General features: G+C 35.5%; 2 protein-coding genes across 6 annotated transcripts; both read left to right on the top strand.

Moving 5' to 3' along the window:
* The first annotated feature begins 31,250 nt into the window (after nt 1-31,250).
* On the top strand, nt 31,251-139,730 carry LOC128985087 (alpha-1,6-mannosyl-glycoprotein 2-beta-N-acetylglucosaminyltransferase). Of its 2 annotated transcripts, XM_054404475.1 has the most exons (11): nt 31,251-31,419; nt 72,760-72,845; nt 95,585-95,613; nt 97,109-97,311; nt 97,414-97,608; nt 97,918-98,159; nt 101,644-101,789; nt 126,375-126,535; nt 127,489-127,596; nt 135,644-135,858; nt 136,439-139,730. In XM_054404475.1, the coding sequence occupies exons 3-11, from the start codon at nt 95,607-95,609 to the stop codon at nt 136,659-136,661; spliced, it is 1,500 nt and encodes a 499-aa protein (XP_054260450.1). In that variant the 5' UTR covers nt 31,251-31,419; nt 72,760-72,845; nt 95,585-95,606; the 3' UTR covers nt 136,662-139,730. The 2 variants fall into 2 exon arrangements, with proteins under 2 accessions (XP_054260450.1, XP_054260444.1); XM_054404469.1 differs by lacking the exons at nt 135,644-135,858; nt 136,439-139,730 and adding an exon at nt 135,263-135,566.
* A 6,817-nt stretch (nt 139,731-146,547) lies between these two features.
* Nucleotides 146,548-246,477, top strand: LOC128985063 (alpha-1,6-mannosyl-glycoprotein 2-beta-N-acetylglucosaminyltransferase-like). Of its 4 annotated transcripts, XM_054404438.1 has the most exons (7): nt 196,212-196,726; nt 199,119-199,265; nt 206,843-207,084; nt 210,163-210,308; nt 231,239-231,399; nt 233,021-233,223; nt 245,998-246,477. In XM_054404438.1, exons 1-7 carry the CDS (start codon nt 196,517-196,519, stop codon nt 246,215-246,217), a joined length of 1,329 nt encoding a protein of 442 aa, XP_054260413.1. In that variant the 5' UTR covers nt 196,212-196,516; the 3' UTR covers nt 246,218-246,477. The 4 variants fall into 4 exon arrangements, with proteins under 4 accessions (XP_054260428.1, XP_054260434.1, XP_054260413.1 ...); XM_054404453.1 differs by lacking the exons at nt 196,212-196,726; nt 199,119-199,265 and adding an exon at nt 146,548-146,583; XM_054404459.1 differs by lacking the exons at nt 196,212-196,726; nt 199,119-199,265 and adding an exon at nt 188,121-188,142.
* Nucleotides 246,478-251,167: the final 4,690 nt, after the last annotated feature.

The following is a 251,167-nucleotide window of genomic DNA, read 5'->3' as shown; positions in this document are numbered from 1 at the left end:
AAACCTACATTTATTCTAACGAGTTCGCGAACCAGCATAATCGGACCATGGGATCAGGGGTTAATGGGGTAGGCCTAAAAATGTGTTTTTCCCAATTTTTGACCCTAAAACCTTTAAATTTCTACATTTCTCTCTAGACCATTTTGAAGAGCTTAAAAAAACAAATAATTTAGTATATTGAAGTGTTTTTGAATGTTCATTGACTACGGAGAAAATTAAAAAAATTGTAAATTTAAAATTCCCATGTTATTCTTATGGAGAATAAATAAACTGTTTTAGTTTGCTTGTTTATGGATATATTTTATATTTTAATCAAATTTGGCAATTTGGTTTATTTCATACTAAGCTATCAATATTTCAATTAAAAAAAACACACCTCAACATCTTCCCCATAGCAGCAAACCTAACTACTCACTAAAATTAATGTTATTTAAATAGGAAATAAATCTGAAAATTTATAGGGAATATTTGAGAAGAAATCAAGCCGGGTAAATGGAAATTCGCTTAGTATGCAGGTTTGCTGCGACGGGGGTATTTACCTTCCCCGTAGCAGCAAACCTAAGCACTCGTTAAATCTAATCTATAAGTATAAAAGAGGATGTTTGTATATATATATATATATACAGGGTGTTTTTTTTTAAAACTTGCATCTTTATTTATGTAAAAACCGCAATAGATAGAAATATGCAGTTTGCGGGAATCATCTATTGACGTAGGGGGCCCAATTTTTTTGAATTCAACGTTACATTCACATTCCCCCCCTTCCCCCAACTTAATTTTTTTAAATAGCAAGGTAGCCCTTGTGACATATCAAATAAAAGAGCACGAAAAAAGAAAATGTTTGATGAAAAAAATTTGAAAATCGGTTCATAAATTTGCGAGATATGTCCCTCCCCCCTCCCCGGAACTTTATTTTTTTTTAATCGCAAGGTACCCCTTGTGACATATCAAATGAAAGAGCATGAAAAAAGAAAATTTTTGGTGAAATTTATTTTTCATTTGATATGTCACAAGGGGGGGGGGTGCCTTGCTATTTAAAAAAAAGTAATGGGTAGTGGAAAAGGGGGGAATTATCTCACAAATTCATGAGCCGATTTTCAATTTTTTTTCACCAAACATTTTCTTTTTTCATGCTCTTTTATTTGATATGTCACAAGGGGTACCTTGCTATTAAAAAAAAATTAAGTTCCGGGTGGGGACGGGGGAATATCTCACAAGTTTATGAACCGATTTTCAATTTTTGTTCATCAAACATTTTCTTTTTTCATGCTCTTTCATTTGATATGTCACAAGGGGTACCTTGCTATTAAAAAAAAATAAGTTGGTGGCAGGGGGGGAAAGGGGGGGAATGTGAATGTAACATTGAATTCAAAAAAATTGTGCCCCCTCCGTCAATAGATGATTCCCGCAAACTGAATATTTCTATCTATTGCGGTTTTTACATAAATAAAGATGCAAGTTTAAAAAAAAAAATTCCCTGTATATATTAGTATGGCAGTGATAAACTCAGACACCGCTGAACCGATTGCCACGAAACTTGGTACATACGTGTAGAATTTCATGGAATAGGTTTATACACCATCGATTTTGTGATCCGTCCAATCGGCTCCGCCCCAGTGGCTCTGGAGTTTCCCATGTTAACCTTATGAGAAATGGAATTAATGAATCTTAACAGCTGTTTCTATTAAACAAGTTGGTTCTGTTCTATGATGTTCAATAGCATTAAAGTTACAAGGATTACCAACAGGGTGCAGCACTAATATTTCTTTTACATTTATGACAACAGCTAATTTGCAACCAAAAGGTGAGTGAGCATAGCGAACGAACTTCAACCTGGAGGCGAGTTAGCGTAGTGAACGAGCTAACCTGAAGGCAAGTGAGCGTAGCGAACGAGCTAACCTGAAGGCAAGTGAGCGCAGCGAACGAGCTAACCTGAAGGCAAGTGAGCGCAGCGAACGAGCTCCAACCTAAAGGTGAGTGAGCGTAGCGAACGAGCTCCAACCTAAAGGTGAGTGAGCGTAGCGAACGAACTTCAACCTGGAGGCGAATTAGCGTAGTGAACGAGCTAACCTAAAGGCAAGTGAACGTAGCGAACGAGCTAACCTGAAGGCAAGTGAGCGCAGCGAACGAGCTCCAACCTAAAGGTGAGTGAGCGTAGCGAACGAGCTCCAAGTTAAAGGTGAGTGAGCGTAGCGAACGAACTTCAACCAGGACGTGATTGAGCCATGCGAATGAGATCATCTTGAAAATTAAGAAGTTAAACGGGGCAAAGCCCGCGTGTTACAGCTAGTGTTATTTAAATCTATACAGGTTGTATATAAAGTCCCGCACGGGCTTAATATTTTCTAAACGACAACAGATACATCAATAAGATTTGGTACATCAACACAACACCTAAAAATCTACTTTTTTAAGGAACTATGAATTTTCTGTCATATCATGGGGACGTCCCGCAAGGAGTCAGAAGGAAATATTAAATGGAAGCATAGGTCAATATGCACATCAAATGAAAGGTCTTTTTTAGTTAAATACAATGCCGCAAACCCCACTTCAAAAGGTTGATCATGCTCAAAATTGCAGTCATTCAAAGATTTCTTGAATCTGCCATTTTGAATCTTTGAACGACTGTCATTTTTTACTCAGGTGTTCTTTTGAGCTTGAATTTACGGCATTGTAATCTACTAGTAAAGACCTTTAATTTGATGTGCATATGCTTACCTACCTACCTATGCTTACGTTACCTATGGTACCTATGCATACCTATGCTTATGTTAACCTATGCTTACGTTAACAATTTTCTTCCGGTTCCTAGGTCTGTGCCCCCTGAGGAGTAACAGGGTTGCCACCAGCCATGAAAACCTTGAAAAGCTTGAATTATGCATGAATTCTTGTGACCATGAAAAAAGGCATGGATTTCTCCAATGGACCATGAATTTTCAAAATCAGGAACGACTATTCAACTAATGCCATTAAATTTTCCAAATAAAAAATATTGCATATTTGAAAACAGTTCATCAAAACGAACACAATTAAAATACTACGTGGAGATGATTATTGGACTTTGTTTTGAATGTTTATATACTATATATAATCACTCTAAAAAGTTCTATATTAAGTATGAAAGGTTATTCAAAAGAAACTTCCTCTTTAACGCCAGTTTATGAAATCAGCAAAAACTCAATTGTGTTGATATTGTATAAGCGCATCGACAATGATTTTTTTTAAACTACCAATGAAAACCATGAATTCTGCATGAATTTTATCATCCTATTATGGTGGCAACCCTGAATGAATCTTTGAACAACTGTCATTCTTGGCTCGGTTGTCCGTTTGAGTTCAAATTTGCGACATCTCTGCTAGCTAAGCCTTTTAAACTGATGTGCATATTGACCTTTGCTCCTATTTAAGATTTCCTTCTGACTCCTTGTGGGACGTCCCCATGATATGACAGAAAATTCATAGTTCCTTGAAAAAGTAGATTTTTAGGTGTGGTGTTGATGTACCAAATCTTATTGATTTATCTGTTGTCGTTAAAAAAATATTAAGCCCGTGCGGGGTATGTTTGTTTGTTTGTTTGTCCTTTATGGACTCTGAAACCGCTCGACAGATCGTAATGAAGCTTTAAGGCATTATTAAGCATTATTCAAGGATGGTTTGTGTGAAGTTTGGTGCAGATCCGTCAAAAGGGCTCCGCCCCAGAGGCTCTGGAGTTTCCCATGTTAACCTTTTGAGTACTCATATTTAAATGGAATTAAAGAATCTTAACAGGTGGTTCAACTAAACGATTTGATTCTGTGATGTTCAATAGTAGTAAAAAGTTAATAGGTTTACCACCAGGGTGCAGCACTATTATTTTTTTAAATTTATGACAACAGCTAATTTGCAACGAAAAGGTGAGTGAGCGTAGCGAACGAACTTCAACCTAGAGGCGAGTTAGCATAGCGAACGAACTTCAACCTGGAGGCGAGTTAGCGTAGTGAACGAGCTAATCTGAAGGCAAGTGAGCGCAGCGAACAAGCTCCAACAAAAGGTGAGTGAGCGTAGCAAACCAACTTCAACCAGGACGTGATTGAGAAATGCAAACGAGCTCATCTTGAAAATTAATGAGCATTTGACATTAAACCACATTAGGACAGGACGACGTCTATCGGGCCAGCTAGTAGGGAATAAATATGTCTTGTTTATGAAAATATTTTAGTAAAAATGTAATCAGACAAGTTGAAATTCGCTTAGTCTGCAGGTTTGCTGCGGCGGGGTATTTTATTTTTAACATTGGAATTAAAACTCATCAAAAGGTAATGTACATGTAAACCCTGCCCCCCCCCCCCACCATGTAAACAAAAATGTACATAAACCCTGGTCTGTCCTTTACCATTTAACTGTTTTTTATGGCGTATTTTTTTTTAATAACATTACTTTTTTCTGTTAATAGTGTTAATTTGATGTTCAGGCCTCCAAGTCGTCCTACTTTTCCTACTTTTCCTACTTTTTAGTAGGAAAGTAGGAAAAGTCCTACTTTTTACACATTTGTCCTACTTTCCTACTTTTTTATAAAAATTATGTCGATTTTGCGATATTTTATTACACTTATTAATGTTTACTTATCAATATTTCCCAATGAGAAGTTTTTTCCTAAAAAATATGACTGACTGAGATAATTTTTTTATAAAACAATTTGTTAAATGATTTTAAATTTTAATTTATAAGTTCCAGTACCGGTATCTGTATGGTTAATCTTATCAACATTGTTATTGGGTGAAAACATTTTTATTTTCAAAGACATGGCAATACTATTGTGATAGAAAATAAAAATTGTGATTATTATCAGTGCTTACTATTCTGACATGTCTTTTAGATTCCCCAATGAAGTAAACTGAGGGGAAATCAATGCTCCTGGGGAGCCCTGGGATACTAGTTCAAAAGTAGTTTACTTTAGCACTTATCGGTCCAGTGTTTCCCTGATTAGCCTAAACATGATTTTTTGACATAACTGTATTCAAAATAAATTAAGGCTTAAGTTTAAGTTTAAATGTCCAAGTTTCACTGGCTCAAATAGTTTTTACTCATTACAATTCAAACATTCCTACTACTTTTAAGATCACTCTAATCTAACTAATTCAAAATACTTTTGGAACATATTTTTAGAATTTTATATTATATCTAGTTCCGTACTTTATAGGCCTACTTAAATAACTATTCATGCTTCTGTTTTCCACCAAAAAAAATTCATTTTACTTTTATATTAATTTTAGTTCTGAAATATCTAAATATATAAAAGGCAAAGCCCTCACTGACACACTCACTCACTCACTCATCACTAATTCTCCCACTTCCCATTTACCTAGGAGGCTGAAATTTGGTACACTGATTCTTTAGGCATTAAATAGGAAAACTAAGCTATTTTTATTCTGATTGGACTCTTGGGCTCCGCCCCAGTGGCTCTGGAGTTTCCCATGTTAACCTTATGAGTACTCATATTTAAATGGAATTAATGAATATTAACAGCTGTTTCAATTAAACAAGTTGGTTCTTTTCTATGATGTGCAATAGCATTTAAGTTACAAGGATTACCAACAGAGTGCAGCACTATTTTTTTAAATTTATGACTACAGCTAATTTGCAACCAAAAGGTGAGTGAGCGTAGCGAACGAACTTCAACCTGGAGGCGAGTTAGCGTTTAGTTTTTTTCTAAATTTGTTTACGCAACTTAATAGGACTACCCATACTGCTCTGAAAAATAACAAATAAGAATACAGTATGGTAGTGCTATTAAATTGCATAACCGAATGTTGAAAAAAACTTATTTATGGTTGTTTGTCATCCGATTTTACAAACAAGGTCTCATTTGATTTGGATTTGAATTCTCTATCTTTTTGATCCTGGAAACCATTTTCTAAATATTTACGGTTTTCATGAAATTTGGCATTAAAGATTTTAAATGACTGCCATATTGAAACGGCTTGAGATATTGGATCGAAACTTTGCAAGCTCTTTTCACCTTCTAAAATACACATTTATAACCATTTTAAAAGTTCTATCTTGAAAAATGCCCAAGATATAAAATAATTTTTAAATGTCACAAACAGGCCGACCAACAAAAATTTAGGCATTTTAGACCCATGCATACTTATATGGAATTTTATGTTTGTCTTATCCCCAGAAACAAGTCCACAAAATATGTCCAGACAATTTGGAAACACCCTGTATATTTATATACACTATTATATTTGATAAACTATTGTGTATGCTAGTATTATTTGGTTTTTAATATATATTGTATCAGCAAAAAAGTTCGATTTGTATGTAAAATTAAGTCCTACTTTTCAGTAAAAAGTCCTACTTTTTGTTGAAAAAGTCCTACTTTTCCTACTTTTTTGAGGTCAAAAACCACTTGGGGGCCTGTGTTATAAACCAAACCCACGTATGAAAGACATTAAATATTGTATCATTTGAAAGAATGTTAAATTTACTACAAATTAAGCACAACACCAAAACTCTTTATACATTGATTTAAAAATAGTTTTAGATGTAAAATCTATATATTTAATACGCAATATAGGCAATAATAGGCATATTTTTGTCATAATTGTTTAAGAGCGGTGGTGCTACCGATCACCATGTCCAAGGTGTCGTTAGAAAGGTCTTAGCGTGTAGTTTTCCTATCAAACAAAAAAAACTTTGAAATTTCATCAGGGCTCTGCCCCAGTGGCCTTCAAAGTTCCCATGTTATTCATATGGAGAAAATGTTAGTTTACATTTTAACAGATGAATACTTTGAAATTGACACTAATATTTGAAAAAGCTGGTTATACTAAAATTGGAAGATTAATTGAAAAGATTGATGTTTCACTGTTTTAAATCAGTTTTTATCTGCACAAAATCAAAACATAACCAAAAAACGTTCGACATAATGGAGACTATAAGATGTCGACCAGGACGGCCAATAGGAGGAGGCCGACGAACTTAAACTGGTAGACGCTAACGACTTATAAATAATACTATTGTCGTTGATAGCCGAATACAGCAAGCACCCTTCTGTGTTGGGTTTAAGTGTACTCTCCAACAGCCGCCTGAAGATTTCACATTCAATTTAGGACTGTTGGATAATTGCTGCATAATCTGTTGATTTTGGAAGACAAGGAGGCAGGTAGGACCATGGTGGAAGTAAATATTTACTTCCACCATGGTAGGACTACATCGGAAACAGAAGAGAGGAGATATTAGATGAGTGGCAACTGCGTTGGGAGCAGAGTTTTTTTATGTTAACATTTTAAAGGTAAATGTTTGGATATATACCTAACATCAGAAAGAGACTGGGACAAGATTGGGAGATGGGCCATTACGAAATGTAGTTTGTCACAGGACATGGAAAGTTTCAAGGCAAATTTGTGGAGATTTCACCTGGTGGAAGAGGACGTATGTAGATGTGGAGAAATAAAAACCACGAGTCACGTATTTATAAATTGTTCACTTCAGGAGATATATAGAAGAGAACAGGAATAGGTCTTGGATAAGAGAGGTCTAGAGATGAGAAAATAAAACACGATGAGTGACAAGGAAACAATTGAGACGTTTAGAAAAGTAGCTAGGGAAATAGGAAAAACCGAGGGATACATATAGGCTTTTAACTTTAAAAAAAGAAACAAACAAAAACTAAGAAAAAAAGGAATGAAAACTTGTTCATGAAGGGGAAAGGAAAGGTTAGAGTGAATCTCAATGATCCCTATCGCTCAGGGCGGTATGGGGAAGGGAGTCGTGCTGTTAGGCTTTTGGACACATAATGTGTCTGGACGAGGCTTGAAAGTGGCTGAAGCCTAAAAAGGAAGAAGATTTTCATCATGGGGAATTGGCCTGACAAATAAGTCCCAGACTTAAGCCAGGGGTGGTGGTGGGAACAAGGAGTTTGCTACAAACATTTACTGACTTGGTTGAAATGAAATATTCACTATTTGAATTTGGGTTGGGGTAAATATTACAATGGAAAAAAAGCGAGAGAGTCTGGATAATTTTATATACTAAAAAGAAAACTGAATTAACACTACTGTGTTGCATTTCTTAGTAATCATTGAAAGAGCTTATTTGCAAACTATGGAAACATAGTAAAGTCATAGAACTCCATCAAGGAGAAGAAATAGAAATACTGTTTTTGTTTTTTTTTTATTTAAAACCGTTATTATGGACAACCTAATGTGGTTATGAGTAAGGCTATTTGTAGAAAACACTATTTACAAGAATTATGGATTATATCGATCTGTTATGTACATCCTGAGTATTTCCATAATCATGATTTGAATCTTTTAAAGTCATCAGAAATTATGACTGTTATTCGTTTTAAAATAGATTTGGAATAACGCATGTAATACTTAGCAATTAATTGCTCGAATTCGAGCAACAGGTACACAGTTTATATTTAATTTAGTATTAAAATTTCTTTTTAAATTGTATGGTTGAAGAAAGTCAGTAAAATTTCTTGTTTAACTATCTTCAAATTGACACAGTGCCGGATTTAGGAAACCTGCGGCCCTAGGCCAAACTACGTACTCGACTAACCAAACGACTAGGCCCCTACCCCTGTCGTAGAAATTCCCTGCTATTGCTTTCAAAAAACGTTTACATCTCCTGTGGGCTGCAATCACAGAGATATCATCATTGACACCCATGACCATGGCAAAATCGAAAAAATCTACCGTGGACCGCGATCATGAGGACATCATCATTGTCACCCGCGACCGCAGAAAAATCTTGAACATCTCTCTTGAGCCGAAATCATGGGGATATTGGAAATCATCATTATCGACACCCGCGACCACGTCAAAATCGTGAACATTTCCCGTGGGCCATGATCATGAGGACATCATCTTCGTGATCATCTTCCGTGAGCCAAAATCATGGGGATATTGGACATCATCATCAACACCCGTGACCGCGGCAAAATTGTGAACATCTTCCGTGAGCCGAAATCATGGTAACATCATCATCGACACTCGCAACCGCGGCAATATCGTGAACACCGCTCCCGTGAGCCGAAATCAGAGGGATATCATCATCGACACCCACGACCGTGGCAAAATCGTGAACATCTCCCGTGGGCCGCAATCATGAGGACATTGTCACCCACAGTGATTTTAAAATTACTAGGTGAAACCCATCGAAATCGACGGTTACTTTCAAGGCTTACGTTAATTCATCTAACTGCGATAAATTGGGTGACATATACATATTTTGAGCATTGTTTAAAGAGTATAAGTGTAAAAACGATAATTGTATTAATTGCGTTGGTTGCCAAATTTGGTTGATCATTTAAATGATTAAAATATTTTCCATACTGTACGTCATCGGAGTTATTATTAGTATGTTATATGGTATCTCTTCCTTTGGAAGAACCTTTAAATAGTATTAAAATCGTATTGGTGGATCTTTTGTAGTTAAACACTTCCGTGATTTCATCAGTGTAATATGATTTTATTTGAAAAGAAAATATTTGTTGGGAAGACATATTCTAACTTCAAAGGGAGTTATATCCGTTACAGTGTAAGTTTGATTTTTCCTTCGTCACGTCGTGTCAGTTCATATCGTACTTCTGTGCCAATGAATGAACCCTCTAGCATAGTTTTGAGAAATTGATTGTGGGGTTACTGTTGAGGGTGGAATTCCTTGACATGGGGGATGTCAGTTAGTTGTCTCAGCCTTATCAATAACATAAAGTTGTCAATATAATCTCTCTACGGAATGTTAGGTGTAATGGAATACTTGAAGTGAAGTTGGCTTTTATTCTTGAACTGTTAGGGGCCTCCTAGTTCATATGGTCTTGGCGGCTTCATTGGCAACAAATAATGCAAATGACATAGCAATGGGACATTTCCAAAAAGCAAAAATACTGTAAATTGGCTGTTACGTATATATTGACGTTTACATATTGTTAATCACCGTATCTTATAAAGGATTATGTGATCTAGTTTAAAAGGAATATGGCCTTTCTGTCATGATAGTAGCTGCTTAAATAGTATTTTCTCTTTTTATCATATTTTACAGCCAAAATGTTGTGTTATTTTTAATAATGTTACCAACCTGACCACAAAACCCCGCCAAAGTCCGTAATATAGGCAGGTGCAAATAATTTGTCAAGATGGGTACCATTTTAGGCAAGGTTTCTATGTTTGGATTTTATTAGACACGATAAGAACAGATATTTCTACATAAATATTTGATATGTGTAGAATAATATGATAAAATGTAGGCAAAAGTGGTGAAAGAGGCAGACACCAACCTGTACAATAGATATAAGATAGTTCAATAAGAAATGATTTAAGAATTGCTGTGATAAAAGGATTTTCCACTGATTTCGTAATGGAACGTTATATTGCAAAACATGACATGATAAAGAAGAAAATCTATTTTAAAATAAGAAAATAACATTGCAAATACTTATTTGGTAGAATTCAGTAACTCCCAATAAATGTGTGTTGTTTGAAATCTATAAGTATAAAAGAGGATGTTTGTATATATATATATATATATTTGTTTGTTTGGCAGTGATAAACTCAGACACCGCTGAACCGATTGCCACGAAACTTGGTACATACGTGTAGAATTTCATGAAATAGGTTTATACACCATCAATTTCGTGATCCGTCCAATCGGCTCCGCCCCAGTGGCTCTGGAGTTTCCCATGTTAACCTTATGAGAAATGGAATTAACGAATCTTAACAGCTGTTTCAATTAAACAAGTTGGTTCTGTTCTATGATGTTCAATAGCATTAAAGTTACAAGGATTACCAACAGGGTGCAGCACTATTATTTCTTTTACATTTATGACAACAGCTAATTTGCAACCAAAAGATGAGTGAGCATAGCGAACGAACTTCAACCTGGAGGCGGGTTAGCGTAGTGAACGAGCTAACATGAAGGCAAGTGAGCGTAGCGAACGAGCTAACCTGAAGGCAAGTGAGCGCAGCGAACGAGCTCCAACCTAAAGGTGAGTGAGCGTAGCGAACGAACTTCAACCAGGACATGATTGAGCCATGCGAACGAGATAATCTTGAAAATTAAGAAGTTAAACGGGGCAAAGCCCGCGGGTTACAGCTAGTACAATTTAAAAATGAACAGATGTTTCATTAAAAAGTATTATTCACATGGCCAAAACGTAAACAACTCTGTGGAGGGATCTTTAAAGGCTTCTGGGGCAGAGTCCTAAGGGATTTTGCTTAGTTTTTCTTTTGATAACTCATCTACAGACCAAGACCTTTCTTTGGACACATCTACCAAGTTTCTACGCCCAGCCGTTCTCTCAAATTAGTGGGGACAAAGTTTCCAGTTAAATATTTAGATTCTTCCATTTTAACCTTATGGGAGAAACTCCAACTTTGATGGCCTGTGGGACAAAGCCCGAGGATTTTTATTACAGGAATTGTTGAAAGGGGGCGTCTACACAATAAATACTTTATTTTGACACGTCGTTTGTAAAAATCGGTCCATTATTAACGGAGGAGTAGTGTTTTGTAGAAATCGCCTTCACGTATTATATATAAGGATACTTTTGTTCTAAAAATAAAAAAACATGTTTACTGTCAATCCTTTGCGGCCCTAGGCCGTGGCCGTGGCCTCCCAAGTAGAAAAATCGTTGGCCAAACGTTTCTGTCGATCGTTGGCCAACGGTATGATTTGGCACTCAGTCTTACGGTTGGCCAACCAACCAATTTTTGCGGAAGGGCCAACCATCCCATTGGGCCCAAAAAATAAAAAAAAAACATAAAATAATAAAGATTTAGTATGAAAATCATAATTATCAGTTGAGTAAATTGATTAAATAGTTCACAAAAACTAATTTTGAAAATAAACGAGATAAAATTATTTGGCCGGAATGGGTCTCGAACCCGGTACTTTTGCCTTGTGAGCCTCACGCCTTACCTCTGAGCTAACTGTGCTTGTTGATTATGAGTGTTTTCAAGTGGTCAAAGAGTAGCCGACAGATGCAGTGCTCACAATACTTAAAATATTTTTGATGCTACAGTATAATACGATTCTGTTAATCTATTTAGGCCTCAAGTAGTTGAATTGTTTTTCTGGTAGTTGGTTGATACTAGTATTTGAATATAGATTATTTAATTACCATTAGATTACTGTTATAATTGATTGTTATATAATTAATTAATCTACCCTATAACTATTAAAAATTTGCTGAAATAAGTTAAAGAATATTGTTTAAAAAAATGGAATTATTATATGTTAAGCAGGTGTTCCCAACTGTATCTAGTATCACAACATCATCTGCCCTAGTAGCAAAAAAAATATTTTCATTATATTGAAACAATATTGTCCAATATTTACAACAATATTGATTTCTTCAATATTAAAACAATATTGTTTTGATATTTTGCCAATATTTCACAATATTGGTGATAAATATTATAATTCAATATTAAAACAATATTGTTTAAATATGTTCCCAATATTGTTCAATATTGTAAAACATTATTGTTAAGGTAATATTCAAACAATATTATTTTAATTCCTTTCCAATATTGAACAATATCTATAGAAAAATGTTGTTATCAACTTAGTTTAAATATTGATGAAATATTCAATAAATATCGGCAACACAATATCATGTTAGTAGTTAACAAACCAATTTTGCACCAATGGCATAAACAAACCTACTATTATAACATTTTACTTTGCACTTTAGGAGATTTTTTATCAGCTATCATCATTGTAGAAATTGTTGTCATATGCCACTGTCAATTATTACAATTCTGGGGTGTCTGGTCTGTAAAGTCCGTCACTAAACTTCATAATGGTTTATTGGGTTAAAATAAGCAAAAAGGTTCCTCTAGGGGTATGTACTTAAATGCATACCCAAGTAGGTAGCACACATTGTTGGCCCAACTTTGGGAAATGGTCAGCACGGTTGGGAAATGGTTGGAGGAAATTTTAACTCCTTGCCAACGTTGGCCCAACGGAAACTTGTATTTGTTGGCCCTACAAAGGAAAGAATCGTTGGGCCTTTGTTGGATTTAAGTATAAAACATTCTAAAATGCATTTTAACAAATTGATTTATTTATAAGAACATAAATGCTATGACAGCAGAATATAAGACGATTTTAGAGAAAATTGGATCTATAATAAATATTGTCAGAGATGATGTTGTTGTGATAGTTGTGGTACTAGATACAGTGGTGGAACACCTGCTTAAAATATAATTCTTTATAATATATATATTTTTTTTAATTAATATTCTTTAACTTATATGAGCACATAATAGTTTAAGATTAATCAATTAAGGGAAAAGATTAATTTATCATATAACAATCAATTATAATAACATTACTAATCTAATGGTAATTAAACAATCTACTAGTGTACATGTTGCTCGAAATCGAGCAATTGCAAAGAAATACAGGAGCTATTTATAAACAAATAACTTGTTTAAAAACTAATGATAGTCGTAAATGATTTTAAAAGAGTCAAGATTTTAAAAGGTTATTAATTAATGGAAATACTGACAACTTACATAACAGTCCTATTCCAGTTTAAAGGGTTTTAAACTTTTAACGATCAACTGCCCATGGACGGGAAAATGTAAGCTTACAATTTAAGTCAACGTAAAAAGGCTGTCAGCTTTTATGAAGTACTGTACCTAAGTTATTTAGCCAATTTGTAGACAATAAGGTGTAGGCTACTCTAAACTCTACAGGACAGAGTTAGGCAAAAACTGGCAGAACTCAGAAATGGTGTTATTTATCATAGGCTTACTCATATGTCAAATCCTTAAAATAAAAATTAAATAACTAATAACTTATATCGTTAAACACAAACCAACATTCAAAACTATACACATTTTTAATACAACATAGATATTACACATTGACTGTTTACAATTAACATGTTCTTCTTCTCACTATTAATTTTTGCTTCACAACGGGAAATATCTGTTTCATAATCATTGAAATAGATTTATAATAAATAATCTATCATAAAGTTTAAGATTAAATAAACCTACCACATAGTTGTTAAATGTTTTGGATCAGCTGTCTGAAATTGTAAAATAGGCATTTGACAGTTCTGGTTGTTGACATCTAAATGTCAAAGCAAATGTAAACATTGTGAAGTTTCTCATGCTTCCATAGAGACCAATTATTAATATTTAATTTCAGACAACAACTGGAGTTTCAAAACAATGTTTGTTTCCCATGTTAATCTTATGGAGAAATACGAAACTTTAAAGGGTCCCAGGGCCTCACTCTCCAATTATTTCCCTAAAAAGAAAGTTTTTTTTTTATTTTTTTTTTTTAACAAGTATTTATTTACAATCTATTCAATACTAGAATAATAAGTAAATTTTATAACCATCTTAACATGGGTTAGTTACACTCCATCAAGTGCACTAACATAAAAAAACTTTTAAAAAGTTTAACTAAAAACGATTTGGAAGGTCTATTGGATTAACTCTTTTGAGCCTATATGTAGCTTCACTATTGTCGAGGAGGTTGACTGCCAGGAAATTTGGATGGGTTTCTAATTTTCTTTGGTATTTTTCACTTCGTTTCTTTATTTCTTCTTTAACATAGGGTAATTTTGTATCTTGATGAATTACTTTATTTGTGACAAACCAAGGTGCTTGTAAAATTTTTCTCAATGTTTTCGATTGAAACCTTTGAACTATTTCTATGTTTGAGTTGGAAGTGGTTCCCCAGAGTTGGATACCGTAGGTCCAAATAGGTTTCAATATAATTTTGTATAAAAGTAATTTATTTTCAACAGATAATTTTGAATTTCGACCAATGAGCCAATTTAGTTTGTTTGTTTTTAAATTTAAATGAAGTCGTTTGTTCCAAATGTGTGAATGCCATGTAAGCCGTCTGTCGAGATGCATACCAAGGTACTTAACTTCGTTGGATTGTGGAAGCATGACATTATTCAATGTTACTGGGGGACAAGTTCTTGTAGACATAATAAATGTAACTTGAACGGATTTTGTTTCATTTACTTTAATTTTCCAATTCTGTAGCCACTGAGACAAATCGTCTAATGCAGCCTGAAGGTTTGATGATGCCAGAATAGGATCCTGATTTGATGATAAAAAAGCAGTGTCGTCTGCAAATGTTGCAACCGTAATACCCTGAGTACTTGGAAGGTCATAAGTGAACAAAATATACAAAATAGGTCCAAGAACACTGCCTTGTGGTACACCTGATTCAATTTCATGCACATCTGTAACTATATCTTGATATTTAATTTGAAAAAAGCGTTTGGACAAATACGATTTCAACACTCCATAGTATGTATGGGGCAGCAAAGTTTTAATTTTGAACAATAATCCTGTGTGCCAGACTTTATCAAACGCCTGGGCTACGTCCAAAAAAGCAGATGAACAAAAACGTTTATTTTCAAGATCTTCCTTGATTACATTCACTATTCTATGCACTTGCTCAATGGTGGAATGCCTTCGGCGGAACCCAAACTGATGGGAAGGCAACAATTCTTTTTCATCAATTATTATTTGGAGTCTTTTTAAGAAAAGTTTTTCAAAAACTTTAGAAACCACAGGAAGAAGAGATATAGGCCGATACGAGGATGCTTGATTTAAAGGTTTACCAGGTTTCGGAATAACAACAATTTGTGAAACCTTCCACTGTATTGGGAAGTATTCAATGCGTAAAACTGCATTGAAAAGTACTGTAAGGAAAACTATTCCTTTTCTAGGAAGCTCTTTCAACACTTTACCTGTTATCAGATCATAACCGGGGGCTTTTTTACCGTTTAAATCGTCTTTTATCACTTTAGCTACTTCAGATGGTGTGAACAATTTTATTGGTAAATCAAGTTGATTTGGAGAATCGAGGAATTCCAAAATTTCTTGCTCAACATTTGAATTAATATTATATGGCTTGAACACTTCCTTGAAGTATGAAGCAAATACATCTGCTTTCTCGATGTTGTTTTTGGCCCAAGAACCGTCTTCTTTTAGAATAGGTGGAATGCAAATTTGTGGACGTTTTAAGTTTTTTGTAACTTTCCAAAGGGAGTAGTCACTAGCTTCAGATGGAGAAAGGTTTGATGTGAAATCTTGAAATCTGTCATTGTTTAATTTAAACAGTAACCTTTTTAGTTGTTGAGTGGCCCTGTTTAGATAAAAAGAAAGTTTCCTGCACAACTTCACGTTACGCTCTTTTCAATGACACCAAAAACATGTCAATCGGTTCAGTAGTTTCGGAGGAGTAATTGTCACAAAAATCCTGCTTGCGTATTAAATAAGTATAGATATTCAAATACCAGTATCCTCTCCAACTCACAGAAAAACAATTTAACTACTTGATGCCTAAACTGATTAACAGAATGATATTATACTGTAGTATCAAAAATATTTCAAGTATTGTGACCATAGCACGGCTGCTCTTATAACACTTGAAAACTCATAATATCAACAATCACAGATACGGTAGCTCAGAGGTAAGGAATCAGGCTCGCGAGTCAAAGGTCATGGGTTCGAGACCCATCTGGGGCAAAAAAACTTTGTTCCATTTTTTTTACAAATTTTGTTTTTATGACCTATTTAATCACTTTACTCAACTGATAATAATGATTTTCATACTAAATCTTTATTATTTTGTGTTTTTATGTTTAGGCTGAAATATTGAAACAATATAGAAACCATGTTAAATACTTAAAGAAACAATATTTATTTTGTATTGTTTCAATATACAGTAAAACCTCTTTAATCCGAACCCCCGTAATCCGAACGTCCACTAATCCGAACCCCTCATTGCTGTACTCTATACACAGTACAGCAGTTCTTTATTGTATATACTGTGTTTAATTTACAGTACTGTTTATTCATCATGTTTACTACTGTATTAAATTAACACTGTATTTTACTTTATAAAACATTTGTTCACTTTTACCAAAATAATTTTGATCAATTTAGCCATATTTTAGCTATTGTTATGTAAAAACAACAATATGTTCTGTAATCCGAACTATTCAATAGTCTGAACTATCTCTGGTCCCAATTAGTTCGGATTCAAGAGGTTCTACTGTATTTCAATATTGACATAATATTTACCGATAAATGTCTTTTGTTTTAAATCGATATTTGTAAAATGTTATTGCAATATTAAATCTATAGTTTTTAATATTGCGTAAATATCGATTCAATATATTTTACAATATTGTTTATACATTTTCTTGCTACTTGAGTGACTACATTTATTATAGATTCAAATTTTTACAATATTTGTCTTATATTCTGCTGCCATAACATTTATGTACTTTTAAATAAATCAAATCGTTATAATGCGTTTTAGAATGTTTCATACTTAAACCCAACGAAGGCCCAACGATTCTTTCCTTTGTAGGGCCAACGAATACCAGTTTTCCGTTGGGCCAACGTTGGCAAATCGTTAAAATTTCCCAACGTGCCGACCATTTCCCAACGTTGGGCCAACGATGTGTGCTACTTGGGCTAATTGGCCTAGTGGTAAATCCGGCACTGAATTGACATATAAACATGTGGGGAGAAATCCAGTTATTCCTGGAATGTGGTAAAGGTGCAGAATTGGAATGCTAAACAAGGCATTAATGATAAACACAAAACTTATAACTGGATACATGTAATTCCACTACCAAATAAATCAGTTTACCTAATCTGCTGAACGGGAGTTAGAACATTAGGTAGAAATTATCGAGTAATCTATATATATATATATATATATATATATATATATATATAAGGCAAAGATCTCACTGACTGACTCTTGACTCACTCACTCATCACTTATTCTCTTACTTCCCATTTACCAAGGAGGCTGAAATTTAGTACACTGATTCTTTAGGCATTACATAGGAAAACTAAGCTGTTTTTATTCTGATCGAACTCTCGGGCTCCGCCCCAGTGGCTATGCAGTTTCCCATGTTAACCTTATGAGTACTCATATTTAAATGGAATTAATGAATCTTAACAGCTGTTTCAATTAAACAAGTTGGTTCTGTTCTATGATGTTCAATAGCATTAAAGTTACAAGGATTACCAACAGGGTGCTGCACTATTATTTCTTTTACATTTTATGACAACAGCTAATTTGCAACAAAAGGTGAGTGAACGTAGCGAACGAGCTCACTTATAAAGTTAAACGGGGCAAAGCCCGTGGGTATAGCTATAGTTCTTAACTAAAACAAATACAAACATTCAAAATTCAAAGAGTTTTTTCTAGTTTTATTAATAAAATATGGAAAACCCCCTCGTTATAGGTACAGTCAGAAAGGAAAGATTATAATAAAAATACCCCCGCCACAGCAAACCTGCGGACTAAGTGAATTTCTGTTTGCCTGATTTGATTTTCAATTAAATCCATTCAAATAACATTAGGTTTAACGAGTACCTAGGTTTGCTGCCTACAGGGTAATAAAGTGTGTTTTTTGGTAAAATATTAATGGCTTAGTATAAAATAAATAGATTGGCCAAGTTTGATCCAAATATATGCATTAAACAAGCAAATTACAACAGTTTACATATTCTCCATAAGAATAACATGGGAATTTTTAATTTACAATTTTCTCCGCAACCAATAACCATACAAAAACACTTCAATATACTGAATTATTTGTTTTAAGCTCTTCAAAATGGTCTAGAGGAAATTTGGGAAATTTTATGTTTTGATGGTCAAAAATGAGAAAACCCGATTTTTACCCCATAAATCCCCCCATAAAACCCCGTTCCCATGGTCCTTTCTTGCTGGTTCACGAACTTGTTCGAATAAACGTAGGTTTACACGTTTGTACCAAATTTCATCGAAATCGGATAATTTTTGCTCGAGTTATCGTGCTAACAGACACACACACACACATATATATATAATATATATATATATATATAATATATATATATATGAATTTGAACGGACGGTGTTTTTGGCTTCTACAGACATCAAAATGAAAAAGTAAATCGGTCCCGGGACTAAGTCTTACCATGAGACCTACGGTAATAGCTCATTCCCTATAGGGACATTCGCTAAAACAAAGCAACTTTTTTCTCAGGCCATCCTTTTCATTTCTGAAGTTTTTCTGAATGCCCACCATCTACCCTAATACACATATGAAGTCTTTTCCTGAACCCTCTCGCAGTAGATTTCAAACTTAATTTATTACTTTAATGTTCACATGCTGTTAAAATCCTACCTCTTAAGTCTCATACGTCATTTGTGATAATTTGCGAATTTTTAACAATTATTATTAAAAATTCACAAAATATCACAAATTAAAGATTTTATAATTAATTATAAAATTAATAGTATTATAGTATTAATTATTTATGAATAATTTGTGATATTTTGCGAATTTTTTATAATTATTATTAAAAATTCGCAAAATATCGCAAATTATTCATGATATTCAAAACATACACATAACTGTAATCAATCCTTCTTTGACAGTTCTCATTGCGTATCAAAGTTTTAGCGAATTTCCCATATAGGGAATAAGCTATTATCATAGTACTCATGGTAAGACCTGGACCCGGGACCGATATATTTTTCGTTTTGAGGTCCCTAGAGGCCAAAAACACAATCCGTTCAAATTCATATATATATTTCATATATATATATATACATATATACAAATTTAATTTAAACGAATGGTGTTTTTGGCCTCTGGGGACATCAAAATGAAAAATAAAATCGGTCCCGGGGCTAGGTCTTACCATGCCACCTACGGTAATAGCTACTTTCCTATAGAGAAATTCGCTTAAACACTTTTTTACCCTCCCTGTTGCAGCAAACCTAAGTAATCGTTCAGCTAATTCGTTTGAAATAGAGGGCATAAATGTGATATTTTTAAGGAGACATTTTAGTGTAAATCCATTCAGGAAAATGGAAATTCGCTGAGTCTGCAGGTTTACTGCGGCGGGGTATTTTATATTTTATCTTTAGTACATTTCATTGTAAAATTGACTATTCCAATACAATGTCATTTTGTAATTCTGGAATAAAAAACTTATGACTTATAATTAAAACATTATAAAATGAATGAATTTGAGACATTTAAAATTTTGACATTTGAACATTTATGAACTATTTTTTAGCGAATTTCCCTATAGGGAAGTAGCTATTACCGTAGGTCTCATGGTAAGACTTAGGCCCGGGACCGATTTACTTTTTCATTTTGATGTCCCCAGAGGCCAAAAACACCACTCGTTCAAATTTTTATATATGTATATATATATATATATATGTGTAAAAGCATTATTAAAAACTAAGTACCCTTTTTTTAATTCATTTTATTTAACAAAGACTAGTTTCGACGATAATGCCATAGTCATGTTGTTTTTACAATAAACATTTTATCTAAATAATAAATACAATCATATGATTTCATAGGTTTTGATGACTTTAGATTTCTTCTGTTTTAAATGGTCTTTATACTATATATAATAATTTTCTAGCTGACATTTACATGAATAATTTAGAGAAAACCAAAGTTTTAATTGAAAGCAACCCTTACAAATCCTATATATAATAATTTTCTAGCTGACATTTACATGAATAATTTAGAGAAAACCAAAGTTTTAATTGAAAGCAACCCTTACAAATCCAAAATTATATACTGGCACCGATATGTTGACGATATCCTTTGCCTTTTTGAAGGAACACAAACAGAAGCAAACAATTTACACGAACACATAAATTCAATCTCGACACAAATTAAATTCTCAAAAGAAATACAACATTCACACATTAACTTTCTAGATATAACCATTTCAAAAGAAAAACACATTCACAGATTTAAAATTTACCGAAAACCAACTACAACAAACAGTATCATACCTTCACATTCTAATCATCCATGGCAACATAAATTGGCAACATTTCATTCGTTAACACACAGACTTGTAAATATTCCTATGTCCACTGAAAACTTTAACAAAGAAAAAAATACTATTATATATTTGGCAGTGAAAAATGGATACAATCCATCTATAATTGAAAACATGATTAAGAAAAAATTTAAGAGAAAACTTCAAACACAAGGAACTACTTCAGGAACAGAAAACAAAAAGAGAAAAGAATTTATTTGTATACCGTACAATACCAAAATTAATAAAGCCCTAAGAAAAACTTTCAACCGTTCAAATGTAATAATCAGTTATAAAACAAAAAATAATGCTTTTCAAATTATCAATAACAAAATTTCAAAAGAAAATATAGCTAACCAAAATCAAGACAATATGAGAAAATCAGGTATTTATGAAATCAAATGTTCTAATTGTGATAAATCCTACATTGGGAAAACAAGTCGAACTTTTGAAAAACGGTTCAAAGAACATATTCAAGCATTAAGATCAGGAAACCGCACAACAATGAAATCTAATTTTGCAGAACATTTAATACAAACAGACCATGAATACAAAAGCATCCACGAAAATTTAAAAATCCTTGAATATGAAAAAGACAAATCAAAATTACATGTTAAAGAAGATTTTTACATTTACAAAAACTATAAACAACACCCAGAAAATTTACTAAACACAATAATCATCAACAAATGCAATCCAATATTTGAAAAAATCCTGCAGTTAAATTAAGAGAGAAAATTATTATATATAGTATAAAGACCATTTAAAACAGAAGAAATCTAAAGTCATCAAAATCTATGAAATCATATGATTGTATTTATTATTTAGATAAAATGTTTATTGTATTTGTTAGATATAAAAACAACATGACTATGGCATTATCGTCGAAACTAGTCGTTGTTAAATAAAATGAATTAAAAAAAAGGGTACTTAGTTTTTAATAATGCTTTTACATATCAAAATAGTAGCCCTAATCACTACAGTTTTCTTAATTAATATGGCTAACAACCAACAAGTGATCCATCGATACAAATACCTCAACCTAAAGAAAGAAAAAATCATTGAAGACATCAAGTTTAACAAAATTTGTCTATCTGAAAATCTTTGTCCAAATTACGTCCAAATTCATACAAAAAGTAAATCACAAGCTGCAATTTGAACAATTGATACGGCAAAAAAGATTTGGGTAAAAGAAGAAATCAACTTTCTATACAGCAAACTAAACAAAATTGAAAATCAAATGACAAACAAACTAAACGAAATTAAGACCAAATTCCATTGTGAAACAATAGAAGAAATACTTGAATATATACGGTATTGGATCGAACCTATCATGAACAAAAAGAAGACCACACAAAAAAATAAACTTAATAAGCTACGCAAAAACCAGGTAAGCTACACATTAGAAATAGAAAATGAAATACAACATGAATTCAGTCCAAAATTTAAAAACCTGACAGATATTGTGTTCACAGAAAATGAAGAAGAATTTTTAAGTAATTCAATCAAATATAATTTAAACCTAGACCACCACAAACATAATCTGAAAGAAGATCTTCTTAACTTAGAAATGTCCATAAGAAAACAAAAAGATGACGTACAGGATCCAATAAGACACAACATTATACATGAAATGAACAAATTGAAGTTACCAAATACACGTCCAAATACCACTAGAAAATCAAGAGAAGAACTATCCTTAATTAATAATATAACTGGAAAATTAAATGAATGTGACGCAATAATAACCAAAGCGGATAAAGGAAATTCAGTCGTTGTCATGAAAAAGAATGATTATGAAGAAAAAGTCAATACGTTTCTTGAAAAAGGAAAGTTTAAACTGTTAACAAAAGATCCAACAGAAGAATTTACAAAAATAGTCAACTCCACTATTACAAATTGCAAAAGTATTACACAAAAAGAAAAATCTTCATTGAAAGTACCAAATCCAAAGTCACCTACATTACGAGCACAACCGAAAACACACAAACAAGATATTCCGATTAGACCAATTGTAAATTTCCGTCAAGCACCTACATACAATCTATGTAAGTATTTACATAACAAAATAAAACAGAACATAAACATGAATAATGATATAAATGTAGCCAATACATATGAATTAATTGACAAAATCAAAGATATTCACATACCACAAAATTCTTTATTTCTTTCATTTGATGTAAATGACATGTACACGAACATACCAATAGATGACACAATTAAAATAATGAAACAACAATTAATAGAACATGGAACACTCACAACAACTCAAATTAATGATTTAGTTAGACTAACCAAAATTACATTAAACCAAAATTATTTTCAATATAATCAGTCATTTTACATTCAAGAAGACGGTTTACCTATGGGTTCTCCTCTGTCTGGACTTCTAGCTGACATTTACATGAATAATTTAGAGAAAACCAAAGTTTTAATTGAAAGCAACCCTTACAAATCCAAAATTATATACTGGCACCGATATGTTGACGATATCCTTTGCCTTTTTGAAGGAACACAAACAGAAGCAAACAATTTACACGAACACATAAATTCAATCTCGACACAAATTAAATTCTCAAAAGAAATACAACATTCACACATTAACTTTCTAGATATAACCATTTCAAAAGAAAAACACATTCACAGATTTAAAATTTACCGAAAACCAACTACAACAAACAGTATCATACCTTCACATTCTAATCATCCATGGCAACATAAATTGGCAACATTTCATTCGTTAACACACAGACTTGTAAATATTCCTATGTCCACTGAAAACTTTAACAATGAAAAAAATAATATTATATATTTGGCAGTGAAAAATGGATACAATCCATCTATAATTGAAAACATGATTAAGAAAAAATTTAAGAGAAAACTTCAAACACAAGGAACTAGGTACTTCAGGAACAGAAAACAAAAAGAGAAAAGAATTTATTTGTATACCGTACAATACCAAAATTAATAAAGCCCTAAGAAAAACTTTCAACCATTCAAATGTAATAATCAGTTATAAAACAAAAAATAATGCTTTTCAAATTATCAATAACAAAATTTCAAAAGAAAATATAGCTAACCAAAATCAAGACAATATGAGAAAATCAGGTATTTATGAAATCAAATGTTCTAATTGTGATAAATCCTACATTGGGCAAACAAGTCGAACTTTTGAAAAACGGTTCAAAGAACATATTCAAGCATTAAGATCAGGAAACCGCACAACAATGAAATCTTATTTTGCAGAACATTTAATACAAACAGACCATGAATACAAAAGCATCCACGAAAATTTAAAAATCCTTGAATATGAAAAAGACAAATCAAAATTACATGTTAAAGAAGATTTTTACATTTACAAAAACTATAAACAACACCCAGAAAATTTACTAAACACAATAATCATCAACAAATGCAATCCAATATTTGAAAAAATCCTGCAGTTAAATTAAGAGAGAAAATTATTATATATAGTATAAAGACCATTTAAAACAGAAGAAATCTAAAGTCATCAAAATCTATGAAATCATATGATTGTATTTATTATTTAGATAAAATGTTTATTGTATTTGTTAGATATAAAAACAACATGACTATGGCATTATCGTCGAAACTAGTCGTTGTTAAATAAAATGAATTAAAAAAAAGGGTACTTAGTTTTTAATAATGCTTTTACATATCAAAATAGTAGCCCTAATCACTACAGTTTTCTTAATTAATATGGCTAACAACCAACAAGTGATCCATCGATACAAATACCTCAACCTAAAGAAAGAAAAAATCATTGAAGACATCAAGTTTAACAAAATTTGTCTATCTGAAAATCTTTGTCCAAATTACGTCCAAATTCATACAAAAAGTAAATCACAAGCTGCAATTTGAACAATTGATACGGCAAAAAAGATTTGGGTAAAAGAAGAAATCAACTTTCTATACAGCAAACTAAACAAAATTGAAAATCAAATGACAAACAAACTAAACGAAATTAAGACCAAATTCCATTGTGAAACAATAGAAGAAATACTTGAATATATACGGTATTGGATCGAACCTATCATGAACAAAAAGAAGACCACACAAAAAAATAAACTTAATAAGCTACGCAAAAACCAGGTAAGCTACACATTAGAAATAGAAAATGAAATACAACATGAATTCAGTCCAAAATTTAAAAACCTGACAGATATTGTGTTCACAGAAAATGAAGAAGAATTTTTAAGTAATTCAATCAAATATAATTTAAACCTAGACCACCACAAACATAATCTGAAAGAAGATCTTCTTAACTTAGAAATGTCCATAAGAAAACAAAAAGATGACGTACAGGATCCAATAAGACACAACATTATACATGAAATGAACAAATTGAAGTTACCAAATACACGTCCAAATACCACTAGAAAATCAAGAGAAGAACTATCCTTAATTAATAATATAACTGGAAAATTAAATGAATGTGACGCAATAATAACCAAAGCGGATAAAGGAAATTCAGTCGTTGTCATGAAAAAGAATGATTATGAAGAAAAAGTCAATACGTTTCTTGAAAAAGGAAAGTTTAAACTGTTAACAAAAGATCCAACAGAAGAATTTACAAAAATAGTCAACTCCACTATTACAAATTGCAAAAGTATTACACAAAAAGAACAATCTTCATTGAAAGTACCAAATCCAAAGTCACCTACATTACGAGCACAACCGAAAACACACAAACAAGATATTCCGATTAGACCAATTGTAAATTTCCGTCAAGCACCTACATACAATCTATGTAAGTATTTACATAACAAAATAAAACAGAACATAAACATGAATAATGATATAAATGTAGCCAATACATATGAATTAATTGACAAAATCAAAGATATTCACATACCACAAAATTCTTTATTTCTTTCATTTGATGTAAATGACATGTACACGAACATACCAATAGATGACACAATTAAAATAATGAAACAACAATTAATAGAACATGGAACACTCACAACAACTCAAATTAATGATTTAGTTAGACTAACCAAAATTACATTAAACCAAAATTATTTTCAATATAATCAGTCATTTTACATTCAAGAAGACGGTTTACCTATGGGTTCTCCTCTGTCTGGACTTCTAGCTGACATTTACATGAATAATTTAGAGAAAACCAAAGTTTTAATTGAAAGCAACCCTTACAAATCCAAAATTATATACTGGCACCGATATGTTGACGATATCCTTTGCCTTTTTGAAGGAACACAAACAGAAGCAAACAATTTACACGAACACATAAATTCAATCTCGACACAAATTAAATTCTCAAAAGAAATACAACATTCACACATTAACTTTCTAGATATAACCATTTCAAAAGAAAAACACATTCACAGATTTAAAATTTACCGAAAACCAACTACAACAAACAGTATCATACCTTCACATTCTAATCATCCATGGCAACATAAATTGGCAACATTTCATTCGTTAACACACAGACTTGTAAATATTCCTATGTCCACTGAAAACTTTAACAAAGAAAAAAATACTATTATATATTTGGCAGTGAAAAATGGATACAATCCATCTATAATTGAAAACATGATTAAGAAAAAATTTAAGAGAAAACTTCAAACACAAGGAACTACTTCAGGAACAGAAAACAAAAAGAGAAAAGAATTTATTTGTATACCGTACAATACCAAAATTAATAAAGCCCTAAGAAAAACTTTCAACCATTCAAATGTAATAATCAGTTATAAAACAAAAAATAATGCTTTTCAAATTATCAATAACAAAATTTCAAAAGAAAATATAGCTAACCAAAATCAAGACAATATGAGAAAATCAGGTATTTATGAAATCAAATGTTCTAATTGTGATAAATCCTACATTGGGCAAACAAGTCGAACTTTTGAAAAACGGTTCAAAGAACATATTCAAGCATTAAGATCAGGAAACCGCACAACAATGAAATCTTATTTTGCAGAACATTTAATACAAACAGACCATGAATACAAAAGCATCCACGAAAATTTAAAAATCCTTGAATATGAAAAAGACAAATCAAAATTACATGTTAAAGAAGATTTTTACATTTACAAAAACTATAAACAACACCCAGAAAATTTACTAAACACAATGAACATCAACAAATGCAATCCAATATTTGAAAAAATCCTGCAGTTAAATTAAGAGAGAAAATTATTATATATAGTATAAAGACCATTTAAAACAGAAGAAATCTAAAGTCATCAAAACCTATGAAATCATATGATTGTATTTATTATTTAGATAAAATGTTTATTGTATTTGTTAGATATAAAAACAACATGACTATGGCATTATCGTCGAAACTAGTCGTTGTTAAATAAAATGAATTAAAAAAAAGGTACTTAGTTTTTAATAATGCTTTTACATATCAAAATAGTAGCCCTAATCACTACAGTTTTCTTAATATATATCTAATATATAAAATTCTCGTGTCACAGTGTTTGTCTGCAAACTCCTCCAGAACGACTTCACCGATCGTTATGAAATTTGGTTTGTAAATTCTGTAGGTATGCGAATCGGACGTAAACTATTTCCCGTTTCGAAATTCTTAAAAGGGCTCCGCCCCAGTGGCTCTGGAGTTTCCCATGTTAACCTTATGAGAAATGGAATTAATGAATCTTAACAGCTGTTTCAATTAAACAAGTTGGTTCTGTTCTATGATGTTCAATAGCATTAAAGTTACAAGGTTTACCAACAGGGTGCAGCACTATTATTTCTTTTACATTTATGACAACAGCTAATTTGCAACCAAAAGGTGAGTGAGCGTAGCGAACGAACTTCAACCTGGAGGCGAGTGAGCGTAGCGAACGAGCTAACTTGAAGGCAAGTGAGCGCAGCGAACGAGCTCCAACCTAAAGGTGAGTGAGCGTAGCGAACGAACTTCAACCTGGAGGTGAGTGAGCGTAGCGAACGAGCTAACCTGAAGGCAAGTGAGCGCAGCGAACGAGCTCCAACCTAAAGGTGAGTGAGCGTAGCGAACGAGCTCCAACCCAAAGGTGAGTGAGCGTAGCGAACGAACTTCAACCAGGACGTGATTGAGCGATGCGAACGAGATCATCTTGAAAATTAAACGTAACGGTACTTTCTTTCCATCGGTCTGTCTTAGGGGAAACCTATAACTTAGGCGATACGAAGTTCGCCGGGTCAGCTAGTATATATATGTGTGTCCGTGAACACGATAACTTGAGTAATTTTTATCCGATTTTGATGAAATTTGGTTTGAAGGTGTAAGGCGGGATAAACTTGAATGAGTTCGCGATCCAGCATGATCGGACCATGGGAACAGGGTTTTATGGGGGGTTTTATGGGGTAAAAATTTGTTTTTCTCACTTTTGACCCTCAAAACACAAAATTTCCCAATTTTTCTCTAAACCTTGTTAAAGAGCTTAAAAAAACAAACAATTCAGTATATCAAAGTGTTTTTAGCGAATTTCCCTATAGGGAAGTAGCTATTACCGTAGGTGGCACGGTAAGACCTACACCCGGGACCGATTTACTTTTTCATTTTGATGTCCCCAGAGGCCAAAAACACCATTCGTTCAAATTTTTATATATGTATATATATATAGACTTATATATATATATATATATATATATATATATACGTCCGTGAACGCGATAACTTGAGTAATTTTTGTCCGATTTTGATGAAATTTGGTTTAAAGGTGTAAAGCGGGATAAACTTGAATGAGTTCGCGAACCAGCAAAATCGGACCATGGGAACGGGGCTTTACGGGGGTTTTATGGGGTAAAAATTGGTTTTCCTCACTTTTGATCCTCAAAACACAAAATTTCCCGATTTCTCTTTAGACCTTTTTAAAGAGCTTAAAAAAAAACAAATAATTTAGTATATAAAAGTATTTTTGTTCGATTATTAGTAACGGAGAAAATTAAAAAAATTGTAAATTTAAAATTCCCATGTTATTCTTATGGAGAATATTGTCAAATGTTGTAGTTCGCTTGTTTATGGATATATTTTGATCAAACTTGGCAAATTTATTTACTTTGTACTAAGCTATCAATATTTTACTCAAAAACACACTTTATTAGTTTCCTTGTAACAGCAAACCTAGGTACTCGTTAAACCTAATGTTATTAAAATATATTTAACTGAAAATCAATTCAGACAAATGGAAATTCGCTTAGTCGGCAGGTTTGCTGCGGCGGGGGTATTGTACGGTTATTGGTTATGGAGAAAACTAAAAAAATGGTAAATTTAAAATTCCCATGTTATTCTTAAGGAAAATATTGTAAAATGTTGTAGTTTGCTTGTTTATGGATATCTTTTTTTTCATTATATTGAATTTTAGCCTCCTGATCACAGTTAAATACTAAATAATGGTGTAAATACCTGCATTCATGTGATCAATTTGTTGCTAAATTGCAACCGGTTTCAACTCACAAAGGAGTCATCGTCGGACCAGTACAGATGTCTTCTCGCTTCATTTGAAGGTCGTCAATTCATGATAAATAAATACATTTAACACGCACACGTACACGAACATAAAAACAAACATTTAGGGCTAAAAACGAAAGATGATACAATACGGTAACGGGACACGACGTGAATTTAAATATTTAAATCACGTCGTGTCCCGTTACCGTATTGTATCATCTTTCGTTTTTAGCCCTAAATGTTTGTTTTTATGTTCGTGTACGTGTGCGTGTTAAATGTATTTATTTATCATGAATTGACGACCTTCAAATGAAGCGAGAAGACATCTGTACTGGCCCGACGATGACTCCTTTGTGAGTTGAAACCCGTTGCAATTTAGTAACAAATTGATCACATGAATGCAGGTATTTACACCATTATTTAGGATATCTTTTGATCAAACTTGGCAAATATATTCATTTTATACTAAGCAATAATTATTTTACTTAAAACACACACTTTATTAGTTTCCTTGTAGCAGCAAACCTAGGTACTCGTTAAACCTAATGTTATTTAAATAGATCAATTGAAAATCAATTCAGCCAAATGGAAATTCGCTTAGGCGTCAGGTTTGCTGCGGCGGGGGTATTTGATTAGTAAACTTTCATTCAGAAGCCTGCAAATGACACTGTTGGCAAAACTTATCCTGAAATAAAAATTGTGCCTGCGGTAGCGGTCTGCACTGTAATCTTGGCCCCTCGCCCACTATACGATTTCGGTCGTACGACACTGTGTCGGAACGACAACATTTCCACAGTGAACCATTGGATCTTATGAGAGCTTGCCCACTGTACGATAATCTCACGACTACGACAAACTGTCGTGAAGCAGTCGTCCACTGCCACTGTGATCCACGACTGTCGTACGACTGTTTCACTCGCAGTGGCGTACACAATCAAATGGGCGCTCGCCCACTATACGATTTTTATCGTATGTCGTGCGTTCTCCCCAGTAGTCTTATATATACTTTTTGCAATTAACTCATACTTAGTCATTATTATAGTTGTTATATCACTTTGCGTATTTCTTATCGTGAATAAATATTTTTTACAATTCATTCATACTTTTTTATTATAATGTTTGATATATCACTTGGTCTTATTTTTCAACCATTATTTTGCGTAATTTTGATCTTCCTATTTATTTTTTACAATTTGGTTATATTTTTCCTTATATTATGTTTAAATACTGCATCACTTATGAGTAAATATACCAAAATAATTATTGAAAAATGCGAGTTTGGCTATTATTATTGTATAATCTTAATTATTAATTAAATTGTGTAAAAAAGTTTCACTAAAACATATAAATATTTTTTTTTGTAGATTATATTGATAAAATTAAATATATTTAAAAACTAATCCAAAAACAATTAACATACATACTTTTTACCAGACTATCCCAAAACCCTATGATAGTTAATTAGTTATGGTAAATTTAAAAACTTGTAAAATGCATGGACTAATATAATTTGAAAATTTCTATCAATACATTAACTTAAAAAATAATTTACACATAAAAATAAATGTTTCTTTAATGCTGTAGGCCTACATTGGCCACTATCGCTTAATCTACGCCACAGCAGCCACATTGCAACAACACGTAACGGAATTATTGTTTTACTGTTTGATACAGAACCACTGTTTTAAGATATTGCGCAACACACCCACACCTCACTCTTCCAGGGCTACCGAGCAACTGGCCATTTATCCGACAAAGTGTCGTAAAGTGGGCGAGGACCACACATATGATAAGAATATCGTACGACACAGTGTCGTACGACCGAAATCGTATAGTGGGCGAGAGGCCTAACAGTTGTTGCTCATAAAAAATTGAGCTGTCAGTCTCCACTCTCACTCTCAGTCTCAGTTCAGTTCTAACGTTTCGTTCAGTGTTTAGTTCAGTTGTTCGTTCAGTCAGTTCAGTGTCAAGCTAGTGCAAGTGCGGTTAAGTGTCAAATTGTCAGTCGTATTATCTATCACTCATCAGTGAAATTGTTAAAAAACAAAATCTTGCTGGTGATTGATTACTCAGTTGTGTTGAAGGTTTTTAACAATGAGTTTTTAAAATAATGATGGTGCTACACTTTTTACCTCCGATAAGGTCTGTATTTCGCATAGTTTATTGAAATTGTGTAACATCTAGGCTATGTCCAAAGTATTTTAAATTCACTGTCAGTTTGGTAACCTCGATTGAGTATAAGAAATTATACCTACCACCACCACCTCCGTGTTAACCAGAACGAGGCTTATGTCGTGGGCTCAGAATTTGCTCAATTTGCGATCCAAATCTAGTCAATTTGCTATTAAGTAGCCTAGTGATAGGCTACTCCACCAAAGTAAAAGATGCCGAACCTAGGTATGCTTTTTAATTTGTCAAGGCTGACAGGCTCTTATCTGAATATGACATTTAAATTTCATTTTAGTAGAGTAGACCTATCAGTTTAATTTGTAGTAAACTTAGGCCTTCCTGAAATGAAACAATGAAGGGTAAGCTTTAACTAACTTAGCCTAGGCCTATATGTAACTTAACCCTAGCAGTGGCCGATCGTCGTCTGGTGACGATCTGACATTAGCTTAGAATGACCAAAGTCGTCTGGTGACGATATGGGCCGAAATCTTTTTAGCGGTAAAAAAACCACGTAGGCTATAATCAACTCAGATGAGAATAATATAACTTATATAACTTACCATTCAAAAGATCACATTCTGAACTTTCATTTTATTACATAAACAAACCCTGTAGCAGGTACATAACAATGTCACGACGATTAGAAATCAAATGAATTTTTGGCTCGGCACGACTTTTGCAGCCGACACTTGGGAACTTGCAAAACACGTCTTGTTTGGCATTACCCTGCTCGGGTAATTTTTGTCGTGGGATGTTGCGGGTGGTACCACTGAATAGCCATTGATTTTATCTTCATTGTGGTCGTAATATTTAGAACGAAATATTGATTGCACAACCGGTACGATTTTATGAAAACAGCTGTTTTCGAAATTTTTAACAAATGGCCAATGGTCGTCATGTGACGATGTGGAAAATACGAATTACATACAGTGTAATTTATTATTACTAGTCATAGTATGTCATTTTGAAGAGAAAGAAATATAGATTCAGAGAGTGGCAGCCCTGCACTCAGGGTTATTTCTGTATGCTCGCATGTAGACGACGGAAGTGAGTCATTACTGCTACAGTCTGTCAGCTGTCTTGTATTCGCCATTGTTTATTTGTGTTGTTGCCGGTAATAGTGTTCGTTCTCGTGTTATCCGCGATTTATTACTAAATACGTTATTAGTTCGTAGTGTTAGTGTTAGTGAAGTTTGTGTGTGTGTATAACAGTAATCTTCATGCAAATATTACTGAATTGTGTGAAATAGGGTTCATAAAAGGTTGTATTTTGTTAGCATCATGTCCTAAAATGACGATTCTGACATTCAGAGATTGTTGTACGAGACGGACCTTAGTTCACCATGCTATATATGCGATATAATGATATAGGTACCCAAAATGTTATACATTTTTATAAAGGTAAATGAATAGGCTACACTACAACATGTTTATAATGGTTTGGGGGTAAAAAATTTTGTAAAAAAGTTATAGCCTATACTAAATACTGTATTTTGTTAGCATCATGTCCAAAAATGACGATTCTGACATTCAGAGGTGCTATATGCTATATAATGATTTACCCAAGGTGTTATACATTTTTATGAAGGCAAATGGATACACTACAACATGTTTATATTGGTTTGGGTGTAAAAAATTTGGTAAAAAAAGTATATAGGCTACTAAATACTGTACACTCCATTTTCTCGAAATGCGCAAAAAATTCAAAACGTTCTCAAATTGATACATAATCATAAGTTAGGTGAAAATAACTTTTTACCATCATACTTATGACTTTTTTGGATACCTTACTTAATTAGCTTTACAAATATGTAGGCTACATATCATCAGCCTACATAATGTTTCACAACACAAACAAACACTGTAGGCTATACTGTAGTTTACACTTATTTGCGGTTTTGCGGTTATTGTATTATTATGTCCCTATTATGTACCTACAAAAAAAATATTTCTAACATGTTATACATTTTTATGTAGGTAATTGAATACACTACAAGATTATTATGTTGGTTTGAAGTAAAAAAAAAATTGGTACAAAAGTTGTACCGTATATACTAAATACTGTGAATTTTTTTTTCTCGAGAAATCGCTAAAATATAAAAACATTATTTTATATACGTATGTTTATGAAAAAAATATTTTTACCATAAACTTTATGACTTTTTTTGATTCCTTACTTCATTAGCTTTACAAACATGTATATATCATTATTAGTATACACATATATTATAGAACTTTTTACAACCCTAAACTAACACTGTACCTACGGTTTTCAATTTTTTCGGTTCTCCGTTTGTCATTATAGCCTATTTCGCCCCAAAAACTTATGAAAAAAAAATATTTTCCTAACATGTTATATATTTCTATGTAGGGAATTAGATTGTCTACAAAATGTATATAATGAATTTCCCATAAAAAATCCGTAGGAAAAAAAAATACCGAGGCCGCTTTTGAAATTTAAAAAAAAAAATCAAATTTTTATATTTTTTTTCACTTTACCGATAAAATACACTGTCTAAATCATTATTATATTACTATTTCTAGATTCTCCTGTTCTTTCCGAACAAAATGAATATCAGGTTGGCTAGGTTTACTGGTAAGGTGAATTTTTACGAATTTTCAAAAAAAAGGTCTGCAAAATCGCCAAAATGGGGTGGCCATTCCCCACTTCTTACATTGGCCACTGCTAGGGTTAAAATACCCTCGCCGCAGCAAACCTGCAGACTAAGCGAATTTCAACTTGTCTGATTACATTTTTACTCAAATATTTCTATAAATAAGACATATTTATTCCCTATTTAGCCTAAATAACATTTGATTTAACAAGTGCTTAGGTTTGCTGCTACGGGGAAGGTAAACAGTGTTTTTTGACGTGAATAGTATGGGATGAAATAAATAAATTTGCCAAATTTTTTTATATATATATATATTTATAAACAAAACTACAACAATTTTTATTTTCTCCATAAGGATAGCATGGGAATTTTAAATTAAACTATTTTTTAATTTTCTTCGTGACCGTTAGGCATACAACAGCGCTTCAATACACCAAATTATTTATTTTTTTAAGCTCTTCAAAACGGTTTAGAAAGAAATTGCAAAATTTTTTGTTTTTAGGTTAAAAAATGGGAAAAACACATTTTTAGGCCTACCCCATAAACCCCTGTTCCCATGGTCCAATTATGCTGGATCGCGAACTCGTTCGAATAAACGTAGGTTTACACGTTTGTACCAAATTTCATCAAAATCGGATTATTTTCGCTCGAGTTATCATGCTAACGGACATATATATATATATATATATATATATATATATATATATATATATATATATATATATATATATATATATATATATGAATTTGAACAGATGGTGTGTTTGGCCTCTAGGGACCTCAAAATGGAAAAAAAAATCGGTCCCGCGTCCAGGTCTTACCATGAGTACTACGGTAGCTAATAGCTTATTCCTTATATGGGAAATTCGCTAAAAAAACAATAACCTACTACATTAATTAGCAACTTTAATATTTACATCACCAGGAAAACTCCTATTCTCCATCAATCAGGTAACAAGTTCACTGTGGCCCATCAAATGGCAGGCGTAGCCCCAGTGCGGCGCAGCCTGCAGTATCGAACAAACCCGATTGCCGGGTGATTGGCTTTCAATTTTCGGTAGACTATGACGAATAGCAAATAACGTTCGGTGATGTCCTGCTTTACGACAAGAGTCTACATAGTTCGCTAAACACCCACAGATAGCAGCACTGCTTGGAACGTAGCTGGTTCCATTCTATTGCCAATTGGAGGGAGAGAGACGGAGAAAGAACAAGTGGATGTTTAAGTTTGCCAGACGGGGATTTTATGGGGAAATTTTACTACCAACCTACACCACAACCAAAAGCAAGTCACCCACTACACGCTAACGTGGTATAGGTCCAACATCGACTTTCGGCCATCGAGGCACTAACTTAAGCGAACGGTAGGGAAACGTGGGCAATAGTTATATATTGCACCGTACGCATAGGAAGCGCGTGCAATAGTTATATATTGCACCGCTCGGGATTAGAATAGGCGTTAGGGATTTCGGCCCACGTTTATTTTACCCAACGTTGACTTTCGGCCATCGAGGCACTAACTTTTAAGCGAACGGTAGGAAAACGTGTGCAATAGTTATATATTGCACGGTACGCATAGGAAGCGCGTGCAATAGTTATATATTGCACCGCTCGGGATTAGAATAGGCGTTAGGGATTTCGGCCCACGTTTATTTTACCCAACGTCGACTTTCGGCCATCGAGGCACTAACTTAAGCGAACGGTAGGGAAACGTGTGCAATAGTTATATATTGCACCGTACGCATAGGAAGCGCGTGCAATAGTTATAAATTGCACCGCTCGGGATTAGAATAGGCGTTAGGGATTTTGGCCCTTGGTTTATTTTACCCAACGTCGACTTTCGGCCATCGAGGCACTAACTTAAGCGAACGGTAGGGAAACGTGTGCAATAGTTATATATTGCACCGTACGTTTAGGAAGCGGGTGCAATAGCTATATTTTGCACCGCTCGGGGTTAGAATAGGCGTTAGGTATTTCGGCCCGCGTTTATTTGACCAAACGTCGACTTTCGGCCATCGAGGTATTAACCAAATTTATTTCCGATCGATTACTAAGTCTGTGATAGCTGTGATGAAAAGAGTTAACTGGAGCAAGATTTTGCTTGACTCATACTCATTTCTGAGCATAGACTTAGTATTTACGTTAAATCGAACCTTGGATGAAATTACCCACGCTTCGACTGTTTTATCTGGCAAACTTTGTTTGTGAGACGTTTTTCGACACCCCGGTAATTTTAACCTCACACGTCAGCTCAGAAACCAAGTTAACCATTAATTACGCAACTATTGCCTTCAATACTTCCATAGGCTGTTTTCAGAGCGAAAACAGGCTTCTTCTGTGCTATGGTGTAATATATTGATTCAACCATAGATATAATACCTACTCGAAATGAAAACATTTTTAGATTTCCAAGGCACCATTTGACCCTTTATGAAAAAAGTCCACTATATGCTGGGCTGAGGCTGTACGATGTGCTGCCTGCAAATTATAAATTGTTAAATGAAAATAATTTTAAAGATAAAATAGGTGAACTCTTAATTGACAGAGCCTTTTATTTAACCCTCCGAGTGTCATGCGTCGCTGCAGCGACTCACGAACACTGTTTACGGCGAAGGCTCTATGACTGACAAAATCGGATTGAACTGGATCGAGTTAGGTATCGTTCTTTTCATTAGATTCTAAGCTTTCTCCAGAGGTCTGTCTCTAAGCGCTTTACGTTCTCCGAGCCGATCGTAATTGTAGCAGACAGCTGACGTGCGTATTTGTAAACAGGTTAGTTAACCTCGGACCGATGACTGATGTGTTTTATTATGTTTATCATTGTTTTAGTGTTAAAAATCAAAAGTAGTGATATACGTGGTGCATTATAAGAAGATTTAAGTGATTTTGAAGGGCTGGTTGATGATCCTGAAGAAGAAGGTAGTGATATTGATGTAAATTATCAGCCAGATTCCTAGCTATGGTTAGGCTATGCATTCTTAGCTAAACGCTATGTACTGAAATCTGTTTTTTGCCCATAACTTATTTATTTGCAAATCTACTTCCTTATATTATTATATATTTGTAATCCTCATAAAATTTAGAACAAAGTGGCTATTTTCAAATATTTATAGGCCTATAATTTATACAATTTCATTGAGCGCAAACTTATTTTTTTTTTCAATTTTTCCAAAATAATTTTTATTTTTACCTAAAAAATTGTTTTTTAAACAAATATTCCTTAGGTTTTATGTATGATATTGAAGCCCATGATTTTCCAAACAAAATGGTATATAGAACAGTAGAATTAACATTGTTTTAAGCTTTTCAGACCCGTTTTAATAAAACCTTGCAAATGCGCCAAAAATAGGCGGACATTAAGGCCTAAACTTACTCACTTGATACTTGAAGTCTTCATCTTTGACCAGCGTTGCTGGATTGATTGCGTCAATGGTTTGTTTGTTTGGCTAGACGAGGTCGCTAAAGTTGTCCTCGAAGAACTCTTTCAGTGAATAATAAGCTCTACCAATGAGCCAGGACTTAATTTTGGTCTTGAAACTATTGTCATCCAGGCATTTAACTCCAGCTGGTAGCCTATTGAACATCTTGAGGGCCAGGTGGGGGAAACAGTCCTTTTTTTTGTGAGTCTGCAGTACGGGAGGTTTAATCTGATGCCATGTCGAAGATTCAGGCCATGGATCTCCGCTCTTGTACAAAAGGTGTTTATGTTTACCTTGACGTGTAGTAGGCTTACGAAAATATAGTTGCTGTACACAGTGAGGATTCCCAGTTGCCGAAAAATTGGCCTACAGTGGTCTAGATAGTCGGCCGACGACACTACCCTAACAGCTTTTTTCTGGAGAAGGAGGATGGCATCACAACTAGACACATGGCCCCACAGCTGCAGGCCATAGCTAAGATGGCTATGAAAGAGCCCATGATAGATTATGGTTAGATGTTTCTTTAACAAAAGTGGCTTAAGCCTACGCAGCAGGTGCACAACTCTTGACAGCTTCTTGCAGACATTTTCTGTATGCTCGTTCCACATTAGTCTTGAGTCGAGTTGGAAGCCCAATAGTTTCACCGTCTCAGGCTGGCAACCCTGGCTGAGGCTGCATGTCATAGTTTGGGTTTTTTCAGCATTGAGGCTTAGCCTATTAACTTCAAACCAGGCCTTTGCCTTGTTGAAAATTTCATTTGCCCTCAGACTTGCATCTTCTGGTGTCTTACCCCTTGAGCATATGGTGGTGTCATCTGCAAAGAGCAGTATATCACCTAGCAAACTTAAGTCATTTATCGCAATGATAAAGAGCACTGGACCCATGACAGAGCCCTGTGGGACACCATGACTCACTGGAAGGGGGGAAGATGAGGCTCCTCGTATTGAGACTATCTGCTGACGGTCTTGGAGATAGGAGTACAACAGATGTAGGACTGGACCTTGGACACCATATTTCTCCAATTTTTGTAATAGAACTTTGTGAGGAACACATTCAAATGCCTTACTTAAATCGGCAAGAATAAGGGATACTGAACCTCTTTCCTCAAATGTGTCCAAAATATTAGAGACCAGTTTTAACACGGCAGTCAATGTTGATTTCTTCTCCCTGAATCCATGTTGAGCTTCTGCGAATAGCTTGTTCCTCTCAAAGTGGGACACCAACTGATCCTTCATAATAGTCTCAAACACTTTGGCCAGTGCTGGAATAATAGAGATAGGTCTGTAGCTTGACATTAGATGAGGGTCTCCCTTCTTAAATATTGGTACAGTTCGTGCAGTCTTGAGGGCACGAGGGAACACCCCTTGTTCAAAACAGGCATTAATTACAACTGAAAGTGGGTAGGCTATCACATCAGCAATATACTTGAGTACAATTACATTCATGCCATATACATCCGGACTATGTGAGTTCTTGAAGGATTTGATAACCTTCAATACATGAGTTGGGCTAACATGTCTCCATCTGGTGAACTGATTATTTGTATTAAAGGCCTCTCCAAAGTTCAGATTGTCATTACTTTCAACTAATGGTATAGAATCAACAATTCGATCAACTTCTCCCAGGATAAACCGGTTGAAGGAATCCGGACTCTCAGTGCACTTCATAATAGGGCTGGCCTTACTAGTCCTGTTAACCAAATCCCAAGCTGCCTTACATTGGTTTGGAGCCTGTTGGATTTTCTGGATGTTAGCCTGCCTTTTTGTAAGGTCAACTTGCTGCCTGTAAAATTTCTTGGCTCTTAGGTATGCAGAGTACAGTCCATCTCTTGTTAGCTATGGAGCACAAGCTAACACAACACAAGCTATAGCTATAGCTACAGGAACACAAGCTATGTTAGCTTGTGTAACTATGGACACTCGGAGGGTTAATTGCAGATTTTCACAATGCCCCTTTAGTTTAGAATAGTTTTATCATTCAATTTTGTTAATTTATATTATCACCTTAATTACTATTTTATCTTACTAATATTATAAATGTGAAAGTTTGTGTGTTTGAAGTTCAATCACGCATAAACCACTGGACGGATTGGGCTGAAATTTGGCATGATGATAGCTTACATTCCCGATTAACATAAAGGCATATTCTTATCTCAAAAATCCTTTCGGGCTCCGCCCCAGTGGCTCTGTAGTTCCCCATGTTAACCTTATGAGTATTCATATTTAAAGGGAATTAAAGAATTTAGTCAGCTGTTTCAAAAAAAAAAAGTTGGTTCTATGATATGGAAAAGCATTAATAAGTTATAAGATTTACCGACAGGGTGCAACACTATATTTTCTTTGCATTTATGAAAACAGCTAATTTGAACTAAGCAGCAACAAAAAACTGTGATTTGCAATGAGAACTGTCAAAGTAGGATTGTTTACAGTTATGTTTATGTTTTTCATTTCATGAATAATTTGTGATATTTTGCGAATTGTTGATAATTTATTTTTCTCTATTGTTTAGGTGAAGTGGTAGAACATTATGGCTATGGTAGATGTGTCTATAGAGTACTGTAAATTTAAATACACCCGCCGCAGCAAACCTGCCGTATAAGCAAATTTCCATTTGGCTGAATTGATTTTCAATTGAACTATTTAAATAACATTAGGTTTAACGAGTACCTAGGTTTGCTGCTACAAGGAAACTAATAAATAGTGTGTTTTAAGTAAAATAATTATTGCTTAGTATAAAATGAATATATTTGCCAAGTTTGATCAAAAGATATCCATAAACAAGCAAACTACAACATTTTACAATATTCTCCATAAGAATAACATAGGAATTTTAAATTTAAATTTTTTTAGTTTTCTCCGTAACCAATAACCGTACAAAAACACTTTGATATACTGAATTGTTTGTTTTTTTAAGCTCTTTAAGAAGGTTTAGAGAAAAATTTGAAAATTTTGTGTTTTGAGGGTCAAAAGTGAGAAAAACCAATTTTTACCCCATAAAACCCCCTATAAAATCCTGTTCCCATGGTCCGATCATGCTGGATCGCGAACTCATTCAAGTTTATCCCGCCTTACACCTTCAAACCAAATTTCATCAAAATCGGATAAAAATTACTCAAGTTATCGTGTTCACGGACACATATATATATAAATCTATATATATATATATATTTATATTTATATTTATATATATATATATTTATATTTATATATATATATATATTTATACTAGTGGCTTGTAGGGACATAAGTCCCTAAAAAGCTCAATAATATAAAACAAATTATTCTAATATTTAAACAAACTAAGAACTATATTATCCTATGCGTCAGAATAGATATCCCTGTACGTCATATCTTTTGTGTGAAAACAGTTTGCTTTTTGTCTTTGCTTGCCTTTGTTGATGTTATTTTCAATAAATCATTCGAATCACAACATGGGTTTAACTCTGCTCAAGGCAGCAAACATTTAATTGTTTGTGAATAAGTGATGGTTTACTAAAGTCTTTTTGGTCTTATGGTTTATGGTGATGACAAAAGGTTCCCCTGATTGGAATTTTGGAAATTGTCTTCATCAAATATAAAAAATGCAAATAAAGGTGTGTTAAGGTAAGCTTAGTTCTTGGCCAAACCCGCTAAATTATCACCCCTACCCAGTTAATATTTCTAAGTTTATACTCCTTTTGTTAAGGTTTAACTACATTAGTGTAAAGTAAAGGCATCCCATTGACCAAACATAACCCTAAATTTTTTCTGATCAACATAAAAAAACTACAATTAGTAGTTGGTTTATGTGGTGGTATTCCTCTTAAAGGTGCGATTGACGTTACGATTCTATCAAATTAGGCCTAATCATCGGCTGATTCTTAACACTTTTGCGAGCAACAGACGGCACCTGTTTAAAATCTCCAAACAATATTATTTTTCCTCCCATTGGAACTTGTCATAGTACTCACTTAATTAACAAATATATATTTCTTGTACGAACCTATTCCATCTTTATTCCCAGGTTATTTCCTAAGATAAGCCGTTGGAGGTTATTCCACTTCATACAAAATATTGATTAAACTCTACAAAAACTATGTTTTTAAATAGAAACAAAGCAGAAGTTGTACTAATCATTTAGTCAATGTGGCTATTTAATGTTAAATGTTAATAATACACAAATTTGAAATGTTTCTCAGTAAAATAATTTATTTCCCAATTCTATAGCGTACCTAACTAAAAAGTCTTAATTATTATAGGTAACGTTATCCTTGGTTTTATATAGTACATTGCAGAATTGGCTGGCAAATAAGTAATCCAAATGTCAACATGGCGTACTGGCTTGATGATAAATCACGATCACCTGTATTGAAGTAAACAAAATCAGCAGTAAATGGCTTCTAATGCTATTCTTATGGAGAACATTTTACGTTATATCTTGATTTCTGGTAACTTTATGGGAATTCTGCTATTTTTCCTGAGTCCCTGGGGTCAAGACCTTTAATTTAAGACCCCTCCCACTTTTCTGCGACCTACCAGACGTCCACAATTTTCTGGTAAAAAATTTGTCTTACAGAATTATATATAAGGATATATATATATGTGTCCGTTAGCGCGATAACTCGAACAAAAATGATCCGATTTTGATGAAATTTGGTACAAACGTGTAAACCTACGTTTATTCGAACGAGTTCGCGATCCAGCATGATCGGACCATGGGAACGGGGGTTTGTGGGGGGTTTTATGGGGTAAAAATAGGTTTTTCCCATTTTTGACTCAAAAAACATAAAATTTTGCAATTTCTTTCCAAACCATTTTGTAGAGCTTAAAAAAACAAATAATTTAGTATGTTGAAGCGTTATTATGCGCCTAATGGTTACGGAGAAAATTTCAAAAAATTTTAAATTTAAAATTCCCATGTTATTCTTATGGAGAATAAGTAAACTGTTGTAGTTTGCTTGTTTATGAACATATTTTGATCAAATTTGGAAAATGTTTTTATTTCTTACTAACTATTAACATTTTATAAAAAAAAAACAGTTTTACCCTCCCTGATGCAGCAAACCTTAGTACTTTTTAAACTAATTCTATTTAAATCGGGAATAAATGCTATATTTTTAAGTAGACATTTCAGTGTAAATCCAATTAGTCAAATAGAAATTCGCTTAGTCTGCAGGTTTGCTGCGGCGGGGGTATTTTTTAATTTTACTCTTTTTGTCGCAGTTTAGAAGAATTGTCGTAAGCCATTAAAGCAACCGTCGATTTCAATGGGTTTCACCTAGTTGTTTATTATTTGTTATTTTACAGAGCAGTAATGGTATGGCAAGATAGATTTTGCTATTTACATTCTGCCAAATAGCAGTAGCGTAGCCCAAGAGAGATATAAGAACAGGACTAGGCCTATGTGTTAACCAGACATACAAGCTGCTTTCATGTGAAATTATATTTTAATCAGTTCAGTGGTTCTGGCGTGATTGCAAAGTTCCCATATAGGAAATAAGCTAAATTATGGGGTTTCTCGTAGTAAGACCTGGACCTGAGACCGATTTACTTTTTTGTTTTGTTGAGGTCCCTAGATGCCAAAAACACCATCTATTCAATACTGTACTAGCAGAGTACCCGTCCTTTGTAAGGGGTTGGTGTAAGTATAAAATACCTATTAGGGGAGTATTGCAGTTATACTCGTGCTTTGCGTTTGCAATGGGAGATCGCTCGGTTTAAGACAATTTGGTTCTTTTCATTTACGGTACCGGTATACAATAGTATAGCACATTTACCATAATAATGTTCTGCCACTGCACCTAAACAATATAAATAGTAAAGTTCGCACAGCTTTTTGTTGCTGCTTGGTTCAAATTAGCTGTCACAATAATGTTCTGCCACTGCACCTAAACAATATAAATAGTAAAGTTCGCACGGTTTTTTGTTGCTGCTTGGTTCAAATTAGCTGTTGTCATAAATGAAAAAAAAAATTAATCATGCTGAACCCTGTTGGTAAACCTTTTAACTTTTTAATGCTATTGAATATGAGAACCAACTTGTGTAGTTTTAACAGCTTACAAAATTCTTGAATTCCTTTTAAATATGTGTTCTCATAAGGTTAACATGGTAAACTAAGGCCACTGGGGCAGAGCCCAAAAGGATTTGTGAGCTATCATCATACCAAATTTCGACCCAATCCGACCAGTAGTTAATTTGTGATTGAACTTCAAAAAAACAAACACACAAACTTTGACGCTTATACTGTAATAGTAGGCCTATGATTTGTGTCCGTTAGCATGATAACTTAATTTAAAATGTTCCAATTTTAATGAAATTTGGTACAAACATATTAAAACCTATTTTTATTCAAAGGAGTTTGCGAACCAGCATGATCGGACAATGGGAACAGGGTTTTATGGGGTAAAAATTGGTTTTCTCCATTTTTGACGCTCAAAACATAAAATTTCCAAATTTCTCTAAATTTAAACCTTTTCAAAGAGCCTAAAATAACAAATAATTTAATACGAGCTGTTGGCCCGTCCTACGTACGGGAATTGAGTGTTCAACTAAAACTGAAGTTATATCAATATTTCCATTTCTAATCCAACAAAGTTCAAGTGGTTAAACATTTACTGAAAACAAAAAGCTGCCAAGATGAATTAAAACATGTAAACATTGTTATTTTCCTATTCTTTCCTCAAACAGTCGAACAGAAAAATAATTTGCATAAGCTTTCCTTTGAAAACACTTTGTATACATCAGTGGTTATAGAATCTTACTTATTTCCTATAATCAATGGCAAAATCACAGAATAATAAAATAACCTGATAGTTCTAAAGAATATTTTTATATTCAACCAGCTGTTAGTTAAAACAAATTATATTGCACTAAAACAAATCAAAGATTGCTATAAAAAATAATTTGAACATCCTAGTATTTTACAATTGTATATTTAATTAATCTGTCATCCTCTTACAGAAGAATTGAACGTATCAATGATTAGCATTACACATAGTATAAATAAGTCAACCCTAAGTATGTCTTTACATTTTGACCCAAATGCTGAATTTGTGACACAAAAGCTGAATGTTTACAGCTGTTATGTTAAGCAAATTATTTTATGCCAAAAGCTAGTTTAGAATCTTAGCGTCGGCTGCTAGACTTTTTAAAAATTAAAACTTAATTTCTAAAAAACTGGGACCCTAAACTAAAATTATGGCTTCGACATTCCCTAGTTCTCAAAATTATCTTTCTTTCAACACAAAAATCATGAAAATCCGACGAGTGGTTGATTCAGAATCGTGAAATAAAAAAACACTGTTTCGTTTTAATATTATAGATAGGCTGGAAGTGTTTTTGCACAGGTTATGGAGAAAATAAAAAAATTGTAAATCAAACTTCCCATGTTATTCATATGGAGAATAAGTAAACTCTATATTTTGCTTGTTTATGGATATATTATGATAAAACAAGTAACAAATAAACTCAAACAGTTTCAGCTTTCTGACACATACTTTCTCCCATAAGTTTGTCAACAACCTTTATCATGTATAATAAGCGGTGAGAGTAAATATACGGAAATGGGATTTGTACAATTTTGTTCAGAATTTAAAGGATTAAAACATACTAAATTTTTATCAAAATCATTCAGGCCATTTTTTGGAAAATCCGATTTTTCCGATATTTTATGGGTTTTTTATGGGAAAATAACATAATTTACAATAACTTTTTTACAGTAATTTTTACAGAAATGGGATTTGTACCATTTTGTTCAGAATATAAAGGACTATAACATACTAAATTTTTATCAAAATCATTTTGGCCATTTTTTTGGAAAATCCGATTTTTCCTATATTTTATGGGGTTTTTATGGGAAAATAACATAATTTACAATAACTTTTGAACCGTAATTTTTACAGAAATGGGAGCAATACTATTTTGTTCAGAATTTAAAGGGCTATAGCATAGGCCTACTATATTTTTATCAAAATCCTTCGGGCCATTTTTGAGAAAATCCCTATTTTTCCGTTATTTTATGGGAAAATCCCCATTAAAAATTAAAATTCCCAAAAAAATGAAAAAACCCTGGAGATACCATGGATTAGAACCTACATACCAAATTTCATCGAAATCGGACCACAGGTGTAGTCCCTAGCTCTGTAGGCCTACACATCCAGACACACACACAGACACACATACGGGGTTTTACCGAATACTCGCAAACACCTAATTGTGGCATCTTTCAACCTGCGGCCACCAGTGGATGAAGGAAGGTGGTAGAGACATGTCTGCATCGATATTTTTAATGAACACTCCATTTTAACATCTAACATTCCAGTTTTTAAATTGTGGCACCATGCCACAAATCGGTATATATCAACAGTGTGTGGACAGGATGCCACTAATGCGTTGTAGTGCTTGAGCGGTGTGTGCGCCCCCCCTACTTCTTGCGTGCGCTGTTGCCAGTTCTCCGTTCTAGTTCCTTCATTCCGTTCTGTATTCATGTGGCTATGCCCTAGCCGCTGTAGCTCATTTCTCGCGCTCATGACGTCGTATTTTATTAGTGTAAGGATTTTATATGAAGTTTTTTTCAAAGCTCCAATAATTTTTACAATTATTGGATTTAAAGTCAATGGACCAAATGAAATGTCGTGAGGATTACATAAAACTACATGCTATTTTGTTGATATTTTATTGTCACATTGTATGTATGGTTTACGAACTGAGATACTTGGAATAAAGGCCTTAATGTGCTGGGTACATTATCAGTTTCATGGGAATATACAAGAAATCTATTCTATCTATATATTAATTACGTAAGCCGATTCTTTGCGTCAAAATTGTGGGCGACTGGTAAGTCGTAGAACGACGTGAGAGGGCTCAAATTAAAGGTCTTTATCCCGTGACGGCGGGAAAAATAGTGAAATTCCCAAAATCTTAACACAAAATTAGATATAACGTACAATGTTCTCCATAAGAATAGCATTAGAAGGCATTTACTGCTGATTTTTGTTTACTTCAATCCAGCTGATCGTGATTTTATCATTAGCAAGTAAGCTTACATTTGGATTACTCATTTGCCAGTCAATTCTGCAATGTAATGTATACTATATAAAACCAACTATATAAAGGGATAACGTTACCTTTAATAATCAAGACTTTTTAGTTATGTCAAAGTTGAAATAAATTGTTTTCAAGATTTAAGAAACGATTCAAGATTAAAAGAAGATCTTCTTTGTTTTTATTTCAAAACATATGTAAAAGATTTATTCCAATTTTTTTTTTAATTTACTAACATTTATATTTGAGATTTATCGTAGTGTTTAATCAATATTTTGTATGAAGTGGAATAACCTCAACGGTTACTCTTAGAAAACAATTTGGGAATAGAGATGAAGTAGGTTCGTACAGGTATTTAAACGAACCAAAAATATTTATGTCGTGATTAGTTTCGATAACTGGGTAATGGAACCCTAACTAGCCGCAAAATAGTTAGTAATTAGACGTTGACTAGGCCCTTTTTTGGTAGAATATGTAAATCAATCGCACCTTTAGGAGGATTAACACTACATATACTTACACTAGGCTAATAAAGTGGTTTTTAATGTTGATCACAAACAAATTTAGGTCCAAGTTCTGTCAATGGGATGCCTTTACTTAAGAATAATTTTGTTAAACCTTTACAAAATGAGCATAGACTTAGAAATAATAACTGGGTAGGGTATCTCAACACACCATTTTTTACCTTTTCTTATTTGACGAAGACAATTTCCAATACTGTATTTCAATCGGGGAAGCCTTGTTATCAGCATTAACCAAAAAACCAAAGCTACCTTAATAAACCAATATTTATTCATAAACATGTTTGCTGCCTTTAGCAGTTAAACCTCTGGAATCATTCAAATTCTTTATTGAACATAACGTTATCAACAAAGACAAACAACAAACTGTTTTGTTTTTTTTTTGCACAAAAGATATGTTGCAGTGGGATATCTAGGCCTATCCTGACATATAGATAATTTGATTCTGAGTTTGTTTAAATATTCCAACAATAATTCCTTTTCCGTTTAAGCTTTTTAGGGACTATGTCCCTACAAGCCACTAGTTTACATTAAAATACGCAATAAGTATGACTCCGTTTTTTCTGTATGCATATAATTAATTCATGGTAATGTAAAAGTATACGTAACGAATTTTTCACTTCACTATGATGTTTTTAGCTGTTTTACATACATTTAGCTGGTTTATATTGGTGGCTGAAAGTTACGTTTTGCTGGCCATGCCAGCAGTCATCGTCATATGGGGACCGAGCAGGGGTTTACATCCCTAGGGCCGCAAAATCACTTGTTCGCCTATTTACTTAAAACATTAATGTATATTAAATGCACAAGCTGTATCCATGGCATTGCAATAGACTTGTTTTTTGTCACAGCTGCCTAGACAACTATTTATTGTTATTTTTGATTTTGCTGATTCCTCAAAATATTTCACATTAATAAGAGGGACGTTATATTGCAAAACATACTTGGGTGAAAAATAGCGTTCGTACCAAGAGCCAAAATGTGTTTGCAGCTCTCGATCGTTTCACGTTCTCGAATTCGTCTCGAACTAAAAACCCGATCTCGAGTCGGCAAAACCTCACTTTCGGCCCTAGATACGAAATATACTATTTTTGTACGTTTGATTTAGAGACCCAAACTTGGTAGGGGTGTCCAAAGAAACGTCTTGGTCTGTAGATGAGTTAGGTATCAAAAGAAAGACTAATCAAAATCCCTTAGGACTCTGCCCCAGAAGCCTTTAAAGATCCCTCCACAGAGCTGTTTACATTTTGGCCATGTGAATAATACTTTTTAATGAAACAGCTGTTCATTTTTAAATTGTATTTCAAACAACACACATTTATTGGGAGTTACTGAATTCTACCAAATAAGTATTTGCAATGTTATTTTCAGATTTTAAAATTGATTTCCTTCTTTATCATGTCATGTTTTGCAATATAACGTCCCATTACGAAATCAGTGGAAAGTCCTTTTATCACAGGATTCTTAAATTATTTCTTATTGAACTATCTTATATCACTTGCACGGGTTGGTGTCTGTCTTTTTCACCACTTTTGCCTATATTTTATCATATTATACTACACATATCAAATATTTATGTAGAAATATCTGCTCTTATCGTGTCTAATAAAATCCAAACATAGAAACTTTGTATAAAATGGTACCCACCTTGACAAATTATTTGCACCTGCCTATATTACGGACTTTAGCGCACTGGTTTGGTAACATTATTGAAAATAACACGACATTTTGGCTGTAAAAAATGGTACAAAGAGAAAATACTATTTAAGCAGCTACTGTCAATGCGAAGCGAGCGAAGCTCTTTGGGATCAACTTCAATGCAACAAATAGAGAAACATCACTCAATAACGGCTGAACGCATTTCAGCCAAACTTAACAAAATTACTTAGACTAATAGTGAGATGGTTTTTAAACAAACAAATTTCAATTAGATAATGCTAATGCAATTTAAATCGAACTTAAAATTTCCAATATTTAACAAGGAGCGGAGGGATACGGACCTGTGACTACTTTCCTCGGAACCTATTTGTGTTGCCGGCTGATTAGAAACAGCCAATGTTAGAAATCAGGATTTCGAACAGTCTTGCTGTTAATCTGCTGGACAATAGTCAGTGCATTACCAGATTATAAAGTGTTGTGCATGTGCTGGACCTAAGCTACAGATTTCTGTAAATATTTAAATGATTGTTCCAATTTTTGGCAAGGCTTGTTGATGAACAGGTGCTTGTTTAATGTTTCCTGACGTTGTTTTGATATATGTTTTACTTATTGTCCTCATATTTGAACCGATTGTAAAATAAATTCTGATAAAAAAATAAGCGATATATCTAACCGCATCGAAATCGATATTTAATCCGATAATACCTCACAGGTTATATTATGTTGAATTACATCGACGGTGCAGTAAGTTATTACACTTAAAACGCAGATTGAACACTGATCTAATTTAGGCATGTGGTAGGTGGTAGGTGAAGGTAGGTCGGGGTTTATGAGTATTCGTGACTACATTAAGTGTTTTAAAGTAAGGTTGGATTAGGGAGGTAAAGTGTAGGTTATAGATAGGTGATCGGGTTGTTTATTTGTGTTGCACCATATAATTTTTATCTTTTGGAATATTTGGTTAAACGGGTAAACGATTTGAAAAATGCTTGCGTTATGGTCTTAACAAGCCATCTACAGTATTCTAGCATTGACTTGATATAAAGTCAATGATTCTAGCAAATTACTACATAAAAACCAAATGAAAAGAACATTTTTGGATTTGGACCTTTGACCATAGCAAAACTAACATATAATTTATGAAATGTGAAAAGTTAAATACTATTCTGTAATATTAATAATTGTTCGGCAAATCCTCATTTTAATGGCTCGGTTGAAAATGGAATCTGTATTTTGTGAAACAGTAATTTGGTAACAATCCAGTAATTTCAAAAGTTGATAACAGTAGCCTATCCTATTTAAATACTGTTATTTGATTGCCAAGCCACGGACTATACATACGTCCAGTTACAACCGTAATAAGTAAATAATTAATTACCTGGGCTAATAGAAGTACACTTTTATCCACGGTATGGATAATTGACTAGGCCTGTCCAGAAGTAGGCTACGAATTTCTAATCATATTATCTACATTGTATATTTAAGACATGTCTTCCCTTCTTATTGTTATTCTGTTTTCACTTAAATCAGCTGAATGCGATGTTTACTTATTACTTATGTTTAGGCCTACATTTCAGCCATCTTATTTTGTTGTTCAATAAGTAAGTCTTTTTGAATTTTTTACATTTTTACACATTGAAATATATAATTGATAATTCAGTTCATTTTAGTCTTTTAAAGGTGTTTTACATTTGAGTCTCACATTAAAATAGCCCTAAGCTTTTCGTAGGCCTATGTTCTATCTTTGACTATCAATACAACTTACAGACATTCCATCCCCATGTTAAATTTGTAGCAAGCCTTTTTCATCAAAATCTTCTGTATCCAATGGCCATTATTAAGAACAATATTAAAATGCTGTCTCTAAATCGTCCTAATAATGGTAGAAGACGTACAATCTAGTTACATTACAATAATATCCTCCATCATATCAAGAATACTTGGTATTAACAATCAAAAATTATTTCCAGCAAAGAAAGCTGAGCTTAACCGATTGCAAGGGTTGAAATGAAGACCAATGTTTATGTTGCACAGTTGAATTTAAATGTCAAATATCCCCTCCTGTTGTTATACTTTAATACTAGTTTTTTTTAATAATTACGTTTTTTTATACTTCAATACTTTAACCGATTGTAAGGGTGAAAAATGAAGCTCAATGTTTTTGTTGTGGGCTACAGTTAAATTTGGATGTTAAATTTCCGTTCTCTTTTTTATACTTTAATGCCCTTTTTGGATGTTAATATCAGATTCCAACTACTGTAATATTTTCCTGGTCAAAACTACCATAATGCACTTCTGGAAGAGGTATCTGAATAACAAGATGTAGTAAAACAAATTTGAATTATTATAATTTTAACCAATAAAACCAGCATTAGTACATCTATTGAGTTTTTACATTTAGTTACTTATACAAATATCAAATCACGTTTTTTCCGCTCAACTGGCTTTCACCTCTTTGAAAGCAACCCTAGTAATAATATGTATTTTAATTTAAGTACCGTACTTTAATTGATTCGGTTATATGTTTACCTCATATAACATTTGAACATGGATTGAAACATTAGATGTCTTTGGAATACTCTGAGAGCGAGAAGCAAAACATAACTTTCAGCAATGTTGCATCGAAATTTACCTCTTTCTTGCCTATTAAATCAAAATTCTAAATTAACAACAGAAAATAAATTGCTTTTATATCAAACCATTCTAAAACCAGTGTGGACGTATGGTATCCAACTGTGGGGGACATCCAGTGAATCCAATTTGAACATCATCCAAAGATTCCAATCTAAAGTTCTTGTTCTTAGACACATTCTTCAGGCACCATGGTTCGTTAACAACGAAGTGCTCCATAGAGACAGTCGAACCCCAACGATCAAAGAAGAAATTTCAAGGTTAAGTGCCAAATAAGAAATTAGAGCACCATACCAACTACCTCGCTTTGAATTTGTTGAACAACAGCATTTGTATATATAGATTGAAAAGATGCCATGTTTTGACCTAAGTAGTCGTTTTTAGAGATTTATGGACTTTAAACTTTGTGCCAATATGCAAAGATTGTTTGTTAGCTTTATTGTTGGATAAGGACTAACTACTGTGTTTAAATTTTATCACATTTGCTTATTGTTCTACTTTTTTTGAACGGATTGTAAATTAAATAAAATGATAAATAAATAATAATAATTACCTCTACTGAGTGATTCAGAAATGTAATTGTAAAATTTTTGTCAACATGACTAGAATGTTAATAAAACAGATGTCAGCACGAAATAGTTTGTAAGATAAAAAATTGCAGCATAGGACAACTTATATAGTGTTCTAACCTAAAACATTGTTATTGTTTCAATGTAAAAATTCAATTGATACAAAGTAACTACGTTACCAATTTATGTTTGTAAACAAAAATACATTTTTTAATGGTGGCATAAAAACAATTTAAATAATTATTTACAACACAAATTATTTTTAATGTAAAACATTGTTCACCACTCGGAGCAAAAGTATATTATTTATGGTACTTAAATTGTTTTATAGTACGTGGCAGTACAGTATTATTAGTTTATTAGTTGCTTGTTGCACTGTTCTACACACTGATCAAGCGCTACAACTCATTAAGTGGCATCCTGTACACACACTGTTGATATATACTGAATTGTGGCATGGTGCCACTATTTAGAGTGTAAGCTGGCGCGAGAATTGGCAACGTAGCATTAGGAAAGTTATAGTTCCGGCGGACGGCGCGAGGCGCGCTAGCTACCTGTATGGTTTCGTGTTCCACAATTCGGTGTGTACCTGCGCTACTTAAACTCCCATCAACGAGTTCAAAAATACTCAATTGTGGCATGTGATGTTTAAACGACGTAATAATGCTGGAAAACCTCAAAAATGATCGAATTAGCTGTGGCACCCTGAAAAAGGTGCCACAATTTTTGAAGGTGCCACAGTACGGCCGTGTGCCTGTGAAGGATGCCACTATTCGGTGAATACAGACACACACACACACACACACACACACACACACGCACACACACACACACACAGACATCACTTTGAAAACCACTTTTTTGGGTCCAGGGGGACCCAAAACGAATATATCCACTCAAAACTCAAACTCAAAAATTTTGACGAAAACAATACTTTCTCCATATAGGCTAGGCTACTATGGTGTAGGGGGAGAATGTTTTTTACTTAGGATTTATTTTTACTTAGGAATTAATATTTTACTAAAAAACACACTTAATTGCCCTCACTGAAGCAGCAAACGTAGGTACTTGACTAAATGTTCTTTAAATAAATTTAATTGAAAACCCAATCAGGCAAATAGAAATTCGCTTAGTCTGCAGATTTGCTTCGGCAGGGTTATTAGCCTATATATTAGTTTAGTTAAGATCCATGATACATTACTGGCCAAGTTTAAAAAATATTTTAACTCTGAGAATTTTTCACTAAAAGTACAATCAAAATAAATTAGTCCAAACTAGTAAGCATTTGTTGTGCAGGAAAAATGACTGTAAAAGGCCATCTCTTCTACCACCATCAGTGAAGTGTTGAAGAGCCCTCCGCCTTGTCAGCTTTGTGTTATATCATTTTGCAACTCAGCAGGACTTGTGTAGTGGCTCTACATTGACTAAAACAAGGTTAAAATACCACCACCGCAACAAACTTGCAGACTATGAAAATTTCTTTAAATTCTTTACATGCATGAAAGAGCGACACCATACAGAGTATGTATTATTATTTACTTAATTTTATCGCTTTCGCAATTGCAATATTCATACAAAAAATGCATGTATAAATTGATAGACACTTATAAAAAAAAGATGCTATTAATTTATTTGCCAATTATAATAGATTATATATATTCTACAAATCTATATATTAATACGCAAGCAGTTTTCTTTTCACAGTCATAGCTCAATAACCGCTTGATGGATTTTAATGTTTGAGGTGTCAAATTAAAGGTATTTTCATGTAGATGTGCAAATACGTCTCAGAATATTAAGAAAGGGCATCACTTAAGTACAGTTAAGGGCTAAAGTTTGGAAGGCGGCGCCATCTGTTAACATTTAATTAAACTCATTTCCCTTTGTTTACAAATAACATATGGACGTAGTTTGGAATAGTTTTTAAGGTTAACCACAGACTGCAGGACTTATTTATTCCAGAGCAAAGCCGGAGTTCTATATTTTTATCTAAATATCTGTTAACTATATCTGTTTCTTAAATAAATAGTTTCCTATCAAGGCTTGACAACAAATTGTTTGTAAATAGTTGAATGTATTTACCTTACATCATATTTTACTGAATTATCGTGTTGTTTTGGTTACAGTTTGGTGTGATGAAATGAATGTTTGAAAGTGATTATTTCCAGTGCAGTTACATCACAATATCATGTTATTTACAATGTGTATAACAATTCCGTTGTAGTGTTTTCTGTTATTTTGTTAACTTTCGTAATTCATCTAAATTTAAAATAATATGCTACCAGTAAGACGAAGACTGTGAGTGGCTATAGGAAACGCGAACGGGTCCGCTTGCATCAATCTCCCAATGTATCATTTGAAGATTACAGAGTGGCAACCATCGTGTGAGATAGGCCTACATCTAACCTTGGCAAATGAACGTTAAATGTTTACATTGTGGTGGCTTACATTTTAAGCACAAAAAAAGAGTCTGGCCGATACAGTTCAATTGTTACTCTTTTTTTCCATAAATGAGAGAACCATTTACCTCATCTGTGGAATTCACCATACTTTCAGGAACTTATTGGAAACTCCCAATCTGAAATCAGGGCTGTGAGGCTTGGATCTAGAAATTATTAGAATAAAATTCGTCAATTTAATTCCGCCTTTGCCATGGCCAGCTCTGAAGCTCATTTAGATGAGAGGATCATACAGGGGATCTACAATTTCAAGATCCATGACACTTGAAAGTAAAGATTCAATGATAAAATATGTGGGAAATAGGGTCACATTGCCAACCCATTTGCCCAATCTTTTAAAACTGTAGCAGAAATGTGTAGGGACGAGAGCTCCGAGGAGTTAAGGGAGATTCTTATGTACATAATAAGAGACAAAATAATTGGCTTTCCTCGCTACAATGATGCGACCTGTATAAATGTCGCCGCTATTTGTAAAGCTGAAAACAGAGAACCACCAGACAAAATAAATCTTAGTTTCTTTTTTTTTCAAAAACTAATAATGTTACACGTGAATCCGTTCTAGATCCGTCGTTAGATCCACTTGCTTGCCCTCCAATGTTCACAACTGGAGACTTTGGTTGGGGCCCCTAATTTAAACACGCCTAAAACAGTACCTATCGTAGAAATAATTTAACAGTGCTATATTACGTGTCGTACTGGTTTGCGTCAAGAGAGGGATTTGGCTTGCAACATTAGGTCGGAAAAGCTCACTTTACAGTGTGTGGTTGACATCTACGTTCTCATAGTGGGGACCCACCTACAATACATAAGAGAAAACCAAAGCAGTATGAGATCGGATCTATATTAAATATTGTAGGTTAGTTTTATAATTTGTCACAACATAATATTTTTCGTATTTCTATAATCAGTCATAGACTTTAGAATTACTCTTTGATTGAGATCTTGCTGTTTATGTTTTTGTTGTTTATTATTTTTATTACGAGTTGCAGTTTTGCTCGATTTAGAGCAACAGGTTATCTAGTATATTATTATTTTATTAATAAAAATATCTAACGTGTTTCAAAATTTATATCTCAAATATATTTATAAACACATGAAATATATAATATAGTTTCAAAAATATTATATATATATATATATATATATATATTAAAAATATTCTCAACACATAAAATTTTTAAAATATTTAATAGGAAAAATATGTATATTATAGATACCTACTATACTTATTTTATCAATATATATTATGAATCTATTTTATATATTCAAAACTTGTATTTAATTGGTATTTTGAATTGCTATCTTATCTTATCTTATATATTAAAACGTGACAGGGTTTTTTTATTTCACGATTCTGAACCAACCACTTGACGGATTTTGATGATTTTTGTGCTGAAAGTAAGATAATTTTGAGAACTGTGGAATGTCGAAGCCATAATTTTAGTTTAGGGTTTCAGTTTTTTAGAAATAAAGTTTTAATTTTCAAAAAGTCTAGCAGCCGACGCTAACATTCTAGAAAAGCTTTTGAGCTTTTGGTATAATACCATTTGCCGTAATAGCTGTAAACATTCAGCGTTTGTGACAGAAATTCAGCATTTGGATAAAAACTCAATTAAATACGTAGGGTTGACGTATTCATACTATGTGTAATGCTATATCACGTTAATTTATTCGGCAAGAGCATGAGTGATTATTTAAATATACATAATAATATTAGACTAGTGAATCTGTGCGGCTCAATGCCCCGCAAAATAACATATGAATTTAGAAAACAAAATCATCGTGTTTTATATTGAATCGACGTTGAAAATTAAATACAGTAATAATAAAGCCTTAGAAGGGAAGCAGTGCAGCCATTTTCTAGCTGTATGTGTGTTATATTTAGTAAATTAATAAGTGTTCAAGTTCAAGTATGTTATAGGGTAGTTATTTTTTAAAGATTTTTAAAAACACATTTAACATAACATTTTATCATATCAAACCAATAGGCCTATGTAGCATATTTTGAGGGTCATAAAATTCTACTTGAAGAAAACACTCTTAAATATAAAAACTAAAAAACAACATTTTTATCACAAAAAGCACTTTCATGAATACTACGATTTTTGTCTTAAAGTTACCTTCAGGAATATTACCCTGGTCAGAATTTTCTGTAATGAATATGCGTATCCTATTAAAAGATGTAGCCTTACTTAAAACAACATATAATATAGTTGCTCATGACTGAAATTGGTCTGGGTAAGAACAGCGCTGCTCTTTAATTAAAGGGCTTGTGCTGCAAATGCCAAAAATAATAGAAATTAGCATCAAACGGGCAAATTTTTATTCTCAAAATCAAAATATGTCCCCACTCACTTATTCCAGTTAGGACTTAACATTCAATTAAGTTGTTACCCCTTCTGATCACATGACACCTGCAATGTTACATGTCATTTTTAGATCATTCACTACATTCATTCTTTAGTTATATAATTCTACTTCTTTTATTGTACCAAAATTCGCCATACAGCCTATTTAAATAAATTGTCAGAAAATTCATAGCAAATTTAAATTATATTATCCTTTAATCACCCCTCAGAAACCATCATCACAGAAGAACAGTTTAGCTTTTATATATACATTTTTTTCCTTTCAAATTTGTACTGCCACGTCAAGATTTATATAAATTGGACACTGTTACTGAAGATCTGGTGAGAACTCTCCATTTTGTATAGGCTTAGCCTACCTTCAAGAAATTTAACTAATACAGATCTGTTTTATTTACTTTCTGATCTGAATTATTAATTTAATTATTTGAATTCAAAAACTACTTTATTTTCATCAAGAATATTTCCAGAAGAACAATTTGAACAAGAGAACTAAATTCAACTTTGATAAATTTTTCACATTCTAGGCCTATTCATTGTTGGACTATTTAACTTACCTAACCAAGCCTAAGGGCAATATCAATTAACTATCAAATTTTTCATAATAACTAACATATTTAATTTTATAAATTAAAATATTTGAAGATCTTTTTAGCCAGCCAAGCTCCCCTCCGTGAGAAGATTTATGTAATTAAACTTAACTTATCTTATTGTAAACTCATTGTTCTGTTTTACTGAGCTAGGCTAAACCAAAGATGGCGACCCTGTATCTGTTCATTTAAATATCAAACCCCATTCATCATTGTAATATCTTATTCTTAGTTCATTAAATTTATTGTTAAGAAATTCTTCAGCTTAATCATTTGTCTTGCTATAAGTATATTTAATCTAGGCTTAACTTAGCATAATAAATAGTAAGTAAGTTAAAGGTACAAACCTGAAAAAAATTTTATTAACTTAGTCTAAATTATTACAAACACGACACGCATAGTGTTTTCTTTTACACCTTGTGCCATTAATGAGGCTCTTTTTGATGTATTTCTCATCAATAAAACCACTGCCCCCTTTTATTAGTCTAATCTGTGTCTTGGCAATCCACTGACCTCTATATTTAAAACTCAGTTGGATTTTCTAGATGGGTGTCTCTGCCTTTGTCTGTTTTCGAGGACCCACTCTTCTCCCCCTTGGCATACTGACAATTAATTACCTAACTTGTCAAGTTCAATTAATTAATACTGTTAGTTTATAAAGAAAATTAAATAAAAGTTACTTGGCTTGGTGCTTTCATAACTGCAAACTCAAAATACACCCACAAGTAATAATTTATTTTTGTAAAAAAATACAACCGACTTCAAACGCTCTAAAAAGAATGAAATAATTTCAATAAAGTAAACTTTTGTATTAGGCAAGCTCACGTATTTTAAGTCGGCGCGGCTCTATGATGATTTTTGATACAAAATTGAAAGAGGGTGTCCATATTGCAGGTGACTATCTATAACTAAAGGTGTTAATCTGCATGTCTTTTTCATAGTTATGCGTTAAGTTTTATTTTATTACCGTAATCAGAGATCGGCATTATAGTGGTATTAACGAGTATCTTTAAAAAGATTATAACACATTTAAATGTTTCTAACTTGGAAAAGTAATGTTTTAATACTAAACTAGCTTCTTTTCCCTGTCATAATATCAAACTAAATTATTTTCCTATTCATATAGAATATTTGTGTGTGTTATTTTCATAATGCATTTATTCTGAAGTAAACATAAAATACAAGAAAATATTTCTTTTAATATATAAACAAAACAGTTAAGTATGTTTGTTATATATTTATGTTATCCAGCTACAATTTATTGATTTTCAAAATACACACACAATATTTAATTTCAATCATATTTGCAGTTTGAGCCGCGCCGACTTGAAATATGTGAGCTTGCCTAATACAAAAGTTTACTTTATTGAAATTATTTCATTCTTTTTAGAGCGTTTGAAGTCGGTTGTATTTTTTTACAAAAATAAATTATTTCATGATTTTTAGTGACTGTATAATTTTTATGTATTAATTACTTGAGGTTTTTTGATAAGCAAAACTGTTTGAAACAATCAAAAGTTCCACAGAACAATCATTATTTTAAAACTGCTTGAGTCACCTGTTCAGGTTACATAATCAATGGGTATGAAAATAAACATTTTTAGATATTCCTTAAGAAAGAAAGAGTTGTCCATTACATTAGGCCTAATGAAAAACTGATTGTCTTTTCTAGATACATTGAAATGTCAGACATCATCGTTTCCTGCAATCGGTGTACGGTACTTCTACATTATAAAAAGAAATACAGTAACGTCTCAAGCCTTTTGGAACAATATGAAAGTTATTCCTCAGCCACCAGCACTAAAAAATCTCTCAAAAGTGGAAAATTGGTCGTTAACACGTATAGTACCTTTGGAAAATATTATTCGAAAGATTGGTTCAGCTAAAAGTGGTGTAAGTCATGTAGGGGGTTTTGTTTGCTCAAGATATAGCCTAGTCAAAATTGCAAATCATCTTCCTCTAGGACTTTCCGAAGCAGGCATAATAGTATTGATATGTTATAGTAACTGGGTAGAGAATATTAATAAACATTCCACATCTGCAAATGAAATATGTATATGAAAGATTGGTTCAGCTAAAAGCGGTGCAAGCCATGTAGTTTTGTTTGATCAAGATATAGCCTAGTCGAAATTGCAAATCATCTTCCTCTAGGACTTTCCGAAGCAGGCATAATAGTATTGATATGATATAGTAACTGGGTAGAGAATATCAATAAACATTCCATATCTGCAAATGCATGTTTAGTAATTAAAATATTTAACACTTTTAAGACAATTGACGATTATGCACTGTCACACTTCTTAGGTCGTGTAAGGAATAATTTCATTTAATTTATATTTAGACCTGTTTTACGAATGCTTTGGTTTTCACAATACACCTTTATTTGTCAATATCATACAGCTATTCACTGAAACATATATGTTTTTGTAAGTCAGAATATTCAATACTAATAAAAACAGAATTACTGTATACACAAATCAGGTCAAACGTTAAAATACATTTTTTATAGTAACCAAAACAAAATTCATTTTTCTCAATGTAATTCATTTAGGCTCCAGTGCAAGAAATAGTTTATTGATCAATATGAAGCAACTGTTTCATGAAGAATTGTCTGTAGCTTCATTTAAATGGTTTCAACTAACAGCTGTAGGAATGTTATTATTATTTATTGCCTTCTCTGCACAAATGTAAACAATCTGCACAAATGTAAACAAAATAAATGTTGAATATTTAAGGTTTTCAGAATTTTTCACCGAAACAAATATTATACTGAAACATAATATATAAGGTACCAAATAGAAACTCTCCTGGTTATTTTGGTGGTGGAACCACACTGATCGGTAAAAGAATTACAGAGAAATTGGTGAACATACATAGAAAAAAAAAAACATCTCCACAAACAAATTGAGAACCTCCTCCTTTTGTTGGTAGTGGGGAAGTCGGTTAACCACAAACAAATTGAGAACCTCCTCCTTTTGTTGGTAGTGGGGAAGTCGGTTAACCACAAACAAATTGAGAACCTCCTCCTTTTGTTGGTAGTGGGGAAGTCGGTTAACCACAAACAAATTGAGAACCTCCTCCTTTTGTTGGTAGTGGGGGAGTCGGTTAAAAAAGAATCAAGTTATTGGCAAAAAAAAAAAAAACTATGTTTGTGTAACAACATTATTCACATGAAGTAGATGATTTGTTTGATTTATCGATCAGCTGTTTTGTTTCAAATGAATTAATAATGTCAAAGATTTTAAATACATAAATTATTATAGTAAAGTTTTCTAAATCATGGTAACTTATTCTCAACTAAATTTTACTCTTCCCAGCATTAAAATAAAGTAGTAAGATCCATTATGAGTAAACTTTAAGGTACACAATCCTTGATTGAATTGTAGTATACATTAACAGTCATGATGCTCAGCAATTATTATGTAGTAGACTTTGACTATTTTCAAGTAACAAACATATGTTTCTGTAAATACAAATTATCTCCTATGTTATCCTTATGGAGAAATACAAAACTTTAAAGGGCCCCACTCTCTAATTATTTCCCTAAAAAGAAAGTTTCCTGCACAACTTCACGTTACGCTCTTTCCAATGACACCAAAAACATGTCAATCGGTTCAGTAGTGTCGGAGGAGTAATTGTCACAAAAAATCTGCTTGCGTTTTAAATAAGTATAGATGTTCTAATTTATGTTTTATGGCAGTCTTTAAAATCTTAGGTTTGTTTTAGTGCAATATAATTTGTATAAACAGCTGGATGGATATTATCTTACTGATATTATAAATGTGAAAGTTAGTGTGTTTGTTTGTTTGAAATTCAATCACGCATTAACTACTTTGACAGATTGGGCTGAAATTTGACACGATGATAGCTCACATTCCCGATTAACATATAGGCATATTCGTATCTCAAAAATCCATTGGGGCTCTGCCCCAGTGGCTCTGTAGTTCCCCATGTTAACCTTATGAGTATTCATATTTAAAGGGAATTAAAGAATTTTGACAGCTGTTTCAACTAAAATACCCCCGCTGCAGCAAACCTGCCGACTAAGCAAATATCCATTTGCCATTGATTTTTAATTAATCTATTAAATTAACATAGTAACGAATACCTAGGTTAGCTCCTACAGGGAAAATAATTTAAAGTGTGTTTTTTATTAAAATATCAATAGCTTAGTATGAAATAAATAAATCCGCCAAGTTTGATCAAAATCTATATAAATAATACCCCCGCCGCAGCAAACCTGCAGACTAAGCGAATTTCCATTTGCCTGATTGGATTTACACTAAAATATCTCCTTAAAAATATCACATTTATTCCCTATTTAAATAGAATCAGTTTAACACATAGTTAGGTTTGCTGCAACAGGGAGGGTGAAAGTGTTTTTTTATGAAAAATGTTAATAGTTAGTAAGAAATAAAAACATTTTCCAAATTTGGGCAAAACATGTTAATAAACAAGCAAACTACAACAGTTTACTTATTCTCCATAAGAATAACATGAGAATTTTAAATTTACAATTTTTTGGAATTTTCTCCGTAACCATTAGGCGCATTATAACGCTTCAATATACTAAATTATTTGTTTTTTTAAGCTCTACAAAATTGTTTGGAAAGAAATTGCAAAATTTTATGTTTTTTGGGTCAAAAATGGGAAAAACCCATTTTTACCCCATAAAAGCCCCCATAAACCCCCGTTCCCATGGTCCAATTACATTTTTTTTGTAAAAATCCATTACAGTTTTGTCTGTACATTGCTTAGAATCATGCAGTTTTTGGTTATTTTTACGTTTCATAGCCTAAGAAAGCCAAAACGAGTCTTATCTCAATTTCCGTCTGTACGTCTGTCTGTTTGTCTGTTTGTCCATTCTGTGGTTCCGTCTGTAACGCCAAAATGTCATTTTACGCGGCCTACTCCTAGAAAACTAGAGTACCGATCAAGATTCTAATCATTTTTCTGTATTTACTGGATTGGTGAGAGTGTCTTTGGCCATAAAAACATGGCCTCGCTTTTTTGAAAACAAAATAACGAACCATCAAAAACCCAATTTTGTTTGATTTTTGTCAAATTTTCTCCCAATGTTTACAATTACATTTTATGAAATAACGATCAGCTGTTTGGATTAGTTCTCACTTCTAGCTGTCACTGATATGTTTACATTAAAATTTGTTTTCAAATACCGCAACCATTCCTGATCAAGTTTTGTTAGCACATCCAAACCAAGTTAGATTAAAAACGTTGTGCTTTACTTAACCGGTTTAATTAATCACAAGTGCAATGATTGTTCTTGAGTTTTGATAACCGGGGTAAATACCGTGAATCTGTGTTGTATTAGTGCTGGGAAACTTACATTTTATTAATCATCGTCACCAATGGCTTACAAAAAAAGGTCTCCACTCATTGACGGCGCTTCAAGGACAGTTGTGTTAAGTGCAAAGTAAAAAATCACAACTGCAGTGGGTGATCGTGGATGTTGCTGCGATCTTGGAAGATCTTTCTGATTTCGCTGTGATAGTAACAGAGGTTTAACTTACAGATGTAGCTAAACTCGCTTTTCCAATTTGTCACTTTTGGTTTCTACTTACTTACATTTCGACAACGATATCGGTACTTTTTTTACTTAGGAAGTAAAACTACAAACGTCCAAAACCCCAGATTTGTGCGTTTTTTGTCACATTTCCTCCAAATGTTTGCTAGATATCTATATATATAATACATGAAGCCGTATTTTGTTAACGCAACTCCTCCCTTATTTGTGGACCAATTTCAACGTTCAAGGTGTCAAAAGATTCGTCTCAATATGTAGTTTTGCAATAAGGTTTTAGAACTTTAAAATGTCTACTCTTAAGGGCGCGAGACCCTCTCAAAGGTCGGGTTTTCCCCATAAGAAATACATAGAACATATTTAAAAACAAAAAACAGCTGTTTATAAAAAGAAACTCATTAGATTTTTGGGAGTAGCTTAAAATTGATGTTTAAACATAGTAGGTTAAGACCAAGTTAAACAGTTTATCAGTTTTGTTGGAAGAACGGAAAATGCCTGAAGTTCAAAGAAGAAATATTGAAAACGGATGGAGGAGACAATTAATAATAAGGTATCTTATGCGTATAAGGAGAGTAGAGAAAGAGAGGCCTGGTCTAACAGATACACATCCATATACACATTCACTTGGTGAGATGAATAATATTTGCCAGTTCTGCTATGCAACTTACTTTGGAAGTGAAAAAATATACGAAGCACATAGTGTTGTCACGATGGTAAAATAAACTTGCTTAATGTCAGATCAAATGAATGAACGTGAGAAATGTTTACTTCTGACACTGAGAGATCTCAAAAAAATTAGTACAAACAATAATAATACCTTGACTATGATAAGTTCAAGTAGTAAGATTATACCAAATCTTGGCGGACCTTATGTTTTTATTGTAAACTTTTGTATTACTAGCTCTACTTTATTGAGGAAAACACAAATGGATTGTTTACTTCTAGGTTATGTTGCCAGTTCCTCGGACAAACTTATACAAAGTTTTTGACTGAATTTTAGTGGCAATATTAGACATAAGTGAAGGAATTAGTGTTTATGTATTCAACGATCGAGTAGTTACAGTCAAGTTTATTTTTATAGTTCAGTAGAGGCAAATAATATACGCTGTTCAAAAATTAAAATTAAAATTGCTATCCAAATCTTATAGCCACAATAGTTATCCAACCTATTTCGACAAATGAATCCATACTATCAAAACTTTGGGACAGGTAGCCTCCTAAGAGAAACCCCACTGAACAACGTGAGAACGTTCTGATGCGGGTCATATACTATGACTAACACACAATACGTTAACAAACTATCAATGGTGTTGCTGCTTTAGCCTATTCAAAGCAGATTATGGCTTTCCAGTAGATAACCCAAAGTTTATGGGTAGAAAATGGAGCACATTAAATGGTTGATATCACTCCAATTTTCAGGATTCTCTTCGGAGAAAATTCGTTTGATTAGGGGGATGTCTAGGCAACAGTTTTCTTAAATTCTCAATGCTGGAAAAACTTTGTTGCAACATGTTAGCTCAAATTGAAGCAGATCATTTAGCATTTATTAGAAGTTATCAGTTAAAACTGAGAGCAGAAATAATGTAGGTGAACCTTGACGATACAAATAGAGATATTTAAAATTAGTTTCTAACAAGTGTTTAAACAACTCTAAGATGTAACTAGAATTACTTGAATTTAAGCATAACGTTTTCCTCGGCGTTATGTTTTATACTATGCGGCTCATTGAGCCGCACGGGTTCTCTAGTATGTAATGATTATCGTTTAGAGATTACGTAATCTTTTAAATAAGAAACCTTTGTTTGGATAAAGGTGGTTTCTCAAACTGTCATTAATATGTTAACATTAAAAGTTGCTTGAAAATAATACTATTAATGGGTAATAACTTTGATTTTTGAAAACTTAAAAAAAAATTAAAACCAAGGGAGATTTCGGAACTGCACCACATCAAGTGGAAGTTTTTTTTGAGCAAACCATACTGAGTTTTTAAAGCTTTACGTTATTAATGTTACATGTTACATGTTTTGTGGCCTGTATATTTATTTATTTATATATTTTCCAACGGATTAACACCTATAATACAGTTTGATTAGAAGGACAGTTTGAATTGGTCGTAACTACTATAGTTCTTTTCTTAAAAGTAAACGTTGGTTTTTGGTACTGCTACCTACCAAAAATTCCTTAGAAGCGGTGGTAGCAGTAAGAACCATTTTTACGTACAAACACATCACAATTCAACTATAGTTAATTGTTAGTGCTGCACCTTATTTCTTATTTAATTTAATTGATGTCTTACTGTATAATTTTTGCGTTTTCTGTCTGGACTTCAAAATTTTAGTTTATGCTAAGAAAATTATAAAACATTAGTGAAAGATTTTTTTAGCAAACCATCATGAATTTTTAAAGCTTGGCGTTGTTAACGTATACATGTTTTGTGGACTGTGTATTTATTTACTTATTTATATATTTGCCAACGGATTTACACCAATTTTACAGTTTGATTAGGCCTAAAAACAATTATCATAAAATTTTATGACACTATCAAAACTTTAAAATAATTATTTTGTTTGTGTGTGTGTATGTTTGTTGGTAACGCGTTAATGTCCTCATTTCTCAGTGTTTCGTGGAAAAGACAAGAGCACCTTTGTTAATGAAAATTTAAACCCGAATAAAGTGTGCAGTAGTGAGGTTGAGGTAGTATTTTAACTACTTTTAACCAGTGTGAAAAGTAAATTTCAATTACAGGCCTACCTTAGGGCTATATGACTCATAGTTCAATTCCTTTTATCATTAGATATAAAATATGTACTAACACGATCGGGTGACATTTAATTGCGAAGCATTCGTTTTGGCTTTGAAACTGTCAGATATTGTATTTGTGAAGGTTTATATATATATTCCTATACGCTAATAGTTTTGCCAGCATATCTGGAAAAATGCACACTAAATATGCAAACCAGCTCCTGTTCTGAATATAAGGTTTCAACTTACTACAAGATTCCCGTAGGCCTACGTAGAACGGGCACACAACTAGTATATCCATAAACAAGCCAACTACAACATAATTATAATATTCTCCATAAGAATAACATGGGAATTTTAAATTTAAATTTTTTTTAATTTTCTACGTAACCAATCACCGTACAAAACACTTTCATATACTAAATTATTTGTTTTTTTAAGCTCTTTAAAAAGGCCTGGAGAAAAATTGATAAATTTGGTGTTTTAAGGGTAAAAAAATGAGAAAACCCCATTTTTACCCCATAAAACCCCGTTCCCATGGTCCGATCGAATGCTGGTTTGCGAACTCATTCAAGTTTATCCCGCCTTACACCTGCAAACCAAATTTTATCAAAATCGGACAAAAATGACTCAAGTTATCGCACGGATGGACACATATATCTAAATTTGAGCGAATGGTGTTTTTGGCCTCTGGGGACATCAAAATGAAAAAGTAAATCGGTCCGAAAAAGTAAATCCCAAGTAGCAGAAAAACGAGAAAATAATTGTTTTAATATCAATTTTAAACTTATATTAAAATTGTTTTTAATATGAGTATAGTTGACAACCGGCAAAATTTAAAATAGTTCAAAAATTGTTTTACAACTATATTGCAACAATTTTCAAAAACTTTACAACAATTTAAAAGCTGTTTTTACAACAATTTTAAAATTGACTTTGCAACAAGTTAAAAATTGTTTTCACATAGGACCAACCATCCCATGGGCATATCCTAAACACGAAATAATAAAGATTTTATGTGAAATGCATATTTGAGCATTTTGATTAAATAGTTCATAAAAACAAATTTTGAGAAAAAACTAGAATCAAAATTATCTTCCCCCACCGGGTCTTGAACCTGGGACCTCCAGACTGTGAATCCCTCACCTTACCTCTGAGCAATCTGTGGTGGTTGATAATTTATGTTTTCAATCAGTCAAAGAGGAGCGGACAGTTGCAACGGTTGCAATACTCAATACTTCAGATACTATGATTATGTTTAGGCCTCAAGTTGTTGAATTGATTTTCTTGGAGTTGGTGTAGATGAATTAATTAACATTGCTAATGTTATTATAATTATTGTTATATGATTAATTCATCTCCCCCCTTAAATTGTCCAACTACTAAAAATTTGCTCAAATAACTAAAAAAAAATACTATAGGTCGGCCGCTTAGAAAACGACCTCCTCCAGCATTGGTTTAGCATTAGCGCGCAGGTCGTTTTCTAAGCGGCCGGACTATACACAACTAGTATCACAACTATCACAATTAACGTCATCGGTAACTTATCACAAAAATCATTAACTTATGCATTATGAATTTACCTATTCAAGTAGGCCTAACTCAATATTCATAATGTAATACCGGTAACTACCTACTACGAAATTATAAAGAATTGTATTATATTTAAAAACAATTCTTTATAAGAAGAATTATTTAATTGCTATGCTTTACCTGTACAATAAACATAATTTTTTACGTATTTTAATAGGTACTTTTCCAACTTCATTTCATTTTCAATTAAAAAATTTAAACATTATAGGCTGTTATTTAAACATGATTGATAAAACCTATTTATCTAGTATATATCATAATTAAATGCAAGCAAATTTAAAAATGGCCAAAGAAGGGATTCAACCCACTAATTAAGATTAAACATAAATAATCAAACAAATTAAACATTTATTTCAAAATTGTTGAAACTTGGTTTTTTTTAAGAACTACACAAACCATTGTTAAATAGTATTGTAAACAATTTAAACATTGTTTCAAAATTGTTTATAAAAAAACTAAGGATAAAAGAATTTTAAAATTGTTGTAAAATAGTTACAGCTTGTATTAAAACTTATTTTTTGAACTGCAAAAAAAACTGATTGTTTAACAATTTTAAAATTGTTGTAAAATAGTTACAACTCGTATTAAAAATTATTTTTTTAAACTAGAAAAAACTGATTGCTAAACAATTTTAAAATTGTTGTAAAATAGTTACAGCTTGTATTAAAACTTATTTTTTTTTACAGAAAAAACTTATTGTTAAACAATTTTAAAATTGTTTTAATCTTATATTAAAATTGTTGCAATATGAAGTTAAAATCAAAAGGTTTTAAAATTGTTATACAACAATTGTAATACGACTTGACAATTAAAAAAAAAAATTTGCTTATTGGGAAACAGCAACAAAAAGCTGTGATATGCGATGAGAACTGTCAAAGTAGGATTGTTTACAGTTGTTTTATGTTTTTAATTTAATCAATAATTAGTGATATTTTGCGAATGTTTTGTAATTAATCTGTCTCCATTGTTTAGGTGGTTTAGGTGAAGTAGTAGAACATTATGACTATGTTAGATGTGTAAATTTAAAGAAGCAAATTTTATCAAACTGCGTCCTCCCCCATTGAAAACGCAAAGCTTGAGTATAACTGCAATAAGCATTTTATTCCTATATGCCAACCCCGTACGAAGGACGGGTACTCTGCTAGTAATATTCTATAGGACTAATATCTAACTGTCACAAAGGGTTCACATTCTCCGGACTGTTCGCCTTGACCACTTCCTTTACAACTTCCTACGTTGTGGACCAGTTTCCCTCCCTTCCCATAGCATTTTAGAATTGCAGATACAATAATCTAACTGTCATAAAGGGTTCCCACACTCCGGACTGCACACCCTGACTACTTCCTTCACCACTTCCTGATACCTTGGTTGATTTGGCGATATTTTTAATGTCTGCAAGGTCGGGTATAGACTGCCTTTGCATGTCAGGCAAAATGTAATTCGTACCAGCAAAGATTATGACATGATCATCATGGGTGTAGCCTGTGGTAAGTTTCAGGATATCACTGGTGACATACTTAAATGGTGCTCCAGGACGAGTTATGGCCATGACATGTGCGCCTGAGGGTAGATGTTGTTGAATTTTTAATCTAATGTCTTTTCCGTGACTGTTGCCTACCACATAAAACTTTTCTGCTCTGCTTCAGTTTTTGAATCGGGATATCATTTGTAGAAAGATGATTTGTTTGAGGCTTGGTTGCACTATCCTCAATACACCATTTGTTCAAATTTCCAGATTTATACTTTTGTTGGTTTTTGTTTTCTTTCTGTTGAGTCATTTTCTTCTTAGGACATTTCCTATTGTAGTTTTCATTACTAACAATATTCACTGAAGGTATAGGAATATTAGTCTGTGGGTTACTGCATAGTTTGCTCCCATAACTAGAAAAAAATTTAAAAGTTCAATCTTTTTTTGTAGAACAAGATCCGTATTTTCAGAGTTGTTAGCAGTGCGCGGGTCGGAAGTTTGTGTCTGTGACTTAGATATTACACAATCAACGTTTGTTAGCATGTGTACACCACAATCATGTCCGTTGTTTTGAGTACTTGATTTTTCTTCTTCAAGTTTTATGTCCTTCTTAAAGACTTTATTAACTTTGGTGGACACAGCAACTGCACTATCATGATTTGTTTTGTTGAGAGAGTCATAGTGCCTCCATGTGTTGTGAGTGAGGTCTAGTACAAGAAGAGACCAGTGGCTGCCACTACTACCACTGGTAGATTGTTATTCAAGGGGAATAGTATAAGCTTGCATTTCTTTAAGTTTAGTCCTACTATTTGACTCTTGACTGTGTCCAAATCTGCTAGCTTAATGAGTTGGGTGACTGAGGGCTCAAAGATGTAGACATTCTTCTCTTTTGTACATTTATGGACATGATTTGTCAAGAAAAAAGAGATCGCCTCATCTCCTAACCATTGTTTGCTGTTTGAAATGTCCTTCTTATATTTATTACAGAGTTTTTCTGTATCCTTCATTTTAGTCCAAGCAGTTTCTATTTCTTTTTTTAATTGAGTTATAGTCTTCTTAAATCCTCCATAGCGTGTTGAAGTTCAGATATTCTCAATTTCTGTTCATTTGCTTTTGTCTCATAATCAGCAAAATAACAAACAGAGTCTGTCAGATTATCCTTGAATTGTGTTTTATCTTGGTTTGTGCTTGAAAAAATCTTAACAAAGAGATCAGAGACAAAACAATTAACATCTACACTGATAGTCAAGCTACCTTAAAAGCACTAAACTCATACGAGCAAGTAAGCAATATTGCATATGGATTACTCTTGCCAGTCAATTCTGCAATGTAATGTATACTATATAAAACCAACTATATAAAGGGATAACGTTACCCATAATAATCAAGACTTTTTATTGATGTCAAAGTTGAAATAAATTGTTTTCAATAAACGATGAAAGATTAAATGACGATCTTCTTTGTTTTGATTTCAAAACATATGTTAAAGATTTAATCCACACTTTTTTGTAAATTTACTAACATTAATATTTGAGATTTATTATCGTGTTTAATCAATATTTTGTATGAAGTGGAATAACCTCAACAGTTACTTTTAGAAAACAATTTGGGAATAAAGATGAAGTAGGTTCGTACAGGTATTTGTTCATTAAGTACTTAAGTAGTTTGTTGCTCCAAGCAAAAAAGGTTCAAATAATATAGCCTAGCATGCACGGTAGTAAAGGGAGCACCTATATATAACAGTAGAACATAGAGGTAATTTCCGTTCCTTAAAACTAACAAAAAAAATTTATGTCGTGATTAGTTTCGATAACTGGGTAATGGAACCCTAACCAGTCACAAAATAGTTAGTTATTAGACGTTGATAAGGCCATTTTTGGTAGAATATGTAAATCAAGCGCACCTTTATGAGGATTACCACCAAGGCACATATACACATATGCAACATATACTTACACTAGGCTAATAGTGGTTTTTTTTTTTAATGTTGATCAGAAACAAATTTAGGGTTAAGTTCTGTCAATGGGATGCCTTTACCAAAGCTACCTTTATAAACCAATATTTATTCATAAACATTTTTGCTGCCTTTAGCAGTTAAACCTCTGGAATCATTCAAATTATTTATTGAAAATAACATCAACAAAAGCAAACAAAGAAAAACAACAAACTGTTTTTTTTCACAAAAGATATGTTGTACTGGGATATCTATCCTGGCACATAGATAATTTGATTCTGAGGTTGTTTAAATATTACAATAGTTTCTTTTCCATTTGAGCTTTTTAGGGACGTATGTCCCTACAAGCCACTAGTATTGATTATGAAGTGAATACTGCAATTTGCACTTCTTTAAAATTATTGTTTTCCTACAGTCACCCGACAAAGTTGGCTTCCTTGTACTGTTTATAGTACAGAAAGCTGCTAATTGCTGCATATTTATACTTTGCCGTACGGTTTATACTTTGTCGTCCGGTTTATACTTTGCCGCACATCAGGATTCCAACGAAACAACACAAAACAGCGTGGTTCTATTATGCACGTAATCCGTGTACGCTTGGAAATAGGTTGGCAACACTTAATAATACTATGAGCAGCTGATTGACTATTATAACTACGATTTAACCTGTCATTTCGTGTTTATAGTTTCGGTATTTCTGAACTTTCTGGACTTTTCTTTTAAACGTTTTAAAACATTCCTACGATCTTAATAAACAAGAAAATACCTTTAAAGCATTTTTTTTTAGGTGCGGAAACCACTTCAAATTACAAAAACATACGGAACTATATTCTTCAAACGCGGAGCACATTTCTTGCCGAGGAAAAATAGCGGAGTGATACGGACCGCGGGTACTACTTTCTCTAGGGCACCATTTGTGTTGCCAGCTGAACCTAAAAACGTGTTGTATAGTGTTTGAAAGACTAATTATTTATATGCTTTATAGTGACCGTAGGAAAAATATAATGTGTAACACGAGTGAAAAAGGCCTTTGCTGCACTCGAGATCATTCCTCTCGTGTGCAGCAAAGTGCCACTTTCACCACTAGTTACACAAATAACTATTTTCTACAGCAACCTGACAAAGTGAACTTCCTTGTACTGGTTATAGCACGCAAAGTAGCTAATTGCTGCATTTACTTACTTTTGCCGCACTCCAATATTACAACCAAAAAACAAAACACAATGTGCTTTTATTAGGCACATGATACATGTACGCTTGAAAATAAGTTGACAACACTTAAAGTTACTATGACTCAGATCAGCGGGTGCAGCGTTTCCCATTTCTTTCAACACTTGGATTTAACCTAACCTAAAAAGGTGTTGAATAGTGTTGGAAAGTCTAATTATTTACATGCTTTATAGTAATTGTAGGACATAGTTATTTGTGTAACTAGTGTGCGAAATGGCACTTTGCTGCACATGACAGAAATGTTTACGCACAAGCCGCAGGAGAGTGTGGAAAGTTTCTTGAGTGCAGCAAAGACACTTTGCACTCGCGTTACCCATTATATTTTTCCTACAGTTACTATAAAGCATATAAATAATTAGTCTTTCAAATACTAAACAGCACGTTTAAGGTTAGGTTAAATCCAAGCGTTGAACGAAATATGAAACACTGCACCAGCTGGTCGTAGTCGTAGTATATTTAGTGTTGCCAACTTATTTTCAAGTGTACATGTATTACGTGACTAATAAAAGCACACTTTTGTGTTGTTTGGTTGGAATACTGGAGTGCGGTGAAAGTAAAATGAGTGCGGCAAAAGTAAGTAAATGCAGCAATTAGCTTCTTTGCGTGTTATAATTGGTACAAGAAAGTCCGCTTTCTTAGGTAACCGTAAGAAAAATATAATGTGTAACGCAAGTGCAAAGTGCCTTTGCTGCACTCGAGAAACATTCCACATTCGTTTGCGGCTCGTGCGTAAACATTTCTCTCATGTGCAGCAAAGTGCCACTTCACGGACTAGTTACACAAATAACTATTGTATTTTTTATATTACAAACTAAATATTATTTTTATTTTTAGTTTCTAAATAATGAATATTTTGCTCTTATTTGCTCTAACCAATGTTACCAGTTCTTCATTAAGATTACAATAATTGTCATTGACAGTATTTTGTGTTGCAGGATGAGGGGAATACAGGAGTTGTCAGACAGGAGACATTCTCCTGGGGGACTTAGTCTCCTCCTCAGTAACTAGCTCAGCAGCACAGGTACACAATCTTGTATTTATAATTAAATTACAATAAAATAATAATTAACCTTTCAAAATATAATGTTAAGCTATTTACGTTTTTACATGTTTACAAGACTTGTTTGAGTAATAAGAGGTGATGTTTGAAGATGGAATTCTTAAACATACATAGAATGGTTGGTAGGTATATCAAAATGAGGGCTTTGTCCTTTAAATAAACAAATGTAAAAGTTAAAGTATCCATGCAGGTACTTACTTTTGATTTGTTCTTCTTTTAACTTCTTTAAACTGCTCTCATCCTTTTTATTAAATAGACAAATAGGCTAGGCTCAATTAAATACTTGTCATTATTACAATATTACGTTTAGGCCTAGTTAATTGATTCTATTGGTATAGGCTATACTAAACTGCTTGGATTTATTTCATTGTTAACAACTTTTTGACCTCATTTTAGGTAGTTTATTGTGTTCATTCTGTTCGGTAATTCTTTACTTCAAAGTATTCTTTCTTTGGTTTTTCTATTAGGCTACCTTTGTACATGTTTATGTTACTTAAACTTATAGGCCTACCTTCTCATTGTTACGCCATATTCCACTGAAGAATAACTAACTTTAGTTCATGTCAGTATAGGTCTACTTGTTTTCATTTTAAAATAAGTTGGGCTACTTGAATTTTACAAACAACTAAGTACACAAAGATATTCTTTATTCTCAACATACATTATGACTTCAATCAAGTATTCTACATTTATGAAACAAGCCAAACTCACAAAAGCTCGTTTAACTCAGCTGGAATCTCAAGTCAATGCACTTCAAGTAATTGGTTCCAAAGAATTAACTGAAGTTCAAATTGAAAAAATTAGGGCTATTAAAGAAACCGCCACTAGGAAAAATACCGAGTTTGAATCTACCATAACTAGACTTTTTAATTCGGATCCCATATCTGAAGACATCGATGATGATCAAGTCATCCAATTGCAAGATGAAATCAATGATTTATTTTTGAAAATTCACAGTGTATGTGCAGTTATTTAAACACTCTACTGCTCTTATTACTTGCTCTGGTCAATAAACCCAATTTAGAACAATCCCATACAAGTAACACTACTTCTGAAATAGCCACTTGTGGTCTTCGTCTCCCTCGAATTGATCTTTGTACCTTTTCTGGTCAACCCAAAAAATGGATTTCCTTTTGTGAACTTATTTGAACACCGTACTTATTTGAAAATTCCGTACATAAGAACTCAAACATGGAGAAAAATGTACCTATCTATTGTCATTATGTCTCAGTGGTGAACCTCTAAATCTAATCAAGGGGTTACCAGTAACCACAGCCAACTATCACATTGCTTGGGAGCAACTCCATCAACGTTACAATAATTCAAGGTTGCTTTTTACCCTACATGTCAACAACATTTTAGATCTTCCCTCAATGCACGGTTGTTCTGTTAAGCAACTCCGAACCTTTGTGTCAACGTTTCAAGAAAATGCTAATGCCCTTTGTGCCTTCAATCATGACTCTTGTCTGAAAGTCTGATATTAACGATTCATCTTCTACGTAAATTTGATTATGACTTTAGGAAGACATTTGAGCTTAGCTGAACAGACTTACAAACCCCACCTATGTGACGTCCTTTTCCACACTGAAACATATAACACTAGTTTACATGCCAGGTTTAAGTACCACGTGCTATACAGCACATTTAGTTTCCGGATAGGCCTCAGTATGGAGATTTGGGTTGGCCTTCCAGCGTTCGCGTCAAGATGTTACTTTCACGCTCAGCCGTGCCGTCGCCTTGGCTGAGGTTTACCGCGTCGGAGATCTCGAGCATCTGGTTCATCACACAGATGTCGCCGTAGTCCGCATTAATCCTCACGGACCGGTCACTGTCCCTTCCACCGCAGTGAGACGTGGTGGCCTTCCATGGAAGCTAGTCGCCACCCCGAAATCGTTTTCGTGTTCAGCACACGACATCCAGCCAGGCGCTTGGGTTCAACACACCAAGTATGGGTTGACTCCGTCTGCCGTTGTAGCCTGAGGTCCACGGTCGCTCTCCTGTCGTCACAGCCGCAGGCTGAGGCTCATTCCGCCCCCCCACTTGTCGTATTAGGCTGGGGCTCATCCGGCCTCACCTGGCCATTGTCGCAGGCTGGGTCTGTTGTGACCACTGTCGATGCTACTGCAGAGTCTGGTCATACTTCCCATCCGTCGCCGCTGTCGTCTGGGCATCTGGTTTCTCACACAGATCCCTGTCGGTGCTGTCGTATGGGAATCCGGCTCATCGCACGGACCCCTGTCACTGTCGTCGTATTGGTATCCTGCTCGTTGCAGGAATACCTTTCGTTGCTGTCGTTTGTTCGGGCGCCATAAATGTGACGTACTACGTGGGGGCTTGAGACTATCGTATGGGAATCCGGCTCATCGCATGGACCCCTGTCTCTGCCGTGTTCTAGGAATCCTGCACGTTGCAGGGATACCTGTCGTCTCAGTCGTAGGTGTGTCCTCCTCGTTGCAGGAACACTAGTCGCTGGTGTCGTATCGTGGGAATCCGGCTCATCACACGGACCCCTGTCGTTGTCGTCATGGTATGGGAATCCGGCTCACCGCACGGACCCCTGTCACTGCCCCTTCCACCGCAGTGAGACGTGATGACCTTCCATTGTCGTTAGTCGTCATCCCCGAATCGTCTACAAGTCCACATGTAGCCCCGGGAGAATCTGGTTCAACACACAGATCCCAGCGTCGTAGCGGTACCTGGGGAGCTCCGCCTGCCGCTGTAGTCGGGGTTCGGATCGCCCACCTAACGTCGCAGCTACTACGCCTTCACTGCAGGCTGGGCGTCCATCGTGGCCCCAATCGAGACTACAGCCGGTAGTCCTCGGTCCCGTCGGTCTCCGCCTCCGTCCTGGGTGTCTGTCTGGTTCTGCACACAGACTCGTGATGTCGCGGTACCTTGAACTTAGCCGACTCAACCCGCCACTGTAGCATAGGGTTCGAGCTCACCCGTCGACCACGGCTACAGTCTGAGGTGCGTTCCACCCCCCCACTCGTCGTCGTAGGCTGGGGCTCTGCCATCCTCACCTGGTCTTCACCGCGGCCTGGGTTTTCCAGCCCGCACGCCCTATATCGGTACTACAGCCGGGGAGCCTACTCGTACGTTTTCGTCGCTGACGTCCTGAGTGTCCGGTTTCTCACACGGACATGTGTCACTGCCCCGTCCGCTGCAGTGATCTGCGTGGTGGCCGTCCGTTCGTCGTTGTTGAGTGCCACCCCCGATGCGAGCTACTTGCACCCTTCGCATGTAGTCCTCGGGGATCCGGTTTATCACACGGTCCCGTGTCACTGCCCCGTCCGCCGCAGTGAGTCCCGTGCTGGCCGTCCGTTTGTAGTTGTCGTTTGCCACCCCCGATGCGGATAGTCCTTGGGTTTACACCACGCCAAGATCTACCACAACGGTTCAACACTCGTTGGGTACACGTTGACCAAGCCCCGGTTGTCTCGCTGACTGTTGTTCTCCGTTGCAATGGTTGGTTTATCACGCAACCACTGCCGCTGGATAATCAATCAAAGAACGCCGAAGCTGGCCAACAGCGTGATGTGAATTCCTCTGGTTGGTTTATCACACAACGACACAACCCCAGCCGTTCGAGAATCGTAGTAGGCTAGCTGACTGTTCTACGTCAATCTTCCGTCCGCTAACGAGTCGATGGTTCCAGCGTCGTGAGTTGGTCATCACTCCAGGTAGGTTTAATACGCTACCACAGCTGCTGAAGCGTCGTGAGTACCATGGTCGTCACCAAAGGTAGGTTCAACACACTACCACAGCTGCCAAAGACACGCTGAGTCCAAGCCGACTCGCCAGTCCCAGACGTCAAATGGTTTCACACCATAGGCCAACGCTATCCAATTCGCACCAAAACAATCTCATCACCTGTCGTAAACTCATAACACAAAATATTAGAACACATGCAAATCATTAAACATGAAATAATTCAACGGTTAGTCACGGATTATCTCACATGACCCTAACCATCCAAACATCGTTAAACAGAGATTATATCACCAGACAGACTGAATATAAAATGCCTTGTTACTTAAAACAAAAATAGCTAAAGTTGGAGGCCATTCCAACGAAGCAAACAAACTCAACTATTAATAAAGCAACTAAGGCCGAAACGAGTTATCCACTTCTGGTTTGCATTAATCTCAAAGGCTTTATGGCAAACCCGTCGTTAAAACCATAAAGCATCGTAAAACACAGGCCTAAGGCCACTACTACCAAAACGCCATGCGTGCCGGCCGGGACGTGCTCAACTAGCACAACTAATCTTAGTAGTCACTGGCTACTACTAATAAATTCGTATATGATAAGATTACATTGTTTTGGGCTTACTAAAAATGGATTAAAAATACACTGACCTCGTAATATTTATTCGTTACGTTATGGGTTTAACACACCATCATAATCAAGTCAACTTGGCCTAAATCCATTGGTTTAACAGGAGTGAAAATATAAAACCTAGTAAAACAGATTTTAAAAACTAGTATTTTACACCCTGGCAATAGTTAACTCGGTTTACCTTATATCTATTGAAATATAAGACTTACAATTTGACTTGAAGTATCACGCGAGTTAACTAATGCTTCACCAATCACGATGTCGGGACTAACTCAAACTTGTCGTGGTAGTTGCTGGTGAGGAACTAACTTTCCTGCTTGCCGTCTGAGGGTTCCTCGGTTCATCCCTCTCGCTCCCCTCTCTAGCAAAGTAGGGGGCTCAGCTGATCCGGAACGTTTGCTTGCTGTTTGCTAACCCGAAAAAAGCTAGCCGGCCGCCGTCGTCTGCAGCCGCTTAATCGTCAGTCGCTCGAGCTTGTTGTTGTTGTCGACTGTAGGTTATGTTGTGTTTGTTTCACACGACAATGAGTTTTAACTTCAAGTTGTCGGTTTATATGACTCACACCGCATTTCCTCACGTCTGTGAAACGGATTATTGGCCTAAGGCCATGATCTGCGGGTTTACTAAGTGTAGAAAGTTTCTTCAAAGTACCAAGCCGGGTTCAGCCCTAGCTTGCGAAACACATCGCTGGTGAGTCAATAAGCTATAAAACACTGTATAAGGTTTATGTCACGCTCATACAGTATTAATAACTCTTGTTCTACACTTATTTATTACCAAACACAACAGTGTATCATGCCTATACTTTACTGATGATGTTATGACTAAGGTTAGCCTTCTAACCTATAACCTTAGTTAGGGGCTGGTAGGCTATGCCTAGGAATAGGCTAGACATAGGAATAGGCTAGTTTGACCCCCCCTCAAAATAGGCACGTTACACATATAATAAAGGAACTTATCGATTTCATTGAAAAAGAATGCACTGAGTTAGAAGCAGCAAACTTAGCCCACACAACTGCCAAAAGTTTCTCTGGTTACTCAAAATTCAATCCGAGGCCTAATCATTCCCATAACTCACAGTCAACAACTTCACAGACTAAAACTGTTATTTTTCCACAAATATGGAACAGCAGACTTGTGTACATTGTAATAAAAGTGGTCATACTATTAGTGTGATATAGTGTGATGAATTTGTTAAACTTACTCCTGACAAACGATTGACAGCTGTTAAAAACAAATCACTTTGTAACAACTGTTTGAATAGCAATCATGCAGTCAGAAACTGTGCTTCATCTGGATCTTGTAGAATTTGTAAGCGTCGTCATCACACTTTATTACGTCTAGAATCTTAAAAGCAAGACAATCCCAACTCAAATCCTAAATCTTCTCCTTATCATGTGGATAAAAGAAAATCTTCATTCATAAACCAGTTTCAACACCAATCCAAAGAGCCAACAAATATTGGAAGGACTACAGTTGAAAAATCTACAAATGAATCAACATCAGCTCTCGTTGGCTAAGCACAAGACAATGATAATGATGTACTTATAGGCACTGCTTTGGTAAAACTAAGTGCAAGTGGTAAAACAATAGTTGTGAGAGCTATATTGGACAGTGCTGCACAGCAAACATTTATTACTGAAAACTGTGCACATAATTTAGGTCTAACCTGCAAGTCTTCAGAAGAAAGAAACATCATTGGCATATCTTCAACCTTTGTTCAGTCAAAAGCCTTAGGTCAGTTAAATATAAGTTCTCTAAGTGGTCAACTACTTGCTAAACACCATCCAAGGCATTATACTAGACAAAATAACCAGCAACATGCCCAGATGTCATATCTCAAAATAAGTAAAGAAACAAATGCACAATCTAATCCTCGCTGATCCGACTTTCGATGTACCTGCTCCTGTAGATATGCTACTTGGCACAGACCTATTCGCTTATACCCTCTGTGGTGAACCGGTACACTTGGGGCATAATATGCCTACTGCTCTTAACCCCATCTTTGGTTATGTTTTATTAGGTCACGCTCCTGTCCAGTTTGACAATACGCCTAGTACCAACACAACAGTGAATCTCCTCACAATTTCAGATTTTGATTTACATAGTGCTGTTCAACATTTCTGGGCATCAGAAGTAGTACCAACAGCTTCAAAGCTTTCTCCTGATGATGTAAAGTGCAATGATCACTTAATGAAAACACACTCTAGTTCGACTACCATTGAAGAAGAAACCTACAGTTCTAGGAGATTCAGCCAAGTCAGCTTATAGTATTTTTAGATCTTTGGAAAAGCTACACTGAATTCATGCAAGATTTATGGATCTTCTAGACATATGGTCCTCTGTTCCTCAAGACCAACAGATTCTCCTAATTTATTCCTGCCACATCACCAAAGTCTTCACAGCCAAAGACAACATAGTCAGAGTGGCTAAAGTTTACACAAAATCAGGACTTATCACTCGCCCTATAGTGAAGCTTTCCCTTCTTCCCAGGGCCGTCCCTAGGGTTGGCGGCACCCGGAGTGACTCGTGGCGCCCCCTCTTCCCACGATTAATAGTCGCATTCGCATATTTTTAATACTATGTTAATACAAATAGCCGCGGTGCGGCGCCCCCTCAGCCGCTTGCGCCGCCCGGGGCAGCTTGCCCCGGTTGCCCCCCCCTTCGGACGGCCCTGCTTCTTCCTGTAGATTAAGTTAAGTAAGCTTCAAAACCCTCTATGTTTTTTCTTTAGTTTTATTTAACAATTATTTAATTATTTATTGATTTTTTTGTTCTTAAAGTTACATTGTTTTTAGTTCTGTTTTTTAGTTTAATCCGTTACAGAGTATTGTTGAACTAAAGAGTTTAAGGGGGCCGAGATGTTAAGTATTTATTAGTTTTCTTTATTTCAATCATATTTCAATTATTCCAAACAAGTCAATCAAAATTCATTAACCAATGTTTATGATTACAATTTATGTATATATTAATACGCAAGCAGTTTTCTTTTCACAGTCATAACTCAATAACGGCTTGATGGATTTTAAAGTTTGAGGTGTCAAATCAAAGGTATTTTCACGTAGATGTGCAAATACGTCTGAGAATATTAAGAAAGGGCACAACTTAAGTACACTTAAGGGCTAAAGTTTGGAAGGCGGCACTATCTGTTGACATTAGATCAAACTCATTTCCTTTTGTTTACAAATAACATATGTACGTAGTTTTAAATATTTTTTAAGGTTAACCACAGACTGCAGGACTTAAAACTTCCAGTATATTTTATCATATTTTGTTTACATTATATTATATTTGTTTATTATATTGTATTATATTTTGATTCAATCTATTAACTAAGTCTGGTTCATAATAAAGAGTTTCACAGGGCAGTTATCCGTTACATTACCATATGATCATGTAATTTACAATGTGTATCAAAATTCCAATTCTTTTATAGTGTTTTCTGTTGTTAACTTTTTTGCTAACTTTTTTGGTTAACTTTCTTATTTCATTTCAATTTAAAATCAAATGCTGCCAGTACGACGAAGAACTGTGAGGGGCTGGAGGGAACGCAAACATGACCGCTTGCATCACCTCTCAATTGCACATTTGACGGGTACATAGTGGTACCACCGTTGTGATACATCCAATCTCGGACAAATGAACGTTAAATGTTTACATTGTAGTGGCTTACATTTTAATCAAAAAAAGAATGGCCGAGACAGTTAAGTTTTTACTCTTAGTTGCCATAAATGAAAGGTTCGTTTACCTCATTTGTGCAATTCACCTTAATTGAACACACCTTGCATTTCTTATACCTTCAGGATCTTATCGGAAACTCCCAATCTAAAAAAAGGACTGTGAGACTTATATCCAGAAATTATTTGGATTAAATTTGTCAATTCAATTCTGCCTTTACCATGGCGGCCAGCTCCAAAGCTCATTAACATGGTGTCTACTCTCCGGGAAATTCGGGAAAACCGGGAAAACTCCGGGAATTTGATCTTACCTTGAAATGTCCTGGAAAACTCCAGGAATCCACCCAAACCTCCGGGAATCCACAGCCCGGTCATCGGAATCGTCGGCTAACCAAACACTACCGCTTTTGTTGCCGAAATCGCGGGAGACGATTATCGGTGTCGCCGAAACCGCGAGATATTCTCACGGGTATTGCCGCGATCGTGGGAGACGATTATCGGTGTCGCCGAAACCGCTGGATATGCTCACGGGTATTGCCGCGATCGCGGGAGACGATCATCGGTGTCGCCGAAACCGCAAGATATTCTCACGGGTATTGCCGCGATCGTGGGAGACGATTTTCGGTGTCGCCGAAACCGCAAGATATGGTCACGGGTATTGCCGCGATCGCGGAAGACGATTATCGGTGTCGCCGAAACCGCGAGATATTCTCACGGGTATTGCCGCGATCGTGTGAGACGATTATCGGTGTTGCCGAAACCGCGAGATATTCTCACGGGTATTGCCGCGATCGTGGGAGACGATTATCGGTGTTGCCGAAACCGCTGGATATGCTCACGGGTATTGCCGCGATCGCGGGAGACGATCATCGGTGTCGCCGAAACCGCAAGATATTCTCACGGGTATTGCCGCGATCGTGGGAGACGATTTTCGGTGTCGCCGAAACCGCAAGATATGGTCACGAGTATTGCCGCGATCGCGGAAGACGATTATCGGTGTCGCCGAAACCGCGAGATATTCTCACGGGTATTGCCGCGATCGTGTGAGACGATTATCGGTGTTGCCGAAACCGCGAGATATTCTCACGGGTATTGCCGCGATCGTGGAAGACGATTATCGGTGTTGCCGAAACCGCTGGATATGGTCACGGGTATTGCCGCGATCGCGGAAGACGATTATCGGTGTCGCCGAAACCGCGAGATATTCTAACGGGTATTGCCGCGATCGTGGGAGACGATTATCGGTGTTGCCGAAACCGCTGGATATGCTCACGGGTATTGCCGCGATCGCGGGAGACGATCATTGGTGTCGCCGAAACCGCAAGATATTCTCACGGGTATTGCCGCGATCGTGGGAGACGATTTTCGGTGTTGCCGAAACCGCAAGATATGGTCACGGGTATTGCCGCGATCGTGGGAGACGATTATCGGTGTCGCCGAAACCGCAAGATATTCTCACGGGTTTTGCCGCGATCGCGGGAGACGATTATCGGTGTCACGGAAACCGCGAGATATGGTCACGGGTATTGCCGCGATCGCGGGAGACGATTATCGGTGTCGCCGAAACCGCAGGATATGCTCACGGGTATTGCCGTGATCGCGGGAGACAATTATCGGTGTTGCCGAAACCGTAGGATATGCTTACGGGTATTGCCGCGATCGCGGGAGACGATTATCGGTGTTGCCGAAACCGTAGGATATGCTTACGGGTATTGCCGCGATCGCGGGAGACAATTATCGGTGTTGCCGAAACCGCAGGATATGCTCACGGGTATTGCCGCGATCGCGGGAGACGATTATCGGTGTTGCCGAAACCGTAGGATATGCTTACGGGTATTGCCGCGATCGCGGGAGACGATTATCGGTGTTGCCGAAACCGTAGGATATGCTTACGGGTATTGCCGCGATCGCGGGAGACGATTATCGGTGTCGCTGAAATCATAGAATATGCGAACCTGTTTTGCCGCGATCGGTTGCCTGTGTTGACGAAACTGCAAGATATGCTCACCGGCATTCCCACGATCGCAGGAGATGATAGCTGGTGTCGCCTTACCTACTAGTTATACTGTTTTTATTTTTCTTTGGAAAAGTTTTGTTTTAAATTAAAATAATCATTAATAGTAAAAATAAATTATTATTAGCGGGTTGCGATTAGTTGAACGGGTTCCGATAGTAGTTCTTAAAATTTAGGAATTTGTCTTGAATTCTCCTGGAAAACTCCTTGAATTTTTCAAACCAGGTTTAGTAGACACCATGATTAAGATGACAAAATTCCACAGGGGATCGACAATTTCAAGGTTCATGACACATTTTACCACCGAGTAGGTCCTCTAATTTCTCAATAAGGTGATGATCCTGAATACGCATAGATATATAAGTAAGTACAATAATGTCACTAGAACCCATAGGAGAATTAAGCACAATTCAAACAAAAAATGCAATGAATAAATATGCGGGAATGCCCATTTGCAAATCTTTGAAGACTATGGCAGACATCATGTAGGGACAAGAGCTCCGAGGAGTCAAGTGAAATTCTTATGTACATAATAAGAGACAGAAGAAGTGTCTTCCCTCGCTACGATGGTGCTACCTATGTAGGTGTCACAGCAATTTTTAAAGTTGAAAACAAAGCAGCCCCTGGCCAAATAAATCGTATAGTTTTTTCCAATACTAATAATGTTAAACGCGTATCCATTCTAGATCTGTCGTTAGATCCATTTGCTTACCCTCTTCTTATGTTCCCAACCAGAGACTTGGGTTGGGCCCTCCAATTGAAACACGCCTAAAACAGAACATATCGTAGAAATAATTTAACAATGCTAGAATAAGAGTAGCAATTGTTGGCGTCAAGAGAGGAATTGAGCTACATTAAGTCAAAAGCTCACTTTACAGTGTGTGGTTGACATATCTAGGTGCTGATAGAGTGCACCCGCCTACTATACATAAGAGATGACCAAACCAGTATGCGAGTGAATGTAAATTTAAATATTGTAGATTACTTTTATATTTTTTACATCATCATATTTTTTATATTCTATAATCAGTCAGATAAATTATTTTAGAGTTACTCTTTGATTAAGGTCTTGCTGTTTATTTTTTGTTTATTCTTTTAATAAAAGTTTCAGTTTTGCTCGATTTCGAGCAACGGGTTATCTAGTTATTATTAAAGCTTGAATTACAATGCATATCGATATTAAAATTATCATATGCTATTACATCATATTATATTATATCACATTGTATCTAAAAAGAATATTTCATCACTAGCAGAGTACCCGTCCTTCGTACGGGGTTGGCATATAAGTTTAAAATGCTTATTGCAGTTATACTCAAGCTTTGCGTTTGCAATGGGGGAGGACAAAGTTTGATAAAATTTGCTTCTTTAAATTGACGGTATACTAATGGTCACATCTACCATAGCCATAATGTTCTACCACTTCACCCAAATAATAGAAAAAAATTAATTATTAAGATTCGCAATTTATCAAAAATTATTCATGACATTAAAAACATAAACATAACTGAAAACAATCCTACTTTGACAGTTCCCATTGCGTATCACAGTTTTTTGTTGCTGCTTAGTTCAAATTAGCTGTTTTCAGAAATGCAAAAAAAATTATGGTGCTGCACCCTGATGGTAAATCTTATAACTTTTTAATGCTTTTGTATATCATAGAACCAACTTTTTTGGTTGAAACAGCTGACTAAATTCTTTAATTCCCCTTAAATATGAATACTCATAAGATTAACATGGGGAACTATAGAGCCACTGGGGTGAAGCCCGAAAGGATTTTTGAGATAAGAATATGCCTATATGTTAATCGGGAATGTGAGCTATCATCATGCCAAATTTCAGCCCAATCTGTCCAGTGATTGCGTGATGCGTGATTGAACTTCAAAAAAACAAACAAACAAACTTTCACATTTATAATATTAGTAAGATTAAAAATTTCAACACTGTTAGAATGCAAGCAGTTTAGCTACTCTAAGAATGCTCAACAATTAAATGTTTTATAAAACAACATCTGAGACTTTTGTGACTGTGATGAAGCCAAAATGAAGACAGGAATGAACAGAAATGAAGATCCATAAGAAAATATGAAAACTAAATTCGAGAAAATTATGAAAAATATGTATTCCATTTCAGAAGATTTAACAAAATCAGTAAGTGATTCTTTTAATGTAAATAAAACTAAATACAGTCCACTTGTTAAAAAACTATAACTATATCTCTTATCTATTTTAGTAACTAAATTAATTTATTTTTCAAACAATAAATTATCAAAATTTGATGACACTTATCTGATTGCAATAATGAATTATCAGCAATACAATTACAGTAGCTGCTGTTAATTATAATTTAAATGGGTGTTAGTTTAAAACGGTTTAATTCGTCATCTCGTCATTCTGTTCACTAACTTGAAACCCAAAAGGCGGGTGTATACATGCATTTATATGATTTCTATGTAAAAACTTAACTGTATTTGATTTCTAAACGATCATTAATACAGTATATATGTTGCAACAGTTATTTTATATGTATCCAAGTCAAAGCAACCACATTACTCTATTAATATAAAGATCTAAATTATTTTTTCAAGAAGATTCAATATTTTAATATTTAGTCTTACTTTTATAATTAATTATTTCCAAAGCAACCGTCACTTATAATTTCGGGACAGTAATTAAATAACAACTTATTCATTAGTTGATTTGATTTTAGGAATCACGTCTCTATTTCACAATAAATATGCTCTAGATGGCCAAGTACTTTTATAAAAGTAGGCTAGAGTTAAGTTTAAAGTATTTTACTATTGGCAGTGTCAATCCCAAGAATATTATGCCAGTTTGTTTGTTTTGATTTAACCTCAAAATTCGACACGTATAAATCCCTACATCACACTACAGCCAAAAAGGTTCATCTTTAAACATATTCCACCAATCCTTAACCGCTTCTAGCTAAAAAGAATCCAACTAGACTTCCAATGACTTAAAGTCAACTCAAAGATAATGTAATCAATCACTCCACTCCAGTTAGCGAAACTGAAAACGAACTCACCAACTCGCTCTGAAAACGAACGCTCTTGTGTGTATCATGTGTTTACTATGAACAGCTGTAATTAATACAAATTATTCATCTGTTTTAAGTAAACAAAATCTTTTCTTCATGAGAAATACATTGGGATTTTGATGGCCTGTGGGGCAAAGCCCGAGGACTTTTATTACAAGAATTGGTGAAAGGGGGCATCTACTCAAAAAATACTTAATTTTGACACGTCGTTTGTAAAAATCCGTCCATTATTAACGGAGGAGTAGTGTTTCGTAGATATCGCCTTCACGTATTGTCTATATCTATATAATTAATACGCGACATGAAACTTTGTCGGTTGAACTCCTTCGCCATTTCTTAACCGATTTTATCCATTGACGTCTCATTGGAAAGAGCGTGTCGCGTAGATTTGCAAACTGGCCTTACATTTTTGAAAAAGTCCCTTGGGCTCTGCCCCAGTGGCTTTTAAAGTTCCCATGTTATCCTTATGGAGAATATAATTGTTTACATTTTTATCAGCTGTTTAATTTAATTGCTGTTATTTATTCAATTCAATGAAACGCATTGAGTACGTTTATTTACTATTTGAGTTTGTGTAAACATAACCCCCAAGATGGATCGTGTTAGTATGGTTGTATCTTAAATGTGTGTATTTTTCGTTGTTTTGTGTCGCTATGACGGATCGTGTTAACATGATAGTAACCTAAATTTGTCCATTTATCGTTGTTTTGTGTAGCTATAATTTGTTTATTTGTTGTTTTTTCTTTTAAATGCCTCCGACGCGACGACAACGAAACATAAACAGGAGGCGTAATCGTGATAACGACCGCAGCTACAGAACAGTGGCGCGTAATAGACTTAACTCATCACAGTCAACACATGAACCTGGACAACCTCAACTATTAGGTTACAAATGCGCCCTAACGCTACCCCAAAACGACTTTTCTTTCTCAATTGGACCTCTATCAATGACCTGTGATGCCTGTACAGCGAGGCATTTTGAGAAGAAGAAGACCGGCAGGAATGCTTCTAATTTTTTCCTGTGTTGCCACAAGGGTAAAGTATTTTTTCCACCATTTATACCGTCACAATTCATTCAAGAGCTAATCGAAAACATTCATCATCCGAATGCTTCTATTCGCAAGCAATCACAAAACTACCTCAAACACATTCGCTCTTATAACGCTGCTCTTGCCATGATCAGCTCTGAAGCTAAACTAGACGAATCTTTAATTAACGGTGTCTACAACTTCAAAATCCACGATACGTTCTATCACCGCGTCGGCACTATAGCACCATCACCTGGGCAAACTGCTAAGTATGCACAAATTTACATTTATGATGTTGACACTGCCATTCAGCAACGAATGCGAATGCCCGCCAACCAAAAGTGTGATGAGGCCTTGATGAGAGAGTTGACATCGTATCTTGGAAATGTAAACCCTTTCGTCCAGTCATTCCAAACTATGGCCGAATTAAATCGAGACGAAAATAATGGTGTAGAAACTGACATCTGTATGTTCATGAAGAGAGACCGAAACGACGATCATAGAAGATTCAACGATGCCGTTCAAACTGATGTCGCCGCTATATTTAAAGCTGTAGATGGTGCACCACCTGGCGAGCGCAACCTTATCATATGGCACAAGTCTCATGGCGTTCGAAGAGTTTCCGTTTTGGAGCCATCCCTTAACCCACTGACTTATCCATTGTTGTTCCCCCATGGCGATTCTGGATGGCACATTGACTTGACTCACGATGCCGCCCATCAAACAGCTGTTCGTCAAAAGCTAACCATGTTACAATATGCATCATACTGTCTTGCAATTCGAGACCATTCAGCATTTTGCACCGTTCACAAAAGCTTTATCTGCAATGGTTGGTGGATATGTATGTCAGGATAGAAGGCACACGACTAGAGTTCATTCGGAAGCAACAGCCACAATTACGAGCTGATCTCTACCTCAACATAACCGACTTTGTCAATAGAAGGGCAGGGGAAGAAAATGTTCAAATCGGCCGCCAAGTAATTTTGCCATCATCTTTCATCGGCTCACCACGTAATATGAATCAAAACTACTTAGATGCAATGGCAATAGTGCAAAAATTTGGGAAGCCATCGCTATTCGTCACCATGACATGCAACCCGAAGTGGCCTGAAATCATTGACAACTTAACAATTGGCGAGTCGGTACATTACCGTCCAGACTTAGTCGTCCGCGTCTTTCATTGTAAACTGAATGAACTTATTGACAACATTACGAAAGATCCAATTTTTGGCAAAGTCGCTGCTCTGATTTATACAATTGAGTTCCAAAATCGTGGACTCCCACACGCCCATATCCTCATCACTTTAGACAAAGAAGATCGTATCCGTGAGGTGGATGTTATTGACAAGTACTTGTCTGCAGAAATACCTGATATTGAGCTACATCCCTCTCTTCATGACAAAGTTAAAAGCCATATGATACACGGTCCGTGCGGCTCTCTAAACCCAAATTCAGTTTGTATGAGAGATGGCCAGTGCAGCAAAAAGTTCCCAAAAAAGAATTTTCCGAGTCAACGCATGAGAACCACAATGGGTACGCAACATATAGAAGACGTGATACAGGCGTTACTGTTGATGTTCGTGGTCAGAGTGTTGACAACCGCTTCGTTGTACCTTATAACCCTTTTCTCCTGCAAAAGTTCAACTGCCATATCAACACTGAAGTTTGCAGCTCTGTAAGGTCAATCAAATATGTGTATAAATATATATACAAGGGTTACGATTGCGCCAACGTACAGTTCAGTCGTGACGACCAAGCGCAGATCGTATATGACGAAATTGACTCTTTCGTCAGTTGTCGTTATGTGGGATCTACAGAGGCCACTCGGTGCATTTTCGAATACAAGATGCATCACCAATCTCACAAAATTGAACGTCTTGATTGTCACTTACCGCAACAACAAACTGTATACTTTCAAAACGGCAACAAAGCTGCCGCAGCAGCAAATCCAAAGCAAACAAAACTAGAGGCATTTTTCAGACTTAACCAACGAGATTCTGATGCTAACAATTTACTCTACATTGAAATTCCGCAAAATTACTCATGGGACTATACCAGAAAAGAATGGTGTAAACGACAGCGTGGGGGACAAAAGGTCGTAACGCGCCTTTATAATGTGTCGCCAAAGAATGTTGAACTTTTTAATTTACGTCTCCTGCTAACACATGTCAAAGGTGCGAAGGGTTTTGAAGATATTCTTACAGTTGATGGCATACTTCACGAAACATTCTTGGCCGCCGCTAACGCAAGAGGTATTGTGTGTAATGACAACCAGTGGCAAGACACTATTGCCGAAGCGACAACATCGAAGTCTCCTAGACAGTTGTGTCAACTTTTTGGAGTTATTTGTGGTATTAATATACCCGCAAATTGCAACACACTATGGGAACAGTTCAAAGACCATCTGTGCGAAGACTTACTTTGTGATATGTGCTCTCAAGCAGCGTATAATCTGGGTCTTCTTGAAATTGAGGATATATTGATCACTCACAACACAAGTTGTGCTGAGTTAGGGCTTCCAATTCCGAACTGTCAGTCAACAAACATAGATAGTTACGACGTAATGGAACAAGGCGAGTGCTTCAATCATATGTTCAACATGGCCAATGACGAACAAAAAAACAATCATTACAGAAGTTATTGGTGCTATTGAAAAAGGACAAGGCGAAAAAGTACTCTGTCTCACTGCGCACGCTGGCTGTGGAAAGACTTATGTGCAAAAGACGTTGCTGTTTTATTTACGTTCAAAATGTCTTGACTGTCTACCGTGCGCATTCAGTGGCATAGCGGCAAGCTTGCTGGTGGGAGGCAGAACATTACACAATCAGTTCAAATTGCCTATTCCTGTCACTGAGTCATCGGTATCATCTATCAAAGCTAATAGTGCTGTTGCCAATAGAATCAGGAGTTCAGCATTGATTATAATCGATGAAATCTCAATGTGTCCGATTTACGCGTTGAAAGCAATTGACCGTTTGCTACGTGACCTATCAGTTCCCGAAAATCACAAAAAAATGTTCGGAGGCAAAGCCGTACTCCTATGCGGGGACTTTAGGCAGACGCTCCCTGTTGTAAATAAATAAAATAAATAAATAAATAAAAAGGCCTTTATTTGTACCCCACGCTGGGCAAACAGCTACAACTGAGCTATGTGTGAAATCTTTAGAAGAGTGGCCACGAATCAAACAGCTCACACTTACGCAAAACATGCGTGCGCTGCCATCTGAGCTTGACTTTATAAGCTTCCTCAAACAAATCGGTGATGGGACATATCCAATTCATTCTGATCTCGGCGATGATATAATTGAACTTCCTCAGAACGTTATCTGCTCAGGAGATATTATTGACGAAGTATACAATGACTTTGACAGCATTATAACAAGCAACACTATAACAGACCGAGCAATCCTCTCTACAAAAAACGAATTCTGCCATTCTGTAAACGAAAAGATGAAAAGTCTTTGGCCATGGACAGCTGTATGTAGCCTGCAGCCGTGCACGATCGTTTGAAGGGCTGAAATTCATGGTCCGTGACACAGAAAAACAAGGCCGGTTGAGAGGTGATGATCGAGTGTTCACTCGGAATATAGTATTTAAAAATGTAGTATAAACATTTACAGTAAAATGTTTTCAATTAAAACTAAATTTTGTGTTACATTTATTATGATGCATCGTAAACCTATGTATACTGTATTATAAGCAGTCCACTATGCTATAAGTGCGCTATAATAGTGGTCCAGTACTATTAGCTCACTTATTGCATTGTAAAATATAGTTTCACGTAAGCGTGCACTTTGCCTCATGAAAAACATTGCAATATTATGTGTCGCAGACAAGCACTTTCTGCATGATAATATATTTGAAAGTGTGTGTGTATACTTCAGTGCGCATAAAATAGCGGAAATGGTGAAATTACGCGATGCTAAGATAAAAAATTGGGATATTTTGTAATAGCACTCTGATAGGCTGAAAATGGTGAATTTATGGTGGATCCATGCACTGCATGTAAATGTTTTTAGCTTGTCATTTCAATTATTATTGCTCTGCTAGCGTAGCGCACGATTCCGTGTGCTCCGGTCCACTAGTAAAAAATTAATACGCTTGTGACACAAAATTCTAGGGGGGGGGGAATAAACTAGTATTCACCTAAGTCAGGCTAGGCCTACCCCTAGAACCGGCCACACTCAAATTTCTTCCCCGGAGTGCTCAGAAGGAGCCGAGAAAAATCCAGGGGTCAATACGAAGTTGTCACGGCTTTGACTGATCAATTTATTTAAATTTAATCGAAGGCTCAGAGCTCTAGAAGCGCTCAGGAAATCCTGCAGACACTCAGTAGAAGCTATTTCATCCTCACCTTCGTTAAAGTGTTTTGGTAAATTTTGCCTAACTTTTGGATTAACTCTGTAGGACCGACGAGTATTCTATCTTAGCCAATTTGATATAAATACCCGTATTGAACTTTAAAATAATCAGCTAAAGGCTCAGGTAAATAATATAGAACAGACTATAACGTAAAACAATTCCTACAGAGTCTTCAGAGCCTAATTAATCTAATTGAACGGATAATTTAACGTGAGATGATTTAAGATAAATTTTACACTAATATTCGTGGCTGATTGTTCAAATCAGCCTACTCCCAAGACTAGGTTCTCACGCCCGCCAAAGACGGGTTTTAGAACTCAGACGACAAGTCTCGGGGTATTAAAACGGTGAATTAATTAGAATAAACGTACGTAATAATCATTCGTAGAAATCGTAATTTTGAAACTAATTGATTTAAATCAAACCAAACGATAATCACCGATAGTCACTGGCAGGCAGGAACACAAAAATCAACTTATAATTTAGTTATTGGTGATATTCTTTAGTTTAAGCATAGGCTTAGCAAAACACAATAACTAAATTTACCTAAATAGACATTATAAAAAAACAATGTGATGTGCAAGTTATGTTAAGTTAATCCAGCACATGTTAAGCAGTTCGAATTTATTTAAAGTAGCCTCCAAATTCATACAAAACATCTATAGGCTACATTGTAATTTTCTTACTGTTTCCATGAAAATATATCAATAACATTATTTTCAAAAGACTTAAGACACTTAACAAATCAAAAGCAGAGCCTGAGTTGATACAGCAACGCTTTTAGAATATTGTTTTTATTTCTATAATCATTGACATAGTTTTTGAATAGATGATTTTAGCGAATTTCCCATATAGGGAATAAGCTATTACCGTAGTACTCATGGTAAGACCTGGACCCGGGACCGATTTTTTTTTTTTGTTTTGAGGTCCCTAGAGGCCAAAAACACCATCCGTTCAAATTCATATATATATATATATATATTTATATATATATTTATATATATATTTATATATATATATATATGTGTCCGTTAGCGCGATAACTCGAGCAAAAATGATCCGATTTTAATGAAATTTGGTACAAACCTGTGAACCTACGTTTATTCGAACGAGTTCGCGAACCAGCATGATTGGACCATGGGAACGGGGGTTTATGGGGGCTTTTATGGGGTAAAAATGGGTTTTTCCCATTTTTGACCCAAAAAACATAAAATTTTGCAATTTCTTTCCAAACAATTTTGTAGAGCTTAAAAAAACAAATAATTTAGTATATTGAAGCGTTATAATGCGCCTAATGGTTACGGAGAAAATTCCAAAAAATTGTAAATTTAAAATTCTCATGTTATTCTTATGGAGAATAAGTAAACTGTTGTAGTTTGCTTGTTTATTAACATGTTTTGCCCAAATTTGGAAAATGTTTTTATTTCTTACTAACTATTAACATTTTTCATAAAAAAACACTTTCACCCTCCCTGTTGCAGCAAACCTAACTATGTGTTAAACTGATTCTATTTAAATAGGGAATAAATGTGATATTTTTAAGGAGATATTTTAGTGTAAATCCAATCAGGCAAATGGAAATTCGCTTAGTCTGCAGGTTTGCTGCGGCGGGGGTATTTGATAAAACTTTAGATTAAAATAAACCTACCTCATAGTTATGGAAAATAGTTGTTACCCACGGGCTTCACCCCGTTTGACTTCATAAGTATTAATAAAACTATTGATTGGTTAGGTTAAGCTGAAATAAACAAAACATACTTACAGCTGATGTATTTTTAACATTAGGTATATGGAAAGTTCCCTTTGGAAATCAATTACGACCTTATAGGACAATTTAAGAAATAATGGATAATTTTGGGCAAGGTTTCTCGTCATGACGAACATTTTAAGTGTATGGTTTATGGGGGTGTGACTTGTAGTTTCCTCAAAAGTTCATGGGTACTTTTGGCTTTATATATAGATACTAGCTGTAACCCGCGGGCTTTGCCCCGTTTAACTTCTTAATTTTCAAGATGATCTCGTTCGCATGGCTCAATCACGTCCTGGTTGAAGTTCGTTCGCTACGCTCACTCACCTTTAGGTTGGAGCTCGTTCGCTACGCTCACTCACATTTAGGTTGGAGCTCGTTCGCTGCGCTCACTTGCCTTCAGGTTAGCTCGTTCGCTATGCTCACTTGCCTTCAGGTTAGCTCGTTCGCTACGCTAACTCGCCTCCAGTTTGAAGTTCGTTCGCTACGCTCACTCACCTTTTGGTTGCAAATTAGCTGTTGTCATAAATGTAAAAGAAATAATAGTGCTGCACCCTGTTGGTAATCCTTGTAACTTTAATGCTATTGAACATCATAGAACAGAACCAACTTGTTTAATTGAAACAGCTGTTAAGATTCATTAATTCCATTTCTCATAAGGTTAACATGGGAAACTCCAGAGCCACTGGGGAGGAGCCGATTGGACGGATCACGAAATTGATGGTGTATAAACCTATTCCATGAAATTCTACACGTATGTACCAAGTTTCGTGGCAATCGGTTCAGCGGTGTCTGAGTTTATCACTGCCAAACAAATATACAAACATCCTCTTTTATACTTATAGATTATATTTAATTTCATTGGATCAGCTGTCTTCAATTGTGAAATATGCAATTTGGCAGTTCTTCTTGTTTACATTGAAATGTCAAAGCTAATGTAAACATTTTGAGTATTCTCATTGCAGCCATGGAGACCAATTATTTACTTTTAAAATCCTCACCTCAGAACTTTTAAAGCCAAAGGGGCAAAGCCCACGGTCGGTGTCAAAGTGTGAATGGTCCTATAATGGTCCTTGGTATGGTAGCTATATTTTTGTGAATTTCAAGCCCAGTTGGTTTAGTAGTTTGGGTACACTTCCATATCTGTTGGCACAAACAACCTAATGAGTAATATTGATTATTCAATTGTTTACTTCGATATATCGTTTGGTTAGTTAGGTTAGGTTAACCTTACCTAACTAACCAAACAATATATCGATTGATATTTTCATTCGGTTGTTTGTGCCAACAGATATGTGTGACGCATAGCGGCACGCTATATTTCTTATAGTGTCAGCGCTTCGTGTGGCAGGGCTGCATGGCGAACTCGTCAGCCCACCGCGAGCAAGCGAACGGCTTCCCCCACCGACCTTTCCCAACCTTCTTCCCACTTCACCGCCAACGACTATCAAGAATTCCCACAGAAGAGCTGCTCGCCCTGAAAAATCTATTAAATGGCTAAGTTACTAGAATAATTATAAATTATATACTAGGTTAATATGTCAGGCTAGTTAGCAACAAGGGGGGAGACCTACAAGGGTCCTCTGACATTTGAAATGTAGGAATTAGGAAATTTACTGGTCGAGCCCTTCAGGCTCGGACCATTTTCAACATGATTAGGGCAACACGTTTTCCCCAGAAGTTTCCATAGTTATTTTCAATAAATTGTTAGGCATTTCCTATTTAAGTAGTTCAATCACCAGTCTATCATTTCATTATCAGTCATTTTCTAGGTCACAAGTTTTGGAAGGATAGTTTTTAGTAAATTAGTTGTGTTAGCATAAATCAAAGCTGGCTATGCAAGCTTCCGGTCTGGGTAAAAGATCTCCGTCCTCTGGTCCCCAACACGTCCTTCATTAATTAATTTGGTAGCAGAATCAGCACGCTCAATTTAGTTTTACACCTCCAATCAATCACTATTAATCAGTTACCCCCCAACGGCTACATATGGAAGTGTACCTGAGTAGTTTTTCCACCTATTAGTAATACACCAATACTAATAGGTGGTGGATGGTTGTGTTGCTAGCCTAGTGGTTAGCGTCTCGGACTTCGGTGCGGGAGGGACGGGTTCAATCCTCGGCACATTCACTAAACATTTCTCTCGTGAAATGCCACTGGCTTTGAAAAAAAAAAAAAATACACATACAGACAGACACCATTAGATTTTTATATAATAGTATGGATTTTAAATGTGATTAAAAACAAAATTTTAATCAAATTGAAGTTTGTACCATTGACCCCTTTGTACCCTCATCATTGGTCTATTAAAAAAAACCAACATTTCACCTAGGAATAGAGGTGTATGTAGTTTTTGAAAAAAATGTGCAACGCAATTTATTGATAAATATTCATATATTAGTATCTGTTATAAATATCTTATACTGAAGTTTATAAAGTTTACTATTCAAATAAACTAAGTTTACATTTTTTTTCAGTCGCAGAAGTTTGCTTCAAGCTATGCGAGGTAAGAAACACTTGAATTTATTTAAAATTGATAGTAGCCTACAGATTTGATTTTCTAAGAGAAAGTAAAGCCTCTTGATTATTGATATCTAGTGATGTTCCTGTTCTTAGATGGATAATTGGTATGGACTTACAGAACTTGCTATCAGAACTGACTTGTAAGCATGATCTTATCTTATCTCTTTCCTTCAACACTTTGACTGTGTCACACTCAGACAAGTTTAAAGCAACATTATCAGTTAATTAAGCTCATAACAACAAACCTTAAAAGATTAATTGAAAACTTTACAATTTTTTTATAGGATTTTGTTTGTATAAACTTTTACCCTAAACCTAAATTTATTGTTCTTTAAACTACACCAAGGTACTGAACAAACCTTTTTTTCTTATTCCTCAAAATCCTTTCTTGGGGTTATACAATGTGTTTGTGAGGAACTTGTATTGAAAAATAAAACTATCATATGCAATTATTTCATTGAATTCTTTAAAATCTTCACTTTGGGCCTACCGCACACGAGAGACTTTTTGTCAGCTGACAATTTTGTCGTAGTCGGCTCCATAGTGGTAAATCTGAGGGCACACACGGGCCGACCGTAGTCGGCAGACTGTCTGCAGACAATCGGGGCGTTTTGGGGCTGACCGATTTTCCCGCCGACTGCTCCCCGATTCAACTGTCTTGTCATATTGATAAAGAAGGCATAGAGACAAGTTTGAACGCGCACACTTACGACTAAAAAGTCTGTCAGTATGACAGAGTTTTGTTGTGTGTGTGCTCCGAAGACAGTCAAGTGTGTTATGGCTGCGACAAGTGCAAGTGTTTTGTAGGGTGAAAAAGTTTAAGAGTTAGGGGAGAGTTATTTGAAGCAGTGGTGGATAACTGGGGATGACCCAGATGCAAACACAGAAAAATCTGTCCAGATATTTTCTTAAATCTGAGTATAATAGGTAAAACTGGCCTTTCAAGATTCTCTGAGTATAAATTGGATGCACCCAGTATTTTCTTTTACGTTTTCTTGCACGAAATCTGATCAGTAACGCATGTATGACAGCGGTTTCTGTCATATCCATCCTTTTGACTCTCGAAAGACGACTCAACAGTCGGCGTGTGCGCACCCACAGTCAGCGACTAAACAGTCTTTACGACTTTTCGATTGTCCACCCTACTCCAGCCAGACAGTCGGCTGACAAAAAGGCTCTTGTGTGCTATAGGCCTTAAGGTACAATGTGTCACCTTCGAGAATTGGACTAAGACGGTTAATTGATAGGCTGGATAACAGATTTCCCACCTAAATTTCTAGTTTAAAAAATTTCACACATTTTTGAAAAAAAAAATTTTCATTCACAATAAATACCTATACATGCTTATATTATCAGTTTTAACATGACAGCTTGTACAGTCAAGTTCCAGTTCAACACTTAGCTGCCTTCATTATAAATGAATCAATGAGCTTTTCTAAAGTGACGGATAGCAGAATGACTGTTGTTTGTTTTGTCAGGTGGGCGGGCAGTGAGGATTGTGGTGGCTCCCCATGCACTAGGCCGCCGTCGCACTGCTAGCTGTCTGCGCACTGCCATATTCTTGTTCCTGGTTACATTCGTTTGGCTGCAACTTCATATGTCGAATCTATCAAGCTCCTCACATCAGGATCAGGTTTCTGAGAACGACTCTTCACAAGCAATTCTCAGTATGGTACCACAGGTGAGTACTTTTACAACATGAACATTTAGTAGACTTACATGACCATAATTTGTAATCTACAATCGTGTAAGGCATGACAAATAATTACCTAAATGATCGCAGGTGCTACACAAGTTCCTGACAAGCCGTCCACGCAACCTGTCCCAACACTTGACGTCCAACTTCAGTGAAGTTCCTCACCAGCTGACGATAGAGGAGATCAAACGGAACATCATGAAATACAACTCTGCCCAGATTGTTCACAATGAAGATGTCTTTGGACCTGTGCAGAATGACACCATCATCATTGTCATACAGGTTAGCTTACGAATCCCAAGCTTGAGAACAATAAATATTCTATTCTATTCTTGTTTTTAAAATGTATGTTGAACAGTTCTTCATTCAAATATTAGGGAAGAAAATGTTGTTGTATCCTAAAAAACCTAGAATAGAAGAACATAATTTTTCTAAGTTTAGAAACTGTTCTAAGAGATAATAGTTAACTTACTAGTAATAACACATTTACACAATTTGAAATTATAAATAAAATTTAAATAGGTACTAAGCTTTAAAAATGATTATAAATCAACCCCTTCGATGAGTAAATGGTTTGCCTAATTGTTGCAGATCCACACTCGTCTAGTATATCTCCGACATTTGATTGTGAGTCTGGCTCAGGCACGTCATATAGAAAGTACTTTAATTATATTCAGCCATGACTTTTATGACGAGGAAATCAATGAGCTGGTCCAAAGTGTAGACTTTGCCAAAGTGATGCAGATTTTCTACCCTCACTCGATCCAGACTCACCCCCACGAGTTCCCGGGCGAGAGTCCCGGGGACTGTCCGAGAGATATAACTATAGAACAGTGAGTATTGGAGACATATTGTAATTCATGAAAAATAACAAACAACCTAATAACAACTGGCTGTTATTAGGAAATAAATGCTTTCTAATGTAAAAAAAGAAAAATCCTTAATTTTGTACGAAACAATTGAAGTACAAACAACAACAAGAATTGAACAAGAGATGATGGACTAAAAATGCAGGCTTAACTTACATGAGTAAAAGGCTATTGACATAGCCTATCTTATCTCTAAAAGCTTCTTTTATACTATGAACCTTTTTGACCTCATAGACTGAGTGCCCATTGTAATCTAGTTGGATTTCATTAGCCCTTGGTCAAAGTTTGGGTTAAACCTCTAAATAACTGACACAAAATCTGCATTTAAACATCATAAACATTAAGTATAACTTCAATTATCTGATCTCCAACTGTTGAGGCCAAAGAGGAAATTTAAGGCCTTTTAAAACAATAAAATCCTAACTCTAACCTCTTGAAATTTTATGCTAATTCCTGATACTTGATTGCTGTGAAAAATAACAAAACACAATTTATGACAAAAGGAAATGTATTAAAAAATAAATATTATGCTTACAAATAAAATTAAATAATCCTTAAATGAAAATAAAATGTTACAATTAATATTTAAACAATTTTTAATGAGCAAAAAGATATTGCTGCCAGGTAGGATGGAACCCAGGACTATGAGATTGAAAGTCCAATGCTCTGACCACTTTTTTTTTTTTTTTTTTTTTTTAAGGGAGAGGAGGTAAAAATGCGTTTACGCACACAGGTAGCCAGCCTGTAGTGTGAGACTCCTGAGCTTGTCAGACTACTCACTAAAAAACCCCCTCTACTCTGTTGGACACAGACCTGGGATTGTTTGTCACATTACTTCAGGTCAGGTCAACGTGTGACCTAAGCCCTCAGGGCTCGCGCCGTTTCTGGCATTCAATTTCTTTATGACCTAGACCGCATCTCGGTCAAGCTCTAGCTTCTTTGTGCGGAGAATATCCTGGACGAAATGTGACATACAGGTCCAATTGTCCTCACCCTCCGTCATCATCGGAATGACCGTGTCCACCAACAACTGCCCTACATGTTGCTCAGCCTCCAGGCGGGAACCTTCCCAACGCTGGCAGCGGAAGAAGGTGTGCTCCGCGTCGTCGGGAGTGCCTGGGCAGTAGATACAATCGGGTGACATGGCTTTGCCCATCCTGAACAGGTACGACCGAAAAAACCCGTGACCTGTCAGAAACTGGGTAAGGTAATAGTCCACCTCACCATACCGTCGGTCAACCCATGGTTGGACTTGCTGAATCAGTCTCCTGGTCCAGCGTCCCCGCGACTCCTGTTCCCAGCTCTCCTGCCAGAGCTGGTAGGTGCGGTTGCGCTCCTCCATTTTTGCATGGTCCTCTCCATGCCGCTGATAAATCGCTTTCCTCTCCGCCGCCAAAAGTTTGACGGGGATTACTCCAGCAACCACCAAGATGGCAGGTTCAGACACTGTTCGGTAGGCGGATGCTACCCTGAGTGCTGCCTGACGCTGCACTCTGGCAAGCCGCATCCTATACACCTCCTTATTGAGCGCGTCTGCCCACACCTCCGCACCATACAGGAGCACAGACTGAACTGTAGACATCAACAGCCTTCTGCGACTGGAACGAGGACCTCCGACATTGGCCATTAACCGGCTAAGAGAAGAGATCACCTTAGCGGCCTTGTCCACCGTTCGGAATATCTGGTCCCGCCAGCTAAGCTTAGAGTCCACCATGACACCAAGATACTTGGCGGCACGAACGGACTGGACTTCGACGTCCCCCACCCTCAAAATGCTCTGACCACTAGACCACAGATGGGTTGAAGATTTGAGCTGCAGTGGCTCTATTAGCCTCAGTTAGTGACTACTGTACTATATTGGAGCTTGTTCAGGATTGCACAATTGTGTACAGCCATAGACAAAAAGAATTAAATATAGACCGTCAGCTGTGCTGCGGTTACCATAGGTTCTGGCGCACACCGCTTGGAGCACCACGGTAGTTACGGCGTACGCGCTACGTAAACTACAGCGGTGTGCGCCGGAACCTATGGTAACCATGGCAACCGCAGCACGGCTGACAGTCTATATTTCATTCTTTTTGTCTATGGTACAGCACACTGAATATAAAAGTTTGTTGAAAATATGCAGGTATACTGCTGACCCTAAGAATAATTAATAATGAGAAAGGGATGCTGATGACCCTTGAAATTAATGTCTATAAATGTCTGACTTACGACTACATGGTGAAAAATCTTCTCTTCAGTCCAAGTACAAACACATGTCACATTCTGTCTCTGTCTCTATCCACTCTCTGACCACTGAAGCAACCGTTGAGACCGTCCAGCATGACCATTGTACCCAACCTGGCAGCTTACCCTATCTATGAGTGATTTACTTAACTAACTACAATGAATGAATGAAACCATTTCATGAGAATTATTCTAACAAATGGAATGCAAAGTTTTAAATATTTATGAAACTACAAATTGAGTTACCTATTAAGATAAAATGAATATTTTGTAAATACAATAAAATAAAATCTACTTATTTTTTAATTAAATAAAAAGATGCTTAATCACCAACTATTTAAATTGCCGATTATCCAAATTACTAACAGATAGAATTTAAATATACGTATATTTATATAAACACGGTAATAAGAATCGCTGTTAAAGAAGGCAGAAGCCGTGATCCCAGTAAAATCTTGCACATATCCCCACGGTGCTGTAGACATCATCATCGTCTCCTGCGGTCATGGAATCATAATTGTTGTCTTCCGTGATTGCGGCAAAATGTTGGATCCACTCGTGGTCTTGCATACATTATCATTGTCTCCTGCAATCATGGAAACATCATCATTGTCACCGCTCTCACAGAAACAGTGTAATTTTTTACGAGATTGCTGTAAAATAAACTATTTTATCATACCTTTACCATCAAACTTGATCATATCTTCCCCGGTCTTGAGCACACCATCTTCGTCTGTTGCAGTCGCAAAAAATCATAATCGTCCTCCGTGATCGCGGCGAAATCATAAATATTTCAACAGGGAAATCTTCGCAGACACGTTGTTTGATTGCAATAGTACAAGCACGGCTAGACTCGGCATATTTTCTCTAAAAAAAATCCTGAATATCAGTAAAATAAAAATCCAACTACCAAATTTTGGATTATCCGAATGTGGTATGTTATTGAATTTTAAGATAAGCTAAATGGCACTTATTGTATTATTGAGATAGATCTTATATTGTGTACATATGTTCTTCAACATTTTGCTGAATAGCTAGGCCTATATCCAGCTGTTCAGACTCTTTTGCCTTTAAACTCCAGAAAATACAGTGTTTCAAAAAAATTATTATCAATACATCATGATGGTTTACAAACCCACTTTTCTGGTAGGTTTGTTTATTATTTAGTTCTAATCTACCATGCTGTATCCATAATGATATTTTCATGTCATGTTGTCAGGGCTGCCATCCGCAAGTGCATCAATGCCTTGACACCCGACCTGTATGGCCATTACCGGGAGGCTAAGTTCACCCAGACTAAACACCACTGGTGGTGGAAGGCCAACCGAGTCTTCAACCAGCTGGAAGTTACAAGGAACCATACTGGTTAGTGGTTAGTCTACTGGCGAAACACAAATTTGTTTGACTCCACTAGTGCAATAGCACTATAAAAAACCTGAAAGTAAATGTGTTACCTGAAGCATATAATTATTTGTTTCTAAGTTGGCTAGTGTCAAATGTCTTATGGAATAATAAATCACAATTCAAATAAATGTCACCATCCTTATATATAATACGTGAAGGCGATTTCTACGAAACACTACTCCTCCGTTAATAATGGACAGATTTTTACAAACGATGTGTCAAAATGAAGTGTTGTTTATGTAGATGCCCCCTTTCACCAACTCGTGGATCCCAATGTATTTCTAATGGATAAAAGATTTTGTTTACTTAAGCACGGGTCACACTAGGATGTTCGCCAGCCGCTGGTGATCAGCAGCTGGCACCAGCATCACCGGCTCACCAATCCAGGCTGAGTCAGCTCAGTGTCAGCTGCGAATTTTGTGGTCACATTAAGCTGACAGTCACGGCTTCTTTCAATTCGCCGCTGATGCCAGCCTAGTGTGACCCGTGCTTTAAACGGACAAATAATTTGTATTAATTACAGCTGTTCATAAACACATGATACACACAAGAGCGTTTGTTTTCAGTTTCGATAACTAGAGTGGAGTGATTGATTACAATATCTTTGAGTTGACTCTTTTAAGTAATTGGAAATTACAACTGTTAGGCCTATTCGTTTTGAAATAACGCCCGTCATACTTTGCAATTGCTCGAATTCGAGCAACAGGTGCACCAGTTATTTTTAATGCTTGTCAATATTTTTTTTACCATAAGGTAAGTTATGGTGCTGCAAATGTATTATTTTGTTGTTTTACGGTGATCCAAGATGCTTAAAACACCAGCAGTCTCGCATATAGACCTGATCTCAGTAACTGCATAACAGTTACTCCTTAATCCTTATCAGTTAATCCTTTGTAGCTAATTAATTCCTTACTGAAATTCCTCACCTGTTGTTAAAAAAAACTGCATCACTCTGTATACAAAAAAGATCATTTTAGCCAATGAATACAAAACTTATAGGAAGTGCAATGCCTTTTGGTAAAAAATTCAGTCTAGGAATATTTGAATTTTTGATAGTTCCCGCGGCAGCCGCTAGGTAGACTATCGCAAGCGAGCGGCCAAGTCAGCTGACTGAGTGAGAGAGAGTGAGACAAAGAATCGGCTTAGAGGGAGAGAGAGAGTAGCGCAGCCTCCGTGCGAGGGATTGTAGCGGCAGCCTTGCAAAGCTCATTTCGGCAGCAAAATTCCAATCTAGATATAAGAATTTCGCTTCTTAAAGGGTTCGAATTCGTTATTTCAGTATAGCTGAGCTGTCCGAAACTCATACTACATTTCCAATCCAGGAAAAAAATGATTCTGCCTAACCAATACATTTTTTCTAAAAAAAAAAAACAATCAATAAACAACTTTTTCCTTACTCAAATAAACAACGTTTTCGTTTAGCTCAATAGGAGCACTAATGTATGCATTATTTAACTAGTCCTGGATTATATAGTCCGAATAATCCGAACTTCGGTAGTCTGCTTAATCAGAAACTATTTTTTTTTTGACAGACAAGAAAGGATATTTTCAAGGGAAAAAAACAGTAAATAAGTTAATTACAGCATGTACTAAATACCCCCGACTCAGCAAACCTGCAGATTAAGCGAATTTCCATTTGCCTAATTGGATTTACACTAAAATGTCTCCTTTAAAATATCACATTTATTCCCTATTTAAATAGCATTAGTTTAACGAGTACTTAGGTTTGCTGCAACAGGGAGGGTAAAAAGGTGTTTTTTTGTAAAATGTTAATAGTTTAGTATGAAATTAATGCATTTTCCAAATTTGATCAAATATGCTCATAAACAAGCAGACTAAAACTGTTTACAATTTTCTCCATAAGAATAACATGGGAATTTTTAATTTAAATTTTTTTTGTATTTTCTCTGTAGCCATTAGTCGCATAATAACGCTTCAAAAGTCCACTGAAAAGAGGGTAAAACAAAATTCCCAGGATATAAATAGTTTAAAACTGCTGTCAAATGTGAAGATAACGAAAATGTCTTGAAGGCAGAAATGTGGCCTACTGGTATTTTAGTAAGTGACAACAAACCTAGATTCATCAAAACGCTACCAGAATAGAAACCATTTTTTAGGCTGCAAGAGAGTGAATCAAATCCAAATGGGCTAGGACTTAACTGCGGCAACACATCATCAGTGCCATATAACCTTAGAGTGGCTAGCCTAAATGTTCAGTGCTTAAGGACAAAATTTAATCTAGTGACGTTATTTGCCAACTCATGTGATATGGACCTGCCCTTTTTATACCTAAATTATATAAATATTATACCTAAAAAGCCATCTATAACTCCTGAATATAACACTGGTGAGCTGAAAATGTATAAACGATGGGCTCTGTACCTTCATGACCGGTGTCAAACAGCCGTGGTGTGGTACACGATAGAATTCAAGCCTTGTAAGTCAAAGTAAAACGTGACCATGGTCACATGGTTGATGCGGCCAATCGAAAGTCCATTGAAGGTTTTATTGACAGTGCCTATAACTCTTGTAAAGCCGCATGGAATGTTATTAACCAAAGTAGATGTTCTGCATCTGTCATGGAATGTTCATCCAGCCCTGATAATATCAATGTTTACTTAACAGAAGTAGTCAACAATATAGTTAAGGATATCCCTGACTGCCGTGCTGACACAGCCGCAAATGTTGAAGTAGCTAACTGTCATCTTTCCAATTGGATTTACTTACCCCCATCTGATATCTTGAATATTGGTAAAAAGTTTAAGGCCTCACCAAGTCAGATATTTATGGTATTTCCATAGAGTTTCTCTAGAGTAATTGAACCCATTGCTGTTCCTTTGGCCCACATTTTCAATAAGTGCTTGTACTGTGGGATCTTCCTGACGAAGTGATTTCCAAAACCATTCCAGTGTAGAGAAAAAGCTGATCTGAGCCTTGTTAGTTAGTAGTAATCGCCCTATAGCCATCACACCTACTTTGGCTAAAATACTGGAAACTGTTATGAACAACCAACTTTACAGATATACTTTGAAACCAACAACTTATTCAATAACATGCAGCACGGCATGGGCGACTTCAGAAGAATAAGTCCACTGTCACTGCAGTTGAAACGCTTGGCAACACCTTGCACTAAACATTTGAAGCTAAAGATACCACACAGCTAACTCTGTGCAACCTAATTAAAGCTTTCAACTGTGTGTCAAATAAGCTGTTATTGGAAAAGGCAGTAAGATACGGGCTGAATGGTGCAGTCCTGGGGATTCTTGAGTCCTACCTTTCTGGAAGACGGCAACTAGTGTCAGTCCATGGTGTGCCTCAAGGTTCCTCCCTTGGGCCTTCTTCGTTGTTCTTGATCATGATCAACGATTTCAATGTAAGCAACACTGACTTGTAATGCTTGTTATATGCTGGCAACACCACCGTAATCACCAGGTGCAGCAATGTTGATGAGCTGGTTGTTAGGGCAGCAAATTGGGCTCAAAATGACTTTGAGGAAACTAAAACCTGGTTTCAATGTAACAAGCTACAGCTAAACGCAGATAAGACGCTGTTGTGTATTGTAAGTTTATATTTGAAACTCGCCTTTGGCTCGCTGGGGGCTCCGCCCCCAGGCCCCCTTTTTTGGTCGGGGGTAAATACAAATGGGCCATGGCGCAAGACCTGCAATTGAGCCAAATTTCAGATCTGAAATTTCAGAAGTGGGTAAAATTGATTTAGACTGATGCACCTGTAGGAATAACATTGGGGGGGGGATTGTAATTTTCATGGGGGGGAGTAACTGTATATTTGTAAAATGTCACTTTTCGAAAAGGGCGCAAAAACTACAATCATGCCAAATTTCAGATATCCAGTTAATCTAGAAATGGGTAACAACATGGCTATCTGCTACATCGAACTCTCTTGGGAGTTCATCGGGAAATAAAAAACGATCGCCACCAACACAATTTTCGTTTCGCAGAGTTCTGTACATAGAATCTCCACTACTAAGAATTAAGTCAATGGAGGAAGTGGAAAATTCCTTGCCGAGACACATCCAGGCGACTGCGCAGGCAGAGTTGGCTACACATTGTGCATTTCGGCTGTACGAATATCGCCGAGGGTCACCTTGATGAAATGACCCACTAACGATGCAATTGAAAGCCATATCAAATAAGCAACTAGTGACTTAAAAACGCCTGGATCGCAACCACCGAAGTCTGAGATAATTTAAATTAAATGCAGACTAAGGACTTCGGTGTAACTCAACCCAGAAAAATACATAAATTCAGAGCATATACGAATACCCGAACCTAAAGCAGTTGATGGGTATAGTCAAATCTAGATGCAAAAATAAGAGCGAGAACCAACTCATTATACAGCATTACCCTGTAGTAGTTGATAGGTATAGTCAAATCTAGATGCAAAAATAAGAGCGAGAACCAACTCATTATATAATATATATAATTATATATATATATATATAATTATATATATATATATATCTCTAATTATATTTCAATCTTATTGTCCATATGAATTACATGGGGCTTGTAAACGTGGTAAAACACCTTCAAATTTTGACATTAAACTTAAGTTTTGGGGGTTAAGGAGAAAAGATACAAAAAAACATTAAATGAGTAGAATTTAGAGTAAATTAAGGAGAATACAGAGCATTAATAATATCTGCAAAAAAGAATTATTTAAGTATAAAAAAATAGCAAAACCGGAAATCTTTTGTAAGAAATTTACTAAATTTTGAAAGTAGGGCGTTTTTTGAAGGTTAAGGAGTGCGATTTTCGGAAAACGCCTAAGAGGGTTATGTATAAAATTTAATTCCTGTTCCTGGATATACTTTCAAATCTTTTCTATCTCTTACCGTTTTCGAGCTACATCCGGTTGAAAAAAACGTGTTTTTTTGTTTTCAGAGGTCCGCCATTTTGGATTTTTGGGGGGGTTAAAATTTGAAAATGGAACTTTTGCAAATTTCACCGTTAATTTAAGATCCCATACTACAATACTACGAAAATTTTAAGTCTCTAGCACGTTTCTAAGTGGTTCAGATGAGCGTACCACATTCGGTATTTTTCAATGTTATTTCCCATAAGGATAACATGGGGGGAAAATTCGATATTTCGGGGGGGTTAAAATTTGAAAAAGTGACTTTTTGGATTTTTCCCGGGGGTTTGGGCACTAGACCTACGACCACCGAAAATTTCAAGTCTCTAGCTCATCTAGAACTACCTTAGAATTAGTATACCTGATGAGTCAGTCAGTGAGTTACACATCGGGCTGTATAGTTATTTAGATAAATAGTTAAATAAATGTAGGATGAAAAATGAGCCTTATTTTGTCACTAGTTTATTTATATCAATTGAATCACATTTTTGAAAATAACATATGATTAAATTATTAAATGCATAGCATTTGAAACATAGAGATACAACAGTTTCTTCCCCACTAAATTTGATTCATAAGTCCAGTCTTTTCCGTTGCTTTCTCGTTCTGGCTGATTTGCGAGGAACATCTGTTGAACCATTGTCATCTGTTTGAGGATTATTATGTTCACTGGGTTGAAGCCTGATTTCTGCATTTTCAAGTTGATCATTGTTATCTTCTCTGCGTTGAAGCCTGATTTCTATATTTTCCAGATCATTGTCCTTGAATGTCACGTTCTGTTGTTGCGAACTGGTAATTTCTTTAGGAGATGAGCTGGAGTGTGTTTTGTCTTTTGTTTCTGGCACTGATGTTCTCTTCAACTGATCGATGTGTCTCTTGCCAATGTAACTGTTGTCCAGTTTGACTTTGTAGTGCAGAGCTCCAAGTTGAAAAATAACTTTTCCGAACTTCCAGCCATCTAAGGAACGTACTAATATTCTCTCCCCCACTTTAAATGAGCGGCTTACTTGTTGAAAACCTGGATGTAATGATGTGTTTTTCTTAGGGGGTTTGAGAGCATCTAGTTTTGTTCTGATCTTTCGATTTAAATACAGTTCAGCCGGTGATTGTCCGCATTGTAGAGGTACAGCTCGGTAGCGAAACAGTATGTCTTGAATTTGTGATTTAATATTCTTTCGAGGATCTTCAGCACAATTTTTCAAAGATGTCTTTAACGTTTGCACATAGCGTTCCGCTAACCCATTGGTTGCTGGGTGTCCTGGGGCGAGAAAATTTTTTAAATATGCCTCTTTGTCGGCAAAAGTCTGTAAATTCTTGGCTAGTAAAAATAGTGGCATTATCAGAAACTAGTACAGCAGGATATCCATGTGTAGAGAAGATATCATTTAGAAATTCTATTGTCGTAGCTGTTTATGGTGCGTTTTTGGTTATTCGAACCTCAGGCCATTTAGATTTAGCATCAATCACTACTAGGAAATGGTGTCCATTAAATGGTCCTGCGTAGTCCATGTGAACTCTTTCAAAGTTTTCCTTAGGGATTTCCCAAGGGTGAAAAACTTTTGTTGGCTGTTTTGACTGTAAAGCGCAAGCTGCACATGATCGAACTTTATTTTCAATGTCTTTGTCAATTCCGGGCCAATAACAGTGGAGTCTTGCGAGTCGTTTCATTCTTACCATTCCTATGTGTGTTGCATGAAGCTCTTCTAAAACATGAGAGCGTAGTGATCTTGGAATGTATACACGTTCTCCTCTGAATACAAGTCCTTGATTGGTTGAGTAGATTGGATCATTTGCACCTTCTTTTATTTGTTTCATAAGATCTTTCATTCCTGGATCGTACGCAGTTTCTTTTGAAATTGAATCACTCGTGATGTTGATTGATGAGATTTGAAGGATTGAATTCTGTTCTATTTCATCTTCTTCTTTATTCAGTGCTGTGTCGATACCACGATGTTCCGTTGTTTGAAAAGTCCTGGATAGAAAGTCTACATTTTGGTGTTGTTCTGCTTTCCGATGTTTGATGTTGTATTCAAATCCTCTGAGGAAAACTGCATCACGTAAAAGTCGACCAGCTGTCATTGGAGGAACATTCTTTGGGTGAAATATTCGTGTGAGTGGTTGGTTATCTGTGATCAATTCAAACTTTCTTCCATAGAGGTAGTTGAAAAATTTTCCAATAGAAAATACAATAGCGAGTGCTTCGCGATCAAGTTGGCTGTATTGGGACTCTGATTTTGAAAGTGAGCGGGAGACAAATGCAATGGGCCTTTCTTCTCCATTGATAATGTGTGATAGTACTCCTGAGATCCCATGTGGGCTTGCATCGCAGGCTACGGATACTGGCAGGTCCGGGTCAAAAGGAACTACCACTCTATCTGAGGCTATTTCCTTCTTGATGTTGATGAACGCTTTCTCACAATCTTTTGTCCAGTTGAATGGTTTATTCTTGATGAGTAACTGGCGTAGAGGGTAAGTTATGGTAGAAGCTGCTGGAATGAATTTTGAATAATAAGTTACAAGTCCTAGAAACTTTCTCACTTCCTCTACTGAATTTGGTCTTTGAATATTGAGGATATTTGACACTTTTGCTGGAGACTTGGATATCTTGTTGTTTTCAATAACATATCCTAAGTATGTGATGCTTTCTTGGAAGAATGTGCATTTATTTCTGTTGAGGTGAAGATTGTTGGTTTGAAGTCGCTCCAGACAAGCTACAAGGTTGTTGAAACATTCATCCAAAGTTGAACCGTAGACAATTATGTCGTCAAAGTAAGAGCTGACACCTGGAAGGTCTTGTAGAACTTGTTCTATTACTTTTTGAAATATGCTGGGTGCAGTCTTGATTCCAAAAGACAATCTGTTGACTTTGTAAGTACCTTTATGGGTTGATATTGTTTGAACACAAGCACTTTCTTCATCGACACCTATGTGTAGGTAAGCTTTAAAGAGGTCGAGAGTACAGAAAAACTTGGCGTTTCTCAGTTTGTGGAGTGTTTCGTCGATCCTAGGAATCGGATAGTGTGAATCGTAGAGTTGAGGGTTGACTGTGACTTTATAGTCTGCGCATAGCCTAAGTGTACCATCAGGCTTAGGCACTACAACTAAGGGTGAACCCCAGTAGCATGATTCGATTTTAGTAATGATTTTGTCTTGTTCGAGTTTGTCAAGATCATGTCCCACTCTATCCCGGAGTGTATACGGTAAAGGTCTAGGTTTGAAAAATACTGGTTTGGATTGAGGTCTTAACTTTAGAGAGCAGGTGACATTAGGAATATGTCCTATTTCTGGTGAAAATATTTCTGGAAATTTTGATTCTACTGCAGTAACTAGTTTGTCTGTGTCACTGGAAACTAAGTTTACATAAGTACCGGTATCTTTTGGTCTCTGGGTGTCAAGATCGTTCAAGTGGACTCCAAGTTGTCTTATCCAAGTCCTACCTAGTAGAGGGCTGTACATGTCAGGAACTACAAACAACTGCTGTGTAGATGAGCGTCCATTGTATTCAACCTGAACATTAACTAAGCCTAAGGGTTGGAAAACCTCATTTGTGTAAGAACGAAACCTTATATTTGTACTCTGGATTGTGTTTTGAGGAAGATTAAGTCTATCAAATTGAGCCTTTGGTAGAAGGGTGTGGGCTGCGCCTGAATCTATCTCAAACTTTTGTGGTTTCCCATTGATTAGAATAGTTGTGAAAAATTTTTCTGTGTCTGATGAATTGTAGTCAGTTACATTGAGAATTTGAAGTTGCCCTATTCCATAAAGTGAGTTTAAGTCCTGTGAATCATTTGGAGTAGTACTTATTGTATTAACTGTAGGCCTGGATTTCTTAGAGAGTAGAGTTGATATACAGACCTTGGCTATGTGACCATCCTTGTCACAGCTTTGGCAGTGAAGGCGTGATATGTTGGTTTTACATTCCCTGGACATGTGATTTGCTTTACCACATCTTAAACACAGGTTTCCAATTCCAAGTGTTGCCAAATCAACCTTATTTCGTCTTGTGGAAGGGTGATTTAGTCTGTTGTTAGATCTGTTGTTGAGGTAGGCTGTCCTTCTTGGTGTATAATTCTGGTGTGTTGGTCTTGTCAATAATTTGTTGACTTCTGCCTGTGACGATGTTTGAGGACTAGAAAAGTTGTTCAGAGTTGCACTGTCTATTTTTGAAGCTTCAATTGCTATTGCCTTTTCTACGGCAATGTCAAATGTTAAGTCCTTGGTCTGGATTAATTGTTCTCTAATTGAAGAGTCATGAATTCCCCTGATAAACTGTGATCTTAAGAATAAGTCAGATACAGATGCTTCACATGATTTACAGGTAAGTTTGCAAGTTGCAATTTGTTTCCTAAGAGCTGTTACATAGTCTGTAATTGATTCATTTTGTGCCTGGATTCTGGATAAAAACTTATGTTGTTCTACAATTTCATTGGTTTTTGGAAAGTAATTGTCTAATAATTTTGTAAGTTCATCATAGGTTTGCTCATTAATACTTTTTGGAGCTGAGAGTGAAGATAAAAGGTCATATGTTTTAGAACCTACACTATTGAGAAAAAGCTGGGCACAAATAGTTTTATCATCAAAAGCATTCTTTATCTTTAGGTAATTTTCAAATCTTTCTTTGTATAGTTGAAAAGTTTCTTTGTTTGAGTCAAATTGTTCAAAATTGGAAATTAATGTGATGTTAGATTGTTGAGTCTTTGACATACCTTGAATAGCTGAAGACAACGTCTTGATTAATATTTCAAACTGTTCTTGGTTCATTTTGAAAAAAATATATAAAATAAACTTTAAAACAAATAGAAACCACGTTAGGCTCTCCTCGTCGCCATTTCTGTTGTGTATTGTAAGTTTATATTTGAAATAAATAGTTAAATAAATGTAGGATGAAAAATGAGCCTTATTTTGTCACTAGTTTATTTATATCAATTGAATCACATTTTTGAAAATAACATATGATTAAATTATTAAATGCATAGCATTTGAAACATAGAGATACAACAGACGCAGACCTTAATTTGTAGCTTCAAAAGAAACAGGGTTAGAGAAGACTCCTCTGTCAAACTTTTAGGCCTACATACAGGGTGATTGGAACTCAGTGTGACAAAAATCTTTTGGTGTAAGTACAAAGTAAATGAAGTGTGATGATGCATATAAAATGTTCCAAGTCTAAAAATTAGCTTCCCAAAAAATTATTTTATGTTTTTCAAAAATAACCATGCTTTTAAACTTAATACAGCAATTTCTTCTCACCTTCACACTTCACACCTTCTCGTTGAACATTTAAATTATAGACACTTATTTTCATACAATAAATCTGTTTAACATGATTAAACAATAACCTGTCGTCTGTCTTGTCAATAACCCACGTCACGTCACTGGTCACTCACCTGTGTCAAGATTGCATGTATCTAAAGAGAGACCTGCGCATAAATTTTTTCCACTGCCATCTAGATCTCTCTTCATCGTTACAAGCAAGTAGTGCTATATAAAGTATCACTGATTATTATGGCAGATTCTACAACTTGTAGAGTATGTGTGAAAAAGGTATTTGATACCGAAGATGGACTACAATGTGATTCTGATTGCCAAGGATGGTTTCATATAAAATGCATTGGCGTAACCAAATCCGAGTATTCTTCATATGCCAGTAATGCAAATAAAAAATGGTACTGCCAGAGAATGGATTGTCAACCTATAAGCTCTAACCCGTCGCTGCAACTCATGAATAAAATGGACGAATTACTCAACAAGTTCTCCCAACTCGCAACAAAGGAAGAAGTGAAGGGCATTTCTGATGGGTTGCAGGAGATAAAATCTGATATACACAAACTGAGTAGTAAGTTAAATTCTTTAGAGCCACGCATTGAGAAGCTTGAGGGTGAACTTCACGATCTAAAGAGCAATACCGTCAATAACGATTCGCAATTTGAAAACCTTGTAGAGGAAGTCAACGACAGACAGCGTCGGGCACGCAACGTAATCATTCTTGGGCTTAGAGAATGCAAGTCAACTTTGCCCGAAACTGTGAAGGCTCACGACAAGGACCTCATAAAACAAATTCTGGAATGCTGCGATCTTGGACCTTCTTTAAATAGCGCCCGTTTCTTCAGAATTGGGAAGACCAACAAGGATAAGCCTCGGGCAGTCAAGCTCTGCCTCTCGTTGGAGGGCGAGGCATCCACACTCTTTCGAAGTTTTGACTCAAAAAAAGGCTCTGTTGGTTGCTTGAATGGTGTCTCTCTTGCTCGTGACCGTACTTTGAAAGAAAGACAGTACCTCTCGGATTTGCGGGACACTCTTAAAGCCCGTACGGATTCTGGAGAGCAGGACCTGACCATCAAATATGTTAACGGAATACCCAAGATTGTTCAAAAAAACTAATATCTTCCAACGGCAAACATAATTTAAATGTATACTTCCAAAATGTTAATGGCCTCCGAACAAAACTTATAGACTTCAAAAATTCCCTGGCTTGCAACATATATGACGCGCTATTGCTCTGTGAAACGAACTTATACTCAGACATTTCCAACTCTGAGCTCCAGGCAAACAACAGCTACACGATTTATAGGAAAGATAGAAGCATTCTTTCGAGCAACAAAGCGTCGGGTGGCGGGGTACTAATTGCGATTAAAAATTGTATTCAATCGCATGAAATAGTTAATGATTCATCCATTGAGAATCTCTACGTGTCTCTGCCCACCTACAAACTGGTACTGAATTGTGTCTACATTCCCCCAGGACAACCTGTATCTACATATAATGAGTATTGCGAGTCGGTGGACGAAGTAGTATCTTCTTTGCCCTCGTCATCTTCCTTACTACTAGCTGGTGACTATAACATCGCCTCGTATGACTGCACTACGCCTGAAGAGCCCATTATTGATCGACCCAAGATAGAACTTCTTGAAAACCTCGCTGAACTCCACTCCTTGGTCCAAATTAATCACATAAGGAATTTCAGACAAGTAACATTGGATTTGATTTTTTGTAGTCTCAACTCGGTCTCCGTTCACGTTGCTGATGAGTACCTAGTTCAAGCCGATCCCCATCATCCTCCTTTGTCTTTCTCACTGCCAGTTTCTCGAAGATTACCTCATGCTGGATTCTACACCTGCCCAAATCTTCGTAAGTGCAATCTGTATGCTGCTTCTGAATCACTTGCATCAACGGACCTTTCCTTTTTGCACGACTCAGTTGACGTCAATGAGTGTTTTGGAAGAGTGATTGCAGTGCTTGGAGATATTTGCGTGCAGTGCAGTCCCATAAAACAAATCGGAACCTCATCTTTCCCCAAGTGGTTCTCTGCGGAGCTCATAAATTTGGTTATTCAAAAGAAAATAGCCCATAAGCGCTACAAGCAAACATTCCTTCCAGTGCACTATTCAAGGTTTTGTGAGTTGCGTAATGTCTGCAGGAATCTGAGTCGTACATGTCATAGAAGCTATTTGCGGCACATAGAAAATTCGATTCCTCACAACCCTAAATGCTTCTGGAGCTTTGTTCGCTCTTCTGGTGGATCTCCTGTTATACCATCTATTATTAGTTTTAATGGAAACTCTTCCAATGAACCTCAGGAGAGAGCTGAAATGTTTTCAACCTTCTTTTCATCGGTTTTCTCGAAGCCCGTAGTTTCACCACCTCCTTTTAACTTCAATGCCAACTCTACACTACCGATCATCTCCTTCTCTGTATTGGAAGTCTTAGAAGTCCTCAGAAAACTTGATGTTACGAAGGGTGCTGGCCCAGACAATGTGCCTCCATCCTTCCTCCAACACTGCAGCGACACTTTGGCCCAACCGCTGACTATGTTATTCAACTTGTCCATTCAACAAGGAATATTCCCTGAGACTCTCAAGACGGGGCACATTGTTCCGATTCTAAAAGGAGGCGATCCATCGAAAGTCGAGAACTATAGACCTATCACCATCCTTTCATCAGTGGGGAAAGTGTTTGAAATGTTAGTGCTCTCTCGCCTTAAACCCTTTCTAAAACCGCTAATAAGTCCCAGTCAACATGGTTTTACTTCCTCTAGATCAACCGTCACCAACCTGATGATATTTGAGGAAAGCATATTATCTGCTATGGGATCAGGTAAACAGCTTGATGTTGCCTTTATCGATTTTGCGAAGGCATTTGACAAAGTTGACCACTCCATCCTTGTCAGCAAGCTAGAAGCTTATGGAATCCATGGCCCATTGCTTTCCTGGTTCTCCGAATATCTGCATTGCCGGCGCCTAAGAGTCAAACTGCCTGGTGCGCTTTCCCAAGAATTTCTGCAAACCTCCGGTGTTCCTCAAGGGTCGCTACTCGGGCCACACCTATTCACCTTGTTCATCAACGACATAACGTCTGTTCTTCTCGTCGACGCTCTACTCTTTGCTGACGATGTGAAGATATACACCGTGGTCTCCAGTGATGATGACTTTGCTCGCCTGCAGACAAGTCTCAGCAATTTATTGGACTGGTGCATTGTTAATAACATGAAGTTAAATCTTTCTAAGTGCTCCGTTATGACCTTTGGCCGTTTGCACAACCTGCACCATTTCCAGTATACACTGAATAACCAACCCCTTGGAAGAGTGAATACGATGAAGGATCTGGGTGTCACATTTTCTTCGGACATCTCATTTAATGCACATGTCAACGACATATGCAGAAGAGCTTATAGGATGCTGGGTTTCATCACTAGGTCGACTCGTGGTATGACAAATGCTCTCGTATTAAAGACTCTCTATTCATCCTTTGTGCGTCAGCTCCTGGAGTATGCCAGCCCTGTCTGGTCCCCTTACCACCTGGGTCTGATCGATAAGTTGGAGGCTGTGCAGAGGAAGTTCGTGAGACTACTGGGGGTTCGTCAGGGACTGCACTACAGGGAAATTCCATTTGCTGGACTTCAGGCTAACTTTTTCCTCCCTGACCTGGAAGTGAGACGCTGTATAGCAGATGTGCTGTTCCTTGCTAAGCTTATCAGTGGTCAGCTGGACTGTCCCATGCTTCTGTCACAAGTGGACTTCCGCCTTCCATCCAGAACTCGGTCACGTGACTTGTTTAGCAGGCGCCATTACCAGCGTTCCTACGACTTCCACTGTCCACTGGCAAGGATGATGAGGCTTGGGAATGGTCTCTGCGACACGGTCGACCTATTCTGTGACAGTTCAACTACCATCAGAAGACGGATGCTCGCTGCTCCCTGGCCTATAGCTGATTGATTCGGTGGATTGAAAGTCTCTTTGCTTTTGTAAATAGTCATTTCTGCTTGTTTTGCATTTGTTGTAATTTCTCGTAATCTCATTGAATATCAAGCATTTTGCACATATATACTATTTGTATTTCTGTATCTATATTTCTATATGTTTTTCAGTATATTTTTGTATTTGTATTTCTTATATATTATGTATTTATATTTCTGTGTATTTCTGTATTGTATTATCTGAACTTTTTGTATATTCTTTGTATGTAGCCATGTTGCATCATGCCTCCTATAAGTATTGGTATTTGCCGTTGGAATGAAATAAATAAATAAATAAAAATTTCTCAATTAGCTGTATATGGATTTGAGTAGATAATGTCATTTTCGTGTTCTACATTAAATTTTGAATAAGAATAATACAAAATGACAGAGGATCAGTTGTAAAAACTACATTGTAAATAGATTCAAAGATAAAAATTAAGATGTTTGATAAAAATTTAAAAAAAACAATGGTCTATTACATTTTTCACACCCTGTATACAAGAAAGTGTCGGAATATGTTAAAAACTGTGCCATTTTATAAGCTTTCCAACCATATGCTACACTATTGAGGTTTAGATATTTTTTTGTTTGTTTTAGTGGTTTGAATGCCAGAAAACAGGGAACTTTTTTACTGTTTTACTGTTCAAGCTGAAACAAAAATACAACTTTTGCTTAATACATGCCGACTTTCTTGTTTTAAATGTTAAAGACACCATGCTTTGTAGTCTTCAAACCACTAAAGCGTTCATAAGCAGACACAAAGCTCAATGGTGTAGCATATGGTTGGAAAGCTTATAAAATGGCGCAGTTTTTAAAATATTCCGACACTTTCTTGTATACAGGGTGTGAACAAATGCAATAGACCAATGTTTTTTAAGTTTTTATCAAACATCTTAATTTTTATCTTTGAATCTATTTGCAATGGAGTTTTTACAACTGATCTTCTGTCATTTTGTATTATTCTTATTCAAAATTTAATGTAGAACACGAAAATGACATTATCTACTCAAATCCATTTACAGGTAATTGAGAAATAGCTGTATTAAGTTTAAAAACATAGTTATTTTTGAAAAACCTAAAATAATTCTTTGGGAAGCTAATTTTTAGACTTGGAACATTTTATATGCATCATCATACTGCATTTACTTTGTACTTAAACCAAAAAATCTTTGTCACACTGAGTACCAATCACCCTGTATAGACAGTAAATTTTCTTGGTCTACCCACGTGGATGTAGTGTGCAAGAACTTATCTAGAGTAAATCATCTACTTTGGAGTCTTAGATTTTTGGTAACACCATCCTGCTTATTGCAAGTACCTGCTTATCGCATACTACTCCCATAGTCATCTTATTCATATTATCTGACTATTCCATAGTCATCTTACATATTGTATTGTGCTTTGGAGACATTCATCCAGTTGCCATAGAGTTCTCTTGCAACTGAAGATTGCTGTAAGAACTTAAACATCCAGTGACTTCAGAGAGCACTGTCGACCTCTATTTGCTGAACTTGGCCACTTACCGTGCACGGGCAGTTTGTTTTGAATTCCCTGTTGCTGGTCAAAGAGAATTTTTAAAACTATACAACAAGAGACCAGGTCCACCAGTACAACATTCGTGACATAGCCAATATTCATATTCCTCGATGTCGCCTAAGTTTGACAAAAGTTAGCAACCTAGTGCTTGCCCTCAAGATTTTTAATGCCTCAGCAGGGTTGCCACCAGTGAACCATGCCCTCGTGCCTGCACCCAGACAAACGAAATGGAAGCGTGATCCATGCGCAGGCCCGAGGGGCGGCTCACAAAACTTTACTTAACAAAATGAGAACCATGGATGGAGGTTCAAGAACAACACGCCATTTGAGAGAAACGAGCTGTAATTAACCATTTGAATAAACACAACAACAAAATCAACAACAATACATGAATTAAATACTCTCAATAAAAGTTTAAATACATTTTTGTTACCAATTTGGCCTACTAACTTACAAACGTTAATTTAAAAAATTCAAAATAGGCTAAATTCAGTTAAAGTAAATTTAATCAGTTTTAACCTTAATAAAATAAAATTTGTAAAATTGCAACAATGAATATATAAAAATCTCTTCCTTTAAATAACTGGCAACAATTTAACATTTAGGGGCCCCAAAAATAAATGCTCTTGAAAATTTCTTTTTTTTATAAATGAATTACTAAAAACTATAGAATAAAGTTTTCTCAAAAAATAACAATAAATAGGCTTTAAAAATCTTTAACAGTACATAAAAATCTAAACATTAATTAACAAGAAACAGGTAACTTGCGGTACGGCGGTAACAGTTCTATACTAGGCGGCACAGATCCAGGTCGCTAGAGGGCTGGTGAAGCTGGGCGGAGAGGAGGCCATACAGAATCCAAATGGAGGCCATAGGGTGGTAAATGGTCTCCGCCTCAGGTTGATGCTCCACGTCCTGGGTTGACGGTAGTCCTCCTGGACCCTGAGTGACAAAACCCAGGAAACAGTAGTAACAGTCTGAGTTCATTACCGCAAGGTTCACTGTCACACATTTAATTGTCTCTCACTGACTTCCAAAAATCCACAGATTAGGCCTAACATATCTTTTCAATAAAAATTCTAAATTTTTAAAAGGTTTGTCTCTCTTTAACAGCTCTTTAACAATATAAAACATTTTAAACAGTAATAAAAATGTAATAAAAATTTAAATAAAACAATTAACAGGTGAACAGTACAAGATCGGTAACATTAATATTTGCGGTAAAAGTGTCAGCAGGCCAGACGGGTATGTGACAGTGGTAAATTTCACCAATAGAGAGAAAATATTTTAATTACCTGGTCCAAAGTGGCCAGAAGTACAAGTTAACAGAGAACAATAGACACTTAAACACAGAAAAATACTTTAAAATTTACAAAAAACGTTCCATACAAAAAATTTAGGCCTAACGCTACAACTCATGTATTCTTGCTAATTTCTCCAAAAGTTGTGATCCGAATTTGTTCGGAATGGTCTTAAAAGCTGGGGGAAATGTTCCAGCAGCTTCTCCAGACCATTCCAAACCTTAACTCAAAGGCAGGAACCAGTGGCCTTCCAGGTTACCCAGTTCAAACCTGAATGGAGAGTTGCCAAACTAAAAATTACTGTAACTTTCTTAAAACTTGATTAAAATGACTCAAACTTTCTGGGGAGCTTTAAGAGCAGTTAAATCAACTTAATTTAACTAGTTTGGCAAGAACAAAGCAAAATAAAAGACTTAAACTATACTTGACTGGGTAACACAAACTGAACAATTTACAAGACAAAACAACACTAAAAATTTTACGGGACACAGAACAAAGGGCTACAAAAAGTAGTAGCCTAAGACATTTACATTTAATGAGCAAAATTGTAGGCCTAGGCCTACCACAAACAGTCAAAAGGACAAAGAAACTGACTTGGCAGTTTCTCTCAAATAGCGGCCTTCCAACAAACATTTCTCAGTCAATTCTAGGCCTAGCATTTCGGACCAAGCCCTGAATTCTATAAAAACAACAGAGAAAAGGGAAACTAACTATCAAAAAGGTCCCACGACCCCAAGACTAGGTTCCAGATTGTTACATTTTCAAATAATAAATAAATTAGTTCAGTTGAATCAAACTCATACTTTAATGTAAACAGAAAAACTAATACAAACAAAACAAATACAAAATAACAGGTGATCATTAATTCATATACACATATGGTCTTAAGTCAGTACATCAGTTAAACACATCAATTCTCCCCTCTGAAATGTTTTGGTAAAGTTATTTCGCATTTGAGTAGTTGGTCAACATGACGCCTCCAGACAGTTCCATCGTCCATTTGTACTTTATACAGAAGGTTGCTTTCCCTTTCCAATATTCTTCCAAAACTCCACTTGTCTTTTGAGTTTGAATAATTTCTAGCTTGTACTCTGTCTCCCTCCTTAAAATATCTTGTTGCTTGCTTCACATGTTCAGTTTCTTGTTTACGTGTGGGATGTAAAAGAGCTATGTGTGTTCGAATCTTCCTGCCAAGAGCTATGTGTGTTCGAATCTTCCTGCCAAACATCAAGGAGTATGCATCACAGCCAGATGAATTTGAGGTTTGACGTAACTGCATAAGCATTCTGAAGAGTTTGAAGTCTAGTTTCCCTCCCTCGTCTTCCATTGCTCTTAGGGACTTCTTCACAGTCTGAACATAACGCTCAGCCTGCCCGTTTGACGAAGGGTGGTAAGGAGCAGTTGTTTTGTGTACCACCCCGTTTTCTGATAGGAACTGTTTGAAGTCGCTAGACGTAAATTGACTTCCATTGTCAGAAACCAAAATCATGGGAAGACCAAATGTAGCAAATAGTTTTCTAAGTTCTCTTGTGCAAAATTCTGTAGAAGTATTCTTAGTAGGTATTACCTCAATCCACTTAGTAAAGGCATCCACAATTATAAAGTACCACTGTCCTTGCATTGGACCAGCAAAGTCTATATGTAACCTTTCCCATGGTCCCTGTGGAGCAAGCCAGGGATGATTTTGTTCCTTTCTTGGTTCATTTTGTTTCAAACGGCATTGTTTGCACGATTTTGCCAATTGCTCTATATCTCGGTCAATATTCTTCCATGCACAATAGCTTCTGGCTAGGGATTTCATTTTCTCCATGCCTAAATGCCCTATATGAAGTTCATCAAGAACCTTCCTACGAAGGGATTGTGGTATTAGAACTCGACATCCTTTGAATATACATCCGTCTTGAAGTGTTAATTCATTGTCATGGTACCCAAAAGCTTCCACTGATTTACCTTCTTCAAGTGCATGTAGTATTGGTTGAAGGTCTTTGTCGTGGGCTGTTGACTTAGAAATTGTAGAACTACTAATTTGAAAAGAATCGAGCTGACTAAGTTGAAAAAGGTCATAGTTGTCCCTGCCTTTAGTTGAAGCATGCTCGGTTGGGAACCGAGATAAAAAATCTACGTTAGCATGATCCGATGTTCTTCTGTATTCAATTTTGTAGTCGAATCCAGATAGAAAATGTGCATAATTAAATAATCTAGTTGCAGATATTGATGGTAGTGTTTTTGTGGGACTGAATATGGATACGAGTGGCTTGTGGTCAGTAATCAGAGTAAATTTCCGTCCATAACAGTACGGGAAAAACTTCTTAAGCCCCCAGTAGATGCCAGTGGCTTCCTTGTCAATTTGGCTGTAGTGCTGTTCACATTTTGTCAAACTGCGTGAGGCAAAACTTATCGGTCTCTCACTTCCATCGCTGTAACGATGTGAAAGAATAGCACCAAGACCCACCGGAGAGGCATCCGTTGCTAGTACCAGAGGCAAATCAGGATTATAATGTACAAGGACGCAATCACTTGCTAATTCTGATTTGACCTTTTGAAAACTATTCTCGAATTTTGAGGTCCAATCGTAGCGTGCGTCTTTCTTAAGTAGTTGGTTGAGTGGGTGTAGGATTGTAGATAAATCTTTTATGAATTTGTTGTAGTAGTTTATTAATCCAAGAAATTTGCGAAGTTCTGTTACGTTTTCTGGTCTTTTGCTGTTTAAGATGGATGAGACTTTTTCCTTTGTTTTGTGAATACCTTGAGCATCAATTATATGTCCCAGATATTGCAGGCTAGTTTGAAAAAACTTACATTTTTCTCTGTTCAATTTTAAGTTTTTACTTTTTAATCTTTCTAGAACAACCTTTAATCTTTTCAAGAGTTCTTCAGATGTCTTACCTTGTATAATAATGTCATCAAAAAAGCATTGCACTCCGCAAATACCTTGTAAAGTTTTGTCCATGAACTGTTGCCAAAGTGAAGGAGCAACTTTGACACCAAACATCAAACGATTAACTTTGTACATACCTTTATGTGTACTCAATGTTTGCATGTGTGCGCTGTCCTCATCCATTTTCATGTGAAGATATGCGTTGGAAATATCTAGCGTGCAAAATACTTTTCCTCCGTTCATTTGAGAGTGGATTTCTTCAATTCGTGGAATAGGGTGGTTCTCATCTTTTATTACTCTGTTCAGTGTTACTTTGTAATCGGCACAAATTCGTACTTGTCCGTTTGGCTTCACCACTGGTACAATGGGAGTTCCCCAGTCAGAATGGTCAATCTTTGTTATAATGTTACAGTCTTCAAGTCTTTTCAATTCATTTTCAACTTTACTTTTAAGGGAAAAGGGTATTTGTCTTGGTTTTACAAATATAGGTGTAGCATCGTCTATAAGTCTATAGTGTCCCATATACTCAGGTATCTCTCCAATTTTACCATCAAAAACTTCCTCAAACTCACTGAGGATGGTGTCAAGACTTTCAGGTTGTATTGCTTTCACATTTTTTATCTCAGCCCAATCTATTGTCACTTCTCTGAGCCATTCTCTTCCAAATATAGCATCTACATTTTGGTCAATAAGGTAGAGTTTTCCAACAAATTTTTGCATCTTGTATGAGCATTGTACAAATGTCATACCCTTGGGTTTGATAGGTTCACCTGTGTATGTTCTAAGTTCGATGTTGGTTTTAAATACTTTTGTACGTACATTCAGTTTTTTAAAATCATCATAGGACATTGTACTAAGGGCTGCGCCTGTATCCAATTCCATTGGTACAGTTTTTCCTTCAACCGATATGTCAAGAATGAATTTACCTTTTTGTCTGTCACTTAGTACATTAATTTCATGTTCATACTCACTGCCTTTCTCTGAGTCATCTTGAGTCTGGTATTGCTCCAAATTTCTGTTAGTCTGGTTCTTTTTCTGTAAGCATACACTTGCTATGTGTCCAATTTTAGTAAATTTTCTGCACTCAGCATCTATAAATTTACATTTGTTAGCTCGATGAGAAGGTGAACCGCATCCGTAACATTTCCCTTTTAGATTGTCAAATTTTGTGTTGGGTCTCGTGCCAGTTTCTTGAAATGTTTGTCGATACAACATTTTCTTTGGCTTGTTCCTATCACTACTATTGGAATCCACCCTGTTCAAATCAACATGTTCCATTGTTTTGCGACATACAGTTTTGCTCTCAGACTTAGCTAGTTCCATTGCCGATGCTTCGTTAACAATGTCTTTGTACGTGCGTTTCTCTCGTCCTTGAAGAAGTTTGGCTCGAATATCTATGTCATTCAAACCACGAATAAACTGAAGTTTAAGAAACATCTCTACAACCGACTTTCCACAATCACAATTAAAGTCACAGTTGCTAGTTAATTTCTTAAGTGCTATTGAGAATTCATTTATGGATTCATGTTCATGTTGAGTACGTGAAATAAACTTGTGTTGTAAAGCCCATTGACTTGGCTGTGGTTCTACAAAATCCTTTAGTATCTGAACCAACTCACTGTAGTCTTTTGTAAGTGGGTTTTCAGGTGCACATAAATCATAAAGTTGTTGGTGTAACTGGGGTGTAAGAGCGTGTAGTAGCATGTAAACTTTAGCATTACCATCTGTACTTAGATTTTTAAGATGTAGGAATATTTCAAGTCTCTTTATGAAATTTGTAACCGTTTCATCTGGGTGAAAAGGTGTAAAATTTATACTACCCGACAATGAGGACCCGGGAATTGAACTATGTGTCGCCTCAGATGGATTGCTAATTGGGTGAAGTGGTGTAGACCTAGTGTTGGAACATTTATTCTTAATTAACTCTTGCAGTTTTGTTGTAAGATTTAAATACTTATCCTCAACATTACATCTACATTCTATTTCATGGTGCAAGTTTTCTTCATCGGTTAATGTATCAATTTGGTCCTGAATACTTTTGTAACGTTCCCACTGGTCAGCAATTGCTTTGAGTTTAACACTCACCTCTGTCACTGTAAGACTACCTTGAGACTGGAATCTTTCTGCCTTCTTCAACTGTCCTTATACTACAGCTCGTGCTTTCTTTAGATTATTTAACTCTTGTCCGTCCATTCTTTGTTTTCCTCGTCGCCAATGTTACATTTTCAAATAATAAATAAATTAGTTCAGTTGAATCAAACTCATACTTTAATGTAAACAGAAAAACTAATACAAACAAAACAAATACAAAATAACAGGTGATCATTAATTCATATACACATATGGTCTTAAGTCAGTACATCAGTTAAACACATCACAGACCTAGTGCAAAACGTGGCAATAACCTAACTTTAGAAAAATGTGAAAAACTCACCCAAAAGGCGCGCAAGGCGTACTAAAATTTAATCCATGGTCGACGTTAATAACACCCTGAATAAAATAGAGGCAAACTGCAATTTAAACATGCCACAAAATAAAGATGTAAAAGGATGAATTATCAACTAGTTGTCGACAGGAGCAATGTCTCGGAGCCTCTGACACTAGGCGGTCCGAGTAAGAAGAACAAGACTCACAGCCTTGTTCGGGGTCGTGGAAGTAACAAACGAAACACTGAACTAGCCTACTATAAAAAAACACTTTGACCATTGATCATGAGTCGTGACATTCGCCCGGTGGAATTAGTCACGGCTCACCAGCCATGAAAACCTTGAAAAGCTTGAATTATGCATGAATTCTTGTGACCATGAAAAAAAGGCATGGATTATGCATGGATTTCTCCAATGGACCATGAATTTTCAAAATCAGGAACGACTATTCAACTAATGCCATTAAATTTTCCAAATAAAAAATATTGCATATTTGAAAACAGTTCATCAAAACGAACACAATTAAAATACTACGTGGAGATGATTATTGGACATGTTCCACGATCAGAAACAATTGCTTAGTTCATTCCAAGTTATCCAAAGATGCTGATGTCAGGTGAGACTTCCTGAGGACTGTATTATGGTTTGAAAAATCATTAACCCCTGCGTATGAAAAAGGGGAATGGGGACTTAAATCACAAAAACAGAAGTTTACATGCACAGAATTGAAACGGGGTGCGCAATAAAACAGTATTTCCGACTCTGGCGCCTGATTTTCTTGGCTTTTTAGTACATTGTGGAATAAGATAAACCAGAATGCACATTTTATGATATTCTTGTAGGGGATAAAACAGGACTTTTTTGGCCGGGTGAGTGGGATCTTTGTTTTATTCCGGTGGAAAGACTGAGTTAGTCCTAGACTTAATATATTTTACAATTATTCTCCAATATCTCATATAGTATAGCTGGATCTGTTTTGTTTGCAACTTTGTTTTGAATGTTTATAAATCACTCTAAAAAGTTCTATATGAAAGGTATGAAAGGTTATTCAAAAGAAACTGCCTCTTTAACGCCAGTTTATGAAATCAGCAAAACTCAATTGTGTTGATATTGTATAAGCGCATCGACAATGAATTTTTTTTAAACTACCAATGAAAACCATGAATTCTGCATGAATTTTATCATCCTATTATGGTGGCAACCCTGCTCAGCCAGTCAAGATGCTTCCAATTGAGCAGTTTAAAACAAGAGTCGGGAATTGGCTAAAGATAAATAGCCTCTACTTTGTCGAAGAATATTAAAAAAAATCCTTGACCCACTTATGAGAGCTCCTTGCGACTTTGGCAACTGAAAGTTTTTATTTCAATTAACTTCAATGTAAATTAGTGTAAATACATGTTTGTGAAAATGTGATTGAAGCTATTATACAGAGAGGGGTTACAATCGAGGATTTGGTAATGGTACATCCGTCTGCCGTCCACAAGAATAGTCAAGAATATTGGCAGTGTCCACATTTTTTTTATTATTGCTAAGGGCGGCCCCATCCGCCCACCTTATGTTTTTTTGTAGGCCTAAGATGGATATATCCGCCAAATAAAATTTTCTTTTCTTTATAACTTTGGTACGAAAATTAGCTCAGCACTGTGGAAAATCTTGTTATGATCGATGAATTATTTAAAGAAAAATAAATACAAAACATAACATAACATCATTAGTTTTTGAATTTTGGCAAAAAGAAATAAGCTCCAGTCCTTTATTTTAGCCCTTGATTAAGCCTGTGTTAACCCCACTTAGTCATAGTCACAGAGCATAGAATAAATATAGAGTCCCCACTCCTATACCTACAGCTATACCAGTAGTGAAGCCGATTTCCGCCATCTTGGTAAGAGAGTCGGACTCGGAACTTTGAAAACACAGCGTCATTAACACTGTATTATTCTATGCTACTTTATGAATTAGATGAAGCTACCGCTCCGAGGATACATATAGAACCAGTCCCCCCTTCGATATTGACCTAGGACTCTGCCTCGCTGGCTTTCAAAGTTCTGAGGTGAGAGTTTTAAAAGTAAATATTGATTGGTGGTTTCCATGGTAACAATATAATGATTTAAATGTAAATGCAGACCGCCATCTTGGTACAAGAAGCCTGCTTCACTCCAGATGGCAAGTGTCGCCTCTATATTTATTCTATGCTGTGTGGTCATAGTAAACTGTAGTTTGTGTTTGTGTCAGTTTTACTTTCTGCTCTTTATTCTACTGAAACCATGATCAATATTTGTGTGCATTCTCTTGTAGGACTGGTTCTGTTCCTGGAGGAGGACCATTTTGTTGCTCAGGATTTTCTACATATCCTGCATTTAATGGAACGCACTGCTCGTGTCAGCTGTCCCTCCTGCAACATACTCTCTCTGGGGACATACCTCAAGACTTACAATTACTTTGGTGACGCCAAGAAAGTAAGTTGCTGTTCATCAGGGGAAATATCAAACCGATCAACACACTAGTCTCTCTAACACCATTGACCTGCCATGCAACTAACATTTCCTACTGATGATGCTCACAAACACACATACTAAATACTTGTCTTAGTTTTAAAAAAATGCCAATATCAACATTTTATTTTAGTACATACTGTTAATCTTTACCTAAAAACCTTCTAATTTTGAAAATGGTGACTGCTAAATAATCCTGGCCCCAGAACCAGCTGGCTGACAAGGTATAGTACTGCAGAGTGGTTTTGGCATTAGGATAGAAATAAATAGGTATGGATTCATGTTCAATACTTATCCTGGGTAAAAAAAAATATTCAAATCTGTCTTTTAAATTTACTGAAGTAACTACTCTAAATAATTTAAGAGAAACCCAGATTAAGGTAATGATTAAAGATTATTTTAAGCTATCCATTTTTACTAAATATTAAAGACTTGCCTGACATGTAATGATTTTACATTAATTTGTAAGGTACTCTACAGAGATTCAGTAATATTTAATTAAATATTTCCCATCACCCAGTGCCCTATTTTTGTAAAATTGATTATATGTTTTCTGGACATTGAAATTCGTTGTACATGCACTGCGTGTAAATAAATTTTTACCTCAAAGTTTAAATTCTTCAAATGCTTCTGCTTCCTTATCATGCAGACAGAGGCCTTAGCATGAGCTTTCAGCTTCAGTTTTTAAAAGATGACCCCCTTCTGTAGGATACATTATTGACAATGTTCTCATTGTAACAGTGTTCAAATCATGAATCTGTTGTTCTAACAATCCTTCCCGCTGCACAACGTGATAAAAATGTATTCCAGGTTAGATAAAAAGAGATAATTAAATTTTTTTTTTACCGATAATATAGTTAGGCCTACTAATCACATGTGAACGGTTTTACTTGATGGTGGGTGGTGGGTATTTTCAGAAGGAAGCTCTCCGAGCCATGAAACGTCATCAGACTGTGACTGCTGCTGCCATCCCCCCTTCCTGGACATTCCAGGTGCTCCCGTCCCTCTATCAGCACTACCAGAAGGTACCCCTGATGGAATTATCAATACCCTCCAGTGTTCTTTGGTCTTCTTTGTTTCCCTTTATATTTTTAAAGGCTTTTCTCCTTACATCTGCTCCTTAATTTGTTTTAACTTAATCCTGGAGTTCCTGTAGTGCAAGTTTGGTTTGCATATTGCATGGTTATTTTGTCCGTGTTTTATTACATTTTTGGGGTTGCATGTGATGATTTTATAAAATACTTAATTTTAAATTATAGTTGTTGTAGGTAACATATTATAAATAGTTGATTTCATAGAGTAAATGCAGACATTTTGTATATCAATGAGAAATTATAGCTTGTACATCAATACTGCCAGTCTGAAAAAATTTAGATTTGCCAGGTTTAATCTTCCTCCAAAAGTAATTGGTGCTAACTTTAAACAATTTTTAAAATCTGAATTACATTTCTGGGTGTCTAAAAATAATAGGGCAAAACTTACCAGTTGTATTTTCTGTTTCTCTTGATTGTTTCCATTGATGCATTAACAGCTGTGATAAGTGTCTAATACTTACTTGTAATACTTGTCGTCTTCGTCAATGACCAATGAAAATTGGATAGACTGCGTCAGAAGTGTGTTGAGGCTATTTACTGCCCAAATAGAGGTCCATCTTGTAACTTTCGAAGAGAGTAGAGCGGCCTTTTCACTAAGTAATCCTTAAGTCGTTTCTTAAAAGCCTTCGGGTTCAGGTCCTTCACCTAATCCGGTAGAGCATTAAACATTTTCAGGGCTGACTGAGGATAGGCTCGCTGTATCATACTGTGACTTGGTCCTTGGGCTAAGACAAACATAAAATGCCATATAAGTATGGGACTGAGTGTACACTTTAAAAGTGAGTGTAAAAAGTTAGAGGAACTGACTACATTGAATAAATAATTTTTAGGCAACAATAAAATCAGCTGATTAGTTAGTAAATAAGTCGACTTTCACCACAGCTGACATAAAAAATGTGTGAATTGTAAAGACAGTACAAAGCAATTTTTAAGCCATCCTAATGATAGATAATTAGTATAAAAGATACTTTTAGGGTTATGTAATATTTTATTACTGTTTGAATAATCTAGAATCGCTTAAAAATAATGCAAAGCAGACGGAGACTGTTGAACTGTTGACTGTTGAATTGTTGTGGCAGATTACAGCCACATACCTCGGCATGCACTGCAACTAACCTCTAGTGGTCACGTACCACAAAAGCTGCCATATATCACTTAATATTCGTCCGATTTAAAAAGTAAGGTGTCAATCGATTTGTAGTTAAATTGCCTTTAAAAAGTTATTCTTATTAGACTTTTGTAAAATCAACGGGTTTTCAGTTACCTATTTAACCCTCCAAGTGTCCATAGTTTAGGCCTTAATGTCCACCTATTTTTGGCGCATTTGCAAGGTTTTATTAAAACGGATCTGAGAAGCTTAAAACAATGTTAATTCTAATGTTCTATATACCATTTTGTTTGGAAAATCATGGGCTTCAATATTATATATAAAACATAAGGAACATTTTTTCAAAAAAAAAATTTTTTAGGTAAAAAAAATATAATTTCGAAAATTTTCAAAAAAAAAATAAGTTCGCGCCTAATGAAATTGTATAAATTATAGGCCTATAAATATTTGAAAATAGCCACTTTGTTCTAAATTTTATGAGGATTACAAATATATAATAATATAAGGAAGTATATTTGCAAATAAATAAGTTATGGGCAAAAAACTGATTTCAGTACATAGCGTTTAGCTAAGAATGCATAGCCTAACCATAGCTAGGAATCTGGCTGATAATTTACATCAATATCACTACCTACTTCTTCAGGATCATCAACCAGCACTTCAAAACCACTTAAATCTTCTTATAATGCACCACGTATATCACTACTTTTGATTTTTAACACTAAAACAATGATAAACGTAATAAAACACATCAGTCATCGGTCCGGGGGAACCTAGCTGTTTACAAATACACGCACGTCAGCTGTCTGCTACAATATTTTCAGAACTAAAATGAATAGCGCTTAGAGACAGACATCTGGAGACAGCTTAGAATGTAACGGAAAGAACGATACCTAACTCGATCCAGTTCAATCCGATTCAGTCAGTTATAGAGCCTTCGCCGTAAACGATGTCTGCTTGTCGAAAAATCGGCAAGTAACACTATACAAAGTGTGGTGCTTGCCGAATTTTCGTCAAGTAACACTGGGAGGGTTAAGAAACACTATTTAAAATGGCCGCCATTTTACTTTTTGAATTTTAAAAATCAAATTGTCATTTTTTTTGCAGCTTTGTCTAGTTGTCATAAATGTTTGTGCTAAATTTCAATTTTGTATGTTTAACCATTTTTATTTAAAAAATTTATAAAGGAAATACAAAATGGCGGCTGTTTGAGTAACTAAGCACTCCCGGATAGTTTAAATATGATATTTGGATATGTTTCTTACGCAGGAATAATAACCGACACAAATTCTGAAACACCCTGTATATATGTGTGTCCGTGAACGATAACTTGAGTCATTTTAGTTTGTTTTTTATGAAATTTTGTTTGAAGATGAGCAATGTGTGCTTGTATGTGTATGCTATGCTTGCACAAAGATCTCGAAAACGGCTTAAACGATTTCCTTCAAATGTTGTAAATAATTAATTTATTGCCTAAAAAGTGTTTAATGCAGTTGAAACTGCCAACAAAATCTAATTACGTAAACAAATGAAATTGAAAGTCAAAACTTTTTAACATTGGGCTTATGGGTTGCTAAGTAACCATGTTAGTTGAACAAAATAACAAGGAAAAAGTAAACAAAAGACTTGTAAGTTGTACCATGTTTTCATAATAAGCTATCTACCCACAGTATACTAGCAAATTACAAAACACAATACAAAAGGAAAAACATCAGTTGTTACTATTGAACAAAGGTTACACTGAATATAACTCAATATAGGGAAAAATAGTTCCAAGTTCCGATCAAATACTAATTATTTAACTTGGATCTCTCCTACTAAAACTTAATCCCCAAAGTAATCAGCTGTTTTAATTAAAACAAAATGTCAAAACAATGTTTATGCAAGTATAGGCTATTATCACTTTAACCGAAACATGGGTGACACTTACGTAAATAAAAACATCCGGTCTCAGAGACCGGACGATTTTTCATCAACAAATTTCATGTAAAATCTTGGATTTAGTATTTTTTTTAAGTATATGCGGGATTAAGGAAAGTAAAACATACATTTTAGTACAAATATATGTATTATAAAAGTAATATTAATTTACAAAAAGTGTAATAAAATGTATAATAAACATAAAACATACAATATACTGGAGACATAAAATAAAAAATAAAAATCTTGTCTGAACTTGTCTTTTACATACAGTCACAGTCTATGCACACTTTACGGGTTTTTTTTTTTTTTTTTAAGAAGAAGCCTTTGCATAAACAACTAACTGCTTACAAAGACCAGCAGCGCGATTTACGATACTCGAAAGATCCGGCACTAGAGACCGGCACGTTTTTAAAATGGAGACGTTCACTCAATGACCGCTGATTGGGGACTGGCGCTGATGGGTGGGGTAGGGAGAAGAGTAGGAGGGGCAAAGGTACTGAGGGGTAGGGGTACGCACGTCCAGCAGTTTTGCCACTACAGAAAAATCACATTTCCCTCCGGTCTCACAGACCGGTGTTTCGGTTAAAGTGTTATAAACGAGCGACCTTTCATCGACTGTAAAATAAATTAATGTCTTGAGGATTGCCAGGTTAAAATTTCAATCATAATAAATTATTGAAATCCACTGAAACTTAAATAATAAAAGCCAAAATTAGTTGTAAATAAAACTTGAGTTTCCTTTATATTGCTTTTACAATATTAGATAGATATAGATTTAGATATACGATATAGATTCTAACCGTCCCTAATTTGTATGTTCTTAAATGTTTACTAGTGGCTTGAAGGGACATGAGTCCCTGAAAAGCTTAAGTAAAACAAACTATTGTAATACAGTATAAACAAACTTAAACAAATCTAATACATATATCAGATATATATCCCAGTACAACATATCTTTTGTGTAAAAAATATTTTGTTGTTTGTCTTTGCTTGCTTTTGTTGATGTTATTTTTAATAAATAATTTAAATTACTCCAAAGGTTTAACTCTGCTAAAGGCAGGAAACATGTTTGTGAATAAATATTAGTTTACTAAGGTAGCTTTGGTCTTTTGATAATAAAAAGGCTTTCCTGATTAAAATATTGGAAATTGTCTTCGTCATATATGAAAAAGCAAATAAAGGTGTGTTGAGATAAGCTTAGTTCTTAGTTAAAACCGCTAAATTAGCACCCCGACCCAGTTATTATTTCTAAGTGCATGCTCCTTTTGTAAACACTACAATAAATCTCAAATTAAAAATGTTAGTAAGTATACAAAATGTAGAATAAATCTTTAACAAATGTTTTGAAATCAAAACAAAGCAGAAGTTTTCAACAATCTTGAATCGATTATTATTTAGTCAATGTAGTTATTTCATGTTGAACATTCCTTCAACACAACAATAACCGTTAAGTTAGAAGAAAAAAAAACTTCATAATTTTTTCAGCCATTCTAAGTTTAATTCCTTTGATTTAAGCCATCTCCTGATTCTACTACTTATCATACGCTTAACTAATTTACTTAAAAATACACAAGTTTGCCAATTGCACAGTAAAATAATTGATTTCAACATTCTAAGACGTAACTAAAAAGTATTTATTATTATAGGTAGGCCTAAAGTTATCCCTGGTTTTATATAGTATACAGTACATTGCAGAATTGACTGGCAAATGAGTAATCCAAATGTAATATTGCTTACTGGTTTGATGATTAATCACGATCAGCTGTATTGAAGTAAACAAAAATCAGCAGTAAATGGCTTCTAATGCATTTCTTATGGAGAACATTTTACGTTATATCCAATTTTGTGTTAAAATGTAGGGAATTTCACTATTTTTCCAGCCGTTACAGGATCGAGACCTTTAATTTGAGCCCTCCCCCGTCGTTCTACGACTTCCCAGTCGCCCACAATTTTGACGTAAAGAATCGGCTTACGTAATTAATATATAGATAGATTGCATGTGAAATCAAATTTTGAATAACTCCACAGTGAAAATAATTGGCACAATTATAACACTAGATTTCATACAGATTTTCAATATCCTATACACAGATTAAATCTTGTGGAAAGGACACCTTCTTATATGAGTAAAAGATTTTTTAACAATTTGCCTGGGTACTACAAATCAATAATAGGATTAGTATCTTTTAAAGAAAAAATTGTTCAATTTTTGTTGGAAAAGAATTATTATAGTATAGATCAGTTTCTCGAAGACAAATCAATGTGAATTGTTTGTTTTGTTACTATGTATTTATTTTTACCAATAAACTAGTTTATTTTAGTATAGTTTGACAATGTCACCTGTTTTGTCTGGCTGTGCCAGAGCATTTAAAAAAACGTTATGTGACAATAAAGATGGCTTTGACAATCAAAATAAACTACACCGAGCCATGGCTCAGTTCCCAGGAACTAAACTTGAATGAGTTCGCGAACCAGCTAGATCGGACCATGGGAACGGGGTTTTACAGGGGATTTTATGGGGTAAAAATTGGTTTTACTCATTTTTGACCTTCAAAACAAAAAATTGTTCCCATTTCTTTTTTAAACCTCTTAAAAGAGCTTAAAAAACAAATAATTTAATATAGTATATCAAAGTATTTTTGTACGGTTATTGGTACAAAGAAAATTCAAGATTGTAAATTTAAAATTCACATGTTATTCTATTGGAGAACGTTGTATAATGTTGTAATTGGCTTGTTTATAGATAGATTTTGATCAAACTTGGCAAATTTATTTATTTTACACTATGCCATTAATATTTTAGTCAAAAACACATTATTAGCCTCCCTGTAGAGCAATCCTAGGTAATCTGATGTTATTTAAATAGATTTAATAAAAATCAATTCAGGCAAATGGAAATTCGCTTAGTCTGCAGATTTGCTGTGGCGGGGGTATTTTTCTTTGTATTAGCTATTTGAGTCTGCTTAAACAAGTCTTTGTCACAGGTAATCAAGTAGCCAAGAAGTAAGCCTAAGACAAAACATGACCAAGTCAAACCAACTTTTATTGTTGGAAGATAAACTATAGTTCGGCCGCTTAGAAAGCGACCTGCGCGCTAATGCTAAACCAATGCTAGAGGAGGTCGCTTTCTAAGCAGCCGCTATACAACTGCACTATACACCTATAGTTCGGCCACTTAAGCTTGCAATATTGAGGGGAGCATCCAATACTTGTCCAATGTCAATGCTACATCTGGTTAACAAAAATGGGATGTCTACTTGCAGTATCCAAAGTCAATGGTTCATCTGGTTTTCATAATTAAATGTGTACTTGCAGTATCCAATGTCCAATGCAATGGTGCATTAGCATAATTCCAGCGACGCTAATTGGTTATTCATTTTGTACTAAATTATGCTCAACAAAATCCAATTCTATTTTCCTTTTCTCCTGCATTTTTAATGTGCTAGTTTAGATTATTCGTTGACTAACATATGATACAACTCTTTTGTTTACATTTTTATTGTTATCTTGCAAATAATGTCATGGTTGTTACCAATAATCCCATGTTGAATTAAAAAAAAATTAAATTAATTTAGAGAAAAGCCCTTTAGTCCGATTTGTAACATTTCAGATTTATACCTTCCCATAGTTGATTACTATGACTGTGCTAAATTTTGTGCGGATCGCTTCAGCCGTTCAGGAGGAGGATGTGGTAAACAATAGCAGCAGTGTAGTATAAGAACTTCGCTCGCACCACTCAAAAAACTAATGTTTTTACTAAAAGGTTAACAATGGCAGTGTATTTTCATCACTTACAGTTGAAATATTCATGAAATAAGCATTACAGTAGACGCTTGCTAGTCCGGCACGCTTGGAACTTTGCAGTGCTGGATATCTGAAAATGCCGGACCTTTGAATGCCAGATTAGCTTTACTCATTCTGAAAATTGGTAGCGTACATCTGCTTTTGTTACAGAAAGCATAGTGTTTTACAGTTAAAATGTCAAAATTTTCGAGTTGTATGGAAATGATGACCTTTGGTTGCTTTGGAAAGTCAATGAAAGAAAATATTGATTGTTATGTTGCAATCAATTTCTACAATTTTGCACACTATCTCCCCCCAATCGTGTATCCTACAGTGGGGGCAAAATTGTAAACATCTCCCATGGCCACAGCAAATTGTGAAGGTTTTTCACGGTTGCAGCGTATTTGTGTACTTCTCCTGCGAACTCAGGGCAAAATCAGGATTGTCTTCTATGGTTTTGGGGAAATCTGAACAGTTCCTGTTGTAGCGGGTACATCACCATCCTCTTCTGCGATTGCAGCATAAGTGTGAATATCTCCTGCAACCACAGCAAAATTGTGAATTTCTATTGGGCATCTTTGCAAATTCTTCAATTATGTAATAATAAAAGCTCAGCACAAAACTGAAGCAGCTTGAACATTTCTAATATAAGTGACCCAAACCAGGCTTGAACCTAAATTATTTCTGGTCCGAACAAACCAGCCCACATAAAAATATCACGGACCTGCAGACGCCTAGTTATTCAGTGAGGAATTGACTAATAGCATCAACTCTTTGACCCAGGCGGAGGTGACGCCTTGGGTGAGCAGCAAGCACAACATGGGGTTTGCTCTGAACCGCAGTGTGTGGCTAGAGCTGTGGAGTTGTGCCAAGTACTTCTGTACTTATGATGACTTAACTGGGACTGGAGTATTCAACATGTTTCCCAGACCTGCCTAGATGTTTGTCTCTAGTTGTGATGTGTTTGACCCAGGCGGAGGTGACGCCTTGGGTGAGCAGCAAGCACAACATGGGGTTTGCTCTGAACCGCAGTGTGTGGCTAGAGCTGTGGAGTTGTGCCAAGTACTTCTGTACTTATGATGACTTCAACTGGGACTGGAGTATTCAACATGTTTCCCAGACCTGCCTAGATGTTTGTCTCTAGTTGTGATGTGTTTGACCCAGGCGGAGGTGACGCCTTGGGTGAGCAGCAAGCACAACATGGGGTTTGCTCTGAACCGCAGTGTGTGGCTAGAGCTGTGGAGTTGTGCCAAGTACTTCTGTACTTATGATGACTACAACTGGGACTGGAGTCTACAACATGTTTCCCAGACCTGCCTGTCCCACAAGCTACAGGCCATGGTCATGCGAGGTCCGAGGGTCTTCCACATAGGAGAATGGTACTTTACATTAGTTCAATTTATATGTAAATTTTTTTTTTCGAGGTACATTTATTCTACCTTTGAACCTTCCTTCAAGTGCAAAGTGGAGGGCACTGCTAGTTAAAGCCATAATTTTTCATAGAACCGTAAGAATAGTCTTACCAAGAGAAAACACTTTAAATTGTGCAGTTAACTATTTAGTCTGATTGTATATTTGATCAAGTAGAATATTAAATCAAATTAAATGCTATTTAGGTTAATTCAATTTGTAGAAATTGTGTCTTGCCGATTTAAGTTAATTACACTCCTAGACAGTGTATTTTGTTTATTTTAGTACCTTGACAGAGTGAGATGTTAGTAATTGCAGTACTAATTCAACTTATTCTCTTAATAATGATAATAAAAAAATAATATTTCAAAATAATTATCTCTTATTGAATAACTACCCTTAATCCCCCTGTTTCCAAAAATACATATAGCACTGCATCAACAATTTTCCTTCATTTGAGTTATCAGTTTCTGTCAACCACTTTGACGTGAAATATAATCCGATATTCAAGGGTCTTCCATTTTACAATATGTTTTGTTTTCCCTACAGTGGTGTTCATCACAAGAAGACCAACTGTGAGAGCACAGGTGTAATATCTAAGGTGCAGAAGGTGCTTGCCAATGCTGCCCGTCATCTTTACCCAACACATCTCACTTTGACATTCACCAGTGGCACCAAGAAACACAAGCTACGCAAGGGTAACGGAGGCTGGGGTGATGTCAGGGACCATCAACTCTGTATTAACATGACCCTCACTCCACCAGCCAGATAGAGGACAGTTAGTTACCAGTTCAGTGATTTTATGTTGTAAACATTGTCATTGTTTTAAATTTTAACTTTTAATCTTGTGTCAAATAATAATTTGACCCTAAAACTACATTTTTACTGGAATAACTTAGAGACATCTTGAACAAGTTGATGAAACAACAACGAACTCGTGCTAGCTTTAGACTTGCTCATGCATGTCCTGATAAACGTGTTAATTGGATGTAGAAAACCCAAGTAGTCAATGTTGCAGTGGAGAATGAAAGAACTGGCATAATGTTTTTATATTCTTAGCTATGTACAACATTTTCTTTAGACTCGGTTGGAATTTGTTTTGCATCCTTAAATTTGTTTAGATATTTATTTAGTAGATTGAGTTATTTTTGAACAACATTATGTTTTTAACTTTTTGCTCTAAAATAAACTTAATAGTATTTATTTAGTCGTTGCTTGTTATTTTTTTAAAGGTATTTTTCTAGTTTCCTATAATTTGGCAAAAATATTTTTTGTCGTAAACCTTGAGATAAGTATTAATTATTAAAAACTATATTTTTCATGAGTTAACACTCTATACAAGTAAACAATGTCACTTAATACAGTAGAACCCCGGTTAACTGAAATAAAGGGGAGAGAGCCGTTTCGGATAACCAATATTTTGGTTAACACGTCATATGCCAAAAATAGCCTATGTATTACCACAGTGTGTAGGAAAAATTAATTTAATCAATATCTATAATAATACAGTGTTTTATTTCAGCTGCAAAAATGTTATAATGGGTTAAACATATTTTCAACTAAACCACTGAAGTTACTAAAGCATATTTTATCCCTGTATTATTTTGTGGAACCATTTTGGTTAACCTGGGTTTCGGTTGATCCGAATTCGGTTAACTGGGGTTCTACCGTACATAGTTTGTAAAATTTCAATTTTGTTATAATGAGACTTAGATTTTTCCTAAGTTTCAGTTATAAAAAAAATTATAACAAAAATATAAAATTTGTATTCCCTATAACCATTGAATAAGTTATTCCTTACTGATATTTACTATTTTACTAAGCCTAGGGAAATGTGTTCTCATTTTAAGTCTGACACTTGACTCATGTCTTGTGAACCTAATTACATTTTATATTTGTGCATTTTGTTACAATTTTATTCATGTTTTTATCAAGATTAAATTTTATAGGTTTAATAAAATTATTCCTAGAAGTTTATTTTACAGTTAATGGCTTATACAAACTAGTTAGCTAGTCGCTTAAAAGTTATTCTTGAGCCGATTATTACAATTAGTTTAACATGTCTATTTATGTCTCAGAGACTTGAGAAATACTGTGCTATGTGGATGTAGGGGGATTTATAGATTTTTATACAACTTTTGTTAGTACTATACCAGAAGTGTGGTGTTGTTCTGATCTAGTCAAATCAAGTCCTCGTGTTACCAGCTCACGGAAGCTGTGTCTTCCAAGGTGCTTAAATCAATTCTACTTCAGATTTGTTAGTTTTGGTAACTAACCTATAACTCAGATAAACTATATTTTTTGCTACAGATATAGTTATATGTAGGATTTATGCTGATGATGCTCACTTTGTGATTTAATATTATTTTAGAAGATTTATTAAGCATGAAATGCTCATCATTTAGTTAAATCTTTAAATTTAGCTTGTGATATTGACTGAACCATAATGTAAAAGAACTTTTAATTATCCCAGTAACCTATACTGGGTGTCCACAAAGTCTTGGCCTGATTTGATAGCTTTGCTGTACGAAAACCATTTGAGCCACACTTAACTTATATGCCTTGTTTTGAAGGGAATTTAATCAAGTTGTGTTTATTGAAATTGATAACACCTAAACACAGCTGATTGACAACAATACAGTTATGATTCAATACAATAACAAATCAGAAATGGTGAGTTTACAAGAGTAATAATCACAGTGTGTTTTGTTGTTTTACGAAAACCAATCCCCTATAGCAGTTTGACGACCTTCCATTTAAGTGTGAAGATTAACAGACACAATAATTGTAGAATTTGGGAGACTGACAATCCCAGGATCGTGGTTGAAAATGAAAGGGACAGTCCAAAACTAAATCTTTGGTTCGGTGTAATGCATGATGGAATCATTGGACCATTTATCTTTGCGGAAGAAAATTTGAATAGGTTTGTTTACTTGGATATGTTGGAGTTGTACTTAGTCCCCCAATTAGAAGAACTGCAACTTTTGATAATTTTCCAGCAAGACGGTGCTCCGCCTCATTGGGCTAAATATGTGATGGATTTTTTTTAATTTCCACTTCCCCGGACGCTGGATTGGGCGTGATGGCCCGACGAAATGGCCACCTCGTTCCCCCGATGTAACCCTCGAGGATTTCTTTTTGTGGGGATTTGTCAAGGACACTGTCTATTCTTCCTAGTTTCCTAATTTACACACACTGCGGGAGAGATTCAGAAATTCTGTGATGTCTGTATCCCAGGATATGCTGACTAAAACCTGGGACAAACTGAAAAGACGGATATAAGATCTGCAGGCCACTGGAGGCCTACAAGTATACTTAATTGTGTTACGTTTGTACATAGTTATAAAATCTTAAGAAGTTGCCTGTTGTATCTGTAAATGAATCTTTATCCTACTCTCACTGGTTTTCATACTATGCGGTTTCCTTATCAGACCAAGACTTTGTAGACACCCTGTATTATATTAAATGTCCAGTGATCCACAAGCTACCATTTACCAATGTAGATTTAGTTACTGTTTGTTGATTTATAAGAATCAGATAATCTACCAATACTACATTAAAAACTGTCTAATTTGAAAAAAATCTCATCTTTGCATTCCTCTACAATTTGTGGGTCCTGGACATTTCCTTTGAAATTTTTACATATTTATGTTAGTACTATGTGATGTTTTACCTACCAGAAAGTAGTTGGAAAGTAATGATTGTTCTATTAGTCTAGTCTGCATTTACTTATTAGTTTTTTCTTATTTCATAAGTCGTCAGAAAGTGCATCTGTATAGTGTAAACTATGTGTGTACTTGTGTGAACGGGAATGTAAATATATATGTAGGTTTGTATAAAAGTATGTGCATTTTTAGTTAGGTACCTATACTTTCCTGATTTTAAACCCAATCGTTTTATAACTTTTGTTTAATGTGGGAGGTAATACAAATTATGAGAAAAATTTTTGCACATACCTTTCAGTAAGAAAATCCAACACTGGAGGGTAAACAGGGGGATTGAAATAGTAAAAATAGTTGAAATAGTTGGATTAAAATAGTAGGTGATAAAGTACAATTAGTAATTGTACTTCGCAAAGTTGCTACTTAGCAAAGTACTCGACGGATTTTCATTATTTGTGTGTTGAAAGAAAGATAATTTTGAGAACTAGGGAATGTCGAAGCCATAATTTTAGTTTAGGGTCCCAGTTTTTTTTAAATTAAGTTTTAATTTTTAAAAAGTCTTCTAGCAGCCGACGCTAAGATTTTAAACTAGCTTTTGGCATAAAATAATTTGCTTAACATAACATCTGTAAACATTCAGCTTTTGTGTCACAAATTCAGCATTTGGATAAAAATGTAAAGACATACATAGGGTTGACTTATTTATACTATGTGTAATGCTAATCATTGATACGTTCAATTCTTCTGTAAGAGGATGACAGATATGATTTAGATGGATGAGATTTAGTGAGTCGGTGGCTCATTCGGTAGCGTCGCGGACTTCGGGCCCAAGGCAGTAGTGTCGTGGGTTCGAATCCTGGTCACTGCCGATAACATTTTATCAGTACAGTTCACCTTTGTACTGTACCGGCTCACTGCTTGCTTTGCTGTAAACGATCCACGCACGGGCGCTTAGTCTATGTGGACGGGCAAATGCAAGGTTAAAAGAGGCCGCCAACCTTTAAAAAAAAAAAAAGATTTATTAATTATACATAGTAAAGTACTTGGATGTTCAAATAATTTTTTTAAACAATCTTTGTAATCTTCGATTTGTTTTAGAGCAATATAATTTGTTTTAACTAACAGCTGGTTAAATATAAACTATGGAACTATGAGGTTATTTTATTTACTCTTATTTTGTCATTGATTATAGGAAATAAGTAAGATTCGTAGAGATAATTAGACCACAGTGTAAACCACAGTTTTAACCAAAATTAATTAAAACACAGTACAAATCGAGACTCTGTACACGAGTCTGAATAAAAAAGGATAAATACAAATTATTTTACTGCTACACTTTTCAAGGAAAGATTAAAAAAATAACAATGTTTACATGTTTTAATTCTTCATGGTCGCTTTTTGTTTACAATTAATGTTTGTCTGCTTTAACTTGGATTAGGCCCGGAAATACGGTATTGATGTCATAAAAAGAAGATCAAGAATAATCAGGAATTACGATTTTAAATTACCACCACAACCTCAGCCGGGTTTTATACAAAGATAAACAGATGGATGACATAGATTGAACACAACGTCAACATTGACCTAGGATACTGCAATTAGACGGGTACGCGTCTAATTGGCACCACGTCAGATTGGCATAGCTCCTAGAGGTGCCAATCAGTCGTAACAGTACACGACAGATTGGAACCTCGAGAAATGAGTGGTGCCAATCTGTCGTGGTGACAAGCTGACTGCGGCCTCAGAGGTGCCAATCAGTCGTAACAGTATACGACAGATTGGCACCCCTGCCCTCAATAGACCCACCTTTTCGTTTTACTTACTAGTCTGATGTTTGAAAACAGAAACGTGTCAAGATGCATGTCAATTAATGCATACACATTGATAATAACATTAACTTTAACAGCACAAACCGCTTCGTAAATGGTCCATCTAATCAAAGTTACAGTTCCTCAAGTCTTTTAATATTATGCCATTAAGCTCAAGTTTATAATTTGGAAAACGTCTGATACCTACTAAAGTATTTGGCACAATTGAATGAAACCTTTTGCAGTCATGTTTCGGAAGGGGGGGAGTGCGTTAACCTGGTTAAAAAAGGTTTTTTCATTCAGAAGTTACAGCTTGTCAAAGATATGACAATTTATCATTCAGTTAACTAATATTATTTCAATGAAATGGTATTTTTTATGCATTATGGAAAATTATGATATATTTGAGATGCTGTAATTTATGACTTAATTTACCTTTTTGTAACCAAGATGCGGTTGAACGCAAGTGGGCTTGCCCTATAAAATAATTACCGGTACTTCCTTCTTGGACCAAAACTCTAAAATCAGGTAATGTAAAACTCGAGGTATGGTTACACTGAAAAAGCAAATCTTCTGAAATGGGGTTATATAGGCGTGAAATTTACGTGGATTAAAATATATAAAGCTATGGAAATTGAAAGTGGTCGCTAGGATGGAGTTTCTGCCTCATATCAGGACTTTGAGAGAAAATACTTTTAAACACTTTCTTAGTACGCATCTAGATATAGGCTACATGCCATGATGTCGTGTTAGTTAAGCAGTTTGTAACTCGAGACCGGCTGGATCTTTTTAATGATTTATGATTTATTGGATTCGTCTTTAACCCGATTAACTCATTCATCTTCAGTTCAGTATTTAAATTTAGGGCTAAGCCCCACATATGTATGTTTTGCGTATGAAGAAAAATATGATGGATTTTGACCATATGCATACATTAATTTAAACATTTTCGAAACAGCTGATTATACATTTGACAGGTAATGTAATTGAAAGTCATTTTCAGCTGTTTTATGTTGTCTGTGATTGTTTTGAAAAGGCTTATAAAGGTTTCCGGTTGATTTGGTTTTTTTTTACTTTTATGGGGTACAAAGTTCGCCGGGTCATCTAGTTTGTAATGTACAGTTCGCTCAATGTTTCTGTAAACATAAGAAACAATAAAATACGTTTTATATTCATTGTTTTTTGTGTTAACATTAACAATTTGCATGTGTTTTCCTAGTAGGCCTACGCTTTATTTAAGGGATCTTGATCAACAGTAATAACAAAAACTAGTCGAAATCAAAATACTACTGAGCAAGGCTTGGTCCTAACAGTACTTTACAAATATTAGGATTGAGAAACAGATGGCGTGGTGTAGTTAACTGAACTGTCATTAATAACAAACGACCCCTAGATGCGCAGCGGTTTAGATGCGCTGCAGCTTTTGTCCAGGTCCCAAAACGCAGCTGCCGTGAGTGGTTTCCTAGACTGTGTCTAATACACATGGTTGGTGCGTAACATAAGTTCACGGGAGAAATTACTAGTGGCTACTATGATGTTATACGATGATTTAGATAATGAAATGTATGCTTTGGTATTAAAAGTTTTGAAGAAGTGTAAGCGGTGAAAAGTACATGATTAGGAACTGTACGTGGCCCTCCCAGAAGTTTTAACCGTAGTATGTATTGAAGCAAACATGTCAATTTACAGTAAAATGTAAACAATAAATTTTAATTAACCTCTCCAACTTTGATTTTACTGTTATTATATTTAGGCCTACCTATTCGGAATTTACCGAATTGACGAAATATTATATAATTTACGAGTATAACGGCAATAAGAATTTCATACTTATACGCCAACCCCGTAAGAAGGACGGGTACTCTGCTATTAATTAATATAGGATTACTAGCAGAATACCTGTCCTTCGTACGGGGTTGGCATGTAAGTATAAAATGCTTATTGCAGTAATGGGAGAGGAGACGGTTTAAGAATTTTTTTTTATTTATACGGTATCCTGTAGTGTAGCACACATCTACCATAGCCCTAATGCTCTACCACTGCACCTAAACCATTGAAAAAGTAAAGTTTTCATTGTGTACCACAACTTTTTGTTGCTACAGTAGTTGGTTTAGATTCGGTGTTGTCATAAATGCAAAAAACATAATAGTGATATGGTAAGCCTAATATCGTTTTAATGCTATGTAATATCATAGAACCAACTTGTGCAGTTGAAACGGCTGACAAAATTCTTTAATTCCTTTAAATATGAATACTCATAAGTTTAACATTGGAAACTCGAGAGCCACTGGGGCGGAGCCCGAAAGGGGTTTTTTAGGTCAGAATATGTCTAAGGGCCTATACGTTAATCGGGAATGTCAGCTATCATCATACCAAATTTCAAATTTGTCGGTTTAGTATTTTTTGCGTTTACTTGTCAGAAAGATCCATCCATCCATCCATAAATACAAAGGCCAAAGGCCTACATACATCCAAACTTTCTTACTTATAAAATTAGTAGGGTAAGTAAACTGTTGTAATATTGCTTGTTTATGGATATATGTTTATCAAACTTGGCTAATTGATTTTTTTTATTATACTAAGCTAATAATATTTTCCAAAAAATCACACTTCGTTACCCTCCCTGTAGCAGCAAACCTAGGTACTCGTTAAACCTAATCTTATTGAATTGGATTTAATTGAAAAAAGTTACACAAATGTAAATTTGCTTAGGCTGCAGGTTTGCTGCGGTGAGGGTATTATGGAATTGTAATTTATTTAGAAAGAAGACTTTGTGGTTATACATGATTAACTTTAATTTATATAAGATACTAAATAAATCAATCCCGTTGGTCACAATAAGTAGCGCCGGTCGTTTGTTAATTGACTGGCGCTACTGCAACCAGCGCTACTAATGTATTTGCTAGCAGCTATACCCGTGCCTTGCAACAGGGTCAGTATGTAATAGAGACAAAGTTGGTTCTTTGAAAATGCCAAACGGTTTCACTCCTACCGTTTAGTTTAGAAACAAAATTCAACTCTATTACTTAACTTTATAATACTACGTTTTTGTTAACTCATACTGTGAATACTTATTTAGGCTACCTACGATACTAAACCAATGATAGATTGTAAGGTATGATAAAAGAATGTGTTAAATGGTTTGCACTGTAAAGGAAAAGCTTTCACAATAGTTCCAAACCTGACAATAGGGAAATTTTCTAACATGTGTTAGTGAAATTATAATCAGGCAAATGGGAATTCGTTCAGTCTATAGGTTTTCTGCGGCAGGGGGATTATATAACTGTTTACAAACAAATAAATCAAAAGAATAATAAACCTCATAAAACTCAGGATAAGGGCCTAGGTTGATGGCATTATAGAATACGAATTATTTCTTATATCCATGAATGATTTCATTTATAAAGAATTATTCCCTATAAATTATTATTACAACATTTCACAAGTATTAGAACAGACTCAGTATAATAGATCATATAAACGTAAACAAATGAAGTAACTAAAATAATCCTACTAATGAAATTACATTAACATATGGTTTGACAGCTCCATTTAAGTAATGTTAAATAATGTTTACATTCGGGCTAGTGACATCATTATTTTAAATTTATAATCCTTACCCTCTCTGTTCTAATATTCATGCAGTATTTAATATGTTTGAACCAGCTGTGTGGAATTGTGAAATCAAAATTAATTTGACAGTTAGTTATTCTGCTTGTTTACATTTTTAAACTTTTTAGGTTCGTTCTTTGTTACCATGGATACCATCAATCAATGTTTACTTTTAAATCTCTCACCTCAACTTTTTGAAAGCCCACGGGGCAGAGCCCTAGGACAATATCGAATCGGGAATAGTTCTATATGTATCCTCGGAGCTGTAGCTTCAATTGTGTGCAATTTGAGCCCAGTCGGTTCAGTAGTTTTTGAGATTATCTCATACAAACACACACACACACACACACACACACACACACACACACACAGACACCACCTCTTCTTTATAATATTATAGATAGACTAGCTGACCCGGCGAACTTCGTATCGCCTAAGTTATAGGTTTCCCCTAAGACAGACCGATGGAAAGAAAGTACCGTTACGTTTAATTTTCAAGATGATCTCGTTCGCATCGTTCAATCACGTCCTGGTTGAAGTTCGTTCGCTACGCTCACTCACCTTTGGGTTGGAGCTCGTTCGCTACGCTCACTCACCTTTAGGTTGGAGCTCGTTTGCTGCGCTAACTTGCCTTCAGGTTAGCTCGTTCGCTACGCTAACTCGCCTCCAGGTTGAAGTTCGTTCGCTACGCTCACTCACCTTTTGGTTGCAAATTAGCTGTTGTCATAAATGTAAAAGAAATAATAGTGCTGCACCCTGTTGGTAATCCTTGTAACTTTAATGCTATTGAACATCATAGAACAGAACCAACTTGTTTAATTGAAACAGCTGTTAAGATTCATTAATTCCATTTCTCATAAGGTTAACATGGGAAACTCCAGAGCCACTGGGGCGGAGCCCTTTTAAGAATTTCGAAACGGGAAATAGTTTACGTCCGATTCGCATACCTACAGAATTTACACACCAAATTTCATAACGATCGGTGAAGTCGTTCCGGAGGAGTTTGCAGACAAACACTGTGACACGAGAATTTTATATATTAGATAGATAGATTACTAAGATGTTCCGGGGTTCTTAAAATAATTATGGGCGCTCTTATATTTGGGAGTTGCTGTTATGCTGGCTTGAAAAGAATATTTGTCAACATTAGGTTTATTTACAAATTACGAATATGTGAGGACAAATTAATTGTAGGGAACATTTAATAAGGGATCTATATAATTAATACGCTACATGAAAGTTTGTCGGTTGAACTCCTCCGCCATTTCTTAACCGATTTTATCCATTGACGTCTCATTGGAAAGAGCGTGTCGCGTAGATTTGCAAACTGACCTTATATTTTTGAAAATGTCCCTTGGGCTCTGCCCCAGTGGCTTTGAAAGTTCCCATGTTATCCTTATGAAGAACATAATTGTTTACATTTTGATCAGCTGTATAATTTTATTGCTGTTATTTACTTTTCAATTCAATGAAACACATTGAGTACATTTATTTACTATTTGAGTTTGTGTAAACATAACCCCCAAGACGGATCGTGTTAGTATGGTTGTATCTTAAATGTGTGTATTTATCGTTGTTTTGTATCGCTATGATGGATTGTGTTAGCATGATTGTAACTTAAATTTGTGCATTTATCGTTGTTTTGTGTAGCTATAATTTGTTTATTAATTGTTGTTTATTTCTTTTAAATGTCTCCGACGCAACGACAACGAAACATAGACAGGAGGCGTAATCGTGATAACGACCTCAACTACAGAACAGTGGCGCGTAATAGGCTTAACTCATCACAGTCACAGTGTTGGTATATATCTGGTTTTTATAGACTTTATGAAAGCCTTCGACTCTATTAAAAGGGACCAAATCTGGAGAGGATTGACAAGATTAGGAATCCCTGGAAAAATAATTAACCTAATCAAAGAAATGTACAAGAACTACAGTTGTAAAATTATACACAATGGACATTTAAGCAACCCGATAGAGGTAAAGCTAGGGGTGAGGCAAGGTTGTGTCTTGTCACCAACCCTCTTCCTGGTTGTGTTGGACCAGGTGTTGAGGAACATAAGTAGGAGAGAAGCAAAGGGTATTTCCTGGGGTCTACAGCAAAAGCTTGAAGAACTTGCATTTGCAGATGACATCTGTTTCTTAGCCCACAAATTCAAAGATATGGAAGGAAAACTTGCAGATCTTGAAAAAGAAGAGAAAGCTACAGGGTTGAAAGTCAATGTCCAAAAGACAAAATCAATGAGGATCAATCCAGTAAATAACAATACGTTTAAAATGGCTGGAGAAGAGATAGAGGAAGTGGATTCTTTTACCTATTTAGGGAGTGTGTTGACAAAAAATGGAGGGGCAGATGATGATGTAGTGGCCCGAATCAAGAAGGCAAATGCTGCATTTGTTCAACTATACCCAGTTTGGAGAGCTAGGGAAGTATCAACCAGAACAAAGTTAAGAATATTTAACACCAACGTAAAGTCAGTTTTACTTTATGGATGTGAAACGTGGAAAGTCTCTCTAGCAATCACAAACAAGCTACAGGTATTCGTGAACCGGTGCTTAAGAAGAATCTTAAGAATCTATTGGCCAGAAGTAATCTCTAATAAAGATTTGTGGACAGCCGCCAAAGAGGATCCCATAGATATACAAATTAAAAAACGAAAATGGCAATGGATAGGACACACTCTGCGCAAAGATCAAGACGCCGTAGAAAAACAGGCCTTGAGCTGGAATCCCCAGGGACAGAGGAGGAGAGGAAGACCGAGAAAAACATGGAGAAGAACAATTGAAGCCGAAATCAGAGAGGCGGGTAAGAGCTGGAGAGAAGTTAAGGCATTGGCTGCTAATCGTGTCCGTTGGCGCTGTTTCGTAGAGGCCCTATGCTCCGCCAAGGAGTGACAGGAAATAAGTCAAGTAAGTCAAGTCATCACAGTCTGAACCTGAACCTGGACAACTTTAACTATTTGGTAACAAATGCGCCCTTACACTACCCCAAAACGACTTTTCGTTCTCAATTGGCCCTCTATTAATGACCTGTGTTGCCTGTACAGCGAGGCATTTAGAGAAGGAGAGAACCGTCCGGAATGCTTTAGGTTTATCAATAACGAAGATAACCAGGGTCTGACCCAGACAGCACACTTTCTCCTCAGGACATCCCACGGATATTGCGACAGGATATGCAAGATATCCCATAGTAGTCCTATGGTCAACCTGGGATATCTCAGGATATCCACAGGAATGCGTAATGTCCCCGCCCGGGGATGTCCTACGGATAAGCTCACAGCATATCCGTGGGACATCCGAGGTCATCCCAGGGTAGTCCTCAGGACATTCTCAGGACATATGGGACTACTATGGGATGTCCCTGGGATAAAGTGTGGTCTGGGCCTGAACATAAAAAACACAAAATAATATAGATTTAGTATGAAAAGCTTAATTATCAGTTGAGTAAATTGATTAAATAGTCAATAAACACAAATTTTTAAGAAAAAAACGAGAAAAAAGTTTTCTACCCAGACGGGTCTCGAACCTGGTACCTTCGCCTTATGAGCCTCATACCTTACCTCCTGAGCTATCTGCGCTTGATGATTTATGAGTGTTTTCAAGTTGTCAAAGAGTAGCCGACAGTTGCAATGGTCGCAATACTTAAAATATTTTTGATACTAAAGTATATAACATGAATCTGATTAGGCCTCAAGTAGTTAAATTGTTTTTCTGGTAGATGGAGAGGATACTGGTATTTGAATATAGATTATTTAATTACCATTAGATTAGCACTGTTATAATTGATTGTTATATGATTAAAATTAGTTTTAGATTATTTTATTAATTTAAAGTTATAATTAAATACACGTTTCACACAACTATGATAGAACTCTAGTTTTCCTGAACTCAGTGGTAGTAATATGTCAGTAAAGTAAAGTCAGCCCTTGCTAGCCACAGCATTAACAAGACATATTTTCAATTTGGGAAAACTTAAAACTCTTAAAACAAATTATAAAACCTCAAAATCTTAATGCGTGGGAATCTTATTTTATAGAGAGAAAAAAAAACAGACCAAAATTATTTGTTAAATAATGAAGACGGCCCAATTATAAACTCGGAATTACTGAAAATAATTACATCAAGAAAAACACTGTAATATATCCAAAATTCAAAAGATTATTTTTTCTAATATTATTTTTTATTTTTCCCATATAATTTAAATTATCTGTTTAAACTTTGTTTAAAATTAATTTATTAAGTAAATATTTACTTTTTGTACTAGTGTAAACACAGCCTGAAGATGGAAACCTAGTTTCTGAAAGCGCTAGTGAATAAAACAAATTATTATCTATTGGCCTTATTGAACATTTAAATTTGGGTATACATTTCATCAGTGGTAGTAGTTTATTCTTCAGTTTGTTACCGGGACATTACGGGACATTACAGGATATCCAGTGGATTTTGTACATATCCCGGGATGTCATGGGACATTCTGGGATATCCTATGGCATTCGTACATATCCCGGGACTTTACAGGATATCCTGATGTTAACTTACAAATCCCGGGACATTACGGTATATTGTAGGATATCCTGTGGATTTTGTACTCATCCCGGGATTTTGCGGGATATCCTGAGGCTAGCGTACATACCCCGAGACATTCTCAGGACATATGGGACTACTATGGGATGTCCCTGGGATAAAGTGTGCTGTCTGGGGAGTTACACAACGGTAATATTTGAGTTGACTCTTTTAAACTCATTGTAAATATGACTGTTATTAATTCTGAAATAACTCCTTTAATACTTTGTAATTGCTCGAATTCGAGCAACATGTACACTAGTTAAATATTAAAATGATACATTATGGGGAAATTAACACTACCTAACGAATGATATGAAATGTAATACTATAAAAATTTTAATTGTATGACCAACGTACTTCCATAATATGTCATTTTAAGAGACAAATTCAATCGATTTTTTGTTGTTGTTGGGGAATTTTGCCATCTGGACAACATTTATTTCCGAATCCATTGCACAAGACTTGTCTAAAACGCAGCGTAACTCAGATTTGACTAAACTTTATAAGACAAGTGTGCTGAGTCTTAGATGCGCACACGCAGCGGCATCTATTACGCGTCTAGGAAACCACAGCCTTCATGGCTCAAGGGTCACAGCACTGACGCTAGTTTTTATTTATGGTGTCGCGAAGTTTGCGTACAGCGAAATTTGCGTACAGCTGGAATTTAGCAAAGACTGCGTACACCCCCGCCAGGTTGATGTTTGACGAGGGTGATATAAGACCTGACCCTTGAGTAAGTGGAATTTGATAGGCGAAGTTTGCGTACACCACCAAGAACCACACTACACCTTGGTGTTGACTATAAACATTTGACTTAAGTAACAGATCAGTTCTTGCCGATTACATAAAACTGATACAAAAGAAAGTATCGAGCTTTGAAATTACTATGTAGATTAATAAATATTGTGTAGATGTAACCGCCACTCATACATTACTAGACAGGTTTGTCTTATGCCACAAATATATGGAAATGTATAAAGTGGTCTTTCGGCCTTAACAGTTTTATTCCTATTTCCAGTTCTGATTTTGTACATACTTAGCGGCTACTATTTCAATCAAAGTTAATAGTAATGTACGCTAATACAGTTTTTAAATTAAAATGATTTATATTCGTCAGTAATGCTAGGTTTAACACACTTGTACATAGTTAAATATAGTAACTCAGTTTGTGGATCGCTTTCAAACTTGAAGCTATGTGTCCAGTGTCTTGGTATTGTTTGGATATTCATTCGATTCTTTTGTCCAGCATATATATAGTGACCAGAAATCATAACATACCCAAAATAAAGTACCTCCTAACTAATAATGTTTAATGGTAGTTTAAAGTTATTATCTGAAGTAACATTGATTGAAAACTACATTTGTATGTGTTAAAAAATATGGTAATTATATCAATCACGGACGTGTCGCGAAAAAATGTTTTTGTTCACTATTCTTATGCTAAATTACGTCCTGAATTCAAAGATGATTGTCATTTTCGTCGGAAAAGCACCGTTTTCCCGGAAAAGCGGAAAAACGGAAAAAACAAAAATTTTGCGGAAATGGCAGTGGCGGCGATAGCGGGCCCGTGAGCCTTGACCGGGATTTTCGGTAAATTTTACCGGCACACGGGCCCGCGATAGTGTGACAGGCTCAGCCACACGGGTCCCCTATCATAACAATATTTATTTGAAAATTAAAATAGGCTACGTTTTTTTATGATGAAAATTTTTTCAAATCTATAGTTCAAGTAGTTTACAACAACTAAACTAACACTATTACTTGACCGATCGATATAAATTATCTATAGATCAAGATGGCTCCGCCAAGAAACAAGTCACTAAAATGTGGCTCATGTAACAAAATCATTAATTTAAAATCTGACAAAATCCAATGTAGTGGTGAATGTAAATATATGTTTCATTTAAATTGTACCAGTTTATCAAAATCAAACTTTGTGGGAAATTGTTCTCAAATTGATTGGAAGTGTGATATATGCTCCGTCGCTGAAAGTAACGTGAGTAACAACACAGACAATTCGGTAGCTTACGACACCAACTCAATTGTCAACCATATCTGCCCTTGTTCAGAGAAAATTGAATATTTGATATCAAAAATCAATGAACTATCTCAAAACAACTCAGAAATTAAAGCAGAAATTTCCGAAATTAAAATAGAAAATGTAAGGTTAAAAACTGCTTTGTCTAATCAGGCAGAGGCTGTCAGTGATCTTATGTTAAAAGATAGTAACACTTTTGCAAGTGTTTTGAGAAATAAATCTAAAATGATTGCTAATAGTGAAAAATTTATAGACTCATCTAAATCTTCAAATGACAAATCAAGGAATATTATTCACAATCATAAAGACAATTCTAATTATAATCTTAGTAGTTGTCATCAGTCTGTCAATAATTCGACTACTTTGCCCGTGTCGTCTGCCGCCAAAAGTTCTGCTAGTTTTCCTGCGACGTCTGCTCCTGTAGTAGACAAGCGAAACAGCGAAACTGTTACGCCTGCCAAACAAAAAACATCAGTGAAGAGGAATGGTGGAAAACGTCAAACTGAACTGTCAAAACCGTATAAACATAACCCTAACCTACCAACTACAACAAGTACATGTGCAGTTAACACTAATGGTCTTAAGGTGTACAAACAAATACAAAGTTCTGGAAAACAACATTTTAATAACGAAAATTCTATCACAGGTTCTGCCAATACTAGCAACAAACTAAAAACTGTCAACAAATACAGGTATTTATTTATCTCAAGGCTGGCTACAGACGTTGACTGTGACACAGTTAATAAATATATAAGTGATGAAATTAGTGGTGATTATAAAGTCACACAAATGAGGAACAGATTCCCAGGCTATCGAACATTTAAGGTAGGGGTTCCTGCTCACTTGTGGGACAAAATATATTTGCCTGAGTTCTGGCCTACTGGGGCATATATAAATGCCTTCAGGTTTGCTAAAAAAGCAACAAGCACTGTTAAGCACCAGGAAATTTTTTTAGAAACTCCCCCCGACTCTGTAGATTTAACGTAGAGTCTGAAGTGTGTCAGATAACTCTGACACACAACTCTCTTCGCATAACAAAGCGATTGGGAACTCCTCTAACATTTGCTTGCCCCAGTCATCTAATAAAACACTATCTAGGTCAGCTAAAAAATTAAACATCCTCCTGTGGAATATTCAATCTATTACCAACAAACTAGATTATCTACGATTGCTTGGGTATGACAGTAGTGTGGATGTGATTTGTTTGACTGAACACTGGGTCTCGCAAAATGATATTAATAGCTTAAGCCTAAGAGGCTACTTAGTTGCAACCTCTTTTGCTAGATCAATGTCTAAACATGGTGGGTCTGCTATACTTGTAAAAGAGAACCTAGACTTTATAATTTACGATAAGTTAAATTTGAGTATATTAGTGGAAGAACTCACGTTTGAAGCCTCAGCGGTGTACATCGTTAAGTACAAAACAGTGATTGTAAACTTCTACAGACCACCCTCAGGTAATGTTTCTTTATTTCTGGATAAACTGCATGATGTATTCTCAACTATGCATGGTGTGAAACTTGACTTCTTTTGCACAGGTGATTTTAACATAGACTTCCTGTCTGACAGCATTGAAGTCCGGGAACTTAAAAACCTAATATCTAGTTTTGGTCTTCACACTGCAATTAATGAAATCACTAGGCCTAATGTTGCAGCTGGAAGTGTAAACAAAGGTACCTGCTTGGACAATATTGTGACCTCAGTACACCCAGATAGATGGGAAGCCTCAGTTATACACACTCCTGTCTCAGATCATAATGCGGCCTTTCTGTCAATGAACATTGAGTCATATTCTAAATCTAATCCAATTTCTTTACCGAGAAAAGTTACTAGGAAATTAAATCCTCAGAATTCTTTAACATTTTTATCTAACCTTGGCCAGTTGAATTGGTTTGAACTGTATGACCATAGCCTAGACTTAAATGCTAAATTCAAAGTGTTTTTTGACAAACTGTTGTGGGCCTTAAATAGTTCGATTCCTTTGAAAACTGTCGGTTCTAACAACAAACCTAACAAAAGGTGGTATCATCAAGGACTTGTAAAAATGAAAAATGAGCTGGACCGGCTATATTTTTTGTTTTGTAATGCAGGGACTGCTGAAATTAAAACTAAGTACAACTCATTAAAGTTGCAGTACCGCAAAGAAATCAAGAAAGCCAAACTTGACCATAACAACAGTTTATTGCAAAACTCTAGTAATATTTCTAAAACATCCTGGTCAATCATTAATGAATTAAGCAACTGTAACAGTAAGCCTTTGTCTATTCCTGACTGCCTAACTGCCGATGGACTGAACTCTTACTTTGTCGACTGTGTTGAAAACCTGAGAAGTAATGTTCCCGCCTCTTCTAATGGTCCTGAGCAATATCTAAGTAATTTGACATCTTGCAACGTTCTTCCGACTATTGAGGACAACAATGCTTTTAGGCTTGAACTATTTACTGTAGAAGAGGTGTATGCAGCCATCAACAGTCTTAACAATAGCTCTTGTTTAGATATTTACGGAATTAATGTCCCCATCTTGAAGTTAGCTTCTAGTTACATAAGTGAAGTTTTGACATACCTATTTAATCTCTGTATAACACAAGGTTGCTACCCAAACAAGTTCAAGATTTCTAAGGTTATACCAGTCCATAAAAAGGGGCCTAAAAATGTTATTGCTAACTATAGGCCTATATCTATTATCCCTGCAGTGTCGAAGGTCTTGGAACATCTCGTACATCGTAGATTTTCTCAGTATCTTGAGGATAGTAACCTTTTAGCAAGTAGTCAGTTTGGCTTTAGGCCCAAACACAGCACTGTCCAAGCAACCCAGGCACTGATATCAAATTGCTTTCAAAGTTTAGAGGCCAAAAGTGGCATAGTGTTTAGATCGTACGACATGTCTAAGGCCTTTGACACAGTGGCTCATGATCTCCTTGTGGATAAGCTTTCTTGCTATAACCTTGATGCAGTTTTGGTTAAGTTCTTTCAATCTTATCTAAGTGACAGATGGCAAAAAGTCTATCTAAACGGCACTTATTCTAGCCCTGTTCGAGTGCCCCACGGAGTGCCCCAAGGCTCTATATTGGGCCCTACCCTGTTTATACTGTATATAAATGACTTACCTTGTAATATTAATGACTTATCTGTAAAAAGCTTTCTTTTTGCTGATGACTTGGCCTTGTGTGTACGGGGTAACTCTTTGAATGACGTTACAGATACATTGGATACAAAATCTGCTGTTATTAATGACTGGTGTAATGCAAACAAGTTATGTCTTAATGCTGATAAGACTCAAGACCTAACTATTAGTCTTAGCAGTAATGGTAATGATGTAAACACTCTGAAGTTTTTGGGTTTTCACTTGCAGTCAAACTTGAAGTGGTTTTCACATGTAGATTTTGTAGCTTCTGAGATTGTAAAAGGCATATTTATGATAAGAGCACTTAGATCCACTGTTTCAGTTGATGTCCTTATTTGTATATATTATGGCCACATTCATAGCTATTTGTCCTATGGTACCTCACTGTGGGCCAACAGTTTTTATGCTAACAGGTTGCTCTTTACTTTACAAAAGAAGGCGGTGAGGTTAATTTGTAGTGTGAATAGAAGAACACATTGTAAGCCCCTTTTTGTGGGTCTTAACATTCTCACATTTCCATCTTTGTATGTTTTGGCAAGTTTGTTATATGTAAAAGAAAACATTTCTCACTTTGAAAAGATATCTGATGTGCACAACTACTGTACTAGATCAAAAGATAATCTGTCTACACTAAGGCATAAGTATACAGCCACTCAAAATAGTTTTGAGTACCAAGGTGTTAAAATGTACAATTTCTTGCCTGCATCCATCAAAAACCTGTGTGTTTTAAAATTCAAACATGCTATAAAAACTACTCTAACCCAGGCTTGCCTGTATAAACATGAAGAGTACTTTGGTTTAGAGTTTTAGATATTTTAGTTGCCAGAGCCATCTTGATTGTTTTGTTTTTATTTTGACGATTGTCATGAACTTTGTACATAGTTTTAACGACAATAAATCATTTCATTTCATTTCATTTCATTTCATCTACCATCCTAAGTAAAAGAATTGTCATCAGTCATGCGGGTTGCATTAACTGTCCTCGTGGACTGTGTGAAGGCGCTGTCAAAAATGGTTGCATAATAATAGGGCCGTATTTATAACCAATTTGGCCTCTGTCATCGTCACCCTCGGGGAAATGTTCTCGTCGATATCCGCGATCGCGGCAAAAGCGTAGGCCTAATCTTTCAATTTCGTGAGCGTGATCCTCACGGATATAAAAGCTTTTACTTTTAATTGTGCATTATTGTATTGAATACTGAGAAAATCGGCTCGAGCTTCATTTTCTGACTTTGTGCTTGATCTCTCAAGCTTGTAGTCCAGGCTCTGCTCGGCTCGAAAATCGACATTATAGGCCTATTATAAAAATCAACCGTTTCCAAAAAAACCCGATTTTAAACGCACTAAAAATTTTACAATGGGCCTCAGGCCAAATCAGATCGGTTCAAAATCGGGTTGTTTTGGAAACGGTTGATTTTTATAATAGGCCTATAATGTCGATTTTCGAGCCGAGTAGAGCCTGGACTACAGCAAGCTTGAGAGATCAAGCACACAGTCAGAAAATCAAGCTCGAGCCGATTTTCTCAGTATTCAATACAATAATGCACAATTAAAAGTAAAAGCTTTTATATCCGTGAGGATCACGCCCACGAAATTGAAAGATTAGGCCTACGCTTTTGCCGCGATATCGACGAGAACATTTCCCCGCGGGTGACGATGACGATGTCTTCGCGGCCGCAGATGTTCAATATTTTACCGCGATTTCGGAAGACGATAATGACGGTAGTGACTTGATATACGGGACTTGTATTAAGTGTACTGTACTGTCAATAAAGGGGTTTCAATGATTTTAATTAACTTTAATATTGAAATCATTTTTTACTTTCTCCCCCTATACCATAGTATATGGAGAAAGTATTGTTTTCGTCAAAATTTTCGAGTTTGAGTTTTGAGTGGATATATTCGTTTTGGGTCCCCCTGGACCCAAAAAAGTGGTTTTCGAAGTGATGTCTGTGTGTGTGTGTGTGTGTGTGTGTGTCTGTGTGTCTGGATGTGTACAGAGCTAGAGACTACACCTGTGGTCCGATTTCGATGAAATTTGGTATGTAGGTTCTAATCCATGGTATCTCCAGGCGTTTTTTTCATTTTTTTGAAATTTTGATTTTTAATGGGGATTTTCCCATAAAAACCCATAAAAAACCGAAAAAATCGGATTTTCTCAAAAATGGCCCGATCGATTTTGATAGAAATTTAGTATGTTGTAGCCCTTTAAATTCTGAACAAAATGGTACAAATCCCATTTCTGTAAAAATTACGGTTCAAAAGTTATGGTAAATTATGTTATTTTCCCATAAAACCCCATAAAAAACGAAAAATAGGATTTTAGACAAAAATCCGGTTTTGATTTAACATAGTATGTTATGGTTCTTATAATTTCAATAGTTTTTCATTTTTTTGAAATTTTTGTTTTTAATGGGGATTTTCCCATAAAACCCCATAAAATAACGGAAAAATAGGATTTTCCCAAAAATGGCCCGAACGACTTTTATAAAAATTTAGTATGTTATAGTCCTTTATATTCTGAACAAAATGGTACAAATCCCATTTCTGTATAAATTACGGTTCAAAAGTTATTGTAAATTATGTTATTTTCCCATAAAATAACGGAAAAATCTGATTTTCCCGAAATTGACTCGAACGATTTTGATAAAAATTTAGTATGTTATAGTCCTTTAAATTCTGAACAAAATTGTACAAATCCCTTTTTCGTATATTTACTCTCACCGCTTACACATGATAAAGGTTGTTGTCAAACTTATGGGAGAAAGTATGTGTCAGAATGCTGATACCGTTTATTTTTTTTTTTGTAAGTAACACACTGAGTTAATATGAGTAAATATGGTATGGTACATGTTATAATGACTTTTACTTTCTCCCCCTATACCATAGTATATGGAGAAAGTATTGTTTTCGTCAAAATTTTCGAGTTTGAGTTTTGAGTGGATATATTCGTTTTGGGTCCCCCTGGACCCAAAAAAGTGGTTTTCGAAGTGATGTCTGTGTGTGTGTGTGTGTGTGTGTGTGCGTGTGTGTGTGCGTGTGTGTGTGTGTCTGGATGTGTACAGAGCTAGAGACTACATCTGTGATCCGATTTCGATGAAATTTGGTATGTAGGTCCTAATCCATGGTATCTCCAGGCGTTTTTTCATTTTTTTGAAATTTTTATTTTTAATGGGGATTTTCCCATAAAACCCATAAAAAACCGGAAAAATAGGATTTTCTCAAAAATGGCCCGAACGATTTTAATAAAAATTTAGTATGTTGTAGCCCTTTAAATTCTGAATAAAATGGTACAAACCCCATATCTGTAAAAATTACGGTTAAAAAGTTATGGTCAAATATGTTATTTTCCCATAAAAACCCAAAATAGATTTTAGAAAAAAAATCCTGTTTTGATTTAACATAGTATGGTTAAAACTTATATTCTGTTATAGTCCTTACAGTTTTGATAGTTTTTTTAAATTCTTTTAGAAATTTTTTTGATGGGGATTTTCCTATAAAACCCCATAAAATAACGGGAAAATAGGATTTTCCCAAAAATGGCCCGAACGATTTTGATAAAAATGTAGTATGTTATATTCCTTTATATTCTGAACAAAATGGTACAAATCCCATTTCTGTAAAAATTACGGTTCAAAAGTTAATGTAAATTATGTCATTTTCCCATAAAACCTCCATAAAATAACAGAAAAATCTGATTTTCCCAAAAATGGCCCAAAACGATTTTGATAAAAATTTAGCATGTAATATAACATAAAACGATTTTGATAAAAATTTAGCATGTTATATTCCTTTAAATTCTGAACAAAATTGTACAAATCCCATTTCTGTATATTTACTCTCACCGCTTACACATGATAAAGGTTGTTGACAAACTTATGGGAGAAAGTATGTGTCAGATTGCTGATACCGTTTATTTTAACATTAAATTTGAACATGAGGTTAGGTTTCTCCAATACAGCATATGCAGACTCACGATAATCTGAGCCCCAATTGATCAAGCCTCTGTAGATAACCGAGCTCATAGGAAAAGTATAATAACAATTAAGCTATTAAAACCGCAAAAATTAACGTGAAAAGTTAAGTTTCTTTCTCAAGTAGCAACCAGGTAGCAGCATTATTCTTACTAACAGTTGTTCGCTCAAGCTGTTGATTACCACAAATAGTACGTTCGTCTTACGCGAAAATCTTAAGTAGCAATTGTTACATATTTTACTGTAGGTCCTGATTGTGATATTTTGTATATTCCACGAAGCACGAAATGAAAGAATCCTTATTCACTAATGCCTCATCTGATTCAAAGTACAAAGCTCAGTTAAAAAAGCATTCTATAAACATGCTTTAGGTAGCAAAAGCGTAAGTTTAATCTATATCTATACTATTATATAAAAAATCTAATGGTGTCTGTCTGTATGTGTATTACTAATAGGTGCAAAAACTACTGAACCAACTGGGCTTAAATTTTACAAAAATATAGTTACCATACCAAGGATCATTATAGGACTATTCACACTTCCATACTGACCGTGGGCTTTGCCCCTTTGGCTTTAAAAGTTCTGAGGTGAGGATTTTAAAAGTAAATATTGATTGGTCTCCATGGCTGCAATGAGAATACTCACAATGTTTACATTTGCTTTGACATTTCAATGTAAACAAGAAGAACTGCCAAATTGCATATTTCACATTTTAAGACAGCTGATCCAATGAAATTTAATATAATATTTCATACAATTATGTGGTTGGTTTATTTAATCTAAAAATTTTTTAAAGATCATTTATTCAAAAACTATGTCAATGATTATAGAAATAAAAAAATATTCTAAAAGCATTGCTGCATCAACTCAGGCTCTACTTTTGATTTTTAAGGTGTCTTAAGTGTTATGAAAATAATGTTATTGATATATTTTCATGGAAACAATAAGAAAATAACAATGTATAGATGTTTTATATGAATTTGGAGTCTACTTTAAGTAAATTCGAACTGCTTAACATGAGTTAGATTAACTTAACATAACTTTCACATCACATTGTTTTTTTTATATGTATATAGGTAAATTTAGTTATTGTGTTTAGCTAAACCATTGCTTAAATTAAACTAAAGAATATCATCAATAACTAAATTGTATATCGTTGATTTAAATACTATTATTTTATCTTAACATAGCTTTCAGTTCACATTTACTTTATTTGACAAATTTATTATTTGTGTTTTGTCACATCACTGATTAAATTAAATGAAAGGAAAATATAATAAAACTAAGCAGTACACAGTGTTCTTTTGTTTCTAAACCAATGAAATATCTGTTACTATGTTTACTTAATGGTAAGTGTGAAAATGTAAAGGCAATAGACGATGGAACTGATTAAAAGAACTGGTATGATATTAAGTTGTTTGTTGATATTTTTGTAGAGTATAATCAGAGATGCAATGAAACATATACTGTATTTGCTATTACATTTTTTTGTCCTTGTTCCTTGATGCTTTAATAATCATATTAGTTTTGTGTGCTGTCGTTAATGCTAAATTATTTGTTTAACATTTTTTATAGTACAGATATAGTTTCTTTAATATTTCAAAAGACTATTGATAAGGCACAACAATATTTCTAAAGATTATAACAGCTGACTTAGTTTTGCTAATGATTTATTGTGAGTGAAGAAACTGAAGATGGAAGAATTTGTGATTTAATATGAAGAGTGAAATTATAAAAAGTTCATTTAAATTTAAAAATTAGTATTTTTGCAACTTCAAAATTGAAATTTCAAATTTCAAAAATAAAGAAAAAGGGTATGTAACAAAGGGAGATGAAGGTAAATCATGTATGTGAAAGTTTTATTCGAAGATTTGGTAAGTTTTTCTCATATCAGCCTACACAAGATTTAAAATTAATCACCCAAAATGGTGGTATCCACTACTTACCAGATTTAAAAGTGATAACTTAAACGTTTACTAAGCACGGGAGTATTAAGGCCATAAAAGTTGAATTTTTTTTTAAAGCATTGGTGGATGTGTAACTATATTATAATGCAACAGATGTAAAGATAAAAATGTTTCTATTTTGTGTCCTCTTCCCGTTGCAAAGCACGGGTACAACAGCTAGTGACAAAATAAACTGCAATTCTAATCTCACTCTAAAAGGGCCATTACACATTCGGCGAGTTTCTTGCCGATGTTGGGCGGTTTTTGCCACTCAAGAAGTAGTTATGATTTCTTCCATACGAAAAGGGATTTGTTTGAACTAGTGTACCTGTTGCTCGAAATCGAGCAATTGTCAAGTACCGGTATTATAAAGAAGTTATTTTATAACTACAGTAATAACAGTCATAATTTTCGATGAGTTTAATATAAAAACCCGACTAAATTCTTATGTACCGGTAACTAATTGAATTAATACTCACGATTTAATAGCACTTTGAAATAGTAAAAGCTTCTTGTAAAAATATTTTAGCATTTTTTGGACCCGGCCTTATTTTTTTGTGTTTTCTACAAATGTTTCCCGACTTAAATCTGTTACCAGTAAACATTTCTTGCATGTATTTATTTGATCTGACTTTAGGTAGGTTTACTTTACCACTGTGACAACATGATGTGTATATTCTTCATGATTTTTTTTTACTTCCAAAATAAGTTCTTCCAACAAAACTGATTGACTGTTTAGATTTGTCTATAACCTCCTATATATTACAAAAATCAATATTTACTCCCAAAAAGCTGGTGAGTTTCTTTTTATATACAGCTGTTTTTGTTTTTAAATTTGTTTCCAGTGTAATTCTTATGGGGAAAATGCGACCTTTGAGAGCGTCCTCGTGCCCTTAAGGGTAAGAGTTTTTTCATTCTAAAACCTTTATGCAAAACTACGAATTGAGACAAATTATTTGACACCTCAAACGTTAGAATCGGTCCAGAAATAACGGAGGAGTTTTGTTCACAAAAAACAGCCCTCACGTATTAATATAAGAGATTTAACGAGCAGGAAATATTTCTATAGTTAATCAGGAATGAAATAGTTTTGCCACCTGTTTCAACTACACAGGTTGGTCCAAGGCCACGAAATAGCATTAAAAAGATATAAGGTTTACCAACAGGGTGCAGTAATATTAATTGTTTAAATTTATGACAACAGCTAATTTCAACCAAGCAGCAACAAAAAGCTGTGATACAAAATGAGAACTGTCAAAGTAGGATTTTTTACAGAGGTATGTTTAGGTTTTTAATTAAATAAATCAATTTTGATATTGTGGGAATAAGGCGTTTTATTTTTTAAGTGCATCGTTCTTTAATTTATTGACTTCATTTTTTCCTATTTGTTAACAAAAATCTTTTGTGTTTGTATGGTTTATTTCCCCAAAAATAATATTTGGGAAACGGAGTAGCCAGTTAATACTTTTCGGACCTCTAAAAGTTTATCTATATACAGCACATAATTATTCTCTTTACATTTCTTTTATAACATAATTATTCTCTTTAGCGTTCTCTTCCCGTTGCGAAGAACGGGTATGACTGCTAGTTAACCATAAAAGAATGTTTAAATACGTTTTTCTAACCGGGATTAGCCAAGGCCAGACTAAAGTGTGGCCTTGGATTAGCTAAAGAAAATCAGTACAATTGTTCGTACAATTAATAAATATGATTATAGCACAGACAGTAGTAGTTGTTAATTGCTGCATTTGCTTCCTTTTGCCGCACTCCAGTATTCTAGTATTCCAACCAAACAATACAAATTGTTTAAAAACAACACAAAAGAGTTAACTTTTATTAGGACGTAATACGCGTACTCTTGAAAATAAGTTGACAACACTTAAATATACTACGACTACCATCAACTAACTGATGCAGTCTTTCTAATTTCGTCCAACGCTTGGATTTAACCTAACCTATTTAAATCACTATGTATTTCTATGCTTTACAGTAACTGTAGGAAAAATATAATGTGTCACACTAGCCACACAATAGTATATTACGATTACGTTACTAGTTCCGAAAATAAGTGTTTTCCGGACGAGTGTGGTCGTTCCCGTGCGAGACGAAGTCGAGTGCGGGATTACCATACGAGTTCGGTAAACACATTTTGGACGAGTGACGTACGATAGTTTGCCATACTACTAAATCCGTACAAATTCTTTATATTACCACAAACTAAACGACTAAAAATCACTAGTTATAACCTAAGTTATAGTATATAAGAGAGGTTATGTTTTTGTTTATAACTACTCATTGCCAGTGCCACACACATACAGTATAATCAGCTGATTGGTGCCCGTTAAAACTCATTACAGTACTAACAGTAGTACGCAATGAAACACCATTTGATAAAGCTGGTGGCAAACTGCTGTTTTCTGGACTAAATCCTTGTGTGGGAAATCGTCAAAATAGTGTAGTGTGGCGTAAGTAGTTTACGCAACGATTGCGTTAAGTGAGTCTTTACGACACGAGTAGAAAATTTAAGGCACGAGCCTTGGCGAGTGCCTTAAAAACTTCTACGGTGTCGTAAAGACTATTAACGCGAGTTGCGTACACTACTTTACCTACGAACGTTTTTTAATTACTATCAATCTGGATTTAATTACTAACAATCACTACTGATAACTTTTTAGAGAGGTTATGTTTTCGTGTATTGTCATTGCCACTGAATGTGATGCAACGACTTGTTGTATAATCAGCTGATTTCCTGTAATTACGTGTTTGTTAAACTTCGTTAAATATTACATTGCTAGCAGCATTCTTACCATAAATAATATTGTATCAGGTACAATTCGGCAAATATTTAATTTATTTTTGGACTTCCACCAACTTAATTAAGAATACGCGAGTATCAACATGAACAAGTCGGATCAACAATTAAATTGGTCAACTGATCAGCTGATCAGCTGATTAGTTGACGTTCGAAGCATTACAATTTTAATTCTTTTCTCTCAATACTTGAACCTCATTGGTCCGTTACCTGTGTTGATATGAGAAAAACTATGCTGATATGAAATGAAACTATGCTGATATGAAAGTAACAGCTGTAAAGTGAAACTTTTCAATTCTAAGAACTGGACTGAAATGGCTACTTTAAAAAACGGTCGTAGGTAAAAACTATTTCAGTCAGCTATGTTTAATTTAAAAACTGTCAAAATGACATTTATCCAAAGGTAGGCTAATCTATATTATCAATAAGCTAAATGAAAACTTGTAAAGGCTGGCCGTTGATAAAAAGTTACCTACCTATACTGTCACAGTCCCACAGATTTAAATTTTAAGTTAAAATAAATCTTTCTTTGTATATTTGAGTACTACCTGAAATTCCAAAAATAATGAGTCCAAACACGATGTGGATACTTAATATCTACGATCTGAAAAGCCGGACAAAGCTGGTGATGATACAGAGTAATTGTACTACTTTCAGATCGTAAATATTAAGTATCCAAATTAGAGATACTTCAGGAAACATAATGGAACAGGCATGGGGGAATTGTATCAAAGAGCCTCTTATAGCAGAGAATGGAAATGCAAACGGGCCTGCAATCAAAGCTGACTTGGCATGTAGAGGGGTGTGGGAAACACAGAGGGATGTATTATTTGATATCCGTGTCGTAGACACCGATGCTCCCTCATATGTTTCCAAACCTCATGACAATGTCATAAAAAATGCAGAAGAAGAAAAGAAAGTATATGACAGCTTGTGAGAACCGGAATGCCTCTTTCACCCCTTTGATTACATCAGTTTGCGGAATCCTAGGCAATGATTTTCAAACACTAAGAGCATTAGCTGAAAGATTGTCAGAAAAATGGGGTAAGCCTTACAGCCTAGTAGTCAATTGGATAAGAACGAGACTGACTTGCTCAATTTTAAGGGCAACAAGCATGTGTCTGAGAAGATCTCGGAAAAAATGGAGATCTGCTAGAGAATTTGAAGATGGAGCATGCATCCAATATATATATTGAAAGAATCAAAATTTTTAGTAATATCTGCAATTTAGATTTATTTGTCTTGTAATATTTATCTTGTGAACAAATGTTGTGTTACCAAAAAACCATAAGCATAATATAACCTCTCAAAAGCTATTGTAGTTTAAATTGACTAATATGGGAAATTACGATGTACATTTATTCAATGAGGGTGGTTATTTATCAATATTTAGGATAGAACTGATAATGGTATGGATAATAAACATTGACAATTACGTCATTAGCTTTACTAGCGTGTTTACTTTTTATATTCCTGCTACATGTGACCAGTTCTTTTTTTCAAATGAATGTTATTTGAACCAAACAGCTGTGGTTTCAAAACAAACTGTTATTGTTTTTTCTTTTCTTTGTTTACGCTTATTTATTTACCAATTAATGCAGTGAAATTGATATAAAGGATAGGTGTGACAATTAGTTTTGATGTTAGGACACCAGAGTACTGAGAATGTGTTATTGGATATTATCGTTTTATTCAGGTTGTTTCTATTCAGACCTACTGGAAATTGTGTATAGTAGTTGTATTGTGGTGATAATAATTATGGAAGAGGCAGGTATGCGATGGAAGGTGGTATCGTTGACAAGGTTTATACACTTCTCAATTGACCATTACCACAGCCACCAGAGGTGGCTGTGCTATTGCCATTACTCTCTCTACTGTAGGCTACTTATAATCAGTGTGCGTCTGTGCGAATCGGCTGCAAATCTCACTTCAACGCTTTTCACATCGTAAAAATTGCAGAATTGCTGTTTTATTGTAGAATTATCGGATTTAAAATGCATATCGTATAGGCCTATGATGGAATAAAAACATATTTGGTCACACAACATTTGTTTAGCCTACAAGATGATTTTTCACAATAAAACTGCAAGAAACTTTGTCTTTATATGTGTAAACTAGCTGATCTGAATTGTACACGGTTTTAACTTACTACTGAATTCCCGTACGTGTAGGACGGGCTAACACCTCGTATCAAAATAAAGTACCTGGGGACCGAGCTTTGCTCGGGGAAAATCATTAGTTCACTCTGAAAACACCTTAGTATTGGAGATACATAAATCCACACAAATCCACACATCTACGCCCTACACCATTTCCTACGTCATGGACCTGTTTCCCTCCCTTCCCATAGCATTTTAGGATTGCCCATACCCTTATCTAATCGCCATAAACAGTTCCCTCACTCCGGACAGCTCGCCTTGACTACTTCCTTCACCACTTCCTACGTCGCGGACCTGTTTCCCTCCCTTCCCATAGCATTTTAGGATTGCCCATACCCTTATCTAATCGCCATAAACAGTTCCCTCACTCCGGACAGCTCGCCTTGACTACTTCCTTCACCACTTCCTACGTCGCGGACCTGTTTCCCTCCCTTCCCATAGCATTTTAGGATTGCCCATCCCCTTATCTTATCGTCATAAACAGTTCCCACACTCCAGACAGCTCGCTTTGACTACTTCCTTCACCACTTCCTACGTCACGGACCTGTTTCCCTCCCTTCCTATAGCATTTTAGGATTGCCCATACCCTTATCTAATCGCCATAAACAGTTCCCTCACTCCGGACAGCTCGCCTTGACTACTTCCTTCACCACTTCCTACGTCGCGGACCTGTTTCCCTCCCTTCCCATAGCATTTTAGGATTGCCCATCCCCTTATCTAATCGCCATAAACAGTTCCCTCACTCCGGACAGCTCGCCTTGACTACTTCCTTCACCACTTCCTACGTCGCGGACCTGTTTCCCTCCCTTCCCATAGCATTTTAGGATTGCCCATCCCCTTATCTAATCGCCATAAACAGTTCCCTCACTCCGGACAGCTCGCCTTGACTACTTCCTTCACCACTTCCTACGTTGCGGACCTGTTTCCCTCCCTTCCCATAGCATTTTAGGATTGCCCATACCCTTATCTTATCGTCATAAACAGTTCCCACACTCCGGACAGCTCGCTTTGACTATTTCCTTCACCACTTCCTACGTCACGGGCCTGTTTCCTCCCTTTCCCATAGCATTTTAGAATTGCCCATACCCTTATCTAATCGTCATAATAGTTCCAACACTCCGGACAGCTCGCCTTGACTACTTCCTTCACCACTTCCTACGTCGCGGACCTGTTTCCCTCCCTTCCCATTGCATTTAAAGATTGCAAATACCTTAATCTAATCGTCATAAACAGTTCCCACACTCCGGACTACTCGCCTTGACTACTTCCTTCACCACTTCCTACGTCGCGGACCTGTTTCCCTCCCTTCCCATAGCATTTTAGGATTGCAGATACCCTAATCTTATCGTCATAAACAGTCCCCACACTCCGGACTGCTCGCCTAGACTACTTTCTTCACCACTTCCTACGTCACGGACCTGTTTCCCTCCCTTGCCGTAGCATTTTAGGATTGCCCATACCCTTATCTAATCACCATAAACAGTTCCCTCACTCCGGACAGCTTGCCTTGACTACTTCCTTCACCACTTCCTACACCGCGTACCTGTTTCCCTCCCTTCCCATAGCATTTTAGGATTGCCCATCCCCTTATCTTATCGTCATAAACAGTTCCCACACTCCGGACAGCTCGCTTTGACTACAAACTTCCTTCACCACTTCCTACGTCACGGACCTGTTTCCCTCCCTTCCCATAGCATTTTAGGATTGCCCATACCGTTATCTTATCGTCATAAACAGTTCCCACACTCCGGACAGCTCGCTTTGACTAATTCCTTCACCACTTCCTACGTCACGGGCCTGTTTCCCTCCCTTTCCCATAGCATTTTAGGATTGCCCATACCCTTATCTAATCACCATAAACAGTTCCCTCACTCCGGACAGCTCGCCTTGACTACTTCCTTCACCACTTCCTACGTCGCGGACCTGTTTCCCTCCCTTCCCATAGCATTTCAGGATTGCAGATACCCTACTCTTATCGTCATAAACAGTCCTCACACTCCGGACTGCTCGCATTTACTACTTTCTTCATCACTTCCTACGTCACGGACCTGTTTCCCTCTATTCCCATAGCATTTTATGATTGCCTTTACTACTTCCTACGTCACGGACCTGTTTCCTTCCCTTCCCATAGCATTTTAGGATTGCAGATACCTTAATGTATTCGTCATAAACAGATCCTAGACTTCGCACTGCTACCCTTGACTACAATGTATCGAGTAATCTTAAGTATAATCTTTGCTCAATATTAACAAGTGATGTTTTTCCTTTTGTACTGTATTTGTAATTTGCTAGTATACTGTGGGTAGTTGGCTTATTATGAACACATGCTACAACTTCAAGTCTTTTGTTTACTTTTTCCTTGTTATTTAATTCAGCTAACATGGTTACCTTGCAACCCATAAGACTAATGTTAAAAAAATGTGATTTTCAGTTTCATTTTTCTACGTAATTAGATTTTTGTTGGCAGTTCTAACTGCATGAAACTCGTTTTTAGGCCAGAAATGAACTATTTACAACATTTGAAGAAAATCGTCGGAGCCGTTTTCGAGATCTTTGTGCAAGCAAGCAAGCAAGCAAACATTGCTCGTATTAGAGTATAGGATTATTTTCCTATTCATATAGAACATTTGTGTGTGTTATTTTCATAATGCATTCATTCTGAAGTAAACATTAAATACAAGAAAATACTTCCTTTGATATTTAAACAAAACAGTTCAGTATGTTTGTTATATATATATGTTATCCAGATACAATTGATTTTTTTTTAATACACACACAATATTTTATTTTAATCATATTTGACGTTAGAGCCGCGCTGACTTGAAATACGTGAGCTTGACTAATACAAAAGTTTACTTTATTGAAATTATTTCATTCTTTTTAGAGCGTTTAAAGTCGGTTGTATTTTTTTACAAAAATAAATTATTTCATGTTTTTAGTGACTGTATAATTTGTTATATATTAATTACTTGAGGTTTTTTGATAAGCAAAACTGTTTAAAAACAATCAAAAGTGCCACAGAACAATCATTATTTGAAAATTGCTTGAGTCACCTGTTCAGGGTACATAATCAATGGGTATAAAAATAAACAGTTTTAGATATTCCTTAAAAAACAAAGAGTTGTCCATTACATTAGGCCTAATGAAAAACTAAATGTCTTTTCTAGAGACATTGAAAATGTCAGACATCATCTTTTCCTGCAATCGGTGTACTTCTACATTATAAAAAGAAATACAGAAACGTCTCAAGCCTTTTGGAACAATATGAAAGTTATTCCTCAGCTACCAGCACTAAAAAATCTCTCAAAAGTAGAAAATTTGTTGTTATCACGCATAGTACCTTTGGAAAATATAAAATATATAAAAGATTGGTTCAGCTAAAAGTGGTGTAAGCCGGGTAGGTGGTTTAGTTTGCTCAAGATGTAGTCGAAATTGCAAATCAGCTTCCTCTTGGACTTTCCGAAGCAGGCATAATAGTATTGATATGATATAATATAGCAACTGGGTAGAGAATATTAATAAACATTCCACATCTGCAAATGCATGTTTAGTAGGCCCAATTAAAATATTTCACTTTTAAGACGATTGACGATTATGAACTCTCACACTTTATAGGTCGTGTAAGGAATAATTGCATTTAATTTATATTTAGACTTCTTTTACGAATGCTTTGGTTTTCACAATACACCTTTATTGGTCAATATCATACAGCTATTCAGCTATTCACTGAAACATATATGTTTTTATAAGTCAGAATATTCAATACTAAAAACAGAATTACTGTATACACAAATCAGGTCAAACCTTAAAATACATTTTTTATAGTACTGTTACCAAAACAAAATGCATTTTTTCAATGTAATTTATTTAGGCTCCATGGCAAGAAATAGTTTATTAATCAATATGAAGCAACTGTTTCATGAAGAATTGTCTGTAGCTTTATTTAAACTAGTGGTCGTCCTGTGGTCGAAACTCGACCAAAAATAATTAATGTACAGACTTCTCTATTTTCTCCCCACATTGTAAATAAAACATGTGATTGGAATTTCTTCCATTTGTTTTGATTTTCTGTTTACATTTTGTTGTTATTTCGTCACCATCATGGCAACCCATATGGTCCATGTTAATTTTTTGGAGTTTTCAAATTCATTTTTTGTTCTTATTTGTTAGCCTATTTTAATTTTTAAAAGCATCTGCACATCTACAGGAAAATATCTTTCCAACAGTATGCGTAGATTTTCCCTGCGATGCACACGAGCTGAGAAAAAAGGTTTTAAAGAAACATGCTTGCCTATTAATATATAGATAGATAGATGGTTTCAACTAACAGCTGTAGGAATTGCTAATGAACCCATACCGTTATCTTATCGTCATAAACAGTTCCCACACTCCGGACAGCTCGCTTTGACTAATTCCTTCACCACTTCCTACGTCACGGGCCTATTTCCCTCCCTTTCCCATAGCATTTTAGGATTGCCCATACCCTTATCTAATCACCATAAACAGTTCCCTCACTCCGGACAGCTCGCCTTGACTACTTCCTTCACCACTTCCTACGTCGCGGACCTGTTTCACTTTTATACACTTTTATATGCATGCCTTCTCTGCACAAATATAAACAAAATAAATGTTGAATATTTGTGGTTTTCAGCATTTTTCACCGAAACAATATTACACTTAAACATAATATATATATGGGACCAAATAGAAACTCTCCTGGTTATTTTGGTGGTGGAACCACGCTGATCGGTAAAAGAATCACAGAGAAATCGGTGAACATACATAGAAAAAAAAAAACATTGCCACAAACAAATTGAGAACCTCCTCCTTTTGTTGGTAGTGGGGAAGTCGGTTAAAAATAAGAAAAGAGTCATTTTTTTGTACAACCCAATACATAGGTGTGCTATTCCCGTTATATTCTAAAGGCACTTAGATTGCAAACACCATTTTACCATTTAGAAAAATTATAAAAACAATATTAACAATCAAATTAAAACAAATAATTTATAAATAAAAAGCTTTTATAAAACAAGACGTTTTTAAACGCACTAAAAAGTAGAAAATAATTTATAAATATGTTGAGAGTATAAATACTTGTAAGATTTAAAACGAAAAACGTGGGGTGCATGCAATTGATAATTTACAATTACCTTCACCTATTGAACTAATGTATTATTATCAATTAATTGCATGCACCCAACGTTTTTCGTTTTAAATCTTACAAGTATTTATACTCTCAACATATTTATAAATTATTTTCTACTTTTTAGTGCGTTTAAAAACGTTTTGTTTTAACAAAGCTTTTTATTTATAAATTATTTTCAACTTTTTAGTCTTTAATGTGTAAATATGTTAAATATATTTTATATGGCCTGTTAATATATAACCAAAACGTGATTATTATCTCTAATCAGATGTTTTATCTTGACTTTAAAATGCTTGTTTTATTTTTAGAATATATCCGGAGCAGAACTTGTACCTCTTATCCTCTGCTTTTCGAACTGTCAAATTTAAGCATTTACAGCTGACTTAAATTAATTGAAATTTTTACATTCTTTCAAAATGTAAACATGGAAAATGTGGAAGCCCATGGGGTGTATCCCAAGGGAAATATGAAAATTAAATGATATAATATTGCATTGCCATCCCTTTTTAAGCTATGTTTCAAGTTTCAAGTCTCTAGCTCATCGGGAAGTATCAAAATTTGCAAGAAAGCGAGTTAATAGAAACAAGCCCTTGGGGCGTAACCCAAGGGAAATATGAAAATTAAATGATATAATATTGCATTGTCTTCCATTTGTGAGCTATGTTTCAAGTTTCAAGTCTCTAGCTCATTGGGAACTTAGTATAAAATCGATTGCAAAATTTGTACCGGACAAGAAAGCGAGCTAATAAAAACGTTTTAAAATATATACTTACTAGTGTACCTGTTGCTCGAATTCGAGCAATTGCAAAGCATTACAGGCGACTCAAAGATTATGGAAATACTCACGATCTACACAACAGTTAGATATAATCAAAATCTTAAGTAAATATCTTATCTTTTTTCAAAAAGCTGATCTTGTTTTTTTTAGTGTTTTTAGTGTAAAAAAAAACATTATTTCTATTTCTTCTACTTGGTTGTGTTCTATGACTTTTTCTATGTTTCCATTGTTTGCAAATCGGTTATTTCAATGATTGCTCAAGAAATGTAGCACAGTGTTAATTCAGTTTTATTTTTAGCCTATATCAAATTGTCCAGGATTTCTCGCTCTTTTCCATTGTAATAATTACACCAACCCAAGTTTCGTCTACAGAATCAATATGCCAAAGAATATCACCTACGTACAATCTCCAAGAAGTGGTAAAAACAACAGAAACCAACCCATACAATAGATACCGGTATAAGTTAACTACATAAGAAATAATTTCAACAGTTACTGTGATATTAGGATTTTCCACTGGTTTGGTAATAGAACATTATATTGCAAAACATGACACGATGCAGAAGAAAATCAATTTTAAAATCAGAAAAATCCATTGCAAATACTGTACTTCATTTTGACAAATTCAATAAATCACAATTTAAATATTAACAGCTGTTGCATTTGAAAGTAGTGTAGAACTATGCATATGGTAAACAAATTTGAAGAGGCAACTTTAAAGGCTTCTGGGGCAGAGCCCCAAGGGAATTTACCTCTTTCCTCTTTAGATGTCTCATCTATAGACCAAGACCTTTCTTTAGAGACCCCTACCAAGTTTCTACGCCCAGCCGTTCTCTCAAATTAGCTGGGACAAAAACCCAGTTTTTCCTCCATAAGAATAACATGGGATGGGAATTCAAAGGCCACTGGGGCAGAGCCCTAAGGGAATTTACCACGTTTCTCTTTTGATGGCTCATCTACAGACCAAGGCATTATCTTAAGACACCTCTACCGAGTTTCTACGCCCAGCCGTTCTCTCAATTTAGCTATGACAAAGAAAAACAGTTTCAAATTAATATATAGATATGACAATACAATCAGCTGATTTTTTGTTTGCAATCTGGGTGATGTCAGCATATGACGGGAATAGCACACCTAACTTATGTATTTTCCTTCCACCATGGGTACAACTAGACATTCCATCCCCATGTTAAAGTTGTAGCCAGGTTTTTAATAAAATTTGTCTTAGTTGATGTGAGCCACCTACAGATTGCGCTGATCTAAATTACTGATTTCTGCCGATTACATGATGATTTTTACCAAGTCAAACTGATGGAATAACTTATTATGAGCTATAGCAACTGTTGTGACTCAGCAACTATGTCAGTAACAAAAAATAAGGCACAAAATAGAGTTTTAGACACTAGCGCAATCTGTGACTGGCTCACACAACTACATTCTTTTTTAGTAAAAAATTGGCGACAGCTGATCCATATAGATGGGATACAACCTATTATTAAATATCCCCTATGCAGCAAACCTGCCGACTAAGCCAATTTCCATTTGTCTGAATTGATTTTCAAATCTATTTAAACTAGGTGGCGTTCGCAGAGGCATCCACAAAATTGCGCGGAGTCATCAAGGGTTCATATTATATTGTTTTTTGTCATACTGCAGTAAAAAAAAGTAGTTTTTAATGCATGCGTTGCAGGTCTAAAGTAGCATTTTTAATATTTAGGGAGTAAAAATCGTTTTTGGCCTTTATGGAGTAAAAATCAGCTGTTGTCAACTCAGTTGTAAATTTCAATCGTAAACGATTGCATGTATCAAAAATATGTATCGATTTGTGCTTCGTAATAATTTTAACATACAGTCTACAGTCTCTTCCCGTAGCATATTAGCATTGCAGATACATTAATCCATTCCCAAACTCAACTCTGCTCACCTTTACTACTTCCTTCACCACACCATACGTCGTGGACCTGTTTCCCTCTCTACCCATAGCATTTTATGATTGCAGATACATTAATGTAATTGCCAAAGACAGTTCCCACATTCTGCACTGCTAAGCCTTACTTCTTTCTTCACCATTTACTACATCATAGACCTGTTTCTTTCCTTTCTCATAGCATTTAAGGGGTGAGGTTCATTTGTCCGAGTTTTCAACTGTCCGAGTTTGTTAAAAATTACAAAATATTTGAAAAAATCATTTGTCCGAGTTTTCAACTGTCCGAGTTTTGATAAATAACTAATAATAATTAGATAAATCAACTGTCCGAGTTTTCATTTGTCCGAGTTTATTAAATTATTTAAAAAAATATCAAAATATAAAGTGTCCGAGTTTTCAACTGTCCGAGTATGGTTTAAATAATGATAACATTTTGTTAAATCAACTGTTCGAGTTTTTAAATTATTTAAAAATATATCAAAATATCATTTGTCCGAGTTTTCAACTGTCCTAGTAGGGGCAACATCAAAATGTGACACCGCGCGCCGACTAGCGTGTCTAAAGCGCCTGGTCAGAAATCGATGTGAACCTCTTCTGCGAAGGAGTCAGGCATTGTGCGAGAGGATCTATCTTCTATCCATATAACGCTACATAAAACTTTGTTGGTTGAACTCCTCCACCATTTATTAACCGATTTTATCCATTGACGTCTCATTGGAAAGAGCGTGTCGCGTAGATTTGCAAACTGGCCTTACATGTTTGAAAAAGTCCCATGGGCCCTGGCCCCAGTGGCTTTGAAGGTTCCCATGTTATCGTTATGGAGAACTTAATAGCTTAAATTTTGATCAGCTGTATAATTTAATTGCGGTTATTTATTTTTCAATTCAATGAAACGCATTGAGTACATTTTTTACTATTTGAGTTTGTGTAAACATAACCCCCAAGACGGATCGTGTTAGTATGGTTGTATCTTAAATGTGTGTATTTATCGTTGTTTTGTGTGAACTTCACCCGTGAACTTCACTTTGAACTGAACTTTCCAGTGAACTTCACTGAAGGAACAAACACCCACGACCACTCCGTTCCGGAATTAAAATCGGAACGTAACATCCGAACTGTACAAAGCCATTAGTGTTCGTGGTGTAGTGAAAAACGAGCTTGAATAGTGTTCATGAGGTATCCAGATCGAATCCCTCCGTGACATTAACTTTTTGTCAAATATTTTGCTTAGAACTCTATTACTTCTTAACTATACATCTTTTATACTGTATAAATTTGAGTAATTACAATTTTATTTTATAAACAGGACTATTTTATTTATTTATTGGTAAACTTTAATTAGATTTTTATTTTATATCTTTTTGCGAATTTCCCATATAGGGAATAAGGTCTCACGGTAAGACCTGGACCCGCGACCGATTCACTTTTGCGTTTTGAGGTCCCCAGTGACCAAAAACACCATATATGTTCAAATGCATATAAATATATATATATATATTTATATTTATATATATATTTATATATATATATATGTGTGTGTGTGTGTGTGTGTGTGTGTGTCCGTTAGCACGATAACTCGAACAAAAGTGATCTGATTTTGATGAAATTTGGTATAAACGTGTAAACGTACATTCATTCGAAAGAGTTCTCGAACCAGCATGATCGGATAATTGGAACGAAGATTTATGGGGTAAAAATGGGGTTTTCCCATTTTTGACCCTAAAATCATAACATTTTGGAATATATTTTACAACCATTTTGTAGAACTAAAAAAAGAAATGATGTAGTATATTGAAGCATTGTTGTATGCCTAATGGTTACGGAGAAAATAAAAAAATGCAAATTTAAAATTCCCATGTTATTCTTATGGAGAAGATAAAAACTGTTTTAGTTTTCTTGTTTATGAATATGTTGATCAAATTTGGAAATTTTATTTATTTGATCCTATACTATTGACGTATGTTAAAAAAACACTGTTTACCTTCCCCGTAGCAGCAAACCTAAGCACTCGCCTATTTATGGAAATATTTTAGTAAATATGTAATCAGACAAGTTTAAATTCGCTTCGTCTGAAGGTTTGCTGCGGCGGGGGTATTTTATATTATCAGCAAGTTTGGTTGGTTGTGTTAGGTGATGAGAGTTTAATTTTATAATTAATAATGTAAAATTAGTCTTATAATAAAAATAAAATAATTTGTCTTAATTTGACTTGAGGGGCTCTCGCTGCTCACACAATGCCTGTAATGAGAGTAAGAATGAATGAAAAAGAACTTTTATTACCTTTAGAAAGGTTTTTAATAACTTGAACAATACTCAATACTACATTGAATTATAATGGACTTATTTACAAACACAACAAAACAATAATAAAGAATTGAAGACACATGTTTTTTACTACATTCTTCCTCCCTAATGTTAATGAACGTAGTCATTTAAATAATTAGGAGGTCTTCTGCTTCTGAAACTTCTTCTCGGATATGTGTTATGGTTCTCTCCTCTAGAAGCTTCTTGTCTAGGTTGTAAATTCTCGGCAGTAGTATTCATTTCATCTTCTTGGTTCTGTGTTGATGATGGACTAGGAAAGTATTCAGGTTCAGGTTGAGAAGTGGGTAATAGAATATTTTCATCACTCTCAAAATCGGTTTGCTCTATGTCGGTTTGGTACTCACCAACCGGAGCAAGATGACGTGTAGACACGGTAGTTTCTCTTCCGTCAGGCAACTTAACATGAGCATACTCGGCATTCCCGTGAAGAAGTTGGACCTCTTCAACAAGTGGCTCATACTTGGACGTACGGACTGATGGTATTCTATCACAGTTCCTAGATAAACTTGAGGAATTGCTTCAAACCCTTCTTTCAACTAAGCCGGACTACAAGTATATCTTAGCAGGAGACCTAAATATTGATGTCGGTTCAAAAAAAGCAGACGACTGGGCTCTACAAAACACTCTGCGTTCTTTTAACTTATTCTGTTCCAACTTTGAGCCAACAAGGGGTGTGAGGTGCCTCGACAACATTGCACTTAACTTTCAGAGGAGTGACTTCGCTGTCTGCGTTGGAAACTTTGCCTTGTCAGACCATTTAGCAGTTTGCCTTAAGGTGGAAATTCTACAACTTGTAAAACCTACGACGGAATACCAAGTAAAGAGGAATTATAGTCCTGTGAACCAAGCAAAATTTATCTCTACTGTCGGTAATATTGACTGGCCAGGTCTGGTATCAGATGACAGGCATATCAGCAACAATCTTTTCACCATCCTGTTTGATCAGCTCCAATCAACTATCAATGATTGTTTCCCTCTCAAGAAAATCTTACCAAATTATCAGAGTAAAAAACCTAGACGAAAAAATCGTTGGTTTACAGCAGAGCTTCAAGTCCAGCGTGACTTAGTCCTAACAGCTTTTGATGCCTATAAAACATCTGATTCACAGATTGATAGGGAAACCTATGTGACCCTAAAAAGGACTTATAAAAAATCTCTTGCAACAGCCAAGCTCAACGCCAATGTAATAGAAATCGAATCTGCAACCAACAAATGCAAAGCTGCCTGGTCCATCATCCGTGGTAATATGGAGAAGCCAAACACCAACCCCCTACGATACATATCTCCACAAGACTTCAGTGATTTCTTCGTGTCATCTGTGGAGCAGACAGCGGCACTGGTGACACCTTCGATTGCTGCATCCACTTCACTACTTGAGAATACACCAGCTTCTCCATCATCCTTCAAGTTCAGTGCAGTGTCTTGTGAGGAAGTATATAGTGTTGTGCATAATATGAAATCCTCTTTCAGCACAGATGCATATGGTATGTCCTCTAACCTTCTAAAGCTTATTATAGTGTATATCTTGTTGCCACTCACTGCAAGTATTAACTGCTGCTTGCTCTCTGGCTTTTTCCCCAAAAAACTGAAGTTTTCAAAAGTTGTTCCAATTTATAAAAAGGGTCCGAGGGAGAATCCTAGTAGTTACCGGCCCATTTCGTTAGTTCCTGTGATTGGCAAAGTGTTCGAAACCATAATAAAATCACAATTAATGAAATTTTTTGAATACCATGGCCTAATATCTGATTGGCAATTTGGGTTTCGAACGGGTAGATGTGCCACGGATGCGGTAAGGCGCTTGGTGCAGCATGTGCTAAATTCTTATGAAAACGCCTCTCTTACCCAGGCAACTCTAGTTGACCTGAGTAAAGCGTTTGATTGTGTTCCCCATGGTTTACTTTTGAATAAACTTGAGTACTACGGTATCCGTGGCACAGAACTCAATCTTTTTAAGTCTTACTTATCAGACCGCAGGCAGCAGGTTGATGTTGCGGGTATATTGTCAGATGAGAGTGAGGTTTTTTGCGGAGTGCCCCAGGGCTCGGTGTTAGGCCCTGTTCTTTTCCTTATAATGATTAATGATTTGGATAAATGTATGTCCTGTACTTCTGTGATTTATGCGGATGACTCCACTTTCTTAAATAGTCAAGGTACCTTTAGTGAACTCATGGTGCTGTCCAAACTTTCCCTCAATGAAGCTAGGAACTGGTTCAGTGTCAATGGGTTTTTTATGAATCCTGAAAAGACTCAAACTATTGTTTTTAGGTTAGGTCGCACACCTGAGGAAGAAAAGAATTTTTCGTCAAGTGTAAATTTATTAGGCATAGATTTGGATAGTGATTTAAGCTGGTCAACCCATTTATATAACTTAAGTAAGAAATTGTCAAGAGTTTTATTTTTAATTAGACGTCTAAGAGATTTTGTTCCTCCTTTGTATGTTAGATCTGCGTATTTTGCTTTTTTTCAAAGTCTGTTAAAGTATGGTCTGTTACTGTGGGGTAACTCCACCCACATTCTAATAATTTTAAAGCTTCAAAAAAAGGCTGTAAGACTGTTGACCAATTCAGGGTTGAGGGACCATTGTAAACCTCTTTTTAAAGCAACAGGTATCCTGACAACTGTAAATTTGTATATATTAGAGTGTGTTGTTTTTGTAAAACAAAATTCACATTTCTTTAGCTCAAGAAATAATTTTCACTCATATTACACAAGGGGAAGATCTGCTTTGGATAGGCCCTACACCAGACTAACAACAGTACAGCAAAGTTTTGCTAGTATATCAGTAAAAATAGTAAATTGTTTTGCAAGTGAAATACTTGACATTCCTTGTACTCGGCTAAAACAAAAGTTGATGGTTTGGCTTGCTGACCACCCTTTTTACAGTTTAGATGAATTTTTTGCAGAATACAATTGTAATGGTAAAATTGTTATCTAGTTCTTACTTAGTCCCTAGTCAACTGTTACCTAGTCTTTCAAACACTTGTTTAAGTAGGTACCTCACTTTTGTTTCATATATATAGTTCTGTGTTTTTCAAATGATTTTAGCTTTATTTTCTTGTTGTCTTTGTTATATTTAAGTTTAGTGAAGATTCCATGTTATAACGAGGTCTATTGTAACATATGTTATTTAATGACCAATAAAGATTTATGATTTATGATTTATGATTTACGATTGAATCTCTTCAAGTAGACAGGGCCAGAATTGAGAAGCCATGAAGGAGCTGAAACACCATTGTTCCCAGATCTACGTGGATGTAAGAACATACGGTCGTGAGGAGTTTGATTTGTGGCTGTGCAAAGTAATGATCTCACTGAGCTGAGGGCATCCTCTAAAACTGTCTCCCATTGGTTTATTTCTAAGTTAAGTGATTTCAACGCCAGTTCAATTGTTTTCCATAGAATGGCGTTATACCTTTCAACTTGCCCATTACCTGCTGGATTGTACGCAGTGGTTCTACTAGTTGAGATTCCAAGTGAGTTCAAGTAGCTTTTTAAGTCTTGGCTCAGAAATGATGTTCCTCTGTCCGAATGTATGTAACTAGGAACCCCAAAAGTAGAAAATAATGTTTTTAGTTTCGACTCAACTGTTGACGATGACATGTCTGAACAAGGGAAAGCGAAAGGGAACCGTGAAAACTCGTCTACTATTACTAATAAGTAACTTCCATTTTGTAGCCCCTGAACTGCTTAGTATAAACTAAATTAAAACATACCTCGTCTTGCAGTTCAAATAAATAGTGTCTTTTTCAATCCACTACATGTTTCGCCATATTGGCATTTTCAAGTGGTAAACAGAAACATTGAGACTTGAAACATTATAATATCCGAATTGGACTCGTCAAATTGTAGAAATTTACATTGAAACACAAAACAGTACATACATTTGACACGTACGAACGAAACATTATCATGTAGGCCTACAACACTTATTGTAACCCGATCACGGCACTGACTGAGACAGAACTGGCAGGAAAACTAAGAAGTGTTGTGTGTGTTATTATTGAATTTTGAAACCAGTTTGTCGATCATACTCGGCTTATAACCGTTGGAGACTGCAATCTGTTTGATAATATTTAGTTCTCTATTGTAATCTGTGGTTGAAAGAGGAAAATTAAGCATTCTGTTTACTAGGCTATTGTATGCAGCAAGTTTGTGAGAGACGGGATGATAAGACGTTGCATGTATAGTTTGGTTTGAGGAGGTGGGTTTCCTGTAAACGCTGTAGCATAACTTACTGTCCTTTTTTTCGATTGTCATGTCTAAGAAATTTATTTTGTTGGCATCTTCTGTTTCTATTGTGAATTGAAGCTTGGGAGCAATGCTATTAAGATAATTGAGGAGTAGATTTAACTGTCTAGAGCTGCCATTGAATAACATTATTGTGTCATCAACGTAACGGTTATAAAGTATGATTTTGTTCCTGAATTTATTTAAATCTGAGAATATGAATTCATTTTCAATGTGATTTAAGTATATATCAGAATGTTTTTTTTATATTGGACAGACTGGCAGAACTTTTACTCAGCGCTTCAAGGAACACTACCCCGACCACAAAACTAATAAACAAAAATCAACGTTTGCCCAACACCTTATAGATACTAATCATTCTGTAGACAAAATAGAAAACAGCTTACAAATTTTACACATTTGCAACAAAGGGAATAAGCTAGATTCTCTGGAACAGTTTGAAATATACAGTAGCTACAATAAAGAAGAAACAAAGCAAAATATTTTAAATGAAAAATTAAATTTCAATTCTCATGCAATATTTAATACAATCATCTCCCATAGCTCTGGACACAAGCAAGTTGACCTTTGTACCTCTGATAACAGAGGAGCTGAGACTTCTTAGTTTTCCTGCCAGTTCTGTCTCAGTCAGTGCCGTGATCGGGTTACAATAAGTGTTGTAGGCCTACATGATAATGTTTCGTTCGTACGTGTCAAATGTATGTACTGTTTTGTGTTTCAATGTAAATTTCTACAATTTGACGAGTCCAATTCGGATATTATAATGTTTCAAGTCTCAATGTTTCTGTTTACCACTTGAAAATGCCAATATGGCGAAACATGTAGTGGATTGAAAAAGACACTATTTATTTGAACTGCAAGACGAGGTATGTTTTAATTTAGTTAATAAGTAACGGTTTCGACTTGATGAAGGCAGCGGGCCTTTGAAATCAATATTCAGCCGTTCAAATGCAGAAGTGGCTTTAATCAAAATCCCTTTGTGTTTGAAGAATCTAGGCTTCACAGCAGCACACACATTGCAGGAATTTGTTATTTGTCTGATTTCATCAATCGAGTAGGGCAAGTTTTTACTTCGAACCCAGTGGTACAAACGTGTCACACCTGGATGACATAGATTCGCATGTAAATCAATCAACAGTTTTTCTTGATTTTGGATTGAAGAACATACTCTAGTCAGGGCATCTGCAGCCATATATTATCTTTACCGGGTCTATATACAATATCATAATGAAAGCACGACAATTCCAGTTTAAACCACAATTTTCATTTTTCACTTTGCCATGACGGTTGTTATCGAACATAAAAGAAACCGACCTCTGGTCAGTAATCAGCTTGAAATGTTTACCAACCAAATTGTGACGCCATTTCCGCAGTGCTTCCACAATAGCTTGTGCTTCTTTTTCGACACTTGAATGTCTTTGTTCTGCTGGAAAAGTATCCTTGAGAAGAATGGGACTGGACGGTTCGATTGAGTCAAAGTAGCAGCAATGGTACTCTCAGATGCAACAGTTTCTACGATGAACTGTGCTTCAGGGTCAATGCAGCTTACTACAGATCCGATGATTTCACTTTTTATAGTTTCGAAAGACTGGAGCCCTGCTTTGGACAAAGGGAATGTAGTACGCGCAAGTGGAATCACTTTGGTAGCATAATCTGGTATAAGTGATGCATAATGTGAAAACATACCAAGGGTCCTCCTCAGTGATGCGGTGTCTCTGGGTGGAGGTAAATTTTTCAAAGGATCTAGTCGACTGGGGTCAGGCTTGATAGTTTTGTTTGATATATGATAGCCCAACAAGTTGATCGATCGCAGTGAAAATGAAGACTTCTCATTATTAATAGTTAGGTTGTATTTGGATGCAGCTTCGATAAACTTTTTTAAGTTTATATCGTGTTGTTCTTGTGTTTTTCCACAGATTGTAACATCATCAAGATAGGCGTAAGTGTCTTGTAACTGTTCTGTTCGGATGACTTGGTCAATTACACGTTGGAATACTGCCACCCCATTAGTGACCCCAAACGGGATACGCTTAAACTGGTAGAGTTGACCACAGGCCTCAAAAGCTGTGTAGTGCTTTTCTTCATTTCTTATCTTTACTTGGTGGTACGCACTTTTCAAGTCGATAGTACTGAAAAACTCATAATTTGCAACTTTGTTAATGATATCATCGATTCTAGGTAGTGGGTAAGCGTCCAGTAATGTAAAACGATTTATAGTCCTGGAGTAGTCAATGACCATTCTTTTTCTATGATTTTCAGTAGTAACTACTAATGCTTGAGCCCTCCATGGAGACATACTAGGCTCTATAACATTCGTCTTTAAGTTATTAAAATTGTAATGAGAGTAAGAATGAATGAAATAGTATATTTCGTACCTAGGGCCGAAAATAAGGTTTTGCCGGCTCGAGATAGTTTTTAAGTTCGAGACGAAGTCTCGAACTTAAATCGATCGAGAGCTGCAAAACCATTTCGGTCCGTGGTACGAACGCTATTTTTCACCACACTATACCCTATTACCACTATTCACCACAATAATAATGCACACTGATCGTCAACACAACTACAACTTTAAGGTTATGTTAAGAAATAATTTAAGGAATCAGCAAAAATAAAAATAAATAGTTGCTAGGCAACGGTGACAATAACACAATTCTATATTGCAATGCTATGGATTTTGATTGTGTATTTAAAACGCATTCATGTTTTAAGTAAGTAAGCGGACAGCTGATTTTGCGGCCCCGGCCTGTAAAAACCTGCTCGGTCCCCAAATTGGCGACAGCTGGCATGGCCAGCAAAACGTAACTTTCAGCCACCAATTAACGTATGTAATACAGCCAAAAACATCTTAGTGTGGTGAAAAAGAACGTTTATTGCCTTTAGAAAGGTTTTTAATAACTTGAACAATACTACATTGAATTATAATGGACTTGTTTACAAACACAACAAAACAATAATAAAGAATTGAAGACACATGTTTTTTACTACAATGCCCGACTCCTTCACAGAAGGGGTTCACATCGACTTCTGAACAGGCGCTTTAGACACGCTAGTCTCGGCTCGTGGTGTCACATTTTGATGTTGCCCCTACTCGGACAGTTGAAAACTCTGACAAATGATATTTTGATATTTTTTTAAATAATTTAAACACTCGGACAAATGAAAACTCGGACAGTTGATTTAACGAAATATTATTATTATTTAAACCATACTCGGACAGTTGAAAACTCGGACACGTGATATTTCGATATTTTTTAAAATAATTTAATAAACTCGGACAAATGAAAACTCGGACAGTTGATTTATCTAATTATTATTAGTTATTTATCAAAACTCGGACAGTTGAAAACTCGGACAAATGATTTTTCAAATATTTTGTAATTTTTAACAAACTCGGACAGTTGAAAACTCAGACAAATGATGTGATCCCCATTTAAGTATTACAGATATTCATTTTATCTAACTGCCCAAACGGTTCCCCCACTCTGCACTGCCAGCCTTTACTACTTTCTTCACCACTTCCTACGTCGTGAGGCCTGTTCCCTTCACTTCCATAGCATTTTAGCATTGAAGATACATTAATCTAACTGCCAAAGACGGACGGATCTCACACTATGCTGATGCTCATACTTTACTACTTCCTACGTCGTGGACCTGTATTCACCACGTTCCATAGCATTTTAGTATTTCAGATACGTTAATCTAATTGGCAAAAACATTCCCACACTCCGTACTGCTTGCCTTTACTACTTCTTTCACCATTTCATATGTCGTGGGCGTGCTTCCATCCCTTCTCATAGCATTTCAGCATTGCAGATACATTAAAACTGCTACAAACAGTTTCCAGTTCCCACACTCCACACTGCTCACCTTACTACTTCTTTCACCCCTTCCTACGTCGCGGATCTGTTTCCTTCTCTTCCCATAGCATTTTAAGATTGTAGATACCTAAATCTAATCGTCATATACAGATCCCACACTCCAAACGACTCACCTTTACAACTTCCTTCACCACTTCCTTCACCACTTCCTAATTGCGGACCAGTTTCCCTCCCTTTCCGTAGCATTTTTGGATTGCAGATACCTCAATCTAATTGTCATAAACAGTTCCCACACTCCAGACAGCTCGCCTTGACTACTTCCTTTACCACTTGCTACGTCGGGGACCTGCTTTCCTCCCTTCCCATAGCATTTTAGGATTGCAGATGCCTTAATCTAATCGTCACAAACAGTTCCCACAGTCCGGACTGCTCGCCTTTACTACTTCCTTCACCACATCCTACGTCACGGACCTTCCTTCCCATAACATCATAGGATTGCAAATACCTTAATCTAATGGTCACAAACAGATCCCACACCCTGAACAGCTCGCCTTTACTACTTCCTTCACCACTTCCTACGTCGCGGACCTGTTTCCTTCCCTTCCAATAGCATTTTAGGATTACAGATACCTTAATCTAATCGTCATAAACAGTTCCCACACTCCGGACAGCTCGCCTTGACTACTTCCTTCACCACTTCTTACGTCGCGGACCTGTTTTCCTCCCTTCCCATAAAATTTTAGGATTGCAGATACCTTAATCTAATCGTCATAAGCAGTTTCCACACTCCAGACTGCTCGCCTTTACTACTTCCGAACCACTTCCTACGTCGCGGATCTGTTTCCCTCTCTTCCCATAGCATTTTAAAATTGTAGATACGTAAATCTAATCGTCATAAACAGTTTCCACACTCCGGACAGCTCACCTTTACTACTTCTTTCACCACTTCATACGTCACGGACCTCAAGCTAGTGTCGTCATTTGATTATAATGTATGATCCATACCGTTTCTGTTCTAATATCTGTGGAATAATGCTATCATCTATTTCTTTATCTACTGCATTCAAAAGTCAACAGCTGATCATATGTCTTTGTTTATGTGTTAAATACTGCTTCCATAAGGATTACATTGAAACTTTGAGACCCAGTGGGGCGGATTCCTGAGAGACATTTTTAACGCCATATAGATGTTGGCACTCACCGATATGGTCTTTATCACCATACAAAATTTGAAAACGGTTGATTCAGCCGTCTAGGAGGAGTTTGCGTATTACGAAATGCATAAGAGTCGATGTATATTTTAACGTTTTAAGGTGCCAAAAGATTTGTCTCAATATAAAGTTTTGCAATAAGGTCTTAGAATTTAAAAATTCCTACTCTTAAGGGCATGAGACCCTCTCAAAGGTCGGGGTTTCCCCATAAGAAATACATAGAAGAAATTTAAAAACAAAAAACAGCTGTTTATAAGAATAAACTCAACAGTTAATCCGTTTTGTTGGAAGAACAGAAAATGCCTCAATTTCAAAGAAGAAATATTGAAAACGGGAGAAGGAGACAATTAATAATAAGATATCTTATGCGTATGAGGAGAGTAGAAAAAGAGAGGTGTGGTCTAACAGATACCCATCCAGATACACATTCACTTGGCAAGATGAATGATATTTGCCAGTTCTGCCATGCAACTTACTTTGGAAGTGAAAAAATATACGAAGCACATAGTGTTGTCACAGTGGTAGAGTAAACTTGCCTAATGTCAGATCAAATGAATGCATGCAAGAAATGTTTACTGCTGACACCGACAGATCGAGATACTTCAAAACATTTAGTACAAACAAACTATATTAATGCCTTGACTATGATATTTTCAAATAGTAAGATATTGCTAAATTTTGGCGGACCTTGACCTTATGTTTTATTGTAAACTTTTGTATTACTCGCTCTAATTCAATTGAGAAAAAACGCAAATGGATTGTTTACTTCTAGGTTATGTTGCCAGTTCCTCTGACAAACTTATACAAAGTTTTTTGACTGAATTCGCCAACACAATCCAAACATTTCAAGTCAAAAATAAGAAGTTTCAAAAACTCATTTACTATTGAAAGTTTTAGTGGCATTAGACCAAACATAAGTGAAGGAATTAGTGTTTATGTAATTATGTGTTTAGCGATCGAGTAGTTACGGTCAAGTTTATTTTTATGATTCAGGAGAGGCAAATAATATACACTGTTCAAAAAGAGAAAATGAAAATCGCTATCCAAATCTTATAGCTACAAGATTTGGCCACAAATCCAGCCTATTTCGACAAATGAATCCATACTTTCAAAACTTTGGGACAGGTATTAAGAGAAACTCCACTGAACAACGTGAGAACGTTCTGACGCGGGGCATATACTGATTAGGGGGATGTCTCATATCAAAGAAATAAAATGACCCAACTTATACTTAACACAGGTTATCAGTAAGGTAACAGTTTTCTTCAATTCCCAATGCTGGAAAAACTTTGATGCAACATGTTAACTCCAATTGAAGCAGATCGTTTAGCATTCATTATTAGAAGTTATCAGTTAAAACTGAGAGCGGAAATAATGTAGGTGAGCCTTGACGACGCAAATAGAGATATTTAAAATTAGTTTCTTACAAGTGTTTAAACTCTAAGATGTAACTAGAATTACTCGAATGTAAGCATAACGTTTTCCTCTGCGTTATGTTTCATACTATGCGGCTCATTGAGCCGCATTGAGAAGTGTTTACAGAGAAGTGGTTCTCTAGTAATATGTATTTTAAGCACATAAGCAGAATGAAAAGATAACAGTTGCATTCAGGGCCGGATCTAGGAACCGCGAAACCCCGCAATGCGGGGGGGCCCAAGCCCTTAGGGGGCCCAAAGAGCTCGTAAAAATTAAAATTATTTTAATGCATATAAACATAATTGAATAGGACGGCAAGTTTAGTTTTGACAGACAAATAAATATTGTCAACATCAAAGCTAAAGTTAGAATTATTAAGTAAATTTAGACTTGTGATTTTACTCGTCGACAAACACGACCTAACTAGACCTCGCCCTAGGCCTAGCTAGACAGTTCAATCTCGCCACTTTCAGTCAGTCCATACTCAGTCAGCTCAGTCCAGTCAGCACGTCAGCTGCATGGCGAGCTTCACAGATCCACTACAGTCCGATCGGACCACCCGAGCGACGTACCGAGGACTCCGTCCAAACAGTAGTTTAAACTATTGCCACGACAAGCGCTGGGTGCAGCGAGCGATCTCAATCTGTCAACGCAATTATTTTAGAGATCAGCCAAAATAGTGAATACTACTGTAGTTTTGTTTTGTGAGGTTATGTTTATCGTGCCGTGTCGCCGGTTTTCTATAGTTGTTAAATTAAATAATTAATTAATATACACAGTTGTACCTGTAGCCCAGGCAAATTAGACATATGCTCCCCAAAAAATCGTCTAAAGCTGGAAAGTGTTTTAATACCTTTTGGGGGTCCCAAATAAGAGTCCTGTGAGTTTGCGACGGATTCTGACGTCTGCTTTAGTTTTGGGAGTCGAAAAACCATGAAAATTTTGCACTTTTTTCAGTTTTTCACTTATAGCTCATAAAAGACGAACCCTACGGAAAATGTTGTTCAAAGGTCTCTTTTAGTGCATTAAATTCTGCGTCGATTGATGTTAAATACGTCAAAATCGGCCGAGCCATTTAGCCGCTGTAGCTTTTTAAAGTTGGATCATTTTCATCAACATAGCCAAAAAGTTGATTATTTGACCAGTTTTCGGCTTACAACTCCTAATCGACACTTGCCATACAAAAATGCACCTGTAGTTAGTTTGGAAAACACAAAATTCTGCGTAACGTGTTTTTTACCAATCAATAATGGTAATTGATTGCTACCTACTTTGTATGGTCCACATTAATTGCTCCACACCCCCCAAACCCCCTGGAGCCCCGTACGCAGCTGTAGGGGCCCTTGGAGGACTTTTGCAGGGGGGCCCATATTTTGTAGATCCGGCCCTGGTTGCATTGGAAATAACAAGAGAAGTTAAATATAACCATGGAACAAAACAGCATTGTAACAAAAAAATAATAACAACAATAACAGGAAATAGCATTAACAAAGTATTGTACAGATAATAAGTAATAACATAACATATTTAATATTAATTTGGATTTCAGAAAAAGCATGTAGATTATGAAAGTACAATAACAACAAATATTTCCTCAAGATTTAACAATATAAACTATGATGACAATAAGTTCTACGTGAGACAAGGAGTATTTAGGTTTGCTGCTAGAAGGAAACTAATAAGGTGTGTTTTTTAGCAAAATATTAAATAACTTAGTACCGTATTAAATAAATAAATTTAAATAAGTTTGATCAAAACATATCCTTAAACAAGCAAACTGCAACATTTAACAATATTCTCCATAAGAATAACATGGGCATTTTAAATTTACAACTTTTTGAATTTTCTCCGTAAATAACCGTAAAGAACACTTTGATATACAAAATTATTTGTTTTTTAGGCTCTTTAAATAAGTCTAGAGAGAAATTGTTAAATTTTGTGTTTTGAGGGTAAAAAAGGAGAAAAACTATTTTTTACCCCATTTTTGTCCCCATGGTCCGATCATGCTGATTCGCAAACTCATTCAAGTTTATTCCGCCTTGCACATTTAAACCAAGTTTTATCAAAAACGGACAAAAATTATTCAAGTTATCGCGTTCACGGACGTATATATATATAAATCTTTGGTCATGGTTGTTTGTGTACATCAAATAAATGACGACCAAATAAGTAAAAGAAAAGTAGTTTAATAAGACAGTTAAATTTTGTGTACAATCCTGTAGAAAAACCAAAACCAGACTAACATGCGTTGCTATGACAACGTAACATCAGCTGACGCTACACCAGCCCCCCACGCAAGGGCGGTCCCAGGGGGGGGGGGGGGTTAGGGGGTCATGACCCCCCAAAATATTTTATATATAGGCCTAGATAAACTATTATACCAGGGGAACTTTAATAATTTTTATTGCAAATCGTTCTACCAAATTGAATTCATTGTAGTCTTTACACTTGTGGCGAATGGACTAATTACAAACTCTAACCCAAACCTAGGGATCGTTCGAGTCTGAGTATTTTTTGTACGTTATGAAAAGTAGGAAGATCGGCAGACGACGGACGCTTTCAGCCATATACGGCAACGGCAGTGTCTGATGCTGGCGTTCGACGTTCGGCCGCATTCTTCTTATTTAATTTTCGGCATTTAATGTTATCATTAATTTTAACCTAGATGGTTGAAAACTTGAATTGGGTATTGGATAAAGAAAAGAAGTTGTATTAATAGTCCAAGCTTGAAGGGTAGTTGAATATTAATTTATCTGAGTTCAGCGATAGGAATTTGTTATTACAGTAATGTAACTCAATGATTACCGTAGAAAATTATTAAACTTTCAATATTAAATCATTCATATTTAGAGCACCTGATATCATATTTAAAATAACACAACCCAATTGGTATTTTGCTAGCCACAAAACAACAACAAAATGGTAATGGTAGTGTCTCAGACTTAAATGCGGAAGGGACGGATTTAATTCCTGGCACAACCACTCACAACCACAAAAAAGTTGCACAAAAACTTTATTCTCACATTGACCCCTTGTAAAATGCCGCTGGCGTAGAAAAAAATTAGTACACTGAGAACCAAATCTTCAGGCGGTAGCAGTGACGGGACGCTGACGGCATCGTTAGTTGGGTAGTGTACTTTGTGTAGGTTAACTGTTGCTTGCTGGGCAGGTATAATGCAGTCGTGTTGGGTGCTAGTTCTTAAACACTTCTTAGATAAAATAAGTTCTCTGGTTCAAAATCATGGTCTGATTTTGGACAATTTTTGTTTAGCATGCACATTGGCACCAGTTGAAAGGGTGTTTTTGTAAATCAAACATGCTTGAATGTGTTGTAATGTTGCGGTATTCCTTTGATATTAAAACCACAAGTCTCAATAATAAAAAAAAAAAAAAAAAACATTACATTATACGAGTACAAGTTTATTTTTTAACATTTTTTTACCTTTAAAAAATAAACTGGGAAGCTTGAACACATTAAACTAGGTCCTCAAAATAGTTTAAAAACTACTAATTTTAGCACGTTATTTCCAATTTTTTCCCGGGGGGGAACCCCTTATCACAGTTTAAAATGCAGCTTTACTGTGTATTAGTTGAATTTAGCAATTATAGGATTTTATTTTCCTTAGTATTTTATTGATCATTTTTTCAATGATTTGAGGGTCGTATACGTTGTTGGTGGCTATCAATTGTGGTGAAATGTACATAGAGCTTAACATTATTATTTCATCAAGAACCTGGCAATCAAAAGGTAAACAACATAATTAATTATTTGTTCTTGAATCTGGGAATACCACATAAATTCTGAAAATTATATTCTTTTCTTTACAATTCATATACATAATACCAACAAAATCGTAGAAATATGCAACTCTGTTTGTATCATGGCAAGAAAAGGAGAGGTGCTAACGTGGCTACTAGCACCCTTAATGAATTGGCTAAGCTGCATAGTCCTCTAGTATTCATTGGTGTCATAAACAAACCTTCAATAGATCCAATATTGAGTTCCGATGAATGTCAATCTTATGAAAACATCCTCAGATTAGCCAAAGGATGTAGAGTCATGTAACGCCACGACCTTTGGACCTATGCTGGATTAAGCTAATCGCACACTACAGCCAGACGCGCCACGTCGAACCGCCGTGAAATAATTCCGGCCGAATAGTTTGCATGGGAATCAATCCAATATACCTTTTATACTTTTTAGGAATAAAATTAGACTCAACTCTAACATGGTCTGATCATATAAATTAACTGGAATCAAAGCTTAATGCAGCATTTCACGTTACTTTAGTGCTTTCAAAATTGATAGATGAAAAAACTCAGATAATGGTATACTTTGCATATGTGCACTCTAACATTGGCTATGGTATTGAGTTCTGGGCAAATGCCACAGATAGCAAAAACATATTTAAAATACAAAAGAGAATTATGAGTTATTGCACAAGTTAATCCAAGAACATCTTGTAGAAATTTGTTTAAAAGAATGAAGATTTTACCTGTGCCCTCTTTGTATATATTCAAAACTTTAATCTTTGTCAAAAAACATTTTTCTATTTATGAAGAAAAAATAACTAGAACTCCCAATACAGCTCTAGGCCCTTGAGCTCTGTGTTGCAGTACACCATACATAAATCTGCTGCTTATGAAAAGAGTACTTTTTATATGGGTCTCAATCTGTATACAGTGGAACCTTGATAAAAAGACTCTTGATAAGAAGTCGCCCTTGATAACAAGTGTCATTTTCAAAACCCCTTAAAATTATTTTACCCCTAATCACATGTTATTACAAACCTCAATAAGAAGTCAACCTTTATAACAATTCTTATTTTACGATCCCCATGAGAGTCTTGTTATCAAGGTTCTACTGTAATAAGCTTCCTTTATCACTGAAAGAGGTAGAATCATTTAAAAAGTTCTGGTTACACTTACTATCTTACCTGTTAGACAATTGTTTTTACAGAATTGAGGACTTTTTATCAGCCTGATTGTAGTAGACATAACTTATTGACATTGATATAACTTAACTGTAAACTTCGCTAATAACCTAACTTATTTTATACTTGTTGTTCAATACTGTTAATGCTTTATTCTAATTATGTTTATTACTATATTTATTATTATGTTGCTTTTATTCTATACTAGTACACAATGTATATTTTGACAATTTACCTGCCTGCGTGCAGAAGCACACTCCTTAGGCATTATGTGATGTATTTTAATAAATAAATAAATGAGAGTGCGCACACTTAAACGCGCCTCGCCGCACAGCCGTGTCAACCGCGGAATATTTCTGTTGCCAGAAGTCTCGGGAGAAGTCACGTGGAATTGTTCCGCTGAAGGCGGCTCGGCGCGCTGTAGTGTGCAATAGGCAACAGAACCAATTTCTGACCGCGGCCACCTTCGCGTGTCTTCATACTACTTTGGTCAGCAAGGAAACGCACTGATCCTGATCACAGTCACAGTCTGAACCTGAAGTCATTCTGTTCTGTTTACGTTCACATGCTTTATAGTGATTATCGAGGAAGTTAATTAAGAAAATAAAAACATATCTTAGTCAATTAAAGCTGGTCAACTCGAAAAATAATCAAAAAGTTACACTTAACAACAAAATCACGAGACACACAACTGCACGCTAATGTAGAACTAGAGGCACTGCCCCACTGCCAGTGAGGGACGGCGGCGATGGCGCCCAGTATGTGCGACCTCACAACGGAAGTTTCCACAGGGCGGAGCGGCGTGGTGCGGCGCGTTTGGCTGTAGTGTGCGATGAGCTGTATCTATGGTGCTGTTGGCACTGTCCACAATATTTTATACGAACATGATGAAGTCTTATCACAGTTTAAAATGCAGCGTTATTGTGTATTAGTTGAATTTAGCTATTATAGAGGACCCATGTTAGGCTATTCAATTATGTGGTACCGATTGTCCTTATTGTAACTATATTTGTAAAACGTGGCATTCAGTGTACCTGAAAGCAATTTCCATTGACACCTGCGCCTTTCAAAAATTCCAAGGCTTGACCCTGAACCAAGCAGTTGTTGATATTGGACCAAGAGAATGCATTGCTGGGTTGACGTATGTTGCAGTGAACCTGTACGAAAGATGTATGGACTGCTTTTCAGCCCAGGATTTCCAAAAGAACGTGTGACAAAGAAACTAGTCAAAGATAAACGTTTTATCAATATTTTATTTTTAGTTAGAAATGTTCATATTTGTTTAAATTAATTGACCAATCAATAAAAGTCAATAAAAACACGATCTTTTGTCTATTTGAAATTGTAGGTGTAAAAATAATTTTGAAGCTTTATGGTGATGGTCAATGGGATTAAAATGCCCTGATGACTCCGCTCAATTTTGTGGACGCGTCTGCGAACACCACCTAGTACTTTCTATTTCTCCCCCTCACGTTAAATTTATTCCTTATTATGTCCATTTTCAAGAAATAAGTTTTTCTAACCAACTTTCTTTAAAACTTTTAAAATACAGAGTTATTACCGAGAAACGCTTTTTTCAAATAACGAGTTCTCAGGCAATTCAGAGCAAAACATATATTTATGAGTAGATAAACAGTGTACTCAATATGCAATTTCAGAATAAAATTATTTACAGTTTAGCGTTTTAAAATTACATCTCTAAGGTGGTCGCCTTCTGCTTGGATACAGTGTTGAAGGCGTTCCTTAAAACTTGCTACGGTTATTGCTAACATATCTCTAGGAATGGCATTTGATTTCCTGGTGAATGGCTTCTTTAATTTCCTGTATTGTTTTTGTGGTTTGTATATGTAAACTCTAGATTTCAAAAATCCCCATAGAAATAAATCTGGAATTGTAAGATCTGGTGAGCGAGAAGGCCAAGTGACATCACCAAAACGTGTGATAACTCTTGTAGGAAATGTTCGACGAAGGAATTCCATACTAATGCGAGCCGTGTTGCCCTATCTTGTTGGAACCATACATTACGTACCTATCTTTACATGTTGACGGCGCAGTTCTGGCAAGAAATATTCTTCCAACATTTCCAGGTACCGTTGTGCATTCACTGTCACTGCTCTGCCGTCGTTGTCTTCAAAAAAAGAAGGACCAATGATCCCCTTTTCACTAACCGCACACCACACAGTCACACATAAGCTATGAAGAGGTCTCTCAGCTACGTTTTGAGGATTTTATGCACACTAAAATCGTAAATTCTGTTTGTTGACTGCTCCGTCCACTTGGAAATGTGCTTCATAGGAATAACTGAATAAGGATAACTGCTTCGTCATTTTTGTCTAAAATTTCACTCATTGTGTTACAAAAATTTACACATTGCCTCTTATCTGCTTGACTCAATTGATGACATACTGGCAGCTTGAAAGGATGAAATTTAAGATCTTTGACCAAAGTCTTTCTCACAGTGGATGGGCAAAGTCCGAGAGCAGATACCCGCTTCCTAATTGAGCGGCTAGGACTCTGAACTGTTGAAAGGCGCACTTTTTCAACTGTCTCAGGGGTACTAACTGTCCTTGCCGGTCCAGGAGGTTTCTTCTTAAGCAAAGATCCAGTTGTGTTAACATTATGTATCCAACTCAATATCGTGTTACAATCAGGGATAGCACCATGCCGTCTAATGTTGAAATGGGCAGGAAAGTCTCGCTGAGTCTGAGTGACTGATTTACCATTTGTGTAATATCGTTGCATGACAAACGTACGATGCTCAAGGTTCCACATCTAGGCAACAATTGAAACTTGAAACTGCACACTTCCCCCTCCACAGCGCAACAACTTCCGGCCGTCACGGAATGATATTCCTTGTGTACTACGCAAGTCAAAAACATGCGTTTCCCAGTACCCTGTATTATTTGCAATTAAACATCCATGCCTTCAGTTGAATGTTTAACCTCAGTCAGATTGTAAAGAAGAGACAAAACAGTTTATGAAAATGTATTTGAAAAATTTTACGTTTTTGCCGACTGAGGTAGGTAAATCACTTTTTATAGTGTAGATATAAAGTCAGCAAATTTATTGTAAATTAGTAGTTCTATTCACCAAATAACTGTTCAAGAAACATAATCTTGTAAAGGTGGCTTCTGAATCAGGTTCAAATAGTGCTTAGACTTGCTGCTACAGGGAAGGTAGTGCAATGTGTTTTTAGGGAAATGTTAATGGCTCAGTCTAAAACGAATAAATTTGCCAAATTTGATGAAAGTATTTTATAAAAACATTGTTGTTTCTCTGTAACCATTAAACAAACAACAACTAATTACCCAATTTATCTCTAAACCATTTTTTACGGCCAAAAAACAAGCAATGTGTTTTAGTACAATAAAATTAATGGCTATGCAGACAATAAAAAAATATAAATTTAAAATTCCCATGTTTTTTAATGGAGAATAAGTAAATAGTGTTGCAGTTTGCTTGTTTATGGATATATTTTTATCAAACTTGGAAAATTTATTTATTTTAATTTTATTTATTTTATTAAGCTACGACCATTTTACAAAAAACTCAATCTATTAGCCTTTCCTGTTCCAGCGAACCTGTGTTCATTAAAATTAGTGTAATCTTACTAATACTGTATTATAAATGTGAAAGTTTGTGTGTTTGTTTGTTTGTTTGAAGTTCAATCACGCATAAACCACTGGACGGATTGGGCTGAAATTTGGCATGATGATAGCTCACATTCCCGATTAACATATAGGCATATTCTTATTTCAAAAATCCTTTCGGGCTCCGCCCCAGGGGCTCTGTAGTTCCCCATGTTAACCTTATGAGTATTCATATTTAAAGGAATTAAAGAATTCAGTCAGCTGTTTCAACTAAAAAAAGTTGGTTCTATTATATAAAAAAACATTAAAAAGTTATAAGATTTACCAACAGGGTGCAGCACTATATTTTTTTGCATTTATGTAAACAGCTAATTTGAACTAAGCAGCAACAAAAAACTGTGATACGCAATGAGAGCTGTCAAAGTAGGATTGTTTACAGTTATGTTTATGTCCTTAATGTCATGAATAATTTGTGATTTTTTGTGAATTCGTAATAATTTATTTTTATTTATTGTTTAGGTGAAGTGGTAGAACATTATGGCTATGGTAGATGTGTAATACCATAGTATACCGTCAATTTAAAGAAGCAAATTTTATCAAACTTTGTCCTTCCCCATTGCAAACGCAAAGCTTGAGTATAACTGCAATAAGCATTTTAAACTTATATGCCAACCTCGTACGAAAGGACGGGTACTCTGCTAGTCTATATATAAAGCCAAAAGTACCCATGAACTTTTGAGAAAACTACAAGTAACACCCCCATAAACCATATACTTAAAATGTTCGTCATGACGAGAAACCTTGCGCTAAACTATCCATTATTTCATAAATTTCCCTTTAAGGTCGTAATTCCTTTCTAAAGGGAACTTTCCATATACCTAATGTTAAAAATACTTCAGTTGTACTTATTTGTTTGTATTACTGTATTCTATTTTGTTTATTTCAGCTTAACTTAACCAATGAATAATTTTATTAAAAAGTCGAACGCGGTGAAGCCGGTGGAAACAGCTAGTTTAAATATAAACAATATTAAGGTAATATTTTACTGAAAATCAAACCAGGGTAAAGAAAATTTGCTTAGTCTGCAGGTTTGCTGCAGTGTGGGTCTATAAATCAAGTTTGGACAGAAACAGACAGTGCCTGGAAACTAATTTAGAATTGATAAGAAAACAAACAGTTGTATCAGTAGCTGTACATTATACTGTGCTGATGTGTACATATGCAACGTGGTCGTAGGCTCCGTGAGGAAGTCAGTGAATTTATCTGTTTGTACTGTAATTATCTTCCACTGTTTGCTTAATGCAGTTTTGTGTTTTCCTCAACTATATTAGGTCACTATTGTAGGTTTTCCTTCATTGCACTCCTCATGATTAAGAAACTTGGGTTTTTTTATAGTTTATTTTTTAAAGGACTTTAAAAAGTTTATTTTTAAAAAATCTTTAGGTCTACTTGTGAATAAGTGTATTGTGATCAAAAATGTGTCCTCAGTGTTGATTAACCATTATTTTGTTTAGTTTTTAATCCATCCCAACAATGACAAACTATTACAAGTACCTTCCAATGAAGAGTATAAGACGGTCAAAATTGGCTCTGAAAAAGAGACAAACTAGGCAATATCTCTTTGCTCTTTTACTTTTACTAGCACTAATTTTCATGTGTCTTTATGAGTTTTATTTCACTATAATGGAAAGAGCCAAAAATGGAGAGGCAGAGGCTAATATATTAGAAAGAATAGTTTGTCAGGTGAGTGAAGTTGGATTTTTCTTTTAAAAGGTTAGCAGATTATGATATCAACCATTTTTACATGGCCGCTTCACACATCAACATTATTACTTTTAATAAAAGATTATACCGGTACGCTCATAATTAGTTTCTCTTACGAACAAATACCAGATAGTTTAGACTTTTGTCCATTTTTAAAGTACTGATAAGATTTTATGTTTTTTTCACTCTTAAATTGGCAATAATTTTATGCAAAAAGTAAGAGCAGGGTTTCCCCAGAAGATTTAGGTTAAATAAAATTAGCATACCTTAATTGAGTCGGATATTTATTAGGACTATTATAGATAACCTGTTGCTCGAAACCGAGCAAAACTGCAGGCTGTATAATGAAAGAATAACCAGTAAAAAAATAAACAGCAAGACTTAATCAAAGAGTCACTCTAAAGTAATTTCTGACTGATTATAGAAATATGAAAAATATAATGTTGTAAAAAAATTATAACAGTAGTATATACAATATTTAAATATAGATCCGCTCTCTAATGCTTTGGCTATCTCTTATGTAATGTAGGCTGGTGTATTTCATTACACCAGATGAGTATTTAAAAATTCTATGAGAACAGATGTCAACCACACACTGTAAAGTGAGTTTTTCAGACTTTTTGTAGCAAGCTAAATCGCTCTCTTGACACCAACCAGTACGACACATACTATAGCATTGTTAAATTATTTGTACTACCTGTATGTTCTGTTTTTAGGCGTGTTTAAATTAGGGGCGCAAACGAAAGTCTCCGATTGGGAACATATGAGGGTAGGCAAGTGGATCTAACGACGGATCTAGAACGGATTCGCGTTTAAAATTATTAGTTTTTGGAAAAGACCTAAGATTTATTTGGCCAGGTGGTGCTCTGTTTTCAGCTTTAAAAATAGCTGCGACATTTATTTAAGTAGCATAAGTAAGCACATGAATCTCACTTGACTCCTCGGACCTCTCGTCCCTACACATTTCCGCCACAATTTTAAAAGATTAGGCAAATAAGTTGGCAATGTGACCCTATTCCCGCATATTTTTTCATGGCATTTTTTGTTTGAATTGTGTTTCAAGAGCTGTTGGGTTCCAGTGCCAACGTCGTACTCAACTATACATCTGTGCGGGTTCACGATGACCTTCTAAAGGAATTAGATGATTTACTCGGAGATAACATGTGTCATGGATCTTTAAATTGTAGATGCCCTGTGTGATCCTTTTATGTAAATGAGCTTCATAGAGCTGACCATGGCAAAGGCAAAATTGAATTATCCAAATAATTTCTAGATCTAAGCCTCGCAGTCCTGTTTTCAGATTGGGAGTTTCCAATTAGTTCCTGAAAGTATAGTGAATTCCGCAGATGAGGTAAACGGATCTTTCATTTATGGTAACAATGAGTGAAAATTGAACTGCTTCGGTCTTCTTTCCTTTGCTTAAAATGTAAGCAACCACAATGTAAACATTTAACGTTCATTTGTCTGAGGAGACTGTATCCTTCAAATGTTCCATTGGTAGGTTGATGCAAGTGACGGTCACATCCGCGTTCCCTCCAGTCACTTACAGCTCTTCATCTTACTGGTGGCTTAATTTTAAATTGAGATGAAATACGGAAGTTAAACAAACAACAGAAAACACTACAACGGAATTTTGATATACATTGTAAATTACGAGATACGGGAATGCAACGGGTGGGTGGGTATAACTGCACTGTGAATAATCACTTTCAAACATTCACTTATTCATCACACCGAACTGTAACCGAAACTACATGATAATTCAGTAAAATAAGAAGCAAGTTAGATGAATTCAAATATTAGGCCTACAAACAATTTGTTATCAAGCTTTGCTAGGAAACTATTTTATGAACCAGACTTATTAAACAGATGTTTAAATGGAAATATATATTTCGGCTTTGCTCTGGAAGTTTTAAGTCCTGCAGTCTGTGGTTAACCCTTAACCATTTCTTAAACTATTTCAAACTACGTCCATATGTTATTTGTAAACAAAGGGAAATGAGTTAGATCAAATGTCAACAGATAGCGCCGCCTTCCAAACTTTAGCCCTTAAGTGTACTTAAGTGGTGCCCTTTCTTAATATTCTGAGACGTATTTGCACATCTACGTGAAAATACTTTTAATTTTACACTTCAAACTTCAAAATCCATCAAGCGGTTATTGAGTTATGACTGTGAAAAGAAAACTGCTTGCATATTAATATATAGATTATAGATAATTAAACATCATTGTAAACTGAACCACTTTGAACTTCTACCATGGGAGTTCCAAACGTTGTCCATATTGATTCAACTATTAAAAGTTTGGTGTTCAACCAAATGACAAAAATCAATCGTAGTTATGAAACAGTTAGCTGAACTAATGGTTACAGGTATTCATGTTAAGTGTGTGTCCTAACAAAGAAGATGGGTCATCTACACAGCTCCGAAACAAAATAGAACAATTAAATAAAGAACAAAAAATTAGAAATTTTAGTGATCAAGAGCTAAAAGAACAAAGTACTGTTGTTGTAATCCAGGTTAGTAGATTAGCACTTAGAAAGATATTGAGATTTATTTAAGCATTAATTGATACCGTACACACTTTTGCAATGATCTAACAAAGTTTGTTTGTTTTTAGCAAATTTACCATTAATTGTTGGGAATAAGCTATTAAAGTAGGTCTCATAGTAAGACCTGGTCCCGAGGCCGTTTTACTTTGTAGTTTTTATGTACCCAGAGGCCAAAAACACCATCATCTGTTTATATTCATAAATATATATAAACTGCTAAGGCAGGAGTATTAGGTACTTAATAGATTCTTAAATATCTTTGCAGTGGTAATTGTTAAGTTATGTAGGGATATGTTTAGGAGTGGAGGAGATTACAGTAGAAACTCACTAATCGAACCTCGATAATTCAAAAACCTCTATAATTAGAAATGTTTGTCTGTTCCCCTCAGTATACCTCTAAAATTCAAAAAATAATATGACGATAATTCAAAGTGATTTTTACGCTTAATGCAGCTTTATAATTCGAATCTGCACATACTGGAGCCTCTACAATTCAAATTTTGTTGCTGTAATTCAAACTGTTACCTCCTAAATTCAAAGGTAGCCTCTACAATTCAAACTGTGTTACTGTAAGCCTCTGTAATTCGAATTCAGGAAAAAAAGTATGCCTGTTGAAACATGAACTGACGCTCTTCGATGTTTCCATGATGTGTTCATTAGTCTTCGTTCTCTCAAACTCTCTACACTTTAAACTGGGACCTCCATGATTTGAATTTTATTTATCTGACCTCTATAAATCAAACTCTCTACAGGGTGATTGATATAAGTGTGCCAGCCGTTTTATTCGAAAACTATAGGAGATATAAAAAAAAGTTAAATGGTAAGTGCCTTGTATTTTTTATTTAAAAAATTATAGTCAAGTCCAAAAAATTATTTTAGCCGCCATTTTTCTAATATGGCCGCCAACTTTGATTTTTCTTACGGAACACCCTGTATTTTATGATGTATTCTGGTAGAAAAAGTAATTTTAAGACGATTTTATTCTTGTCATTTTTTTCATAAACCTAACCGTTTCAAAGATAATAATGGTTTAATTTGTTAAATTTTGAATGGTTTTCGAACAAAACAGCTGGCATGCTTGCTTAGGCCTTTATCGAAACTCTTTCTCATGCAGAAATTTCAAAACTTTAACCATAATTATCTTTGAAACGGTTAGGTTTATGAAAAAAATCACAAGAATAAAATCGTCTTAAAATTACTTTTTCTACCAGAATACATCATACAATATAGGGTGTTCCGTAAGAAAAATCAAAGTTGGCGGCCATATTGGAAAAATGGCGGCTAAAATAATTTTTTTGACTTGACAACAATTTTTTAAATAAAAAATCCAAGGCACTTACCATTTAACTTTTTTTGATATCTCTTATAGTTTTCGAATAAAACGGCTGGCACACTTATATCAATCACCCTGTATATTTCAAACTTCCTATAATTCAAAATCATATGGTTTTTCCTCTGAAATTCAAATTAGGGAGGTTCTAATATTTGGATTAATAATACATCCTCTGGGTAAGGAGTAGCACAAATATATATTAAATACATGTGAATAAATATATTTAAAATCTATTTTATATATCTCAAGTGTGTATTAATGTCAATTTTATATAATATTTAAAATATAAAAAATATGTTTTTGAATCTATTAAATATTAAAAAAATATGTTCCAATAATATATTTTAGTGAATAATATTTAAATAAAAAATGTATTTAATATCACTTCCAAACATCCCATGGGGCCTAAACATAAAAATACAAAATAATAAAGATTTAGTATGAAATGAGCACAATTATCAGTTAAGTAAATTGATTAAATCAATTAAAATGAATTGAAACAAATAAAACAAAAACAAATTTTGAAAAAATTACTGGACAAAATTTTGTCGGCCCGGATGGGTCTCGAACCTGGGTCCTTCTCCTTATGAGCCTCTTACCTTACCTCTGAGCTATTTGTGACTGTTGACAGATTTAGTTTTCAAATGATGAAAGAGTGGCCGTCAGTTGCAATACTTGAAATATTTTTGATACCGGGACTACAGTATAATATGATTCTGTTTTGGCATCAAGTAGTTGAGTTAAATAGTGCTGTAGTGAATTGTGAGTAGTCTCCATGAATACAAATACAGTAAACTAGAAAAACTAATTTAAATACTATGACAAATATTATGTAATTTATGGCATATGTAAATCAAATAATTATTTTTAGAACGTCATATACAACCGTAATTAGTTTCTTAAAAGGTCGCCAGTCACTAGTACGGTACCCTTTTCTAGCCAATCATTCGAGATTTCTATGATCACATTCATTGTCACATATTGTATTTGCAATTAAAAAAATAAAACCCATCAACACTTTTTTTTTCGTTTGACCCACATGTAGCTGTCGATCATGTATACTGTCTCTTAACTATATGCGTAATTTTTTCTTTACGTGCATGATAGAGTGACACCATTCAGAGTTTGTATTATCATTTACTTAATTTTAATGCTTCCACAATAGCAATTATCATTCAAAAAATGCATGTATAAATTGATAGACACTATAAAAAACAAAAAGATGCCAATTATTTATTTGCTAATTATAATAGATTACAGGCTATGTATTCTACAAATATATTATTATTTTATTAATATAAATATCTGACAAGTTTCAAAATATACAGGGTTATTACAAATGATGTTCATGATTTCATACATACATGAAATATGGTTTTATTTGTTATACAAGGAAATAAAATGGATACAACTTTTGAAAAACTCAAAAAGTTTTGACACAGATACACAGAACTGTAAATGCTCGATACGGGAACCCCTTGTGGTACGATAATGCCAATTATGTAGTCAAGCTCTTGCTAGACTTTGAAAGGTGTGTCTAGGTTTATTGTTTCAATAGCATTGGTAATCCGTTGCTGGATCTTAAGTATGCTTGGGTGGTGTGTACGCCTTATCTTTGATGTATCCCCACAAGAAAAAAATCAGGGGGTGATGTATCTTGTAGGCCAGTTCAGGGGTGTGTCATTATTCGGACCACCGGGTTCGTTCCATATCTCAGGCAGCACATTGTTAAGTTCAGCCCTACTACAAGTAACATTCAAATGCAGCCATTTGTCTTAAATTTCAAGTGTCACTTGCCAATATAGTGGTTACTAGGAGGATAATCGTTAAACCTGGTTCTAAAGTGTCGTTGCACACTAATAACAGATTGGTTAATGTAATATTCCAACTGGCAAAAAGCTTTCCTGCCTTCAAATTCAGCCATTACACAACACTTACAACAATTGACTTGACAAACAGCTGATATGCACCCAAACCAATGTAAATGAAACTTTATGAGTTTTTCTTTCCAAAGGTACCAACTAAAATAGTCTTGAAACAAATTAACCCAGTAATATTTATAATCAAAATCAGGAACCAACATCATTTGTAATAACCCTGTATTTATAAATACTTTAAATATATAATATAGTTTCAAAAATATTTTATATATATATTTAAAATATTCTCAACACATAATTTTTTTAAATATTTATACATTTATACATATAAAATATGTATATTATAGATTCTATACTTATTTTATCAATATATATTATGAATCTATTTTATATATTCAAAACTTATATTTAATTTATATTTTGCATTGCTTTTTGGTAATATTTTAAATATATACTAGCTGAACCCGGCAGACGTTGTCTTGCCTTTGACTATTTATAATTTAAGTACCGTAACGTTTAATTGTCTTATTGTATATGAAGTGCTTATAACAAAATTAAAATACGTACGACAACTAATGAAACACATATAGTACAAAGGATAACCGATTCTTTATTATTGCTCTTATATTAATGTTAGTGGGTAGACAATATTAGACAATATAGTGCTGCACCCTGTTGGCAATCCTTGTAACTTTAATGCTATTGAACATCATAGAACAGAACCAACTTGTTTAATTGAAACAGCTATTAAGATTCATTAATTCCATTTCTCATAAGATTAACATGGGAAACTCCAGAGCCACTGGGGCGGAGCCGATTGGACGGATCACGAAATTGATGGTGTATAAACCTATTCCATGAAATTCTACACGTATGTACTAAGTTTCGTGGCAATAGGTTCAGCGGTGTCTGAGTTTATCACTGCCAAATATATATGTATACAGGGTGATCAACTCAAGGAGGCCACCATTGGGATATCGGAAACGGTAAGAATTAGAGAACACTTTAAATGGGGGACATTCCTTTATTTTTTGTGACAGTTAAAAATATGATTTTAGTTTTTCAAAATTCAGCCGCCATTTTCCAAAATGGCGGCCAACTTTGAAATTTCTTATGGAACACCCTGTATTTTATGTTTTCGGATAGAACATGCAATTTAAAAACTTTTTTATTCTTGAAATTTTTTCGATAAACCCACTCGTTTAGGAGTTACAGCCTATGGAAAAATTGCTTCCGGTGTACATTTTACATCATGTAGCTCCAAAAAAAAGTAGGTTTATAGCGAAAATGCGAGGAGAAAATAAGTCAAATAAGTCTTAAAATTGCATCCACATTCCAAAAAGTTCATAAAATTCGTTAAAAATATTAATTCTATTATATATATAAAAATGGCGGCCATTTTCCAAAATGGCGGCAAACTTGAAAAGTGGAAAACTGTGCATTTTATGGACTTTTTGGAATGTGGATGCAATTTTAAGACTTATTTGACTTGTTTTCTCCTCACATTTTCGCTATAAACCTGCTTTTTTGGAGCTACTTGATGTAAAATGTACACCGGAAGCAATTTTTCCATAGGCTGTAACTCCTAAACGAGTGGGTTTATCGAAAAAATGTCAAGAGTAAAAAAGTTTTTAAATTGCATGTTCTATCTGAAAACATGATAAAATGCAGGGTGTTCCATAAGAAATTCCAAAGTTGGCCGCCATTTTGGAAAATGGTGGCTGAATTTTGAAAAACTAAAATCATATTTTTAACTGTCACAAAAAATAAAGGAATGTCCCCCATTTAAAGTTTTCACTAATTCTTACCGTTTCCGATATCCCAATGGTGGCCTCCTTGAGTTGATCACCCTGTATATACAAACATCCTCTTTTATACTTGTAGATTTGAATATATCAAACTATTATTACAGATATATTATTTATATATTTTATTTGAGGTTCTATCAAATACAACTTTAAATATATAAAATACATATTTGTGCTACTAGGGGTGGTAAAGCGGTCATTACACACTTTCCATCAGACACAGATATAGACTATATAATATCCCGTGTGCGTAGACTGCGAGGAACCGAGTTTGTATTGAATAGAGACTATTCTTCGGAAGTGTGCCAAAAACCTTTGTGTCTCATGTGAGAAAGATCGGAGATAGGAAAGGTGGAGATGGCACGTTGGAAGATGGTTAGCTTCGGGCAGAGAAGGAAGATGGTGGGGCCAAGCTCCGTAGCATGTTTAACTTGAACCTAAGTGACTTTCATGCTAGGCAGAGTTCCCAACATCCCAAGGAGAGAAGCTTCACAGCGGATTCGACAAAGGCCGGCAGCAGTGACACTACACATAGGCAGGTGTGGCACCAACAGCGGCAGAGGTGGTGCGACCAAGTACTAAAGTACTAAAAACTTACAGTAAAAAACCGACTGTTCGAATTAATTGGGACCGGGATCAATTCAGATAATCTGAATAAATTTTATCAAAATATATCCATAAACAAAAAACAACATACCTATATAAAAATTTGAACGAATAGTGTTTTTAGGAACATCAAATGAAAAAGTAAGTTGTTCCCGGGTCAATGTCTTACCGTGTCTTAACGCTAACAGCTACTTCTCTATAGGAAACTCAACTGTTCTTTTTGGTCTTGCAAAAAAACACACCAGCTTAACTAAAGTTACCTCATGTACTGCAAGAAGTCAAGACAAACAACAATTTATCTTGACTTCTTGGAAGTTCAAAAATAAACGGGTTCATATTTCTCCACAGGGTCAAACAAGTTATTTAAGTTTATTTTAAAACGTTTTTATCAGCTCGCTTTCTTGTTCGGTACCTACAAATTTTGCAATCAATTTTATACTAACTCCCCGATGAGCTAGAGACTTGAAACTTGAAACATAGCTCACAAATGGATGACAATGCAATATTATATAATTTAATTTTCATATTTACCTTGGGCTACGCCCCATGGGCTTCAAAATTTTCCATGTTTATATTTTGAATGAATGTAAATATATCAATTAATTTAAGTCAGCTGTAAATACTTAAATTTGACAGTTTGAAGAGCAGAGGTTAAGAGGTACAGGTTCTGCTCTTGAGATATTCTAAAAATATAAAACAAGCATTTCAAAATAAAGATAAAACATAAGGTTTTCTGTATTAACAGACCATATAAAATAAATCATATTTACACATTAAAGATTAAAAAGTAGAAAATAACTTATAACTAAAAATACTGTTTTTTTAAATGCCACGTTTTCAAACGCACTAAAAAGTAGAAAATAATTTATAAATATGTTGAGAGAATAAATACTTGTAAGATTTAAAGCAAAAAACGTGTGGGCATGGAATAGATCAAATAGTTCAATAGGTATGAAGTTAATTGTAAATTAGCATGCACCCCACGTTTTTAATTTTAAACTGACAAGTATTAAATTCTCTCAACATATTTATAAATTATTTTCTACTTTTTAGTGCGTTTAAAAACGTGGCATTTAAAAAAAAGTATTTTTATTTATAAATTATTTTACTTTATTTAAGTTAGTCTGGTGTTCACAAAGAAGAAAACAAAGAAGAATATTGAAGTAAAAACATTTAAAAAAATAACTATAAGCTACATTCTATTATTTACATTGTTTTCTGAGACACTGGTAACACTATTAGAGGGTTCTACTCGGTCAATTGAAGATGGCGGCTAAACATGCTAATGTTTCTAAACATGTCTCTACGGTACAAGCTCTCAACACTCTAAAACTTATCTGTTTCCAATGGTTTTGTGCTATTAACATATCAGAGCTTGCCACGGGATAGGTGGGGCCTATTTAATGTTTAACTATTATTTAGAAGATAAAACCACATGTGAAAAAGACTAATTTACGGATTTTCAAAATGATTTTGTAAATACTTAAAGAAACAACTACGAAGTTTCAGTTCATCCAGGGCATAGTTTGGATCTTTGTGAATATTTTACAGTTCATTTCAACTACTTTAATAATGCCACGAGGTTCTTTTAGTAGGACATTGTTTACGTGTTAACCAGCTGGCAGGTGGAACCCTCTTAACACCAGGGCTTGAATAATTAATAAACTTATGTTGGTGATTAACAGACCAGCTGGGATGAAGTACTCTTTGCTGAGCTGCAGATAGGTTATAAACTCTATTCTGTAAAATACCCATACGGTACTCATGTTTTTTTTAACTTTTTTACATGGTAATTCATAATGTGCACTTTTGATGGTGAAATGGCACTTAAAAAATCTTGTAAATTCTTGCCTTCTATTTTACATAAATATTGTACAGTTATGGATTGCCTAGTTTGTTCTTGTACATTTTTTGCAGGTTCACAGGCAAATTGAATATTTGAAAGAGCTCATCTCTTCTCTCTCAGATGTTCCTGATGCAGATTCAATGTTTTTAATATTTAGTCATGACTACTACAGTGAAGATATCAATCAATTGGTTCATTCGATTGATTTTGCTCCAGTGCTGCAAGTATTTTTTCCTTTCAGTTCTCAACTTTATCCAAACGAATTCCCTGGGAATAGCCCAGATGATTGCCCTTGGAACCTGGAAGTTGCAGAGTAAGTGTGTATGTCTAACCAAATAAAACTATAATTTGTAAAGTATCTTGCAGCTATGTTAATGGCTATAATTTTAAAAGGAAAAAAATTCCAAATGGAGTCTTTTACAGTGTTAAATTTACACTGTGGAACTCAAGAACACTTGATTAACTTTTAAAACAGAAACATCCGGTGTTCACAAAAAAGGAAACAAAGAAGAAGATAGAAGTCAAAACATTTCCATTTCCAAATTACTTTGCGATTGTAGTAAGATCATTTATGGTCTGACAATTTTCTACCCGTTTTACAGATATTTGTTTTTTGTTTTATCTCTATAAAACAGATTGAAATATGCAACAATGCTTGGTATTTTACTTTGAAACCCCATCAGTAATGTAACTGGCATCAAGGGTGTCCATGTTTGGTGGCAAGGGAAGGGGACCACGGCCCTCTATCTACAAGAAAAATAGAAAATTGAATGCATCATGTGTAGAAAATGTATTTTTTTAAATTATCAAATCATTTGGTAAATAACCTCTCCAACAGGGTTCAAACTAGAGTATTTTTAGAGTCATTAAGACTACATATATCTTTTTCAGAGTATAAAAATTAAAATGTAATATATTCACCTCCCCCCTCATTCAGGCCCGTTTTTGACCCTGTCAGCGCCCTAGGCACAACTAATAGTAGCGCCCCTTTGCAATATATATATAAGGGTGTCCACCGACCGGGAAATCCGGGAATAATGCTGGAATTTTATAAACCGGGAATTATGAGTGAATTTTGTATTTCTACCTGGAGTTTTCAAATTACCGTGATCGCGCATGACAACAGTTTCCGTGGACGCGGGAGACGATAATAATGTCTACACTCGGCCGCGAGATATTCAGAATATTGCCACGATCACGGAAGATGATGATAATGTCCACACGACCGCGCGAAATAGCAAGAATTTTACCGCGATCGCGGAAAACGATGATGATTTCCACACAACTACGGAACATGATTAACATTTTGATACACGACCGCGGGAGACGGCTACGATGTCTACAGGACCGCGGGAGATACAATAATGATTTACACGGCCGCGAGGGACGATCGGAATTAGGCCACGATCGCGCAAGACAATGATAATGTCCACATGACCGCGGGAAAAAATCAGAATTTTGCCTCATTCACGGAAGACGATGATCTCCATATGTCCACAGTACCGCAGGAGATACAAAAGTGATTTCTACATGGCCGCGAGGGATGATCAGAATATTGCCGCGATCACGGAAGGCGATGATAATGGCCACACGATCTCGGGAAAAGCTCAGTACTTTGCCTAATTTGCGGAAGAGGATGATGATCTCCACAAGACCGAGGGAGATGATTACCATTTTTTTACAATCGTGGGAGGCGATTAATATGTTCAAACGACCGCGGGGGACGATATAATGATGTCTTCACGGCCGCGAGGGGTGGTCAGAATTTGACCGCGATCGCGCAAGACGAAGATAATGTCCTTACGACCGCGAGAAAAGATCAGAATTTTGCCTCATTCGCGGTAGACGATGATAATCTCCTCACGACAGCGGGATATGCTCATATATTGCTTCGATCATGGAAGACGATAATTATGTCTAAACGACCTGACCGCTGAAAATAGTAAGAATCTTGCCGCAAACGCGGGAGACAATTACGATGTCTACACGGTGGCGAGGGATTATTAGAAAGTTTACCAAACTCGCATGCAAACAACCACCAATTTTTTTTATTTTCCAAATTTTTGGCGCCCCCCAAAAAAGCCAATTGCCTCGCGCCCTAGGCACGTGCCTACCGTGCCTATTCGGTAAATCGGCCCTGCCCTCATTTGAACTTTGATATGGGTGCCCAAGCAGTTATACAGGGTGATTGAAAAGTCTGGGTACGGCTTAATATTTTTAAAAATAATGCAGATAGAGCTAAAATACTTGGTACAAAGTTACAGGGCATAAAACTCTATTTTACTACATATTCAGTGATTCAATAACTCTTCAGGGGGACGTCCCACAAGGAGTCAGAAGACAATCTTAAATGGAAGCATAGTTCAATATGCACATCAAATTAAAGGTCTGTTTTAGTAGAATACAATGCCGCAAACCGCACTTCAAAAGGTTGATCCTGCGCAAAATGGCAAATGTTCAAAGATTTCTTGAATCCGCCATTTTGAATCTTTGAACGGCTGCCATTTTTTACTCAGGCATTCTTTTGAGCTTGAATTTACGGCATCGTAATCTAAAAGTGAAGACCTTAAATTTGATGTGCATATCGACCTATTCTTACGTTAACAATTTTCTTCCGATTCCTAGGGCTACTTGTGCCCCCTGAGGAGAAAGCGTATAACAGCATGTAAATTAAATGAATCTTTGAACAACTGTCATTTTGCGCAGGATCAACCTTTTGAAGTGCGGTTTGCGGCATTGTATTCTACTAAAAAAGACCTTTAATTTGATGTGCATATTGACCTATGCTTCCGTTTAAGATTTTCTTCTGACTCATGGTGGGCCGTCCCCCTGAGGAGGTAGCGCATCACTGGATATGTGTTAAGATAGATTTATATGCCTTATAACTTGATTCCAAGTTTTGTAGGTCTACGTTTATTATTTTTCAAAATATTAAGCCGTACCCAGACTTTTCAATCACCCTGTAGATATGGGTTCATTCAATTTTACTTCAAAATAAACTTGCCTGCCAAAAAGGAAAAAAGGAACTTTTCCTTCAAAAAGGAACTTGAGAGTTCCTTGTTTTGAAGCTTATGAGACTAAAACTGAGCTCATAAAGTGCCTACAGCTCATAAAGCTTATTCAGTGTTCCATATTTGGAAAACCAAGTGCTGTATATGTGTTTATAAAGCCAGATATTGCTGCATATACCCGATGTAGCCTTATTCTCCTATCGAGATCTGGAGCTAAAAACCAGATCTGGCTTGATAAACTCAGATCAGGCCCATAAATACCAAAATCTGATATTATTTATGACCAGATCTGGTTTCACCAAACGTTGACAAAAGCAATATGAGTGAAACATTCCAAGCAAGAGTTATTGTTTGAACCTAACCAGAGTAGACATTTGTAGGGCCAGGAGTCGGGAGTGTGAGGGAGCCCAGACTCCAGATCAGAACGGCCACTTCCGTCAAGCTGAAGTCTCACAGAGCAAGCACCATTGGTGGTGGATGTACAATATGGTCTTTGAGAAAGTTCATATCCTTAAACAATATAATGGTAAGCAAACTTTAATAAATCTCCGTAGTTGTCATTCAAGATACCAACTGTCCTCAACAGAATATCAGTAAAAACTTTACCTCGGAGTTAAAATATAAATAATAACTTTCAGTTTTAATTATCACGGTATCCAAAATTAGTTTGTCATTTAAGAGAGTTTACTTGTAAAATTGCACTAAGATGTTTTATTTCTAGTTCATGGAAAAAATCTATTTTATTTACTTAAAAAGAATAACTTTAGTCAAAAAGTCAAGAGGGGGTCTCCAGACTTATAGCTATGCCCAGAATGTTGAAGGCTGTTACCTCATTGCTACTAGTAGCTGTGACAGGTATCCGAATGAAACAAAGAGAATTCGCTATGAACAGTAATTTATTAAAATTATAACAAGAACTAATTGTAGCTTCCGACTTGCTGTATAATTAATATACGTTTAGTTTACAAACACAAATAACTTACTGTATGATCACAAATACTAACTGGCAAGAAAGAGAGAATACAATTTTGAAATGAGTTGTTTAGATCTACGAAGTTAAGATACAGATTTTCATGATAAGGTGCATTTTAGAAAAATGGGGGAAAGGCGACAATTTAGATGACCGACCGAGCCGAATTTAGAATTTAGACTAACTCAACTGAGTGCTCTCCGTCCATAGCGCAAAGTTGGCCGTGGAGGGGCAACATCCAATCAACGTTGCGGCTACGCCGCGTGATGTCGGTGCAACACTGCATAGTGCTGCTGCCTAACGATCAATCGGGGCGTTAGGCAAACTGCAGTTGCGCGGTTACTGATTTCATCGGGCGACCTGCTGAGCTGTCTCAGCAAATTCCAGCCACGCACGTTACACTTCTGAGAATGGCCTAGCGCTGAGCCACGGCTGACAAAATATTCCATGGTGAGGCAACTGGTTGACGCAAAAGTTGGGAGATTAACACAGTTCAATATTACAGACCCTCCTTTTATACTTGAAATAAAGCAAAGCTTTTGTGACTGTATTGACAGGGTTTCTTGAGGGTGTAACAAGAACCTCCCCAGCTGATATGTAATAGGTCTGGGAATTTTTGGGGCCGTCACATAGCGGCTACTACTCGTCCTCGTCAATAATTTCTATGTTGCATCATAGAATAAATACTTCATCTATGGTTGCAGTCACACTAGCTGACTAGTAGTAGTGAGTACAGTGAAATGCTTCTAGTGTTTTTAAGCATTAATTGCCATGTCATCAGTGGGGATAAGCTGACAGATCTTACGGCGTCTCTTGTTGTTAGGTGTAAGAGAAGTGTGTGAGGACTGAGGAGTTGCTTCGTAACGCAACGCAAGTAATAAGAATAAACGGAAGTGGGTATGTGATTGGATTTTAAGGAGACATAATTTTGGTGCATCTGTCACTCTTATGAAAGAACTAGCGAGTGTAGGATATATTTATATAACTAGTGAGGACCCTCAATCATACGTCAATATTGAAATTGGATCCAAACTCAATGAGTTGCTTGGCTACCAGCAACTAGTCGCTTCAAAAATAGAATATTTGGGCTACTAAATGTTTATTCGGTGAGGAGTGCTAGTCGCCGTTACTTACTATGTCATACCTAGCAATTAGTAGCCGCAACTCTAGTAGCGGCGAGCAAAGTCGCTACGTGTGACACGGCCTTAAAAGAGAATTTGTTTACAAATGATCTAGCCTATTTCAAACAAAATTCAATACAATAAATGTTTCAGTGAAGACATTTTTAAATTGAGATTAATGACGTTATACAATGTGGGACTCTAAAATAACAAGACTGGTTTTCTAAGAGACAAACTGTGTGTGCCTCAAAGCCAAACGCCATATTTCTGAGTTGCCTGGTAACCCCCCTCCACGTTAAGGCCAGTTCTACAACACTAAGTTTCTTAGTTCGGCCAAAGTCTTTGTTTGTTTCAGATTTGTGTATTTGCCTCTCGTGGAAAATGGTATAGTCCAGCAACCTGTCAGTGGGCATTTTTTGTGATGCTCGGTATGTCCACAACTGAGACCTATCACTCAAAATTTATTACCAAAATTTATGGGGATCAAAGTATATATCGTACACAGGTTTTTGAGTAGTATTAATGTGTAAAAGAAGGAAGAGAAGATATGAAAGTTGATCCACGCCCAGGACATCCCTCAACTTCAAAAACTGATGAAAATATTTTAAAGTAGGCAATCTAATATGTCAAGATTGTTGTTTGAGTACCCTTGCAGTTTCTTGTACTGTAGAAATTGACAAAGAATCAGTTCAACTATTATTACATGAACATAAAAGATCATCAAGAAAAAACTGTGTTCTAGAATGGTGCTTAACATCCTCACGCCTGAACAAAACGTCGCGTTCACGGATGGTAATGAGTGAAAATTTAAAAACGTACGTTTTCAGGAAAAGCACTTTGCAAAATTTTTCCCCTTTTTTCAAAACTTTTATTATTTTTTTTATTTCATTAACATTTGAAGTTTCATAAAATGTCCATGGTAACGCAATATCTTTGGTAGTTTTTTTTTTAAAGAGCATCTTTAGTGGAAAAACACAAAATCCTGTCACGACCATAACGGACGTTTAAATGAATATTAAAAATGGTTAATATTATTTTTATAACTATGTATTGCTATAAACTAATTTACTTTTATGACCATTATACAATAAAAAGGTCACTGAGCTTTTGGTATATTTGGTCTTTCTATAAAAAAAAACACTCAAAAAATTGAAAATAAGCCAATAAAATCTTTTTTACTTTGTATAACTCCGAAAAAACTTACCTGAGACCCGAAAAATCGTTATGTTTGTATAGAGGTGTGCTTATTTTGTGTTTAAATTATTAAAATATGACAATATTTTAATTTTTGAAATTTTTATGATAGAAATCATTAACGAAATGGTCAGGGACAAGCGGTACGGTCGTGAATTGTCTGGAATAATCTAAATCTTTCTAAACAATCCTTCAATTATACTGTTAGTTATAATAAAAATATGTGTTTCAATTGAACTAAACTGTTAAATTTTCAATTATATTAAAGTTATTGTCACGACCAAACACACACTGATGGTCGTGAAATTACGTGTTATTTGGCTCTGTTCTGGCGGTAGCCCTGCACCTCATGTTCGAGGATACAAAGTGGACTTCTAGGTTAATCTAGCAATTGAAATATCTAATAAACAAAAACTAACACCATGTCTACTTCACCGAATGGCTACGTACGGTCATGGACACACCAAAATTACAAAAAACACAATCTTTCCTTTATTAATCTTGTAATTCCTCCTTTCAACTCGAAACGACCGGCACTACAATCCTGACGTACACCCCGAACTAGTCTCTAAAACCAACTGACTCCATCGACGCCAGGCTTGCCACTGTCGTGCTCCAAAGTTGAAAATTTTTCCCAAATGGTCGTGACACCAAATCGAGGAACAGACTTATTTTGTCATGGTAGTCAGTTTGCAATGACAATAAAATTATAATATGCTCCTTTTATGTCAATTTAATAACCATTGATGACATAAAAATATGTCTTTATATATTTCGGCATGAATAATTAGTCTAAAAACAGCGTGAAAGTTGGAAAATGTACCCTAGGGACACGTCATGGTCGTGAATTTCAAGACTTTAAAAATACGAAAAAAATACCTAGAACCTATTTAAAACCAAATAAATGTGTGTAACATGTTGCCCCCGTCCCAAAAAATATTAAAACACATAATAATAAACTACAAATCCAGTATCTACGAAGTAAAAGGCCAGGGACATGAAAACGTACGTTTTTAAATTTTCACTCTAATTTGTTCTGCAGCCTTGGAAAACATCAAGAAAGATCCTAAACAGTATAGGATTTTTTTACTTGTTTTAACTTTTACAGATCTTCACAAAAAGTGACTTGTTACTCAATTATAATGCCCATTTTATAGGCCCAGAAATAATCCAACCAAATACGGTAGATTTTGCAACAATTGCAGTGGATTTATGCCCCTTTACAAGGCCAGGGAAAATAATTGCACCGAAGGTGTCTGCTCCACAATAATAACATCAATTGTTGCACACATTATATACTCCAATCTTCCACTAGAGTTACGAGACTACGACAGACACTCAATTACAAAGTACAAAAAATACATTGTTCACTGGCTCAAACTCATTGGTTGGGATGGAGCTAATGGATTAATAGTTTCAATTTACAGACCATAGGTGACAGCTGATACATAGGTGACTGTGTTGTGTGTGTGTGTGTGTGTGTGTGGTGTGTGAGTGGTGTGTGTATGACGGAGAGGGGGTATTTTGGGTGGTCAGGGTTTGTGTGGGGGGGGGGGAAGTGGGGTTGATGTGATAGTCATCTATATGTTCAATGCCATTTGTTTGATTTCGCTAGCGCTGTAATCATGACTTAAGTGTTTTCTTTAATTTTTCTGTTTTCAAAACTTTCATATATTTCTTTTTGTTTATTTATTTAGTTACTAGCTGTACCCGTGGGCTTTGCCCCGCTTAACTTCATAAGTATTCGCATGGCTCAATCACGTCCTGGTTGAAGTTCGTTCGCTACGCTCACTCACCTTCAGGTTGGAAATCGTTCGCTGCGCTCACTTGTTTTCAGGTTAGCTCGTTCGCTACACTTACTCGCCTCCAGGTTGATGTTCGTTCGCTACGCTCACTCACCTTTTGGTTGCAAAATAGCTGTTGTCATAAATTTAAAAAAGTCATCCCTTTTACTTTCTCCCCCTATAGTATATGGAGAAAGTATTGTTTTCGTCAAAATTTTCGAGTTTGAGTTTTGAGTGGATATATTCGTTTTGGGTCCCCCTGGACCCAAAAAAGTGGTTTTCGAAGTGATGTCTGTGTGTGTGTGTGTTTGTGTGTGTGTGTGTGTCTGTGTGTCTGGATGTGTACAGAGCTAGGGACTACACCTGTGGTCCGATTTCGATGAAATTTGGTATGTAGGTTCTAATCCATTGTATCTCCAGGCTTTTTTTTTCATTTTTTTGAAATTTTTATTTTTAATGGGGATTTTCCCATAAAAACCCATAAAAACTCTGAAAAATCAAATTTTCTTAAAAATGGCCAAAACGATTTTGATAAAAATTTAGTATGTTGTAGCCCTTTAAGTTCTGAACAAAATGGTACAAATTCCATTTCTCTAAAAATTACGGTTCAAAAGTTATGGTAAATTGTTATTTTCCCATAAAAACCCCGTAAAATAACGAAAAATAGGATTTTAGAAAAAAATCCGGTTTTAATTTAACATAGTATGTTATGGTCCTTAAAGTTTTGATAGTTTTTTCATTTTTAAAAAAATTAATTTTTTATGGGAATTTTCCCGTAGTTTTATGGTATTTTCTATGCAATCAATTATCATACTTTGCTACGGAATGTAGCAATGTTAAGGAAGGTAGCGGTTTTATGAGGCAAGGTTAAGGTTATGTCCCCTATTAGATTTAGAAAGTAAAAAGAGGTGATAAAAAATGGCAACAGGGTGATTTTTACTAACAAACGTATTGTTAAGCATGGAAAGGTTATGTCCCCTATTAGATTTAGAAAGTAAAAAGAGGTGATAAAAAATGGCAACAGGGTGATTTTTACTAACAAACGTATTGTTAAGCATGGAAAATCAACAAATCAATTTTAACACTCCAATCGAGCCAGAGAATTATATAAGATCAATTGTAATGATTGCCCTAAATATTATATAGGCCAGACTACTCGCTCATTTAAGCAACAATTTAAAGAGCACATTCCATCCAAAACAATAGCCCAGCAAAAATCCGCTTTCGCCAACCACCTCACAGACAGTAACCATAATTATTCTAGAAGGCTAGAATAATTATGGTTACTGTCTGCGAGGTGGTTGGCGAAAGCGGATTTTTGCTGGGCTATTGTTTTGGATGGAATGTGCTCTTTAAATTGTTGCTTAAATGAGCGAGTAGTCTCATTTACACTGTTATGGTTGATAAATGTCAAGGGACCATAACCTACACATTTTACATAGTTACTCTAAAAAAGGACGGTTTTTAGATTGTTTAGAGGAATTCGAGATATACAAATCCATCAAGATTGAGCCACAACACATTTTAAATGAACAGACTTCTTTCAAGTCCAACATTATCTATTACGCAGCGATTAGAAGAGGACAACAATACCACCGGCATTCCATAGATAACGGGAGAGGAGCAAGGACATCTCAGTCATGACCACGCAACTACCCGTGCCGCGTCGTAGTGTCCTGTACTGGCCAGTAGCTAGCAATGTTAATCCGTATTTTCGTGTTTCGTGTTGTATGTGTGTGTTTTTATGTTTACCGACGCCCTCAATTTGAGTGACATGACATTTTTTAACAGCCTAAGACGACAACAATAGGATCACTGACGGACAGGTAATATAATCCATTTTAAACAATTGATATACAGATCAGCAGTAACAGTTACACATAATGGTTCAAAAATAACAATTAAAAATTCTAAAATGCAAAGCAATACAACCATAACAATATAATATTCAATGCAGTAGCAACAAATATAAATAGAATATTATAAATTACATAACAGTCATCTTGGTCTGTTTGTTCAATAATAACTCACTCCCAGGCACGGGTTTTCCCATGTGGGTTTAATTTCGTGTATTTATATTTTAGCAATTGCAGTATATATTGTACATGTAATATTTGTAAAATGCTTGTAACAATGTTTATTTGAAATGAAAGAAAATAAATTTTGATTTTATTTGATTTGATTGTTGCTGGATTCATATACTGGGATACTGAAAATTACAGGGGTTTGTCATTCATCGATTGCATTTGTAAAATATTTGTAAGTTTAATGAACAATAGATTGACTGAGTGGGTTGAAAAACGTAAACTTTTAACAGAATTCCAAGCAGGGTTCAGACAAGGTTATTCAACAGTGGATAATATCTTTAATCTTTATTCTATTTTAAGTTTACAGCTTAATGTTAAGAGGGGAAAGGTGTTTGCATTTTTTGTGGATTTTTCGTCGGCTTTCGACACAATAGATAGGAATGCTTTGATATTTAAATTATCGTGCCTAGGTGTGTCGACGAAAATGATTGAAGTGATAAAAAATATGTATACGGGCACAGTTTCAAGTGTTTGGTGTAAGGAGGGGGTTACTGTACCTTTCAGCACAAATGTGGGTCTGAGGCAAGGATGTATTAGCTCTCCGATTGCGTTCAGTTTACAGTATTTATAAATGACATGCCTGATTTTATTGGGGGAGGTCTTCATTGTGCAGGCAGAAAAATCAATATGTTGATGTACGCAGATGATATAGTATTTTTGGCTCCTACGGCGACCTGTCTACAGCTGATGATTTCAAATTTAGAAAAATAGTTTTTAGGAAAGGGGGGAAATTGGATAAAAATTGTAAGTGGTTTTATAAGGGGAATCCTGTAGAAATTGTAAATGAATATAAATATTTAGGTGTTTTGTTTACGACATCCTTATCCTGGGAGACACATTTTAAGGAGAAATCTAGAATAGCAAAGTTTGCTATAAGCTCATCATGGTCAAGATTGTTAAATTGTAGGACTGCTTCTTTCAGTTCAAAATGTATTTGTTTTAATTCCATTATTAGATCCATTTTGTGTTACAGTGCACAAGTTTGGGGTTGTTACGAAAGTGCACAGGTAGAAGCCGTTCAAAGGAAGTTCAATAAAAAGTTGTTAAAATTGCCTAGAAATACCGAAAACTATGTTTTGTATTTAGAGACAAATTTTGAAAAAATTGCATTTATTCACATTAGGTCAAAATATAAATTATTTAAAGAAAATCATGTTTAAAATGTCAACAGATCGTTTGCCTAGAGCTTTGTTAGGAGAAATTATTACAAAGAATGTTGGTTGTATTTCACTCTGGAAATTACTTGGTAAGAAGTTCGATATTGAGATTGATTTTAAGTCATGGGAACAACAGAGGGAGCGGGTAGTGGTGCAGCTTACGACAGTGGTCGAGTGCGAGAGAGAGCGATGGCATGGTTTTTGTGTAGGGCAAGCGATGACAGCGCGATATCGAGACCAATACTTGCTCCTTGACCTTGACCGCAGCGGCAGGATATTGCTGACTGATAAGGCTGACATTTGACTTGTGTCGTGGCTTATTAAGGCTAGAGCTCAGCTGATTCATTTGAATTATAAACCATGGAATGATGGAAGTGGGCTTTGCTCCCTTTGTAATTTAAATCAAGATGAAACAGTATTTCATTTTGTAGCAGAATGTCCAATTTTAAAAAACATTAGATTTAAATGGTTGGGATTTAATCCAAGAATTTAATTTTTAATACGACTCTCTGCTGCATATACCATAGTTAGATGTTACTTATTCGTTTTTTCCTTATGTATATATATATATATATATAAAAAAATGTTTTTGTAAATGAAGTTAAAAGTGTATAAATTATTGTTTTTTTTCTTTTATATTACTGTAAAGTTGGAATTGTTTTTTTTTTGTTAAGGAGAAGGTATGTATGTTGCCAACCAAACAGATGGTCAACATTGACCATTGTTTAATAAGTGTTAGGTTTTTATTTTAGCAGTACCTATGTATTTTATTTTATGTGCAAGTTAGTGTTGTATATGTTGTACATATGGAGGTAGACTATTATGTAATTTGTACAATAAAGCACTTTTTCATTTCATTTCATACTAGTGTACCTGTTGCTCGAATTCGAGCAATTGCGAAGCATTACAGGCGATTCAAAGATTATGGAAATACTCACGATCTACACAACAGTTAGATATAATAAAAATCTTTTGTAAATTTCATATTATCTGTTTTCAAAAAGCTTATCTTGTTTTTTTAGTGTTTTCTACAAATTTTTCCCTCTCATATCCGCATTAGGTTGTCTATGACAACGACGATAAATTAAACAAAAAATAATTTCTATTTCTTCTACTTGGTTGTGTTCTATGACTTTTCTATGTTTCCATTGTTTGCAAATCGATTATTTCAATGATTGCTCAAGAAATGTAGAACAGAACAGTGTTAATTCAGTTTTATTTTTAGCCCATATCAAATTGTCCAGGATTCCTCGCTCTTTTCCATTGTAATAATTACACCAACCCAAGTTTCGTCTACAGATGCAATATGCCAACGAATATCACCTACGTACAATCTCCAAGAAGTGGTAAAAAAGGCAGAAACCAACCCATACAATAGATATAAGTTAACTCCTAAAGAAATAATTTTAAGAGTTACTGTGATATTATGATTTTCCACTGATTTGGTAATTATATTGCAAAACATGACACGATGCAGAAGAAAATCCAATTTAAAATCAGAAAACCCCATTGCAAATACTGTACATCATTTTGACAAACTCAATAAATCACAATTTAAATATTAACAGCTGTTTCAAAGTACTGTAGTGTAGAATTATGCATATGGTCGTAATGTAAACAAATCTGAAGAGGCAACTTTAAAGGCTTCTGGGGCAGAGCCCCATGGGAATTTACCTCGTTCCTCTTTTGATGGCTCATCTACAGACCAAGACCTTTCTTTAGAGACCCCTACCAAGTTTCTACGCCCAGCCGTTCTCTCAAATTAGCTGTGACAAAAACCCTGTTTTCCTCCATAAGAATAACATGGGATGGGAATTTAAAGGCCACTAGGGCAGAGCCCCAAGGGAATTCACCATGTTTCTCTTTTGATGGCTCCTCTACAGACCAAGACCTGTCTTTAGACACCTCTACCTGAGCTTCTACACCCAGCCGTTCTCTCAAAATAGCTATGACAAAGAAAAACAGTTTCAAATTAATATATAGATACTGGGATCAGCGAGCTGTAGACGACAAAGATGAGGCCAATTCTGTTTGGGAACTTTTACTGATGGTAAAATAGATGTAAGCTTTGACAGGATCTAGAACAAAATTGCATGTGGATTAGAGGTTGAGCTAAGCGTGATGTTAACTCTTCCTCGAGTGGTGGAACTGTGAGTCCTACCTATTCGGACTAAGGAACAAATGCTGGTGATTGTTTGAGTTCTAAGGCTTTAACGATCCGTTCACTGAATCATAATTCAGATCCTTGGTCAATCAAGGCTCTAGCTGTTACAGTGTTCCCCTACATTGACCTGAGCTGTTGCCAAAAACACGACAGATTGATCACGGTCTAGGTTTGATGTAGGATTAATGGATATGTTTGATTAATGGATTTGCTAGAACTTTTACTTTCAGATTCAATTTGATTTAGCTTTAAAAGATGACTGATTTGATGAAAGAGATTTTGTTGCAGGTACAAAATTAATCATTGCATCATGAATCATTGTATGATGACATTTGTTGCAGTTTAGACAACATTTTTTGGATTTACAATTCTCTAAGAGATGTGGTCCAAGACAATTAAAGCACAACTGATTTGATTGTTAAAACTCTTTTCTGCAAAGTGGAGTTTTATGATGAAATGATGGACACTTAGACAGATCATGGTTACAAAGAACACAAGCACTAGTTTTGTGCTTGGTTTTGTTCTCATGATTGAAACTAGATTTGAATTTTGAGGGTGCATTACCAAATTGCTGTGTTGGACTTAGACTACTAGCTAATTTCTGAATACTACGTCCTTCTATGTTCTCCAAAGCTCGAGCTCTTCCATCCACGAAGTCCAGTAGTTCTTCTTCGTTGGTTTAACCGGAAAAACCGTTATCCGAACTGGCCTCGGTCCCGAGGAGTCTTGATAAGAGGGAGTCTACTGTATGCTGTCCTTCAGAACTTCTGATTTTGACTCCATATCCTTTCATGATCACGGTCAAATTACATCCATGTTGATTACAAAACTTCCAGTCTTGTCTTAACTTCTGATTTGTTCAATGATGTGGAATCTGAATTTTTATTTTGAAAAGGTTTGAGGTGATTTCGCCTTAAGATGGTTCGTGATTTTTGTAAATTCAGTTTTGATTCCAGAGATAACATGACAATCTTCCAGGATAAAGATGTAAGATAAAAAGTTTGATGATGATTTTCTTGATGGTATTTTTTTTATGAATCACAAAAACGATTGATAACTAGTTATTATCCGGCTTTAAGTTGGACCAAATGTAAAAATTTGAAGATATTAAGGGTGTTTGGTCAAAAATTTGATGTCTTATTTTTTGTTATTGTTCAATTGTACTAAAAATTAGAGATACAAATATATAAGACAACATTTTCTATTTTGAATATCAAGCGAAATATGGAGCTCGAAAGTAGTAAATTTTTCATCTTTGATATTAAGAGTATCAATTCACAGGGAGAATGGGTAATGCGATTCTCACCAAAATTGGCATTCAGGCGTGCAAAAATAAGATAATAATCACAAGCTATTAAAAATTATAAAATTTTAAATTTTTTTTAATTTTGTTTTTTATAAAAAAAATTTTTAAATTAAAATTTGTTTAAACATTTTAAAAATAGCTGTTTGTTTTTGGGGAAAATTTATCTGTATGTTGGAGTTTAAAAAAATGTGATATGTCAACTCGTTTGGGCTGTGAATTCGTACCTTTGATGCCTTGCGCTGTCGGAGCACTACTCGTTGAGAGTGTGTACACTAACACCGGGGTATTAGAATACAATGATAAACTTATTCTTTCAAAGTTAAAGGATGTTAATAATTACGTGATGTTAAAGTATTCTAAAGCCCCGGTGTTAGTGTATACATTCTCAACGAGTAGTGCTCCGACAGCGCAAGGCATCAAAGGTACGAATTCACAGCCCAAACGAGTTGACATATCACTTTTTTTAACACTCCAACATACAGATAATCAATCAATCAAAATAACTTTATTCATATTGCACATTTTGTACAAAATGGAGTCAGTTATAAAAACACAATATTAAACTTAAGACTACTTACAGAGAATATTGTTACTATCAAAAAATCAAATTTCAGGAAGTTGGAAAAAATCTTCTAATTTATACAAGGGTCTGTTGGTGAGAAATAATTTCAAAAAAAATTTAAATGAATTAAAATTAGTTATATTTTTTAAATTGTCTGGCAAGCAATTGAAATATTTAACACCACTATAAGATGGGATTTTTTCGTAAACCGATAAATTGTGTCTGTTGAATGCCAATGCATTACCTTTTCTGGTTGAATACTGTTCAGTACTTATTAATATTTATAATCATCCCCACATTATTTATTTACTCTTTGATTTGCTATGTTCATATACATTTGTACCAGCTGATGTTTAATTATTAATTGATACTGTTTATATCTCAGTGTAAAAAATGTTTCTTTCAAATACAGTTAAACTATTTTCCAATCTATTATTTCTTTTATTCTCATCTAAAATACAGTCCACTTATTAATTATCACACATATTTTTTGGTCCTTGCGAGCCTGGATTATTTACTTGAACCTTTTATTTCAATTAACTAAATTTTCTAAATTCTTTGATGTTTTTAACTTGTCTACCTATGTCTAGGAAGAAAGGAGATCAGATTACTCAAGAGATAACTGTTTTAGAGTTTCAAAGAGACACTTTTGTCAAGAAGATAAAAACTCTCCATTCAATCAGTGTTGACTTACATAATGGTCCAACAGCATATAACAATTTTAAAGGTCGCTTCGATGAACTCAAACCTACTTATGAAGAATTCCGCCACTGCCACATCGACATTATAAGACTCAAAGTTTCTCTTGATGACACAGAAAACCTCTCCATATACCAAACTATTGTTGATGAAGTCGATGAACTGAATTATTCCATTCTATCAACCAACTTGAAGTTTGCTCCGTCTGCTGAATCAAATTGTAGGTACCAATTCTAATGGGTCAGGTGAGCATGCACACACCAATAGTAAGGTAAAACTTCCCAAAATCTCTTTACCTAAATTCAATGGAAACTTGAAAGATTTGCCTAATTTTAAAGATTTATTTTGTTCCCTAATCCACAATAATGAAACACTTTCTCCAGTCGAAAAATTCCAATATTTGTTGTCCTGTTTGAGTGAAGAACCACATTCTTTGGCACGTACTCTTCCAATAACTAGTCAAAATTATGAATTAGTTTGGGAACAAATTGTCTCTAGGTACGATGATAAACGTCGCCTAGCCACACATTATTTGGAGGAAATGATTGCTTTATACCTTCATTACATGTCTCTTCTCTGAAAGCTTAAAGACATTTATTGGACACTTGTTGTGAAAATGCGAATGCATTGAACGCAACAACCTTCCTTGTAGATTTAGGAGATTTTATGCTGTTTCACACTTTAATTCAAAAACTTGACAAACATACGAGACAATTATTTGAAAGAGCTTATTCGAAAAGTGAATTTCCCACATTTCATAACTTAATAAGTTTTTTGCCTGATCATTGCAAAGCTTTAGATGCTACTGCTACTAATATTCGAACAGCCCCAATGGCACAGAAACCTAAGCCAAATTTACTTCAAAATGCTTACAAACCATCTAATGTGGCAAGAAACACTTATGTCACTAATATTCGGACACCCAATAGTATTTACTGTGACGAACCACACACAGTGTACACTTGTAGGCCTACAAAGTTTTCAGCTTTGTCCATCAAGGAGCGTAGGGATGCTGTGCAATCAAAACGAGCCTGTTTCAATTGTCTCAGCATTTGGCATATGTTGGGCAATTGTACTTCAACATCTACATGCTGAAGTTTTAGTAAACGACATCATACACTTCTCCACGACGAGTCTCGTTCGCATCAAAGAAAATCAGATCAGGTATGTCATGTGTCACATTTTTACAAAAGCCAAACAAACACTCCCGAAGATGACAAGCCAGTGATGTCAGGATTTGGATCAGGTAAGACTGACTCAAATACTTCAGTGTTACTCGGTACAGCAGCTATTCAAGTGAGTGATTCATTTGGTAAATATAGGACATTTCGAGCTCTTATTGATCCAGGATCTCAAGCTTCATTTATTAGTGAATGATGTGTTCAACAGCTACGGCCTTCAAAGACAAAAATTTAATGCTCCGGTACAAGGATTATCTCAAACATCAGTTGAGGCAAAGGGGTGTGTCAATTTCACTATCAAACCTCGCTTCCAACATGGGCCCATTCTAAACACTAACGCTATTGTCCTCTCTCAAACTACATCTTCTTTACCTTATACTTCTCTTGACTCTGAAATAAGAAAATATTTCCAACGCTTTGAACTCTCGGATCCACATTTTGATGTTCCTGGAGGTATTGATGTTTTGCTCGGAGCTGATTTGTACCCCGACATTTTTGATGGTGGGCGGAGATCTACCCCTCATGGTATGCCTACTCTCTACCACAGCATTTTTGGTTGGGTTCTAATTGGACCTATAAAAGTTCACCACCCAAGTAAATCCTTTCTTACTAAAGGACCATCAAACTATTATGAAAGACAAGACTACTCCACAGACAAGAAGATGTTAACCTACTCTGCTGGATCTAAAGAAATCAGCAATTTTTCAAGATCATACAGAAACCAAACTAGACAAGAATTTCACATAAACACAAGAGTTGCCAAGGATAGGTCAAATAAGAAAAACCACTAAAGTTGTTTTTGGTGGGCGGTTATGTTCAGTACTTATTAATATTTATAATCATCCCCACATTATTTATTTAAAACTCTTTGATTTGCTATGTTCATATACATTTGTACCAGCTGATGTTTAATTATTAATTGATACTGTTTATATCTCAGTGTAAAAAATGTTTCTTTCAAATACAGTTCAACTATTATTTCTTTTATTCTCATCTAAAATACAGTCCACTTATTAATTATCACACAAATACATATGAAAAGAGTTCAATTTTGGCAATCTTTCATGGTTTGATTTAATATAAAGGGCTATTTGATAAATGTATAAGCTAAAAACAGTCATAATTCCTATTTCTTTAAAGTGCTCTTTTGCGGATTCTTTTGATTTTAGTTTTAGCATGATGCGAATTGCTTCTTTCTGAAGTTCCAGAATACTGTTTAGTTTAAAATTTGATGTGCCACCATAAAGACACAACCCAAAAGAAATGTGTGATTCAATCAGGGAATGATGATATACTATTTTTAAGGTTTTTAAACTAATAAATTTTGACATCTAACTTAATGCATGTATGCCTGAGTTGACTTTATTACAAACATTTTCAACATGACTGTCCCAGTTGAATTTATCATCTATATGTAATCCAAGAAATTTTATTGTTTTAACTTCATTTAGTAAAGTTGTATCCATAAAAATATTAAAATCAGGTGTATTTTTGCTCGTTGAAGAAAAATTTATATAATTGGTTTTTATTGGATTCGGTAATAAATTGATTTCATTTAAATATTGGTTACATTTGGTAAGCTCAACAAAAGAAGAGACTTCCACATAAGAATTTGAATTTCCGGATATTTTTATATTGATGTCATCAGCAAATAAACAAACACAATTGGGAGATTCTATCAATGAGGGGAAGTCAGTCATGTAAATTAAGAATAATAGGAGCCCCAATATTGATCTTTGAGGGACACCATACTTAACAATTTTTGTTGAAGAAGTGTAAGTAATTAATTGGTTATGGCAATTTATGTGATCAATTGTGACATACTGCTGCCTGCCTGTAAGATAAGATTCAAACCAACGCCAAGCTCTCCCTTTTACACCGTTATATTTAAGTTTTTCAAGAAGTAAATCATGTGAGACACTATCAAAGGCTTTTGTTAAGTCCAAGAATATTCCAACTACTTAACCATATTGTTCCTTATCTAATAAATTATTTACCTCTAAGTATTTTGAAAGTTGTATATGCACAACTCGCTGAAAATTTTTGGAAAATGAGCATAACAATGAGATAGGTCTGTAATTACACATTTCTTCTGGGCTACCATTCTTATAGCAAGGTTTAATTTTAGATTTTTTTAGTTTTTCGGGGAAAATTCCAGAGATGAAAGAGGAGTTTATAACATGTAGTAATGGTAATAATATATATAGACGAGCCTGTTTAATTATTGGCATTGGTATTTCATCCCAGCCAGTAGAAAATTTATTATCAAAAGAAGTTATAATTTTGTCCAGCTCTTCATAAGTAATTGGTGAAAGACTAAATCTTGATATCAATTTTTTGGAGGGTGAAATAATATTTTTTGAACCAGTAGAAGATATTAGTTTGCACAATATGTCATTTTCAACCATCATTGTATAGTAATCTACTTTTAAGCTTAGGAAAACAAACATCAAAATCATTCTTAATTATATCAAAGAAAATGTCAAACTTATTATTAACAGGTGCATTGAACACATTGATCCAGTTTTCACTTTCTAAGAGTTTACAAAATTGAGCAATGCTATAATCAGTATTTCTATGGTATGTTATAATTATTATTTTTGGCGTTTTTGAAATTACTGCTCTATTTTTTAGTTATCGATTGATGGCTTGTTCCCTACAGTTTGTTCTAATGTGCTCTATTTTATTTATGAAATACTGTGGTATTAAATTATTACAAGTTGTTAAAAGTAAGTAATATTGATACAAGAACAGTTTTTAACAAATTTTTCTGCATAACCATTTCAAGAAGACAGTAAATAAACTTAATATTATTGAGCGAAGCTCACTTTCCCTCACTTTGTAACTTCTTTGTAAGAGCATCAGAATGTAATGGCTTGACCAATTGATATGAAATTTGGCCAACAGCTAAAGAATACTGAGCACAATGTTTTGGTAAAAAAATATTTGCAAATTTCCTTCTGGATTTTATTTTACGGGTCACGCAATTTCGCTTGTTATTTTAATGTAAGTTGAAAGAAAAATTATATTGGGTTTATGACATCTATATATTTAATACACGACATGAAACTTTGTGAACAATAAGGCTTTTTTGTTTTAAGATTTAACCCCACATATTATGTACCAAAATGTTCGTCTAGGTATCTAGATGTGCAAACCGGCTTAAGATTTTTGAAATATATCTTTTTAAGGGCATGGGCTGCCCTCAAAGTTCCTTCCATAAGGATAACATTGTGATTGATTTGAATGTTATTATATTCTGAAACAGATGTCAATAAATTAGTTTAAAGAAAAATAAATCCCAGCTGTTATGTTTGGTTTTGAAATGTAAACAGTTTGCATGTTTTTAAAAATAACTAGAAACCCTGCAAAGAAATTTTACCTATAGGACAAGAAGGGAGAAATGTTTTATATTATAGTTTCTATTATACATGCCAAGGATCCAACGGAAAAGAAATATTGCCGGTCGGACATGGCGAGTCAACATACGGCAAGCAATGCAAAACGTAAGGAGCCCAGACGAGGAGCTGGAACAGTTAGTGGCAACGTGTACTTACAAAATTGCACTGACTAATACAAGAATTCAGCAGCATTCACTTGGCGAGATGGCATTAAAATGTCAGAAATGTGGTGTGCTACATTTTAAAGAAGAAAAAGAGGACGAGGCGAAGGATTTTCATCCTGCTGCCATAAAGGAAAAGTGAATCTACCACCATACCGAGAAAGCCGTTATATCCAGAGCCTACCAAATGGAGCAAATCATACAAAGAGAACACTAGATCGTGCAACTCTGCGCTCGCAATGGTCAGCACTCGAGCTAAAATTGAAGAACATAAAGGTGGAGGGCCTTACTGTATAAGGTGCACGACACAATTTATCACTCAATTGGACCTTTCAACCGTCAGAAGGGGAGCATCCCACATATGCCCAACTTTATATCTATGACGTCGAAACCGCTGTTCAAGAAAGAAAGAACAAAGCTAATGCTCTTGCAGAACTGAACTCATGCACATTTTGACTCAACATTTGGTTGATATTAATCCATGCGCGCAAGTGTTCAGCATGATGAGCTCCTTCCTCCAAAGTACTCCTACTGAACTGCAAAAAGAACTTAGAATGCATATACTGTAGTCAACGATCAAGCTCAAGACCAATGTCGATACAACGACGCAACATCTAACGACGTTGCTATATTATCCTAATTTATTATTCGTGCGAATTCGCACGGGTTCACCTAGTATGGGTTTATCTCGTTTCATTTAAATAAGATAAACATATGTTAATTGTTTGTAACTGTTTTGTTTACATTTCAAAGTTTACTTTCATCATAGGTTAAAGTTGGAATGTAACAGTTTATCAATGGAAGTAGTTTTGCTATATTTGTTTTGAGCATGCCTCAAAGGCCTTGTCGTAATATTGGTCGTCGCACCGATAATGCAAATATTGTAAGAGAGTGGCGTCGTGAACAAGAAGAACCAGATGAAGCAGTGGCGGAAGAATCTGATAATGAAGGCAGTTAGCTAATCAATTCTAACATGAATTAGATGCACAACAATTTTACACTTGCACTAACTGTCATCGCCAACAACTAACAGCTTCAAACCAATCACCGATTTGTTCGCGTTGTCGTTCAAGTGCAACTAAATTCACGGCGTTAAATAATATGGATGTGTCAAGTGTCCCGAACGAATTAACTGACCTGACGATTGTAGAACAAATGTTGATTGCACGAGTACATCCTGCTATGCCCATTTACAAAGTACAAGCAAATGGTCAGGATGGCCAGTTTCACTACAAAGGTACAGTATGAACTACAGTAGAGTCCCGCAAACTCGGCGTAATGTGGACTGAAAGGGTGCCGAGTTTGTGAAATGCCGGGTTATCGGGAACTAGGCTTAACAATACAGTTTTGAAGCTTTTCAACCGCCTTTTTTATTTATATTTATATTACAAGTCAGTATTAAGTCATCAGATATAGTGAAAGAAGTCCTTGGTGCCTTAGGAAATAAAAAAATGTATACTGTACATACATATTTAACTAAAAAATCACAAATTTTCTGAGCCAGGTGATGGCCGAGTTATCCAGACTGCCGGGTTATCGAGTGCCGAGTTTGCGGGACTCTACTGTATCAGCTAAATTTGTCAATCTTTAGAATTTAAATAATATCGGGCAAACAAACGGTGAATCTGTTGAAAGGGAACATATTGTAGGGTGTTAGCTGCTTTAGCCATTGACAATCTTTAAATAATGCTTCGCTCATTTATGCGTCTAAAGTGTAACGGCAGACCAACCTAGTCTTAAATAGTTTTACTTACTAATTGGATGCAAATTGTCACATGTTTTCATCCATAGTTTCAATTTTCGTTGGGTTTTGGCATCCTGTGCATCAATCCGCCTGCAACAGGATCTGGACAGGTTAGGCACTGGACAGGTTAGACACTGGTGTCTAAACTATACAGACTTACTGAACCTTGTTGCTGAACCTTGCCCTGACTGACCACAGACAACCTACTCCTTATCAATCTAGGACTAGTTATGTAACTTAGGAGTACATTACCTAGATAACTGATCCTGGAATTTGGCTTAATAAATAATTTTAAATATAAGAAGTGATAAGAAAATAGAATACATCTATATAATATATACTACCTGATAATAAATTAAGACAAACATCAAGACTTATTAATATATTATAGAGGAAATTTTTATTTGATTTTTATCTAAAGATTATTTCAATTTTATTTAATATTATTTTTATTCATAAGCAAGCATTGAAAACAAATGTTATAAATTAAAACTGGTCTAATTAAAATGGGTAGAACTTTAAATTTAACCCTGGTGACAAAGTCTTTGCCAAAGTAAGAGGCTATCCTCACTGGCCAGCTTTGATTGACAGTATTGATGCTGAAAGCAAATTGCCTAAGTATAAAGTTACGTTTTATGGCACACACGAAGCTGCTAGTGTAAAAGAGGTTGACTTATGTCAATATCAAGGTGAACAACCAACATAAACATTTTTTTTCATTTACCTAGACTCAAAATAATCAGTAAATTATAGGCTTTAATTTGATGTGTTGTGCTGTTGATCGTTAGAATCAGTTACTTTTAAGAAACTGTATTACTCAATCAAATATCATAAATTTCATTATTTCTCGGATATTATATTTACTTTAAAGCTGCGGAGCAGCATGGGTCCTCTAGTACTTTGATAAAGGTTTACTTTATGTTTGCATATTTAATAGTGAAGAATTTAAACGTTGTTGAATGCACAGTTGTGCTCCGATTGAGGCTTAATATATTTGGACTTATTCAAAAGTAAAATGGTTTTCTGTGCTGCAATCCGTGGAAACAGTGTGACATTATTTCAAATCATGACAAATACAGAATGTTGTGATTATTCAAACCTACAAAACAGTTGATGAAAGTAAACATCTGCTTTTAAATTATATTTATTTGTAAACATTGTAGTTCCAAAAGTCTGACATTGGACCCCTTAAAACCCTTTGGGGCAGAGCCCTTTTGACAGATCTGGACCAAACTTCACACAAACCATCCTTGAACAATGCTCAATAGGCCCTAATGCCTAGTTTAATTACAATCTGTCGAGCGGTTTCGGTGTCCATAGGGTATATACATACATACATACTTCCTCTTTTATAGATTGGTATAGATCACATAGAAAAAAATCCTACAGTTACCTAACAATGTACATGTTCTCTCACTGATTTGAGAAATGTCTCACTCCAGATTTGCAACGTGAAGGCACGTTTCTTTACCAATTTATTTGTTTTATGGTAACTGTAGGAAAAATATTATGTGCAACTCGAGTGCAAAGTGCAATCGCCTCACTCGAGAAACCACTCACTCGTGAGTAAGGATTTCTCTCGAGTGAGGCAATTGCTCACTTTGCTCACTATAAATAACTGCTGTTTTACCTTACCGCAGCTGATTTTGGGGGATATCTGGTTTCCATGGCAACACAACCTTGTTTGTTATTCGTAAAAATAAATGAGTAAATATGCAAAACAAGAAGCAAGATAAACATCATAAAGTAAGAAGAAACAAAAAGGGGGAAAATAATAATAATTAAATAAATAGTGGACTGTGTAGCGGTGACACGAGCGGCACTCGTAAGTCAGCCGCTTTGCCGTAACGCTCTCAAGTCTTAAGCTGGCGCCAATGGATTAAATTAAAAAAGTGGTTTTTTAATTTGTAACATGTTTTTTTTAGGGCCGGTTTTGTTCCTAGAAGAAGGCCAGTTTGTAGCGCCTGACACTGTACACATGCTGCGACTGATGACAGAGCTGGCGGCCGTGCAATGTCCCGAATGTAACAGCTTCCATCTCCACAACCCACATGGCTCACAGCTATACAAGGTTGAAACCAACAAGGTGTGTAAAGGAGAGTGTGGGCAATCTTGCTTCTGTGTGATCTTGTACTTCAGTAACTTTGTCTTTGTGTACTTAAATATTCAACAAACTGTTACAAAGTTGAAGAGATAGAACATAAACACCATGGTGCAGAGTTTTAGGCAAAGATGAGCGAATGAACGTTGACACCCTTGTCACAGCTTTAAGCCTGTTAGTCCCTTATTCAGATTAATCTGATATAAGCTGATGATCAAGGAAGCTGTATTCGGTTTTGACTATTAAGGCTACATGAGTTGACTCTATTTGCACAAATTTATGCGTGTGGGCACGACAACAAGCAGGGGCATCGTAAGAATAAAATACTGGAGGGGGGACTTTTTGAATTTCTGAACTAATTTACACAGATTTCCCAACTATATTGCACAAATTTTCCAACTATATTACTCAAATTATCAACTATATTTCATGATTTCCCAAATATATTACTCAAAATTCCCAACTAATTATTATTAATTTTTAAAGCATCTTTATAGCTAAAATAAGTTGGCCTACACAAATAAAAAGAAAAAGGTTTCTCTCACATTATTGAGTTGATTGTCAATCTTCATTTTTGATTGTGTCTGAAGTGTTTCAGCAAATGTTTACTCCTGTGATCAATAATAAATTCAGTTTACAGCCTCTTAAAATATTTTTAATAAACACTCAGTGGATACGGCTCTCCACACGCAACTCAGAAAGGAAATTTCTCTAAAAAAGCCTTGAATTACTGTGTACTACAGATACGTTACATAACATTTTTATCATAGTTTCTCAGGATATAAAATTTCTAACACTGATTTACTTATATTATTAGTTTATACAGCTAAGTCAACAGCTTATAGACAGTTTCAAACTTCCCAAAATACCAACTTATACCTTCAAATACCCAAGAATTCCCAAATTTTACACTTTTCAAAGATGATTTGGGGGGGGGGTGGCTTCCCCCCTACCCCCCTTGAGCGATGCCCCTGACAACATGGGAGGTTTGAGCAAATTACGTCAAGTGTCTGCAGCGACTGCACATATTTTGTAGCGTGTAGACACTCTTTCAACATGTGCACACATCTATGGCTATTTCACTCAGTCTGTATGGGAGTTTTCAGTTTATGTATAGGCTGATAGAACTAAGTCCTATGTTCGATATCAAAAAAAAAATTCTCACAGAATCGTTTGAATAGAAGTGTTTCTTCTTCTTGTTTGTTGTGGGTGAAGTAAAGAATATGGTGACCTAGCTGTAAAAAAAATTGTTTATGACAAGTAACTAAACAAATACACCGATCAATGTGGCGGCTACAAAAGACAATGTGAAAATAAATAAACTCAATGAGGACTTTTTAAAATGAAGTAACTCTTTAAAGTCAAGTAGTTATTGCTTTCGGGTGCTGAGAATGAAGACTTGTATACTCTTAACTTGTGGTATTTTGATTTATTTAAGTTTTGACTTATGACGAACTGAAAGTTGACTGAAGCGAGGATTGAAAAGTGCGTGTGGACAGTCTCAAGTTGCACACATTTCTTAGCACACATCAGGTGTGAACAACCAAGCTCTACTTATATGAGACAAACAACAAACAAGATATAATTATAAATGTACAATGTTCAGGTGGAGATTGCACCTTGGGACGGTGTAGGATTTGCATTTGGCCGTGGTCTGTGGCAAGCTCTCCGAGCGTGTGCGAACGTGTTCTGTACCTTGGATGATGCCAACTGGAGTGCCAGCTTCCTGTACGCAGCTCAGGAGTGCTTTTTCCAACGACTCACCACCCTTGTAATCAGAGTGTCTCGTGTTTTAGAGCTGTGTGAAAGGTAAAATTACAGTGTAGAACCTTTACATATTTTATGTTAATTTATTCATCTACTGTGTAAAAAACTGTACTAGTAAAAACGATCTCATAATTTATTTTCAGAATCCTAGCCAGGTGGTTATCTGTAAAAATTGTTTTTCAGCTGTTATCACTTCAATACAAGGGAGAGTATTTAAGAGTTAGAGAGTACAGTTCAAAACAAAGTAAAAAAAACGGTATCACCAATCCAACACAAACTATCTCCCATTAAAACTTTAAGCTCTATGCCTTTTCTTATACTTCTATGTTAATTTATTTTAGGCTATGTCCTTTTATAATAGAAAACAAGGGCTATTCAGAAAGTAAAGGAACGTTTCATTCTGATGCCGCTAGGGCGTGCTGATCTCATAGATTTTGGTGTGTGCACACTCGGTAACTCAGTTAGCGTCCAGCCGTGACAACAGGAACATCCTCACTTTGCCCGTTTTTTCACGATTTTAACTTAAAATGTGTGCTGCGTTTGAAAATCCTGCCAGTTGTCAGTTGTGGTCAGTGATACGGTCTTTTTTTGGCAAAAAGCTTAAAACCAATAGATATTTATTGCCAAGATTGTGAAGTTTACGGAAACAACGTAATGCGAATGCAAAGTTAAGTTCTGTGCAAAAATGGTGCATTCAGTTAAAAAATGGCCAAACTGACGTCCATGAGTCATGACAAAACCAATTGCGCACGCCCGACATAGCGACCAGTTCCATTAGTCACAATGCTCGGATGTACGCCCTTAGTTTCGTCATGACTCATGGACATCAGACCTGGCATTTTTAAACTGAATGCACCATTTTCGCACCAAACTTTACTTCATTACGTTGTTTCCGTAAACTTCACAAACTTGGCAATAAATGACTTTTGGTTTTAAGTTTTTGCCAAGAAAAACGTATCACTGACCGCTCCTCACAACTGGTAGGATTTTCAAACTCAGCGCACATTTTAAGTTGAAATTGCCAAAAGAAACGGGTAAAGCGAGGACGTTCCTTTTGTCACGGCTGGATGCTAACTGAGTTACCGAGTGCGCAAGCACCAAAATGTACGAGATCAGCACGACCCTAGCACCGTCAGATCGAAACGTTCCTTACTATCTGAATAGCCCTCGTACAAGCTACCTATGTCTGTTTGTCTGTCATATTGATCTAGAAATCCAGTGGAAGGATTTTGATTAAATATTGGACTTATATACTTATGGACCTTAAAACGTGATTGACGACAAGGAACACCATCTTTGGTAATGTTTTATTAGGCACCATGCTCCTGTCCAGTTTGACAATACACGCCCTAGTGCCAACACAATAGTGAATCTCCTCACATTTTCAGATATCGATTTACATAGTGCTGTTCAAAATTTTTGAGCTTCAGAAGTAACCAACAGCTTCAAAGCTTTCTCCTGATGTAAAGTACAATGATCACTTTATGAAAACACACTCTCGTCTTCCCGATGGGAAATGTCAAGTTCAACTACCATTGAAGCAGAACCCTACAGTTCTAGGAAATTCAGCCAATTCAGCGTATAGTGTATTTAGATCTTTTGAAAATCTTCAGAAAAGCTTCATGCAAGATTTTGAATCTTCTGGACATATTCTCCTAATTTATTCCTGCCACATCACGAAGTCTTCAAAGATGGAAAAATAAGAATTGTGTTCAACACTTCTTCTGTAACTACATCAGTAACCTCACTCAACAGTATTTAACATACAGGTCCAAAGCTTAACGACATCCCTAGCATATCATCTTTGGATTTCGCCGACAACGTATCGTCTTCACGTGTGACATAAAACAAATGGTTTTTTTGTCATAAAACAAATGACGTTTGGTAATATTTGGTTTCATCCAGATCATAGGAATTTGCAGCTAATCTACTGGCGAAATGATTCTTCTAAGCCGTTGCAAATATTTAAACTTTGTACTGTTACTTATGGTATGGCATTTCTTGCAAACTGTGTTGTCCAACAACTCATAGAGGATGAAGGTCAGCATCATCCCCTTGCAGCTGCTGCCTTAAGAGATCAGATATACGTAGATGACACCCTTATAGGATTAGATACTGTAGAAGAAGCACTTCTTCTGCAACAAGATGTTATTGATCTTATATGGCAAAAGGAGGATTTTCTCTATGCAAATGGTCTTCCAATAATCGCCATATACTAGATGCAATTCCAAAAGAACATCATGGGAGTCCTATACAATTTTGTGCGCAAGATCAACCACTTTGTAACGTCTTAGGTTGAAATGGCTCTCTGATATAGATGCATTTGTCTGTGTAGTCAGTCCCTCTACTACTCCATCCACAAAGAGATCAGTTTTATTTACTATTGCTCGTTTGTATGATCTGTTGGGCTGGCTTACACCCGTCATTTTCTGGGCCAAAACCCAGTGTGTCCATGACCTCAGATGTAAACAGAGGATCTGTGACCACGTGGAGTGAGGTAGGTCGGCGACTCAGCACGTGGTGTGGTTCCGAGTACTAAGGTGACGTCATATGTAAACAGAGGGTCAGAGACCACGTGGGTTGAGGTAGGTCGGGGAGGGAGAAGGGAGGTGTGTCCATGACGTCAAATGTAAACAGAGGATCAGAGAACACGTGGGTTAAGGCAGGTCGGGGGCCAGTACGTGGTGATCACGTGGAGTGTGGTAGGGCATGGTTCCGAGCACTGAGGTGACGTCACCAGTCACCACGTGGTTGATGTCGGTGCCGGTTGGTAACAAACCTGCTACGACATTGATGTAGGTGTCGGTTGGTATGAAACCTACTACGACATTGAAAATTTCTAAGTCTGATGTCGTAGCATGTTTAGTAAAAAACCTAATAACTTCTAAAATAATAATTAATAATTTTTATAAACAAGTGTATATACATCTGTTCTAACTATTTACAATGATATACAGGGTGAATCTTCTAAGCTGTCCTAAACAGATTACAGACGAACGGCTTGACATACAGAGATGAAACAAAACTTTTCCCCACTAATTCATACCCAAGGAACAACGTAAAAATGTTTTTACCATTTTTAAAATACAGGGTGTTCAAGAAACTGGGGGTCATGGGTTCGAATCTCAGAGTTTTCAAATGTAAACATATTTCATGTTATGCATCATTGTAAAGCTCTAGACTAGACAAACAATTTAGTGGAAACAGAACTCATTTATCTTTGTCCGTTTCAAAATGGCGGCCATTTTTATAGAAAATATTGATATTTACAGAATACCCTGTATCTTGAAAACCACTAAACTTATTTTCGTTCTGTTTGAAAATTCTTAATCCTCGTAGGTTCAGCTTTAATTTGATATACGACAAGTCAACATTTAAAAAACTAAATATTTTTTCTATGATTTAATTTTTTTTTTAAGTTGGTAGCCTTGTAAATGCAAATTTTTAAATGGCAACATATGTAAAAGTGTGTATAATTTTGAAGGTCTTGTAAAAACAAAAAACTTTTTAATTTAAACCTACCGTCTATCTTTGGTCGTTTTATAGTAATTAACCAAAAACTCCAATTGCCCATATAAAACTCATGTTAAACGCGCAGTACCATGGGAATAGTGTATCTCCATCCACTAATCTTCAGTACTGTACGTTTAACATGAGTTTTATATGGGCAATTGGAGTTTTTGGTTAATTATTAAAAAACGACCAAAGATAGACGGTAAGTTTAAATTTAAAAGTTGTTTGTTTTTATAAGACCTTCAAAATTATACAAACTTTTACATATGTTGCCATTTAAAAATGTTCATTTACAAGGCTACCAACTAAAAAAAAAATTAAAATCATAGAAAAAATATTTAGTTTTTAAAATGTTGACTTGTTGTATATCAAATTAAAGCTGAACCTACGAGGATTAAGAATTTTCAAACAGAACGAAAATAAGTTTAGTGGTTTTCAAGATACAGGGTATTCTGTAAATATCAATATTTTATATAAAAATGGCCGCCATTTTGAAACGGACAAAGATAAATGAGTTCTGTTTTCACTAAATTGTTTGTCTAGTCTAGAGCTTTAAAATAATGCATAACATGACATATGTTTACATTTGAAAACTCTAAGATTCGAACCCATGACCCCCAGTTTCTTGAACACCCTGTATTTTAAAAATGGTAAAAACATTTTTACGTTGTTCCTTGGGTATGAATTAGTGGGGAAAAGTTTTGTTTCATCTCTGTATGTCAAGCCGTTCGTCTGTAATCTGTTTAGGACAGCTTAGAAGACTCACCCTGTATAAACCATTTTATTGATATTTTGTGAAAAATAGTCGAAAACACCCAAACCTGCTACGACATTGATGTCGGTGCCGGTTGGTATGAAACTGAAGTATCTGAAAGAATCATATACTAATTAAATTACATTAACATATGGTTTGACAGCTACATTTAAGTAATGTAAAATAATGTTTACATTCGGGCTAGTAACATCATTATTTTAAATTTATAATCCTTACCCTCTCTGTTCTAATATTCGTGCATTATTTAATATGTTTGAACCAGCTGTGTGGAATTGTGAAATCAAAATTCATTTGACAGTTAGTTCTGGTTGTTTACATTTTAAAATTTAAACTAGTGTACATGTTGCTCGAAATGAGCAATTGCAAAGAAGTACAGGAGTTATTTATAAACAAATAACTTGTTTAAAAACTAATAACAGTCATAATTTATTCTGATGATTTTAAAAGAGTCAACTAAAAGATTATTAACTGAAGGAAATACTTTTTATACAAAATAAAATTTACATGACAGTCCTATTCCAGTTTAAAGGGTTAATTTTAAACAATCAATCTGCCCATGTACAGGAAAAGGTAAGCTTACAATTTAAGTCAACGTAAAAAGGCTGTCAGCTTTTATAAAGTAACGTACCTAAGTTGTTAAGCCAATATGTAGACAATAAGGTGTAGGCTACTTTAAACTCTACAGGATAGAGTTAGGCAAAAACTGGCAGAACTCTGAAATGGTGTTTTTTTTTTTTTTTTTTTTTTTTTTTTAATATCCCACTGGAAGCGTATCTACGCCGTGGTCGTCAATGTATTATATTTACTCTTCATTTCTCTTATTCAGTTACTCTTCCAGGAATTCTTTTACATTATATATTTTCTTCTCTACCAGGTACATTTTTAATTTTTTCTTGAGGCCATTTTGATCTTCATTTTTTAAATTTTGAGGTAAACAATTGTATAATTTTATGCACATGTGATAGGGACTTTTTTTAACTAATGCTGTTCTTACTTGTTGTACATGTAGATTTTGTGCTTGTCTGGTGTTATAGTTGTGAATACTATTGTTGTTGGTAAAACATTCAGGTTTGGCTTTAACAGTAACGGCACATTCCAGAATATAAACTGCTGGTAGAGTTAAAATGCCAAGTTCCTTGAAGGTATCTCGGCAGGAGTCCCGACCTCTCATTTTACAGATGGATCTTACTGCTCGTTTTTGTAACATAAAGATTCTTTGAGCTTCAGTGCTGTTTCCCCATAGTATTATGCCATAGGCCATTACACTATGGAAGCAACCATAATAAATTTGTAACAGGATGTTTCTATCGATTATATTCTGAAGTCTGCGAATAAGATGGCACACAACTATTAATCTTTTTGCTATATTATCAATATGGTTTTCCCAGGATAAATTTTCAGATATTGTTATTCCAAGGTATTTAGCTGACTTTTCTTTCATTAGGTGAGTATCTCCCATTTTTAAAAGTGGTGAGTAGTCCGGTTCTTTCCTATTGTAAAATTGAATTAGACTGGTTTTTGAACTGTTAAGTGCCATTTTATTATTGGCGCTCCAATTAACCATTTTATTAATTCCTTCCTGAGTTTTCCTTATAACTGTTATACGGTCTTATCCATAGGTAAGATGCCCCACATCATCTGCGAACATCAATAGTTCCCCGTCCTGGATCTCTTCAGGCAAATCATTAATATACAGAAGGAACAACACTGGTCCGAGATTTGATCCTTGCGGGACTCCTGTGTTGATACAGTCAGAGATATTTGATTTAAAAGTCTTTATAACATTCGTCTCACTGGTGTTTCTAATATTTACAATTGTCAATTTGGTATCTGTTTTTAAGGAATGACATTATCCAGTTTAGGGGATTATTCCTAATACCAATTTTCATTAGTTTGGTCTTAAGTATTTCATGATCCAGGCAATCGAAGGCTTTGGTCATGTCATATAAAAGGAGGAGAGAGTCCTCCATTAAGTCAATGTTGTCATAAATCTTTGTCATTAATTTAAAAACTGAGTCTATAGTTGATCTTTCTTTCCGGAACCCATATTGATTTTTACAAAGTATGTTGTTTTCTTCTAAGAAGGGCATGAGTCTATTAAGGAAAATTATCTCAAACACCTTGGAAAAAGCAGATTGGATTGCTACTGGTCTATAGTTAGCTGCAAGTTTTTTATCATTTTTCTTATGAATAGGTATTATTTTTGATATTTTTAATTTGTCTGGAAAAGTTCCAGTTGCAAAAGATTCATTGATGATCAGTGTAAAAGGTTTGGCAATAAATTCAGCACAACTTCCAAATAAATGGCACGGTACCTCATCAACTCCTGCACTAGTCCTCCTTCCCACGACAGTCATCACCCTCAGTACTTCATCCTCTGTAGTCGGTTCTAGCCGCATGCAGTCATCGAAATCAAAATCTGGCCCATCGGTTAACTCCTGTACACCCTCGGTGACATTTCCATGCAGTTCAGTCAGCTTCCTTACTTCGTCAACAAAGACAGAATTGAACAGGTTTGCCACATCTACAGGGTCACTAATTAGAGATTCTTCATTTTTTAGGGTTATATCTTCGTTCGCAGATGTTTTGTCGGTCAGGCTCCGTACTACTCTCCAAGATTTATCATGGACTTACTCATATGCCAAATCCTTAGAATAAAAATGCAATAACTAATAACCGATATCATTTAACACAAACCAACATCCAAAACTAAACACATTTTTAATACAACATAGATAATTTACACATTGACTGTTTTACATATGTTCTTCTTCTCACTATTAATTTTTGCTTCGCAACGGGAAAAATCTGTTTCATAATCATTGAAATAGATTTATAATAAATAATCTATCATAAAGTTTAAGATTAAATAAACCTACTACATAGTTGTTTTACATGATGGAAGGAAAATACATTTTTTTGGATCAGCTGTCGGAATTTGTGAAATAGACATTTGACGGTTCTGGTTGTTTACAAAAAAATGTCAAAGCAAATGTAAACATTGTGAATTTTCTCATGCTCCCATGGAGACCAATTATTTAATATTTAATTTCTGACAACAGCTGGAGTTTCAAAACAATGTTTGTTTCCCATGTTAATCTTATGGAGAAATACGAAACTTTAAGGGGCCCCAGGGCCTCACTCTCTAATTACTTACCTAAAAAGAAAGTTTCCTGCACAACTTCACGTTACGCTCTTTCCAATGACACCCAAAACATGTCAATCGGTTCAGTAGTTTCGGAGGAGTAATTGTCACAAAAATCGTGCTTGCGTATTAAATAAGTATATAGATTAGGTGAACCGACATATTGGCCCTCCGATCGTCAAAAAATACCAGACCTTCTTGATTTTTTCGTTACGAAAGGTGTATACCGAGATTGTGTGACAATCGAGCAATCTCTGGACCTTTCCTCAGACCACTCACCTGTAATTTTAACGATCGCTTCAACTGTTATATTCAAACCTATTCCACCACATTTACCGTATGTAACAAAAATACAGATTGGAATTATTTTTGTGAATTAATGGATCAAAATTTAAAGATTTCTGTGTGTTTGAAGAGCGAAGAAGATTTGAATCTTGCTGTTAAACATTTCAACAAAACAGTTCAAGACTCCGCTTGGAGAGCAAATCCGGAATAAGCTATCCAATTAAAATTAATAGGAAAATTGCCGAAAAACGCTGACTCCGTAGAATATGACAAAACTCTAGAGATCAGACGGATAAAAGAAATCTAAACAGGGCTACTCAACAACTAAAAAGGTTACTGTTTAAATTAAACTATGACAGATTTCAAGATTTCACATCAAACCTTTCTCCATCTGAAGCTAATGACTACTCCCTTTGGAAAGTTACAAAAAACTTAAAACGTCCACAAATTTGCATTCCACCTATTCTAAAAGAAGACGGTTCATGGGCCAAAAACAACATCGAGAAAGCAGATGTCTTTGCTTCATACTTCAAAGAAGTGTTCAAACCATATAATATAAATTCAAACGTTGAACAAAATTTTGGAATTCCTCGATTCTCCAAACCAACTTGATTTACCGATAAAATTGTTTACACCATCCGAAGTAGCTAAAGTAATAAAAGACGATTTAAACGGCGAAAAAGCCCCCGGTTATGATCTGATAACAGGTAAAGTGTTGAAAGAGCTGCCTAGAAAAGGAATAGTATTCCTTACAGTACTTCTCAATGCAGTTTTACGCCTCGAATACTTCCCAATACAGTGGAAGGTTTCACAAATTTTGTTATTCCGAAACCTGCTAAACCTTTAAATCAAGCATCCTCGTATCGGCCTACATCTCTTCTTCCCGTGGTTTCAAAAGTTTTTAAAAAACTTTTTTTTAAAAGACTCCAAATTATAATTGACGAAAAAGAATTGTTGCCTTCCCATCAGTTTGGATTCCGCCGAAAGCATTCCACCATTGAGCAAGTACATAGAATAGTGAATGTAATCAAGGAAGATCTTGAAAATAAACTTTTTTGTTCATCTGCTTTTTGGACGTAGCCCAGGCGTTTGATAAAGTCTGACACACAGGACTATTGTTCAAAATTAAAACTTTGCTGCCCCATACACACTATGGAGTGTTGAAATCGTATTTGTCCAAACGCTTTTTTCAAATTCAATATCAAGATGTAGTTACGGATGTGCTTGAAATTGAATCAGGTGTACCACAAGGCAGTGTTCTTAGACCTATTTTGTATATTTTGTTCACGTATGACCTTCCAAGTACTCAGGGTATTACAGTTGCAACATTTGCAGACGACACTGCTTTTTTGTCATCAAATCAGGATCCTATTCTAGCATCATCAAACCTTCAGGCTGCATTAGACGATTTGTCTCAGTGGCTACAGAATTGGAAAATTAAAGTAAATGAAACCAAATCCGTTCAAGTTACATTTACTATGTCTACAAGAACTTGCCCCCCAGTAACATAGAATAATGTGATGCTTCCACAATCCAACGAAGTTAAGTACCTTGGTATGCATCTCGACAGACGGCTTACATGGCATTCACACATTTGGAACAAACGACTTCATTTAAATTTAAAAACAAACAAACTAAATTGGCTTATTGGTCGAAATTCAAAATTATCTGTTGAAAATAAATTACTTTTATACAAAATTATATTGAAAGCTATTACAGTAGAGTCCCGCAAACTCGCCGTAATGTGGACTGGAAGGGTGCCGAGTTTGTGAAATGCCGGGTTATCAGGAACTAGGGTTAAAAATAAGAACAATACAATTTTTAAGCTTTTTAACCGCCTTTTTTATTTATGTTTATAGTACAAGTCAGTATTAAGTCATCAGATATAGTACAACAAATCCTTGGTATGAGTTGCGAATATGAGTCCATTTTTAAATCGGACTCAAAAAATCACTAATTTTCTGAGCCAAGTGATGGCCGAGTTATCCAGACTGCCGGGTTATCGAGAGCCGAGTTTGCGGGACTCTACTGTATTTGGACCTACGGTATCCAACTCTGGGGAACCACTTACTCGAACATAGAAATAGTTCAACGATTTCAATCTAAAACACTAAGAAAGATTTTACAAGCATCTTGGTTTGTCACAAATAAAGTTATTCATCAAGATACAAAATTACCCTATGTTAGAGAAGAAATAAAAAAACGAAGTGAAAAATATCAAAGAAAATTAGAAATCCATCCAAATTTCCTGGCAGTTAACCTCCTCGATAATAGTGAAGCTACATATAGACTCAAAAGAGTTAATCCAATAGACCTTCCAAATCGTTTTTAGTTAAATTTTTTAAAATTTTTTGTATGTTAGTGGACTTGATGGAGTGTATCTAACCCATGTTAAAATGGTCATGAAATTTACTTATAGATTGTAAATAAATACTTGTTAAAAAAAATTTAAATTTTGTAGGTTTGCTCTTGTTACCATGGATACCATCAATCAATATTTTAAAATCTCTCACCTCAAATTTTTGAAAGCCCACGGGGCAGAGCCCTAGGACAATAACGAAGAGGGAATAGTTGTATAATATATATTCTCGGAGCTGTAGCTTCATTTGCGTGCAATTTGAGCCCAGTCGGTTCAGTACTTTTTGAGATTATCTCATACAAACACACAGACACCACCTCTTCTTTATAATAGTATAGATAGATAGATAGATAGATTACTATTTTAGTATTATATATTGTCTGTGCTATGGCTAAAATACGTTTTTATTACTGCATCAGCTGGAGACACTCTCTGAATATCTGCTTCAACCATTTGTTGTCAAACATTGATCTCGTAAAATAGTGAAATTATTTTTTGTATACACTAATAGAGCAAGGTTTGTACTAAAAGAAAACCTTCTTTTAGTTTAAAAAATACATGTTTCACAGGAAACAATTTTAACCATTGTAGTAACACCATTATAGCTTAAAAAGTTGATAAGTGATAGTTCACATAATATTTAGCACATTTTACGGATAAACCTTTTTGAATTCGTCATATTATAAGTGTATGAAAATTCATATATCTGTGTTTCAATATCTATTTATCTCATTTCTGTTCAATGGAAGTTGTGCAATTTCAATGATACTGGTACTTAAATAGGAAGTCTTACAGCTGTTATAAAACTGTGCATACATTTTATCTTACGAGTAAATTCGCTACCAAATTGATATTGTACGACAATTCTATTCTACTGCAGTACTTAGAATTCTACCACTACTCACATTAAACCTACCATATTTACTTTTGGGCTAGTGATTAATTTATTGTATTAATCATACAATATAGTGAATAGTGTAGTCATTTATTTATCTCGTTTCTATGACATAGCTCTATTTTGTAGAAATCAATTATGCAATCATAACAACAGAAATACTGCATCATTACATTTTACGGTGACATAGTATTTATTTTACATATAAAAAATTTAAGCTAATGCAATAATTAGTTCAATTAGAACCATTGAATATTGAATAATTTAAACATTAATCGAAGACGAAGCGGTTGACAACTTTCCAATAGTTGACTAGGCCTAGTTGCCTTCAATAATTGCAATGCGAACTGTATGCACTGAGGTCGGCAAAGAGTGTTCGCAGTGTGCAGGCACTTTGGACGTCGTGGCACTTGGACGTCGTGCAACAGTCAAATATTGATTGGACGTCGTGGCACTTGGACATCGTGCAACTGGCAGAGGCTTTGGACGTGGTGCAAATGATACTTTTTTACAATTCTACAGTGCGCTGTTTCACGACGTCCAAAGCTTTTAGAAAGACTATATTTTTGGCAGTTACTGTACTTTTGGACGTCGTGGCACTTGGACGTCGTGCAACAACTCAAAAATTATGTTTTGGACGTCGTGGCACTGAAAAAATATTATTGGACGTCGTGGCACTTGGACGTTGTGCAACACTCCCCTTTGTTTACATATGACGTCACCTCAGTACTCTGAACCACACCACGTGGTCACCCCGTGCTGGCCCCCGACCTGCCTTAACCTACGTGTTCTCTGATCCTCTGTTTACGTGTGACGTCATGGACACACCTCCCTCCTCCCTCCCCGACCTACCTCAACCCACGTGGTCTCTGATCCTCTGTTTACATGTGACGTCACCTTAGTACTCGGAACCACACCACGTGCTGAGTTGCCGACCTACCTCACTCCACGTGGTCACAGATCCTCTGTTTACAAGTGACGTCATGGACACACCCCCCCCTCCTCCCTCCCCCCACGCCTCTGGTCTAGACACCTCCTCTCTCATAATTTACCAATTTTACCAACATTTTCGTCAAAATTCACTGCAAACCATCTCCTAGTGCGAGCCTAGTTAGCTGTCACAGCACTCCAAACACACCGCTGTCTACCCAAAACACCCCGTACGAACATTCTTGTCTGATCAAAACACCCAATACAAGTCTACCCCCCCATGCTCGCCTTCTTGTCTGACCACACAACACTGGACGACACACCCCTTTCGAGGAAAAACAGCTGTCACGTGACCAGACAAGGGGGAGGTCATTGACCCCTCCTCTCTCACAGATTTTCAGCTTTTTACTGATTTTACCACCATTTTCATCAAAATTCACTCAAAAACCATCACTTTTTCACCAAATTCAACAGAAAGTGAAGGAAAACACACAGATTTTCAAGGATTTCAACGAAAACACCTCTGTCCCAGAACACCCATTTTGATTACTACTTATATATATATCCTATAAATGGCCTAAAGGTCCGCAACATGTTGAGTTTTAACAACATGGTGCTCCCAGCAGTGTGTGCCAAAACCTATGGTAACCGCAGCTGACGGTCTATATTTAATTTTTGTTGTCTATGCTATAAATGAGAACAAGTGTGATGGGACCATGGGAATAGGGTTTTATTGAAAAAAAAAAACGACTTGAGATTGATTGGGCTTCAGTGAAATTGATTGGTTCTGCCTCAATCTGGAGTAAATTCAAATGTAGCATGGATGGTTTTAAAATTAAATGTTTAGAAGACGTCAAACACTTGAAAATGTAAACAAATCATGTAGTTTTATGTTCCTAAATGTTTGTTTGCAGCAAGAGTGGAGCATGTGACTTGCAGATGGCTGTGCATGAGGCCAAGACACAGTTGTCCTCTGTCAAGCCGTATATGTTCCCGGAGAATGTGATGCTAGAGTCTACTAACTACCACCAACCACATGTGAGGAGGGGGTGGGGCGGCTGGTCCGACTCGAGAGACATCCAACTATGTCTCAATCTCACTGTATGGCCCACATCAACAGTTTTAGCCAAGTAGAAACCATTATAACAGACTGTATATTCCTAGTTTTAATATGTTTAACTTTTGTTCCTGAAAAGTATGTTTTACAGTCTATACAAGTTTTTTAAAGATTCTTACCATTATTGTACTTGTACAGTATTTTTCCAGATGAAACATTTATCGCCATAACTTTCAAAACTATTTTGTTTGAGGACTGGGATTGTTAGTAAATTCTTATTGTAAGCTAATTTAACTTAACTGTTCATGTTTAATTTTATTAATAAAAGTATTTTTTTTCATTTTGTGTTTCATTTTGGTGTTAGTCTGTGATATCCTGGAACTATGTGACATTGTTAGGTGTACATCTTTTTATTTTGTGGTTGTTTTTACAAAAGTCTAATGACTTTTTTAGAATGTAAATCCGGATTAAATACCCCCGCCGCAGCAAACCTGCCGACTAAGCGAATTTCCATTTGTCTGAATTGAGTTTCAATTAAATCTATTTAAATACCTATTATTAGGTTTAACCGCTTGACAGATTGTAATGAAACTTTCAGGCATTATTAAGCATTATTCAAGGATGGTTTGTGTGAAGTTTGGTGCGGATCCGTCAAAAGGGCTCCGCCCCAGTGGCTCTGGAGATTCCCATGTTAACCTTATAAGTACTTATATTTATATGGAATTAAAGAAACTTAAAAGCTGGTTCAACTAAACAATTTGATTATATAATGTTCAATAGCATTAAAAAGTTAATAGGTTTACCAAAAGGGTGCAGCACTATTATTTTTTAAATTTATGACAACAGCTAATTTGCAACCAAAAGGTGAGTGAGCGTAGCGAACAAACTTCAACCAGCAGGCTAGTTAGCATAGCGAACGAGCTAAACCTGAAGGCAAGTGAGCGCAGCGTACAAGCTGTAACCTAAAGGTGAGTAAGCGTAGCAAACAAACTTCAACCAGAACGTGATTGAGAGATGCAAACGAGCTCATCTTGAAAATGAACGAGCATTTGACATAAAACCACATTAGGACAGGAAGACGTCTGTCGGGCCAGCTAGTCTATATTTATAAAAGTTTGTATATATTTGTTTGGTACAGATCCGTCAAAAGGGCTCCGCCCCAGTGGCTCTGGAGTTTCCCATGTTAACCTTATGAGTACTCATATTTAAATGGAATTAAATAATCTTATCAGCTGTTATAACTAAACCATTTTATTCTGTGATGATCAATAGCATTAAAAGGTTACAAAATGTACCAACAGGGTGCAGCACTGTTAATTGTCTAAATTTATGACAACAGTAGTTGCTAATTTCAACCAAATGGCTGTGATACAAAATTAGAACTGTCAAAGTAGGATTGTTTACAGTTATGTTTATTTTTTTAATTTGATAAATAATTTTTGATAGTGTGTGAATAAAGAGTTTTATTTTTTACAAAAATTTCACAAAATTGGGTTTTTGAACGTCCGTCATTTTATTTACAAAGTGGTGAGGCCATATTTTAATTGCTAAAGACACTCTCCCCAATCCAGACAGTACATTAAATTAAAATTATTTGGATCTTGATAGGTACTCTTGTTTTTCAGGAGAAGACCGCTTAAAATACCTCTTGGGCCGTGACAGACAGACAGAAATAGAGATAAGACTTTTTTCTGCTTCGTTAATGTATAAAACGTAAAATCAAAATATATCATTCTTAGCAATGTACAGAAAAAACTCTAATTGTATTTATTGTAACGATTTTCGTTACAATAAATCTGTTAGAAGAGTTTGATCTAGATAGGTTTAATATTTAACATTCGCAGACGGGTTTACATGTTATGTAGGTGAGCTGACGTTCAAGGACAAAAGACAAGGCAATGGTCACCTATTCATGCGACGGAGGGGGGAATTAGTTTCATGGTTTGCAGACAGATAGAGTCGCTGTAGGTGTACGCCGAAATTAAATGAGTGAGGGCAGACTACGGTAAATGCCCACATTCGTCATTGTACTGTATGTCATGTTGGTCGCATCTGGAGAAGCAGATCATCTTACATGTTATAACCCTCAGAACGAGGTAAGATATTAAGGAAATTTTAGTTTATTTAAAAAATTACAAATTTATTCCAGGAAAGAGCGTTAATATATCGAGAAGTGCATTGTTAATTGTTTTAAGTGAATGTTTTAAGTTGCAGAGTAGTTTGAATAGACAAGTTGTAGATTGCAGGATCATACCACGTGGTGGCAAGATAGAAAATGTATAATTTTGTAATTTTAAATTCCATCTAGGCACTCAATCTTTAGTTTTAAGTAATTTGAAGTATGTATCATGGGTATATTATTAATCTCTGAGCTTAATTTGTACAGTCTGAATCATGTTAGGGTAATAGCTTCCTTTCAAAAGTATGTAACTTAATCGAAGTTTATTTAAATTAAATAATAATTTGAACAAATGTGTCACAAAATCTGAGTAATAAGTGTATTTTATAATGGAAAAATTCCCATAGAATAAAGATGACAAATTAGACGATTTTATTTAATGGCCTTGATAAATGTAGTAGACTAATTACCTTTGCACTGGAATGGTTAGATATTTGTACCTATCGTGAACTGGGAGGAGTACTGTATATATATTGTATACAGCAGTGAGTGTGATTACTGAGAATGGCGAGTTTTCACAGGGTTCACGTCTACCCCTGGATCTGAGGCGTTAGGCAGGCTATTGTAATCTACGGCATCGGGAGGAAGGCCTATCATCTTAGAAGGTCTCGTCTTCAGATCACTGATTTTCTTGGATCTGCGCAGACTTCCACATATTTTCAAGCTAGATGCTCCATGGAGATCACACGTCTTCAGTCCAGGATACCACGTCGCGGGATGGAAGTGATGAGTACCATTCCAGTGCAGTTTATTTTGATTTGGGGCCTATTTTATGTAATTTTAGTTGGATTTTGAGGCGTAAAGACTTAGAGATAGTTTGTTAGAGTGTGTTTTATGAGATTTTGTGTAGGAGAGGGGAGAATTTACAGGGTACTTAATTTGTTTTTAGTAAGTGATTATTTTATTTGAACAGAGAAAAATTACTCGGAGTTTCCAAGTAAAAGAGTCAAAATTGTAATGTATTTTATGGTCATATCTAAAATTCTATAATTCTTTGTAAACATTACGAATTGTTGTAATAAAAATCTTTTCTGGAGTAAACTGTTTTATTTTGCTTCCAATCTATGTTTGGGTGCATACTGTCTCACTATTGATGGCTTTAAGCTGAAGAGTAGCATCTCTCATAATGAGTTAACTGTAGTACATAAAATATGAGGGACGTTACAAGTTGCGCCACTCTGCTAATCAATGTGAGTCAGACGTTATGCGGTTCGAGCACGGATTGGACAAAATAAAAATAAAGTAACATAAAGGCATCATGGCATTTAATGTGGATCTGCTCCTCAAGGACGAACTTTTGTATGAGCTGCAATGGAGGGGGTTACCTGTGACAAGTGACAATACTGTAGCGACTTTAAGAAAGCGGCTTAGGAAGGCATTAAAAGACGGGCTGCCCACAGATTGGAATAATTTGACTATTTTAAGAGTTTCAATCGAGATTGACAATTGTAGAGAAAAGCTAGGCGAACTTAGGGAGATTCTTGAGGGAATAGGTGGAGTTAAGGAACCGGTTCATGTACATAGGTTGAAAGAAAGGGTTTGTCATCTTCGTCGTAGGTTGATTAATTTGTTGGAGAACGGAGAAACGCGTTTGCCAAGTGAAAATCGCAAAGTGGTAGAGGAGTGGTCAAGGGAAACTGTTAAATGGGAGACGTTGCTTAGTAATAAAATGGGCGAGTTAGATAGTAGTGTATCGCAGGAAATTTTGAGAAAATTAAGCGAAAGCCATGAAGTAGAGGAGAGTAAGGTGGAAGTTGATGTTAGTGAAATGTGTAATGATGTTTTTAATTCGGACAATAGTTTAGTGAAAGCAGGTCCGTCCAAAGAAATCGATAGTGTAGTTAGCGAAGATAAGGGGCCAGCGACCTTAGTTAAAGAATGTGGTAATGATAACCAACAAAGCAATGTAAACTATGTTGGGGAATGCTCAAATCAATCCTCACTCAGTCAATCAAGTAAATTGTTTACGAAGTTAGTAAATCCTTTAGAAAGAACCTTAAGGGAAATTCCACCAAACACTAACGGTCTTGATCATGTTAAGCTGCTAAGTTTCATCACTGTTATAAATAAGATTAAGCAGTATGGTAATTTAAAGGAAGGTCAGTTATTAGAACTTGTTTCTAGTTATGTAAGTGAACCTTTACTTGGGAAAATAAATGGTCTCGTTAAAAGTGGATCGAACCTTCAGGACGCGCAGAAAGCATTGTTAAAATACTTTATTCCCCGCGGACTGTACGAGAAACTTAAGAGGGACATGGTACATAGACCACAACGTGCAAATGAACCTTTGGCGATGTATGTGTGTGATATTAAAAAGAACGTTGAGACTCTGATGTGTGAATATTCGGAGGATGAGTTAATCGAGATTATCATTATGGGAATAAACTCTAGTGATAGGAGTAAATTAGTGTTCCAAGGTTTGCCTAAAACGGTCCAGGATCTAGACAGAATGTGTATGTTCGTGCAGAACATAGATTATATCGATAAAGAGAGAGACGAGAGAGTAAGAAATCAGGCGCGAGGTAGTTACGCAAGTAAAGGTGTGAATAATGTGTCTGAATCTACAGAGCGAAATGTTCGTAACGATGACCGCCCTGTTTGTTTTTATTGTTCAAAACCGGGACATCAGATAAGAAACTGTTGGCAACGTAACAGCAGGGGGGGTTATGAGGGGACTGATAGAAGAAGTTTTTTTAGAGGTGTAAATAATAACGGGGAGAGTACCAGTGGGGAAAATAGGAACCAGTCTGTGAGTCAAAATCCGGAAAACTAATCGGTCGGAAGAGTGCCTTCCAAAAAACAGGTCGTGGGAATATGAAAAAGTTAATAAATAGAGTGCGAAGTACAG

The sequence above is a fragment of the Macrosteles quadrilineatus genome, unplaced genomic scaffold, assembly GCF_028750875.1.
Source record: "Macrosteles quadrilineatus isolate MER2022 unplaced genomic scaffold, UCM_ALF_1.0 Scaffold_1__1_contigs__length_201487025, whole genome shotgun sequence".
Classification (NCBI taxonomy): Eukaryota; Metazoa; Arthropoda; class Insecta; order Hemiptera; family Cicadellidae; genus Macrosteles; species Macrosteles quadrilineatus.
Note: the sequence above shows the minus strand (reverse complement) of the source record. Positions and strands in the feature narration are given on the sequence as shown.

Coding starts and splice junctions, on each gene's coding strand:
- LOC128985087 (XM_054404475.1), top strand. Junction 98,160..101,643: donor AGAGATATAACTATAGAACA/GTGAGTATTGGA, acceptor TCATGTTGTCAG/GGCTGCCATCCGCAAGTGCA. Junction 101,790..126,374: donor AGTTACAAGGAACCATACTG/GTTAGTGGTTAG, acceptor ATTCTCTTGTAG/GACTGGTTCTGTTCCTGGAG.
- LOC128985063 (XM_054404438.1), top strand. CDS start 196,517: ATGACAAACTATTACAAGTACCTTCCAATGAAGAGTATAAGACGGTCA. Junction 199,266..206,842: donor GTACTGTTGTTGTAATCCAG/GTTAGTAGATTA, acceptor CATTTTTTGCAG/GTTCACAGGCAAATTGAATA. Junction 210,309..231,238: donor TATCCTTAAACAATATAATG/GTAAGCAAACTT, acceptor TGTTTTTTTTAG/GGCCGGTTTTGTTCCTAGAA.